The 288,358-nt window shown below is 39.7% G+C and overlaps 2 protein-coding genes across 7 annotated transcripts; one reads left to right on the forward strand and one right to left on the reverse strand.

Annotated features, from left to right (window-relative positions):
- Positions 1 to 24,228: 24,228 nt before the first annotated feature.
- On the reverse strand, positions 24,229 to 58,043 carry riok2 (RIO kinase 2 (yeast)). Of its 2 annotated transcripts, XM_072583460.1 has the most exons (10): positions 57,859 to 58,043; positions 53,260 to 53,398; positions 48,436 to 48,552; positions 46,445 to 46,620; positions 41,011 to 41,099; positions 36,329 to 36,520; positions 35,159 to 35,251; positions 31,103 to 31,606; positions 25,444 to 25,540; positions 24,229 to 24,529 (listed from the first exon to the last, which is right to left on the reverse strand). In XM_072583460.1, the coding sequence occupies exons 1-10, from the start codon at positions 57,922 to 57,924 to the stop codon at positions 24,368 to 24,370; spliced, it is 1,635 nt and encodes a 544-aa protein (XP_072439561.1). In that variant the 5' UTR covers positions 57,925 to 58,043; the 3' UTR covers positions 24,229 to 24,367. The 2 variants fall into 2 exon arrangements, with proteins under 2 accessions (XP_072439561.1, XP_072439570.1); XM_072583469.1 differs by lacking the exon at positions 36,329 to 36,520 and having other exon boundaries at positions 35,159 to 35,206.
- A 202-nt stretch (positions 58,044 to 58,245) lies between these two features.
- LOC140484720 (uncharacterized) lies at positions 58,246 to 203,029 on the forward strand. Of its 5 annotated transcripts, none has more exons than XM_072583484.1 (12): positions 58,246 to 58,379; positions 85,963 to 86,115; positions 90,044 to 90,093; positions 100,143 to 100,242; positions 102,206 to 102,294; positions 107,670 to 107,784; positions 155,302 to 155,424; positions 167,858 to 168,088; positions 180,797 to 180,955; positions 182,620 to 182,767; positions 191,970 to 192,113; positions 201,968 to 203,028. In XM_072583484.1, the coding sequence occupies exons 1-12, from the start codon at positions 58,329 to 58,331 to the stop codon at positions 202,465 to 202,467; spliced, it is 1,863 nt and encodes a 620-aa protein (XP_072439585.1). In that variant the 5' UTR covers positions 58,246 to 58,328; the 3' UTR covers positions 202,468 to 203,028. The 5 variants fall into 5 exon arrangements, with proteins under 5 accessions (XP_072439585.1, XP_072439614.1, XP_072439623.1 ...); XM_072583513.1 differs by lacking the exon at positions 201,968 to 203,028 and adding an exon at positions 195,802 to 196,466; XM_072583522.1 differs by lacking the exon at positions 201,968 to 203,028 and adding an exon at positions 193,751 to 193,984.
- The last annotated feature ends 85,329 nt before the right edge of the window (positions 203,030 to 288,358 follow it).

Consider the following 288,358-nt stretch of genomic DNA (forward strand, 5'->3'; position numbering starts at 1 on the left):
CTTCAGAGGCTGAGGGGTGACCTTATAGAGGTTTACAAAATTATGAGGGGCATGGATAGGATAAATAGACAGTCTTTTCCCTGGGATTGGGGAGTCCAGAACTAGAGGGCATAGGTTTAGGGTGAGAGGGGAAAGATATAAAAGAGACCTAAGGGGCAACCTTTTCACGCAGAGGGTGGTGCGTGTATGGAATGAGCTGCCAGAGGATGTGGTGGAGGCTGGTACAGTTGCAACATATAAGATGCATTTGGATGTGTATATGAATAGGAAGGGTTTGGAGGGATATGGGCCAGGTGCTAGCAAGTGGGACTAGATTGGGTTGGGATATCTGGTTGGCATGGACAGGTTATTCTGAAGGGTCAGTTTCCATGCTGTACATCTCTATGACTCTAAGAATGGAAAGTCTGTCTGTTTTTAAGTCTCTGATTGCTGGAAGCAAATTGACAGTAAAAATTGTAGTCAAACAGAAAGCCAAATAACTATTTTTGGCTAATTTTCAAATTCAGAATGTCCAAACTATCTGTAAGAATAATAGGGTGGGTGATTATGGTAAGGGATTTTAACTTTCCAAACATAGACAGGGACTGGCATAGTGTTAAGCGTTGAGATGGAGATGAATTTATTAAGTGTGTACAAGAAAATTTTCTGATTCAGTATATGGATGTACCTACTAGAGAAGGTGCAAAACTTGACCTACTCTTGGGAAATAAGGCAGGTCAGGTGACTGAGGTGTTAGTGGGGGATCACTTTGGGGCCAGCGACCATAATTCTATTTGTTTTAAAATAGTGATGGAAAAGGATAGACCAGATCTAAAAGTTGAAGTTCTAAATTGGAGAAAGGCCAATTTTGACGGTATTAGGCAAGAACGTTCGAAAGCTGACTGGGGGCAGATGTTCACAGATAATATTTACAGCTGGAAAATGGGAAGCCTTCAGAAATGAGATAACAAGAATCCAGAGAAAGTGTATTCCTATCAGGGTGAGAGGAAAGGCTGGTAGGTATAGGGAATGCTGGATGACTAAAGAAATTGAGGGTTTGGTTAAGAAAAAGAAGGAAGCATATGTAAGGTATAGACAGGATAGATTGAGTGAATCCTTAGAAGAGTATAAAGGCAGTAGGAGTATATTTAAGAGGAAAATCAGGAGGGCAAAAAGGGGACATGAAATAGCTTTGGCAAACAGAGTTAAGGATAATCCAAAGGATTTTTACAAATACATTAAGGACAAAAGGATAAGTAGGGAATGAATAGGGCCCCTCAAAGATCAGCAAGGCAGCCATCATGTGAAGCCACAGAAAATGGGGGAGATACTAAGTGAGTATTTTGCATCATTATTTACTATGGAAAAGGATATGGAAGATATAGAATGTAGGGAAATAGATGGTGACATCTTGCAAAATGTCCAAATTACAGAGGAGGAAGTGCTGGATGCCTTGGAACGGTTAAAGGTGGATAAATCCCCAGGATCTGATCAGGAGTACCCTCGAACACTGTGGGAAGCTGGAGAAGTGATTGCTGGGCCTCTTGCTGAGATATTTGTATCATCGATAGTCACAGGTGAGGTGCCGGAAGACTGGAGGTTGGCAAACGTGGTGCCACTATTTATGAAAAGTGGTAAAAACAAACCAGGGAACTATAGCCGGTGAGCCTGACGTCGGTGGTGGGCAAGTTGTTGGAGGGAATCCTGAGGGACAGGATGTACATGTATTTGGAAAGGCAAGCACTGATTAGGAATAGTCAACATGGCTTTGTGTGTGGGAAATCATGTCTCACAAACTTGATTGAGTTTTTTGAGGAAGTAACAAAGAGCATTGATGAGGGCAGAGCAGTAGATGTGATCTATATGGACTTCAGTAAGGTGTTCGACAAGGTTCCCTATGGGAGATTGATTAGCAAGGTTAGATCTCATGGAATACAGGGAGAACTAGCCATTTGGATACAGAACTGGCTCAAAGATAGAAGACAGAGGGTTTTGGAGGAGGATTGTTTTTCAGACTGGAGGCCTGTGACAAGTGGAGTCCCACAAGGATCGGTGCTGGGTCCTCTACTTTTTGTCATTTACATAAATGATTTGGATGCAAACATAAGAGGTATAGTTCGTAAGTTTGCAGATGACACCAAAATTGGAGATGTAGTGGACAGCGAAGAGGGTTACCTCAGATTACAATTGGATCTTGACCAGATAGGCCAATGGGCAGATGGAGTTTAATTCAGATAAATGCGAGGTGCTGCATTTTGGGAAAGCAAATCTTAGCAGGACTTATACACTTAATGGTAAGGTCCTAGGGAGTGTTGCTGAACAAAGAGACCTTGGAGTGCAGGTTCATAACTCCTTGAAAGTGGAGTCGCAGGTAGATAGGAAAGTGAAGAAGGCGTTTGGTATGCTTTCCTTTATTGGTCAGAATATTGAGTTCAGGAGTTGAGAGGTCATGTTATGGCTGTACAGGACATTGGTTAGGCCTCTGTTGGAATATTGTGTGCAATTCTGGTCTCCTTCCTATCGGAAAGATGTTGTGAAACTTGAAAGGATTGAGAAAAGATCTACAAGGATGTTGCCAGGGTTGGAGGATTTGAGCTATAGGGAAAGGCTGGACAGGCTGAGGCTGTTTTCCCTGGAGCGTCAGAGTCTGAGGGGTGATTTTATAGTGGTTTACAAAATTATGAGGGGCATGGATAGCGTAAATAGACAAAGTCTTTTCCCTGGGATTGGGGAGTCCAGAACTAGAGGGCATAGGTTTAGGGTGAGAGGGGAAAGATATAAAACAGACCTAAGGGGCAACATTTTCACACAGAGTGTGGTACGTGTATGGAATGAGCTGCCAGATGAAGTGGTGGAGGCTAGTACAATTGCAACATTTAAGAGGCATTTGGATGGGTATGTGAATAGGAAGGGTTTGGAGGGATGTGGGCTGGGTGCTGGCAGGTGGGACTAGAGTGGGTTGGGATATCTAGTCGGCATGGACGGGTTGGACCGAAGGGTCTGTTTCCATGCTGTACATCTCTATGACTATCTATGACTAACTGCTAATGTCAACACTACCAGAATTCCCCAATTTAACAGCTGCAATGTTCCATCAGCTATTTCACACAAACAAACCAAAAACTGATTGGTATGTCTGTTGAACTGTAATCTTTTTGCTTACCTCTCATTTTTAAAGTGTGTGTAAACCTGTGCATTTTACTTTTCCTTGCATTTTATTAACTAGCAAACTCATTTTTTTCTTTAATTCACGAAAACCTAGTTAATTTGCTTCCTTTTAAAACATGAATATATTGGAACTGAGAAAGGTATCCACAAAACAGAGATTCTTTGTTTTAAATCAACCTTGTTACAACTAATGGGATGTAGATTTGTGGTTAACCAAAGAAGGGAAGCCAGTTCCACTCTCTTCACATGGGATCATAACATATTGAGGACCTTCATCCAGGAATTGAACATACACATGTTACCATCTTGCCTCTTCAAATGCCTTACCCATCTTCAAACAGGCAATGAGAGAAGCCATGAAGTTCTAGAGAGAGATACAAATCTTTGAAAGTGTCATGATAGGTTAACACAAAGCAGTTAATAAAGTATGAAATCTGGGACTCTATAAATAGAGGCTTACAGGCACAATTTGAACTGAATTGTCCTCACCCAGGAAGTGGGTCAGTCTAAAGGGTAAGAAGTAGCACCCACATACTGTAGACTTTAACTTCAACAAGTGTCACTGATGTCACTGGATTCTTCCCTGTTCAGACACCAGCTGAGCCTTCACTCAGAGGGGAAACCAGTCAAGGATGGCCATAGCAGCAATTAGTCTGTGCTATGGACAGAGTGCTGATGGGGTAGCCCAACAAGCATGAGTATTTTGGCTGATTAGTGAAGGGGATGGGGGTCAATGGTATAATGTCTGACAGTGTTTGAACTTAAGAAATGACTAGAGAGATAAATGAGCAGAGGTGTTGATTGGAGGAGGGGATGGGCCTGATCCAGTCCAGGACTGGGATCGTTGATCTGAGTAGGTGAAAGAGGGAGTCTTGGTTGGGTAAACTACTGGTCCCAAATACAGGTTGGAGGCCTCATATTGGGACAACTAGAGGACTTGGGGACATGTGGAAATTTGGAGACATCAGAAGACATTAGGGTACTTTAGGGTGAAAAAGATTGGTGGATGGATTGGAATCTGAGAGCAGAGGTCAGATGTTTCTATGTGTGGGCCTGGTATTAGAAGTCTAGGAATAAAAATTGGAGGCTGGGGAATGTATAACTGGAGATTTTGAGAGATGTAAGGCTGGGTTTAGAGAACAGGTAGAAGGGAAGGGATTGGGCCCTGAGAATGGAGAAGGGTAGAGGTCTCTTGGTGAGGATGGGGTTTTAGAGGACTGGGGGGTGTGGGGTTTTCAAAGTTCTAGCAGAGTTTGGTGTCTTAGAAGTCAAGGGTCTGGTTGAATCAGAGGCCTGGCAATGAAATTCGAAGGTCACTATGGGATTACTGTAGGTGCGTGTGAGGCTGTACAAGGGGCTGCTAGAGACAGGTCACTTCACAGAAGCAGCAATCAGGTCCCACGGATCAAGGATCTCCTGATTCCACCAAATCCCTATCTTGAGGAAGCTGCTGGGATTATCTGACATTCAGGAAACCAGCTGACAGTGCTTAAAGCTTCAAACGTGAATTAAAATTGGGACCACAATCTCACAGAGAAAGTGAGGATGGCAGATGCTGGAGATCAGAGTCCTAGACAGACTCATTCCTGATGAAGGGCTTGTGCCCGAAACGTTGATTCTCCTACTCCTCAGGTGCTGCCTGACCTGCTGTGCTTTTCCAGCACAATACTCTTGACCACAATCTCACAGTTGTACTTAAAGTTCCAAGCTCCCTCTACAGAAATGCTATCCAGTTAATTACCTTTTGACCTCCTGGAATTGGAGTCAGATTTGGTTGGGAAATGGAAATTTGAGGCTATCCTTCTACTCAACTCAAACCCACTCTTTTTTGTTTAACCTGAAAATCAACTCACGGAAGGCAAAAGCCAGGGAGTTATGGAAAACCTATAGTAACTGTGGTATGGTTACTCAGTGGTATGCACTACTGCATCACAGTGGTAGGAATCCAGGTTTGATTCTTGCCTTGGTTGACTGTCTGGTGGAGCTTACATGTTCTCCCTGTGTCTATGTGGTTTTCCTTCAGGTGCTGTGCAGGCTAGGTGGATGGGCCATGGTAAGTTCTCCTTAATGTGCAGGTGGATTAGACTTGGCAAATGCAGGATTATGGGGTTGGGTCAACACTCTATGAAGTGTCAGTACACACTTGATGGACCACAATGCCTTTTTCCACACTGTAGAGATTCTATAACATTACTTTGGCACTAGCTGATGTATTGTGTCCAACTCTAGGCACTACATTTTATGAAAGATGTGCTAGTTTTGGAGAAGGTACACAGGAGATTTACAATTACGATCCTAGGGATGTGGGATTATATTTATGTTGGCAGAAGTTTTCTTTCTTACGGTTATAACAGAGAGAATATTTGATAGAGATATTTAAAACCATGGGGCATTTAGAGTAAATAAAGTGAAAATTGCTGAAGGGTCCATTCGATGAAAGGTCAGTTATCACAGCACACAGACTATATTGTATAGTAACCATGCCAATTGAAAGTTACACCCTATTACTGTCAATTTCATTTTTAGAAAGATATTATTCAGCTCTTTTTAAACTAAAGATCATTAATGTATTACTACTTACCTTTCGTAAAAGTCTGTTCCATATATCTACTCCTCCACATAGAACATTAATTTCTAGAGACTGGAATTCTGCTGGGAGGTTGAAAAGTTGGTACAAATCAATCTCTACATGACTGGCAAACCTCGAACAGATGTTCGAGCTGTCAGTCTGTCAATTGTTCAGGTCATGACATCCACTGTCATCTAGGGGGGTAGCTCCACTTCTGAGAGCTGCTGATCAATCAGATGGCTGGCAGCTCTCCAATCCCTGCAGCACTTTCTGGAGGGGAGGCATCTACAGGCTCTGCAGACAGTCAGCCAGGAGGAATGATCACTGGAGGCTGGATACAGAAGGTAAGTGGAGCAGTTCCACCACTTGATCCTTCTCTTGTTGCTAGCTGACACAGGTAGGTTACAGTCATGGTACCCCTGTCACACCACTCAATTTTATTCCTCCCCCTATCTAGCCCAGTTGCTCAGGTGGGGATGGGACTGTATAAAATTTTGGCCATGATTTTTATTGCTACTTGATTACTCCTGTCCTTTGCCACTGCACTCCCTTAAACTGAAACATAGAAATATTGAATATAGGAGCATGTGTAGGCCATTTGGCCCTTCAAGTCTGCTCTGTGATCAATATGATCATGGCAAATCATCTAACTCAGTAATCTGAAGCCACTTTAATCCTAAGAACTATATCAATACCTTTCTTGAAAGTCTGCGATGTTTTGGCCTCAACAGTTTTCTGTGGCAGAGAATTCCACAGGCTCACCACTCTCTTGGTGTGGAAATTTATCCTATCCCAGTCTTAAAATTCCTACCCATTATCTTCAGACCATAACCATTGGCTCTGGATCCTTCTCCCCAGTCACTTTAACAGAATCTATCCTTCAGTATCTATCCCTGTCTAATCCTGTCAGTTTTTTTAGGTTTGTATGAGGTTCCCTCCTCATTCTTCTAATCTCCAGCGAATACAGTCCAAATGTACAGTATACAGACTCTCTCTTTATGTTAGTCCCAGAATACCAATCTGAAAACACCTGTTGCACTCTCACTATAATCCTTGCTCAGATAAGGAGAGTAAAGTTGCATGCGATACTCAGATGTGGTCTTACCAATGCCCTGTGCAACTGCAGCAAGATAACCCTGCTCCTGTACTCAATAATAAAAATGAATAAATATATGTAAACATTGGCCACAATACTTTGCATAAATAGCTTGTGTATATCTATATAATTTACACATTTCAATAGAACCAATTAGCTAACCTGACTGACTACCTCATGGTAGCATGCATTTGACAATTCCTTGGAAAACTGTATGCGAAAATACTTTTGAAAAGTATGCATTCAAAGTAAGGCAGCAAACTATATATGGGTAGAGCAGCTTAGTGAATAACTTCTACACAAATGGGAACAGTTTTAAGTGAGCATTACACTGCAATAAATTTTTTTTGATATTTATTTTAGTAAGCAAACGGCAATGTTGGTACATATTTTGTACATATTTTGCTTTTATAATCTAACAGTACATGCAGAAGTAAATTAATTTTTAGCCATCGAATTCTTGCAAAAACATTCATTAAAATTTTGCTAAAAATGTATGCAATTTGATAAATAAATTAACAAAATTTGAAAATAAGTAAGGCATTTTGTTTGGGGATGTTGAGAGCCTTCTTAACATAAACTTTCAAGTAACTGAAGGATAGATTCTGTTAAAGTGTTAGAGAGTCAGAAAGTCAGATGTACGGCATGCAAACAAGCCCTTCGGTCCAACTTGTCCATGCCGACCAGATATCCGAAATTAATCTCATCCCATTTGCCAGCATTTGGCCAATCTCCTTCTAAACTCTTCCTATTGTACCATCAAATATTGTACTTGTACCAGCCTCCACCACTTCCTCTGGCAACTTGTTCTATACACACACCACCCTCTGCATGAAAACATTGCCCCTCAGGTCCATGTTAAATCTTTCCCCTCTCACCTATGCTTTCTAGTTTTGGATTCCCCTACAATGGGGATAAGACCTTGGATGTACAACCTACCCATGATTTTATAAATTTCTGTACGGTCACTCTTCAGCCTCTGACGCTCTAAGGAAAATAGCCCCAGCCAAATCAGCCTCTTCCTGTAGCTCAAATCCTCTAATGCTGGCAACATTCTTGTAAATCTTTTCTGAACTCTTCCAAGTTAGATTATTTGAAAGACTACACTTGAAACAAAAGTTTGAAATTGCCAATGTGGTTGTTTCATAAACCCATCAATGACCTCTAGTGACACATGATATTATTGGAATCCTGTTGGTGATGTATTTTGAGAATAAAATGGTCACTGTCGTTACCTGTATTGCAAAAGTTATCGCTTGAAATTAACTATGTTTATTGTTGTGCTGAGATATAGAGCTGAAAAAATGAGCAAAGGTTTACCTTTGAACCACAACATGAGATTTTTTTTCATTTAGACAAACCCTTTCAATCAGCTTTTATTTATTTTATTTATAATTGTAGTTATACGGAAAGAGTTGCTCATTATGAAAAAGACAATTATGAACTTTGCATTAAGGCGTACCAATTTTCTGTATATTTGATCTTATTTTGAGGACATAACCAAAAAGATTGATGAAGGCAGAGCAGTAGACATTGTCTACATGGACTTCAGTAAAGCCTTTGATGAGGTTCCAAAGAGTAGACTGATTCATAAGTTCATTAGATATCGGAGCAGAATTGAGTCTGATCTGCCATTCAATCATGGCTGATATGCTCCTCACTCCCATTTTCCTGCCATCTCTCCATGTCCCTTCAACCCTTTACCAATTAAAGATCTGTCTAACTCCTCCTTAAATGTACACACTGTCCCAGCATCCACCACACTTTGGAGTAGTGAGTGAATTCTAGTAAAATTAGATCACATGGGATTCAGGAAGAGCATGCCAATTGGATACAAAAGTGGCTTGATGATAGGAGACTAGAAGACAGACGGAGATGGTGGAGGATTATTTTTCAGACTGGAGGCCTGTGACAGTGGTGTTCTGCAGGGATCGGTACTGGGTCCACTTTTGTTTGTAAAATGATTTAGATGAGAATTTAACAAGCATGGTTAGTAAGTTTGCAGATGACACCAAAATTTGTAGTATAGTTCACAGTGAATAAGATTATCTAAGATTACAAAGAGATCTGATCAATTGGGCCAATGGGCTGAGGAGTGGCAGATGGAGTTTAATATGGATAAATGCGAGTTATTGAAAAGAAAGCACTCTTGGTTACATAGGCCTGGAAGTCCAGTTTAGATTAAATACTCCATTTCATGCCTCTTATACAAACCAATGGTCTCATTGTTATATGCAAAAGAATCAACATAAATACTTCATTGGGTAAAATTATTTTGTATTCCTCCAATAAGATTTGCATAGAGTCATAGAGAGGTATGCATTTTGGTAGATAAAGGCAGGACTTATACAGTTAATGGTAGAGCCTTGGTTGTTGAGGAGAGAAACCTAGAAGTTCAGGTACATAGTTCTTTGAAAGTTGCATCACATGTAGACAGGTTGGTTAAGAAGACTTTTAGCATGCTTGCCTTCGTTGCACAGAGCATTGAGTACAGGAGTTGGAATGTCATCTTGAGGTGATGTTGGTGAGGCCATTTTTGGAGTTCTGTGTGCTGTTCTGGTCACCCTGCTATGGGAAGGATATCATTAAATTGGAGAGTGTTCAGAAAAGATTTATCAGGATGTTGCCAGGACTGGAGAGTTGGGTTATGAGGAGGGACTGGATATGCTGGGACCTTTTTCACTGGAGCACAGGAGATTGAGGGGTGACCTTACAGAGTTTTATAAAATAATAAGGGACATAGATAAGGTGAATAGCAAAGGTCTTTCTCTTGGGTTGGTGAGTTTACAGCTTGGGGGCACATTTTTAAGGTGAGAGAAGAAAGATTTAAAAGGGATCCGAGGGACAGGTTTTTCACACAGGGGGTTGTTCCTGTGTGGAATGAGGAAGTGGTAGATGCAGGTACAGTTTCAACTTTTACAAGAGTTTGGACAGGTACATGAATAGGAAAGGTTTAGAGAGATATAGGCCCAAGTGCAGACAAGCAGGACTAGTTTAGCTTGGGAAACTTGATTGGCATGGAAAAGTTGGACTGAAGAGTCTGTTTCTGTGCTGTATGATTCTATAACTCTGTATGACCCTTTGCGAATTTCATTGGAAGAAGACAAAATAATTTTACCCGATGAAGCATTTATGCTAATTCTTTTGCATATAGCAATGAGATCATTGGTTTCTATAAGAGACACTAAATGGAGTATTTAATCTAAACTGCACTTCCAAGCCTATATAACTGAGAGTACATTCTTTTCAATAATTGTGTACCAGTTTCTTGCTTTAAGTGATCCCTATGCTGCATAGGTGGGTCTAGGTGGGATGTTCTTGAGAAGGTCGGTGTGGGCTTGATGGGCCAAATGGCCTGCTTACACACTGCAGAGACCTTCTGATTCTATGAAGACTTCTGTAGAAGTCAGCATGTCATTGATTTTCTGAAAAACTTTTCATGAGATTTGTCCAAACAACATAGTTCAGACATTACATATTAGATTCTCTACAGTGTGGAAACAGGCCCTTTGGCCCAACAAGTCCACACTACCCCTTCGAAGAGAAACCCACCCTCCTACTCTATATTTACCCCTGACTAATGTACCTAACATTGTGGGCAATTTAGCATGGCAAATTTATCTGACCTGCACAACATGGGAAGAATGTGCATACTCCACACAGACAGGCGGGAATCAAACCCAGGTCCCTGGTGCTGTGAGGCAGCAGTGCTAACCACTGAGCCACTGTACTGCCTCAAATTATTACGAATAATTGCCTCAAAGGTTCAGTGATGGGAGCCAAGTGGGTTAAGGATTTTGCTGACTGGTTTACCACTCCCCCAAAATCTCTCAGTCGTGTACTGCTTTGGAGCAGGAAACTCTTTAATTGTCCTTGTTTTCTGGGGATCTGGCTTTATGCCATTTTTGTCAACGATATATCCCAGAAATCAGAGAGTCCTTGAAGAACTCACGATTCTCATCTGTGAGTAGACTTTGCTGTCTGCTGTCATTTCAAGACTGCATTTACTCTTTGGTAATGAATTTTTGTGCTTTCTGCTTGGATCAGAATATCATCTATATGATATATAATGACCTCCAATCCCTGTACAATGCCTGACATTGGAAAATCATAGGAGCTGTGGCTTCATCACCTGTGGAATAATGTACGTGTTGATAATTGCTTTCTTACTTACTGCATTAATAAAGGAGAAAACTCTCCAGCTATGTACAAACACAATAGTTTGGCATTTTTTGTCAATGTGATGTTGATTCTGTGTTAAGTTTATCTAAATCTGTGAATAGTTTGAGATACTCTTTCTTGACACTACTCTTTCAGTAGTTTATGGTTTTGACTTGGTGGATGCCAATAAGGGATTGTGCTGACTAAGCAGATGATGCATTCATTCTCTGAATAGCACAATCTTCATGCCACAAAGATATTGATAATATTCTTTCCATTTTGGGGGTCTTTTCACCCATAAGGTATTACCTAAGAAGGTTGCAATTCTATTTTCTTTAAACAAGGGTTTTTTTTTGTTAGCATAATGGAGTAACGTTCATCCTATTGTGAACTTTGACATGAATTAGATGACTGTTAACCTGTATGACCTGTATCGTGTTGCTTCAGATGTGACATCTATTATCCCTAAGAAAGTTGATTCATATCTTCTAGAGGTGGTATTTCATCATATAGTGACATATTCCAATGAAAGAATGTCTTGGTAGTCTGAATTTTCTTTCAAATATGCTTACTGTAAGATAGCAACCTCTTAGATTTAAACCTACTAGCTCTGTGACTCAATGGTTGTTTTTGACTCTTGTACATTCTCTGGAAATGTACCAATTTTTTTACAAAAGTTACATTTTTTAAAGGAGAAAGTGAGGACTGCAGATGCTGGAGATCAGAGCTGAAAATGTGTTGCTGGAAAAGCGCAGCAGGTCAGGCAGCATCCAAGGAACAGGAGAATCAACGTTTCGGGCATCTTAACAAGTTAGGTTAGCGGAATAAAGCTGGCCACTGTCACTTTTTATGTAATTTTTAACTCTATGTCTAGAACAATAACCTCCAGCATCAAACTATTTAAAGACATTTTGTGTTGTGCTCTAACATGATTTTTTTTAATTGATGTTTTTGCATTTTGCAAAGTTGACCAAACTGAGGAGCTTCTTGAACTAAGTTAGTTTTCTATTTTCACTTTCCTAGCTGTTCCGAGGAGAAATCCTTTACATCTGGATGGGTGGAGCTTATTTCACGGTTTTAATTAACTCTTTCAAGTACTAACCACCTACTGCAAAATTCCACATACCCAGCAGCCAAAAGCAAACTCACTAAACCCTGTATGGTGAGGCCCTGCCCACCTCTGGGTTAATGCTAGTTGTGTCTCTCAAATAGGAATTAATTGCCTATTTAAGGCCTCAATTGCTTGCAGTGACTGAAGGCTATCAAAGAACCTTCCAACTAATGACTTAATCACAGTGGAGGCTTGAAGCTGACAGGGTCACCACCTGCCAATCTCCTGCCTGATTAAATGCCCCCATTTCTCTCTCTCTCTTTCTGCTCCTTGCAGGTTGAATGAAGATTTTTCCCATAGATTTAGCATCACAGAGAAAGCCATTCAGTCCATTGTATTCATCCAAGATCTCCTTTCTCTATATAATTTTAACATTTTTTCAGTCAGTTCTTCACATTCCTTTTTAAAAGTTACGATTGATTTTGCTTCCTCTATTGCTTCTATTTGGGCAGTCTCATACCCTAACAATTGCTGCTCAATCCCACCCTCCTTTTTGGTTATGATCTTAAAATTATGTCGTCTAGTTTCTGACTCTATAAATGGAAATAGTTCATGGTGATTTCTGTTACTAAAATTCCTTGTTATTTTAAACATCTTTGTCAGACTGCCTCTCAACCATTTTAAAAGTGGTTCTGATGAAACTGGTTTCATTTTCTCTCATCAGTCTTTACAACTAAAGCTTGTCATTCCTTGTGTCATCAACTATATCTTCTGGTTTTGATGTTCTGCACTATTGGGTTGCTCAAACTAAATTATAAATTTGACCTAAATAATAGATAAAAGCCTCTTTGCTTTTATGCCCTAAAATCCATACAAATGTTCAAATCCAATGAGAATTTCAAATAATATCTTTATGAACTTCTTCCAATATCTGTAATATCATGTTTGTTTGCATAAAGACTGCAAAATTTGAAGTTTTCTCGTGTACTCTCAAATATTCTAGGGGGATTAGGTGATGTTTCCAAACAGTGGCTCAGTTAGTTAGCTCACCAGCTGGATAGCTGGTTTGCAATACAGGGTGATAATGAGAGTGTGGATTCAATTCACACAATAGCTGAGGTAACCAAGAAGGATTCAACTTCACAACCTCTACTCTCGCCTGAGTTCTGGCCACCCTTGGTTTAAAGCACCAGCTGGCAGGATTTGGCAGGAGTGGTGATTTTGCCCCTACTTTTAGGAGAAGGTGCCCTCAAATTGATCCACCACACCCCAACTAACAACCGGAAAAACCTCCTCCAAAGCCATTGCTTCTCCTTGATTAAATTTCATAACTCACTAGAATCTCCCTTCTGCTACCCCATTACATAACTCTCCTGAAGTAAATGTATTTATGAATGGGAGAATTAGGTGTGGGGTTGAAATCAGTTATTGAATTCTATTACATCTTTGTCTCTTGGTCATTATAAAAGCTCAAGAAGAAGCTACTTTTTATGCACTTGTGGGATGTTGGCATTGTTGGCTGGGACAGCATTTATTGTCCTTGAGAAGGTGGTGATGAACTGCCTTCTTGAACCGCTGGAGTCCATATTTTTCATTGCTGACAATAAATCAGACATTGAAACAAAGTTTACAAGGCAAGATATTTTGTGTTCTGCTGGAGTAAGGAGGAGAAAACCTTAAGGGTACTGAATACAGAGATAAAACATTAAAAATGAAGAATGGTATTATTTGTGACATTCGGGGAGTCCTTACCTTCTGTTCCTGCACAGCCTCTATCTCAAGATTCTTCAGTGCGTTCTGTTCAAGGAATCATTGATCTTTAAAGTGTCTGCTACTGCTGAAGCTGAAACCAAAAGGTTGAAACAAGCATTAGGGGATTTGGTTTTGAACAGGCAACCACATATTGCCTGTGTGTTTAGCTTTTGGCATTTGCTACACTAAATGAGCATTAATATAATCCTGTAAAGTAGAATGGCAGAATTATTCTTCTGTTCATGTTAAAACTAATGAGTAAGTCACTCCTTGAATCATGTCCTGTCATTTACTTTAAAGTCAGGATTATGTAAGCACATTTCAAAGTTAGGAAAGACAACAATATTTCTTAAGCTCCTGAAAATATCAGCCACAGAACCTTGCTTATTTCCTTACTTATTTCCTTGACAATCCTGAAGTTACTCTGTCAGCCTTTAATGCTTTGAACTTTTATATAGCATATGCTTTATTGAATTGTGCATTTGGTATAGGTTCCCAAGTAATTTTGATTGGGTTTGGAACTTTCTAGTCTTCTCTTCTACAGATTGATTTGAAGGGTTAATTTAGCATGTCATTTATTTTCTAATTCTCTACGATCTTGCAACATTATTTATCCCTTAATTACCCTTGTGTTCGTGCTTTATATACATAAGTAAATTATTTGTAATCTAATATTGCCCTTTAGATGGTAAGGGGACCAAGAATCATTATTTTCTGAATTCCAGGTTTTTTTTCTGATTCCTTGTGCTTTTAGAAAATGTTTGTACAATATAAAACAGTAAAATAATTTTTAAAATGACATGGTATTTCAGTTAATTTAAGTAATCCTAGCATGATTTAAACTTTATTTGAAATAATTATTACACTGTAACTCGTGGATACAACCTAGATCTAAAATAAGTTGTGTGTGAAGGACAGAATATAGAATCACATGTTATGATTCAAAGTTTGATTATTATGACGTGTTTAGATGCAATAACTAAAGTCTTAAAAAATAATTTGTTGATAGTATGTGTGTGCAATGTATGGGTGTGAGATTTCTTCTGTGCGAGTAAAGTGTATAGTCCAGGAAATGTTGTTTGTGTACACTTCAGTAGATGTAATAATTATGAACCAGATTGACTAGTGAATGTTCCATATTGTCCAACGATCATATTTGAAGAAAATTGAATACTTTTATCAATACTTCTACAGTAGAATTCAGCCCATTAGGCATATCTCTATTATCATTAGTGATGCACCATGACTGATATGAGTGACCTAGTTTTGCAGATTTGTTTGTGATCACACATTTCCTGCTTTTACTAGTCTCCCTCTGCTAAGTAATAACAATTTGTATTTGCCTTTAATGTAGGGAACATCAAACAAAGTAACAGATGTTGAACAGTTAGGATACAGTTTTGATTCGAGCAACAAAATCATTTCCAGAAGGTTGACGTTAGATTTCTTTTTAGATTAAATTATTTACAGTGTGGAAACAGACCCTTCAGCCCAACAAGTCCACACCAACCCTCCGAAGAGCAACCTACCCAGACCCATTCCTCTACATTTACCCCTTCACCTAACACTACGGGCAATTTAGCATGGCCAATTCACCTAACCTGCACATTTTTGGACTGTGGGAGGAAACCCACAGGCATGGTGGCAGTGGTTAGCACTGCTGCTCACTGCGCCAGAGACCCGGGTTCAATTCCTGCCTCAGGCGACTGACTGTGGGGAGTTTGCACGTTCTCCCCATGTCTGCGTGGGTTTCCTCCAGGTGCTCCGGTTTCCTCCCAGAGTCCAAAGATGTGCAGGTCAGGTGAACTGGCTATGCTAAATTGCCCATAGTGTTAGGTAAGGGGTAAATGTAGGGGTATGGGTGGGTTGCGCTTCGGTGGGTCAGTGTGGATGTGTTGGGCCGAAGGGCCTGTTTTCACACTGTAATGTAATCTGTAAACCGGAGCACCCGGAGGAAACCATCACAGACACGGGGAGAATGCGTTTTAAGACCAAATATAAAAAGGCCAAAACTGCAGGAAATAAGTCTCATGTAGAGGATATGGGATGGAGGAAAGTAACAGAAATAAATGGGTCAAAGCCATAGAAGGATTTGAAGATAAAGATGAAGATTTTAAATACAGGTTGATGGAAGGTGATTATAGATGAACAAGACATAATCCAGAATACAGTAGCAATATAGGCTATAGCTGGGTGTATTTGAGATCAGCTGGTATTCATCAAAACTAGGATGCCAGTGAAGAGAGTATTTAAGGAATCACGTATAGGTTTGTCAAAATAATTTTGTTTCTTAATACTTACTTAGCAAAGACAGTAATATAGTGTCTGGACAGCCAGGAAGCTGTTGTAATGGGAGTATTGTTAATCATACTTATGAGTTGGTTAATTGTCTTCCTCAAGTGTGGGAGGGGAGATGCTGGTGTAGTGGTATTATCAGTGGACTAGTAATCCAGAAGCCCAGATTAATGCTATTGGGGCAAGGGTTCTATAATGAGACAGAGTAAAGGAAAGGGAGTTTAGTGGCATGGTGTAAAGTCAACAATCTCTTCCCAGAGATCCGAACATCCTTGACCATTACTGTACGACAATCAGTGATGCCTACAACTCTATTCCCCACCTGCATTTTGGAAAATCAGATCGCAACGCTGTGCTCCTCCTCCAGGCTTATAACCAGAAACTGAAGCAGGAAGACCTAATACAGGAAGTAGCACAGTATTGATTTGAGGCTTCTATGGGACTGATTGGAACATTCCACTAACTTTAATTTCAAGAAATCCAGTAGGTCATCTAAATCAGTATGCCACTACTATTAAAGACTTCTTTAGTAAGTGTGTAGAAGACTGCTTGCCAAAGACATTAATCCAGAAACCTTTGATGAACCAGGAGATCGACTCCCTACTGAAGTCCAAGTCTGAGGCATTCAAGTTGGGCAATCCTGACCTATACAGAAAATCTAGGTATGAATTTCGCAAGGCCACCAGAGCACCAAAGTGAGGATGAGAACCCAGGCTAACCACAAGGATACCTGTCATTTGGGGCAAGGCTTACGCAACATAATGGGCTACAAAGTGAACTCAAACTGATACACAGTCAATAATACATCCCTACCTGATGGGTTCAATGTATGTTACGCTCACTTCTGAACAGAAGATCAGTGAAACGATATCACCTGTCCCAACAGCCTTGGATACACCTACACCCAAGGTCACCCATGGAAAGTGACTGGTCTGGATGGAGTCCCAGCTGCACACTCAGACCCTGTGCAGACCAGCTAGTGGGAGTATTCACTGACAGCTTTAACATCTCCTTACTATGATCTGAAGTCCCCACCTGCCTCAAGAAGACCACCATCATCCTAGTGGCAAAAAATATCAGGCAGCATGCCTTAATGACTACTGCCTGGCTCTGACCTCCATAATTATGAAGTGCTTCCAGAGGCTAGTCATGGCTCACACCAACTCCCAGCCTACCAAATCACCATGATTCTTTGCAATTCCTGTGCTGTCACAACAGGTCCACAGTAGAACCCATCTCCCTGGCCCTACATTCATTCCTGAAATATCTAGATAACAAGGATATCCATGTCAGGCTCCTACTTATTGACTACAGCTCCGCCTTCAACATCATAATTCCAAACTCATCTCCAAACTCAGAGACCTAGATTTTGGCTCCTCTCTCTGTAACTGGATCCTCAATTTCCTAACCATAGAACACAATCAGTAAGAATAAACAACACCTCCTCCACAATAATCCTGAACACTAATGCCTTTCAAGACTGTGTACTCAAACCCCTACTATACTCCTTACACACTCACGACTCTCTGGCTAAATTCTGCCCCAACTCAATTTACATGTTTGCTGACATCATGGTTGTAGGTCAGATCTTAAACAACAATGAAACAGAGTACAGGAAAGATATTAAATACCTAGCAGCATGGTGTAAAGACAATCTCACCATCAACATCAGCAAAATGAAGAATCTAGTCATTGACTTCAGCAAGCTGTTATGAAGATGTGGGTATAATGTATCTTTAAGAGACTTAGAAGTTAGCAGAACCATGTGACAGCACCAAGTGCTCTCAATAAGGTAACAATTTAACACTTGGTCAAAAGCTAGATTAACTGGTTTGCCTGGAAACAAAACAGATTTGAATTAGGCCATGCCGTTTAAATTATACCCTGAAAAATACCAAATTGTAATCAAATTTGTCAATATACTAAATTCAACCTTAAAAGCCAATGACACAATCCAATGTTTTGGGGGTATAACACAATGGAAAATTGAACAGTTGGGAGGAGAACTTCCAAGCCACCAGCCTGTAAAGACTGTCCAAAAATAGCTCTCTTAAAAAGGTACCTTTATCGATCTGTAACCTGTGAAGCAGAATCCCCAAGACGACAGGAATACAGAGAACCAAAAGTTGCTTGGTTTGGAGAGTAGTTTTGCTTTGTAAATCTAAATTGGGATTTTTATCCGACCAGTATTGTAGAGGGGAAAGTAAAAGATAGGTTAGAGGAAGGAGTAGTAGTATTCTCAGTTATACTTTAAGAAATGAAGTTGTCAAATTTTTACTTTAAGTAGTTCTTGGCTTCTTGAACTTTCACATATTACTGTACAGGACAAATCCTTTCTGTGTTGCTGGTTTAAATTAAGCAGCGGGGTTTACCCCATGTCGTAACAGTTTGGGGGCTCATCGCCAGGATTTGAACTGATTTAGACAGATTTGAATAGATTTGAGGGTATGGAAAATCCCAGCAAATTTAAACGCTTGCAGGTTAGTGTCCCAGATCTTTAAATAAAACATAGGTGAGGCAATTTGTTTAATTTCAGTGACTGGTGGTTGAGTAAATTAAAAGCAATAGAAATTTCATGGCCTCTTAAATTTTCACAATTACTGCATGGGATAAATCTTTTGTGTTGCTGGTTTAAATTAAGCAGGAAGGTTTAACTAAATGTTGTAACAAAGCAGATTGGAGTACATGCCCGTCTGCATCAATGTTGTAGAGATGTAGAAATGGTCAAGAGCGTCAAATTCCTAGGAGCAAATATCACCAATAATCTGTCCAAGTCCATCCATGTTGACCAACACCTACAAAGATTCTTTCCAATTTTTATTGATGCACCATAGAAAGCATCTTGTCTGGATACTTCATAGCTTGATACGGCAACTGCTCTGCCCAAGAAATTACTAAGAGTTGTGAATGCAGCCCAATCCATCATGCAAACCAGCCTTCTATCTATTGACTCCATCTATACTTCCCGCTGCCTTGGGAAAACACTGAACAGTTTCAAAGACCCCTCCCACCCCCAGATATACTCTCTCCCATTGGGCAGAAGATATAAAAATTTGAAAATACATACCAACTATTTCAAGAACAGCTTCTTCCCTGCTGTTAACAGACATTTGAACAGACCATTCATATAGGAAAGTTCATCTTTCTCTGCACCTTCTCTGTAGCTGTAATACTACATTCTGCATTTTGTTCTACTGCCCTGAAGTACTTATGTAAGGTATTATTTGCTTGGTTAGCATGCAAAACAATACTTACACTGTATAATCAATGTATGTGGCAAAAATAAATCAAGTCAAAAATCTCACCATGGTATTTGGTGAAATTTAAATTCAATTGATAAAAATCTGGTTAGTCTTAATATTGGTAACCATAAAATCATCATTAATTGCTGTAAAAATCCATTAATATCCCTTATGGGGTGAAATCTGCCAAACTTAACTGGTCTACTTGTACCTCTTAGCTGAGCTCTGAATGAACCAGTAACCAACTCAGTTCAAAGGCAAATAGATTTTGGCCTTGTCACATCTTTTTTTAAAAAAAAATAACTTCAAAGGCTATTGGAAGGAAATGGTAAGCGAATATGAGCTGTTTATTAGTAGCAAAATTAGACCTGATAAGTGGCAAGTACTATTCATGCCATACAAGTGCCAATTTCCAACAAAAGATAGTCTAACCATCTCTCCTGACATTTAATGGCATCATCATCATCAACACCCCACTATCAAAATCCTGGAGGTTACCATTGACAAGAACTGCACTGAACCAGACGTTTCAATACTATGGCTACAAGAACACCTCAGAAACAGGGACTTCTATAAGAAGCAGTTCACCTCCTGACTCCTGAAAAGCTGTTCAGGATCTACAAGGCAAGTCAGTAGTGTAATGGGATACTCTCTAATTGACTGGATGAGCACTGCTTGAAGAACATTCAATAGCTCAATACCAGCCAGTACAAAGCAACTGATTTGATCAGCACCATTCCACTACTAATGTACCCTGGCAGGAAGATTTAGTGTAATACAAGATACACTGTAGCAAGGCTCCTTTAACAGTACTTTCCAAACCTGTGACCTCTACAACCTAGAAAGACAAGAAAGTACATTTATGGGACTACCAGCTGCAAGACCCCCTCCAAGACATACACCTTTCTGACTTGGCACCATGTCAGAACACCTTCAATGTTGGCAAGAATTATCTCCCTAACAGCACCATAGGTGTACCTACACCAGATTAATATGATCAAGTGAGAAAGCACAATTACCTTCTCTCTTTTTAAGTCCCTTTTGGACAGTTGAAACAAATACTTTATTTTTCTATTTAGTATGCAGCTAATTCAATTGAAACAATTAGATGAATCAGAATGAACCGGCTGAATTAGTTTTCTTGAGTGAAAGGCGGCAATTTTGTTTTAAATCTGTGGGAAAAAAATATCAAACACACACACACACAAAAAGTATTACGTTTTAATGTAGAGGGAGGAAAAAAAAAAGTGCAGAATGATGTCTACTATAAATAGTAAAGTAAGGTCAATTGCAGTTTAAAGTTCTAAGAGCCCTTGAGATGTAAGCAAAAGCCGAGTCCTTGTTATTTGGTTGTTAACTTGTTTCTTCAGCAGTGACAAAGTTTGCTGACATCCTTGTTTGTGAATGGCTGTTGTCTCAATTTACTTTTTATAAATAGATGAAGCACATCTGCAGTGTTTCACTAGTATCAATCCAGATTTCAGATACCTTTAATCAACCTGCTATGATGTATCATGACATACTTCTAGAACAGCTGGGACTTGAACCTGGGCCTTCTAGCTCAGATGTAGGGACACTACCACTGTCCCAAAGCAATGCTTGTTCATTATTATTACACAATCTTATTTCAATCCAGTCAAGTGATTATGCAAACCCTTTTAGGTTAAACTTCTTGTCCATATTTTTTTTTCCCAAAAGTCACTTGTAGTCCATGAAAGACATCTGTTCTGTACTGACTGACCAGCAGCTTCTCAAAGGCAATTAGCAATACAGAACAGATTCTGTCCTAAGCAGTTAAAAGATAAAGCCAGCATAGTCCTGTTAAATCATAGAACAAAATAACCAATGGTGGTTTAACCAGAGGGTCACCACACCTCATGAGGTTAGGAGAATCCTTCATGGTGACTCAGCTGATGCAAGAATTGAACCTATGCAGTTGATGTTACGCTTGATCAAAATCAGCTGTTCAACCAACTGAGCTAACCAACTCCCAATCCATAGCCTAAACAGTAACCCCTAACAAAAAGACCTTAAGCCAAACTTTTGCTCAGTCAATTACAGAATTGTAATGACTGTCATTGTAGTAAAACTTCTCAGCTCTGCAAATGCATGTTTATGAGTGGTTAGTTAAAAGACAAAGCACAAGAACAAAGCATTTAAAATTCCTTCTCATCATACAGATGTATGCATAATTAGAAACGTGGAAATGGACAGTCATTTACATTCAAAATATGGAAAGATATGAAGGGAGAGGCAACTGTTTATGGGAAAAATATGGCTCTAAAATTTCACACAGTTAAGTTGTTCTCGTGTACAAAAAACAGAAATTCAGAAAAAGACAAGAATGTTCTTGGCAGTACTTTTTCTTATTATAGTTGAGGTGTGTACTGGTAAAATACAAATTACTCCATACAGAATGTAAAGGTGAAGTGGAAGAATAACTTCAATGTCACAGAACATTATTAAAATAGTATTACACCAAGTTGGTGCAGCGAGCGGAGTTCAATAGAATGTGGCCCAACTATAAAGACTTGTTAACCATAACATTACTTAACCAACCAAACATTCAGAAACAGACAGTGATGGAAGATCCAATTCTGATCTACGTGTGTTCCAACTTTTGTACAAGTCCTAACATGTTACTACTGGCATTTGGCTGTTGTCCTTATATTTTGCTGTTCTCCATCTTCAAAATTGATCAGGGTTATAATGAAGTTGCAAATGGTAATCATTTAGCTTAGAATATTGAGTGCTTGAAACTGAAACAGCAGAACAATAACAGTAGTGTATTATGGAGAAGTTAAAATACATTTGTTTTAAGATGCTGATCAACATGAAATAGAAGTCATGGTTTTACAGCCAATTAAATAATTTTTGAGTGTAGTCACTGTTGTAATATAATGCAAAGTAAGTAGTACGTCAGCCAAATTACACACATCAAACTCCCATGGGCAATGTGATAATGATTAGATAGCTGTTTCTGTAATGTTCATTGAAGGGTAAATATTAGTCAAAGCTCCTCTGCTCTGCTTCAAGGTAGTGACAAAGCAATTTAAAATAAAACATTCTTAAAATGTTGAGTGTAGATGTCTGGGATATTAATTGCCCGTCCTTAATTACCTTTGGCAGATTCAGAGGCAGATAAGAGTTAACATATTGCTGCGGGCCTGGAGTCATATATAGGGCAGACAGGTATTGAAGTCAGATTTCTTTCCATAGCAGATATTAGTCAACATGTTTGGATACCGTACCTATGCCAACTGAAATTAAAATTTCACAATCTGCCATGGTGGGGGTTTAAGTATCTGTCCCTCGAACAGGAGTCTGTATCTCTTTACTTACATTCATCCAGGACAGATTGGCCTTGGTTTAATGCTCCATCTGAAAGTATTCTCTGACAGTATGCCGCACTATTGCCAGCCTTGATTTTGTTTTGTGTGCTGATATTTTGGGGTGGCATATGAACCCGGAACCTTGTAACTCAGGTGACAGTTACACCTGAGCCATGGCTGACACTTAAAGAAATATGAAAAGAATGCAAAAGAAGAAGTGAAACATAATGTTGGCTAAGATTTGCAGTTGATGGTAAATGAAGAGTGTTGAAGAACCAAGGGTGCAGGTGCTGTTGCCAAAATTTGCTATCCGATTTAATGAAACTAGAGGTAATTAACAAGTAACAAAGACCATTACCATGTTATGTTTAACAGACACAGTACACACTGTAGAAACTCAGCAGGTCTGGCAGCAAGAGTAGATAGAGAAACGGAAAATGTTGACTCTGATATGATGACTTCAGAAGATTTTGAGAGTCAGATGGTGAATTTTACATTCCACAACTGCAAGCCTGCAAAGGAAATTATAACAAAGGAGGAAGAGAAAAAAAAAGGAGCAAATGGAGGGAGATGTGCACCCTGGGAGATTAACACAACAATCAATGAACAACATCATTTTCAAATTTGGGCCTAATGCAAACCTAACAGATAAATAAACCTATGTATCTCGAAGCAACATGCTGTGCATTCAACAACAAACTCATCCTAAATTGTTTACTTAATCTGGCCCTTTTCAGCTATGTACACTAAAGATGACAATGCTTATTAACTTACTTACAGTGTGAAATGCTTCAAGTGCCTTTCACTTTGCTTTCCAGTGGATAGGCACCTAAAATGTACCCTGTCTAATTCCTAAGCTAGCATTCTTACCTGATTATTTTCAAGCCCCATCTTAGCTCTGTTGAGAGAGGAGTTACAGTTTATGGAACTAGATTGGCATTCAACAATAAAATGAAAGCCATATACTTTGGATGCTTAACTCACCATCACTTTAAGGACAACTAGGGATGGGCAATAAATGGAACTTGGGTGGTATTCAATGTATTGACATTTGAATTAAAAGGCAATGCAATTCCCCAAAGTGCTGTCCGCAGATATGTTAAACATGTGAACTGAAGCAGATTTAAAAAACCATCCATTCACATCTGAAACTTGGTATCAAATCAGCCTAGACTAGACTAATGGGATAACTGTCTCTAGTCTCTTGACTGCGAAGATCAGCCTGAAAAATATCACCCCAGTTTATACGACATGTAGACCGACCACTCAGAACTTTCTTAATTCAGCAATTGTTACATTTTCACAAACGAAAGACATTGTGTTGTTGGAAATGAAAACACAAGTTTGTAACTGTGAGTAGTGGCAAAGAATTTTCAATTCAGAAATACTACACTAATAGGACTTTCACTCTGCAGTTAAACATGAGATTAAACTAGCTGCAAAATATCTGTGGGATTGACATTTGTGATAATGGATATCCAAGATCAGATAAATGGATGTGAATGCAAATCTTTAAAATTAGTCTCAAATTCTAAATTTAGATGTTCTCTTTAACAGTTGTTTTAAAAATTGAATAAAAACACTTTTATATGATAATGTGCTTTTATATAGGAACTGTTAACAATTGAAATATACAGAAATCACCACAAATTAATTTTTACATTTACATTGTATTCACTTGATTGGAACTTCTTGCAATTTTTGAATTTTAATAAGCTCCTTTTAACCCCAAAAGCTTGCTGCTTCAGCACTCCATTTAATAGTCTGCATGTTTTCTCGTCGCTGTTTGGTGTAGATGTTGGCCTCTCCCTTCTGTAAACGTCTTCTGATTACTGTCTTCTGCTGTTTGGATAATTGTTGTTTAACTTTCCGTTTGATGACATCCTAAAATAGCAAGCAATCTCAAATTAAACTGAAAGCAAATCAATGTAGCAGGATTTTTAAACACCTTGACAGCTTCTCTTCGACTTACTCTTGACACATTTGACAGTTCAAATGGGTTTCATAGTTCCATGGCCATATACATCTTTCAGACAAACTAATGCCTTCACTTAGTGATCCCAAAGCAAACCTGACTTCACCAAACCTGTCTCAGGATCATAGCCAAAGGAATATCTTGTCTCTCCAAAAGGTATCCTGGTTATTCATATAACTCCATGAGGTTCAGACCTGCTCCTACTACATCTGCTGTGTATACTCTTTGTTTCAGACACTCAGGCCACCAAAATTACACAGGAGTGGATGCAGTTGCTATTTATGGACAGTTGACAGAAATGTTAATAAAACTTGCTTACAAATACAGTAATTGTACAAGCTGTACACACTGGAATACACACACCCCTGTTAATGATGACACTGTAGTGTTAGCATAGCAAGATAAACCTAATATCCTTCAATATTCAACCAATTTAGGAAGTTATAATGGAAAAATATATAAGCAAACATAGGATTAAAAAAGCTTAAACTATACATTATTACAACTAATGTCCATTTCTATTTAGTAGGATTCAGTCAATAGGCAACTTCTAAACGGTATGCAATATGGAGCTCATATACAAAACGTTTTGGAGTGATCTACCCATTTAAGAAACAAGTAGCAAAGGGCACTAGTGATAAATGGTAGCCAAGTCATCAGGTTCCTCTCAGAGATGGCGAGTACAGAATGGAAGTTAGTAAGTCACGTATAATCTACTGACTAAGCTGGAAAATGTTGTGCTTTGAAGCCTGAAAGGCAATATCATTGTGTGCTACTAAGGCAAAAGAAAACTAGAAGAGACATTATAGAGTATAAAACATACCGGTGGGATTGTTGAAGTACTCATCAGACTTCCCACAGAACTTAAACTGGTTGTCCTCTGTCTGTGCTCATTGACGTGGATCAAGCTGAGTTCATTTCTATGGAGTGGAATAAGCATTTACAACTTCGTGAAATTGGCAATAAATTTACTACATTTTATGACAGATATACTAATATACCAGAAGAACCTATTATGGGATCTGTTGATAAATCTCCGACAGATATACTAGAACATAGTAACAGGTCATGGCAAGACTTTCAGTTCATTAATTCAACATTCCCTCCATGCATTTCTAATAACTTTGAATGCTTTACTGACAATAAACTGACAAAATGATCCTTTTTTTTCTTATTTCATCACCTCTGATTGTTTTAGTAAAAATAAAGTGCATTCTCCTGCATTCTGATATTCTTTTGCTGTTTCTGCAATTATAATTCCATTGCATTGAAATTCTGTTTAGCTTAAAATTTTAAAAAGTCCAAATCTTTCTAACACTTTTATCCTATCCTCTCATTTCAACAGAGACAGGTCATTCAGGGATGATCTGAATCCTTCCCCCACCTTCTCCAGGAATTAAATAACCCTGTGAAACAGTGAGAAAGTGGTTTCAGTACTTCAAATGTCATATAACCAGGTAGGGATAACCTGGCACAAATAGTTTAAAACAAACTGTCTGTATTTATTTTGCTATGGATTCAAACACATCATTTGTGCATTGTACTGTAAGATTTTAGTGAATCTCAAGACCTTCATCTCACTCAATATTTCAAAATATATTCCTATTTAACATGCAATGCATGTTAACATCCCAACAAATCTTGCATTTTTCTGCATTAAACCGTTCACCATTTCTCCACCCAAGAGAGACAAGATTCCTTGTAAATAGAGGGCGGCACGTTGGGGCAATGGTTAGCACTGCTGCTTCACAGCACCGGGGACACTGGTTCTATTCCCATCTTGGGCAAATGTCTGCATGGAGTTTGCACATTCTCCCCATGTCTGCGTAGGTTTCCTACAGGTACTCCGGTTTCCTCCCACAATTCAAAGATATGAAGGTTAGGTGAATTCGCCATGATAAATTACCCACAGTGTTCAGTGAGGTGTAGGCTAGGTAGTCAGGGGTAAATGTACAGTAATACGGTAGGGAAATGGGTCTGGGTGGGTTACTCTTCAGAGGGTTGGTGTAGACTTGTTGGGCCTAATGGTCGGTTTCCTCACTGTAGGGATTCTATGAAGTATTTATCATTTGTCATTGGTTTCAGTTTGATACTTGGATCAAAATTCTTTCTCAAAGTCATGTTTTCAAAATAGCACTTTCAATCTTGTGGCACTCCATTGGTAATTGGCAACCAAACAAAAGGATACTCATTTGCTACTACTTGTTCCTGACTATTACCCAACTAATTTAGTACATTCTTATCTATCCCACTGCCTTAGACTTTAGGCAGTCACCAATTATGTGAAACATCAAATGTTTTCTTTAAATCCAGGCAGATAACATTTATGATTTTCCTGGAAAGCAATCCAATAAACTAATTAGACACACAATCTCTCTTAATTAAAAGCTTGCTAATGGTATCAGATTATCCCTTAAATTATCAGCTAGAATATCTTGAAATATGAAGAGCAAATACAGATTTCATGGGTCTATAAAGATTTGGCCCAAGCCCACTTCTATATTTTCAAGCATATCTTCACTTTTAGTGAGTCAACTCCTTGCATTCTTTATGTTCTTTTTCATTCTTTAGCATTCCACTTTATGCTCGTGTGTTGGTATTCCCAATTAATCCTCTTTGCAGCCTTCCGTTTTGTCACTACTTAGCCTACCTATGTTGATCTTGTTACCCTCAAATGTTACTTTCTATTACATTCTACCTCATGCCTTTCAAGTATCTAGTCTAGTCTCCTTATAATTTTTATTGGAAGAATCAAGTTCCTCCTAATTTGAATACATTCCTTTATGTGGTACTCATCCACTTCATAGTTTTCCGTAAAACTGCATTGAAAACTGCAAGATTGACTTTGCAATGTAATTATGTTTGTCAACTCTATAGCTGGAATAGCCTACACAGCAAATACACGGTCTTCAGAATTTTACCATTCTTTACTTTTGCTCTGTAGGTTGGTCTACAACCATGTTATTACACTTTTTGCAACTGCACCAACTCAAAATATTGAAGCAATCTTTCAGGAATAAACTCCACCAGAGAACATCAATACTCTTATCTATTCATGCATTCTTCACACAGAAATCTAAATTTAACTATGTTGATGTGAAAACAGCAATAATAATAACTGTACATGAACAGTACAGAGGAGAACTAACTGGCACAGGAAGCTATTATTCATTATTAATCCATTCAAAAAGGGGAAACCTACCCAGATGACCTTCTAGTGAACTCACTACTCATGATCACAATATTCCAAAGTTAAATGCCAGACTTCAGTCACAGGAATGGAATTTGACCCCACCCCCCCATCACCAAACCATCATCTCCCAAACCATACAGAACCTCATCACCTCAGGAGATCTCCCATCTACAGCTTCCAACCTCACAGTCCAGGAACCCCGCACTGTCCGGTTCTACCTCCTTCCCAAGATCCACAAGCCTGACCACCCTGGCCGACCCATTGTCTCAGCATGCTCCTGCCCTACTGAACTCATCTCTACCTACCTCAACACTGTCCTATCCCCCCTAGTCCAGGAATTCCTCACATACGTTCGAGACACCACCCACGCCCTCCACCTCCTCCAAGACTTCCGTTTCCCCAGCCCCCAACGCCTCATCCCCACCATGGATATGCAATCCCTCTACCCCTCCATCCACCATTACTAGAGCCTCCAAGCCCTCCGTTTTTTCCTCTCCAGACACCCCCAACAGTACCCTTCCACTGACACTCTCATTCGTTTGGCTGAACTGGTCCTCACCCTTAACAATTTCTCCTTTGAATCCTCCCACTTCCTCCAGATCAAAGGGGTAGCCATGGGCACACATATGGGCCCCAGCTATGCCTGTCTCTTTGTTGGCTACGTAGGGCAGTTGATCTTCCGTAATTGCACCAGCACCACTCCCCACCTCTTCCTCCGCTACATTGATGACTGCATTGGTGCCACCTCGTGCTCCCACGAGGAGGTTGAGCAATTCATCAACTTCACCAACATATTCCACCCTGACCTTAAATTTACCTGGACCATCTCTGACACCTCCCTCCCCTTCCTGGACCTCTCCATCTCCATTAGTGACGACCGACTTGACACTAACATTTTTTTACAAACCCGACTCCCACAGCTACCTGAATTACACCTCTTCCCACCCTACCTCTTGCAAAAATGCCATCCTGTATTCCCAATTCCTCCGCCGTATCTGCTCCCAGGAGGACCAGTTCCACCATAGAACACACCAGATGGCCTCCTTCTTTAGAGACCGCAATTTCCCTTCCCACGTGGTTAAAGATGCCCTCCAACGCATCTCGTCCACATCCCGCACCTCTGCCCTCAGACCCCACCTTTCCAACCGTAACAAGGACAGAACGCCCCTGGTGCTCACCTTCCACCCTACCAACCTTCGCATAAACCAAATCATCCGCCAACATTTCCGCCACCTCCAAACAGACCCCACCACCAGGGATATATTTCCCTCCCCACCTTCCGCAAAGACCGTTCCCTCCGTGACTATCTGGTCAGGTCCAAGCACCCCTACAACCCACCCTCCCATCCTGGCATCTTCCCCTGCCACCGCAGGAACTGTAAAACCTGCACCCACACCTCCTCCCACACCTCTATCCAAGGCCCTAAAGGAGCCTTCCACATCCATCAAAGTTTTACTTGCACATCCACTAATATCATTTATTGTATCCGTTGCTCCCGATGCGGTCTCCTCTACATTGGGGAGATTGGGCGCCTCCTAGCAGAGCGCTTTAGGGAACATCTCTGGGACACCCGCACCAATCAACCACACCGCCCCGTGGCCCAACATTTCAACTCCCCCTCCCACTCTACCGAGGACATGGAGGTCCTGGGCCTCTTTCACCACCGCTCCCTCACCACCAGACGCCTGGAGGAAGAACGCCTCATCTTCCGCCTCGGAACACTTCAACCCCAGGGCTTCAATGTGGATTTCAACAGTTTCCTCATTTCCCCTTCCCCCACCTCACCCTAGTTCCAAACTTCCAGCTCAGCACTGTCCCCATGACTTGTCCAGACTTGTCCTACCTGCCTATCTCCTTTTCCACCTATCCACTCCACCCTCTCCTTCCTGACCTATCACCTTCATCCCCTCCCCCACTCACCCATTGTCCTATGCCACTTTCTCCCCACCCACACCCTCCTCTAGCTTATCTCTCCACGCTCACCTTCCACCCTAGGCTCACTGCCTTTATTCCTGATGAATGGCTTTTGCCCGAAACGTCAATTTCGCTGCTCCTTGGATGCTGCCTGAACTGCTGTGCTCTTCCAGTACCACTAATCCAGAATCTGGTTTCCAGTATCTGCAGTCATTGTTTTTACCTACCTGATTTTTAGTCAGTACAGTGGAACTATTAACAAAACAAGTTTCTGCTTGCTATCAGTATCCACTGACCTCTACACACAGATGGTACAAGAACAAAGCTGGGCTCAAACTAAGCCATAGGCAAGGATAAAAATTCTACATTTTAAAAAATGGGATGTAGAAACAATATTGATGTAACAGTATGTCTTTACTTCTCCTTCCCAAACTAAATGATCTACCATTTCAAAAATATCTTGGAAAATAGAACATATTGGATACAATAATCTGTTCAGAAATGACTTAGCATGCTAGAGATTTCATGAACTACAGGACCACTAACTTTTTAATATATTAATTCAGGAGATATGGGCTATTGCCCATCCCTCTATGCTCTTGTGAAGGTGCCTTCTTTAACTACTGCAGTCCATATAGTGTAGGAACATTCAACAATGTTGTTCAGGAGTGTGTTTCAGTATTTTGATACTGAAGGAGTGCGTGGATAAAGTGTGATGAGTGGTTTGGTTGGGAACATGCCAGTAGACATGTTTCTATGTATTGACTGTCTGTGTCTTCATTGATGGTAATGGCTGAGAGTTTGGAAGGTGCTGAATGGAGGAGAGTTTGTGAATTTCCGGCAGACAGTACATGCTGCTGCTACTGTGCATCGGTGGGAGTGGATGTTTGTAGAAATAGTCCCTATGGTCACTTTGCTTTGTCCTGAATGGTGTCAAGCATAAGAATTGTTGGATTTCAGGCAAGTGGAGTATATTCCATCATACTCTTGACTTGTGCTTCAGAGTGCAGAAAAGAGTGCCTTGCAGATAGTTGACAAGCTTTGCGCACAAGTTATGTGCTACAATTTCGCAGCCTCTAACTTGCCCTTGTAGTTACAGTACATACTTAATACATTCAATTTCTGGTCAACAGTAACCCCTAGGATGTTGAAAGTGCAGCTTTTAGCAATAGTAATGGTATAGCTTACAAGTGCATTGCATAACTTTTTAATAGATTGATCTGCAAATTGGTCTGCAGATCACTGAATACCAGAGAGGAAAAGGAAAAATTCAGCGAAACCATATGGACAAAACATATCCAATATAAATAATGTGCTAAAGAAAGCCATAAAAGATGATACAAAACACAAGACGATTAAACTGCTGAATTAGTACCTGAAAGGTCTAAATTCCTTGTTTTGAGCTGAAAGATCCACTAAGTCTGGGCATTTGTCTTCATCTCCTAGATCCTCATCACTCTGGCCCGAATGATGCACAGCTTCAGAGGCATGTTCAAGATTATATCCTGTATCGATTCCAGAGAGTTCAACGGTATCAACAACTTCACTATTTTGCTCTTCAGTTTTGCGTACATTTATTTTAAGATTTTGCAGATCAACAGTTTCAATTTCATTGGTTTCCGAAACATCCTTACATGTTTTTTCCAAAATTTTCAAATTAGTAGGAAACTTCTCAGAATCTGCATCATCTTCAGAAACCAAATCAACATTTTCAGATGTTTTATTTGAGAATTTACTTTCATCATCTAAATCATCTTCTGAAAATCCAGTTTTAACATCATCTGATTCAGGGCCTGAAGCATATAGCAGCTCAGAATCTTCTTGGAGCTCTTTAGTGTAGCCACTCACTTCAATCTCCACATCCAGTGAAGCCACCTTACTGATGTAAATATTTAAGGAATAGTGGTTACTGAGGGTAAAATACAAGTAACAACAGCAAACTAGTTCAAAGCAAAATAGGAGTAGGTAGGAAAGAGAAAATGAGAAACAGTGTCCTCAGCTATACAGATAAAAATGAATAATCTCAAAACTTAAACGTTCTTAAACGTGTTACAACTTTGTACATGACTATAGAGACATAATGATCAGTTTCCAACAAACACATTAAAAAGGATAGATGACAATAGGAGGAACAATTCCATAAATGTATAATTTACTAGCTTTTCATTTGTTTGCTAATGTCAAATAACCAAATATTTTAAATTCTAAGAATACGCTAAAGTTTGAATCTGAATTTCTCTCTGGCTTGAATCATTGATAAACTCAGACCTATATATTAATAATACTCAAAATTTAAAAAGTGTTTAATTATGATAGGTACATCGTTTTGAACTGACAGCAAACTGTCATTGGAAAATATCACTTGCATCTCCACTGCATAGTAGCAATATAAACACCTCGCTTAACCTACTTAGATATTGGAGGTACTTTTTTGTTTGTGCAACATACCGTACATACTCACGTACAGGTCAGTGTATAAGTTGACCCCTTATTTTGCCCAAAAAGTCTTGTATTTTTCATATATTTCATGTATAAGTTGACCATACTACATTGCATTATAAACCTTTTACAAAGGAAACTGCATGTTCCCATTAACTTACTTTGCTGAAATTTCATTGATTTTTCAAAAAATACCTGCTTAATGAAGAAATTAAGTCAATGTTCCCATTAGCCCACTTAAACAAAGTCACATTCATTTATTCATACTGTAACTCTATTCATCACTCTTTACTTACTACCAGTATATCGTATCTCCATTCATTAATTCATAACTCTACTTCCAGCACTTTGTTTACTACAGCATATTTTGATTCATTCAAAGTGCTGGATGTAGAGTTATGAATGAATAGAGATGCGATACAGTAAGCAAAGAGCAATGAGTAGAGTTACCAGTCTGAACGAATGAATGAATGAATCATTCAGAATGGTAACTCTACTCATTACTCTTTGCTTACAGTATCGCATCTCTATTCATTCACAACTCTACTTACAGCACTTTGTTTACAGCATCTTTTGATTCATTCAGATTGGTACTAAGTCGATTGGTACTTATTGCACTTTGTTCACTATACATCCAAAAGTTAATATTGTTAAAAAGTTAATAATTTTAATTGTGCCATGATATCGGAATAAAAGTGAGATATATTAACTACATACCAGTATATCTTTAATTCTTTGACATTTCATTATATTGCTTTGTTCAGTTCCAAAACAATTAGGAATAACATTAAATCCACTCATGTAGAGGATTTTACAGGATTCCTTGTTCCTCTTTTAAAATCCAATTTTGCATTAATCAGCATTGATGTAATTATTCTAAGTTAACTTACAATTAGTACTCTCTTCAGAATAATAGTGTGGGCGTGCAGTCGAAGTTTCATTTATTTAATTCGAGCAAAGTTTGTTGAGCAAGCTGCTTTGTAACAGTGTCCCCCACCCCCCTAAATCAGTACTAGGCTACAAACCTCCAGTGCCTTCCATCAGCACAGCCCCACACAGGTACACAGTGGGGAGGCAGTGCTGGTCACCTGTCTCCAATTATATCACTGCCTGCATGTCTGCCTGCTTGATGGACAGGCTTGCAAGCCAATCAGAGCTGTGGCCTGTGGGCAAGAAACTCACCCATCCAACCAGAGAGAGACTGGAACTCCATGTACTGCGTCAGAGAATGTCACAAATTGAGGAAAGTTTGTGTTCCTGACTCAGACCCGGCAGGAAGATGGACAGTAGAAAATTAGCATTCAGTAACTATTAAGGATTCTTCATTACCTGGGAATAGTTGCGTGATCAAATAGACTTCTACTAATAATACAGTATTTCGAACTACAGCATGAATGTCAGCCCCTCGAAAACAATACCATGTATACATCAATTCTCTAATTTCAGCTTTAAAAACATCTTCAAAATTTGACCTATACACGAGTATATATGGTATTTCTTTCAGTATATCCAAGTTCTGTACTCCCAAACAATAACCAACATAGAACATAGAACAATACAGCACAGAACAGGCCCTTCGGCCCATGATGTTGTGCCGAACTTCTATCCTAGATTAAGCACCCATCCATGTACCTATCCAAATGCCGCTTAAAGGTCGCCAATGATTCTGACTCTACCGCTCCCACGGGCAGGGCATTCCATGCCCCCACCACTCTCTGGGTAAAGAACCCACCCCTGACATCTCCCCTATACCTTCCACCCTTCACCTTAAATTTATGTCCCCTTGTAACACTTTGTTGTACCCGGGGAAAAAGTTTCTGACTGTCTACTCTATCTATTCCTCTGATCATCTTATAAACCTCTATCAAGTCACCCCTCATCCTTCGCCGTTCCAACGAGAAAAGGCCAAGAACTCTCAACCTATCCTCGTACGACCTATTCTCCATTCCAGGCAACATCCTGGTAAATCTTCTCTGCACCCTCTCCAAAGCTTCCACATCTTTCCTAAAGTGAGGCGACCAGAACTGCACACAGTACTCCAACTGTGGCCTAACCAAAGTCCTGTACAGCTGCAACATCACTTCACGACTCTTGAATTCAATCCCTCTGCTAATGAACGATAATACACCATAGGCCTTCTTACAAACTCTATCCACCTGAGTGGCAACTTTCAAAGATCTATTTACATAGACCCCAAGATCCCTCTGTTCCTCCACCTGACTAAGAACCCTACCATTAACCATGTATTCCGCATTCTTATTTGTTCTTCCAAAATGGACAACCTCACACTTGGCAGGGTTGAACTCCATCTGCCACTCCTCAGCCCAGCTCTGCATCATATCTAAGTCCCTTTGCAAACGACAAATGCCCTCCTCACTGTCCACAACTCCACCTATCTTCGTATCATCTGCAAATTTACTGACCCACCCTTCAACTCCCTCATCCAAGTCATTAATAAAAATTACAAACAGCAGAGGACCCAGAACTGATCCCTGCGGAACTCCACTTGTAACTGGGCTCCAGGCTGAATATTTACCATCTACCACCACTCTCTGACTTCGACCGGTTAGCCAATTTTCTATCCAATTGGCCAAATTTCCCTCTATCCCATGCCTCCTGACTTTCCGCATAAGCCTACCATGGGGAACCTTATCAAATGCCTTACTAAAATCCATGTACACTACATCCACTGCTCTACCCTCATCCACATGCTTGGTCACCTCCTCGAAGAATTCAATAAGACTTGTAAGGCAAGACCTACCCTTCACAAATCCGTGCTGGCTGTCCCTAATCAAGCAGTGTCTTTCCAGATACTCATAAATCCTATCCCTCAGTACCCTTTCCATTACTTTGCCTACCACAGAACAACACTGCATTGTTAGTTGGCGTTAAATTATGCCTTTTGAACATACTACCAAATTACAGCCAAACAATTAGTCTAATACTACAAAATTAAATTCCACAAAAATATATCAACTCAAATGTTGCTCACCTGATATCCTTGAATGTTGGATAAAGTTCACTTTCATAGTTAAAGCGTCTGATAAAAAAATCACGAATACATTTTACATCTCTATTAAAATACCTGAAAAAAAGTATCACTTTATAATTAATATTTTCAGAATTGGTGTATTAAATATATATTTTTCTGAAAATCTCCCTGTAGCTTATCATTTTAAAAAATTGCCAATAAAAATCTGCTTTTTCCTTTGTAAGACAAATGATTTTCATTAAAATCTTATGATTTATCGTTTTGGGCACCAATACATTTAAAAAAAACAAAGTTAATGTTTATGCAAGTTGAACTTCTGCAAAATACACTAAAGACTTCATTTTCTAATCATCATTAACTTTTAATTTTATATTTTAATGACCACAAAATTCTATCCCCAACACACTACTTCACCCGCTAGGGAAGATAGGGAAGCCATTTAGATTGCTGGTAAAGTTAGCAGAGCAGTTTACTTTCCCCTGTCTTTCAACTCTAATTCCAGCTTTCTTCTTGAAGCTTATCTTGCCTCTGTTGAGTACCTTCTCGAGTGACATTAACAATTCATTATCGAAGAAATTGAGAGCTCACAGACCAAATTATAAAACTATTTCTTTCAGTCATTGTGAAAAATAACTTTAGAGACCCTGTCTCAGCAGAGAAAAAGAAAGAAATACTACAAATACCACAAGTTCAAAATAAAAGCGGCAAACACCGAATGGATCCACAGCTACCCGAAAACTTTGAATGGAAACCGTTCAACAGAACTCCCGAGATAAAAGGATGTCCACCCAAAACCCCTTTTCTTTTTAGAAATGAGGTTCAAAACATTCTCCATGTTATGTATATTTTTTGTAAAAATTCTAGTTTTTGTCATAGTCATGGTTTCCACTGGATAAAGATCATAATCAATTCATTTACTGAAACGATTAACTTCCTGTGAATCAAACAGTTGGGCACCTACGAAAGAAAAGTTGGAAGTAAAGTCTTACTCGGATAATATGCCTTTGAAGGAGGACAGACGCAATAATAACTTAAGTTGCAGAACGCAAATGAATATTGATTTATTTGTGCAAGAAACAAGATAGCATCCATTCTAAATCTGTGGTAAATTATTCCATATAAAATGAACAGAAACTGGGGAAAAAAAAATTGTTTTGGTTTTGTATTTACCATTCAGCATTTAGGTGAGATGTAGATACCATCTGTGGAAAGTCAATCATTGTGACACGATCCTCATCGTCCAACATCAAGTTGAATTCATTGAAGTCACCATGAATTAAACCATGATTAGCAAGTTTAACAATAAGATCCATTAATTCGTTATAGGTTTCTGCAGGATTATCAAGCTGGTGAACTTGACACCTAAAGCAAAATAAATCTATTGAATATTTTGATCTTTAGAGCCCCACTTGCTTCCTCCCTTTCACCACCCCACTTGGTTCACAGTGAGTGAGGTGGCGAGTTGGGAGAGGCGGTGAGCTTCAGGCATTTTCAAACAGTTATTAGGATACTAAGAGTTAGCAAGTAATTAAGGATTACTAAGAGCACTTTTGTTAATACCAATGATCTACTCAATCCACTGCAGTTTGTTTTGTAGAATTGTTGAAGAAAGCATGAATCCAAAGTCATTTGACTCAAAAATATAAGGTTATTTATAGGAAGTTTGCGATACCTAGCCCAGATGTCTAAATAGTGTAAAAATTCCTGTGAGGTCATCGCATAGGCATTATCAACTGTGCTAAATGTTACCTCCCTCCAATTCACTTTTCTATGCTTTGTAGGAGCTTACCTCGAAAATGAAAATAGTTCATTCCTTCACAATAAACAGATTTTTAATCTAACAAAAAACTGTTGGTTAAATAAGTGCCAATATTTCCCCAAAGTTCTCAACATTCAGAATCACAGAGCACGGAAACAGACCCTTCAGTCCAACTCATCTACGCTGACCAAATTTCCCAAACTAAACTAGTCCCATTTCCCTGCACTTGGGCCATATCTCTTTAAAAACCTCTTATTCATGTATCTATCCAAATTCTTTTAAACGTAATAACTGAACCTGCATCCATCACTTCTTCTGGCAGTTCATTCCATATACGTCCCACCCTCAATTCCCTTTTAAATCTTTCTCCTCTCACCTTGAAATATGTCCTCTAGTTTTGAGCTTCCCCACCTTAGGGAAAAGATCTTTACTATTCACCTCATCAATGCCCCTCACAATTTTATAAACATCTATAATGTCACTCCTCAACCTCTTATGCTCCAGTGAAAAAAGTCGCAGCCTATCCTTATAGCTCAACCCTCCAGTCCCAGCAAGAGTCTGGTAAATTTTTCTGAACCTTCTCCAATTTAATAATATCCTTCCTATAGGAAGACAACCAGTGCAATAGACTCTGTTCCAAAGGCGGCCTCACTAACATCCTGTATAACCTCCTGATGTCCCCACTGCTATACTCAATGGTCTGAGCAATGAAGGCAAGTGTGCTGAACACCTTCTTAACCAGCATGTCTGCCTCTGACACAACTTTCAAAAGAACTATGTATCTGAACCCCTAGGTCACTACTTGACAACAATCTTACAACTACCTTAATAAATTATTTGGATGTGAGCATAAGAGGTATAGTTAGTAAGTTTACAGGTGACACCAAAATTGGAGATGTAGTGGACAGCGAAGAACATTCCCTCAGATTACAACAGGATCTTGATCATATGGGCCAATGGATTGAAAAGTGGCAGATGGAGTTTCATTTAGATAAATGCGAGATGCTGCATTTTGGGAAAGCAAATCTTAGCACGACTTATACACTTAATGGTAAGGTCCTAGGGAGTGTTGCTGAACAAAGAGACCTTTGGAGTGCAGGTTCATAGCTCCTTGAAAGTAGAGTTCCAGGTAGATAGGATAGTGAAGGCAGCATTTGGTATGTTTTCCTTTATTGGTCAGAGTATTGAGTACAGGAATTGGGAGGTCATATTGCGGCTGTACAGGACATTGGTTAGGTCACTGTTGGAATATTGTGTGCAATTCTGGTCTCCTTCCTATCGGAAAGATGTTGTGAAACTTGAAAGGGTTCAGAAAAGATTTACAAGGATGTTGCTAGGGATGGATGATCTGAGCTGTAGGTAGAGGTTGAATAGGCTAAGGCTATTTTCCCTGGAGCGTCGGAGGCTGAGTGGTGACCTTATAGGAGTTCAAAAAATCATGAGGGGCATGGATAGGGTAAATAGACAAAGTCTTTTCCCTAGGGTGGGGAGTCCAGAATTAGAGGGCATAGGTTTAGGGTGAGAAGGGAAAGATATAAAACAGACCCAAGGGATAACTTTTTCATGGATAGGGTGATACGTGTATGGAATGAGCAGCCATAGGAGGTGGTGGAGGCTGGTACAATTGCAACATTTAATAGGCATCTGGATGGGTATATCAATAGGAAGGGTTTGGAGGGATATGGGCAAGGTGCTGGTAGATGGGACTAGGTTGGGTTGGGATATCTGGTCGGCATGGACAAGTTGGACTGAAGGGTCTGTTTTTATGCTGTACATCTCTATGACTCTACTCTCCAGGGACCTCCCATTAACTATATAAGTCAGTCATTCTCCCTTCTTGGATTCCATTCTCTTTTTACAATGCTGTCCACCCCAGTTCCCAGTTTCCGCCCCCCCATAACATTCACTTAAATGACAGGGCACTGTTTTTGTCTTTGACCCTACAGTTCACAGGGGTCAACCACACTCCAAATTCCAAGAGAGACTTTACCTCTACCTGATATTGTTTGTTACTGCAAAGCATTTACTCACTTACTCTCATTTATAGTAGTTTTAAGCAGCAAAACCATTTTATACATCAAAAAGTTGCCTTTTTCACATTTTCAACCTATCAAAACGCAGGCTTCGTTAGCTCTTAGAGTTTGAATTTGCCAAATCTAAAAAAAAATGCTGGTTTTGAACTGCAAGTATCAGTTCAATTTTTCCCATGTCATGACAAAAATGAAAGTTACAAAATAAAAGTTAAGACGGGGATTCTGGGTAATCCAAGATGAAGGATGGGAAAAAATGTCTGGCTGTAACAGGCTGTTCCTTTGAGGTATTTTGGGTGTTACAAGTGATTTCCTCAAACTCCAGGAGTAGCAATTACTGCTTTATATACTGTTGCATTGTTTTGGACCTTTGGAAAAAAAAAGTCAAAACAACGATACTTTTCAGAGGGTGGTGCATGCATGGAATGAGTTGCCTGAGAAAGTGGCGGAGGCTGGTACAATTGCAACAGTTAAAAGGCATGGGTATGCGTATATGAATAAGAAGGATTTGGAGGAATATAGGCCGGGTGGTGGCAAGTGGGACGAGATTAGGTTGGGATATCCGGTCGTCATGGACGAGTTGGACCGAAGTGTCTGTTTCTGTGCTGTACATCTCTATGGCTCTATAAATGCTTCTCTCCTATGGTAGTGTAAAGGTTATGGTATTGAATTTAAAACTTAGAGATCATAAGTTCAAATTCTGCCACAGTAAATGTGAAATAAAAGAGTTAAGACATGGAAAATACCCAGGGCAAATAACATCTGCGCTACACAAAGGCCACGCAGTGACCATCTCCAACAAGAGATTATCTAACCATCGTCCCTTGCCATTCAAATGGTGTTACCATCACCGAATCCTTCATTACCAATATTCTTGGGGACACCATTGACCAAAAGCAAAACTGAACTAGCAGCATAAACAATGTCTGGAAGAGCAGGTCAGAAGCTAGGAATCCTGCTGCGACTAACTCACCTTCTGTGCATCACCTACAGGGCACAAGTAAAGAGTGTGACGTGAAACTCCTCATTTGCCTGGATGACTGCAACTCAATCAACAGTCAAGAAACCTGACAACATATCTCACTTGACTGGTACCACATCCACAAATATTCTCTCCCTCCACTAAAGCTCAGTAGCAGCAGTGTGTACCATTTACACAAGATGCATTGCAGAAATTCACGAAGGCTCTTTAAACAATATCTTCGAAACCTACAACCACTTTTAACTAGAGGCAAGACCAGCAGATACATAGGAATACTGCCACCTGCAAGTTACTCTCAAAACCATTCACCATTCTGACTTGGAAATCTATCACCATTCCTTCAGTGTTGTTGAGTCAAAATCCTGGAAATTTCTCCCTGACAGCATCGTGAATCTACTGATAGCACATGGACTGCAATAGTTCAAGGTGACAGCTCACCACCACTTTCTCAAGGGAAAACAGGGATTGGCAATAAATACTGGTCCAGCCAGCAATACTCAGATCCCATGAGTGAAGAAAAATATAAATACTCTGAAGAGTTTTCTTTCTTTCTACTGGTAGTAAAAATTCACACAAAAAGTGGGGCACTTTCCAGAATTTTTTTTCCCATCCACATACAGAATAAAGAGGGAACACTGGTTTTGGCCCCAGAATTTGAGTAGTCTTTCTCTCTCTGTTTAACTGTTTAGCACAGTTCTTTGATTTGAGCATTGTAGGCTCATTTACTTCTGTTCACACCATGCTGCTTTGACTTTTAGCATACATATAGTCTTGTACTGTAGTTTCATCAGGTTGGCACCTCATTTTGAGGAATGCTTGTTGCACATCAGGGCATATACTTCTGCACTCTCCAAACCGGGTTTGACCCCCTGAATGATGGTAATGGCAGAGCAAGTCAATATGCCAGGTAAGGATTTTACAGACATGGTTAAATAAAATGCTGCTGTTGCTAGCGGCTTGCAACACCTCATAGATATCCAGTTCAGAGCTTCAAATGTCCACTTTATCTGCCACCTCAAACATCATAAAGAAACTCTTTTACAGAATATTAATCTTGCTCTGAAAGACTGCAGATACTTACATGGGATAACCATTTACAAGCTCCATGACCACTGCATGTCTGTTGAAGTCAACTGGTTTAGGAACAGGGAATCCTCGGTCATATAATGCCTTGACACAAATAAACATATTGATCTTAATTAAATAGGTCAGAATATTTAATCTGCTTTAAGTCTGTGACTTATTAACCAGACATTATGTACATTTTGTTTAACTGTGCAATAAAAATGATCTTGATCAAATGAATCAATGGTCTGAAAAATGGCAGATGGAATTCAATCTGAACAAGTGCAAGGTATTGCATTTTGGTACAACAAACAAGGGTAAGGTTTATACAATTAATAGTAGCACTGCGGGTAGTGTTGTGGAATACAGAGACCTAGAGGCTCAGCTGCATAATTCTTTGAGGTTTAGGTCACATATAGACAGGGTGGTTAAAAATGTGTTTGGCACACTTGGCTTCATTGCTCAGTCCTTCAAGTATTAGGAGTTGGGAAGTCATGTTGAGGCTATGTAGGACATTGGTGAGGCCTCTTCTGGAATACTGTGCCCACTTCTGGTAGACGAGTTATACCAAGGAGGTTATTCAGCTGGACAGGGTTCTGACGAGATTTATCAGCATGTTGCCACTTATGGAAGGTTTGAGTTATAAAGAAAGGCTGGAACTTTTTTCACTGGAGCGGAGGAGGTTGAGAGGTGACCTTAATAGAAGTTTAGAAAATAATAAGAGGTATAGAGATAGATAATGGTATTTGTCTTTTCCCTAGAATGGAGAATTTCAAGAAACCTCTAAGATCACCCTTTAGCCTCCGACACTCCAGCGAAAACAGCTCCAGCCTCTCCAAATAGCTCAAATCCTCCAACCCTGGAAACATCCTTGAAAGGGTTCAGAAGAGCTTTACAAGTTTCACAACATCCTTCCTTACAGCAAGGAAACCAGAATTGCACACAATATTCCAAAACTGTCCTAACCAATGTCCTGTACAGCTGCAGTGCAACCTCCCAACTCCAATACTCAATGCCCTAACCAATAAAGGAAAGCATACCAAATGCCTTCTTCACTATTCCATCTACCTGCGACTCTACTTTCAAAGAGCTATGAACCTGCACTCCAAGGTCTCTTTGTTCAGCAACACTCCCCAGGACCTTCCCATTAAGTGCATAAGATCCGCTCTGATTTGAGTTTTCAAAATGCTGCACCTCACATTTATCTAAATCGAACTCCATCTGCCAATCCTCAGCCCACTGGCCCATCTGATCAAGATCTTGTTGTAATCGGAGGTAACTTTCTTCGCTGTCCATGGTTCCTTCAATTTTTGTGTCATCTATAAACTTACTAACTATATCCCCTACGTTCACAGCCAAATAATTTATGTAAATAGGTCAGTATAACGTTGGCTGAAAGAACTTTTGACAAGGACACGTCCACTGGAGATAGTATGGGCTGAGGTTAGAAACAGGAGAGAAGAGGCCACACTGCTGGAAGATTTGTTTTTTCTTAAAAAAAAGAAGCCTCCGCCAAGTTCCAGGAGGACAGGATTGGCAAAATGATTCTGGGCAGGAATGAAAGGAACAGGGTGGTTATTATGGGGGACTTTAACTTCCCCAACATTGACTGGAAAAGCTGTAACTCTAGTACATTGGATGGATTAGTTTTTGTCCAATGTGTGCAGGAGAGTTTACTGACACAGTATGTCGAAGGGCTGACAAGAGGGAGGCCACACTGGATTTGGTGCTTGGTAATGAACTTGGCCAGGTGTTTGACTTAGTGGCAGGTGAGCACTTTGGAGAGAATGACCATAATTCAGTTAAGTTTAGTTTAGCAATGGAAAGCAATAGGTACATGCCATAGGGCAAGAGTTATAGATGGGAAAGGGGAAGGGCAATTATAATGCGATTAGACAAGACTTGAGGCATAGAATGGGGAAGCAAAATGCAGGGGGTGGGGACAATCGAAATGTGGAGCTGGTTTAAAGGAACAGATATTATGGTCCTTGATAGATATGTCCCTGTCAGGCACGGAGGAAGTGAGAAGATAAGAGAACTGTGGTTTACTCAAGAAATTATATCTCTTGTTAAGCAGAAGAAGGAGGACTTATGTGACGTTGAGACAAGATGGTTCAGATGAGGCTATGGAGTGTTATAGATTAACAAGGAAGGATTTAAGAAGAGTTAAGAAGAACAAGGAGGGGACATAAGCAGTCTTTAGCAGGTAGAATAAAGGAGAACCCTAAAGCTTTCTATAGGTATGTGAGGAATAAAAAGGATGACGTGGGTAAGGATAGGGCCAGTCAAAGACAGAAGTGGGAAGTTGTGTGTGGACCCTGTGAAGATTGGAGAAGTGCTAAACAAATATTTCTCATCTGTTTTCACTCAGGAAAAGGAGAACATTGCAGAAGAGAAGACCACGGTATGGGCTATTAAATTAGAAAGGATTGAGGTTAGTAAGGAGGAGGTGTTATCAATTCTAAAGGTGTGAAAGTAGATAAGACCCCTGGGCTGGATGGGATTTATCTGAGGATTCTCTGGGAAGCTGGGGAGGAGATGCGGAGCCTTTGGCATTGCTCGTTGAGTCATCATGGTCTACAGGTTTAGTACCAGAGGACTGGAGGATTGCAAATGTTGTGTCTTGTTCAAGGGCAGCAGAGGTGACCCAGGTAATTATAGACCAGCAAGCCTTACGTCTGTTGTAGGAAAGGATTATAAGAGATAGGATTTATGATCATCTAGCAAACAACAATTTGAGTGGAGATAGTCAACATAGTTTCGTCAAGGGCAGGTCATGTCTCACAAACCTCTGAGTTTTTTTGAGAAGGTGACCAAGCATGTGGATGAGGGTAGGGCAGTTGATGTGGTGTACATGGACCTCAAATAAAGCCTTTGATAAGGTTCCACATGATACACTATTACAGAAAATGCAGAGGCATTGGATTGAGGGTCATTTAATAGTTTGAATTAGAAACTGACTTTCTGTAAGAAGGCAACGAGTGGTGGTTGATGGAAAATATTCAGCCTGGAGTCCAGTTACCAGTGGTGTGCCACAAGGATCTGTTTTGGGACCATTGCTGTTTGTCATTTTTATAAATGACTTGGACGCAGGCATAGGTGGATGGTTTAGTAAGTTTGCAGAAGAGACAAAAGTCGGTGATGTGGTGGACAGTGTGGAAGAAGATTACATGTTGCAGGGGGACTTGGATAAACTGCAGAATGGGGCTGAGAGGTGGCAAATGGAGTTCAATGCAGATAAATGTGTGGTGATTCACTTTAGGAAGAATAACAGGAAGGCAGAATATTGGGTCAATGGAAAGATTCTTGGTAGTGTGGACGTGCAGAGGGATCTTGGTGTCCATGTACATAGACCCCTGAAAGTTGCCACCCAGGCTGATAACGCTGTTAAGGCGGCACATGGTATGTTAGTCCCCCTACCAATAAAAACTGAGCTCTGGAGCTGTGATGTCATGCTGCAACTGTACAAAATGCTAGTGCAGTCTCACTTGAAATATTCTGGTTGCCCCATTACAGGAAGGATGTGGAAGCATTGGAAAAAGGTACAGAGGAGATTTAGCAGGATGTTGCCTGGTCTGGAGTGAAGGCCTTATGAGGAAAGGCTGAGGGACCTGGGTCTGTTCTCATTGGAGAGAAGGCTAAGAGGGGATTTAATAGAGACACACAAGATGATCAGAGGATTAGGTAGGGTGGACAGTGAGAGTCTTTTTCCTAGGATGGTGATGTCAGCTTGTACGAGGGGGAATACCTGTAAATTGAGGGGTATAGATTTAAGACAGATGTCAGAGGCAGGTTCTTTACTCAGACTGGTAAGGTCGTGGAATGCCCTGTCTGCCAATGTAGTTAATTCAGCCATTTTAGGGAGATTTAAACAGTCCTTGGATAAGCATATGGATGATGATGGGCCTAGGTATTTTCACAGGTTGGCGCAATTTCAAGGACCAAAGGGCCTGTTCTGCACTGTATTTTTCTATGTTCTTTAAATGACGAAAAGCAGTGGACCCAACACCAATCTTTGTGGCATGACCAAATCATGAGAAGTGTGGATAGGATAAATAGACAAGGCTTTTCCCTGGGGTGGGGCAGTCCAGAACTAGTCAGCATAGGTTTAGGGTGTTGGAGAAAAAGAAAAAGAAAAAGAAAAAGGGACCCAAGGGTAAACTTTTTCACACAGAAGGTGGTGAGTGTATGGAATGCGCTGCCAGAGGAATTGGTGGACGCTGGTATAACTATAAACATTTAAAAGGCATCTGAATGGGCATATGAATACGAAGGGTTTAGAGGGATATGGGCAAAGTGCTGGCACATGGGACTAGATTAGGTTAAGATACCTGGTCGACATGGACAGGTTAGATGGAAGGAAAGGGTATATTTCTGTACTGTACATTTCTATGACTGGGGACACACTTTAAGGTGAGAGGAGAGAGAGTTAAAGACTGAGGGACTTTTTGTTTAACACACAGAGGCTAGTTCGCATGTGCAATGAACTTCCTGTGGAAGTGATGGATGTGGATACAATCACAATGTTTAAAAGACATTTGGATAAGTACATGAATAGCAAAGATTCACAGGGACATGGACCAGGAGCAGGCAGATGGGACTAAATTTACTTTGGGATTATGTTCAGATAGACTGGTCGTACCGGAGGGTTGTATGACTCGTGCTGTATGATTCCATGATGACTACTACTACTACTACTAGCACATTGGTCTTCACACTGATGTCTATGAGAAAGATTTAATAATTCTTGTGCTGACATCCAGTGGTTTTTCAATGGAACTTCTCAATGCATGGTCACAATTATTCTTTCTGTCAGTTAAGTGACCAGAATTTGGACATTATAAAGGCCTATCGTACGGTCACCTAAAAATCTAACCCAACTACAGATTCACATAGTGAGTGGTACCTTTTTCTGAGTTAGAGCAAATAGCAATTTCTGTTTTGAAACTGAACTTTGCAGCAGAATTTCACATGTAATTAATGAACTAATGGATCTTAGACAATGGACATCTGGACCAATACTGGTCTTCAAACAAGAGTGGTGTTAGTTAGTGAAGAATAAGGATGACAACATTCCTTTAAAATGGATTTGTAGTTTCTATTTTAGAATAGGAAAAAGATTTCTGAAGACACACTATGAGTGGCGAGTAGTCTCGGATCAGTCTTTCCCAACTACCTTTCCTTCTTTCTCTCCCCTCACTTCATGCTTGCTTTATTTTCTCTCATTTTAACAGATTTCTGTTCAATACAAGATGACAGATGATCCGACAGGGAAAGAACCATTTCAGAAATGAGTTGAAACATTATATAGTGATAGCACAAGTGAACAACCTCTTGCTTCCCTTTCAGTTTTGGAGCACACCATTTTAAAGTACATTAAAAACGTTCCACTTTGTTCATAAGGTAAATCTTGGAAAATTAATCAGATGCATTTCAAAAGGATTAAATACCTTCATATATGCATATTCTTTCATTGCTGCAAGACGAGAGAGATAAAGCCATGACATTTTCTGTCTGTGTTTGTGATAGTCACGTTTGTTCTTCAGATTTCGAAATGATGTACGACCCAACCTGTGCAGCTTCAAAGCAAACTGTTGTTCCTCTTCATTTGCAACTATATAAATATCTGCAACAGATCAATGCAAATTAAGATATTGTTGGTCAAAAGAAGAATTATTGGATTTAAAACATTAACACTGTTTCCCCAGCTACAGCACTTTGTTTTTAGTTCATATCGCCAACATCTGCAGTGTTTATTTTTAATTAAGATATTGGTGGAACTGGTCAGATCATAATTTTTAGGACCTCAACAGTAAAAATGCACAAATGGACCAACTTCCTTGTAATAAATAACCACCATGATCTGAGGAGTTCTTAGTCTGAAAATGGTAATAGAAAACAAAGTATATTCCAGCTGGTGGTTGCTCAGTCAAGTTAGATCCCGAAAGGAAACCTGGCTCGATAAATTAGATGTTTAATTTTTCCTATTTTTGAGAAGAGGTTAGTTACTGAAACATATTCACACAAGGCACTTGTGCTTTAACATTGTTTGTCTCCTATTAAGAAATAAAACTAAAACAAAACTACAAATGACAGAATGATTCTAACATGAACAGCAGAAAAAAGTTTCAGCCGGTCTTCCAACATTATCCTTTTACAGCTACTCGGATCCAGAGAAATTTCATTTGCATCGTAACTCTTAAGACTTTACTGAACTGATTTCTCCTAGTTTCTCTTCTTTGGCCTGTACAGACAACTTTTGGATTTGTTTGAATCTACCGGTATGGCCTGTATGTTTTCAGTTCTAACAACATGAATATCTTATCCAAACTCTTGGAACCTCCACAAAACTAAAACACTTCAGCTATGGTGACTGGTTTTCCTGAACTAAAACTTGAATTGCCTTCTCGAGGAATTTTTCTCCTTTCTGTACTGAACCCCTGGAGAACTTGAACCTTCTGTTCTAAAGTCAAAATAAACTACTGATTTTATGGTACACTCAATTGCATAAACATTCCATTCCTTAACACACACATTCTTCAAGGCACGTGACTGCAACCACACACTGTTCCAAAAAAAAACATTTTTACCAGATACCTTCACAGAACTGAACCAGATCAATTTACCTTTATTTTACATCCAGACCCCAAAGTATAATCCATATTACATATTTTTCATCATAATCATGTAGAACAATACCATTATATCCTTTTTCCTTCTTGAGCAATGTAAAGTCAAGAAGGCATTAAAAGTCCATAATGACAAATTAATAATGTAAACTGACAAAATATGACAAAACATTATATGATTTACACTAAAGCTTACTTTGCTTGTAAATACAATGTTAAAATTTCACAAAATATTTAAGAAGATAATCAGTGAATGTTGAAAACAAATATCAGAGTATAACAAGGCTGCAACAAACATGGAAGTATTTGGATGGCAAGAGAACACAAGTGCCATCTGAATATGTAAGGTGAATATACTTCTAGACATATTCCCAGATACCTTTTCTAACAAAGAACTGCAGATGCTAGAGATTTGACACAAGCAGAAACAGAAACAGAAGAAACACAAGTCTCCTCAGATGTGTGAACAGACTAAGATACAAAGAACAGACCCAGAGAGGTTCACTGAAAAGTCAGTGTAGGCAGCCATAGATTCGTTGATCTGTTTACAGTCTAAATCAGTACTAACCAGACCCATGATTCTCCAAATAAAGACATATATAACATTTTACTCTGATATAAAATATTGTTTCAGTTTCCAATATGCTCAGTACATGCATTTGGACACTTTGTATTAATGCCTTCCTACCTTAGTTGCCCAATGAGATGTTAATGGGACTTTTCCTTTAGCTGCTTCAGTCTTGCAATTTACCATTCACAAAATGCTTCCTTAATTTCAAATATTGTGCAAGCTGCATATTTTTGTTTCTTACCAGATTCTTTGCCAACTCCCATTTGATTTCCAACTGAATTAAAGACATTTCGTGAAGAAAGAGTTTTCAGAGCAAGGTAATCATATCCAGTATTTGTCAATCGATAACCTTGAACCACTGAAAAAGAAGTTAAACAATGACACAAAACAGATAAGAATGGAGAACTGTTTTGCTGATTTAACTCTACTTTCTCACGACAGATGCTGCTAAACCTGACGTGTTTCTCCAGCAATTTCTAATTTTATTTTGCTAAATACCCTTGTTCAGTTGAGTTTCTGGTCACTTCCAATTCTCCATCCTACAATGTTCCAAATAAATTTAAAGAACAGCATCCATGAGATATTTTACTGCCCTCTGCCTTTAAAATTAAATTTAACACCTAATTTACCACTTTCATTTTCTCTTGGACAGCAAGGGAATGGAAGAACACTGCTTCTGGTAGTGGATGTTTTATATACTAGCATTCAGGCTGGCATAACCTATATATAAGCAAACATTGGGCTGTTCTGAGGCTCAACTTACCTTCCTGTCTTCACAGTATGGGCCACTGGAGCTCTTCCCCTTTAATACTTTGTTGTAATCTTCTAACCCTCCATTGGACTTTAATTTTGTTTTTACACTTCTCTCAATATCAAACAACTTCTTTGCAGACACACATTTGATTACTGCAATCCTCTACCCTACACAGATCCCTTTTGACTATTTCCATCCCCACCTTCCTCCATTTTTCTCAGCTACGTGCCTGCGGCACAGCAGTTCACACCGAAATTAATTCACCTGCCAAAATACTAACACCAATTTCTTCTGTACAAATACTGTGTGGCTGGCTGACTGTTTTCAGAATTTTCTGTAATGATCTTATCTCAACACTTTTGTATGGTGATGTAAAATGCACAACTTCAAGTTTTAAGTGTGAAGCTAATTTAAGCAATTTCTACAGTAGTAACATTGTGCATGATTTTGACAATATTGATTGTTCTGCCTTGGTGCTATTTTTAATTATGGTAAAATGAAGGATTCACTTGTTTTAAGGCCTGGGTGAGAGGGCTGTATACTCTCAGTTACTGAGTCAAAATCCTGGAAATCCTCTATTGACAGCAGTGTGTATATACACTGCCATGGAATGCAGTGATTTAACACAGTTGTTCATCATCACATTCTCAAATAAATCTAGGGTTAGGCAATATAGTGCTGGATGAGCCAGTGAAATAATACTAAAAAATGCAAAGACGGGAATGGAAAAAAGGTGCTTACAGTGGTTAGACCTCATCTCCAAATTCCCAAGATATTGTCAATTTCAATTTGTCAACAATTATACTTTAAACTATTTAACTTCCTCGCAAGGTAGAAGTACTAGTGTCTAAAGAAAAACAAATTCACTTTTCTACCTGTATACAAGGCACATGCAATTGTTACTGCCCTGGACTTTGAGGGGAGAGTTGGGGCTCTTGTAGCATAGTGGTAGTGACCCTACCTCAAATACAGACTCAAAATTCCATCTACTCCAAACGTGTGACATAAGTCAATCTGTTCAAGAATGTTAAACAAAAAGGGGAAAGATAGGGTTCGTGTGGTGCACGGTAAAGTCCCTACCACTGAACTAGGGGACACAGGAAGCAGTTGCCCTTGCACCAGATTGCATGACGCCATCACTGAACAGGCCAGTTGGAATATTTCTATGGAGTCATAGAGATGTACAGCATGGAAACAGACCCATCGGTCCAACCCATCCACGCATCCCAACCCAATCTCGGCCCATATCCCTCCAAACCCTTCCTATTCATAAACCCATCCAATGCCTCTTAAATGTTGCAATTGTACCAGCCTCCACCATATCTTCTGGCAGCTCATTCCATACACGTACCTCCCTCTGCATGAAAAAGTTGCCCCTTAGGTCTCTTTTATATCTTTCCCCTCTCACCCTAAACCTATGCCCTCTAGTTCTGGACTCCCCGACCCCAGGGAAAAGACTTTGCCTATTTATCCTATCCATGCCCCTCATAATTTTGTAAACCTCTATAAGGTCACCCCTCAGCCTCCGACGGTCCAGGGAAAACAGCCCCAGCCTGTTCAGCCTCTCCCTGTAGCTCAGATCCTCCAACCCTGTAAATCTTTTCTGAACCCTTTCAAGTTTCACGACATCTTTCCGATAGGAAGGAGGCCAGAAGTGCACACAATATTCCAACAGTGGCCTAACCAGTGCCCTGTACAGCCGCAACATGACCGCCCAACTCCTGTACTCAATACTCTGACCAATAAAGGAAAGTATACCAAACGCCACCTTCACTATCCTATCTACCTGTGATTCCACTTTCAAGGAGCTATGAATCTACACTCCAAGGTCTCTTTGTTCAGCAACACTCCCTAGGACCTTACCATTAAGTGTATAAGTCCTGCTAAGATTTGCTTTCCCAGAATGCAGCACCTCACATTTATCTGAATTAAACTCCATCTGCCACTTCTCAGCCCATTGGCCCATCTGGTCCAGATCCTGTTGTCATCCGAGGTAACCCTCTTCACTGTCCACTACACCTCCAATTTTGGTATCAGCTGCAAACTTACTAACTGAACCTCTTATGCTCGCATCCAAATCATTTACATAAATGACAAAAAGTAGAGGACCCAGCACCGATCCTTGTGGCACTCCACTGGTCACAGGCCTCCAGTCTGAAAAACAACCCTCTACCACCACAGTTCTGTACCGCCAGTTCTGTATCCAAATGGCTAGTTCTCCCTGTATTCCCACGAGATCTAACCTTGCTAATCAGTCTCCCATTGGGAACCTTGTCGAACGCCTTACTGAAGTCCGTATAGATCACATCTACTGCTCTGCCCTCATCAATCTTCTTTGTTATCTCTTCAAAAAACTCGATCAAGTTTGTGAGATATGATTTCCCATGCATCTATAGAGTTAAAGGTTTCTAAGATATCTCAGAGCTCTGACTCTCAGATCCAGAAGTGAGGGAGCAAGCACAGGCCAATCATCTCCAGGCAACAGCGTTAGTGGAAAATCACAGTTGGATCAAAAACACCAAATTTGTAAGAATTTGAAACTGTGCTGAAGGATATGTCCAGCTTGCCTGGAGGCAGACATCACCTAGAAGAAAACCTTCATTGTGACAGTTACTTCTGGGATTAAGGTTACCAGGCTAGGAAAAGAACAGAATAGAAGTAAATGCTTTGGAGTCCAGGATAATTTTGGGCTGGCTGTCTGAGAAAATCAAACGGCTACTTTGGGACAGTGTACCTATGGAGTAGATATTTGGTTGTGTTGAAAATAAAATGGGAAATACTGTTTTGGAGTTTAAAGATATAAATTACATAGAAAAGCGATGTTTAGTCAAAGCACTTTGGTCTGATAGAGTCTAAAGGTCTATAAACAGGAATTCTTCTTGTGTCATCCTTCTAGTTGATTAACTACAAGTTTGAATTTTTAAACTTTTAATGGTTTCTATGGAGATTGTGATGCAATGCACTCGGTCCAGCAGTCTTTCTGTATTCAAACTATATGCCTCTCCAGAATTGTACCACTTCTATAGACAAAGCGATCCTCAAATCGAGGTGGTGTCCCAATGCATCTACTGCCCAGGTCTTTCAATGTGTTAAATGTTGAATATTTGTTAAAAGTCAATGAAGAAGCCTCAGTTATTTGCTGCAATGAACAGAGTAAATATTTAAAGATAGTGAAAGGAATATCAAATGAGCAGACTACTTTGTCCTGGAAGGATGCTGAGCTTCAACTGTTATTAGATCTGGACTCTGAGCAAATGGTGCACACACCATCACATACTTGAGATTATATGTTACCTATCCCCACATTCCCATACCAATGATATGACCTTGTGCCAAGGCCAATTTTTCCTGGCATAGAACCCCACATTGATAGACCAGGCCTGGTTATTAACACAACATGATCTATCACCAGTGTAGACCTAGCAATGAGTGCATTTTGTCAGTAATTGGAGGCAAACAGGAGCAAGATTGCTCCTGGCCTCTGGCTTGACTGTTGCAGAACAGCACTATTCAACACAAGAGGCCAAAATCTTTTATGCATCTTCCAAATACCAAAAAGTGGTTGAAGCAAAGTTCAAGCACCTAACATTCATTCATTCACTCATTCAACATGCCATTAGGTATCAATAAATGCATGGTATAATTCTAGGAAACGGAAGTTGGGGGGGGGGTCGAAAAGGAATGGCACATCAATTGGCCCCCCGTACTTTACAGATAGTGACCCTGCTTCTGCCATTCAAGGGATATTTGGAAATTTTACAGCAACATATGAAGAGACAAAAAAATTGCATCATTGCTACTTTTGACCTGATCTGTATGCTGGTTTCACTAGGTGAAGCAAAAAAAAAGCCTCTGACGCTCGTTAAACCTGAACAAAATTGTGAATTGTGCAGTCACAGTTCAACAATCAAATTCTAAAGCTTTAAAAAAATCTGAAGATCCATCAGTGTACAAACATTACTAATGTAAGTAGAATATCATATTTTGGTCCTTCAGTGCCTTACTACAACACACAATACTAAACACGATTTATTAAGAAATTTAAATGTTGAAAGTTGAGGTAATGCAAGCATATTTTACTTCATATGCTGAAACATTTAGCTTCTGTACAGCTCAGTGAAATTGGTACATTATAGGCAACTCAATACAATAAGGCATAAACTGAAGCACCACAGACAAAAATAAACAAGATCAACCAATATAAAACGATTGCTGTTACTGAAAAATAAGAGAAACTGAAGTTCCAAAATATCACTAAGACAAAATAATGTAAGACAAGTGGTTTGATCTGTTAATTTTACTAAAACTTACTTTTTGTTCTCTCATATGCCAATAGTTTATGCTTTACCAATTCACGCAGGATCTTATTGCATCCACCATGTTTAAGGTTTGATATTGAAGCAATAAGACTGGGTGGAACAATTTCATGATTCTTCATTCCCATTTCGACCTGTATGTAATAGAGCAAATCAAAGATGAAAATATTAATTTAGGAGACTTGGAATAGAAGAAACAGAATTTACTATATTATAAGCAACAAAACAAATCAAGGTAATTATGTGACCAGCCTAGTACAACCCCTTCCCCAATAAGAAAAGAGGTAATAAAGTAAACATCACAGGAAATACTCTAGGAAATCTCCTTTTACCCTAATCAGATGAGTTGCAAGTCCCCCAATTATTACTATTCACAGGAACCTACTACAAGTTATATCTTATAACTTTAGATATTAAGAATATATCCTGGCCACTTTTCAAAAGGTTAAAGGATTTTTCGGTAATTTGTACCAGAGGCTAAAATCGGAACTCCCTCTGTAATGGCACTGGAGTCTTACCTACAGCACATGGATTTCAGTGGTTCAAGTAGGCAGCTCACTGCCACCTTTTCAAGGGCTAATTGGGATGGGCAATAAATGCATTCCATGAATGAATTTTAAGAAATACTTCTTACCAACCTATTTTTCTTTATTCTTAGCTAGCAACAACATTTGTTTTTTTTGTCCGTAGTTGCCCTTGACCCAGAGTGGCTTACTGCACACATTTTAGGGGCCAGTTATGAGTCAATCACATTGCTGTGGGCCTGGAGTCACATGGAGGCTAGATCTGGCAAGGACAGCAGACATCATTTTTTAAAGGATGTCAGTGAATCAGATCTATTTTTACAACACTTAGTAATAGTCTCATGGTCAATGGGTATCAATTCCTGATATATTCATTTTTCAGTTTAATCGATAGACATTTAGCTATTATAGATTTTTTAAAAATCAACCCCTAGAGACACATGCCTGGGACAGGGAGTATTTGAACCTGAATCTTCTGGCTCAGAGGTAGAGAAACTACTACTGCAGCACAAGGTCCTAATTCCAGATTTATTAACCGATTTCAAATACTGCCAGCTGCTATGGTAGAATTTGAAGCCATGTTCCACAGTATTAGCTTGGGCCTCTGGATTATTAATCTCGTGACATTATCATTATGCCTCTTCAACCTCCCTTAAATATCCAATACAGATTTTAAAGGATAAACATTATATTAAAGACTGCCTTTTCTCCCTACACCTTAAGTGGACGTAGTTTGAAAGTTCATGCACCTCTATACTTCATTGAAATCATTGAAAAGTCACTCATGAGTTGACACAAAAGCTAGCATCATAATGTTCTACTCAATAATCGTACAAAATTTATAAAACTGACCACTTGGCAAGGCAGGAAATTGGCTGCCGGCTCAGTTAGGACCTATTGAGTATTTAAAATGTTAGATTACCAGCATCTGCAGTATTTGGCTTTTGTAATTATATTTAATTCAGTCTCAGTTCTCTTCCAGGAATTTGCTGAGATTTGTATTTGTCTTTTTTGCCTTCTACAGTATACTATTATTGCTTCTTTTAGCAATCTTTATTTCTGATATACACTCAATGAATTCCAACTGAAATTTCTTCTGCTGTGTTTCAGATTCAATAATGATTATAGGTATCTCCAACATAGTTTTTTGTTGAGTCACTGCTCTCACTGTATTCCAAATGTCATACACTGCCACATTCACCCTCTCAGCCTCTCTCTTCAACTATCAAAAAACTGTCCTGATCCATAGTTTCATTTCATTCGTCATCTTATAATGCTTTTGAGAAAAAAACTTTCCTTTAGGTGTCAGGGATTGTAGGCTTCAATAACTATAAGTTACTAATGCCCCCACACAGATCTCTTTCCTTTTCTCTTTCCTCAGATCGCTTACCTTCTTCCAATGTCAGCCTTCAGCAAAGGCCTTAGCTTCATTTCCTTCAACCCTACTTCTACTAATTGTAGAATTAGGCATGAGACTGAGTTTTTCTTTTGTGCATTTGCCTTCATGTTCACTTCTTTGACTAACAGCATTCCTACACAGAGTCAATCTTTTCTTCCATCTTTAAAAAGTTACATTCTATCCGGATGCCTCCTTCTGGTCACATAGCCTCTCACTGAATCCCTAGAACCACAGAGTGCAGATAGAGGCAATTCAGCCCATACAGACTGCACCAACCCTCTGAAGAGCATTCTACACTATCCAGGTCTTTTTTATTGATAACTGTTAGTGTGACATCAAGTGTCTCATTTTTGGTGCTCTGATCACTCATTTCAACTTCTCTAATTTTATGAAATAGGAACAGGAGTAGGCTGCTGGACCCTTCCAGCCCGCTCCACCATTCAATAGGATCATGGCTAATCTGACATTCGTCACAACCACTTTCCTGCCCTTTAATTTGCCGCTCTCTTCTGTCAGATCTAACTTTAACGTCTTTAAATCTGAGAAGCTCTTTTGTTGGTGAATTAATCTCTACCCCTCATCTTCCGCCTCGGAACACTTCAACTCCAGGGCATCAATGCAGACTTCAACAATTTCCTCATTTCCCTTTCCCCCACCTCACCCTAGTTCCAAACTTCCAGCTCAGCACTGTCCCCATGACTTGTCATACCTGCCTACCTTCTTTTCCACCTATCCACTCCACCCTCCTCCCTGACCAATCACCTTTATCCCCTCCCCCACTCACCTATTGTACTCTATGCTACTTTCTCCCCACCCCCACCCTCCTCTAGCTTATCTCTCCACACTTCAGGCTCTCTGCCTTTATTCCTGATGAAGGGCTTTTGCCCGAAACGTCGATTTTACTGCTCCTCGGAAGCTGCCTGAACTGCTGTGCTCTTCCAGCACCACTAATCCAGAATCTGGTTTCCAGCATCTGCAATCATTGTTTTTACCTAATCTCTACCCTAGTCAAACATCAACTGTCCAATACCACTTTCCAGCTCTCCCAAACAATGGCCACATCACCGAACATCAAGTCTTCAACTGCCAAGTTGTTACTAATCTCAGTTAAAATCTCTGAAGTCCTGCCAGGAAATGCCGCCAACCTGTTTCCAATACTTTAATGCCAATATCAGTACCATTTCTAGCTCTCAATACAAACTGGGAAATTTTGCAAACTGCACCTCCCTTTTTGTTTCCCTCCCCTTCTACTATCACCATTTCTGGGGATAAGCTACTGACGATGCTACCTACGTAATCAGTGCTAGACGATGCTTCCCCCCCCCCCCCCAATCATCTGCTTACCTCAGAAGATTCTTCCAGTTACTCCATTGCATCTGTTCCAATGATGCTACCTACGTAATCAGTGCTTCTGGTACATCATACTTTTTCAACTAAGGATTCCTTTTTTCAGTTGACAGGATCCCAGACCATGTTCATGACATTTCCTGCACTTCCAAGCTCACCCTTTTAGCTCTCTCCCAGAATTGCTCACCTCATCTTCACCTTCCACCCCAATGGGCTCGAAGTTCAACGGATCATCCATCATTTCCACAATCTTGATGCCACCAAACACATCAACCTCCCCTCCCCTTTCAGCATTCAGAGTGGACCATTTCCCTGCAGCATTTTGACCTGTCACCACAACATCCCCAAGCCATCCCATCATACCTTGTGATACCTTTTTAACCTTCTTTCCTAGTGTCCAGGGACTGAAACACTCCTCCTAGAATGAAGCAGCAATTTACTTGTCCTCCTTTTAAGATAACAAGCTGTATTCACTAGTCACAATGCAATTCTCTCTACATGAAGGAAACATAGATGGGCAACTGCTTTGTGGGGCAGTTTAAAATGGCAAGATTGAACTTCCAGTGAGCTATTATTCTAATTCTTACCAGACTCCCTCCTGGCCTCTGTCCTCAGCCAGCTACATCTCCGCTAACTCACAGCATAAGTTTAAGGATTAGTACCTCATCTTTAAATTATGTACTTATTGAGTTTTTGGACTCATTGATTTCAGCTTCTTTCAGATAGCCATTAACCTTAATTTTCAGTCAGCAATTGTCGGCAATGATGCATCCCTTTAGGCATTTGAGCTTTCCATGCTTCCTTTTTCTTTCCTTCCTCTGTTTCAATAACTTACTTAAAACCCGTTTTAACTCTTAACTGTTTCCAGTTCTGACAAAAAATGTTAACATTTTTCTTTCTTCGCCGATACAGCCTGAGAGTTCTACATTCACTGAGGCATTAAGTACTAAAAAATGATTAACATGATGAAAATATTCGTCAGAAAAAGTCAGCGTTATATTTTAATGATTGTCTGTAACATAAAATGTATCATCAATAATATGTTCGCTTCCTCCCCTCCTAGAAAAGTGGCAGACATAGAATCAACAGGTAGGGCAAGTGATTCATTATTCAGCAATTTTTAATAAACTCCATTTATAACAAAAGGCGAAATTATGCTGATAGGGCAGTATATCCCAGCGTCTTTACAAAACAGAAGTATTTGACACAGGGATACCTCCTCGTGGTAAGTCACTCAGCCCCTTCTGTAATCACATGCGAACTTTAATCAAGTACAAGCGGGACTCTGGAGTAAAATAACAACAGGCCCGGACCGACAACTTACCCCAACCAGCACTCTGAAATCATCTCTCTGCAGGTACCTCAGCAACACTACATTCAGCTTTCCCATCGCTGTGACCAGGGTAAGAAAACTAGAATTTCAATCCGTTTATGCCAGAGTACGGAGAGACAGAAAACCCAAGGCCCTCCTGAACGACCAGAATTCCGGGCCAGACTCGACTGAGCATGCGCACTCACTACCAGGTCCTCGAAGATACTTAATAAAATTCACTATTCGGTCGAAACAACAAGCACTATCTCTAAAGACTTGTATAGCATATGATTTTTAATGTTATGATTTGAAACAATGACATTATGATTTAAGTACGGGTCCCTATAGGCATGTTTCGCTGTGTTAGATTTGTGTTTTATGTGCTGCTAGGGCCTGGAGACGGTTGGTGTGTTTGAAGACAGTTGGGCTCGCGCAGTCGGATCGCTGATCTTCGGAGTTTATCCCGGTCACAGGTTACACTCATGTCGTCCTTCAGAAACAATAGGGGCCAAGATCTGCAGCCGAAGATCCCGGTGCGTATTTGTCCATTATTAGTACACAATCCCTTGGACTGAAGATAACTTTCCTCCACTCCGCTGTTGTAAAGTTCAATGTTGGATCCGCAAAACCCTGCCACAGGTGGGGCAGGCGGTGTTTGCTGGGACACTTGGGCTTTTGCATTCTACATTCCGCTTGGTCTTCATCGATAGCTTTCGCAGACGGTTGGCCTTCTCATGGGGCGGCTTCTTTTCCAGTTTGGGCTTACAATTCCCGATAGTCAGTGGATGGGGAAATTGCATTTCTTTTAAGGAAGGCTTTGAAGATGCTTTCGATACGTTTCTTCTGCCCTCGTACTAATGCCTTGCAGAGGAAGTGGTTCAAGGATGCCCTCAGAGCAGCCCCGAAAAATTTGCAGTATCACCACGGACTGAAACCCAAGATTGACCAAACTGGAGTAGAAGCACCTGCGATTTGCCAATACAATGTTATTAACGTAATTATAGTGGACACTGAAAACAATAAGTCAGGCAGAAACAAAAATAGTAATTGCTGGAGAAACTCAGCAGGTTTGGTAGTATCTGTGGAGAGAAAGCAGAGTCAACATCAACGTTTGGGAGAAGATTTGTAGCTCAGGTGCTCGTTGTGGTTCTGTTCGCCGAGCTGGGAATTTGTCTTGCAAACGTTTCGTCCCCTGTCTAGGTGCCATCCTCAGTGCTCGGGAGCCTCCTGTGAAGCGCTTCTGTGTTGTTTCCTCCGACATTTATAGTGGCTTGTCTCTGCCGCTTCCGGTTGTCAGTTCCAGCTGTCCGCTGTAGTGGCCGGTATATTGGGTCCAAGTCGATGTGTTTGTTGATAGAGTCTGTGGATGAGTGCCATGCCTCTAGGAATTCCCTGGCTGTTCTCTGTTTGACTTGCCCTATAATGTTAGTGTTGTCCCAGTCGAATTCATGTTGCTTGTCATCTGTGTGTGTGGTTACTAAGGATAGCTGGTCGTGTCATTTCGTGGCTAGTTGGTGTTCATGGATACGGATCGTTAGCTGTCTTCCTGTTTGTCCTATGTAGTGTTTTGTGCAGTCCTTGCATGAGATTTTTGCACGACCAGCTATCCTTAGTAGCCACACACACAGATGACAAGCAACATGAATTCGACTGGGACAACACTACCATTATAGGGCAAGTCAAACAGAGAACAGCCAGGGAATTCCTAGAGGCATGGCACTCATCCATAGATTCTATCAACAAACACATAGACGTGGACCCAATATACCGGCCACTGCAGGGGACAGCTGGAACTGACAACCGGAAGCGGCAGAGACAGGCCCCTATAAATGCCGGAGGAAACAGCACAGAAGCGCTTCACAGGAGGCTCCCGAGCACTGAGGATGTCACCTAGACAGGGGACGAAACGTTTGCAAGACAAATTCCCAGCTCGGCGAACAGAACCACAACAGCAGAGTCAACGTTTCGAGCAGAATAGGCAAACGCAGGTGTATTGAGTTCTGTCACAGATCAATCAAGAAATCAGTGGTGAGTTTCTTGTGGTGCAGTGGTATTGTTCCCTATAGATGTGCTAAAAGGCCCTGGGTTCAAATCCAACTTGCTCTAAAGCTGTGTATCTCTGAAGAGGTTGATTAGACCAGAAGAATTAGGAACAGGAGTAGGCCATTCAATCCCTCATATTTGCTCCACATTCAATTGAATCATAGCTGATCCAACATTCCTCAATCCACATTTTCCCATTGCCCTTGGTTCCTTACTAATCAAGAATTAATCTGACTTGGCCTTAAATGTACACAAGGACCCTGACCCCACAGCTCTAAGTGTAACAAGATGTTTCAAAGACTCCCAACCTTCCGAAGAAAGAGATTCCTCCTTACCTCAGTTTTAAATTGGTACTCCTTTATTCTGAGATTCTGCCCTCTGGTGCTAGATTCTCCCATGAGGGGAAACATCCTCTCAACATTTACCTTGTCAAGCCCTTTAAGAATCCTGTATGTTTCAAAGAAATCACCTTTCATTGCTTAAACTACAGTGAATAGAGTCCCAACGTATTTAGCATTTGTTCATTAGACAATCCCTCCATACCAGGGATCATTCTAGTGAGCCTTCTCCAATGAAATATGTTTCCTTAAATAAAGGGGCCAAAATTATTCACAGTACTCTGGATATGGTCTCACCAACACTTTGTATCGTTGCAGTAAGGCTTGCCTACACTAATTTTCCAATCCTCTCAAAATCAGTGTCAAATTTCATTAGCCTTCCTGTGTGCTAGCTTTCTGCATTCATGCATAAGTACTCCCAAGTCTGTTTGTGTTGCAGCTTTCTGCAGTTTTTCTCCATTTATATAATACTGTTCTCTTGTTCTGCCGTCTCATGGTTTCTCATTTTACACTCTATTTGGCAACCTTTTGACCATTTACTTAACCTATCAATATCTTTCTGCAAACTGCTTGTATTCTCTTTGCAATTTGCCTTTCTACCAGTTTTGTTTCATCTACAAATTTGGCTACAATACCTTAGTTTTCTTCCTCCAAGTAATTATTATACATTGTAAACTATTGCGGTCCCACTGCTCACAGATTGTAAGCCTCACTGCTTACAGATTGCCAGATGATCGAGAGTAGACTTGATTTGGCGGTAATTGGTCGGGTTGGATTTGTCCTGCTTTTTATGTAGTGGATGTACTTGGGCAATTTTCCAAATTTTTCGATACTTGCCAGTATTGTGACTGTACAGGAAGAGCTTGGCGAGGGGAGTGGCAATTTCTGGAGCACAAATCTTCAGTACTATTCCCAGGATGTTGTCAGGGCCTGTAGCCTTCGCAGTATCCAGTGCCTCTAACTGTTTCTTGATATCACGTGGAGTAAATCAAATTGGCTGACGACTGGTTTCTGTGATGATGGGGACCACTAGAGGAGGCCGAGGATCATCCACTTGGCAGTTATGGCTGAAGTTTGCTAAGAAAGCTTCAGCCTTATGTTTTGTGCTGATGTGCTGGGCTTTTCCATCATTGAGGATATTTGGGGAGCTGCCTCCTCCATTCATGACTGGATGTGGCAGGACTGCAGAGCTTAGTATTGACCCATTGGGTTGTGGGATTGCTTAGCTCTGTCTATCACTTGCTCCTTATACTGTTTGGTATGCAAGTAGTCCTGTTTGGTGGCTTCACCAGGTTGACACCTCATTTTCAGGTATGCACGGTGGTGCTCCTGACATACCCTTCTGCACTCTCCATTGAGCCTGGGTTGCTGCCCTGGCTTGCTCGTAGTGGTTGAGTGGGGGACATGCCGAGCCATGAGATTACAGATTGTGCTGGAGTCCAGTTCTGCTGCTGCTGATGGCCCACAAAGCCTCATTGATGTCCAGTTGTGAGTTGCTAGATCTGTTTGAAGCCTGTCCCAATAAGCACGGTGATAGTGCCACATAACATGATGATTATTATCGATGTGAAGGCAGCACTTCGTCTCCACGGGGACTGTGCAGTGGTCATTTTACCAATGCTGTCATGGACAGATGTATCTGCAGCTGTCAGATTGGTAAGGATGAGGTTAAGTGTGTTTTGCCCTCTTGTTAGTTCCCTCACTACCTGCTGCAGACCCAGGCTAGCAGCTATGTCCTTCAGGACCTGATCATCCTGATCAGTAGTACTGCTTCCAAGCCACTCTTGGTGGCGAATGTTGAAATCCCTTACCCAGAGTACATTTTATGTCCTTGCCACGGTCAGTACTTCCTCTAAGTGTTGTTCAACATGGAGGAGTACTGACTCATCAACTGAGGGAAGACAGTATGCGGTAATCAGCAGGAGATTTCCTTTCCCTTGTTTAACCTGATGCCCTGAGACTTCATGGGGTTTGTAGTCAATGTTGAGAACTCCCAGAGCAACACCCTCCTGATTATATATCACTGTGCCACCACCTCTGCTGGGTCTGTCCTGCCAGTGAGACAAGATATATCCAGGGATGGTGATGGTGGTCTCTGAGACATTGTCTGTAAGTTATGATTCTGTGAATATAACTACGTCAGGCTATTGCATGACTAGTCTGTGAGTTAGCTCTCTCAGTTTTGGCACTACACTCCCAGGTGTTATTGAGGAGGACTTTGCAGGGTTGACAGGTTTGTTTCTGCCATTGTCTATTCTGGTGCCTAGGTCAATGCCAAGTGATCTGTCCAGTTTCATTTCTTTGAGACTTTGTAGCAGTTGATACAACAGAATGGCTTGCTAGCCCACTTAAGAGGACAATAAGAGTCAACCACATTGCTGTGAGTGTGAAGTCACATTTAGGCCAGACCACGGGAGGATGCCAGATTGCCTTCCCTGAAGGACATTAGTGAATTAGATTTTCTGACAATCGACAATTATTTCATGGTCAACAGTAGATTTATAATTGCAGATGTTATTTTATCAATCATGGTGGACAATCAACAACTCCACAGAGGAGGAGACTACAGCACGTGGATTGCAGCTCACCATCATCTTCTCAAATGCAATCAGGAACAGGCAATTCAGTAAAGTACTGGCCAGCTTGAGATGCACACGACCCACGAGTAAATAAAAAAAAAGCCATCCTTTATGCAAAAGATAAAGCCAAAGTATTCACCACAAATTTCAGCCAAAAGTGCCAATTGGGTGATGTTCAGCATCACGGATACTAGTCTTTAGCCAACTTGATTCATACCATGGGACATCATGAAACAGTTAGAGGCATTGGAAATTGCATAGGCTATGGGCCCTGACAATATTCACTAATAGTACTGAAGGCTTGTGTTCCAGAACTGCACCCTAGCCAAGCTGTTCCTTGGCTACAACACTGTCATATACCAGACAATGTAGTAAATTCCCAGGTGTGTTCTGTACTCACAAAGTAGGACAGTCAAAACCAAATCTAATTACCACCCTATCAGTCTACTACTCTAGATCATCAGTAAAATGATGGAAGGTGTCATCAACAGTGCTATCAAGCTGCAGCTGCTCACCATCCCTGCTCACTGATGCTCAGCTTGGGTTCCACCAGGGCACAGTCAGCTCCTGACCTCATTACAACTTTGGTTCAAATATGGATGAAAAATTCCAGAGGTGAGGTGAGGTGAGAATGACAGCCCTTGACATCAGGGTTGCATTTGACATCAAGGAAGTCAATTCATCAAGGATCCTGAACAAACTGGAATAGTAGGAATTGGGGGAAAGCTCTCCGAAAATTGGAATCATATCTGGCTCATAGGAAGTTGATATTTAGTATCATCACGACTGATCAGATCCTGAAGCAGTCCCTGTTCAAATGCAACCAGATCTGGACAATATCCAGAGTTGAGTTGAAAAGTGGCAAGTAACATTTGCAGCACACAAAAACCAGGCAATGGCCATCTCTAATAAGTGAAATCTAGCCACCACTCCTTTAGTAGTTTTATCATCACTGAATCCCCTATTATCAACATCCTGGGTGTTATCATTGACCAGAAACTCACCTGGACTCGCCATATAAATGCACTGGCTACAAGAGCAGGTCAGTGGTAAAGAATACTTCAGCGAGCAACTCATCTCCTGGCTCTTCAAAGACACAAGACAGGAGTGTGATGGAATACTCCCCACTTGCCTGGATGAGTGCGCCTCCAACAACTTGACACTGTCCAGGACAAAGCAGTCTACTTGATTGACACCACATCTGGAAACGTTCACTCCCAACTACCATCGATGCTGCATAAAAGCAGAGTGCACCATCTACAAGATGCACTGCAGAAATTTGCAATAATTTTTTTTAGATTAGATTAGATTACTTACAGTGTGGAAACAGGCCCTTCGGCCCAACAAGTCCACACCGCCCCGCCGAAGCGCAAACCACCCATACCCCTACATTTACCCCTTACCTAACACTACGGGCAATTTAGCATGGCCAATTCACCTAACCTGCACATCTTTGGAATGTGGGAGGAAACCGGAGCACCCGGAGGAAACCCACGCAGACACGGGGAGAACGTGCAAACTCCACACAGAGAGTCGTCTGAGGCAAGAATTGAACCCGGATCTCTGGCGCTGTGAGGCAGCAGTGCTAACCACTGTGCCACCGTGCCGCCCACATCATTTCCATCTAGCAGGGCAAGGGGAGTAGAGACAGGGGAACACCATCAACTGCAAGTTCCCATTTAAATCATCATCATTCTGACTTGGAAATATATTGTTATTCCTTCACTGTCATTGAATCAAAATCTTGGAATTCACCCTTAATGGCATTATGAGTATACCTACAACACATGGACTGCAGCAGTTCTAGAAGACAGCTCACCACCACCTTCTTGTGGGCAATGAGCTCTGGCTCAGCCAATGATGTCGCCATCGCACAAGTGATTAAAATTCCATTGGGACTGTTATGATGGCAATTGCAATAGTGCTGTACCAATTTTCAATATCCTACCTACCCTGCCTCATGGTCTGTGCTTGAGAGCTTTTAGCCTTAATCATTTAATGACTATTTAGTTTTCAATATTTTGAAATTAAATATAATTTTTTAAAAATGTGTTTCTTTGCTATGAGGAGTTCTGGTTGAATCACATTTACTAGCCATCTTGTCTATAATGATGAACCTTTTGCATTAGCAGTTTCCATTGTGATGTTTTGGAATTCCTTGATTTTGATCTAGATTTAAAAATGGTGCAGTGATATATGTCCAAGTCAGAATATTGGCTTGGAGATGACATGGGCTTCTTACAACATTGCTGCTCCTGTCTCTATGAATTTTGTGTCCATATTGTAACCATTTATAAATCACTCAGAGTAAATGGAGATGATTTGAAAATTGAATAATGGAAAGAATATTTTAGGATTTTCCAGATCACTGCTAAGTATGTCTGTGTTTATATTGTTCAAACATAGTTATCTACATTGTATAGGTTGCATTGGTTACTTAAAAATTAAAGTTCTACAATAAATTTCCAGTGAAATACATCCTGAGGAAACCATTGGGATACTTTTTATTTAAACTGTTTAGACTAAAGAATAATGTCATTGAAGCTAATACTATTCAAGACATGAATGTTACAGATCGTATCTGTTTACCAAAAAAAAATAATTTGACAGTTACAAGTGCATTGGAGAATTATGCGAGTTAAAGTTGGTCATTTTGAACATAATAGAGTATGATTAATTTAGGATCCAATCATTTATTGGGTTCTTAAATTGAAGAAAAGAACAAATACAAGCATAGAATTAGAACAAAATAGCCAAAGTTTCATGGTTAGTGGTAATATGACTGCACTCACTGCTTACCTTAAAGTTCTGTTGATCTCTGTAGCATGGATTTTATCTTTCCCAATGTTAATTTCATTTTGGCACCAACAATAGAAAATCTCTGGGGTCCAATGACAGTGATGTCATCAAGGAAGCTTACAAATAAGTTTTCATCGTCAGCAAGCCAGGAGATACTGAGCAGGTTTTATTGTTCAATTTTTATTATCTTGCGTGAAGCACATTATGGCTTGGGATATACATATGGATTAAGACAGAAGCTAAAACATAATTAACAAACTTTTAACAAAAGGATTTAAAGGATGTTACTAGAACTGGATGATTTGAATTATAAGGAGAGGCTGGATAAGCTAGGCAAGCATTTGGCACGCTTGCCTTCATTACTCAATCCTTTGAGTATAAGACTTGGGAAGTCATTATTCAGGTTGTCCAGTACATTCATGAGGCTTCTTCTGGAATACTGTGTCCACTTCCGATCGTCCAGTTTGGAGCGTAAGAGGTTGGAGAGTGATGTTATAGAGATTTGTAAAATTATGAGAGGCATAGATAAGGTCTTTTCCCTAGGGTTGGGAATTACTGACAAAGTCTAGAGAATGCAGAGAAATGAACTTTGATATTTTAAAACCTTTACAGAAGAGGACGTTCAGGGGGTCTTAAAGATGGATAAATCTCTGGGATCAGATCTATTGTATCTCAGAACGTTGTGGGAAGTAAGGGAGGAAAATACAAGACGCCTTGCGGAAATATTTGCATCATCTATAACTATAGATGAGATGCCTAATGACTGGAGGATGGCTAAAGTTGTATCTTTTGTTTAAGAAAGGTTGTAAGGAGAAACCGGGGAACTATAGACTTGTGACTCTCATTTCAGTTGGGGGTAAATTGTTGCAGGTGATTATAAAAGATAGGATTTATGGAAATTTAGACTGGCAAAAATTGGTTAGGGATAGTCAGCATGGTTTTGTGTGAGGAAAATCATGTCTCACAAACTTGATTTGAATTTTTCAAGGAAGTTACCAAAAAGATTGTTGATGACAGAGCAATAGATTTTGTTTATTTGAATTTAGTAAAGCCTTTGACAGGTTCCACATGATAAACTAATTGGTAAAGTTAAGTCACATGTGTTTCAAGGTGAGCTTGCCAATTAGATACATAATTGGCTTAACAGCAGGCAAGTAATGGTGGCGAGTTGCTTTTTGGACTGGAGGCCTGTGATCTAGTGGTGTTCCATGGGGATCAGTTCTGGGTTCTCTTTTTGTCATTTTTATAATGAGAATATAGAATTCATGGTTAATAAGTTTGCGGATGACAGCAAAACTGGTGGCAAAGTACAGTGGAGAAGGTTTCCTCAGGTTACAAAAGAACCTTAATCAACTGTCAATGGGCTGAAAAATGGCAGATGGAGTTCAATCTAGATAAATGTGAAATATTACATTTTGGCACATTAAATAAGGATAGGACTTATGCTATTAATGGTAGGCCTTGGGTAGTGTTGTAGAACAGAGGGACCTAGGGGCGCAGGTACATAATTCTTAAAAGTTTGCGTCACATGTAGATAGGGTGGTTAGAATGCATTTGGCACACTTTCCTTCATTGCTCAGTCCTTTGAGTATAGGAGTTGGAAAGTCATGTTGAGGTTGTATAGGACATTGGTGGGGCCTCTTCTGGAATACTGCGCCCAGTTATAGGGAGGATATTTTTGAGGGCTCAGATGAGATTTACCAGGATGTTGCCAGGTATGGAAGGTTTGAGTTATAAAGAAAGGCTGGACGGATTGGGATGATTTTCTACGTAGCAAACCCAGATTTTTGGTTTGATGCTTGGTAGGGCTGTTTGTTCTAGCCTTTGCACCACACCAGCCACCATCAATCACATTACCAACAAAAGAGTCATACAGCATGGATACAGACCCTTCGATCCAACCAGTCTAAGCCACCAGGATACATGAACACCAGCTAGCCACAAAAAGACACGACCCCCTCTCCCTCATAGCCCTACACATGGATGAAAAAAAACACAATTTCGACTGGGACAACACATCTATCCTGGGACAGGCTAAGCAAAGACATGCCAGAGAATTCCTAGAGGCCTGGCACTCCAACTACAACGCCATAAACAAGCACATAGATCTAGATGCCATCTATCAACCCCTCAGAAAACTAACAGGAAATGACATCACCAAAATAACCAAGAACCCCATCCAGGAGAAAGATATAAATAGAAAGCAGGAGAGAACAACTTCGCTTCACTTGGAGGTCACCACTGATGATGTTACCTAGCCAGGTAATGAAACGTCTGGATATCAAACCTACAGCTCAGCGAGCAAACCTACACCCTAAGTTAATGGTATGGTAGTTGTCTTTTCTCTAGGATGGGGGACTTCAAAACGAGGGGACACGTTTTTAAGGTGAGAGGAGAGAGATTTTAAAAAGACATGAGAGGCTAAGTTTTTACAGAGAGGGTAGTTTGCATGTGGAATGAACTTCCTGAGGAAGTGATAGCTGAGGGTACAATTACAAATGTTTGAAAGACATTTGGATAGGTACATGAATAGGAAAGATTTAAAAGGATATGGACCAGGAGCAGGCTGGTGGCACTAGTTTAGTTTGGGATTATGTTCAGCTTAGACTGGTTGGATCGAAGGGTCTGTATCCATGCTGTATGACTCTTTGACTCTATAACAGGTTCTGAATTTCTGCATTTACTGCACATACGTGGTTACCAGAAATTGCAGTCACACTGGACATTTTTGTCATTGTCACAAAAGCAGAGGGCATAATTTTAAGGTGAGATGAAAGAAATTGAAAAGAGACTTGATGGTCAACTTTTTCACACAGACGGTGGTTTGTTTGTGGAATGAGTTGCCAAAAGAAAGATGCAGGTACAGTTACAACATTTAAAAGACATTTGGACAGGTGCATGACTAGGAAAGGTTTAGAGGGATATAGGCCAAACACAGGCAAACGGGACTAGTTTAGTTTGAGAAACCTGGTCACCTTGGATAAGTTGGACTGAAGGGTCTGTTTCCATGCTGTATGACTGCAGGACTCTATAAAAGCATTTTTATATTAAAAGAAATTGCTGTTATTTTCTGCATGTAGTGGAGAAATGTATTATTACACAATATAAATTAATTCTTTGGAGCCAGATAAGTTATTTATTAATAACTATGACTTAATGAGGGCTTGAAAAAGAGTATTGAGGAAAGCATGACTTTCTTAATAGTTTTTTAGATTTTGTTTCTTGGTCAATGTGTTAATTCTTAATCAACTGTGTAATGCTACAGCTCTGGAGTATTTGGGACATTAACCAGGTCTTTCTGACTAGACACTATCGTTATGCCACAAGAGATTTTCTCCTCATACTTTTTACAGTACTTAGACTAATTGTATAAGAATCAAAACTTCATGTGAAATCAGTGATTTCTAATTAATTTCCAAGAGCATAGTTGTGTTTTTTGTGGTGTTTTTTTCTCATTGTTGTATGCATATAATTTTTTTTGTTGGTGTTATAATTTTTTGTAATTTTATTAAAAAAACTTTCTTTCAATAAAATATCTATAAAAAATTTTCAAAAACAAGGAATTTAACTGTGCGTTGTGGAGGAACAGAATCACTGACAACAGCTTCTGGATTTCTGCCAGAGGAATTTGTGGATGCTAGTACAATTGCAGCATTTGAAAGGCATTTGGATGGGTATTGTGATATTAAAGAGCTAACTTGCTCTGCTGACCTGCAGGAAATTTGATGTCCTGAGGCTAGGTGGCTTGCCTCTGACTTACTGATACATTGTAAGAAATTACCTTATCATCTCCTATTATCCAGAGCTATTTTCCTTGCCATTCAGAGCTACTTACATTTTCATCCCCTATTCAGAAATCACTAAGAGACGAGAATTGGAATTCTGACTACTCCCTGTTGTTAAAAAAAATACAGTTCACACTAGATTTGGCCATTAAAGGATGATTTATATTACATTGTTTCTGAGGATGAAGTGGTCACTGCATTGTGTCTTGAATGGCAGGGGGTTGTCTTGAGGGCATTACTAACTATGATGTAAAGATTTTGTATAAAGGAAGGACTGGTTCCTATGTTCAGAGAGAGCTTTTGCCATGACCCCGTAAGCCCTGCGAGGTGTTTGTTAAAGATTCCTCCAGAACGTTTGTACTGTACTGTGCTTAATAAAATTTTGCTTGTTTGTGTGTTGCAGTTGTATCAAGTGTGTAAGGATCTCAGAAAAAAGAACTGAACAGGTATACGAGTAGGAAGGATTTAGAGGGATATGGGCCAAGTGCTGACAAATAGGACTAGATTAGGTTAACATATCTGGTCGGCATGGATGAGTTGGACCAAAGGGTCTGTTTCCGTGCTGCATATCTATATGACTCCATGACTACCCATGTATGGATACCAGAAATTGCAGTCAAACTGGTGGCTATGCCATTGTTACAAAATAACTGGGGTTATGAGCATTTTAAACAAAAAAAAAATGTTTATAAGACAAACAAACATCTCTGAATGTTATGGGCAGATGGCCAATTGCTTAGTCAAGGAGTTGGTTTTGAGATTGTTTGTAAAAGAAAAAAAGAGAGACAGAGGATTAGGAAGAAAATTCCATAACGAAGGACCTAGGCATTTGATAGTATGACTGCTAATGGTGGAGAAATTAAAATTGAAAATACTCATGAGTTCAGAATTAGAAGAATGCAGATATCTCGCAGGTCTTAAGACTTTGGCAGATCAGAGACATTGGGAGGGGACAAGAAGGTGGAGTCATTTGAAACACTGAGGCGAATTTAAAATCAAGATGTTGGGTAACCCGGACCAGTGTAAGTTAGCAAGTTGATTTGGTTAATATGTACATCTGAAAGGAAGTGGCAGCAGATATATTAGATCCATTGGTTACAATATTCTAAAACTCCCTAAAGCAGTAGATAGGAAAAATGCTAATATAACACTCTTATTCAAAAGTTGAAAATGACAGATCAGTTAGTTTAACATGCGTCATTGGGAAGTTGTTAGAACCCATTATTAAGGAAGTAACAGGAAAATTGGAAAGTCACAATGCAATCCATCAGGGTCAGCATGGGTCTATGAATGGTTAATCATATTTAACTAATTTGCTTGAGTTCTTCACACATGTAACAAGCAATTGGATAATGGGGATCCTGTAGCGATAGTATATCTGGACTTCTAGAAGGCATTTGATAAAGTGGGGCATAAAAAGTTAAGACATAAGATCACATGGGGTTGGGGTAATTGATTTACTTTGATAGAGAATTAGCTAACCAACAGAATGCAGAGTCAAAATAAATGGGTCTTTTTCATGATGGCAACATACTACTAATGGGATGCCACGGAGTTAAGTCCTTGGGTCCCAAGTATTTACAGTCTGTATTAATAACTTTGATATAGGGCTAGAAAGTACGTTGTTTTAACGAGTATCTTATCAACTTACATTTTTGATAAACCGGTGAAACTTATACCTCAATACCGTGATCTATCGCAATGTCTGAGTATTTAGGCTGTAAATAAAGTAAGACTGTGATGTCTATTGCCCTTGCGTTACATCGCTGTTACTTACTGTGTGTTTTTACATTGATTTTAGGAGTTGTGTTGATGTTTTCATAGATTTTCTTTGAGGGTTGTTGAAGTTTTGCTTGGTCAGGGTTTACTGTGGTTATGCCTACCTTTTGATTATCCAGAATATTTGATCAACTGGCACACCCCCTGGTTCCATAGGTGGCGCTTAATAAAAAGTTTGCTGTAAAATAAATTGAATTAAATTTTAACTTACTTCTAGTCTTGTGCAGTGCTAAGCAAGTTTTCTTCTGCAGTTGCAAATACACATTTGTGTCTCATAAACGCAAGTTCCTGTGTGTATCGAGCCTTTTGGCTCTATTTTCCAGTGCAAAATCCAATGTCTGTTGTGGTACAGGTAATGTGACAGCACATGGAATAATGAGGTAGAGGTACTAGCCAAAACATCTGTACTTTATTGATGTTAGCTGAGGGGTAAAAGTTGCTGGGTCAGGACTGAGAGCTCAACCTGTTCTCCAGTCATGAAATTGTATCTACCTGGAAGAGCAGATTGAGCCCGGTTTAGTGTCTCATTTGAAAAATGGTTATCACTCTATTGATAAAATTGAAAGTTCTGTGAGGTCATTTCCCAGTTTTCATCCCTCAAATGAAGTTTAAATTGTTGTACTGTTTTGACAATTTATTAATTTGGCAGTGGTAATAATAAAGCTGAGTACTTTGTTGTCGTGAATGTTTGTTGTCAGTAGGGGGAGATGTTTACACACTATTGGAGCTTCCTCTGGTAGAAGAAACCACACTTTTAACAAGTAAATTTTCTACATTTTGCCTCAAGAATTAATAATTATGATAAGATTATTAGAAAAGTTAAGATTCTACTTAAAATAAAACTTCCTATTACTTACAGTGGAAGCTAAGTGACTTTTTACAGTTCTTTAAATCATTACTTTTCATTTGTTGATATTTCCAATTTTAATAAGAGTTGCAGAATAACAGATTCAGTGGTAAAACACTTAGCTGTTGTTGCTGTGTTGGAGGATGATATTTTCAACAAAAAATAGAAAAGTTCCCTTGGTGTCCAGAAAATCCATCACATTGCCATTTGAGGGAGTGTACGCTGTACACATTGGCAATTACATTTTCTTACATTGTATTAGTCGCTACACTTCCAAATATTTAATTGGCTGTGAAAAAACTTGAGAATACATGTCTTGAAATGTGCTGTCATCTCCCAAATCCATGTTCTTTTATTCCAGACCTTCATGTTCAAATCCCTCCAAACAGCATTCTGCCTTGCCAATTATCATAACAGTTTTTATCAAAGTCTCAATAGCCATTCTGTGTGACTATAAACATGGTAAACTATCTCCCCTTGTCTTCCTTGATCTCTTTACCACAGTTGACTACACAGTCTCTTCCAGAGCTTCTCTGATGTGTAGTTGGGCAAGACTACATTTGTCTGTTTCCTTTCTTATATAGGCCAAAGAGAGGACTGCAGAGTCTAGATTAGAGTGGTGCTGGAAAAGCACAGCAGGTCAGACAGCATCCGAGGAGCAGGAAAATCACGTTTCGGGCAAAAGCCCTTCATCAGGAATGGCTTTAGCCCGAAACAATAATTTTCCTGCTCCTCGGATGCTGCCTGACCTGCTGTGCTTTTCCAGCACCACTCTAATCTAGACTCCTTTCTTATATATCCAGTCAGAGGCAGAGAATTTCTTGCAATTGCTTCCTTTCATGTTCCTTTACCACTCTCTCTGGTGTCCTCCAAGGGTCCATTTTTGGTTTCCTTTTGTTTTTCATCACTGTCCTGTCATTGGTGATGTCATCTAAAAACATCTCTCTCATAAACCTAATGAGTTTCTTTAACTGAATAATGGGAAGGCCAAAGCCTTTGTCTTTGATCCCATCCTTAATTCTGTTCCTTAGCCACAAGCTGCATCCTTCTCATTGGCAATTGTTTATGCCTGAACTAGACTGTTTTCAACCTTGATGTCATATTTGACCCTGAGATGAGATTCTGACCACAAACCACTCCATTGCTAAAAATACCTATTTTTATGTCCAGAACATGACTTGACCCCACTCCCAGTGCAGCTGTTTTGCTGCTGAAACACTGATCCATATGTTTGTTACTTTTGTACATGCCTCTTGATTGTAACATGCTGTTGGCTGGCCGAATATCTGTCACCTTCCACCAACTTAAGCTCATCCAAAATGCTGTTGCCTGTATTAGAATATTGCAGCAAGTCTTGTTCACGTATCATCCTGTTCTTGCTTCCCACATTTGGCACCTCATTAAAAATGTTATGATTTTAAAATTCTCAACATTGTTTTCAAATCCCTTCAGTCACCCTGCCGACCTGTCTCTAATTTTTATCAACCCAGCAACGTACTGAGATATCTAACTAATCCTAGCCTTTAAAATCAGGGATGAGTAAAAGGCCCGGTTGGTAGATTTCTCCAAGTTAGTTTGGTTAGATCTCTGATTTTAATGAATCCATTGTTGGATGCCACTTTGCAAGTTTTATGATTAGAAATTTGCTCCTTAAATCTTTTCACCCCTCTCACCCCTTTTCCTCCTTTTAAAACCTTCCTTAAAACCAACTCTGTAGCAATACCTTCTTATGTGAATTGATGTCATATTTGGTTTGATAACACACCTGTGAAGCACTTTGGGATGTTTTCCACATTACAGGTACTCTATGTTAAAGTAAGTTGTTGGGAGATCTTGAAGACCTGAATGAGACTGTATAAATGCAACTTACTTCCTTTTAAAACAGTATATGATTAGCGTTATAAAAGGAGTCGCATTCTCCCTGTTCTGCTCTGATTTGGCAAAAAATTTTGATTGAGTTGCAAGGTAAATAAGTTAATTTTAACAATGTTATTTAGCATTCTTCCTGCTGCACATGTTCTGCTATTAAAAAATAAGCCGGTTCACAGCCTAGTAAAGAAGCAAATGCAAAGTGACACTGCTATAAGCACGTTGTTCTGCAGGTTCCGCAGCAGACACTGGTTGATGCAGTTTATGAGAAGGAAAAGCTATTTAATAATTATTTAAAAAATTGAAAAATGTACAGAATTAAGGAATGTAAAAGGAGCAGGGAGAGGGCAAATGGGATATGTGGAATTAAAAAGTAGAGCCAATGAGACAAAAAAAAACAGATAAACAAATAAATAGAAATTTGAGTGGAATGGTGAGAGAGCGAATGAGATACAAATGAAGATGCATGGAAAGAGTAGGAACAGTATTCGGTGAACACAATCCAAATTTGTAAATGACTGTAAATGTAGATATCAAAAATCAAATTGAATAAGCAAGCTTGCAAAGTTTATTATATCATACATTTATAGTTAGCAAAATATCAGTGAGGATATTAGTCTTCATTATATTTAGAACTTATGATACTGTTGGCATGCAGTTTCTTCTGCTAGCCCTTGAAACTTAAATGGTGCAACACATCAATTCTTGCACATCTAGTCAGGTTATAAACCAGTTCCCTCAGACATTGATCATGTTAAATGTGCTGAATTATGAAATCAGTACTTGCTTCACGGTATGAAACTAAATATAGAGCAATTATTTGTATACAGTATTTAGTGGATGTTGTCCTGAGAACTTCCCAAACTAAGTGTATAGATCTTAAGTATGAAAAAATTGAGATATTTTGCTCTGATCACATTATGAACAATTCTTAGTGTAAATTACTTCAGTCAAATGTTTCAAGAACAAATAAAGCACATTGTTTATTTTAGTATTTTTGACAAGGTGTGAGTAACAAATCACATTGGCTAATATTCTGCATTATTATCTAAACTGTAACCTTAACAATGATCTGGACCTGATAGAGTGCATCCTAGGATATTAATGGAAGTAGATACAGAGACAATGGTCTCACTGGAAGTAATACTTTAGGAATCCTTACGTTCTGGAAAAATCCCAGATTATTGGAAAACTGCTAATGTAGCATCTTTATTTAAAAAGGGAAGGACACATAAAGCAAGTAACTGTAGACCAGTAAGCTTATTTAAAATGTTGATTATTATGAAGAATGTAATAGTGAGTGTTTAGAAATATGTAATAATTAAAGCAGAGTGAATTGAATTGAATTTATTGTCACGTGTACCGAGGCACAGTGAAAAGTTTGTCTTGCGAGCAATACAGGCAGATCAGAGTTAAGTAGCATTGATAAGTAAATAATAGGTGAACATTGGCAAAAACAAAAACACAGGTACAGACGAATGTTAAGAGTTTGTGAATCTATTCCGTATTCTAACAAGAGTAGGGTAGAAACTGTTGTGAAACCAGCTGGTGTGTGTGTTCAGGCTGCTGTACCATCTCCCCAATGGTAGACGTTGTAGAAAAACATTGCCAGGGTGGGATGGATCTTTGAGAATGCCGGCGGCCATTCCATGACAGTGGGCCTGGTGATGGATTTTATAAATGGGAGGTTGGCTTTTTGATTGTCTGGGCTGAGTTCACCACACTCTGTCACTGTCTCTGATTTTGAATGGTATGGTTGCCATATAAGGTAGTGATACATCCAGACAGAATGCTCTTGATGGCACAACTATAAAAGTTGGCAGGGGTATTCTCCTTCATGCCAAGTTTCCTCAGCTGCCTGAGGAAGAAGAGGCGCTGTTGGGCTTTTGTAACCAATGCGTCCACATGAAGAGCCCAATGAGCATGGCTTCATGAAGTAACAAGCAAGACCGATGAAGAGGAAGCAATTGATGTATTATGTTTGGATTTTTAGAAAGCATTTGATAAGGTACAACACATTAGCTCACTTAATAAGATAAGAAGCTGTAAGTGTTGGTGGTTGAAATGATGGAGATTTGACTAATGAATAAAAACCAGAAAGTAGATTAAGGAGCCCATTTTCAGAATGCAACCTGTAATGAGTGGAATGCCACAAGAATCATTGCTGGGGCCACAATTAGTTACAATATTTATTGGTGTTTTGGATGTACTGTAAGCTGGTTTGTGGAACTCCTAAAAAGATATAAGAAGGGAAGTGGCAAGAATGACACAAAGAGACTGCAGAAGGGTGTAGACAGATTAAGTGAATGTGGAAAACATAGTGACCACATTTCCCTACATTAAAGACCATCTGCTATGGCAGGAAGAATAGAGGACTTTAATATTATTTAAATGGTGAAAGACATTTGGAGGCCAACATCCATGAATCATGAAAAACTAGCATCCAAAACTAGCAAATGGAATATTGGCCTTTATTTCAAAATAAATGGAGTGCAAAGGTAGGGAAACTTTGCTAAAACTATACAAAACCGCCAGCTGGAGCACTGTAAGCAGTTTTGGGTCCCTTATCATGCCTGATGCCTTAGAGGCAGTCCAGAAAATGTTCATTCAGTTGATACCAAGTTTGGAGGGACTGTTTTAGGAGGAGAGGTTGAGTACTTTGGGCCTGTACTCATTGGAATTTAGAAGAATGAGAGGTTACGTTGTTGGCACATACATGATTCTGAAGAGAACTTGACATGGTTAGTGCAGAAAGTATCTTTCCCTTGATGGGATAGTTCGAGATTGGTGTGTTTGATTAGTGGACTAGACTCAATGGGTTGAATAAGGTAAAAAAGGTAAGAAGTTTTCCTCCTCTCTCTACAAGAATCTCAGGGAGTCCCTCTCCCACTGCAACTCCCAGGTAATTTCCTCTGCTCTGAAGCTCTTCAACCATGTTGTGAAACAAACTCGGTACCACAGCCACATTTGCTTCCTCAGTGCATGCCTCCGTAACCAACTCATCCCACACGGACTCCAGACCACCTTTAAACCAGCAGAGTTCGGACCCGAACAGGACAAACAGTACAGACTACAGATTCAAAAACACCAGCAACAGTTCTCCTTCAGGATCCTCTGCTCCACGCTTACAGCAATGCGCCGTCACCTAACCTCTCTACAGTCAGCCCTGCCTCAGCTGAGGGCCACACTCTCTCAGAATTGCAAAGGACCCACTCTGTACTACATCCTCAGGAGAATTCATACTCTCAACAAACAGTATTTCAATTCCATCTAAAACATCAAAAACTGTAAGTACAACAAACTTTTATCCACTTACCTCCATAACCAGCGCTCCTCAAACATTCCAGAAGATTCCCCTGGCCTCGGAAATGCCATTAGCCATGCGGCTGACGCAGCTACCACCCCCACGCTGAGTGATGATGTCACTTCCGCCCACATCATGGCCACTCCCACAGCCACTTCCGGCCCTCACATCATCGCTGATGCCACATGCTCAGTGACTCCCGCCACCCCTACTGCCGTGGTCACCACCACGTGTGGTCACCACCACGTCCGCCCCCACCAGCACCACTCACCTGCATTCTGCTGACACGCCCCCCACAGACCCCACTGTCACTATCCCCACACCCCGGAACCCCGAGGGCAACATCACCCCAGCTCATGCCTCCACCCCCATTCCCCCCACCATCACACCCACTCCAGGTACTGGCTCCGACCCCACTCCCAGCTCCACACCCACAACAGATCCCAGCTCCTGGCCCTGCCGAGTTTTCACCATCCCTCCAGACCTCCCACTCACTGAGGACGAACGATCAGTCCTCAGCAAAGGACTCACCTTCATCCCCCTCCGTCCACGCATCAATGAATTTAATACACGACGTGACATCGAACAATTCTTCCGTCGCCTCCGCCTCCGAGCTTACTTTCACAATCAGGACTCCCGCCCACCTTCCGAGGACCCCTTCGCCCACCTCCAACACACTGCATCCACCTGGACACCCCGCGCTGGCCTATTACCTGCCCTCGACCTCTTCATTTCCAACTGCCGCCAGGACATTAACCGCCTCAACCTGTCGTTCCCCCCTCCCCCACTCCAACCTCTCACCCTCACAACGCGCAGCCCTCCAATCCCAACCTCACCATCAAGCCAGCGGATAAAGGGGGCGCAGTGGTAGTCTGGCGCACTGACCTCTACACCGCTGAAGCCAAACGCCAACTCGAGGACACCTCTTCCTACTGCTCCCTCGACCATGACCCCACCCCCCATCACCAAACCATCATCTCCCAGACCATACAGAACCTCATCACCTCAGGAGATCTCCCACCTACAGCTTCCAACCTCACAGTCCGGGAACCCCGCACTGCCCGGTTCTACCTCCTTCCCAAGTTCCACAAGCCTGACCACCCTGGCCGACCCATTGTCTCAGCATGCTCCTGCCCCACTGAACTCATCTCTACCTACCTTGACACTGTCCTATCCCCCCTAGTCCAGGAACTCCCCACATACGTTCGAGACACCACCCACGCCCTCCACCTCCTCCAAGACTTCCGTTTCCCCGGCCCCCAACGCCTTATCTTCACCATGGATATCCAATCCCTCTACACCTCCATTCGCCATGACCAGGGCCTCCAAGCCCTCCGTTTTTTCCTCTCCAGATGTCCCCAACAGTACCCTTCCACCGACACTCTCATTCGTTTGGCCGAACTGGTCCTCACCCTTAATAATTTCTCCTTTGAATCCTCCCACTTCCTCCAGACCAAAGGCGTAGCTATGGGCACATGTATGGGCCCCAGCTATGCCTGTCTCTTTGTTGGCTATGTAGAATAGTTGATCTTCCGTAATTACACCGGCACCACTCCCCACCTCTTCCTCCGCTACATTGATGACTGCATTGGCGCCACCTCGTGCTCCCGTGAGGAGGTTGAGCAATTCATCAACTTCACCAACACATTCCACCCTGACCTTAAATTTACCTGGACTATCTCTGACACCTCGCTCCCCTTCCTGGACCTCTCCATCTCTATTAGTGACGACCGACTTGACACTGACATTTTTTACAAACCCACCGACTCCCATAGCTACCTGGATTACACCTCTTCCCACCCTATCTCTTGCAAAAATGCCATCCCGTATTCCCAATTTCTCCGCCTCCGCCGTATCTGCTCCCAGGAGGACCAGTTCCACCATAGGACACACCAGATGGCCTCCTTCTTTAGAGACCGCAATTTCCCTTCCCACGTGGTTAAAGATGCCCTCCAACGCATCTCGTCCACATCCCGCACCTCCGCCCTCAGACCCCACCCCTCCAACCGTAACAAGGACAGAACGCCCCTGGTGCTCACCTTCCACCCTACAAACCTTCGCATCAACCAAATCATCCGCCGACATTTCCGCCACCTCCAAAAAGACCCTACCACCAGGGATATATTTCCCTCCCCACCCCTTTCCGCCTTCCGCAAAGACCGTTCCCTCCGTGACTACCTGGTCAGGTCCACACCCCCCTACGACCCACCCTCCCATTCTGGCACTTTCCCCTGCCACCGCAGGATCTGTAAAACCTGTGCCCACACCTCCTCCCTCACCTCTATCCAAGGCCCTAAAGGAGCCTTCCACATCCATCAAAGTTTCACCTGCACATCCACCAATATCATTTATTGTATCCGTTGCTCCCGATGTGGTCTCCTCTACATCCTCACTGCCTTTATTCCTGATGAAGGGCTTTTGCCCGAAACGTTGATTTCGCTGTTCGTTGGATGCTGCCTGAACTGCTGTGCTCTTCCAGCACCACTAATCCAGTCAATGGGTTGAATAGCCTACTCCTGTTCCTATGTCATAGGAGTGCACTTTGGAGTGCAAGTTTATGTTAGATATTGGATGAGAAACCAACCACAAGAGCATTGGAATGGTTGGATTTAATGGTAACAAAAACATTGATCTCAGTTTGTTGTCATTGATAGAAAATATGAAACTAAAAGTCTTTTCTAGTTGTTAGTGAATACTTTTTTCAGAGACAGACTAGTCAGTTGTGTTAAATGGAAATGACCATGAAACTTTTACAACTTGAATAACCTCCTTATGATTGCTTTAAATAGAAACCCATAGCAGAAACTTGTTAACTGCTGCCTAAACTAGATAGCAGAGAGTAGGAATTAAAAATATGACCTTCTTTACCAGTAAGGTAAACATGCTGGCTCATTGGGAAGGTAGCAGATTTTAAATGTTTATAAAATTGTTTGGTTATGCTATGCCACATCTCCATGGGCATCACATTTGTGGTGGGACTTGAATTTTATTTTTTTTCTGGCCCTTCTGGCTACTGGACCTTCCAATCGTTATCACTGTGCCACATGATTCTTGGTAGCAGATTTTACATATTTACAATCATATTACCACACACCCTGAAGACTAATGTAATTTGAAACCAGACCTGACATGGGGAGGAAGGATACTACCACTCCACCATAAGCCCATGGATAGCAAATGTTGTGCTAACAATGTGCCTATATGTATTGGTAATGAAGGCTGGCATGGCATTCCTCATTGTTGCAGTTCTGCCCTCTGAGTAACTACATTTGATTTTTTTTATTCAAAAATAACTTGTTCGATAGTCGCTGATTTTAATTTTATATTGTAGAGAGAAAAGGTATGTTTAAATCTGGATAAAAGACATTCATAGAAGCAACCAAATCCTCTCTTGAGAATGAGAGATGCATATTATTAATAAGGCTGTGTTTGTTGCCAATGCCACTACTAAATGGAGCACCTTGCTCTTGCGTGTAAGTTAGATTTTGCTTTTACAGACAGCAGCAAAGTCCCATATATTGAACGAATGATCTAGTATTGCAGATGGGTTACCATTTCTCATGCCGATGTCCTATTGTATTAACAATTGTTTTAAAAGGAAATACTTTTAAAATACTTCTTTTAATTCATCTGTCAAAAGCAATCAATTTTGCATTTGTTGGATGGGAGAATCAAAAATCATACGTCGTCTGATCATTATCATGACATAAAATTTGGTTGAGACCAGTTGATCTGAGGCTATCTCAAAGATCATGATACTGCAAATAAATTTATTTTCTGGAATTGGAGGCTGTGGTGAATGAGGGTCAGATGGATCTCATTGACTATGAGTTCCTTGATTGGTGTTGTTAAACTGGGCCAGTCCAAGAGCCCTGGGTGAGAGATATAAACATGAGATTGCCCTTTGATGTGCAGGGCACTGCTTGTCACTGGCCACTTGGGTGTTTCTTTTCTTCCTGGTAGTGGAAATTGAATAAAGATTTGTGCACCTTGTGTCTTTCACTGTTTCACACCTGCACATGGGTGCTGGGGAAACAATAAGCACGACCGCAGTTAGGCGGTAGTGTGGGAAAAAGCAAAAAAAAAGGAAAACAGGAGTGTCAGAGGCTTTGAAAAAAAATAAACAAACATGAGATTCAGAGAGTCTAGGGACTGGCTCTGAGCTGGCTGGTCAGAGCTTTTACTGTGCACATGTAAATAAAATGTGAGTTGGTGATGGGATACAAGTTTCTGTGCAGTTAATCCAGAAGCTGAGAATTGGTTTTGCTTTAAAAACGCAAGCAAAATAATAGATATACCTTAAATGCATGCCTGAAAATCTCAGCCTGAGCCTCACTCCAAATTTACTCTCATTTCCCATAAAATAGAATGGCCAGACACTCTATGAATGCTGAACTGAGGTTACTGGCTTGGGCCTTTACAAAATTGGCTACCTCAAATTTGTACATCTTAGTTGTCTCTCAGTTCTATCTATAGAAAGATTGTCTGTTCAAAGAACAAAGAAAATTTACAGCCCAGGAACAGGCCCTTCAGCCCTCCAAGCCTGTGCCGATCCAAATCCACTGTCGAAACCTATCACCCAATTCCTAAGGATCTGTATCCCTCTGCTCCCCACCTATCATGCATCTATCCAGACACACCGTAAGTGAAATTTTCTCTGCTGGCAACACGTTCCAGGCGCCTACCACCCTTTCTATAAAGTACTTTCCATGTGTATCCCCCTTAAACTTATCTCATCTTGAACACATGACCTCTCATTATTGAATCTCTCAACGAGGGAAAAAGTTTATCTCTATCCACCCTGTCTATACCCTTCATGATTTTGTAGGCCTTAATCAGGTCCACCCCCCCACCCATCAATCTCCTTTTTCCTAATGAAAACAATCCCAACTTGCTCATCTGTCTTCATAGCTAGCACCTTCCATACCAGGCAACATCCTCGTAAGCCTTCTCTGCACCCTCTCCAAAGTGTCCACATCGTTTTGGTAATGTGGCGACCAGAACTGTACACCGTATTCTAAATTCAGCCAAACCAAAGTCTTGTGCAATTTTAACGTGACCTGCCAGCTCTTATACTCAATACCCCATCTGATGAAGGCATGCATACCATATGCCTGCTTGACCACTCTATCCATCTGTGCAGCCACTTGTAGGGTACAATGTACTTGAATGCCCAGATCTCGTAGTTCATCAACTTTTCCCAAGGCCTTTCCGTTTACAATATAGTTCTCTGTGGAATTAGACCTTCAAAAATGCAACACCTCACGTTTGCCTGGATTGAACTGTGCCACTTCTCCGACCAACTCTCCAGTCTACCTATATCCTCTTGTATTCTTTGACAGTCCCCATGCTTTCTGCTACTCCACCAGTCTTCATGTCATCTGCAAACTTAATGATCAGATCACCAATGCCCTCTTCCAGATCATTTATGTGTATCACAAACAGCAGTGGCCCCAGTTCCGATCTTTGTGGAAAACCACTGGTCGCCTTTCTCCATTTCAAGAAACTCTTTCAACTACTACTCTGTCTCCTGTTGCTCAACCAATTCTTCATCCACCTAGCTAGAACACCCTGCACACCATGTGACTTCACTTTCTCCATTAGTTTACCATGGGGAAACCTTATCAAACGCCTTATTAATGTTTATATATATGACATCTACAACCCTTCCTTCATCTATCAACTTGGTCTCTTCCTCAAAGACCTCTATTACGTTGGTAAGGCACGATTGCCCCCACACAAAACCGTATTGCCTATCACTGATAAACCCATTCTCTTCCAAATATAAACAAATCCTACCCTCAGTACCTTCTCCAGCAACTTTCCCACGACTGACGTCAGGCTCACTGGTCTGTAGTTGCCTAGAGTATCCCTACTACCCTTCTTGAACATGGGGGACAACATTAGCAACTCTCCAGTCTTTCAGCACTTCATCTGTGTTTAAGGATGTTACAAAGATATCTGCCAGGGCCCAAGCTATTTCCTCTCTTGCCTCCCTCAGCAACTTGGCATAGATCCCATCTGGTCCTGGTCATTTGTCCACCTTAATATCCTTTAGCCTACCCAAAGCATCCTCCCTCCTTATGTCAACGTGATCCAAAGTAAGCAAACTTCTATCTCTAATCTTAGCATTCATCATGTCCCTCTCCTCGGTGAACACTGATGCTAAGTAATCATAGAGAATCTCACCCATTTTCTCAGGTTCAACAAACAACCTTCCTTCCTTATCCTTTAGTGGACCAACCCTTTCTCTAGTTACCCTCTTGCTTCTTAAATGTGAATAAAAGGAAGTTAAGGACTTAGTATATATTTGGGCAGTGGCTAAACCCGAGGTACTGTACGTGTAGATCTCCCTCCCACCCCCTCCTCTAACCAGAAGAAAACGACTCTGTAATGTAAGTTTTTTTTCTTCATATATTTAAGTGCATTGTTTGGTGTTACTTAATTGCGTTAAAGCTAAGGCTTACGATGGCAGGGAACCTCAGACCCATGGCATGCCTCTTGCTTGATGTGGGAGCTCAGGGACGTGGCTAACGTCCCTGACTCTTACACTTGCAAGAAGTCTGTCCACCTGCAGCTCTTGTTTGCCCGCATGATGGCTCTGGAGCTGCAGATGGACTCACTGTGGAGCATACGCGATGCTGAGGAGGTTGTGGATAGCACATTTAGTGAATTGGTCATACCGCAGATTAGAATTGCTGAGAGAGACAGTGAATGGGTGACCAAAAGACAGAGAAAGCCTAGGAAGGCAGTGCAGGTATCCCTTGCGATCATCTCCCTCCAAAACAGGAAAGCTTTCTAGAGCAGTGTGTGAATAGTCCAACTAGGGAAGTCCAACTATTCCTTGAGTTTAGCAACTGAGGTAGGCTATAATGGCTCCTTCCTTTTTAGTTTGCACTTAAATCCACAAAGCCTGTTTTGGAGGATCAAGAATCATTAGATCATTAAAAAATAACTCTCACTTTAATGCTGGGCTATCTTTTCAATCTTTTTCACTAAAGCTAACAATTAATAAAAAGTGTTTTCTTAAAAGGGGACAAAACGTATATGAATATACATATGAATTAAAGATAGTAGGCCATTTGGCCCCTCAAATGTGCTGCATCATTTGATACCTGTAAACCTTGCATTAAAATTACAATTTCAGTACTCACTCAAGATTAACTGAAGTGTTTTATATTCAAATCCTAAACTGCATGCTACAGTCTTAACAATGATTGATTTTTAAAAAAATCTTGTTAGCTTTTCTTTGTTACTTCTGCCTGTCATCCCACAGTCAAAATGAACTCCATCTATACGTCCCCAAGACTAACCATTACAAACTTTTCAAATATGACACTATTTCTTTCTTGCTGGTGGATTGTTTGTGAGCTCCTCCTACAACATTAAAGCACAGTCTACTACTCTGTAGTGACAAAAATAGTCAGAATTACCTCTCTTCAAAACTGTATTGGCATCTCTTTAAGTAATGTAGTAGTGGAGGTAAAGTAAAAGGTGAAAGTGGTGAGTATGTGTTTGCAAAGTTGTTAACAAGATCCAAAATGGCAAATTCAGAGCCATATCAGCATTTGATGTTGACTGGTCATATTTTGCCCACTATATGCTTCTGCATGCACAGGATGCCAATGCTGTCATCCTTCCAAGCATTTAATTCACAGGCCACACTGAGAATCAACATACCTCCACTTCTTTGATCTACCTTCTCCCAAGCTGCAACCAGCAGTACAATTGAGCTGAACTTTGCAACATTGTTCTGTAGGCTTTCAAATTAGCAGCAAAATTCAGAAATACTAAATGATATTGTCTGCATATATCCAAATTTAATCCTTAATAATTTTTTTTGGTATTTAAATTAATTTGTATAAAATTTGAACATCTTACAAGCATAAGAATTAGGACCGAAGTAGGCCACTTGGCCCCTTGAGAATGCTTCACCATTCAATAATATCATCTCTGATCTGATTTCTCCATATTCCCAGCTACTCTCAATACTTTCACCCTTCTTGCTTTATCAAGAATCTATATGCCTCTGCCTGAGAAAGATTTCAAGATTCTGCTTCCACATCCTTTTGAGGAAGAGTTTCAAAAACTCAATCCTCTATAAGAAAAGAAAATGGGAAACCTTTTTGTTTTTAAACTGTGACCCCTAGTTTAGAATCTCTCATAGAAGGAAACATCCTTTCCCCTTGCACACTGGCAAAACCTCATGGGATCTTGCATATCTTAATTGCAATGCCTCTTACTGTTCTAAACTCCAGAGGATAAGAGAATCTACCTGATCAACCTTTCCCTATAAGATAACCCACCCATTCCATATATTAGTCCAATAACCTTTTTCTGAACTATAATTAACACAGATTAGAATTGATAATTGTTAACATCAAAGAATACACTGTGGAATTATAACAATTACAGATAGGCCTTTATTAATATATTATTTAAAATTAGGCACCTTTATTGTAGGTTTAACTTGGTAATCCCATTTTATTTTTAATAGACTAAGCAATTTGAAAAACAAAGCATCATCAAATTATTACTTTCTATAATTACTTTAAAAAGAGCTTCCCTGATAAGGCTCATAAATTTCATTATATATTGTTTTGTTTTAGTGGCTCACATATGGCCAACATGTGCTTATGAACTTCAAATATCTTTCAGGGAAAATGCTACAAATCAGCTTAGTAATATTGCTCACTCTCAATTTCATGCCAATCTTATCTCAATTGTATATGTCATTCCAATTTAAAAGTAGTTATTTTAAAATCCATTTTAGGTTGGACAGCAGTCATCTAATTGTCTACCAGATAGTGGTCTTTCCATGAAAAACTGTGGCAAAACATCATTTTTGAAAGCTGAGGAGCAATACTCTGAAAGCCAAACACATCTTCAATCTACAAAATCTACAGTGGCAGACATTAACTTACAGGTAGCTGTCTTTTCCTATTTCTTCATAAAATGTTCATGAAAGAAACCAAATGAATTGTCTTTGTGTTTCTGTGAAAATAAATTGACATCTAGCAGTGTAATTAGAGCTTTTCTAACTTATATCTTGTAAAGCAAGATATAACAATAGGCTAGTGGCAGCTAAAATAAAGAAAGATTGTAAGTTATTTTACAAGCCTGTTAAAGATAAAAGGATAATTAGGCAAAGAGTAGAGCCCATTCAGACTTCGAAGGCATTTTGTCCTTGGATCCAGAAGATGTAGTCAGAGTTGAAAATGAATACTTTATGTCATTGATCACTATTCAGAGGGATGGTATGGCTATAGCTATCAGGGAAAAAGACTGATGTTTTTTAAGAAGTTAGCATTTATGGAGAGGAGGTTCTTAATGGTCTGGCTGGTTTAAAAGTAGATAACTCTTCATGCCTGATGAAATGTATCCCAGGATTTTGAGTGAGGCAAAGGAGGAAATGGCAAGAATACTGGCAGTAAGTTTGAATTTCTCTCTAGTTACAGGAGAGGTGCCAGACAGCCAATCTGGTCCATTATTCAAGAAGGGAGTAAGGGATAAACCAGATAACTACACACTGCGTCAGTCTAACTTCAGTGATGGGAAAACTATTGGAAGTAATTCAGAGGGACAAAATTAATATGCATTTGGAGAGGCAGGAGTTAATCAAGAACAGTCAAGAACAGTGGTTTTATTAAAGGGAGACCATGTCTGACCAACTGGATTGAATGTTTCGAAGTGGTGACCAGGTGTGTAGATGAGGGCAGGTCATGTGGTGCAGTCTTGGACTTCAGCAAGATTTTTGATTCCTCCAGCAAGGTTTAATGTTCCTTCCTGCCTAGTCAGTGTTGCACCTCATAATTTTGTACATCTCAATCATGTCCCCCTTTAGTCTCCACTGCTGCGAGGAAAATAACCCCAATCTTTCTTCATAACTAAAACAGTCTAGTCCAGGCAACATCCTGGCAAATCTCCTTTGCACCCTCCCCAGCGCAATCACTCTTCCAATAATGTGGATTCCATAACTACACACAATGCTCTAGTTGAAGCCTAGTCAAATTTTGTACAATTCCAGCCTAATCTTCCTGCTTTTAAACTCTCTGCCTCAGCTAATAAAAGCAAATATCACATATGCCATCTTAACCACTTTATCTACATATCATGCTACGTTAAGGGACTGTTAGAAAAGCACACCAAGGTCCCTCTAATCCTTGGTTCTTCCCACTTCCTATCTTTCATTATATATTCCCTTGACTTGTTTGGTCTACCCAAGTCCATCACCTCACATATATTCTGATTGAATTCCATTTGCCACTGATCAGCCCATCCTCCTGTCATCTAAGGCTATAGTCCTCACTATATACTATCTCATCAATTTTCATATTATCTATGAATTTGCTCATCAACCCTTTTAAGTGCAAATCATTTATATTTACCATAAATGCCAAGGGTCACAACATTGATTCCTGCGGAACCCCAATGGACACAGTCCAGTCACAAAAGCAGCCCTCTCTGCTTCCTGACACTCAGCCAATTCTGGATCCAATTAGCCAAATTTTCTTGGATCCCATGGTCTCTTACCTTTGCTGTCAGTAGGAGGGATCACTGATCATAGGATTTAAGGTAAGGTTAGGAGGTTTAGAGGGGATGCCTGGAAATTTTCTTTTACTCAGTGGCTGATGAGAATCTAGGATTCACTGCCTAGCAATCTCACTGTAAGGTTATAGAGGCAGAAACCCTCATAACCTTTAAGAAGTATTTAGATGTACAGTTGTGTTGCCAATGCATACAAGGCTGTGGGCCAAGAGCTGGAAACTGGGATTAGAATAGTAAGGTGTTTGTTTTTGACTGGTGCAGACTCAATGGGCCAAAGGGCCTTTTACTGTGTTGTCGACTTCTATAACTCTGTAATGTGGAAATTTGTTTTTATTCACCATATTTATTAACAACTTAGATGACAGAATAGAAAGCCACATATCCAGATTTACCAATGATTCGGCCGTTGGCTGCATTGTCAACAGTGTGAAATTTGTGAAATTGTAAGGAGGAACTGATAGCTTAATTAATTGAGCAAAATTCTGACAAATATTTAAAAGCTATAAACTGTAGAACTTTAGGGTCCATGTACAAATGTCATTAAAATGTCATGAAGAAATATAGAAACTAATCAAAAAGGCCGTTAGAATATATCTAATGGACTAGGATACAAAGGGATGAAGTCATATTTTAGCAATGGGAAGCCTTGGTCAGCCCACACCTGACGTACTGTGAGCAGTTTGAGGCCTGCGCTGTAGCAGGGGAGGATAACCTCAAATATTAGAATAATAAATTCAAGAGTTAAATTCTGAGGAAAACTTTGCAAATTAGAGTTGCACTCAATGTTCCCTCCAAATTGAGCAGGTGCACATAGCCTAGCAATTGTGAATATGTCGCGCAGGGAGAAAGAGACCATGCACCAGCAACAGTACCTTTAAGATGCACACATGCACAGCTTCATACCAGTCTTAAAGTGGCTGTGCATTGCAGCAAGCCTGCCATACATAGCAAACAGAATTTAAAAGTCATAGTAATGTTCTTTAGAAGTCTTTAGGGGTGACAAGATCATTGTTTTCAAGACACTGAAGGGAATAGATCGGATAGAAAGAAATAAATGGTTTCTGATGGGCATTGCAGAGTCTAGGGGTTACAATTTAATATTTAGAACTTTTAGGAGTGAAACTTGGAACCACATACATTTACAAAATGTAGAAAAAGTTCTGAACTTCCAGAAAAAGGCAACATGTGAGATGAATGATACATTTTCAATTTGATATTGATAGATTTTTGTTATTCATTTATATTAAGTGGAATAGGCAAAAGCAGGTGTACTGAATTTGGTCACAGATCAACCATGAAATTATTGGTGGCGCTTTTGTAGTACAACGGTAGTGCTATTACCCGTGAGCCAGGATGCTCGGGTACAAGTCCCATTTGCCCTAGAGTTGTGCATCATTGAAAAGGTTGAGTAGACTGTGTAAGAATCAGGAACATGAGTAAGCCGTTTGGCCCATCAAGCCAGCTTCACAAGTCAATAGGATCTTTGCTGAACTGACATTCAACTGACTGAAAAGTCTTCCAATCCTTCAAGAAATGAAATTCCTCCTTATCTCAGTTTTAAATTAGTGCTCTTTTATTCTGAGAGTTTGCTCTCCAGCGCTAGATTCTCCCATGAGGGGATACATTCTCTCAGCATTTACTCTGTTAACCTCCTTAAGAGTCCCATATGTTTCAGTGAGATCACCTCTCATTCATCTAAATTTCAGTGAGTTCCAAACTGTTCAGCATTTACTCGCAAGACCATTCCTCCATACGAGGGATCATCTAAGTGAGCTTCCTCTGAATGAACTGCCTGCAATGAAATGATATCTTTCTGTAAACAAAGGGACTAAAACTGCTCACAGTACTCCGGATCCAGCCACTCCATACCTTGTACAATAGCAGTAGGACTTTACTACTCCAACTCCCTTGAAATATGGGCCAAAATACCATTAATCTTCCTGCTGCACCTCAGTGCTGACTTCCTGTATTTCATGTTCAAGTACTCCAAGCCCCTTTGTGTTGCAGCTTTCCGCAGGGTTTTTTTTTCATTTAAATAATATTCTGTTCTTTTGTTCTGCCTTCGAAATGAACAACTTCACATTTTCCTTCATTTTACTCCATTTGCCAACTTTTTGGCCACTACTTAAGCTTATCTTAGTCTTTTTCAAAACTGTTTGTATCCCTCTCACAACTCACTTTTTCGCCTATTTTTATGTTTGCAAATTTGGCTACAGTACATTCATGTACTTCGTTCAACTCAGGTGATTAGTACATTTCAATTAATATGTTTCATATTAAGATAAACATTTAATTCTGTTAACTAGAAACTGAAAGAAGAGAACAAACTGTTGAAAAATGAGTTGGAAAACTTAAGGTGAGTCATTTTGTTTGATATTTGAAATAAATGAATACGCCGTAATCTTTTCAATGAAGAAAATGCATATTTTAAATTTCTTGAATATTCCTACAGAACTGCAAAATTTAACTAAGATTAGATTAGATTAGATTACTGTTTTTTTAGCTTATTTTTTTTAAGTTTCTTACTGTCAATTCTTTATATCATAGAACTGAACAATGATGCAGCATGAAAGAATGCAGATAGCCCATTGTGTTTGTCTTAGCTGTAAGAAATTGCTACCCAATTAGCTCCATTCCCTGCCCCTTTCCCAATTGGCCTACCAATTGTTATTCCTTAAATGAAAAATACAGGAGGGCATTTCAGGAGCAGTACCAGGCACCCCTAAAAATGAGGTGTCACCCTGTTGAAGCTACAAGACAGGATGACTTGTGTGCCAACAACATGAACAGCAAGTGATAGACAGGGCTAAGTGATCCTACAACCAATGGATCAGATTTCTCACATCCATCCGTGAATGGTGGTGAACAGTGAAACAGCTGTCTGGAAGAGGAAGCTTCATACACATCCCATCCTCAATAATAGGGCAGCATAGAATGACAGTGTAAATGATTAAATTGCAGCATTCATAACAATTTTCAATCGGAAGTGTTGAGTGGAACCAGTCTTCAGCCACTTTGGTTTCCTTCACATGATATCAAGAAACAGTTGAAGGCACTGCTTAATACAAATGCTATGTAGTGTGATAATATTCTGGCAATTGTACTGAAGACTTGTAGTCCAGACTTGCCATGCCACTTATTTAGTTCTAAAGAAAAGTAGTTACTGGACTTGAAATCTCTCTCCACAGATACTGTCATACCTGCTGAGTTTCTCCATTCTCTGTAATGTTTTCAGATTTCCACATCTGCAGTATTTTGCCTTTATTTTTAACGGGGCTAAAAGGTGATAAATCCCCTGCATCTGATGGGATACACCCTGGAATATTAAGGGAAGTAGCTGCAAAGAATGTGGATGCAATCTTATGAGAATACTTCAATTTTGAAGAAGTCCTAGAGGATTGGAAAGCTGCCAATGTTCCACTCTTTTTCAGAAAGTGAGTGAGATAAAAAGTAACTATCATCCAGCTAGGTTAACATTGGTTATGGAGAAAATGTTAAGAGTCTGTAATAAAGGATGGAACAGTGGAACATTTAGAAATAAATAATAATATTAAATAGAAAGGGACCTCATACTTGACAAATTTATTTTTCCTCAAAGAACTTTTAGGAGTTTAGCATGATTTAATGGAAACTGGTTGATGAAAAATACTTGGACTTCGAAAGGCATTCAATGAGGTACTACATGAGGCTACCTATTGAGATAAGTTTGGTAGTTTATTAGCATGGATAGATCATTGACTAACTACTAGAAGACAGTTGGAATAAAGGAAGCTGTAAATAATGAAACACCAGAAGGATCAATGCTGGGCTACAATATATAATAATGACTTGGATGAGGAAAGTGAATGTACTATTGACAACATTGTGGCTCACACAAAGGTAGTAGTGACAAGGACATAAGGAGTCTACATAGGGATATAGGCAGGTTAAGTGAGTGGGCAAAAATCTAACAAACAGAATATAATGTATGAAAATGTGATGTAATTCACTTTGGTAGGACTTTAGAAGAGCTGAATATCATTTAAATGAGAAAAGACTGCAGAAAACCGAGTGGGATTTGGGGGTTCTAGTACATGAATTGCAAAAATATGGCATCCAAGTTCAACAGGTAATAAGGATGGGAGGTGCAATGTGACCCTGATAATAATAGGGAGTATTATGACATGAAGATAGATAACCAAAACAAATAAGCCTTTCCACCTCTGTATTTGCAACATAGCAAAATTAAAATCTTCAAAGACCCTCAAAATTGACCGCAATGTTTCATAACATTAGTTTTTTGAATAACCAATTTTGAATAAAATCCCTGCAGTATAGAAACAGACCACTTGGTCCCACACCAACTCTTCAAAGAACATCCCACCGAGACCTACCCCTACCTTATCCCGTAACCCTGTCTTTTTCCATGGCTATTCCACCTAGTCCACATATTGCTGGACCCTATGGGCAATTTAGCACATGTTTGAAATGTGGGAGGAAACCAGAGCACCCGGTGGAAACTCTCACAGATACAAGTAGGATGTGCAAACTCCACAGACGGTCACCCAAGAGTGGAATCGAACCCGGTTCCCTGGTGCTGTGAGGGAGCAGTGCTAGCCAATGAGCCACAGTGCCACCCTTTTGAGAATTGAATCGTCAATTCTCGACACTGATTTGTAGTTTGAACAAAGGATGTAGCAATTTGTTAACGTTAGTTATTTTAGCAGACCAAAGTTAAACGAAGTAATCTAATTGATGTCTATCCCCATCAATCTACTCTTGGTCATCAGTAAAGTGCTGCTATGAAGCAACACCTATTCATCAATAACCTGCTCATTGACCCAATTTGGATTCTGTCAAGGTCATTAAGCTCCTGGCCTCATGACAGCATTGGTTCAAATATGGACAAAAGAGCTAAATTTCAGAAGTGAGGTCAGAGTGATTGCCCAATATATCAAGGGCTCATTTGACCAAGTATGGATTCAAGGAGCCTTAGCTCAATGGGAATCGGAGGAACAGGTGGGAGATCTCTCTGCTGGGTTGGAGTTGTACCTGCCACAGAAAATTATTTGTGGCTTTTAGCAGTTAGTCATCTGAGTTTTTTGGATCTCTCTACACAAGTTATTCAGTATTCTTGGCCCAGCAATCTTAATCTGCTTCATTAACGTCTTTCCATACGTCATAAGATCAGAGTGGAGATGTTCCTCGATGATTGTAAATTTTTGCCCTCTTTGCACCTCAGATACTGAAGCTGTCTATGTTCCAAATACAGCAAGACCTGGGCTGAGAAGTGGCAAGTAACATTTGCATCATGTAGGTACCAGACAGTGACCATAATCCAACAAAAGAGAACCTAATCCTTGTCCATCTACATTCAGTGGCACTATGATCACTGAATTATCCCATTATCAACTTCTTAGGGATTGCCATTGACTAGGTACTGACCTGGACTAGCCATATAAATGCAGTAGCTAAAACAGCCAGTTATGAGCTAGGAATCTTGCAGTGAATAACTTGCCTCCTGACCTCCAAAGCTGGTCCTCCATCTGCAAGGCACAAATCAGGAGTATGATGAAATATTTCCCACTTGCCTGGATAAGTGCAATTCCATCTACACTCAAGAGACTAGACACAATCCAGGACAAAGCATTCATTTGATTGGTGCCATATCTGGCAACATCTACTCCCTCCAACACTGATGCCAGTGGCAGCTGTGTATAGCATCTACAAGATATATTATTGAAATTCACCAAGATTCCTTAGCATTTTCCCAACCCAATCTCAAAGGATTGTATCTCAAAGGACAAGGGCAGCGGATACATCGGAGCATAACCACCTGCAGATTCCTTGCCAGGCATCTCATCATCCTGACAATGAAATATATCATCCTTCCTTCAGTGTCATTGGGTCAAAATCCTGGAATTTTCTCCGTAATGGCATTATAGGTCTATCTACAGCACGTGGATTGCAGTGGTTCAAAAGCAGTTTGCTAACACCCTCTCAGTGGCAACTTGGGATGGACATTAAACGCTGGCCAGCCAATGATGCCCACATCCCATGACTCAATAAAAATAATCCTATGTATTTCAGTGACTATTTCATAGGGCAGTCTCAGTTATATTTGGCACTACCTCTATGACATTTGAAGGTACTTAGGTTTGCTTCTGAGGATATGGGGACATACTATTACATTTTTTCTGTGATGCCTGCTTTTGATGATTCTGCTTTCGTGCTGTCTGCTGCAGGCATTGTAGCCTCAGTTATTGACCAGCAATAGCCCTCCTTTGTTGCATCAGCTCATACTGCTCCCAAGAAACCTTTGGGTTGAACTTTACCAAAAATTGGCTAAATTTCAGTTTTTGGGGTGTTTCATGGAAGGTTTCAGTCAGTGATTTATTAGATTAGATTACTTACAGTGTGGAAACAGGCCCTTTGGCCCAACAAGTCCACACCAACCCACTGAAGCGCAACACACCCTGACCCATTCCCCTACACCTAACACTACGGGCAATTTTAGTATGGCCAATTCACCTAACCTGCACATTTTTGGACTGTGGAATATGCAAACTCCACACAGTCAGTCGCCTGAGGCGGGAATTGAACCCGGGTCTCTGGTGCTGTAAGGCAGCAGTGCTAACTGCTGTCCCACCCAGGTTATCTTACGGAATTTTCTGCTGCATGCTTGCCGCTTGTAACATACCTCCATGGCATACTCTCACACTACCTTACTCCCAGCAATGGCAAAATACTCCTCAGTGCTGGGACCTCCTGATGTTCATGCTACAAGTACCATATTTAAATCCCATTTGCACAGTATGTCAAATGCTGCTAGTTTTGTGTGAAGTGGCCACCTGTGTCATTGTGCGTTCCATTGTCTTTGGAATGTGCAGAGGTGTTGCAAGAATGTAATGATATTGTTATGACACAGGGATAGCAAGCCAAATCAAGACAGACTCAGTATCATTAGATTTACTACAGATTGAGTTTAAAACATTCAATGACTCTCAAAATTGCTAAATTGTTCTTATCCAGATTTTACGAATAACAGATTTTGGACACCAAGTTTATAATTTCAGAAGAAGTTATTTATAATGTAACCTTAGCAGAACACAGATAAACAACAAAGCAATCTAATTAATATCTTTGATCATTAACCACGACTCGCATGCTGACAGGCAGACAAACAGATGGACAGTTAGGGGATAAATTAACAAAGAAAAATACGAAAGAATAATCATTTGCTAATTTGATAACTATTTCAATGATGAAATCCCTGGATGATGGCTTATTACAGGCAAGTCAAACTGTATATCTTGCTTGAATTCTGAAGTGACTAATTAATGCAACAGCTTCAGCAGACCTCTGGAGATATTGTATGGACTGAGATTCTTTTCTCAAAACATTCAACAAGTCGAAATCTGGAGATTAGATTAGATTTTAGATTAGATTAGATTACTTACAGTGTGGAAACAGGCCCTTCGGCCCAACAAGTCCACACTGCCCCGCCGAAGCGTAACCCACCCATACCCCTACATCTACATCTACCCCTTACCTAACACTATGGGCAATTTAGCATAGCCAATTCACCTGATCTGCACATCTTTGGACTTCTTTGGAGAGAAAACCAAAGAGAACAAACCCTAAAATCAGCCCAGACCAGAAGCTTCTATAACATAAGCCTCCTTCCTGACCAAAGCCTAGTCAGAACCAATTCATTCTTTGTTTTTCTCTTTTTATTTAACATTGTCTGTAGTTGTTTGGGCAGCAATGGTCTGCCTTTGATTTGCCAATTCAACATCTCAGTGCCGAATCATCTAGGGTGTCCCTTGAGCAGTAGTTAAGCTGTATTATCTTGCCAGATCAATTCCCAACAGAAAATACCTGAATTTGTTCTCTTTTAAAGCGAGCTGGTGTTCAAAGTTTGGTGTTCAGTTCTGAACTTTAACTTGCAGTAACAAACCAAAGAAATGAGGAAAAGAAAATAGAAAAATAGTATAATAAAGCAAAGAAATGTGGATGTTAGAGTTATGAAATAAAACCAGAAATTGCTGGAGAATTTCAGCAGATCTGGTAGCATTTGTCAGAACAAAGCAGTGTTAGTGTTTTGAGTCCAGTGACTTCATTAAAAGAAAATTAGTGATTTCTCAGCAATATTCTGTGTTCATCAAAGGTAAGTGCCATGACTCTCACTCCCTTTCTCTGCAATCAGAGTATGTGAAGAGCTAGCTAGAAATGTAGAAACAGATAGGAAGAGTGTCTGCAGGTATCTATAAAGGAATAGAGAACTAACACTCACCTTATTTACTCTTGAGAATGAGGCTGCAGAGTTAATAGTAGATAATAAGGCATTAGATAAAATGAATATTTAGTGTCTGCCTTCACTATGGAGAATACAAAAATCATTCCAATAATAACTAACTCATGAGGTGGAATGGAGAGAAGAACTTAGTTAATTACAATCACAAGGGAAAAGGTATTAAGCAACTGATGAAGCTGTAGACTGACAAGTCTCAGAATAAGATGGACTTCATCCTAGGATTAGATTCCCTACAGTGTGGAAACAGGCCCTTCAGCCCAACAAGTCCACACCGACCCTCCCAGAGCAACTCACCCAGACCCTGACTAATGCACATTTACCCCTGACTAATGCACTTAACACTATGGGCAATTCAACATGGCCAATTCACCTAACTTGCACATCTTTGGACTGTGGGAGGAAACCAGAGCACCCGGAGGAAACCCACGCAGACACTGGAAGAATGTGCAAACTCCACACAGACAATTTGCCTGAGGCAGGTGCTGTGAGGCAGCAGTGCTAACCACTGATCCACCGTGCTGCCCAAGGATCTTAAAAGTGGTTGCTAATGTAGTAAATATGTTGCTGTTAATTTTCCAAAATTCTCCAAATTAAGAGAAGATTCCATTGAACTGAAAAGTAATAAATACAACACCTCTGTTCAATAAGGGAGGGAGCAGAAAACAGAACCTACAGGCCAGTTAGCTAGACATGTCATTTGAAAGGTGTTGGAATTGATCATTAAAGAGATTATTGTTGCTGACTTACAAAAATTTAAGTTAATCAGGCAGAGTCAGTATAGTTTTATCAACTGCAAACATACTTAACCAATCAAGGAGTTACATGTGGACAAAGCAACATGGAGATGTACTGTAGTTTGATTTCCAGAGGCATTTTACAAAGTGCCAGATCAAACATTATTGTGGAAAATGCAAGTTCATGGTGTAGGGGGTAATGGATAGAAGATTGGTTGCTTTACTGGCTGTCAGAACACAGAGAGTCGCATAAATGGATGTGTATCTGATTGGCAGGATACAACAAGCAAAGTCCTGCAGGGTTCTGTGCTGGGATGTTAACTTTTTACAGTTTACACCAATGACTTGGATGAAGGGAGCAAGGGCTTTTGCCCAAAACGTCAATTTTCCTGCTCCTCGGATGTTGCCTGACCTGCTGTTTTTTCCAACACCACACTCTGGATTCTAATCTCCAGCATCTGCAGTCCTCACTTTCCCCTGAAAGGAGCAAAACCTTAGTGGTTAAATTTGCAGACAGTGTCAAGATAGTTAGGAAGGTATCTTGTAAAGAAGGAAGTTGCAGAAGGACATAGATTGATTGAGGACTGGGCAAAAATCTGGCAAATGGAGTATAATGTAGGAAAATGTGAAACTCTTAAATGGCAGGAAGATCAGAATTGCAGAGTATTAGTTAACTGGAGAACGACTGCCGACTTTTGAGATGCAGAGAGTTTAGGTGTTACAGTGCATGACTCAGAAAACATTAGTACGCAGTTACAGCATGTTATCAGGAAGGCTGTTGGAATATTCTCCTTTACTATGAGAAGAATTGAACATAACAGCCAGAATGTTACACTTCTGTCATGCAGGGCATTGGTGAGACCATATTCTGAATATTGTGAATAATTTTAGCCTCCTTATTTAAAGATGAGCGTGAATGCATTGCAGACATGTCAGAGGATGTTACTAAATTGATAACTGCACTGAATGGAGTTTACTATCAGAAGTTGGACAGGTTAGGCTTATATCCACTGGAGTTTAGAAGAGTGAGGGTGACTTGGTTGAGTATCAGATCCTGAATGATTATAACAAGGGCAACATGGGATGGATATTCTCTGTTGTGGGTCAGTCTGGAATCCAGGGACATTGTTTTAAAATTAGGTGTTGTTCTTTTAAGACAAAGGTGAGGAGTTTTGTTTCTCTTGAGGGTTTTGTGACTTTGGAACGTTGCCTTAGAAGGCACTGGAGGTGGGATCTTTGATTTAGTGGTTGCTGTAGTACTGAAAGATTCAACAAACTTTTTTATTACATTTCCTACATACCTCAATATATTGCAATCACAGGGAGTCCTATATCTTGCCTAGTACAGAGAGGGCATGATATTCATTGCCCTGGTTTTTGGTGTTTCACATTTACATTTCTGTTCTTTTAGGAGATAATTTCTGGTATTCCTTTAGCTTTTTCATACTTGAGTTATTTCTTTTTAGAGGTGGATCTTTTACGTTGACCTGAGATGGTAAATAAGCTTTTGTTTTATTGAATCCATTGTTGATTGTCAGGAAAAATCTAATAGTTCACTAATATCCTTTAAGGAAGGAAATTGCCATCCTGCAGCAATGTGGTTAACTCTCAGCTACTTTCTGGGCAATTAGGGATGGGCAGTAACGCTGACCTAGCCAATGATGCACTCATCCCATGAATGTATAAAAAAAATTAATAATGCTCCTATTCAATTTTAACAATACAATTAACTGCTTCCTTTTGTCGTATGCAGTTGCAACATGGTGACAAGAAGGCTATTGGAATATTCTCCTTTATTATGAGAAGAGTTGAACGTAACACTAAGATTGTTATATTTCTGTCATGCAGGGCATTGGTGAGATCATATTTTGAATATTGTGTATAATTTTAGCCTCTATTTAAGGATGAACACAAATGCATTGCAGACATGTCAGAGGATGTTACTAATTAGATAACTGCACTGAATCGATTTTATTATGAGAAGTTGGACAGGTTAAGCTTATGCTTTCTATGCTGCGAAGCAATTACTCACTGAACATGGTTAGGGAACAAACAGTTCTAAGGCATTGCTGCACTTTAGTGTTCAAAAGTATTAGTTACATTCAGTACAGCTCAGAAATAAGGGCAGGGTATTGGCGAGGTTTCCACTTGGCCAATCAAAACAGTCTATGGATTACTGAAGAGCTGTAGCAGGATCACAATTAGGTGGACAAAAAAACAGATAGAAACAGAGAAAGGATTCATGCCGAAAAAACATAGAATCTGCATTGCTAATGAGGTAACATAGCGTTGTTGGCTCTGTGCAGTCAGAACTTGAGAAGAAATTTCTGGAGTCAGTAAATGCATAATTAATAGTATATTTGGGACTTATGCAACTATCATTAGATAGTTCTGAGAGAACTAAGTAAGAATTTCTAGCAGCTAGCAGGCAGGAACAAATATTGGAGTGAAGGCTCAGTAAAAGTCCTGGAAGCTATGGTAGATCAGAAGAAGCTGTAGTTCAGTGCAGCTGTGAGCAAGGGTGAAGGAAACACATAAACAGTTTTGGCTTTGCAAAATTGAGCAAGATTAGAGCTTAGCAAAAGGAAATCCAAATCGAGCTTAGTGAAGCTCGACTTTTGTTAAAAAACAGGAGTTAAGCCTGTCAGTAACTGCTGGACTGTGGTTTCCAGAATCGTGGGGAGGGTAGTCCCAGGAATAGAAAGTGAGCCACCAGAAGATGTACAGTAATTAAGGCAGTTCATGACACAATAGCTCTTGATGAAGTTCAAGGCCAGGTCATCAATGTGTGCAGTTGGAATCCCTTGTGAAATCTAAGATATGTTGTCAATATAGTGTCAATAGCATCTGTGGCTTTTTACTGAAAAACCTGTGGAATTCGTCTTAATCACTGATTGCTGAATTGCAACTGATGTGCTTTGTGTGGTGTTTGACCCTAGTTTTGACTGTTACCCTTATTTGTCTCATATTACAGTGTTAGAATGTAAATTATATTTATCATGAACAATGTAAACCTTTTTTCAATCTTTGTATGTTTGAGCAAGTTTTATTTGCAATAAACTAGTTATTCTTTATTGACTAAAGAAAAAACTGGCTGAATTGTTCATATTACTAAATCAGAGATAATCCAAAACCTATATAATTGGACATAGGACCACTTGTTAAATTTAAAACTTGTTATAACCAGTGTAGGAGTGGGATTAAAAAGGACTTGTTGTACCTCTTCAACTTTAGTTATAATAACAAAAAATATCAACTCAAGTAAATAACAAAAAATGTTCCTTGAAGTAATGAATTCCTTTTTTTAAGTCTGTCTGTAATTTCCAAAAGAGATTGTAATTTCTGTTGAAGTTTTATTTGCTTTTTTCTTTGAAGATTGCAATATCTGCAACTACTGGAAGAAAAATGGAATGGGCACTATGATGAACGACGCGTAACTCTACTAAAGGCTCAAGTAATGCAGCTGGAGAGACAGGTAATGTAATTTCTAAGGCAATATTAGAGTTTTATTTTCGATTTTGTGATGGAGTTTGTTATTGCTGCTGGAATTTGAAATGGCGTAGATGGCAAACTGGGTGCTAATTGCAACATTAATATGTTGGGTTTGTTCACTATTTTTCCTAAGCTACATTACTTGCTCAAAATAGTAGCATACAGACATTTATTACAATTTTACTTGAGTTGACATTTTGTTTTCCCTTTCCCTCCCAGTACGTCCACTGTCTCTGTAGCTACTTCATTTAATATTCTAGAATATATCGCGTCAGTCTTTAGTCTCATTATTTTCCCTAGCACTTTTTCTCTAGTGATAGCTTTACACTTTTTTCTTTCTTCTTCTTTTCCTCTTGAATATTTAGTAATTTTGGAATGCTATTAGTGTCTTCTATTATGATATATTCAAGTATTTATTTAATTCCATTGTCATTTCCTGTTTCTCCATTAATATTTCGCAAACTTGGTATTTCCAAGGGACCTAAATTCACCGTGGGCTTCTCTTTTCCTTTTTTATATATCAAATTTCACTCTTGCTGTACATCTTGATATTACTTTCAAGTTTACCCTCAAGTTTATTGTTTTCCCTCTTCGTTTTTTAAAATATTTTTTAGGCTTTTAAAACTTTTCCAACCCTTTGATTTGTGTTTTTTTCTTTCAATCTGATGCTTTCGTTAACTTAAATAAAAACCAAAAGAACTACAGACGCTGTAACTCAGAAACTAAAACAAAAATTGCTAGAAAAGCTCAGCAAATCTGGCAGCACCTGTGGAGAGTTCAGAGTTAATGTTTCAGGTCGAGTGACCCTTCCTCAGAACTTTGTATTGGAAGACCAGCAGGGACCTGCTGTGCTTTTCCAGCAATGTCTGTTTTTGTTGCTATTGTACCTTACGTAGTTACGGATAGTTGGCTTATCCCCTTCCTCGAATCCTTCTTCCTAGCTGGAATATATCTTTGCTGTGAGACATAAACTATTTCTTAAATCATCTCAAAACCAAGGAGCACTTGCACTTCCTGGAAACACCTGTCAAATGTGTGGTTGGAGGTGCGGCTCTAGGATTAGACTCAGCCACACAAGAACCCACAGATCCATGACCGGTGACGCAGAATTGTCTAGGTGTACACTAATACTCATTAGTGAGTGATTACTGAATTTCTTAAAGTTTGCCAATGTTCCTCAATCATCATTGCTGCTGAACTCGTTTTAGCACTACACCCCAGCCAGTAATGCCCTTAATGCTTTATAATTAACCGTATTTAAGTTTTGACTTTAATTAGTTTGGATCAAATTTACTTTCTTCAAGTTTAACTGAAATAATTAATAATTTTGATATTTAGAGATAAAAAGAAAATCCTGTCAGTATTGATGCAAGAAATTGGGTAAGTGGCGTTGAAATGCCCATCATTGAATGATGGAGTGGACTCAATGGGCCAAATGGCCTTACTTCCACTCCTATTTCTTATGGCCTTATATGGTCTTAAATTAAATGCCTTGGGCAATTTTGCTATATATTTTTATCCTTAAATGTATTCTTTGTTTAATTTTGCTCTGATTATCAATGTAAATTGAACTTTCGTTTTTTGCAAGTTCTGTGTGAGTAATTTATGGCCTGACTTTGTGGTCAGCTTCAATTATGCAACATTTTGCATTGGAACTTGCAGTAATTAAAATCAGTTTCAATGTGATGCCCTCTGCATGGAAAGAGGTCTGTGAACAGGGAAACAACTGTGTTTCAACTTAAATAATTATATTTAAGAGTCCTTACTAAAGTTTCCTGATTTCAGTGTTCAGATGGTTATGCAGTTTATTTCTTTATATTCAATATCACTAGATCAGTGTCTCTAACTGAGATTTCTTTATTGTGCATCTTATTATTAATATTGATTATTAAGTGATTTTCGATCTATTGGTAATCTCTAGATTTGTATTGTATTGTTTTAAATAGGTGGTGTTACTTACAGAGGCACTGAGTTCAAGAGCTGCTCTGATGTTAGAGATTGAAAATACTTTGGAACTATTAAACAAACGATTCAGGTAAACACTATACAAAATGTAAAGCTGTATTTCTTGAGAGAAATAGGATATTTTATATAAAAACATAAGTTTTGCTAAGGAGATATTAGGGCAAAGAATGGAGTCCTTTCTGATGGACTACATTGTAGCTTATCTCTCCACGCTTCAGGCTCACTGCCTTTATTCCTGATGAAGGGCTTTTGCCCGCAACATCGATTTCGAAGCTACTTGGATGCTGCCTGAACTGCTGTGCTCTTCTAGCACCACTAATCCAGAATCTGGTTTCCAGCATCTGCAGTCATTGTTTTTACCGAGTTGATTTTAACCCTACTGCGAATCCATTGCAAGGATGCCTGCCTTGAAGAAGTTTTCCTCCTCTCTCTACAAGAATCTCAGGGAGTCCCTCTCCCACTGCAACTCCCAGGTCATTTCCTACTCTGCTACTTTCTCCCCATCCCCATCCTCCTCTAGCTTATCTCTCCATGCTTCAGGCTCACTGCCTTTATTCCTGATGAAGGGCTTTTGCCCGAAACGTCGATTTCGAAGCTACTTGGATGCTGCCTGAACTGCTGTGCTCTTCCAGCACTACTAATCCAGAATCTGGTTTCCAGCATCTGCAGTCATTGTTTTTACCTACATTGTTTCTTTACTGGGCCCATCTGTTCCATTATTGAGGAAACTCATTCTTTTGTTGCTCTCTTGGAAATACAAATACTTTAAACTTTGAGCAAAAAATAGGTACTGTGAAGGAAAAGTGGGTGTGAAAATAGTTATTTCGTGGTAATTTTTTGTGCAGTTTTATTTTACTTTTTTGTTTCATTTGGCAATCTGAAATATATTTGAAAGTTTTTTTGGTGTCTAAACGTTTGAGGGTGTAAGATATATTTTATCATTGTTTATTGCAATACATTATCTGTCATGATTGGCACCAATTTGGTATGACCTCCATCTCTTTCTTCCTCTCGGACTTGATGCCGCTTCCAACCTTCTGATTTTTGACCTATCCTAGTGTTACAACGCTGCATGAATCATTTCCCTGTGTCAAACTTGAGGGTGCTTTCAGCTTTCTGACTTGTGGTCTGTACTGTTGTAGCACCACTGCCTAAGGGATTCACAAGGGACCCCTATACATATCAGACTATGCTCTGGAGTTGTCATCCACTTTCTTGCATGCTATTTACTGTTTGACAGAATTTCCACAAGCTGCAACTGCCTTCAGGATCTTCCTGGATATGTTGGCCCTTCCCTGCAGGGTGCCAACCAGTGACTGACAATGAAGGTTGAGGTTGGCAGCCACCACTCTGTTCTTTGCCACACTCCATCCAGTCTGCCTCTTTAGGCGTAAACCGTGATTGAGCTCAGCAATTCCCTGCCTTCCTGGATATTACAGCTGAAACCAAGGGACCTCTGCAACAGTCTGTAGTCAACAGTCAGTTGATCAACACAAGAGAGCCACTGAATGTCATCCAGAATGGCCATTACCCTCAGCCCTTCAACCAAGCAAAACCTGTCATCGCTTCCCCACTGCCTACTAGCCGAAAGTCACAATATGCTGCAAGCTTCCTCCAGTCCTGGCCGTGACCACAGGGAGGGGAGTAGATGATTCAAACCCAGTCATGAAGAGGGGAGGAAGGCCAAGACCCTTCAACCAGTCATGAGGAATAGTTCCATTGAGCCGTAACCTGAGTGGATCCTGGAGGTGGTAGGAGCCAGCAATAAGGAGTGCTATGGTTATCCAAAAAGAAATCGCCAGGCAGCAGCCATGATCAAGCAATGGACAATTGAACAAGGTTTACTGACACAGTGTTGCTGTAGGGTAGAAGCACCCTACAGCGCCAATCTTTGAAAATCCACAATTGAAATGTTCAGTGGTTGTTGTACATAGACCCCAGGCAATGATCCCCAATTTGTTATGGTCCCAGGCAAAATATTCCAATGTGTTCCTCTCCTGGGTAAGGAGATATGAATTGGCTTCCCAATTTTATTCTCCCAGTTCTTTGGTTGGTTGTAATAAGGTTTCATTAAAAAGGACTCCTTCTCTTGTGGATGCCTTTCTGTCAGACCCAAGTTAACTCACGTTTTTATAGAAACCATTTTAACAAGCAGTGAGTTTACTTATTACGAGACACAAGAAAAAATCCTATTCAACGCACACATACACAGATTAGAAATAAGAAGTGAACCCAAAAGATAAAAGTAAATGAAAAGTGTCATATGTATAAGTCTCTGAATTGTTCATGAAGAATGGATCGTTGAAAATTGTGGCCATTGAGTGGAAGTTACCACCAGTGTTGATGTTGATGCTGGATCAGTCGGTTTCATAACCCTTACTTCTGCAGATTGATTGCTATTCTATAGTTCTAATTCCTTTTGATTATGATTGAATTCTAGCTTTCTGGGTGCAAATGATTGTTTTTGTTGCCGTATTTCCTTTTCTAGCTTATTTGCAGCACTCTGGGTGAGAGAGAACCGTCACTTGCAACATAGGTGTAATACAGAGTATAATTCTTTGACTGAGAACTGAGTGCATTCGTGTATACCAGCCAGGGTTCATGCATTTGCATTTATGATATTCACTAGTACACTCCAGCAGAGTTGAAACTGGCCTGTCCTTGTACGTTTTTCAGAGGTAAGAACACAGTATATCCGGAGTTCAGGATGATATCCACAAGGGGTGTCTTGCTGTTGAGTAGTGAATGTCAGCCCTTTGTACTCACCAGATATCATAATTCAGTCTATGAAAGCAAAATACTGCAGATACTGGGACTCTGAAATAAAAACAAAGTGCTATGGAAATTCAGCAGGTCTGGCCGCACCTGTGCAGAGAGAAACAGTGTGCACATTTCAAGTCCAGTATGCCCCTTCAATGGAATTCAAATTCAAAGAGCAGTCATACCAAACTCTAGCCATTAATTCTGTTTCTCTTTTGACTAATGCTGCCAGATCTGCTGAATTTCTCCAGCCCATTGCTTCATTTATAGTCCATTCTATTCTGACATGTCTGTTTTGCCCCTTTCAAGGGTGGTTGTTAGAAGTTGCATCTTAAGACTTTAAAGAAGCAGCTTTGGATATCATGGATGCCTGGAAATAATTTTCCAATAATCCTTAGATTTTGGAAAAGTCTGAGTGGATTGGAAAATTGCCCAATGTAATACCTTTATTCAGAAAGCGAGGGAAAGTCCAGAGATATGCAGGTTAGGTGGATTAGCCATGGGAAATGCAGGGTTACAGGAATAGGGTGGGGGAATTGAGTCTGCGTGGGATGCTTTTCGGAGGGTTAGTGTGGACTGTTTAAGCCAAATTGCCTAATTCCACACTGTAGGACTTCTATGATTTTTTTAAAAAAGTAGGCATAGGCCAGTTGGCTTAACATTTATCATTGAGAAAACATTGCAGTTATTTGGAATTATATAAAGTAATCAGTTAGCGTGGCTTCATCAAGGGAAATCATATTTGATAAATTTATTAGTTATTTGAAGAAGTAGCAAGTAAGACAGATAAAGTACTGACCATTAAGTTACTGAATAAGGTGAGTGCCCATTGTGTTATGGGTAAATATATTAGCATGGATAGAGAATTGGCTAACTAATAGTTGACTGAGGTGGAAAAAGTGTGGGAGTTTTAAGGATGGTAACCTGTAACTAGAGGAGTGCCAGAGATCATTGCTGGTGCCACAATTATTTACAATATGTAAATAACTTTGATAAGGAAGTGAATGTATCATTGTTTGTAGATGAGAAGGCAACTGGTAAGGATGATGCAATAAGCCTGCAGAGGGATGTCAACAGGTTAAGGAACTGGGCAAAACCTTTGCAGATGGAATTTAATGTGGGAGAATGTGCAGTAAATACACTTTGGTAGGAAGAATAGAGGATCTGAATGTTATTTACATGGAGAAAGATTGCAGAAAGCTGTATTATAGAGAGATTTAGGGTCCTCCTGCACTAATCAGAAAACTTTACCATCCAAGTTCAGCAGGTAAAAGGGAAGGTTGGATTGTCCTTTTTCTCAAAGATAGTGGAATATGAAGGTAGCGAAATCCAACTGAAGCTATATCAGGCACTGATTCAACAACAGTTGGAATACTGTGAACAGTTTTAGTCCCCTTATTTAAAGAAATATATACTAGCATTGAACACAGACCAGAGGTTTTCAGATTGATTCTGGGTTTGGATTGATTGTTGAAGAAATTTTGAGTAGTCTGGCCATGTACTCACTGGAGTTTAGAAAATGGGTGCAGATTTTATTGAATCATATAAGATTTTTAGGGACTTAACAAATTAGATACAGAATGGCTGTTTTACTTTGTGCAAGAATCTAGGACCAGAGGATATAATCTCACAGTAAGAGGACATCTATTTAAGAATGAGATGATTTTCTTCTTGTGAATATCTTGAATCTATGAAATTCTTTAAGATAAAAGGCTGTCACTGCTGGTTCATTAAGTATATTCAAGATTGAAGTAGACACATTTTTTGACCAGTAAGGAAATCTAGGGTTATAAGGAAAAGGCAGGAAAGTAGAGTTGAGGATTATCATATCAGCTGTGATCTCATTTAAATGGCGGAGCACACTTGATGAACCAAATTGCCTACTATTGCTCATACACAGAACATTACAGTGCAGTATAGGCCTTTTGGCCCTCGATGTTGCGCCGACCAGTGAAACTAATCTGAGGCCCATTATCTATCACTATCGCTAGTATCCTTACATACAGATGAGGAAGGACACCACTTAGACTGGGACACGCATCCATCCCAGGACAAGCCAAACAGAGACACACATGAGAATTCCTAGAACCATGGCATTCCAACCGGAACTCTATCAACAGACACATGAATTTAGATCCCATCTATCACTCTCTGAGAAAAAGAACAGGGAAATGACATCACCACCACAGGAAGTGACATCACTACAGGAAATGAGACTACCAACCCAAGGAAAGCTAAACAAATAAATAGAAAGCGATCCATAACACCAGTGCTTCACCAGAGGCTCACTGATGATGTTACCTAGTATGGTGGCAAAACATCTAAAAATGAACCTTCCAGCTCAGTGAGCAAACTTTCATCCAGAACCTTAACCTGAGCTACAATTCTCTTCCAAACTGGCTATCTTTCTGTTGAACTGTCTGGGCCATTGTTTAGCTTGTTACTTTTTAATATAACAGGGTTAGAAATTAACTAATTATTTGCTGTAAATGATAAGATGAATAAGTATAAACATTTATATTCTGTAGGGTGAATATTATCTCATGCTTGGGAAGTAGTACCTCTTTGAGCAATGAATCAAAACTTTTATCATAATTAATTTATTATTATTCATAGCTCTCAAAATGTTCTTTAACAAGTGGAAAAGCATTTATAATACAAGATAAATGTTTGGCCTCTCCACAGATCCTTATTAATGTTCGAAAGTCCCACAGCTGAAGTACCAATTTCACAAGCTGAACTGATGCAGCTTACTGGAATGTGTCAAACTCTTCAAAAAAGACTGCAAAGATGGCAAACGGTAGGATGAGAATTGAACAAGACTTGAAGTATTCTTAATTTTTTTATTCAATTACACAAGTAGCACCTAAAATAATGTTTTATAAAAGAGTATTCTTAACTTTAGGATAATTTGAAGATGACAAAAGAACATGAATTAATTATATAACTAATTTGCTGGGCTATGCTTGGACAGAAGAACATCATTATTTAAGTTAAAAATCACACAATGCCACGTTATAGTCTAACAGATTTATTTGGAAGTACTCTCTCTCTCTCTCTCTCTCTGTCTCTCTCATGCACACACACACTTGCTCTCGATCTCTCTTGCACTCTCTCAAGATTTGCATTCTCTCTCTCTCTCTCTTTTTCTCTTTCTTTTGTGCACAAACATACAAATACACATACACATTCTCTTGCTCTCTGTCTCTCTCATTCTCCCTCAAGATTTGAATACGGACAGGCTTTAACCTCACACCTCTAACGTATTGTCTAAGCTGAGATATGACCATTTTTGATTAAAACCTTAAGTTATCTCAGGAATGTGACTTGAGAGAATTTCTGGGATTTGCATGTTGAGGAATCAAAATCTGCAACCCATTCTAAAAGTACAAAGACATAACAGCAATCTAGGTTTATTCAATATATCGTGCATGACACTATGATCTTGTGTTATAAATTCTGTATCTTATAATCCTGCCCCACTAGCTGCCTGACGAAGGAGCAGGACTCCAAAAGCTATTACTTCCAAATAAATCTGTTGGACTATAACTTGGTGTTGTGTGATTTTTAACTTTGTCCATGCTGGTCCAACACCACTGCTCCTCATTGTTCCTTATTTAAGTTCTTGTCATACTGTCATAGATGTACAGCACTGAAATAGACCCTTCAGCCCCATTCGTTGATGCTGACCAAATATTCGACAGTGATCTAGTCCTGCCTCCCAGCACTTGACCCATATCCTTCTAAACGCTTCCTATTTATATACCCATCCAGATGCCTTTTTAAATGTTGCAATTATACCAGCCTCCACCACCACCACTGGCAGCTCATTCCATTGATGCACCACCCTCTGCAAGAAAAGGTTGACTCTTAAGTCTCTTTTAAACCTTTCCCCTCTCACCTTAACCTATGCCCTCTACTTTTGGACTCCACTACTCAGGGGAAAAGACCTTGAGTATTCACCCTATCTATGTCCCTAATGATTTGTATGAACTTCTTTAATGTCACCCCTCATCTTGCAATGCTCCTGGGAGGTATGGTGACACAGTGTTTAGTACTACTGCCTCACAGCACCAGAGTCCCAGGTTCAATTCCACCCTCGGCCGACTCAGTGTGGTGTTTGTACATTCTCCATATGTCTGCATGGATTTCCTTCGGGTGTTCCAATTTCCTCCCATAGACCAAAGTGTGCACATTAAGTAGGTTACATGGGAAATGTGGGGTTATGATAGGATAGGGAAATGGATCTGTGAGAGATGCACTTCGGGGGGTCAGTGTCAACTAGATGGGTCGAATTGCCTGCTTCCACACTGTAGGGATTCTGTTATAAAATAACCCCAGATTATTCAGCCTCTCCCTTTAGCTCAAACTCTCCAACTGTGGCAACATTATTGTAAATCCTTTCTGAACCCTTTCAAGTTTCACAACATCTTTCCTTTAACAGGGAGACCATAATTGAACACAATATTCCAAAAATGGCTTCATCAATGCCCTGTACTGCCGCAACATGATCTCCCAACTTCTATACTCAATGCACTGACCAATAAAGACAGTGTACTAAGTACCTTCTTCACTACCCTGACTGCCTGCAACTCTGCTTTCAAGGAACTATGAACTTGCACCCCAAGGTGTCCTTTGTTTGGCGACACTCCCCAGCATCTTACCATTAAGTGTATATGTCCTACCCTGATTTGCTGTACAAAAATGCAGCACCTCATATTTATCTAAATTGAACCCTAACTGCCATTCCTCGGCCCATTTGCCGATCTGATCAATGTATTCTGAGGTAACCTTCTTCGCTGTCCACTACATCACCAATCTGCAAACTTCGTAACCATATCTCCTATATTCACATCCAAATCAATGCTAGACCTAACCACATAAGAAGGTCTAAATGGTAATATGTATTAACTATAGTAGAGAGTGCACAGTCAACAACAAAGCAGATTTTTTATATTACACAAATGAAAATAAAAGTTATTAACTATAACGGTGTTGTTAAGTTACGAGTGATTTATAAGGTTTTCTTCAACATGAGATAGAGTAACTATTACATTTTTTGCTTGTATGCATTCTGCACTTATACCATGTGATGAAAAAGCAAAACCATTATTATTTCAAGACAGAGATTAATAAAGCGAACAATTTTTAAATCAAAGCTCCAGCAGTACCTGCCCAGCAAGATAAATGGTTGGTGAAAACCTAGGGTAGCGGAGTCCAAAACTAGAGGGCATAGATCACAGGTAAGAGGGGAAAGATTTTAAAGGGACCTAAAGGGCAACTCTTTCACATAGAGAGTAGTGCATATATGGAATATATGTTAGAGGAAGTGGAAGAGATAGATACAGTTACATCATTTAAAAGACATTGGACAGGTATATGGAATATATGTTAGAGGAAGTGGAAGAGATAGATACAGTTACATCATTTAAAAGACATTGGACAGGTATATGAATAGGAAAAGTTTAGAGGGATGTGGGTCAAATGAAGACAAATGGGAATAGTTCAGTTTAGAAAACCTGTTTGGCATGGGCAAGTTGGGCCGAAGGGCCTGTTTCCATGATGTGTGACTCCGTGACTCTAGAACCTTGGCATATCCTAAGGATAAAAATTGGATAATATAGAGTATGTTGGCAGGTGAGGCAGAAACAGTTGCTGGTGTTGATAACAACTGGCCAGAAGATGTTTGTGGGATTTAGAGGAATGCTCATCCTTTTCCTCTACAAAAATCTTTTCAATAAAAAACCTCAACAGATTGCTTTTTGGGAGATGCCTACAGTGATCCCTTTAAGGTTCATCAGCTAGACCTCTCAACATTAGGCAAATGTGCCACTGACATTAGATATTGTCAAGTGAATTGTGATTTATCAAGGCCCTGTTTTCGTTCAACAGGTCACATACTTGATTCAGTGACCAATATGCAAGATGAAGTCAACTTTACAATGGAATTTTAATTAGAAATATTGGGAATCTTTATATTAATATTAGAACATAAGAAAATTACTCAATTTTTGTACCAGGACATTGAGACCATGATGTGCTGATTAATTTTGTGCAGCCAGATTGAAAGTGAATAAAGTTAAAATATTTAACCATAGTTCAAGCAAGAGCATAGCAATCTCTCTCTCTCTCTCTCTCTCTCTCTGTATGAGACTGACTAGATGTCTAGCTTGAGAGCTTTAACTCCATGTCAAACATGGGACAGGCAAGGAGGTAGCACTCCATGAATTGCCAACAGGGACTAAATGCACACTGGAATCATTTTGCGCCATCTCCTAGCTATTTAGCCACTGAGCTAACCATGAATATTGGTATTTTTAACTAAGAAATTATCAGCTTTGGCACTATGATTTTGATAATGAAAAATTGTTGGATGTTTTATTTATTATTAATATTCTGCTGATAATTTTGCATTTTTATAAGCTTCACAATTTAAAGTTATTCATTATAATAGTTTAATGGACCATGAATTTCATAAAAAGAGACATTCAGCACATTTGTCATTAAAACAAGAATTTTGCCTCCCGATTTGCTGCCTTGTTTCACAAGATGGTTGAACAATAGAATCAGCAAATTCTTAAAATGTGGGTATTACAACATACAATGCAATGTTGAAAAATGCAACTTTTATAATCAGCTTTGGAAGTAGGTATTTAACTTCCTTCCACTCAAGGGCTTGGCTGATTTGTTTTCTAATCTTATGGAACAAACATTACTGGGCTTAGGGTTTCAACTAGCTTGTCAGCAAATATAATGTTCAACATCTTCTTGTATATAGAAGAAAGAGACATGGAGGAAGATTGTGCCATAGTTTATGTGAAATTGCGTCAAATAATATTTGGCTTCCACTGTCTTAGTTCCTCTCGTAGCGAGGGCACAATATGCTTTATGATCAAGATGATCAACAGCTTTGCACTGCCTAATACCTAGCTAAATGGTAACGTGACCCAGGATGGTAAAATGGAATGCATGTGGAATATATCCACTATTCTGTTTATATTATGCCAGATGTGTTATTTTAAAGACCTGGGGCAGAATTTTACATGATGCACTGTAGTGATTCAACAAGGCTTGTTCAGTAGCACATTCTAAACTTACAAAATTTATCACCCAGATGGACAAGGGCAGCTGATTCATGGTAACAACTACCACCTTCAAGTTTCCATCCAAACACACACCATCATGACTTGGAAATATATCACTGTTCCTTCAGTATCACTAGGTTAAAAATTTGGAATCCTTTCCCTAATAACACTTTGGTGTACTTATGCACACAAACTGCAGTGGGTGGCAGCCCACCACCACCTTTTCAAGGACAAGAAGGATTAGGTACAAATGATGGACTTGTCAGTGATAACCGCATTCAGAATAAGTCAGAAAAAAAACTTGTCAATGGCAGAACACTAAACCCAGCCTATTATTTCTGCAAAACAATTAGGGCCATGATCCATATTTTGGATATCCAGGATCTAGATGGTATAGGTCACAGGTTTGGCTGCAGAGGAATCTTGATGAGTTCCTCATAACACAATTTCCAGCCTTTAACCTGCTCTTGGAGCCATATATGTTGTTGCTCCAGTTAAGTTTATGATCTGTGCTAACCTGCAGGATATTGATGATGGGAGGATTCGGTGAAGGGAATATGTCTAAATGTCAAGGGGATACAGTTAACTTCTCTCTTGCTTCCAGGAGTTAAGTGCCTCACATATATGTAATTTCCAAGTTATTTGCCATATACTAGTGCAAGCCTGAATGTTGCCCAGGTCTTGCTGTGTCTATCATAGACTGTTTCATTCTGTGAGGAGTTGTGATTGAATCTACATGCTGCAGTTATTGATAGACATCCCAACCTCTGTGATGAAGGGCAGGTCTTTACCTCCTGCCTTCTTATATCCTGTTCACAACCCATAAGCCACAAATTGAATATTCTCTACTTGCCTGGATGAATGCAGCTCTAATAACTCAATAAATTGAACATCATCCAGGAGAAAGCAACCCATTTGAATGGCAACCTTATGACACCCGTTGGACAGTCAATCTCTCCACTGAATCCATGATCCCTAAAAAAGTATCAATTATCCTGATTTGGAACAATGTCATAGGAACATAAGAACAGGAATAGGCCTTTCAGCCTGTCAAGACTGCTCCACAATTCAGTTAGATCATAGCTGATGATCTATCACAGTGCGATTTTTCCACACTATCGCGATGTCCCCTGATGTCATAAGTCTCCTGTAATCTATCCATCCTCTCTTGAGCATGCTCAGTGGTTGCGTTTCCTCAAGTCCTCTTCTTCAGACAAATCTAAAAATTTACCATCTTTTGAGTGAAAAGATTACTCCTCATTTTAAGTCACATGGCCTACCCTAAGCCTTAGATTATACTCCCTGGTTTTCAACTCACTAGCCGGAGGGAACATCTTATTTTCCTCCACCTGAAAGAATTTTCTAAGTTGCAGTGAAGTCACTTCTCATATTGCCATTCTTTCAATGCGTAAAAATCCTGAACTCCCTTTTTAACAGTATTGTGAATGTTCCTACACCACATGGATTGTGGCTTTCCAAGAAGGCAATTCATCACAACATTTCAAGCAAAATTAACAATGGACTTCAATTTTATTATGGTTTCATATTATAGTCCGCCAAATACTGTTTGCTGTCAAGGTCGGTCACTTTCACCTCAGCTCCTTAGTCTCTGTCTTGATTATACTCAATGATTAAAGATCTACAGTCCTTTGAGTAATTGAATTCAATGAATTGCCTGAAATTTTTAAAAAATGCTTCCATCCTAAATGGCTGATTTCTTATTCTGGAACAGTGATCATCAACAGTCTTTTGGAGCAAGGATTTCCAAATAACCACAACCTGTAAATGAAAAATATTTCTTTGGTCTGAAGAGATCAATCTTTAATCCTGAAATTGTGACCCCTGGTTGTATGATGCCCAGCTATCACAAACAACATCCCAATAAATATACTATCAAGCCAATTACAATTTTTAATTTTGATTAGATGACCATTTAATTTTTAAACTCGAACAAACATAAGTCTTATCTTAGAGGACAATCCCTTCATCTAGCTACCGGTCTAATGAATCTTTGTTTCATTAAATAGGCAAGTATATCCATCCTTCAATAAAGAGACCAAACCTATACACTATAGTTATAGAGAAGTACAGCACAGAAACAGACCTTTTGCTCCACCTTGTCCATGCTGACCAGATATCCTAGTCTTGGTGTGCTTTTGCCAAGGGCTTGTATTAAACCTTCCTCACTCCTGTACTACAATCCTCTTGCAAAAAGAATGGCAAAATGTGATAGGCTTCCTAATTGCTTACTACTAATTATATGATTTTTGTTCGTGAACACCTAGGTCTCTTAATATTTAAAATCTTTGATGCAATCTTATTTTTCTTTCCAAAACTGATATATTCCAGCTTCCCCACATTATATTCCATTTGCCATGCCTTATCTTGTAGTCTAACCTGGCATTTAACCTATCCCTGTCCGACCATTCTTTATATTCTCCTCACAACTTAGTTTCCTATTTAACTTAATATCACTGATGATTGTGAATGAATTACATTCAGTCTCCGCACTAAGTAATTGAGGCCCAAGAACTGAACTTGTGGGTACCAAAATTTCAACCTATTAACCCAAAAATAGCTCATTTATTTATTTTGACATTGGTTTCTTTCTTTTTATTCACTCGTGGGACATGGGAGTTGCAGGCTGGGCCAACAATTATTGCCAGTCCTTTGTTGCCCTTGAGAAGATGGTGGTGGACTACGTTCTTGAACCACTGCAGTCCATGTGCTGTGGGTAGATTCACAATCCACTTAGGGAGGGAATTCCAGGATTTTGACCTAGTGACAGTGAAGGAACGGTGATATATTTCCAAGTCAGGATGGGAAGTGGCTTGGTGGGGAGTTGCAGTTGGTGGTGTTCCTGTATATCTGCTGCCATTGTGCTTCTAGATGGAAGTGGTTGTGTGCTTGGAAGGTGCTGTCTCAGGGTCTTTGGTGAATTTCTGCAGTGCATCTTGTAAATAGTGCACACTGAAGCTACTGAGCATCACTTGTGGAGGAAGCGGATGTTTTGTCCTGGCTGACGTCAAGCTTCTTGAGCGTTGTTTGAGCTGAATTCATCCAGGCAAGTGGAGACTATTCTATCACTTTCCTGACTTGTGCCTTGTAGATGGTGGACAAGGTCGAGGGAGTCAGAAGGTGAGTTACTCGCTGCAATATTCCTAGCCGTTGAACTGCTCTTGTAGCCACTATATTTATAAAATGATTCTAGTTGTATTTCTGGTCAATGGTAATATCCAAGATTTTGAAAGTGGAGGATTCAGTGATGGCAACACCATTGAATGTCAGTGGGTGGTGCATCGATTGTTTGTTATTGGAGGTGGTCGTTACTTGGCAGTTGTGTGGTGGAAATGTAACTTGACACTTGTGAGCCCAAGCCTGGATGTTGTTCAGTACCTGAGGAGTTGCGGACAGGCTGAGCATTGTGCAATCACTGGCTAACATCCCAATCCTCAATTAGAGGATGTAAGAGATCATTATGCAAAATTAGGACTCATAGGACAAGGACAATACATTAGCATGAAATAAAGATTAGATATGGACATCAGTGCAAAAGATAAGGCAGAAGCATTTGCAATAACCTTCACCAGATATGCCATGTGGATGATTCATCTTGGTCTCATCCAGTGGTGCCCAGCATCATAGATGCCAGCCTTCAGCCGTTCTGAGGAAGGGTCACTGGACCAGAAATGTTAATTCTGATTTCACTCCACAGATGCTGCCAGACCTGGTGGTCTTTTCCAGCAATTTCTGTTCTTATTCCAGCCTTCAACCAATTCGATTCACCCCCGTGATATCGAGAAACTGTTGGAGGCACTGGATACTACAAAGGCCATAGGCCTTGGCAACATTCAGACAGTAGTACTGAATATTTGTGCTTCAGAATTTGTTGCACCCCTAGCCCCCTGTTCCAGTACAGCTACAACACTGGCATCTGCCCCACAAGGCAGAAAGTTGCCCAGATATGTCCTGTCCACACTAATCAGTACAAGTTAAACCCAACCAATTACCACTCCATCATTCTACCCTCATTCATCAGTAAAGTGATGAAAGGTTTTGTCAACAGTGCTACCAAGCCGCAACTGCTCAACAATAAACAATAAACTGCCCGCTCATACCAAGTTTGGATTCCATCAGGGCCACTCAGCTCGTTACAGCCCTGGTTCAAACATAAACAAAACAGCTAAATTCCAGAGGTAAGGTGAGAGTGAAAGCCATATCAGGAAGCACAAGCTTCCAGAGTACTGCTGCTTCATCAGGTGAAGTGACCTTGACAACTCCAGTCCAACACCGGCTCCTTCACATCTAACAGACCAACACTAATCTCTTCCTTTTACAGACTTACAGAAACTTTTACAATCTTTTGGTTTTGTGATAGTTTAAGTCTCTTTGTTTTCTCTCGCTTTCTCAGCCTTGGCTGTATTTTAACAATTTCTCAATCTTCAGGCTTTTGTAGCAAAGTTATAGGTAAACACTTTTAATATCGTATTATTTTTAAGATTTTTAATTTCATTTTTGAGCACTGTTGGATCATTTTTTCTATGATATTTTGAGAATTTTTTGTAAATAATGTATAGATTATTTAACTATTTTTCCTGATCCTTTTCCTTTCCTACTTATCCACATGATATCTTTTGAAACTAATTTTCCTACCTACACTAACTAACTTGCCCCTCAATCATACAAGACTTTACTTTGTATGTAACTCAGTTACTCTTAAGCTCAATATAAAAATTCTTTAGTTTTGTGATTACTTCTTTACTTCAAGTTTATCAATTAACACCTTGCCAATGTGCAATATTAGATCAAAAATAACCTGCTCCCAATTGATCCTGGAAACCATTTAGGTTTCATTCATGTTCCATTCCTATAACTTTTCATAGAGTCATAGAAGCATAGAAATGTACAGCATAGAAACAGATACTTTGGTCCATGTCGACCAGATATCCTAAACTAATCTAGTCCCATTTGCCAGCATTTGGTCCATATCCCTCTGATCCTTTCCTATTCATGTACCCTTTTAAATGTTGTAATTGTACTAGCCTCCACTATTTTTTTTTAAATAAAGGTCAGCGTTTCATTTGCCTTTCCTATTACATACTGACTGGATTATAATTACGGGTTTTTTATTTTTAATATGGTTTTACATTGACAGTTTTCCAATCATCTGGACTTTTCCAGGATTTAAGGATTCTTGTAAAATTACTACCAGTGCTTCTGAGATCCCTGTAGCTACTGCTTTTAATGTCATTGAATGCATCCCTTCAGGTCCAGGGTACTTTTTGAACTTTAGCCTTATTATTAGTTTCCCTAGTACTTTTTTTTTGTAGTCATAGTTATTGTATATTATTTCTTCCCTCCTTTTGTCCCTTGATGATTTAGTATTTTTGGAATGCAATTAGTATCTTCTATTCTGAAGATTGATGTAATTTGTTGAAACTGTGTTGATCTAATATTAAGGTAGCCATATAATTTCCTCCATGTATATTTGCTAACTTAGAATCTGCTGACCAGGCTTATTTACATAACTTTAGACTGACCAATGAAAATCTGGCAAATGACTGATTGCATGATCCATCTAATGAACTCTGTCATAGCTTGCTTCAATCTCAAAACTGATTCATGCCTTCACTTTAGATTGGGCTGTCAATAAAATCTATTATTTTAGAAAGATTCTCAGGTTATCAGTCACGTGGGATTTTAGAATTAAGTGGCTTAACCCCTTTCTGAAATATCAATTGATCTGTTCCAACCACATTGATCAGTCTGCGATTATAGAAAATGCATATTTAGTTAGAGAGCTCTCAGAGATGTTGCTGGACAGAATAATATTAATTGTGCTACACTCAATATGCTTAAGCATTTTTAATTATCATTTGTTCCACAGGATTAAGCTAACTTCTATACACTGGTGTATATTCTTTATAGTTCACATCAATAAAAAATAAGCAGTTTGTAAATTTAAATCTGAGTGTTGTGACTAGAAAGAAAAATCAAATTCCTGATTGTTAAAATTAAGCATTTTTATCCCTGCCCTATTCAGAGAAGAGGAAAAGGTAGCTATAAAGTTATAGGTTATACAATTAAAATCAATTATTGTTATATTTCTGAGGTCCATGTCCCCATGTTGCAGAGGGAGCTTTGATTTTGTTTGTATTTTGTGTTTCCTGCATTCCAACTTTGACTACACTCCAAAAGTACTCATTGGCTATGAAGTGTTTGGAGATTATTAATGGCAGTAAACTTCTAGAGAAAAGCAAGGCTTTCTTTTTGTATATCAACTTTCTCAATGAAAAGCTGGTCAATTTAGTTGGCCAAACCTCACATCAACTGTGTTGGTGATTTCTCCATCTTTACTCTTGCAGGCTATTTACCAACTAGGCAGAAATCTGGTAGGGTGGGTAACATGTAAAGGCACCTGCAGTCTCCTAAAGAAGATGGCAGTTACCATGGTGATTAGTGGGGAGCAAGATATTTAGACAGGAAGCATTATGATGTTGTTCAGAGCTTAGAGATTGTCCAATGCATCTAAAAGGTGCATTTATCATGAATGAACAGTAAATTCTCAACTCTAATAAATGATAGGTTTTCTTTGTAAAATTAGTCTGTGGCAAGGGAGACAAGTAACTAAGCAATTCAATACTTGTAGCATTGTTCTGGGAACCTCTATGCAGTATAATAATAAATTTAATTATATCACCAGAACTGCTAAGATAATACTACTAATATTGTCTAACTCTTTGTAAAGCAGTAAACAAAACTACTTTGCCTCCTCGGCTTTCCATACATCTCATTCAAAATAAAGGTTTGATATGATGCTGAAAACCACAGAGTGCTTAGCTACCTCCACGAAAGCTACAGGTGGGCCTTTCTTGCAGATATTTGTAATTCCAAGACAGATGCTTAAACTGGCTCTTATCGGCTGTGGCATCCACCCTCTTCACTGATAGATTGGAATATTGAATGTGTAGGGCTTCATTTGTATCATCTCATTGAAGCTTACAGAACACTGAGAGGCTGGATAGACTGGATGTGGAGATGATGTTTCCATTAGTAGAAGACACTCGGACACGAGGAAACAGAAGGAATGGCCTTTAAAATTGAGAAGAGGAAGAATTTTGTCACCGAGTGGTGAATCAATGGAAAGCAGCCTTCACAGGCTCCTGTAGCAATAGTTCATTGAGTATCTGTAAGACAGAGGCAGATAGGTTCTAGAGAGATTGATTAGTAAGGGGATCAAGTGTTATGGGGAGTAGGTCGGAGAATAGGGTTGAGGAACATGATTGATGGAATGGCAGAGCAGATTTGAAGGGCCAGATGACTCATATATCTTATGGTACCAGAAATGTTCTATATAATCATGCTAATTTAAATCAGAATTAGGTCTTTTGGCCATATGGTAAAAACATGGCTGATCAGTTTTGTTCCAGATTCCAATTTCCCATCTACCCCTTGTTAACTTTTGATTCCTTTGTCAAGAAGAATCTATGTGTCATCTAAAAATATTCAATGAATCTGAACTCCGCCACTTTCTGAACACACTGAGTTCAAAATTTACCCAACCCTCTGAAGGTAAAGATTTTCCCTTATCTCTGTCTTAAAAGAGCAGCCTCCACTTTTAAGACAGCATCTGGTAGTTCTGGACACACTAACTGGAGTCCAAAATAACAAACAATACCTAAGATATGGTCTCACCAATGCCCTGCATAATGGAAAGCCCATGTAATTTTGTTTTTGGTGTTTGTTTAAAAAATTGTGTGCTGAAATGAGAAAGATCTGTTTTAAAACCAGTGGAATGATTGCTGCATGTTTTGAAAAGCAAGTAACTTGACACTCGTGACAAGTATCATGTCCAGTAAACAGTTGTTTGCACGAGCAGTAATTGAAGTGCTTGCAAACAAATTGGATGCCATGATGTAGAGGTGCTGGTGTTGGACTGGGGTGGACACAGTTAAAAGTCACAACACCAGGTTATTGTCCTTCAGGTTTATTTGGAAGTACAAGCTTTCAGAGTGCTGCTGCTTCATCAGGTAGCTAGTGGAGCAGGTTCATAGGACACATAATCTATAGTAAAAGATCAAAGTGACATACAACAGATGTGATGTATTGAACAAACCGAGATTGCTGTTAAGTCTTTAATCACTTAGAATGGGTTGCATATTTTGATTCATTAATATGTAAATCCCAGAATTTTCAAGTCTCATTCCAGAGTTAACTTAAGATTTTATTTTTAAAAAGTGGCATCTCAGCTCAGGCAATGCATCAAAGATGGGAGGTTAAAGTCTGTCTGCATTCCAACTGGTTCTATTTCCAAAGTGGGAATTTATAAATTGTCACATGGACTGACAGCCTACAGATTGTGTGCATTTTGAACAAAATAGAATGTATTTGCAAATACAAATCTGCAAATGCAAGCTTACCCCATAGACTTATATGTGTGTGCTTGCGTGTGAGGGAGTGGGAGAGAGAGAGAGAGAGAGAGAGAGAGTGTGTGAGTGTGTGTGTGTGTCTGAGAGAGCATGTGTATGAGTGTATAAGAGTGTGTGTGTATAGTGTAATGGGGTCACCTGTAGTGTGACATCAACCCAAGATCCTGGTTATTTTTTAAAAAGTTGGAGACAAAGGCCTCTGTGTACAAACTTAGCTTGGTGGCAACAAGAAGTTTATTGGTCCATGGACTAGTAACCAGTTTTTTTTTAAGATTAGTTTAGATTCCCTACAGTGTGGAAGCAGGCCCTTCGGCCCAACAAGTCCACACCGACCTTCCGAAGAGTAACCCACCCGACCCATTTCACTCTGACGAATGCACCTAACACTATGGACAATTTAGCATGGCAAAATCATTTGACCTGCACATCTTTGGACTGTGGGAGGAAACCGGAGCACATGGAGGAAACCCACGCAGACATGGAGAGAATGTACAAAGTCCACACAGACAGTTGCCTGAGGCTGGAATTGAACCTGGGTTCTTGGTGCTGTGAGGCAGCAGTGCTAACCACTGAGCCACCAATATTAATGTCAAAAGTCTTTTGCCTGCCAACAAAGTGTAATTGGTTCTCAAAATAACTGAATAGCTTGCACCTGGAACCAAGAGAGAAGAGTTTGATTTTTACCAGCACAGAAGCAGTCAAAATACATTAAAAATGTGAAGAAAACAGTTCATTTTACCTTTGGCAGTTGTTGTAAGCTGTGACATTTAACTGATAAATCAGGGATCTTTTATACATGAACAAGTGTCTCATGTGATCCAGTGGAAGCATTCAGACAGTTGAAAAGTAATGTTCTAACTAGAGTCTAAAACATGAGGATCATCTCAGCAAGCCATGCATTTGTAATCATTCTTTGCAGCTTTCTTTCACCCATAATCTACTTTTTCCTTTCTGTCCAAACATGTGGTTTTGTGTATGAGAGAGAGTGAGCGAGAGTTTATAAGTGGATTAGTTGTAATTTGTAGTGTTATATGCTGACATTTTCTAACTGTTTACCAGTAGCTAGAGTTTAATTACTAGTATTTCTTGTTAAGTGTGGTCCATCCTTTCCATTTGACTTATATCTGAAAATGAAGTAAACTGAGGAATTTTGTATATTTGTTTGAAATTCATAACTTTGTGATGATTCTAGCAATGGTGGGTCTTCATTTTCAGCTAGCTACCCCAGTTGTTGGTTTCCAAAGTCTTGGAAGACCTATTCCACAGCTGTTAAATTTAAATAGTGTCCAAAATCTTTTGAACAGAAATTGATGTAATTATTATCACCAGTAACCTGCCTCTTCAAAGCAGGATATTGGCTGACCCGAAATATGTAATTTGGGAGAAGGGGAGTTCATAGTTGGTTGGAATTGGGGTTCACCTTTTTACCATTTGAACATGCCAGTTCCTCTGATGTTAAATGATCAATTACTTTTCAGATTAGTTTTGAATTTGACCCCTCTCGACCACAGGCAATGTTCTCTGGTGTTTTGCTGTAGTGGACTAAGTGAAACAGATTGTCGTGATCTTCATTATACATTCAATTTACTCAATTACTCCTCATTGTCCAACCCCTAAGTACTGTTTACCATCCTTTCAGTAAGCAATATCCTTCTTGTATTGTGGCAACCAAAACTGTGATCTTCTAAATATGGTTGCACTGTTGATTTATTAAATAATTGGATTACTCACTATTTTTGACCGATATTGATTTTTTTTTTAATATATGTATGTATTTATTGAAAACATATTTTAATCTTTTACAAAAAACTATAAAAGTACAAAAGTACGGAAAAGCAGAAATTATAACATTATTATATTACAGTAATGTTAACAAGAAACTACCTACTACTCTGGAATACAGAGTCTCATATTTACTTAATCCAATTTAAAATAAACTCGAATGAAATGAAATAGAATTAAATTAAATTACAATCCAGTTAAACTAAATTACATTACATTATACTACTCCACTCACCACACCTCCACCAAAGCTCCTATCCACAGGAGCAACAGTTATTATATCCGTATTTACTCGGCCTCCTCTGCCTGGGGTCCGTGGATCACCACATACAGCCCTCACGGCTATATTAAGGCCCTAATCAGTATTGCCGATAGGTCAATATATATGTAATTTAGAAAGGACCGCCATGTCTTATAAAATTGCTCTGTTCCATGGTGCACCATACTCATCAGATAATCTTGGGGGACGTGCTCCATCACAAGTCTGCACCACCCCACAACACCCGGAGGTTTTTCTGATATCCATTTCATTAGAATGTTCTTCCTCACACAGTGTGTAAGAATGTTAAATAACCGCTTACCATGCTCACCCAGAGAGGGCAGATTCGGCAATCCAAAAGAAGTATTGCAAGGATGATTCAGGAGAAGAATGAAAGTAATAGGGTGGTTGTTATGGGGGACTTTAACTTCCCAGATATTGACTGGGAAAGCTACAGCTCAAGTTCGTTAGATGGGTAGGTATTTGTCCAATGTGTGCAGGAGGGTTTCCTGACACGATATGTAGACAGGCCAACAAGAGGTGAGGCCATACTGGATTTGGTTCTAGGTAATGAACCAGGCCAGGTGTTAGACTTGGAGGTAGGTGAGCACTTCGGGGACAGTGACCACAACTCGGTGACTTTTACTCTAGTGATGGAGAGGGATAAGTGTGCACTGCAGGGCAAGAGTTATAGCTGGGGGCAGGGAAATTATGATGCGGTGAGGCATGACTTAGGATGTGTGGATTGGAAAAATAGGCTTCAAAGGAAGGACACAAATGATATGTGGAGCTTGTTCAAGGAGTAGCTATTGGGTGTCCTTGATAAGTATGTACCAGTCAGGCAGGGAGGAAAGGGTCTTGTGAGGGAGCCGTGGTTTAATAAGGAATTGGAATCCCTTGTAAAAGGGAAGAGGGCGGCCTATGTAAAGATGAAGCGTGAAGGTTCAGTTGGGGCGATTGAGAGTTATAAGGTAGCCAGGAAGGACCTGAAGAGAGAGCTAAGAGCAGCGAGAAGGGGACATGAAAAGTCCTTGGTTGGTAGAATTAGGGAAAACCCTAAGGCTTTCTATAGGTATGTCAGGAATAAAAGGATGACTAGGGTAGGTATCGGTCCAGTCAGGGATAGTAGTGGGAAGTTGTGCTTGGAGGCCGAGGAGATTGGAGAGACACTAAATCAATACTTTTCGTCAGTATTCACTCAGGAACAGGATGTTGTTGCTGATGTGAATATTGAGTCACAAGTGATTAGAATGGATGGCTTTGAGGTATGTAGGGAAGAGGTCCGGGGAATACTGGAAAGGGTGAAAATAGATAAGTCCCCTGGGCCTGATGGCATTTATCTTAGGATCCTCTGGGAAGCTAGGGAGGAGATAGCGGAGCCATTGGCCTTGATTTTTATGTCGTCGTTGTCTACGGGAATAGTGCCAGAGGACTGGAGGATAGCGAATGTGGTCCCCTTGTTCAAGAAGGGGAGTAGGGACAGCCCTAGTAACTATAGGCCAGTGAGTCTCACTTCTGTTGTGGGCAAAGTCTTAGAGAGAATTGTAAGGGATAGGATTTATGAACATCTGGATAGGAATAATGTGATCAAGGATAGTCAGCATGGTTTTGTGAAGGGCAGGTTGTGTCTCACAAACCTTATTGAGTTCTTTGAGAAGGTGACTAAGGAAGTGGACGAGGGTAAAGCAGTAGATGTGGTGTATATGGATTTTAGCAAGGCGTTCGATAAAGTACCACATGGTAGGCTACTGCAAAAATTACGGAGGTATGGCAATGAGGGTGCATTAGAGGTTTGGATTAGGAATTGGCTGGCTGGAAGGAGACCGAGGGTAGTAGTTGATGGTAAAGGTTCATCTTGGAGTGCAGTTACTAGCGGTGTTCCACAAGGATCTGTTTTGGGACCATTGCTGTTTGTCATTTTTATAAATGACCTGGAGGAGGGGCTTGAAGGCTGAGTGAGCAGATTTGCGGATGATACGAAAGTCGGTGGAGTGGTGGACAGCGAAGAAGGATGTGGCAGGTTACAGCGGGATATAGATAAGTTGAAGAGCTGGGCAGAAAGGTGGCAAATGGAGTTCAAGTGTGAAGTCATTCACTTTGGTAGGAGTAACAAGAAGATGGATTACTGGGCTAATGGTAGGCTACTTGGTAGTGTGGATGAGCAGAGGGATCTTGGTGTCCATGTACACAGATCTCTGAAAGTATCCACCCAGGTAAATAGTGCTGTGAAGAAGGCATATGGCGTACTGGGCTTTATTGGTAGAGGAATTGAGTTCCGGAGTCCTGAGGTCATGTTGCAGTTGTATAAGACTCTGGTGCGGCCTTATCTGGAGTATTGTGTACAGTTTTGGTTGCCATACTATAGGAAGGATGTGGAGGCACTGGAACGGGTGCAGAGGAGGTTTACCAGGATGTTGCCTGGCATGGTAGGAAGATCGTATGAGGAGAGGCTGAGGCACTTGGGGCTGTTCTCATTGGAGAAAAGAAGGTTTAGGGGCGATTTGATAGTGGTGTACAAGATGATTAGGGGTTTAGATAGGGTTGACAGTGAGAACCTTTTTCCACGTATGGAGTCAGCTGTTACTAGGGGACACAGCTTTAAATTAAGGGGAGGTTGGTATAGGACAGATGTTAGGGGTAGATTCTTTACTCAGCGGGTTCTGAGTTCATGGAATGCCCTACCAGTATCAGTGGTGGACTCTCCCTCTTTATGGTCATTCAGGCGGGCATTGGATAAACATATGGAGGTTATTGGGCTAGTGTAGGTTAGGTAGGCTTCGGTTGGCACAACATTGAGGGCCGAAGGGCCTGTACTGCGCTGTATTTTTCTAAGTTCTATGTTCTATGTTACCGGATCTGCCTTAACTTCAATTCCCGGGATTTTCTCCAGCTCATTCACTATGGCATCCCAGTATCCACGAATCTTGTAGCAGGATCAAGAGCAATGTGTACGGTTACCTTTGCTGATTTTACATTTGAGACATCCTGGAGAAGATTCTTTCTTAAACTTGGTTAACCTCTGTGATGCCATATGGGCTCTGTGAAGGATCTTCAATTGCTAGCTTGTGCTTTATTTTATATTAAGATTTTCTTTACACTTTCCCATATATCCTCCCATTTTTCCAATGAAGTTTCTTCCCCCCAACTCCAAATTCCCATGGAGTCTCTCCATATCCCCCATGGCGCTCCCCCTCTTCAGATGGTGTATGGTACTAACTGAGAGAGTGCTCCCACATTAGATCACTCTTCTCTCTATATCTGACGTGTAGAACTGAGCCAAGAGCATGATCCTCTTCTGTAAATAATCCCTAACCTGAAAGTATTGGAAAAGGTCCCTATTAGGAATCCCATATTTCTGACTTAATTGGTTGAAAGACATGAAGACATCTCCCTCGATTAAATCTCCCAAACAGGAGATTCCCTTACCCTGCCTTGCTCTAAAGCTGGAGTCCATTGACCTGGCCTAAATCCTGGGGCTCCCACTAATGGAGTGACGGTGATGTCTTAAGCAAATTGCCCTCGCCCTGGTGCACTATCCTCCATGTTTTCGCCATATTTAAGATAATTGGGGTCTCACAGTGCTCAGTCACGGATCGCATTTTGCCTATAAACAGTAAATTGATCAGGGTCACCTTGCCTGCGAGACCTCAACATCAAACTGTACTGACCTTGAGTCCTTGTGCACCCAGTCACCCATATACTACAGCAGGGTATCTATTTGGTATGTCTTCAGATCTGGATCCCAGCTTGGTGGATTTAATTAGGGGTGCCAATGGCACCAAATAAAGGATCCAAGCCAACTGGTAAACCTCCATAGCACCTCGCTGGGTAATAACAACAAGAGCATCCCTCATAAGATATAATAGCCGAGGAAGAACATTCATTTTAATCAAGGCTATATGGCCTAGCCATGATATTGGTAGCTCCTCCCACTGCTGCAAGTCCTGCTTTATCCTCTCAAACAATTGTACAACGTTAGCTCTGTGCAGCTGTCGGAAGGTAGGGGTAATACCACCCCACAACACCTGGAGGTTTTTCTGATATCCATTTCATTAGAATGTTCTTCCTCACACAGTGTGTAAGCATGTTAAATAACCACTTCCCATGCTCACCCAGAGAGGGCAGATTCGGCAATCCAAAAGAAGGGATACCGGATCTGCCTTAACTTCAATTCCCGGGATTTTCTCCAGCTCATTCACTATGGCATTCACTACTGCTGCAAGTCCTGCTTTATCCTCTCAAACAATTGTACAATGTTAGCTCTGTGCAGCTGTCTGAAGGTGTGGGTGGCATGGTGGCACAGTGGTTAGCACTGCTGCTTCACAGCGCCACAGACCCGGGTTCAATTTCCGCCTCAGGCGACTGACTGTGTGGAGTTTGCACATTCTCCCCATGTCTGCGTGGGTTTCCTCCGGGTGCTCCAGTTTCCTCCCACAGTCCAAAGATGTGCGGATTAAGTGAATTGGCCATGCTAAATTGCCCATAGTGTTAGTTAAAGGGGTAAATGTAGGGTATGAGTGGGTTGCACTTTGGCGGGTCAGTGTGGACTTGTTGGGCCGTGGGGCCTGTTTCCACGCTATAAGTAATCTAAAAAAAATCTTTTCAGAATCCCTTCGACTTTGCTAATATAAATTCCCAGGTTGAAATTAACAGGCAGCATCTTTGCTAAAATGTTCAAGTCGATGTTCAACAATGAGATAGGTCAATAATCTTCAGGGTCTTTCCCTTTCTTTAAAGTCAGGAGATATTGGCCTCCCTAAGGGAGGGTGGAAGGCAGTCCTGGCTATATGAATGACAATACATCTGCAGAGGTTGTTCAGCTAACATGTGTATGAATTCTTTGTAAAACTCAATCGGGAACCCGTCTGGACCAGGTGCCTTGCCACCAGGGAGCTGCCTTTCTGCCTCTTGCACTTCTTGTATCATCAGAGGCGCGTTTAAAAGGAAGACCTGCTTTGTGTTTATGCCAGGGAGGTCCAGGTTTTCCAACAGGTATTCCATTCTCGCTACTCCATCCCCACAAAAAGTATAATTCTACATAGAATTGCTGAAATCTGGCATTAATCTTTTTAGCTCTCGAGTGATGTTACCAGTTCTCTCCCTAATAGATTCAATGAACTGTAGAGCACTTTTTTTTAAGTTTACTTACAGTGTGGAAACAGGCCCTTCAGCCCAACAAGTCCACACCGACCCTCCGAAGAGCAACCTACCTGGACCCATTCCTCTACACATAACACTATGGGCAATTTAGCATGGCCAATTCACCTAACCCGCACATTTTTGGACTGTGGGAGGAAACCAGAGCACCCATGCAGACACGGGGAGAATGTGCAAACTTCACACAGACAGCTGCCTGAGGCAGGAATTGAACCTGGGTCTCTGGCGCTGTGAGGCAGTAGTGCTAACCACTGTGCCACCGTGCCATCCACTAGCCAGATAAGCCAGGTATATGGGAATAATCCTGACTTATCCCCATATTCGAACAGCCTTTGCTTTGCAACCTTCACCGCTTGTGTGAGCACTGAGTCCAGAGCAGCCTGGAGAGCTGTGACCTGATGTAACTTAATCACAGCTGGTCTGATATAATATGCCAACTCAGCTGCTTTCAGCCAGGCCTCAAAGTATTCGCTGCTGCTCCCTTCTCTGCCTTGTTCTAGTTGTTGAATATGAAATAATCAGACCCCTTAAATATGCCTTGGTGGTCTCCCAAAGCACCGATGGATTACTGGCCATACTCCAGTCGATGTCCCAGAAAGCCCAGAACTCCCTTGTAATATACTGTGCAAAGTTGCCATCCCTCAGCAGAAACAGATACATATGCCAGTGCTATGTGTCTGTTCCACTACCCTTGGTCTTAACATCCAAGTACATTGCCGCGTGGTCCGAAATAGTTATGTTCTCAATCCTGCAGGCCAACACCAAGTCCAAACAAACCAACAGAATAAAGAACATATCAATTCTTGTGTGGCACTTGTGCAGGTTGGAGTAAAAGGTAAAATCTCTCCCATTAGAGTGGAGGCACCTCCACACATCCACTAGCCCCAACTCCTTACACAAGTCTACTAGCTGTCTAGACTGCAGAGGTGTACTCGGCAGACCCCTTGGCATCCTGTCTACCCAGGATCCATGAGGCGATTAAATTCTCCTATAATCGCACGGTGCACCTCAAGAGCCATAAATTTAGAGTCCGTGTCAACTAAAACTTTGAGATGATGCGCCAGGGGACAGTAAACGTTCAGGATGCCATACTCTTCTCTGTGTACCAGAGCCTTGAGAATGATGAATCGTCCATGCTCATCCTTGATTTAATCTATCACCTGAAATAAGAGGTTCCTTCATACCAGTATGGCCACCCCTCTGCTTTTGGAGTTGAAGGTGGAGAAAAATACTCTATTGTATCCTCCAGCTGTAACTTCAGACGTTCCCTATCAGTTAAGTGTGTGTCTTGCAGTAGAGCAACGTCAACCCTTTCCTTCTTAAGATTCATAAACACCTTTTTCCTTTTAATGGGGGGAATGGCCCCCTTTATATTCCAGGTGCACCACCTGAACAAATTGCTAGCCATGACTGCACACTACAGGCCATGGTCCCCCGAGAGGTAAAAGCCTAATGTGCAGCAAATGGAAAAAACAAAGACTTTATAACATCTAAAATCTACTCATACAAATGCTATTAAAACTAAGAAACTATACACTACTCCTAACTTGAACAAAAACAACAAATCACTAGAGCTCTCCCCCCATGCCCATAGGGGGCATTCGCTCCCAACCTTCCAGCCATCCTTGCACCTTCCAGTAAGGCCACCACCCAAATCCAGGCAATGGCAAAAAATATGTTATTTACACTCTTGACAGTTAACAATGGATGCCCTCCCTTCCCCCTCTATACCTCAGCCCCACACATCTTTACACCAAGAGAATAAACACCCCTCACCCAGAGTAACAGAACAGCAAAATAATAGATATTTACCAAACAGGTACAATATTAAACAAACTGAATTTTGCACCAAAGCAATACCAAGCCTATAAGGCCAGAAACTATGAAAGGGAAAAGAACAAGGAAAGAGAAGATAAAAAAAATTATGCCATTGTCCGCAAACACCTTTCCCTCTTTCCCTCTTGGTGCAAGTCAATTGTTTCAGAGTTCACAAATTCTTTTTCTCTTTCCACCGAGTCAAAGTTATAGACAGATCCCCCATAATTAAAACGTAGTACAGCTGGGTACCTCAGAGAATATTGAATATTTAAATATCTTAATTTTTTTCTTTGCATCATCAAAAGCCTTCCTTTTCTTAATTACGGCCCCAGCAAAGTCTTGAAAAGACAGTATTCTCGAACCTTTATAAACCAGAGCCTGTGGATCTCTTTCCAGTGTTCTGGATGTTTCTATTATTAACTGTTGTCCTTAATAGTGCTGGAGTCGCATTAGGACTGGGTGGGGGAGCTGATCCAACCTGGACATGCGCATTGTGATCTGATGGGTCCGCTCCATACTCACCTGACCAGACTCAATCTCCAGCCCAACAGCTCTGGGAGCCACTTCTCCTGGAACTCGGTCAGATTCTCACCTTCATTCCAGAAGACCCACTACATACATGCTTTTTCTCCGACCTCTATTTTCGAGGTCGTCAACCTGAACCTAGTCTTCCAAGGTTCAGACCCTCTGAGTTCTTCAGACGCCGCGATCCTTTGTTCGATGCGTCAATCCAGTGACTGAATCTCCTGCTCATGCTTTATCAGCATAGCAGAAATTGGTTCCAGCGCAGTTTCGATGTATTCACGGAGTTTTGCAAACTTCAATAGTAGATGCTGCTGCTCCACCAAGCTCAGAGGCACTGCCACAGGGGTAGAAGCAGCCGGGTGTGCCCGGCATAGTGGGGGAGTGCGCTGCCTGCTGAGCTCCTCTTGTTCCTTTTCCCTTAGTTGTCTTAATCTCAATTTTAGAGCCTCCAAATCTAAAGTTAAAATGTTCTAGGTGTTTTGCCTGCTTTACACTAACAACTTTTCTTCGGGGTGGCTAATGAGGGAGGGGCGGGTTAAAAACCCACCTTGCCTGGGGTATGGCACAGGACCCAACACAGCAGACTTTTCAGACTGCCACCATATTGAATCTCCCCAATATTGACCTTTTAATATATCCAAACATCTGACTTCCATCATTCACTATCACTGAGCTTTTGTTACAATAGCATTCAGTTTAATATCAGTTGTGTCCCGAATATCCATTTACATTATAATTCAATTTAGTTTAGTCCTCTCCTAAAAATTCAAATGAAATGCATGCATTTTCCCACGTTGAATTTCATCTGTCAGATCTATTCTCAAATATATATTAGATTACTTACAGTGTGGAAACAGGCCCTTCGGCCCAACAAGTCCACACCGACCCTCCATTTACCCCTTCACTTAACACTATGGGCAATTTAGCATGGCCAATTCACCTAACCTGCACATTTTTGGACTGTGGGAGGAAACCAGAGCACCCGGAGGAAACCAGTGCAGACACAGGGAGAATGTGCAAACTCCACACAGTTGCCTGAGGCGGGAATTGAACCCTGGTCTCTGGCACTGTGAGGCAACAGTGCTAACCAATGTGCCACCATGCCACCCACTGTGCCACCATGCCGCCCTGTAACTTACACTGTTTGACTTTGTATTCAACCAGGAGAAAGTGAGGACTGCAGATGCTGGAGATCAGAGCTGAAAATGTGTTGCTGAAAAAGCGCAGCAGGTCAGGTAGCATCCAAGGAGCAGGAGAATCAACGTTTCGGGCATGAGCCCTTCTTCAGGAGAAGGGCTCATGCCCAAAACGTCGATTCTCCTGTTACTTGGATGCTGCCTGACCTGCTGCGCTTTTCCAGCAACACATTTTCAGCTCTTTATATTCGACCACTTTATTAGCTGTATATTGCATGCAAACTTAGTAACTGTACTTGCAATTCCTAAATCCAGATAATTTATATTAAACAAAAATAATCCCAAAACAGACTCTGGACGGATCCAACTGGTAACATTTTCTGTAGCTGATAACATTCACAATGACTTCACATTCTTAGTTCTAGAGGTTGTCCAATGCCAGATCCTTTATAAACTATTTCCACTGATCCCCGCTTTGTTTGTTTCCAGTTTTAACCTTTACAAAGGCATATCAAAAGTGTCATTGAAATCAAAGGGCAGCATATCCTTAACTAATTACAATCAATCTCCTTTCTTATACTTTTAAAAATATCAGGAAATGTAGAGAAGTGAAAAATACTCTTTACTTATTCACATTGGCAGCCTTTTAAGATTTAATTTTTGTTTCACAATCTTAACAAAAGTTCTCCGTGATTTTAACTGCAATGTAGGTGAAACTCATTGCCCTGAAGTTTGCTGTGTATTTTAAACCATTAAGTATGATCTACTTTAATTTTATTAACTAGCCTTGTATGGATTGTCTCATTAAGCAGCTTTTGATTTTAAATTGAAAGGTGTAATCAAATTGGATTAGAATTAATAATGTGTAGATGTAATTGTTTGCATTGTTGTATTTTGTACTTTGCCATTTACTTCATTCCCACTAGGCGGCTATGGAGACCACTTTTCTTTGTAATTCAACAGTCTAGAATAATGCATCAAAGAGAATCACTGATTAGATTCATAATATCTTCTGGCTATGATTTTCTTAGATAAAAATATTCTGTGGAGCATATTTTTGTTATCACTCATTCGTTGGGTGTGTGTGTTGTTAGTTGAGCCAGTATTTATTGTCCACCCCACTTGCCCTTAAGAAGCTGATGGTAAGCTACTTTCTTTGAACTGCTGTAGTTTATTTGCTGTCGGTAGATTTGCAATGCTGTTTGGGAGAGAGTTTCAGGATTTTGACCCAGAAGCATCGAAGGAACAGTGATATACTTCCAAATCTGGATGCTGAGTGCTTGTATGGAAACTTGCATGTGGTGATGGTATTCGAATGTATCTGCTGCCTGAAGAATTGTCTTGTGGTGGTTGTAGACCATTTGGATGTCAATGTAATATCTTGTTGAGGAAGATATGATGGAGATCACCAGCTGGTCTATGGGCACCATGTTGGCCACAACTTTGTGATTGTTGACAACTTGCACTTATAAAGTCTAATGATAGCTCCAAAGGGAGTGACACTCTTCGCCTGACTGTCCAGTGGATTTGGCACTGTCACCAACCTTGTTGAGCACCTCCAAGGTGTAGTGAAGGGCTTGAGACACTCCAGATATGTCTCATGCTGGGGTGAAAAGTCAGACCTATGAGGGAACCCATTCTGCACCTGCAGATAAAGACGGACCAAGATTCAGTGCCTTTCAAGTACTTTGCCAGATTGAGAAGAGTTGAACTTGTAAGGGAACACATATCAGGTCTGTAGTTAAAATGAAACTGAGACTGAGATTTAGGGCCATTTGTTAACAGCAGGTGAGAAGAGCCGAATGGTAACTAAGTACTGTTCATCTGAGCTTAACTGAATTTAAGAGAAGGTTGAAGAGTGACATCACAAGAAAGTCATGAGTTGATTGATTGTTAATTAGCCTCTATCAGGGACTATATTCCAACTTCAGTTAATTTTAAAACATACATTTCTAAACTAGCACCAAGAAAGGAAGAACTTACTGTAGTAGGAGAGGGAGTTCATTTGTAAGTAAGTGCTAATCTCTAATTTATAGTTAATAGTACAAGAGTAAAGTTAAAATAAGCAGAAGTACCTAATGTTAAAATCAATAGAATAAATTAAAAGTTTAACATTAAGGTATGACAGGGAAGCTCAGCCAAGTGGAACCCAGAGTTATCCTGTGACAAATCGGGAGTCATGACACTTCTTTTTGACCCAGATGAGCCCATGTCCACAAAGTGTCACTGTCTATAAAAGCTAGAGCTCCAGCTTTCAGAGCATAAGCAGTGGATGGAGTCACTGAGTCACACCAATGAGGCAGAGAACTATGTAAATGACACATTCAGAAAGGTAGTCAAGGGCATGAAAGGACGAGCATTCGGAGATTGTGTTGAGAGGAGTTCGCTGTGGAGAGAAAGGTATTGGTAGACTTTGTTCTTGAAAATGAAGTGAGCCAAGTTGATTATGTGATAGTGGGTGTACATTTAGCAGACAGCAAAAGCATTATAAGGTTTAGGGTGATGGTGCAAAATGACATTGGTCACTCCAGATTAAGAATGAACAACTGGATTTGAGCAGATTTCAACAGGGCTAAAATAGAGCTGAGCAGGATAGACAGGAACCAAAGATTGGCATGGAAATTAGAGATGAACAACTGTCTATCTTCAAAAAGGAGACATTTTGATGAAATTATTTCCACAAATGAAAAAGATAGGGCAAACAAATCCTGAGCTCCTTGGATGATAAACGATAGAAATTAAAGAAAACAAATTGTGTGTGTGTAGCATGTGTCCATTTGACAGTGCAATTGAAAATCAAGCTTAATGCAGAGGTTCACAAGGTAGATGAAAAAGCACATAAAGAAAAGCAAAGATATGAGAAAAGTTGGCTAACATAAAGAAAATTCTGTAGTCTTCTACAAACACTTTAATATTAAAAGGATCTTAATAGGATGAGTAGTGGTGATTAGGAATCCAAATGAGGATTCATACATATAGTGAAGAGGCATGGCTGAGGCGTTAACTGAGTGTCTGCTAACACCTGTGCCTGCACGGACTTCCAGACTCAGTGGGGGAATGAGAATGGGGGTGTGGGGCAGGTGAGTATGTTGGGAGAGGAGAATAATGGGAGAGATGAAATGCAGGAGTGGGTAGGCAAACAGAGCCTAAATGCATACTTGGCATCTATCTTTACTAAAGGGGTAGATGCTGTCCAAGCCATCTTGCCAAAGGAGAAAACTCAATCACTAGAAGAGTTTAAAGTTGATATGGGGAAGATATTAGGTAAACTATTGGTGCTTGAAGGTAATGAGGAACTCGAATCAGATGAGATGTATCCAAGGATATGGAAGGAAGTGAGAATAGAAGTTGTATAAGCACTGGCAGTAATATTTCAACCTGAATTTAGCGTGGATTGGAGAATTTTGAATGTTATGTCCTTGTTCAAAAAAGGTTGTGAGAATCAGCCCAGCAATTACTGGCAGTCAGTTTAAATTCCATGGTGCAGAAGCTTCTAAACACCATAATTTGAGATGAAATTATTAGTCATTTTGGAACATAGGAGTTAATTTGGAAGAGTCAGTATGGATTTTTTTTTAAAGGAAAAGTCTTATCTATCTAGCTTGCTGGAGACTTTTGGAAAGGCAACAGAAAGGGTTAATGAGAATAAGGATCTCGATGTGGTGTACCTGGGCTTCCAAAAGGCATTCAAAATAGTACCATACAGTGACTTTCGAAGAATATAGGTCATAAAAAGCATGGACAGTTTAATGTGGATACAAAATTGGTTAAGGTTTACAAAAGAAAGAATAATGGTTAAAGGGTATTTTTCAGACTGGAAGAATGTTTGTGGTGGAGTGCCCCAAAGGTTGATACTGGGACTCTTGCTTTCCCTGGTATATATTAATAATCTAGATCTTTGTGTGCAGAGTTTGTAGGCACATTTTCAGAGTTTGTAGGCACACAAAACGTGGGAGCACTGTAAACTGTAGAACCTCAAAAGGACATTGACACTTGTTGAGTGACTGCATTGCACAGAAGTGTAAGTTGATACACTTGGTACAAAGAATATGGAAGGACAGTGTGAAGTAAGAGTTACTATTCTGAAAGATGTGCAGAAGCAAGAAGGTCTGTGAGTATATATAAGTCATTAAAAGTGGCAGGACAGGTAGAGAGCTGTATTCTAAGCTTAGAATACTCTATACTTTAGAAGAGCACAGAAATTATAATCAAATAATATATTACATGGTTATTCCTCAGCTGGAGTATTATGTAATTTTTGGCACCACATCCTGTATGTGAGTGCATTGGAATGCAGTTTTACAAGCATGTTTCAAGGATGAGATGTTTCAATTATGATGAAAGATTTGAAAAGTTGGGACTATTTACCTTGGAGAAGAGAAGGCTTACGTGAGATTTAGTAGAACTTCTCAAAATCATGAGGGGTCTGAACAAAGTAGGTCGGGAAAGAAACTGTTCCAGCTCCTAAATGAACCTCGAACCGGGGCTCGTATTTAAAGTGTTTAGCAAAAAAAGCAAATGTGACGTTTGAGAAAGCCTTTTCATGCAGTGATTAGTTAGGGTATAAAATACAATGGTTAAAAGTGCAGTGGAGGAACGTAAGAGGCACTAAATGATCATTTAAACAGAAACATGTGCTGAGTTATTGGGAAAAGATAGGAGATTGATGCAGTTTAAGAAAACATCAGAGAACCTGTACATCTGCACAGATTTATTAATGTACCTCCAGTAATATCCTGATTGGGTAAATGCTTAAATTATTGATTTTCATTTTTGGCTTTTTCACCAGTGGATTGTTCAGCAGCAGTTGGGAAGTGTATTTTTTTTAGCAGTTCTTTTCTATTAATCGATTGAACTACACTGAAAGAGAAAAATAGGGTTATTTTTAATGTAGATTGAAGGAATGTGTTCCACAATTTAAATCCACTCATTGGGAGTAACTGTACTGTGCATTGAAAATATATACGCATACGCGCCATATTGAGGTGTGGAGGGTTATCAAAGTCAATACTTCGGGCTAATGGGTTAACAGTGGGGGTCAGTCTTAGATTTGGGAAGTTGGCAATTGAAAAATAATTGTCAGTGATATTTATGCAATCCGTTAAAACCTATGATGAAATCTGATGTCTTAGAATAATTATACATGGTTCATTTGTAAATTGTTTTCCTTGAATAGAAAGTAAACTTAGTTTTTCAATTAAATCTTAGAATGTAAACGAAGGATCTCAAATTTAATTCAGATCCTACGTCTAGTAGATGAAGCAACATTCAGAAAATGTCTCCATTCCACAACCAAGGGTTAAGCAAGAAACATGTTCTCACACTTACTTACTTTGCTCAAATAACCATGAAACTACTCCACACCAAGTTAACCAGATTGTTTCACTCACAACTGAACAAGTAGGAAAAGCTTGTAATCACTATTCAAGTTGCGTAATCCAAGATGGAGGATGGGAAAAATGTTTGGCTATAACAGCTACTCCTTTTTTGAGGTATTTTAGGTGCTGGAGGTAATTTCCTCAAATCCCTGGAGCAGCAATTACTGTTTTATATGCTGTTGCATTGTTTTGGAACTTTGGAGAAAAAAAGTAAAAACAACAGCAGCTTTAAAAGGGAGAAGAACAGACAAACGAAGCACATGGTGAGGTCAGTGCAGGAGAGAGACAGAGAAGGAAACTGACACCAGAGTGAACCTGCACAGTACTGCCTCTGCTGTTTGAATTCACATATCGCTGGACCTCAGAGTGCATCTGGGAAAATTAAAAAACAGTGAAATTCACAACTGATCTTGGAGGAACTGTTTGGGCGAAATTCACAGCACAGAATCAGACAAGTTAATTGTTTTAAGTGGCCTACAGTAAGTCTGCAGTAGTGAATAGAGTGGGTTCTTTCATGATTATATGTTTATTGAGATATGTCTCTTGATTAAATTTAAAATATAAGCCGTAACTATTAATCTAACCTGGGGCAGTGTTTTGTAGAGGAATAAGACAGTGTTATTTTCTGGGTCTGTAGATTGTGAAGGAGCAAAAATGGCCTCTAGTAAAGTGATATGTGCTTCTTGTCAGATGTGGGAGTTTAAAAAGAGTTTAAGGGTTACTGTGGATTATATCTGCAAGAAATGCTGTTGGTTGCGAATCTTATCAGACTGAATGGATCGGTTGAAGAGACAGTTAAAAGCAATGAGGAATTTGCAACAGCAACAGTATGTGATGGATGGCAGTAATAGCAAGGCGGTGAAAGTCTCAGATGCAGTCACATTGATGGGCTAACTCCAGGAAAGGTAAGAGAGTTAGGCACCTAGTGCAGGTATGTTCTGTGGCTATACCCATTTCAAACAAGTTTGCTGTTTTGGAAAGTGTAGGCGGTGATGAATTCTCAGGGGAACACAGCACGAGGAACCAAGTTTCTGGTATTGAGACTGGCTGTAATGCAATGAGGGGTATGTCGGGTTCCAAGAGATCAATTGTGTTAGGGGATTCTCTAGTCCGAGGTACAGACAGACGTTTCTGTGGCCAGCAGCGTAAAATCAGAATGGTGTGTTGCTTCCCTGGTGCCAGGATCAAGGATGTTTCAGAGACAGTGCAGAATGTTCTCACGGGGGAGAGGGGCCAGCAAGAGGTCATTGTCCACATTGGAACCAATGACATAGGAAGGGAAAAGGTTGTGATTTTGAAGGGTGATTAAAGAGAGTTGGGCAGGAATTTAAAAAGAAGGTCCTCGAGAGTAATAATATCTGGAATACTCCTGGTGCTACGAGATAGTGAGGGCAGGAATAGGAGGATAGAGCAGAGGAATGCATGGCTGAGGAGCTGGTGTATGGCAGAAGGATTCACATTTTTGGATCATTGGAATCTCTTTGGGGAAGATATAGAATGTAGGGAAATAGATGGTGACATCTTGCAAAATGTCCATATTACAAAGGAGGAAGTGCTGGATGTCTTGAAACGGGTAAAGGTGGATAAATCCCCAGGACCTGATCAGGTGTACCCTAGAACTCTGTGGGAAGCTAGAGAAGTGATTGCTGGGCCTCTTGCTGAGATATTTGTATCATCGATAGTCACAGGTGAGGTGCCGGAAGACTGGAGGTTCGCTAATGTGGTGCCAGTGTTTAAGAAGGATGGTAAGGACAAGCCAGGGAACTATAGACCAGTGAGCCTGACATTGGTGGTGGGCAAGTTGTTGGAGGGAATCCTGAGGGACAGGATGTACATGTATTTGGAAAGGCAAGGACTGATTAGGGATAGTCAACATGGGAAATCATGTCTCACAAACTTGATTGAGTTTTTTGAAGAAGTAACAAAGAAGATTGATGAGGGCAGAGCGGTAGGTGTGATCCATATGGACTTCAGTAAGGCATTCGACAAGGTTCCCCATGGGAGACTGGTTAGCAAGGTTAGATCTTCAAAGTTTGGGAGAAGATTTGTAGCTCGGGTGCTTGTTGTTGTGGTTCTGTTCGCCGAGCTGGGAATTTGTCTTGCAAACGTTTCGTCCCCTGTCTAGGTGACATCCTCAGTGCTTGGGAGCCTCCTGTGAAGCGCTTCTGTGCTGTTTCCTCCGGCATTTATAGTAGCCACTATAAATACCGGAGGAAACAGCACAGAAGCGCTTCACAGGAGGCTCCCAAGCACTGAGGATGTCACCTAGACAGGGGATGAAACGTTTGCAAGACAAATTCCCAGCTCGGTGAACAGAACCACAACAAGGTTAGATCTCACGGAATACGGGGAGAACTAGCCATTTGGATACAGAACTGGCTCAAAGGTAGAAGACAGAGGGTGGTGGTGAAGGGTTGTTTTTCAGACTGGAGGCCTGTGACCAGTGGAGTGCCTCAAGGATTGGTGCTGGGTCCACTACTTTTTGTCATTTACATAAATGATTTGGATGTGAGCATAAGAGGTGCAGTTAGTAAGTTTGCAGATAACACCAAAATTGGAGGTGTAGTGGACAGCGAAGAGGATTACCTCAGATTACAACAGGAACTTGACCAGATGGGCCAATGGGCTGAGAAGTGGCAGATGGAGTTGAATTCAGATAAATGCGAGGTGCTGCATTTTGGGAAAGCAAATCTTAGCAGAACTTATATACTTAATGGTAAGGCCCATGGGAGTGTTGCTGAACAAAGAAACCTTGGATTGCAGGTTCATAGCTCCTTGAAAGTGGAGTCGCAGGTAGATAGGATAGTGAAGAAGGCATTTGATATGCTTGCTTTTATTGGTCAGAGTATTGAGTATGGGTGTTGGAGTCATGTTACAGCTGTACAGGACATTGGTTAGGCCACTGTTGGAATATTGTGTGCAATTCTGGACTCCTTCCTATCGGAAAGATGTTGTGAAACTTGAAAGGATTAAGAAAAGATTTTCAAGGATGTTGCCAGGGTTGGAGGATTTAAGCTATAGGGAGAGGCTGAACAGGCTGGGGCTGTTTTCCCTGGAGTGTCGGAATCTGAGGGGTGACCTTATAGAGGTTTACAAAATCATGAGGGGCATGGATAGGATAAGTAGACAAAGGTTTTTTTTCCTGGGGTGGGTGAGTCCAGAACTAGAGGGCATAGGTTTAGGGTGAGAGGGGAAAGATATAAATGAGACCTAAGGGGCAACTTTTTCACACAGAGGTTGGTATGTTTATGGAATGAGCTGCCAGAGGAAATGGTGGAGGCTGGTACATTTGCAACATTTAAAAGGCATTTGGATGTGTATATGAATAGGAAGGGTTTGGAGGGATATGGGCAGAGTGCTGGCAGGTGGGACTAGATTGGGTTGGGATATCTGGTTGGCATGGACGGGTTGGACCAAGGGGTCTGTTTCCATGCTATACATCTCTATGACTCTGTAATTCTAAATGAAATCACTCAGTTTGTTTCTCAAGTTACTTATTAAGAAAAAACATGGACATGAAATTACATTGCTGAAATATTTTGTACATTGTATGTGCACTATTTATATGCTGAGCAGGCTTCTTGACTTTTCAGTATCCTGACATGATGAGCTGAATGATTTCCTTCTAAACTGTAACACTTCTGTGATCAGCAAATTATTGGTATTTTCCCAATGTATTTTGCATTGTGTTGGTAATGATTTCCCATTATATTGCTATTCCACTGCCATTACTGTGTGATATAAGTGTGGTTATTCAGTGATTCTACCTGACGGATACTGGAAATTCCACATTGGTCATGTTTCAGATCACTCTCTCAATATATTTGATTTTATGATTGCAGTGTACTAGGAGTAACTTACATGAGAACTCTCAGATTCGGCTGTTAAGATTGTCTTATATCAGTGGAAATAAGGAGGTTTTTGCACCTGGAAAATGTTAAAATTTTGAGTTTAAAATTTCTTGACTGTAAAATACTCTTTGGAGGTGATCATCATTATTATTTTACATTCAATATTTGTAACCTTGGATTTGCTTCCAGCTAGTGTGAAGCCATTGAGAGATGTTTATCTTATGCATTAATACAACAAACTACAATGTGAACAAAAGCTATTCTTACTCTTTCTTGATATTACAGTTTCCCTGGCTTTGGAAATGTGCCTTTCCTAGTGATTTTTGAGAAGATTTTTAGCTCAGGTTGATGATAAGTATGTAAGTTAGTTTGCTGAGCTGGAAAGTTTGTTTTCAGATATTTTGTCACCATACTAAGTAATATCATCAATGAGAGTCTCCAGTGAAGCGTTGTTGGTATGTCCCATCTCTCTATTTATGGGTCTTGGTTTCTTAAGGTGGGTGATGTCATTTCTGTTTTTTTTATGTGAAGATAGACAGGATCTAAGTCAATGTGTTTATTGATGGAGTTCTGGTTAAAAAGCCATGCCTCTAAGAATTCTTGTATGTTTCGCCTGTCCTAGGATGTATGTGATGTCCCAGCCAAAGAGTTGTCCTTCTTTGTCTGTATGTATGGAAACTAGTGGTTGTGGATTGTGTCTTTTGGTGGCTTATTGGTGTTTGTGTATCCTGATGGCAAGTTTCCTGCTTGTTTGTCCAATGTAGTGTTTTTTTACAGTTCTTGCATGGCATCTTATAAATGACATTAGTTTTGCTGGTAGTATCTAATGGATCCTTTAGGTTCATTAGTCGCTGTTTAAGTGTGTTGGTAGGTTTATGGGCTACCATGAGGCCAAGGGGTCTGAGTAGTTTGGAAGTCATTTCTGATATGTCTTTCATCTAAGGTAATGTGGCTATAGTTTTTGGTTACGTTCTGTCTGCTTGTTTGGGTTTGTTTCTGAGGAATAGGAGAATTGTGTTTATTGGGTATCTGATTTTCTTGAAAACGCTGTATAGATATTTTTCTTCAGCTTTTGTAGTTTTTGAGTGCTGCAGTATGATGTAGCTTGTTGAAATGATGTCTTGATGCAGCTCCGTGAGTGGATGTTGGGATGATTGCCTCTGAAGTTAAGTATTTAGTCTGTGTTTGTTTTTCTGTAGACTCTGGTTTAAAGCTCTCAGTTCAACTGTCACGTCTAGGAATGGGAGTCTGTTGTCGTTCTCCTTTTTTGTGAATTTTATGTTTGTCAGGATATTGTTGATGGTGTTGTATGTTTCCTGTAACTTGTTCCGTTTTGAGGTTACAAAGGTATCATCCACGTAGCGGACCCAAAGTTTGGGTTGGATAGATGGGAGAGCAGCTTGTTCAAGTCTCTGCATTACTGCTTCCACTATGAGACCTGATATTGGTGATCCCATGGGTGTTCCATTGACTCGTTTGTATGTTTTGTTATTGAATGTGAAGTGGATGGTGAGGCATAGGTCCATACCAACTACCCACCAAAAGACACGACCCACTATCACTAGTTTCCATACATACAGTCAAAGAAGGACACCACTTTGACTGGGACAACACACACATCCTAGGACAGGCGAAACACACAAGAATTCTTAGAGGTATGGCATTCTGACCAGAACTCCATCAATAAACACATCGATTTAGATCCTATCTGCCTTTCCTTAAAAAAAGAGAACCGGAAATGACATCACCCACCTTAAGAAGCCAAGACCTATAATAGAGAGGCAGGACATACCACCAGTGCTTCAACATGGACATCTTCTACAAACCCACCAACTCCCACAGATACCTGGACTACATCTCTTCCCATCTTGCCTCCTGTAAAAATGCTATCCCTTATTCCCAATTCCTCCGCCTCCACTGCATTTGCTCCCAGGAGGACCAGTTTCGCCACAGAACACACCAGATGGCTTCCTTCTTCAAAGACTGCAGTTTCCCCTCCCATGTGGTCGATGATGCCCTCCAGCACATCTCATTCACTTGTCGTATCTTCGCCCTCGAACACTGGCCTCCAACCTCAACAAGGTCAGAACACCCCTGGTCCTCACCTTCCACCCCACCAACCTCCGCATATATTGCATTTTCCTTCGTCATTTCCGCCACCTACAAATGGACCGTACCACCAGAGAAATACTTTTCTCCCCATCTCTATCTGCTTTCTGTAAAGACCATTCCCGCCACTGCTCCCTTGTCAGGTCCCACCCACTTCCCCGCTCCGCCCCCCCCCCATCCAACCCTCAACTCCTGGCACCTTCCACTGCCACTGCAGGAATTGCAAGACCTGCGTCCACGCTTACCCCCCCCTCCACCTCTGTCCAGGGCCCCAAAGGAGCCTTCCACATCCATCAGAGTTTTACCTGCACTTCCACATGTTATTTACTGTATCTGTTGCACCTGATGTGGTCTTCTCTACATTGTGGAGACAAGACGCCTACTTGAAGAGTGCTTCAGAGAACATCTCCAGGACCAACTAACCGTACTGTCCTGTGGCTGAACACTTCAACTCCCCCTCCCACTCCGCCAAGGATATGCAGGTCCTGGGCCTCCTCCACCACCATACACTAACCACCTGACTGGAGGAAGAATGCCTCATCTTCCGCATTGGGACCCTCCAGCCACATGGCATCAATGTGGACTTCACTAGTTTCCTCATTTCCCCTCTTCCCCCCCCCCCCCCCCCATCTCATCCCAGTTCCAACCTTCTAACTCGATACCACCCTCATGACCTGTCCTACCTGGCATCTTCCTTCCCATCTATCCGTTCCACTCTCCTCTTTGACTTATCCCCATTACCTCCACCTCCATCTACCTATCACACTCTCAGCTTACCTTCCCCCCAGCCCCATCCCCGTCCCATTTATCTCTCTACCCCCTCGGCTCATAAGCCTCATTGCTGGTGAAGGGCTCTTGCCTGAGGCGTCGATTTTCATGCTCATCGGATGCTGCTTGACCTGCTGGCTTTTCCAGCACCCCACTCTTGACTTACATACTTATGTGCCTTTCTTTCGCTTATTGTAGTTTTGGCTACTCCTGTACTGAAAAGAATTTCATTGGACTGAGATGAGCCCTATTTCAAGAGAAAATTTTGTTGTGAGGGAGCAAATGCTGACTAGTACCTGGGCAGTTTTATGTAACATTTTATTTTGTTAGTGGCACATGCTACTACCTTGAGTGACTGTTGTCTTGGCCAGTTTTGTTCCACTGGGTCCTGGATCTGTGTTGCTATTAAACAGCAGACTGGCTGAACTATTAGAAATGTTGCCTCGAACCTACACAATCTTTGACTTCACTTTCCAAATGGCAACATTCTAATGGTTTTGTAGTTCTGTTCCTAATGCTTCATTTGTCTCTCTCTATTCCAAATAGGCATCCTGAGATAATCCAGGTCAGTATTTTGAGAAATGTTTCGGAATATATGTCAGTAATGAATAAAAGGACTTAAAATTTAAGCAAATCTTCTGAGCAGTTAAACCTTAGTGCCTGAATTGATTTTCAGTAAAGAGAAAATAACATCGCTAAACAATTAGGAATTGAGTTTTTCTAATTGGGCACATTTTTTTTAAATTGCTGCTTTACGAATGAAGTCACAGGCTGTGCTCAGTTACTACAGTAAATGCGGTAGGCACAGTGTGTCAGTGGTGGAAAGACTGGATGTTAAATTAACTGACAAGCAATCGTCAGCAATGTTTCAACTATCCCAATGCTATTTTTAAACTTGTAAAAAATTTCAACAACACCAGCAACTGTGATAACATTTACACTTATATGTAGAATTATCCTTACATGGCTGTATTTAAATGTTATGTTGAGCTGATAGGGTAGTGATTAAGTCACCTGAAGTAGCAATCCATAGACTCGGTGTAAGCTGGAAGTGAGGCAGTCATCCAGGCAAGTGAGGAATATTCAATCATGCTTCTGGCTTGTAGTAGACATATAGTTTTACAGCACAGAAAGAGGTCTTTCAGCTCAGTAAGTCTGCACAGTCACCAAGCACCTATCTACTCTGAAAATTCTGATTCTGTTGATCCTGGCCGTTGTTTCATTTTCAAGTAACATGTTTGTACTGAAATACTGAAAAAACGAGATTGTGAAAAAAAATAAAAGATTTACCAGATATCTGAGGCAACAGAATTCATGATTCAAGATTGTATGATAACTTATAAAATCAAGTGGCAAACAACTATCACTAGTTATTTATAAATGTGGAACAGTTGTAACGATTGTTAGTTATAGAGTCATAGAGATGTACAGTATGGAAACAGATCCTTCGGTCTAACCCGTCCACACCAACCAGATATCTCAACCCAATCTAGTCCCACCTGCCAGTACCCAGCCCATATCCCTCCAAACCCTTCCTATTCATATACCCATTCAAATGCCTCTTAAATGTTGCAATTGTACCAGCCTCCACCACTTCCTCTGGCAGCTCATTCCATACACGTACTATCCTCTGTGTGAAAAAGTTGCCCCTTAGGTCTCTTATATCTTTCCCCTCTCACCCTAACCTATGCCCTCTAGTTCTGGATTCCCTGACCCCAGGGAAAAGACTTTGCCTATTTACCCTATCCATGCCCCTCATAATTTTGTAAACCTCTTCTTGATTTGTACTTTGTTCCATGTTACATTTTAATAGCATGTGATAACTGTAACAGTGCAGTCAAACGTACGGTTCAGATGATGGTTGCCAGGCAACAGCAAAAAAATTCCCCTCTAGTAAACTGACAGTTTTCTAGCTCATCCTTTGTCTACTGGGAGCAAAAGTTCAGGAAGCAGATCTCCTGAGGAGCTTTAACTACAGCTAAGCACAGAGGTGCACACCAGCTGGTAATCTTGGTATGAAGACAAGCCTTGGAAAAAGGTCTTCACTTAATTTAGTTGGCTCAGACAGAAATGATAGAACTGCTTCCTTAATTTTTATTTCATCAGCACTTTGAAAACCAAGTATGTTCACTTTAACAATAAATAGTTATAGTTGTATGTAAGAGAAAATGTCCTGAGACTGCTTCTAGGGAATGTCTAGCTAGTGAGCAGCATAAACTGAAGTTGTGGGTTGCATAAACAGCATATTAAAAAAAGTTCTTAGCACCCAGCTTGTTTCTAATTTGCACAGTTGATTAGATTTCTCACAAAAACACTAAATCAAAATTATTTAAGTAAACCAAATTTTTAAAGAATGTTTTACTGGTCTGTTAGTGTAGTTTCGGTTTGAGAAATGCTTCAAAATACTTTGTGTTCATTCTTCCTTTTTCGAAGTAATAGTTTCATTTGTTAATGCCAGGTTGTTAAAATGACCATAAATCAAATTTATGGCTTGTAGCCATTTTGCTTGCTCAAATTTATACATGATCAATTTAATTTGGCAATTATAAAAACAAATACAATTCAGCTTAAAAAAAAGTATTAGTTTTCATACATTCTAAACATCTGATCTGTCACTTATGGACCAGATGGAGTTAGTTGATTTTAGACCAAGTTTTGATGGAAGCTAGCTTATGGTTGAGCAAATGCCTTGACAGGATCTGAGCAAGAGCAAATCACCTGCTCTACCTATTTTGAAATGTGAATCTTCAATCCAAATTTTCAAATTTGAATGAAAGTTTAAAACATACTTTTTTCATGTAGCCTTTGGCTAAAATGTTAAAGACTCAATTTAATTTTGTCTGAATTAAAATTTGAAATTTGACTGGAGTCGGATGCAAGAAGGATTTTGAAATATCTGCCACACCCGCTCCAACCAGCACCTCAGTTTACATTCCATCTGATAGCCAATGCAGCAATGAGAAATTCATGCCATTTGACAGAAATCAAACTTTGGAAGCATAGAATTTGCTCCTTTAATGTTTTTCTACTTGCACCCCTGCGGAGATTTAAACATTTTAAAAAGAACACAGTGGGACTCTGGCTTATGATCACAACAACAGAATGAACAGACTTATATTGATTCTGGCAAAGGGGAATGTTTGTACTGATCATGCGCTGCCCTGGCTGCCTGTGCAAAATATTGATGTGTGGTTGTCGGTTGCAGTGTCCGATTGTGAGCTGCTGGTTGAGGACCATGTGATCAAATGTGGTATATAAACATTATGAAGCGTGTAGACATATCAAAGATTTAATGAGGTCAAGAACACAAGGCAGGCAGGTCATCCCTGAGCATGGTTGCTGACGGAGAGAAAATAAGGCATCTGGCTGCCGACTTCCAGATAGTGTATTTTGCAAACATCTTGCAAGAGTTGCAACCAAAGCTTTAGTTTCCTTTTCGTCTTACTGATGGCACCCTCTTTCCAGGTCAAGTCTGCCTTGGGCAATTTAAAAACAATTCTCCCCAGTAATGCCAGATTCTATATGACTGGTGGAAGCTTCCCGTCAGACTGTTGTGCATCTTTAACCTGAAGAACTCTCTCTTTTGGATCAGTATGTGTGAGCAACAATTTGGAGACTGTATTTAAAATACCATCTTTTGTGTGCCAAGCGTGTTTTCTTGGTTATAAAGCGCTGAGTTGTAGGCCTTCCCTCTCCTTGCTCTCTAATCTCTAAATTTTCTCAGGCTGCTTAACTTTATTGATCTGCTGACCATCATGAGATCGGAAGTGTGGATACTTATTACTGATTGCACAATGCAGATATTGAAGCAGTTCATATCCATATGTAGCAAGACATTTGAGCTAATAAATGATAAGTAGAACTGGCAATGACCGTCACCAACAAGAGATAATCTAACCATCACCCTTTGACATTCAATAGTAATATCATTGTTGAAGTTACTATCCACATCCTGGGGATTGCCATACTCTTGAAACCGAACTGAACTACTCATATAAATACTGTGACTACAAGAACATGTCAGAGACTTGGAATTCCTGCCTTGAGTAATTCACCCTTTGTTTTCGCAATGACTGTCTGTTAATAACAAAACATAAGTCAAGGGTCTGACAGAATACTATCCACTTGCCTGTTGGATGCAGCTCCAACAGTACCAAGAAGCTTCACATCCAGGGCAAAGCTTTCTGCAAGATTGACACCTCATCCACCACCTTCAGATACTATAACTGTAAGTGAATTCGTATTTAGAGAAGTGCAGTATACATAGAACATTACAGCACAGTATAGGCCCTTCATGTGCCAACCTGTGGAACCAATCTGAAGCCTATCTAACCCACACTATTCCGTTGTTCATCCATATGCTTATCCAATGACCATTCAATGCCCTTAAAGTTGGCGAGTCTACTACTGTTGCAGGCAGGGTGTTCCGCACCCCTACTACTCTCTGAGTAAACAAACCATCTCTGACATCTGTCTTAAATCTGTCGTTTCTCAATTTAAAGCTATGTCCTCTCATGCTAGCCATCACCATCCGAGGAAAAAAGCTCCCACTGTCCACCCTATCCAACCCTCTGATTATCTTATATGTCTCAATTTAAGTCACCTCTCAACTTCTCTCTAACGAAAACAGCCTCAAGACCCTTGGCCTTTCCTCATAAGACCTTCCCACCATACCCGGCAACATCCTAGTAAATCTCCTCTGAACCCTTTCCAAAGCTTCCACGTCGTTCCTATAATCGGTCACCAGAACTGTACGCGCATCAAGATTTGTAAGCTGCAACATGAACTCATCGCTCTGAAACTCAGTCCCTCTACCAATAAAAGCTAAAACATCGTATGCCTTCTCAAAAATCCTATTAACCTGGGTGGCAACTTTCAGGTACATGGACACCAAAATCTCTCTGCTCATCTACATTACCAAGAACCTTACCATTAGCCCAGTACTCTCTACTCCTGTTGCTCCTCCCAAAGTGAATCTCCTCACACCTTTCCGCATTAAACTCTATTTGCCACTTTTCAGCCCAGCTCTGCAGCTTATCTATGTCCCTCTGTAAGCTGCAACAGCCTTCAGTACTGTCCTCATCTCCACCGACCTTAGTGTGATCCTCAAACTTACTAACCCGTCCTTCCACGCCCTCATCAAGGTCATTCATAAAAATGACAAACAGCAGTAGCCCCAAAACAGATTTTTGTGATACACCATTAGTAACTGAACTCTAGAATGAACAGTTCCTATCAACTACCCCCTACTGTCTTCTTTCAGCTAGCCAATTTCTGATCCAAAATGCTAAATCACCCTCAATCCCATACCTTCCTATTTTGTGCAATAGCTTACTGTGGAAAACCTTATCAAATGCCTTACTGAAATCCAGAATCACCACATCAGCTGCTTTACCCTCATCCACCTGTTTGGTCACCTTCTCAAACAACTCAATAAGGTTTGTGAGGCCCAACCTATCCTTCACAAAACCATGTTGACTATCCCCAATGAACTTATTCCTTTCTAGATGATTATAAATCCTAGCTTTTATAACCTTTTCCAACACTGAAATCCAGAACTAAAGTAAGGCTCACTGGTCTATAATTACCAGGGTTGTCTCTACTCCCCTCTTGAATAAGGAGATAACATTTGCTATCCCTCCAATCTTCTGGCATTATTGCTGTAGATAATGACGTAAAGATCAAAGCCAAAGGCTCAACAATCTCCTCCTTGGCTTCCCAGAGAATCCTAGGATAAATCCCATCCAGCCCAGGGGACTTATCTGTTTTCACAATTTCCAAAATTGCTAACACCACCTCCTGTGAGCCTCAATCCCTTCTAATCTTGTAGCCTGTATCTCAGTATTCTCCTTGACAACATTGTCTTTTTCCAGTGTGAATACTGACAAAAAATATTCATTTAGCGCTTCTTCTATCTCCTTGGACTCCACGCATAACTTCCCACTATTGTCCTTAATTTACCCCTAACCTTGCTCTAGTCACTCTTTTATTCCTGATATAAGTATAGAAAGCTTCAGTGTTTTCCTTGATCCTATCTGCCAATGACTTCTCCTGGCTCATCTTAACTCTCTTTAGGTCTTTCCTGGCTACATTGTAACTCTCAACCGCCCTAACAGAGTCTTGACATCTCACCCGAACATAAGCTGCCTTCTTCCTCTTGACAAAAGATTCAACTTCCTTAGTAAACCACGGCTCCCTCGCTCAACCACTTCCTCCCTGCCTGACAGGTAAATGTTTATCAAGGGCACGTAGTAGCTGTTCTTTGAATAAGCTCCAAATTTCAATTGTGCCCATCCACTGCAGTTTCCTTCCCCATCCTATGCATCCTAAATCTTCCCTAATTGCATCATAATTGCCTTTCCCCCAGCTATAACTCTTGCTCTGCAGTATATACCTACCTATATCTTTTCATCGCTAAAGTAAACATAACCAAATTGTGATCACTATCATCAAAGTGCTCACCTACCTCCAAATCTAAAACCTGGCCGGGTTCATTACCCAGAACCAAATCCAATGTGGCCTCGCCCCTTGTTGGCCTGTTTACAATACTGTGTCAGGAAACCCTCTTACACACATTGGACAAAAACTGACCCATCTAAAGTATTTGAACTATGGTGTTTCCAGTCATCAAAGTTAAAGTCCCCCATAACAACTACCCTGTTACTCTCATTCCTATCCAGAATCATCCTTGCAATTCTTTCCTCTACATATCTGGAGGTATTCTGAGGCCGATAGAAAACTCCCAACAGGGTAACATCTCCTTTCCCGTTTCTAACCTCAGCCCATACTACCTCAGTTGACGAGTCCTCAAATGTCCTTTCTGACACGTAATACTGTCCTTGACTAACAATGCCACACTTACCCTCTTTTACCATCTTCTCTGTTCTCACTGAAGCATCTAAATCCTGGAACCTGGAACCTGCAACAATAATGCCTATCCCTGCTCTATTCATGTCTCTGAAATGGCCACAACATCGAAATCCCAGGTACCAATTCATGGAGCAAGTTCACCCCCTTTATTCTGGATGCTCCTGGCGTTAAAATTGGCACACTCAAACCTCCTTCCTGTTTGCTGGTGCACTCTTGCAACCTTGAACCTTATTTTTGACCTGACTGCTCTCAACCTCCTGGACACTGGAACTCTCAATTAGATTCCCATCCCACTGCTGTATTAGTTCGAACCCTGCCAAAAAGCATATAATGTTTGAGCACCCTTGGCACTCATGCCATCTAAATGTATCAATCTTCCTTTCTGTCGCACTATGGCTGGGTTCAAGTCCGACTTCTGCAATTAGAGTGGAAAGAGTATGTTGTGTGTAACACTCTGGTGATCTTGAAGACTTGGGCAATCATCAGAGTTCTTGGGCCGAAAACATCCAGACCCACTCAGAATCTTCAGCACAGATAAAGGCTCACTCTTTTTAAATTGAGCTGCTGCAGGCATTGGGGTCATAGGTAGAAGGGATGGGCACTTCTAGAGTGTCCTGAGAATGAGCTACTGGGGTGCTTGACTATTGTACTGGTTTGCTCCACTTATTGACAAGTTGTCCTCACTTTGGTTGGCCAATGTGCCTTGTCCCCCTGTTGTTTTTCTATTCATGCTGAGTGTCTTTGGCGATTGCTTTGAAGTACAGGTCCTTGTCCAATTCTGACAATCACTGGGTGTTTTATTGGATCCGCATCTGGCAGGCACCACCCTTTCATGGCAGCCACGTGCTTTTATGCTAGACCATTCCATAGTTAGAACTTGGACTCCTCTATCTCTCATCCCAGCCTACCGAGGAATTCTGGCATGACTGCCTGATGTTGTCATGCCTCTCTCTGCTAATTGATCTTGTCCATTATTGCTAAGTATAGAGGCATGTCTTCTGCCTGGGCTTGGCTAGGTGTTTGGCCTTTGACAGCCCTCTGAATGTCAGAGACTCTGGTACTTCCTCATTCACTGGCTGAGCAGACACATGTCAGCGATTTGCTTACCATGTCACACCTCTGAATCTGCTTTAGCTAAGGTATCCTCTGAGATGTGCTGGTGGCAGATACAGGTGAACATCTTGCAAATGTCCTTTTGAGATTTCACACATTTCTTCCTCAGAGGTACTTAGGCAGTGACCTGTTCTTTGCTGAGGATTTGTGGGTTGTACTTGTAGCCCGCAGAAGAGAAAAAGACTAATTAATTGTTGAAGATGGAGTGAAGTTTATGCAGTGCAATGTATCTGAGTTCTTGTTCATCCAAGAAGAGCAAAGCGCGATATTACTTTTTGGGTTGCTCATCCATTGATGTCTCCCCATTATCACAGGAATGCTGCCACTTTTCTCTGTCCATTCTAAAGCCTTTGAGGAGTTTGATGTCCACACCAAAAGACTTAACCCTCTCACTGTGCTTTAACTTCAAAATGGAAAATACTACCCCAAAATTTCAGCTGGTCACACTGGTTTAGCTAGTTCCATTCATGTAAATGTCCATTGAATATGGACTTTACCCTGTGATGCTGGCACAATTAAATAAGAAGAAAAGCATAGGGCATTTGAAGTTAAAGGCTCAGCCAGCAGGAATGGAGCATTTAGAGTCAGGGATGCTGAGGAGATCAGAATTTAAATAATACAGATATCAAGAGAAAGAGAGAGACAAAGCTATGAAAGGAATTGGACAGATGAATAAGAATTTTATTGTGGAGATGTCGTTTAATCAGGAAACAATGTATACCAGTGAGATATGGGCTGATGCTTGGAACTAAACTTAGTGTGATTAAAGATATGAATTTTGTATGACCAATACAGGGGACAAGCCAGGAATGCATTAAAATATTCAAATCTAGAGGTAAGACAGACATAGGTGAGGTTTCAGCAGCTAATGAGCCGACATGTGGGTGGAGGTGGGCAGAGTTATTTATTTGTGCCATGACTAGGTGCACCCATGTTTTTTGGAAATTGATCTTGGAATCAGAACAGATTGATTCAGCCTTAGAGAGGGATGAAATCAATATCTTGTCATGGAAACTGAAGACAATGGCATTGGTTCCATTTACTTGACAGTTCAGGTAGGCTAAGATAAAAGGTAGGGAGGAGGGACTTGCGGAGGGGCGTTGGAAATGCGATAGATGGAAGGAGGTCAAGGTGAGGGTGCGGGGCTGGGGGCGGAGAGGTCAGGAAGAAGATTGTAGATTAGGAAGGCGGTGCTGAGTTCAAGGGTTGGGACTGAGACAAGTTGGGGGGAGGGGAAATGAGGAAACTGGAGAAATCTGAGTTCATCCCTTGTGGTTGGAGGGTTCCTAGGCGGAAGATGAGGCGCTCTTCCTCCAACTGTCGTGTTGCTATGGTCTGGCGATGGAGGAGTCCAAGGACCTGCATGTCCTTGGTTGAGTGGGAGGGGGAGTTGAAGTGTTGAGCCACGGGGTGGTTGAGTTGGTTGGTCCGGGTGTCCCAGAGGTGTTCTCTGAAACGTTCCGCAAGTAGGCAGCCTGTCTCCCCAATATAGAGGAGGCCACATCGGGTGCAACGGATGCAGTAAATGATGTGTGTGGAGGTGCAGGTGAATTTGTGGCGGATATGGAAGGATCTCTTGGGGCCTTGGAGGGAAGTAAAGGGGGAGGTGTGGGCGCAAGTTTTGCATTTCTTGTGGTTGCAGGGGAAGGTGCCGGGAGTGGAGATTGGGTTGGTGGGTGGTGTTGACCTGAAGAGGGAGTCACGGAGGGATTGGTCTTTTCGGAATGCTAATAGGGGAGGGGAGGGAAATATATCCCTGGTGGTGGGGTCCATATCAGCATTCCGAAAAGACCACTCCCTTCTTGACTCCCTCGTCAGGTCCATGCCCCCCACCAACCCAACCTCCACTCCCGGCACCTTCCCCTGCAACCGCAAGAAATGCAAAACTTGCACCCACACCTCCCCCCTTACTTCCCTCCAAGACCCCAAGGGATCCTTCCATATCCGCCACAAATTCACCTGCACCTCCACACACATCTTTAATGCATCCACTGCACCCGATGTGGCCTCCTCTATATTGGGGAGACAGGCTACCCACTTGCTGAACGTTTCAGAGAACACCTCTGGGACACCTGGACCAACCAACCCAACCACCCCGTGACTCAACACTTCAACTCCCCCTCCCACTCCACCAAGGACATGCAGGTCCTTGGAGTCCTCCATCGCCAGACCATAGCAACACGACAGTTGGAGGAAGAGCGCCTCATCTTCCGCCTAGGAACCCTCCAACCACAAGGGATGAACTCAAATTTCTCCAGTTTCCTCATTTCCCCTCCCCCCACCTTGTCTCAGTCCCAACCCTCGAACTCAGCACCGCCTTCCTAACCTTCCTGACCTCTCCGCCCCCACTCCCACTCCAGCCTATCACCCTCACCTTGATCTTCTTCCACCTATCACATTTCCAACGCCCCTCCCCCAAGTCCCTCCTCCCTACCTTTTATCTTAGCCTGCTGGGCACATTTTCCTCATTCCTGAAGAAGGGCTCATGCCCGTAACGTCGATTCTCCTGCTCCTTGGATGCTGCCTGACCTGCGCTTTTCCAGCAACACATTTTCATCTCTGATCTCCAGCATTTGCAGTCCTCACTTTCTCCTTGACAGTTCAGGTATGCAATCCTTTATCCAAAAAGCTCCGAAATTCGAAATTTCTTTTGTGAAGTTTGTTTTTGTATAATAAGGTTGTTTTGGCGTGCAAACAGGTAACCCAACTTCACACCCACTTGATGCACATCACTCAGATATGACGTGGCAGCGTGGCCCAGCTCTGGCAGGCATCAATTGTGTCTCAGCACTTGTCCTAGTCACATGTGTGTCAGCTGTTTGGTACGTTTTTTTTAATTTCACTGTGAAAATGTCATTAATTCTGAAATCCGAAAAATTCCGAAATTCCTAAAACAACTGGCCCCAAGGATATCGGATAAAGGATGGTACACCTGTAACAGAAAGGAAACAGAAGAAAAACTAATGTTTTTACTGACATGAAGTCGAATAACTGTTCCCATTTGAAGTAGCTTGGAGGATTTCACAATAACCACAGATGGTGCTAGAATTACACAATTCCATGCAAAAAAAATTTTTTGACCTTTTTGTCTACAGCCACTAATTCTCAGCCCTTAGTGTATCTGAGTAGAATGGGTTAGAGATCAAGTTTAATGGTTCCAAAAACTGGAATGCACCATGAGAAATTATTGGAAACGGTACCCATTCTTCCTGGACCTTTCTAGAAGTTTTCCCAGCAGGCACTGAGCAAGCAGGCTTTCCTTTCCCATGTTTCTTGTGGATCACATCAGAGGGAGAAAATATGCTGAATTGAATGCTTAACATTTTTCTTAAAAGGTGTGAATATTCTTATTTTTGTCCTGCAGTTTGAACAAGTACTTTGAAAAATTGCTTCAAGGCAGTTCCGCCTCTGAACCAAAAACTGAATGGCAGGAGGGTTTGTTATTTTGTTTTCTGACATATAAAATAGAATAGCTGTTGTAATTAATATCAGATTTAATATGTCTTTCAACATAATGTTTTAGGCCATTAATAACTAATCTCCTGAAGACATCATGTGGAATTCCAAAGATGTCATTGCTATTGTTTCTTTTGTATTTCTATTTAAATCTCGTGAGGTTTAAATTTTAGAAATTCAGTGTTTCTCGTAAACCTGATAACCTTTCCATCATGCACACAATACCAGATCTGCTTTGCATGCTGTGGGGAGGACGCTGCAGAAGATTTAGCATTTTGCATTTTGTTCTGTAAATTTTTGATGTAGTTATTCAGTGGGCTGATTTAGTTTAACTGCTGTTGTTATTCTGCCTATAAAAAAGGTCAATTTTATGAAGTAGCACATTGAATAAAAGTTTAGATTGCCTCTACAAAAGAGATTGGAAATTTGACAGTTTTAGGTTGTCATATTTGGATGATTAAATCACTTTATTATACTACTTGCCTAAAATACATGGGGATACATGTACCATTATGATTTATTATTGTTGGAATTAAAATTGTGATATTAATTTTGAACATTTATACTTTAAATTATTTTAGGCAGCAAATGTTGAAAACCTTTCCATGATGTGGCTAATGTCAGGAAGGAATCTGATTAACCAACCTGTGACTCTCCTAGATCTTTGCTATGGCAAGATGGATAACCTGAACCTTCAGTATGTAGTAAGTATAAATGCAAATCTAAGAAGAATTAGTTCAGTCTATCAGTGTTGAACTGGATAGTTTAACATTGACAAATTGAATCAGAAAATCAATAACTATTGAACTAAATGAGAATAAAAGCAGCTGCACAATTAATATTTCTGTTTTCATCTCTGGATTTCTCTAAATGCTTGTGTGCTTTCTTAGTCAGCCTACTATCGACCCCACTCTGTAAATTCATCTCATCTGAAACTGTGACTCTCATATCTAAGGCGATTGCATCCATCACTCTTGTCCTTGCTGCCCAATTTGGTTTCTGGTCTCCGAACAGTTTCTATTCAGAATTCTCATCCTCAAACTTTTCATGGCATCATCCCTCACAATTTCTGAAAGCTTCTCCAGCCTTATAATTTCTGCAGAACTTTCAGTTCCTTAGATTCCAATAGCTTGTACATTTCTCCCTATCGTCACTTCCCATCAACCATGTATTTTCAAGAGGAAGCACTATACAATGTTGCTCACTGGATAAATCATTAAAATCGTATGTCTCTCAATTCTCTTTGGAGTATATAATTTACATGCAGCTGTTTCACTAAACACCATAGAAAACAAATAATATTGACAGTTTAAATTTTTGAATTACTCCCTGAACATGCCTGCATGAGAGCTTCACAGCGGAGCTTACTGGACTTCTATTAGTCAGAGTAGAATCAAACTGATGACAATAATCACAATTGAATGCTGGAGACACAGCTCAAATTGTGCAGCTGTGTCTGTGACCTTTATGGCTGTTGACTTTTATAGAATCCAATTTTTCCAGCTCTTCTGTGTTCAATACTAACTGCAAATGCAGTGACTTTGAAGTGTCTGATGGAAAAGCATTATGTATGTCACAGAAATTGGGTGGAAGAGTGCATTGCATTTTTTTTCCCTTGTGTCAAGGTGTTGACCTGTCTGTTTCCAACTGGAACAAATTCACAATGACAGTTTCCAGTTTTCATAGATTGAACTTTTGAGTACACTATTTCAACCTGTATCTTGACTATCCAGTTGTAAATTATTCCCAAGTTAAATTATTTATGAAGTGCACTCTATCATGTCATACACCTGCTTATTGACTAAATATAACAGATGTTCAAGTTCAGCTCTAGATACTCGAAGTGTTTCCAATGCAGTCCAAAAATAATATATTGTGCTTTAAAGTGTTCCATGTTTCATATCATTATCCAGAAAGCTCAGGGGTTTTTTCCCACAATGCGACAGATTTTCTTAATTTAGCATCATTGGAGAGAGTGAAGCATTTTAAAATATAGTAGAACATTGCTACTCACAATTGCATGATAGATTTTAAAAATTCTGCCAGTTTTTAATGTAATTTGCTACCAACAGCTGGAACATTCTGCCCATCCTTTGTGTAAAGAACTTATCTCTTTTTTACTAGAAAAGACTTCTGACCATGTTCAGTCTTTGCGTTCACTCCACCAGATTCCAATTAGTCTGCAGCTAAGTAAAACAAAATACCTTGGGGAATGGTCACGCACCTAGTTTAGCTGTGGACAGCTGTTCCTCCCTAACACAGCAGCATAAAATGGTGGTTTGCAGTGAAAAAAAAGTAGTTTGAATATTTTAGTGCATCTAAAGTCATATTATGCATTAATATTAATATATAAATTAAATTCCTAATTTTTGTGCTGCAATAATATGAGCTAAAGATCAGCCTTTGATTCCAAACCAGCCCCAGTCTGTAAATGTTAATATGTATTTACATTGACAATAAATTACATTCTATCAGTGGTTACCCTGGCATTTTAATTGACAATTGCAGTTTAAAATTTTGTAAATGTCATGTTAGCTTTCAAATGATTATTAACTTGATCATGATAATTTTATTTGTGGAATGTTCCAATGGTAACTATTTATAATGATAAAATTAGAGAAGCAATGCAAGAATTACCTTTGTTAAACATAGTACTCTCTGAGTTAGAAGCAAGAAAGGCCTCTTAGCTCTTTAAATTTGCTCCACAATTCAATAAAATCATAGCAGATCTGTTTGTGGTCTCAGCTCAAATTTCCTGTCTATTCCTTATAATCCATGACTTCCTTGTCAATCAAAAGTCTCCCTAAAATACCTGGAATAAATTTAAATACCCGTTGTCTACTACCTTCCATCTTCCTACAACCTTTTGAGAAAAAATAATTTTCCTCTTTTCTATCTTAAGACATCTCACTCTTAAGACTCCACCACAAGGGGAAATATCTTCCAGCTATCCACCTGACATAGATTCTCAGTATCTTCTATGTTTCAATAAGGTCACCTCTTATTCTTCTAATTCCAAAGACTAGGGGCCTAACCTATTCAATCTTTCTTCATCCCAGGAATAAGTCTTGTGAACCTTATTCGAACTATCTTTTAAAACAGTTGTATCTTTTTTTTCAAATAAGGAGACCGAAATTGTGCACAATTAGTATGTTAATGTATCACAGAATGAAGCAGTTGAATGTAAATATTTCTGACCATTTTGTGGTAATGGCTATCCAAAGCACAGAAGATCACCTTGCTCACCCAACTGGTAATTGCAATTGACAGAAGCCTGTGGATAGGTTGAATACCTACCTGCCCAGGTGAAAATGGTTAAAATATCTGAAAAGATGGAATATAAAATTGAAATATTGTGATAGTTCAATGAAAACTTGTGTTCAGAAAGAATTTTTAGTCATTGTAGTTTTCTTTGGGTTTGAATAATTTGTTACTCTTGTGTATTTTCTATGTTATTTGCAAATTATGACATTGCAAGTGAGTAGACCTTTTAGCTCTGGTTGCTTAATTTATTATGAAAAAAGTGGCTGAGAAACTTTTTTTCACTTTTGTAAAATCTTGTTTTAAGTCCTTGTGAGTTCATATATTTATTGATGAAGTCAATTTTATATTTAGATCATAAATTGCTTATTGATTGTTGTTTCATTCTGAAACTGAGGAAATGCCATTAGTATTGAACCCATTCGCAGATACTGCCAAAAGATAGCCCAAGTACAGCAATTCATCCATATACAGGCAACAAGGTGTTTCCAACCAAAATGTCTGAGCAGTTAACACCTCAACCAGTTACAATTGCTTAAGTTTGAAAAATTCAAGACATACTATAATAATAGATGTGACCTTCTGTCTTGTTAAGTATAAAACAAGGTGGGAGAATAATAACTCTTACTAGCTGAACATGTGTAATAATGCAGAAATTATTTGTATTCATTAATAGGACATGAATATCACGAGCTGGCCACCATTTATTGCCTGTTCGTAACTAGTGATAAATTTAAAATTATTTTATCTTACGTTTGCTGTTAATTATTTTCATTGAAAATGTCAATGACCAAGTTTTATAATAGAAACTGCATTTGCAAATTTGTTACCCTGTAAATATACCTACCTCCCAGTACAGGAGCTAAAACGCTTCCATTGCAGAGCTATGTAATTACAGCATGACAACTTACTTGGGCAGTGTCCACAATATATGTGAGCAAAGGAATTTGTACTGGAAGTATAAAGAATGCATGGCCAGGACTTTTGTTCATAGGCCAAGACCAAAGTTCATGTTTCTTACAAGGCTTCAAACCTGCATAGCTTGAGATTTATATTCCTGTTGTGGTCATTGTTGGATTGATCAATTTGCAGACAGAGGACTTGCCACACAATTAAGGTTGGTTGGCAGCACCCAACATCTGAGGGTTGGTAGGAAGCTAATCAGCAGTAACTAGCCAGCCCTTATTTAACAGCATCTTTCAAACCTATGATCTCTACCACCTAGAAGAATAAAGCCAGGAGATGCATAGGAACAGCACTGCCTGCAATTTTCCTCCAGGCCATGCAGCATCCAGACTAGGAACTATGTTTGTGTCTTCACTGTTTCTGGGTCAAAGAAGCTGGAACTCACTTCCTAATAGCAATGTGGGTGTCCCTCCACTACAGCAGTTCAAAAGGCAGCTGACCATCACCATCTCCAGGCAATTAGAGATAGGCAGTATATGTTGTCTTATTCATCCCATGAATGAATAATTTCAAAAGTCAAAGATTAATGGCCCCACTGCCAAAAGTGAGTGGTGCTGAGCTATTTAAAAAGGACCTAAGAAATTTCCATGCCTGATCACTGCCCACAAATCGGATAAGTAAGGCTAGGAAAGTAGAGATAAGTGTAGAGCCCCTACAGTTCAGACCACTGCTGCATTTATGGATATTTTTTAGAATGGACGCTTCCAAACAGATTGGAGCCACCTAATATGCCAGGCATCCCATGCACCAGCTTGAAAATCCGGTTGTCTTTGGGAGGATGCATACAAATTGGCGGATTACTATTGGAAACATCAGTTCAACTTCTGCAGAACACTGTGATGGGAACATACTATGGGGCTAGATTGGCAAGATTTTTTCCCCTAACTTTGAGGTCCTACTATCACCAATCCCACAGATATGGGTCATTGAAAATGCAGCTGGAAAGTTGCTGCAATAAATCTACACCTTCCCACCAGTGATGAAGCTGAAGAACAGAAACCTTGTAGAGAAATGTCTGTGTTCCAATCAAATCTAATTATTGGCTTTCAAAATTGATCAAATATTGTGATTTAGCTATAACCCATAATATCAAAGTACTATATAAAAATACATGCAGAATTTTTTGTTTTAAAATAGAACTTCTTCTACATGCTCTGATCCAACTATTCTGTGCCTTCTAACAATTCAATTAAAGGTTATGCTTGTCTCACTATGGTCATTGACATGGAACAATCATGATTATTGTGAACAAATTTCACCATGAACCATATGTTGGCGTACAGGAACATACTTCAGGGATATGCTCCCTGGGATTGACGCCCATTTTATAACTTAAAACATTCTGTAACCAGTAAGAACAGATGTTGAGGTCATTAAGTTCCCGCATCCCTCTTTGACACATTCAACAAATGACAGCAGTTAGTTTCCTCCAAAGAGAAGGAGAAAGGGAGCAGAGCCAACCATGATTGATGCAAAGACAAAGCCCTCTCCTTTATCATTAATCAAAGCAGACTTAACAGAACTTTCAATTTTAGAATTTCAAATTAAACTAGTAATTTTTGTATTAATGCAAACGAAAAGTATTAATAATGTATTTCATATTTTAACAGTATTTTTGAAGATGTGGCTTGTAATTCTATTGCTAGTTCACAGTTTCTGTCATCTTAAAGTGAATTTTGTGAACAGCATTAACTTTCTGGTGACCAGTAATGTTGATAGACTTGTGGTATAAAAAAGTGTAATTATATGAATCTTCATGCTAAATTATGAGGTTACAGTTTATTTAGCGAGCATTATTACAAATTAAACATTTTTAGCTAACATTTTAAAAATGAAGGCCTTTTATTTCTGTCAACAGCTACTTTTGGATTTTGTTGAGTAATGAAATATTAATGAAAAGTGAAGATATATTAAAGAAAAGAATATATTAAAGAAAATACATTAAAGATTGATAAAACCATTTGGATTTAATACTTGCATATTCTTCTGACACAAACTCACAGTCTTTACAACAAAATAGTTATTTGCAACTATGTTTCTTTATTAACTGAAAGTAAATAGATAAAGTAGCTGGCTCTATCTCTACATTCCTGTCTGATTTCCATTGCTCCAGCATCATCAAAATATGTGAGGATGGATTTTCTGAAATTTTGCTGCCAGCCAGGAATCTTGGCTGCCAGCTGCTCAAATTGGGGAAGTGAAGTGCAACTTGCCTGTGATTTTCAATGTTCATGGCTGGCAGGTAAGGTTCCTTCCTGACAGCACCAACCAGAAAAATTACTGACTGTGCCACATTTGAAAGCATTCAGCCTTTCTGGGCACTGAGACACAGAGTAATATCTCTCTGCATAAAGCTTTATAAGATCATGGTAGTGATACAAAAGCATTTAATATAAAAAGAGGATATATAATAAATAAGCTTATCAAAGAGTATATAATCAGGACAGTTTGCACTTTAAAACAATCTTGAGGAGAGATAAATGCATTATCTTTCACAATTAATAATTAGCTTGAAAATATCTAACACTTTACCTATTTTTAATAAGGATGATAGATAAGTCCAGAGAACCACCTAATGTAATAGATGTAATTTATTTAGGTAGATCATAGAGGTATACAGCATGGAAACAAACTCTTCAGTCCATGTTGTCCATGACAACCCAATCTAGTCCCACTTGTCAGTCCCCAGCCCAATATCCCTCCAAAACCTTTCTATTCATATACCCATCCAAATACCTTTAACTGTTGCAGTTGTACCAGCCTCCACCACTTCCTCTGGCAGCTCATTCCATACACATACCACCCTCTGCATGAAAAGGTTTCCCCTTAGGTCTCTTTTATATCTTTCCCCTCTCACCCTAAACCTATACCCTCTAGTTCTGAACTCCCCCACTGCAGAAAGAGACTTTGTCTATTTATCCTATCCATGCCCCTCATGATTTTATAAACTTCTATAATGTCACCCCTCAGCCTCCAATGCTCCAGGGAAAACAGCCCCAGCGTATTCAGCCTCTCCCTATAGCTCAAATCCTCCTACCCTGGCAACATCCTTGTAAATCTTTTCTGAACCCTTTGAAGTTTCACAACGTCCTTCCGATAGGAAGGAGACCGGAATTGCACGCAATATTCCAAAAGTGACCGAACCAATGTCCTGTACAGCCGCAATGTGACCTCCCAACTCCTGTACTCAATGTTCTGACCAATAAAGGAAAACATACCAAAAGCCCTCTTCACTATCGTATCTACCTGCGACTCACTTTCAAGGAGCTATGAACCTGCACTGCAAGGTTTCTTTGTTCAGCAACACTCCCTAGGACCTTACCATTAAGTGTATAAGTCCTGCTAAGATTTGTTTTCCCAAAATGCAGCACCTTTCTTTTATCTAAATTAAACTCCATCTGTCACTCCTCAGCCCATTGACCCAGCTGATCAAGATCCTATACTGCTTATGCTCACATCCAAATCGTTTAAATAAGTGACGAAAGGTAGTGGACCCAGCACTGATCCTCGTGGTACTGCACTAGTCACAGGCCTCCAGTCTGAAAAACAACCCTCCACCACCACCCTCTGTCTTCTACCTTTGAGCCAGTTCTGTATGCAAATAGCTACCTTGCTAACCAGTCTCCCATGGGGAACCTTGTTGAATGTCTTACTGAAGGCCATATAAATCATGTCTACTGCTCTGCCCTCATCAATCCTCTTTGTTACTTCTTCAAAAAACTCAATCAAGTTTGTGAGACATGATTTCCCATGCACAAAGCCATGTGACTATCTCTAATCAGTCCTTGCCTTTCCAAATACATGTACATTGTGTCCCTCAGGATTCCCTCTAACAACTTGCCCACAACCAACGTCAGGCTCACCGGTCTATAGTTCTCTGGTTAGTTCTTACCACCTTTCATAAATAGTGGCACCACGTTAGCCAACCTCCAGTCTTCCAGCACCTCACCTGTGACTATCGCTGATACAGATATCTCAGCAAGGGGCCCAGCAATCACTTCCCTAGCTTCCCACAGAGTTCTGCGGATTTATCCACTTTTATGAAATTCAAGCACTGTGATATGGATGTTTTTCAAGATGTCACCATCTATTTCCCTACATTCTATGTCTTCTATGTCCTTTTCCATAGTAAAAGCTGATGCAAAATACTCATTTAGTCTCTCCCCATCTTCTGCGGCTCCACACAAAGACTTTTCCATAGTAAAAGCTGATGCAAAATACTCATTTAGTCTCTCCCCATCTTCTGCGACTCCACACAAAGACTGCCTGGCTGATCTTTGAGGGGCTGTATTCTCTCCCCAGTTACCCTTTTGTCCTTAATGTATTTGTAAAAACCCTTTGGATTCTCCTTAACTCTATTTGCCAAAGCTATCTCGTTTCCCCGTTTGCCCTCCTGATTTCCCTCTTAAGTATGCTCCTACTGCCTTTATCCTCTCTAAGGATTCACTTGATCTATCCTGTCTATACCTGACATATGCTCCTTCCTTTTCTTAACCAAACCCTCAATTTCTCTAGTCATCCAGCATTCCCTACACTTAGCAGCCTTTCCTTTAACTTTAACAGGAATTTACTCTCTCTGGACTCGCATTATCTCATTTTTGAAGGCTCCCCAATTTCCAGCCATCCCTTTACCTGCAAACATCTGCCTCCAATCAGCTTTTGAAAGTACTTGTCTAATGCTGTCAAAATTAGCAATCCTCCAATTTAGAACCTCAATTTTTCGATCTGGTCTATTCTTTTCCATCACTATTTTAAAACTAATAGAATTATGATCGCTGACCCAAAGTGCTCCCCCACTGACATCTCAGTCACCTTTCCTGCCTTATCTCCCAAGAGTACATCAAGTTTTCCGCTATTTCTAGTCAGTACAGCCATATACTGAATCAGAAAATTGTCTTGTACAATCTTAACAAATTCCTCTCCATCTAAACCTTTAACTCTATGGCAGTCCCAGTCTATGTTTGGGAAGTTAAAATCTCCTACCATAACCACCCTATTATTCTTACAGATAACTGAGATCTCCTTACAAATTTGTTTCTCAATTTCCCACTGATTATTAGAGTGTCAATAATACAATCCCAATAAGGTGAGCATCCCTGTCTTATTTCTCAGTTCCATCCAAATAACTTTCCTGGATGTATTTCTGGGAATGTCCTCCTCCAGGACAACTGTGATGCTTTCCCTTATCAAAAATGCCACTCCCCCTTCTCTCTTGCCTCCCTTTCTGACATTCCTGTAGCATTTGTATCATAGAACATTAAGCTGCCTGTCCTGTCCAACCCTGAGCCATGTTTCTGTAATTGCTATGATATCCCGGTCCCATATTCTTAACCGTGCCCTGAGTTCATCTGCCTTCCCTGTTAGACCTCTTGCATTGAAATAAATGCAGTTTAATTGATCAGTCCTGTCTTGTTCACTGCTTGTCCCTGCCTGTCCTGACTGTTTGAGTCACTTCTTTTCTCAACTGTACCAGTCTCAGATTGATCTCTCTTTCCTCACTATTCCGTCCCACCTCCCCCCCACCCCCCGACAACTTTACTAGTTTAAATCCTCCCGTGCACTTCTAGCAAATCTCCCTGCCAGCATATTAGTCCCCTTCCAAATTAGGTGCAATCTGTCCTTCTTGTACAGGTTGTTTCTACCCGAAAATAAATTCCAATGATCCAAAAATGTAAATCCTTCTCCCATACACCAGTTCCTCAGCCATGCATTCATCTGCTCTATCCTCCTATTCCTACTCTCACTAGCTCGTAATCCCAGGAGTAATCCAGAAATTACTACTCTCGAGGACCTCCTTTTTAAATTCCTGCCTAACTCTCTATATTCTCCCTTCAGAATCTTATCCTTTTCCCTTCCTATGTCATTGTTTCCAATGTGTACAATGACCTTCTGCTGGCCCCTGTCCCCCTTGAGAACATTCTGCACCTTCTGTGAGACATCCTTGATCCTGGCACCAGGAAGGCAACCCACCATTATGATTTATCGCTGTTGAATACAGAAACATCAGTCTGTGCCTCAGACTAGACAGTCACCTAACACAATCGATCTTTTGGAACCCGATGTACCCCTCATTGCATTAGAGCCAGTCTCGATACCAGAAACTTGGCTCTTTCTGCTACATTCCCCTGATAATCCATTACTCCCTACATTTTCCAAAGCAGTGTACTTGTTTGAAATGGGGATAGCCACTACCTGCCTACCTCTCTTACCTTTCCTGGAGTTAACCCATCTATGTGATTATATTTGCTACTTTTCTCCATTGCTATAACTGCCATTCATCACACCCCCTTGTTCTTGTGAATTCCTCATTGCCTCTAACTGTCACTCCAACTGGTCCATTCGATCTGATGGGATTCGCAACCAACGGCATTTATTTCAGATATAATCCTCAGTCACACATAAACTCTCCCTAAACTCCCATATCTGACATGAACAGCTTGTGACTCTTTTCAGTTGAAAAGACAAAGCTGAGGGGGAGACCTAATAGAGGTCTTCAAAATAAGAAGAGATTTTTATATAGTTACAAAGTGTTTCCACTTGTAATAATAGTATGAACCGTACACCATTAACAGAAGTCACAAATAAATCAGAGGAATTTTAAAAGGAACGTCTTTCCTAGTAAATGATGGCAATGTATAATTCACTGCCACAGGGAATGGTTGAGATGAATAAGAAAATCCAGATAAACTTAAGAAAGGGAAGGGAAATGAGGGTTTAATCATTGGAATTGCATGAGAAAGGATGGTAAGGCTTGAGTGGAGCACAAATGCAAGCATGGACTGTTGGGCTAAATGGCCTGTTTCTTTATTTCATTTGCTATGTAGCAGTGGCAATTATCCAATGACATGCTTTTTATCAGATCTTTTAGCTTATACATCTGGTTAAAATGATTATGTCAATAGCATATATTAGCATAATTTCTTCGCATGATCTCATAAAAAATATTTCTTCAGTGGTGAACCTTATGAGTATCACTACAAAGCAAACCATTGGTGTTAAATTCATCAATATGTTTTCCAGTTTATGTTTACACAAAGTTCTTAATTTAAGAAAAAAAACTATTTTGCTGCAGAATACTTCATATATATTTGTTGTCCATCCCTAGCATGACTTGCAATTCCAAGAGAGAATTTTTTCAGATTAATACAAAGGTAAACTAAAACATGTAAATGTGTATAGGATTTATAGAACAATATACTATAGATCATTGTGTGCGTTGCCATCCATATTGTCTAAATATGTGGGTTCTTTTGAGGCTTACATGGTATATATATATGAGGGCAGCTACGTTTTGATCTGACGGGAAGAGTCTTGTTAAGGAAACAGCACTAAAATCAAAACCCATCTTCATTTACTTTAAAATCCAAGTCCCTGAGATATTGGAGAATGCTGGCCAAAGTGGAAGCCCAGAGAAGCAAGTGGCAAGCTAAAACTGCCATGTACCTGCTCAAACTTTCATGTCAGGGGTTGTCATCTTCTAGTTTCTCTGAATTGCTGGGCGAAATAGGAAGCTCCATGTAAATGAGATTAGATTATGACATGTTAATATATGTAAATAGTCTTCTTGCTACGCAATAACAAAATTCTCATCTTGTCAGTAAAACCTTGATTGGAAAATTGGACATTTCAGACATCAGGGATATCATTTTCCGATCTTGCCATATCCATGGAATCCACAGAATCGCTGCAGTGTGGAAACAGGCCATTTGGCCCCATAAGTCCACACCAACTCTCCGAAGAGCATACCTCATCTCATCCCCGTAACCCTGCATTTCCCCATGCCTAACTTACCTAACCTACTCCTCCCTGAATATTATGGGTAATTTAGCATGGCCAATCTGCCTAACTTCCACATCTTTGGACTGTAGGAGGAAACTGGAGCCCCCGCTGGAAACCCATGCAGTCACAGGGAGAACGTGCAAACTCCACAAAGACAGTAGTCCAAGGGTGGAATCATATTTTCCCAACTGACTCACCAATGCTCATGTTGTTCAGGAGAAGGGAAGATTCTGTCCAGTATCTCCATTCAAGCAGCTCAGTTTTGTTTTGCAAATGGAACATTGTTACTGCCATTGTCAGTGACATTTGCTTTGAAAGGATTCTTTTGAAATATATGTCTAGTCAATAATACTATACTGTAAATTAAAACATGATGCATGTTTGCAACAATATTGTTCTACTTTACTAGCCATATTGATAATAAATTGACACTACATGTAACATCTCTCGATGGTTTATTCCCATTGGTTTTAAACTACAGCATCTGACTGATAATTAAGTTTTGGTAGATTAATGTGGAAGGATTGTTGATGGGTGGCTCAGAGAATTCATTATTACTCGTGTTTCTGGGATCTTTAAAAATTATTCAGCAAAGTGTTCACTGGTGAGGATTCAGAACTGCAGAAGACTATACATTCTTTAAAGTGTCTCTTCTGTTAATTTAATTTTTTCTGACAATTGTTCAATTTAGTTGAATGAAAAACTTGTGGCCCTGACATTTTTGCTTTATAAATTCACTTGCTTATTCATTTAAAGTATTAGCATGACCACTGACCAAATTATTGTAATGAACATCTTTCCCATAGGTGTTTACTTTTGCCAAAAGAAAGTGCCAGATTTGCAAAGTAAACCACTCAGCATCTCATGAATTGTACATGCCTAAACATTTATTTGTTCAGTCCACAACTACTGTCTGAACAGTTGTGTTTCAAACACTTTTTCAGTTCTATTTCATTTTCTACCATATGCAATTTCATATTTATTACTTGTTTTTTTTTATTATAGTTTTGGTTCCCTTTGTTTTCTCTGTAGAACAAACTATCCAGAACCATGTCTATATTCAGCAGTTCTTGTGTTTTGATTTTCAGTAAATTTGATAACATTTTTCTTTTTAATTCCAATGTTTTGTAGTCTGTCTTGGAAACAAAGCTCTGCAAACTGTACAGACATCTGAATGAAATCAAACATACACTGAGCCTTATTCTTGCGCCAGGCCAAGAATCTCACGATCAAGTTTGTCGCATCCTTCCAAGTGTTTTCTATGCTAGGTTGCTAAATCAGGCAATTAGATGCAACCAATCACTGGAAGACTGCTGTGTTGATTTGTTGACCCTCACATTGATTGTGCCTTCTGCCCCTTGGGTGAGTGCATTTGTTTGAATTGCCAACTTTTCTGTACAAAACTTGAGCTATTCTAGGTGTTTCATGGTTGGTTATGATATGAGATGATTTGGAATGTTATGTTGTTCAAAAAAAGGATTTCCATCTCACCTTGACAATGTATTTTCCACATAGATCTCTGAGAAAACATTTTGATGCCATTTGATTGCAACAAGTTTCTGTTGGTCAGTTCACGGGAGTAATTTTTTTCTGAAATTGAATTAAAACCAAAATTACTGTGGAAATTATTAAAGGATGAGTGGCAGGAAGTCTCCTAGTTTTATTGCTTTGTAAAATTGAAGGAGTCAAATTAGAGGCAAAGGATCTTTTCTCAATTGATATGACTAGTTCTATTGTCAAACCTCTCTAACTGTGGTGCCGTATTAATTAGATGCAATACAAGTTCCATCACAATGTACCTCCAAAAAAGTGTTATGATAATGCTGACAAAAGGCTGTCAACTCTTTATTCCATCATCTGATTTTTAATACAAGAAGTTTTCATGGACTAAAATGGTTTTAAAATCACTGGCTTCAGATAGCTGTCATGAACTCTTGAGCACAGATCGAGCCAATTTGTAAAACTGTCAATAAATCGTAGAATTATTACACTGCAGGAGGCTCATTCATCCACACCAGCTCTCTAAGTTTTTTGACCACCTGCCAATCCTCCATTACCTTGCATGTTGTTTTTATTTAAATAATCACCAAATGTCCTCTCAAACACATGAGTTGAACCTGCCTCTACCATAGGTAGAGCGTTCCAGATCCTAACTACTTGCTGCGTGACAATTTTTTTATCACTTCTATTTGCTTCTTTTACAAAACACTTTTAATGTATCCATTGTTTCTTGATCGTCTTATGAGTCGAACAGGTTCCCCTACTTTATCCAGATTCTTCCTGATTTTGAAAGCTTCCATTGCATCTCTTATTGGCTTTCTCCTTTCCAAGGAAAATGAATAAATGAGATAAAACCCAGTCTGAACTGAAATCAATATGTCTTCAAAATGACTGAACCAGTCACTTATATCTGTGTCAAACAAACACAGAGAATGCTGGAGAAACTCAGCAAGTCTGGTAGCATCTGTCGAGTGAGAAAGAGAGTTAACATTTTGAGTCCAATATAACTTTTTTTAGAACTGGTTCTCTTTCCACAAATGCTGCCTGAAGTGAGGTTTCTCCAGTATGCTCACTGTTTGTTTCAGATTTCTAACATATATAGTATTTTACCTTTACTCAGGCAAATACATCCGGTTTGACTTGCATCTTTGTGGGAGTTTCACTGGTGGAATAAAAGTTACCTGCAGATAATGTAGCCTTTAAAAAAAGCCAGACATGACAATTCACAAATAAACTTAATTCTAAGTAAATACTTTGGGACAAAGGAGGGAGAAGGATGATACATTCATAACAGCAAAATTGAAAGGTTTGTACTTTCCCTCTCTTTCTCTCTCTATCCCCCTGTTTTATTCTCAGCAAGTCTGAGAAATGTTTATTAATGGAGAAGTCTTAAGATATCTACAAATTTTGGTACCATGGAGGATGTAAGTCATCAATTAAACAAGTATAGTCTCATGTTAAACCTAACCCATCAGGAACTCTAAGGACTTGTAAATTGCATATTCTTCAACCTCCTTTTTGTCCTAAATGTACTCTCATTTATAAATTTATGTCTTTATTTGTGTGTATGGGAGTGCCACAGTTTATTATTTTTGGGGGAATGGTAGTTCGTAAAATTCCTGTTCATTTCAATCAAGAAAACCTTGTAATTTTTAACAATAGAACTACATTTTAATTAAAGTGTGATATAGCTGTATGCTAAAAATAATTTTAAAATCCTTGTTCCAGACAACTGGAAGGGTTTAAAATAAAGGAAAAGTTAGAGTCTGGGTTTGTTCCCACAGGTGAACAAAAGAACTGTAGTAGTTAAAATAAAGAGTTCCTTCAAACACTGTTCAGAAAATGTTGCAAAATAGTTCTCTCAAATCTACATTATTAGACTTGGCAATACTTCAATTTTTATACATTTATTTTTTCCAGCTCTATTAAAAAAAATGTCCTTGGAGTAATTAAAAGAGGTAGTGAGGCATATGGTGTGGAGTTCCACTTGAAAGGTAGAGAAATAGAAATTGCAGAATGGCTGATGAAATATCGAGGGAGAAACTGAGGATAGCGAAACATATAAATTAACATTGGAACAGCTGAGATTAGAGCTGAAAATGTGTTGCTGGAAAAGCGCAGAAGGTCAGGCAGAATCCAAGGAGCAGGAGAATCAACGTTTCAGGCACGACCCCTTCAGGAATGAGGAAAGTGTGTCCAGCAGGCTAAGATAAAAGGTAGGGAGGAGGGACTTTGGGGCGAGGTGTTGGAAATGTGATAGGTGGAAGGAGGTCAAGGTGAGGGTGATAGGCAGGAGTGGGGGTGGGGGCAGAGAGGATAAGAAGAAGATTGCAGGTTAGGAAGGTGGTGCTGAGTTCGAGGGTTGGGACTGAGACAAGGTGGGGGGAGGGGAAATGAGGAAACTGGAGAAATCTGAGTTCATCCCGTGTAGTTGGAGGGTTCCTAGGCAGAAGATGAGGTGCTCTTCCTCCAACCGTCATGTTGCTATGGTCTGGCGATGGAGGAGTCCAAGGACCTGCATGTCCTTGGTTGAGTGGGAGGAGGAGTTGAAGTGTTGAGCCATGGGGTAGTTGGGTTAGTTGGTCCGGGTGTCCCAGAGGTGTTCTCTGAAACGTTCCGCAAGTAGGCGGCCTGTCTCCCCAACATAGAGGAGGCCACATCGGGTGCAGCGGATGCAGTAAATGATGTGTGTGGAGGTGCAGGTGAATTTGTGGCGGATATGGAAGGATCCCTTGGGGCCTTGGAGGGAAGTAAAGGGGGAGGTGTGGGCGCAAGTTTTGCATTTCTTGCAGTTTCAGGGGAAGGTGCCGGGAGTGGAGGTTGGGTTGTTGGGGGGTGTGGACCTGACAAGGGAGTCTTTTCAGATCGCTGATAGGGGAGGGAGGGAAATATATCCCTGGTGGTGGGGTCCATTTGGAGGTGGCGGAAATGACGATGGATGATACGATGTATCTGGAGGTTGGTGGGGTGGTAGATGAGGCCCAGTGGGGTTCTGTCCTGGTGGCGATTGGAGGGGCGGGGCTCAAGGGCAGAGGAGCGGCAAGTGGAGGAGATGCAGTGGAGGGCATCATCGATCACGTCTGGGGGGAAATTGTGGTCTTTGAAGAAGGAGGCCATCTGGGTTGTACGGTATTGGAACTGGTCCTCCTGGGAGCAGATGCAGCGGAGACGAAAGAATTGGGAATATGGGATGGCATTTTTACAGGGGGCAGGGTGGGAGGAGGTGTAGTCTAGGTAGCTGTGGGAGTCGGTCGGTTTATAGTAAATGTCCGTATTGATTCGGCCGCCCGAGATAGAAATGGAAAGGTCTAGGAAGGGGAGGGAGGATTCTGAGACAGTCCAGGTGAATTTGAGGTCAGGGTGGAAGGTGTTGTTAAAGTGGATGAACTGTTCAACCTCCTCATGGGAGCACGAGGCAGCGCCGATACAATCATCGATGTAGTGGAGGAAAAGGTGGGGGGGGTGGTGCCAGTGTAGCTGCGAAAGATTAGGACAGCTGAGATTAGGACAGGAATTCCAACATAAACAGGGAGAGAATTGCATATTTAGAAAAAAAGAGAGTGGAAGGAGGGGCACAAAAGAGAAAGAGGATTAAGAGGCAGGGATTAAGAGAGAAAATACCTGGGAAGTGAAAGGGAAAGAGAAAAGGAATTTAAGTTAAGTTATCTTGAACTCAGAAGGGAGAATCCTAATGAAGGTGGCTGTGGTGAAGGAACCATACCTATGGGGTGTGCATTCATTTGCTGTATGACATGTCGACCACAGCAGCTAGTGAAATTTAGGTTTAATTAATAAATAAAATCTGAATATGAAAGCCAGTGTTCTGTCATGGTGACCATGGAACGATCATCAATTGTTATAAAACTCATCTGTTTCACTAATGTTCTTTATGGAAAGGAATCTTCCATCCTTAACTTAGCTGGTTTACACATGACTACATATGTAGTTGGCTCTGAACTGTCCTGTGAAGTGGCCTAGCAAACTACTTAGTTCAGAGGCTATAAAAGATGGGTAACAAATGCTGATTAAAATTTATCTTGCGAGTGAACTGGTGTTGTGAGTTGAGTAACAGTGAGGGCAATCCCAAGCTTACCATTGGCAGGGATAAATATTTTGTTGAGAACGGATTTGCCTGGCAGTAAGCAATCTCTCTCAAATAGTAAAGAACACTCCAGAGGGAGTGGAAAAAATGCCAGCAGCGAGTGGCAGATAGGCCATGAATCAAAATAGATTCGCTGGAGGCAGAAATATTTGTGAGCATTGTAGTGGCATAAGAAGAGTAATTAAACCAGTAATAAGCTGCTCAAAGACCAGGAACTGAAAGAGTTTCAGAAATCTCCAGGGCCAATAAAATCTTTAAGGTTTGGAGTGACTCCAAGAAGAATCACTTGAATTAAACAGTTAAAGACAGTCCAGCAGTAATAGAATGGCTCAGATCAGAAACCAGAGGAGTTAAAAAAGCCTGAGTTATGGCAATAGCTATAAAAGAAGACAAGTAAGGGTCAAGGAAGGTGATAAAAGGTGAAAGGACGGCACCTGGAAAACAGATCCCTTCTTGATGAAGTAACAGGTTGTGGGCGGGGCAAATGAATTCTCAGACACACCGAGAGAATGTGAAGTTGAGGCCTCAATTGTGCTGCAGGAGTACATCCAATTAATCATAGTAGTCCTGTTGAAAAAGTGGAACAGGCTAGAGAAGCAAAGTTATCCCATACAGGCACCACTGGCAGAGATCATCAGGGGAATACCAGTGAGGTGAAGACGGAGTTACCCACTTGCAGATCAAAGGAACAAAACTAAGTTTCAAACCCCATCCAGTCTAATTAGATTGATATAAAGTTCAAAGAGAGCAAGGTGTAATATGAAAGTCTTGGAACATAAATGTCAGATTACACCCTCTGACGTTCTAGAAATTAACTTTGTAGAAATGCAAGGATCATAGAACTGGATAGTAGAGAATTAAAACTCAGAAAGGTGATGTGGCCCAAGGAACAAATCCAGCTGCCATTCCCAAAGTAGGTTTTGAACCAAGTTAAAAAGAAGAGAGTGAATGCAGAATGCATATGTGATGTTGTAGTTTTTGTATTTTCATTTCATACAGACCTTATAATGGACTGTTCATTATAAACAAAAAGAAGACTAATTGTTTGCCTCCCTTCCTCATGGTGAGGAAGTATATGGTTATGGTTAAATAAAAGACTGTCAATTTTTAATCGGATCTTTAATACCTAGAATCTTTCATGAATTAAAGTAATTTTTTTTTAAAATCACTCACTTAAGATGGCCACAACAATCATCTGACAGTCGGTAGAGCACCAGCTCACAAAATTATCCATAAACAAAATGCTGGCGGGTTGAAAAGAGGGGAGCCAATACATCATTCTTCACCTGGTTGTAGCAAGAAAGAATTAACTTGAATTTATTTGGTGCCTTATCAGGTCTTCAAGGCATGGTAAAGCAGTTTGTAGCAATGAAGTTGGAGTTCTATCAATGTTACTAGTAGCATTTAAAGTACTCATACCATTTAGAAATGCATAGATTATATAACATGCAATTCATCCAAGAGTGGGAAATTTTGAATAATTTATTTATAAATTAAATCAAATGCATTAGTGACAGTAACAGAAACTGCTGGAAAAGCACAACAGGTCTGGCAGCATCGATGGAGAGAATTTAGAGTTCTGAGAAATCAGAGGACTGAGTTCTGAGGAAGGGTCAGTTGACCTGATTTCTCTCCACAGATGTTGCCAGACAGCTGAACTTTTCCAGCAATTTCTGTTTTTGCTTTTGATTTACAACATCCACAATTGCTTCCATCTTTACATTAGTGACTGTGAACATATGGAAGCTCCTGGACAACAATGTTCGGAGCTTGATGAATTTCTGATCTGAGTTCATCAGCTGAAATCTGAGTTGCAGAAGTTGTGCTACATCAAGGAATTCACAAGTTACCTGAACACTTTGCTGTGGAGAGTGGTCACACACCTCAGACTAAGTAATTAAAACTTGATCTTTGATCAGGGACAGGAGAGTGTGACTTCACATGAAGCAGGTATAAAGACGTAGAGGTTATAATGAGGGAAACTTAGTCTCTCCAATTGTACAACAGGTATGAGATTCTTGTAAGCTGTGCAGATGAAAGTGGAGACTGCAGGTCAGATGAGCAAACGGACATTGACACCTCCACAGGGACCCATTCAAGAGGAGGAAGGATATAGAAATGAAGTTATGGTGCAGGACAGTATAATTAGGTGGATAGATACTATTCTCTGCAACATTGAGTAGGAGTCCTGAAGGCTGTGTGGCCTGCCCAGTGTCAGGATTCAAGACATCTCATGGGAGCTGGAGAAAAACTTGGAGAGAGAACTAGTAGTCATCGTCCATTCATTAATAAGGCTAGAAAGTATGTTTTACTGAAAGATTTTGGTCAGTTAAGAGCTAAATTAGTAAGCAAAACCTCTAAGATAATAATTCTGGGATTACTACCTGAACAATGGCAAAGTAGCACATGAGAAATAAAGTCAAGGGATTAATTGTGTGTCTGAAAGATTGGTGTGTCTGGAATAGCTTTCAGTTTGTGGGGCACTGATCCAAGCACTAGGGTAAAAGGGAATTGTTCTGGTTAGATATGTTTCACTTTAACCGTGCTGAGCCAGTGTCCTGGTGAACTTAATAACTAGGGCTGTAGATAGGCTTTATGCCTAATTAAAAGAGATGTAAGGTTTAGGAGAGGGGAAACAGAGGCTTGAAAAGCAAGATGATGTGACACCATTACAGGACAGCTATTTGGATGGCAATACCCAGAGTGGGATAGGAAGGGACAGAAAAACATTGTAAAGCAGCATTTTGTAGCTTAAAAGGGAGAAAAATGATAGAAAGGCAAAATTAATGGCTCTTCGCTTGAATGTGTGTCATTGAGGATTCTGGGTCTGTATTCGATTGAGTTTGGAAGGATGAAGGGGAATCTCATTGAAGCTTACTGAATACTGAGAGGCCTGGATAGAGTGGATGTGGAGAAGGTATTTCCACCAGTCAGCAAGACCAGGACCCAAGAGCACGGCCTCAGAATGAAGGGAGGGCTCTTTAGAACTGAGGTGAGGAATTTCTTCATTCAGAGGTTGGTTAGCCTGTGGAACTCATTGCCACAGTGGGCTGTGGAGGCCAAGTCATTGAGTGCATTTAAGACAGAGATAGATATATTCTTAATTGGTAAGGGGATCAAGGGTTACAGGAAGATAGCAGGAAAATGGGGTTGAGAAACACAGTAGCCATGAATGAATAGTAGAGCAAACTCAATGGGCCAATGACCTAACTCTGTTCCTATATCTTATGGTCTTACTCGGAACAAAACTCGGAACAGTGGTTAGCACTGTTGCCTCACAGCGCCAGAGACCCGGGTTCAATTCCCGCCTCAGGTGACTCTCTGTGTGGAGTTTGCACATTCTCCCCATGTCTGTGTGGGTTTCCTCCGGGTGCTCCGGTTTCCTCCCACAATCCAAAAATGTGCAGGTTAGGTGAATTGGCCAGGCCAAATTGCCTGTAGTGTTAGGTGAAGGGGTAAACAGAAAATGCTGGAAACAATGCAGCATCTCTGTTGACACAAATAATATTTCAGATCTGTGCTTTTTCATCAGAACATGATTGATATTCTGTGACCTTCAGCAGGGCTCTCCAGTGGTTATGGCCCAGCCTCTCCACATCGGTACCACCAGTGCTTCCACTGTCTAACTGTCTTTGAGAGTACCTGGCCATTAAGAAATCCCCTCTGTTAAATTTGGCAGATTTGTGATCAAATAAGCAGTTGAAAATTTGTCACAATTTTCTGATAATTTATTGCTAATCAGCAGTTTAAATATGATGCATCAATTAGTTAGGTAACAAAAGGAAATGTAAGAATGCTTTATTGATCCTGAAGCTATTCTGTAAAGTATAGAAGTACAAGAATATACTCCTACATCTAAGATGTCTTGCGGTCTTTTGTGGTTGTCTTTGGTAGCAACAGACTATGTTCTTCCCTCAGACTGATGTAGGGGAACTCCTGGTCTTCCATCAAGAAGATGGTGACATGTTCCCCTGGATCCTCCTGTAACCATCTGTCCCTATCTACCCATGTTGATAAACTTTATTTTGGGGGCTAGACATTTGCGTTTTATCAGTCATTGTCTAATGCCTCTCAGCGAGTGACCATGGGCAGCTGTTCAGGATGCCAGGACAGCCACCCCTTTTTGAAGGTTAGTTTTCATTATTTCCAAGAACACACTATCTAATGAAAAATGTATTTGCTATCCATACCAACTCACTCAGTATTTACCATGGAAAGAATTCAGAAGGTGTGCTGAGCTTTAGTGAAATTATGTCCTGAGTGTCTATTGCACACTTTATTTTTAACTTTCACCATTCATAAAACTTAACTAATATATTTAAATTTATACGATTGCTTAATTCCTTTTAAAAGCAGACATTATAGTTATCTTTTATGAAAACACACTTTCGTGCTGTTAGCACTATATCAAAGGCACTATAACTTTGATTTACCAATCAAGCTGAAAACTGACAAGCCAGTCCACTCAAGGGGTAGATTGTAGAACCAGTCATGCAATCAGTAATCCTATGATAATAACCCTCAGCTTGTGTTAATAAGCAACTGGAATTGCAAACACTGTCTTTATTTATAACTGCAGATGTTTTCTTTAAAATTTAAAGGGCAAGAGATATAAATGCCTCAACTGTTCCACAGGACTTATTCACTTTTTATGCACATTAATTTCTATCAAGGATATGTTTTGGACATCCTGCTAAAATTTATATCTGTTTGAATCTCTTTTCAATGTACAGCTGCCTCTGTGAATCACGTACGTGTAAAGTGCAACACACCCAGTCACCCCAGTGAAAATAATGGGTTCTAAGTTCAATTTTGTGTGTGTGTGTGGTGGGGGGGGGGGGGGGGGGGGTTAAAATAGTGGAATTTGTGGAATTGGGACTTTGTTACCTGTTCACTGAGTTTGAGAACCCTTCCATTCCTGTGGAAATTCAGATCCTAGTAACTTAAGGAGGCTGTATCAAACATACTGTCATGAAAAAAAAATCAGCTGTTGCTTCCTTTGTTTCACTGGTAGCGCAGCTGAGTCCTTTTTTTTCAATTCAGAGACGCTTATTAGTCAAAATTTAATAACAACTGGACAATCAAGAAATACACTGTCATGCTGCTTGACAAGTGAGACCCTCCAATCAACAAACAAAAGCTTGGCATATTATAGGAAGGCTTCTGCTATTTAATTTTAATGCAAAAAATCCTTTAAAATTTTAGGGTGATTTTTTTTATTTTACTTTAGTAAAATTGAAAAGATAATGAATTAAAACAAAGAATTTAAGCCATCCCTGTGTACAGAATGTCTAGCTTAGTAAAAAGAACAACCAGCACATATCTTCAAAGTAGTTGACTTTTCATGGTTTATCATAAATCCAACAGAATATTCTGACACTAACAACAAGGAGTTGTTTTGAATTTTCAAGAACTCAATTAGAGAGTAGTGTGCAAATGATAAATAAAATGCATACCTCATTAAATTTGCTGATCAGTGACTCATTATTTGAGTCAATACCACAGCATCCTTTGTGCCAGTGATAAATTTACTCATGGATTTGAAGGTACATGATTAGATTATATTAATGGCTTGCATCAAGCAGGACTCCAGATAATTTATGTTAGAGAACTTTATCAACATAGTCTCCTTAAATAGGTTTGCTTATAAAAGTGTAAGCTATCTAGTTCCATTTATGGCAACAGAAAAGGAGAAAGTTGAATTAGCAAAATATCTGAGCAGATAGTATTTAACTGTTCAAGATCATTAGGTAAATAAATACAGTTGGCTGGAGATTATCACAGATTCTTGAACTGAGCTTTTGCATCAGAGGAAAGTTGCACCAAAGATATTGATTTAACTAGTTTAGTCAGTGAAACAGACTTTCCTCACAAGGAGAGACATCTTCTGTTCTGTCTGTTTTACTCTATAACGAATAATGGGTTTCTGCCATGGACGTTCATGTGGCTGGACAAGCCAGTTTTCAACCTGCAGATCCTCAGCCACTAAAGCATATTTCCTATTTTCTGTTTTCAATGTAGGACATCCCACATGTGATGGGATCTTGAATTTGGAAATTTCTATCTCTTTTTGCTTTCCATAAGACTGGAGTATTGCAAATATCACAGCATTGGTCAAAACAGGTTGGAAAGATAAGCTCAGTAATCACAGTGAGTTTAACCTCACTGATGTGGAAGTTTCTAGAAACAATTATTCAGTTTTGGATGAGTAGTTACATAGAAAAAGATGAGCTGATTAGTAAGAGCTGGTGTAGACTTCTAAAGGAGAAGTCATGTTTAACTAACTTGACAAAGTTTTTGAAGAGGTGAAGGAAAAGGTCAATGAGAACAATGATGTTAATATGCTGTACATGGCCTTCCAGAAGGTGTTTGATAAAGTGCCAACAATGGATTTGCAAGAAATATTGTAGCTCATAGAACAAAAGAGACAGTAGCAATATTGCTCCAGAATTGGCTGATTCATAGGAAACTAAAAGTAGTGGTGACTGGATATTTTTCTGGCTGGAGGAAGGTTTGCAGTGGAGTTCATCAGAGGTCAATATTGGGTCTCTTGCTTTCCCTGATATGTATTCATGACCAAGATCTTGGTGTGCAGGGAATAATTTCAGAGTTTGCAGGTGCACCTGGAAGCATTGTAAACCTGGAGGAGGTCAGTAAAACTTTAAACGGACATTGACAAGTTGGTAGAGTGGGTAGATAAGTGGCAGATGAAATTCAAAGTGGAGATGTGTGAAGTGATGTATTTTGGAAGACTGTGAACTGACAATGTAAAGTAAGCACTACAATTTGAATAGAAGTGCAAGAGCAGAGGGACCTGTGTTTATATATGTCCAGATCAATGAAGGTAGCAGAATAGGTGGACAGTGCAGTTAATAAAGTAATATCATATTTATTAATGGCAGTAATGAGTACAAGAACAAGGAAGTGGTGCTGAATTTATATTGGAGTCTTGCATAAATTCTTGGAGTCACACTATAAGGAGGTTATGGTGGTTTACAAGAATGGTTCCAGGGACGAGAAACTTCAGTTATAAGGATAAATTGAAGAAGTTGGACTGTGCACCTTGGAGAGAAGAAAGCTGAGAGGCAATCTGATAGTTGTTTTCAAAATCATGAGAATGTTGGATAGTATAGATAAGGAGAAACTGTTCCTGTTCATAAAAAGTTTTTAAGTATGAAGGCACAATTTTGAAATGATTTGCGAAAGAAGGAAATCGATGTGCGAAGAATCTTTTTCACAACTCGTCAAGTCTGGAATGCACTGCTTGGAATTATGGTGGAGGTAGGTTCAATTGAATCATAAAAGATGGCTTTAGATGATTATTTAAATGGAAACAATTTACAAAGGTGTGGCAAATCCAAGAAAATGGTATTAAATCATGGAGTTCATTTGAAGAGCTAGTACACACATGACAGACCAAATGGCCTCCAACACCAAAACACTTCTGTGATTCTTCCATTCTCTGCCACTGCTCTGCGAAGTAGTGTCCTTGTCCATCCTTAGAACTTCGGCCATTTGAGTGTTGAGAAATCAGGACCTGGCCAGGCAGTTTCCCGTGCATTATCGGTTTGCTGAATGTTATAGAGCTGCAAGAAAAAAAACACTAGTGTTTGACTCCTACTCCTCATGTTGAATCTGAAGTATGTAGTGAAAGCATTGCTGATGGTTCAAAGCCTGGGAAGGTGTTCTACGCCCAACAGATAGGCAGGCAATTAGGCTCATTAAACTTATGAATAAAATTAAGGAGGTCGACCGAATTGTCAAGTTGTCTCTAGTTTCCCAATTTGATGATCTGATAAACTCACTGGAATTGGGCACTCAATGATAGACTGAGTTTCACCACCCCTGACAGGCATTTTGCCTGCCAGTCTGCCCTAGATTGAACTACAGACAAAGGCCACCCTATAGAGGGATTCCCATCTCATGCACCACTCCCTTATTGGTTGCTCAATTTCCTTTTGAGCTTTTAAGTAATATTTTTTAAAAAGTGGCTGTGCAGTGCACCTTCTTGTTAATCAGTCACTAATGTTGGACTAGGAACTTCTCTGAAGGCTTCTGATTAGTTCTACAGCTTCAAGAGTCCAACTGCCACCCTTAATTGCACAGGGAATGTATCTCTATGCCAATTAAGGGGTCACTCATTTGAAAATCTTGACCTTAACCTGTTTCTACTGTTGACTGGTTTGAGACCTGAAGGAAAAGAAAATTCTGACTCCTGTTTCCTGCCTTCGTGGGGAGTACTCATGGGGAGGTCTCTGTATTACTGTATCACATATGGAATAATGATAATGGACTGTTTGCTTAAAAAACTTCTATTTCTGTAGTCGGTGTTTACTATCTGTATGAATTTTATTTTCTGCACAGTACAAAATGTTTTGCCTTCACATATGTTTCGCTGAATATTTGTATAAGTTTTTCTATAAACAAAACACTCTATTCATCATGACTGGCCATATAATCTTTTACAGGCAAAACTAAAACATCCAGTCTGCCAGGAATTCACTGTGGAGAATATGCTTTCAGTACTCCCTCCTTTTCCAAAAGGTCCTACTCAACGACAGGCAAGGAAGGCTGTTGAGGCCTTAGTAAAAGCAGTTAACTACTCGAGGCTAATGACTTTGCAACAGGTAACCAAGTTAAAACTTGTGAGAGAACTTTGTCAGAAATAGATTTACAAATTGCACTGATATATTGTGAATTATATGCATTTCTTAAATGGTGAAAGGTTGGAAAGTTTAGGTTGCAAAGGGAATTGGGTATCATCGCCAGTAAGTCACTGAAGGCTATTATGCAGATCCAATGTACAGGTATAAAAAGCTATTGAAAATGCTAATGGAATGTTAGTCTTTATCACAAGAGGATTGTTATGCAGAGGCATGAAATCTCAGTTTATAAGAGCTTTGTTGGAGTGCATCTGGAAAACTGTGTGCAGTTTTGACCTTCTTATCTCAGGGAAGATATTATTGTCATGGAGGGAATACAACAAAGATTCACCAGACTTGTTCTGGACTGTTCTGTGAGAGATTGGAAAAACCAGGCCTGTAGAAGAATGAGAAGTGATCTCATTGTCAGTCCTTTAAATATTTTACAAGTTTCAGAGTAGATGTTAACCCTGGTTAGAGAGTCTAGAACCTTGAGACACAATTTAAAAATAAGGGAATATCATTTAAGGCTAGGAAGAGGAGAAGTTATTTAACTCAGAGCGTGGCAAATGTTTGGAATTCTCTACGCAGAGGGCTGTGTAAGTTCAGGTTTTGTGTATACTTAGAGTTTGATAAATGATTGATTATCATTGGTGTAAGGGATTATTTGGACAGTGTAACAGCATTGAACTGTAGAATCAGCACTGGTTGTATTAAATAGCAGAGCAACCTCCTCATGTTTATATGTATGCAGCAGGTCACATGGCCTCTTAATCTTCACAATAAATTGAAGACACAGGGTGGGATATTCTTTTCACAGATGTTGGCAAACAGGGAAAATAATTGGGTGGGTTGGTCTTGGAGAGATGCTTGCTCACTTTTTGCAATCTCCCCAGGGGACTTTCTGGACCTGCCACCAATTAAGGCCCGTAAGTAGCCAATTAATGTTCACTCATGAGCCTAAACTCAGCACCTCCATGATTACATGCCTTCCCTGCAGGCAAAAAAGGTGGCCAGTTTCTCAAGCTGGAACCAAATCAAGCTATCTGCCAGATTTGTTGAGGCTCTGCAATTGTTCTAACCGGGGGATAATTGAAGGCGATGGGGTGGCCTCAGAAAGTCAAACTTCCATTCCCTCTCTTTTGATTTCCCCTCTCCCAATGGACCACTACCTATGAAGAGAAGGTATAATATACTTATCTTCTCCCAAATAGAGAGGCTTCAACCAGCAGTTGTTTGAACCCAAGAACTGCAGGCACGGGATGCTAACATAGAGACCTACATAGACTTAGAAGCTTACCAGTGCTCTGCCAGTCAGCTCTTAACAAGCATGATTGCTTGAGTTATCCCATTGGTGACATGTCAGTTGTATCTACCATACCCACCCCCACACTTCAGCTAACATTTGGAAAATTGTGCCCGCAATCACAAAACATAACAACATTATAAGTCTCAAATGTAACACCTTTAACATGAACAATTTATTTAGTATTAGCAAATATGATGCTATTGTAAATAAATTTTAAGTTCTTAAATAGTACATAGACTTTTTAAAGAATTCTGAGTCTTACATTATTTCAGTAGGAACAGAAAATTCTCAAAGCAACCAGTCATTGAAAGTTTCATGTAAATGCTTTTCTGTCTTCCAGGTTAAAGCTCAACAAGTTGAATTGGATTTCCACAATTCCATGTATGATATTCAAATGAAATTCACGGAGGCACTTTTGCAAGCAATTAAGCAGGCATACCATTCTTTTCAAAACAATGTAGCTAAAGTTCTATGTTTACCACTACAGGGTAAGTGTAAGTTTCTATAATGAATGCAATTCACTGAAATTCAGTGCTGATTCATGATGATAAATTGTACAGAATAAGTAGCTACCATAACAATTTCTCTTAACAGCTAAGAAATATGAAACTTAGCATAGCTAAGAAACTTGAAAGTTCCAGACTCCTATCACAATATAAAAAATGAGTTGGAGGTTTGGATTAGGAATTGGCTGGTTGGAAGAAGACAGAGGATAGTAGTTGATGGTAAAGGTTCTTCTTGGAGTGCCGTTACTAGCGGTGTTCCGCAAGGATCTGTTTTGGGACCATTGCTGTTTGTCATTTTTATAAATGACCTGGAGGAGGGGTTAGAAGGTTGGGTGAGCAAGTTTGCGGAGGAGTTGTTGACAGTGAGGAAGGATGTGGCAGGTTACAGCGGGATATAGATAAGCTGCAGAGCTGGGCAGAAAGGTGGCAAATGGAGTTCAATGTAGCTAAGTGTGAGGTGATTCACTTTGGTAAGAGTAACAAAAAGCTGGGGTACTGGGCTAATGGTCGGATACTTGGTAGTGTGGATGAGCAGAGGGATCTTGGTGTCCATGTACACAGATCTTTGAAAGTTGCCACCCAGGTAAATAGTGCGGTGAAGAAGGCATATGGCATACTGGCTTTTATTGGTAGAGGAATTGAGTTCCGGAGTCCTGAGGTCATGTTGCAGTTGTATAAGACTCTGGTGCAGCAGCATCTGGAGTATTGTGTACAGTTTTGGTCGCCATACTATAGGAAGGATGTGGAGGCACTGGAACGGGTGCAGTGGAGGTTTACCAGGATGTTGCCTGGTATGGTAGGAAGATCGTATGAGGAAAGGCTGAGGCACTTGGGGTTGTTTTCATTGGAGAAAAGAAGGTTTAGTGGTGACTTGATAGAGGTGTACAAGATGATTAGGGGTTTGGATAGGGTTGACCGTGAGAACCTTTTTCCACGTATGGAGTCAGTTATTACAAGGGGGCATAGCTTTAAATTAAGGGGTGGTAGGTATAGGACAGATGTTAGGGGTAGGTTCTTTACTCAGCGAGTCGTGAATACCCTGCCAGTAGCAGTGGTGGACTCTCCCTCTTTATGGGCCTTTAAGTGGGCATTGGATAGGCATATGGAGGATAGTGGGCTAGTGTAGGTTAGGTGGGCTTGGATCGGCGCAACATCGAGGGCCAAAGGGCCTGTACTGCGCTGTATTCTTCTATGTTCTATGTTCTATGTTCTAATATGAGTGAAAAAGATTCTCCTCAACTCTTGTCTTAGCCTTCTACTTCTTGCTTTAAATCTGTGTTCCCTCATTATTTCTCCCTCTACTAATGGAAAATGTACCTCCCTATCCACCCTATCTGTTTCAATCATTACCTTACACATCTCTGTCAGATGCCCTCTCAATTTTTGCTGCTGTATAGAAAACAGCCCTAGCTTACTAGCTTATTCTATTTTTCCTGCATCCCAGGCAGTTTCCTAGGACAGAATCGTAAACAAGTCCAAGTATCATGAGCTATGGTGAAATATGTGGCAGAATCAGATAAGAAGTCCAAATGCGCCAGACAAGCTAGATGTCAAGAAATCTTTACATGGAAATTAGGAAGGGAACCTGGCAAATTCAGCTCATCATTTGAGCTCCGAATGGGCTCCGTGGTGGGCACCCCAACATCTCAGGGCACACTCATATCTATAGCTATTGGCATGCAATATATGCTAGCCTCTAAAGCCCCTCCTGGCACATCTGTAATCCATTTTAATGGAGACTTATGCACTTCAAAGCTGCACTGGCAACTATTATTGTAGTGCTACTGCAGCAAACTTTGCAGGCAGGGATACAAACCATGCTCATAGACTGGACTAGGCTACATTTCTAGGCTGTTTACTCTTATCATAGTGCTCACTCACTTGAGCCTACCTAGTTGTTCACAGCACCCCTGCCTTGTCTTTTTGCACTTTGTCCCCTTGGCCAGAGAAACCAAGCTTATATGAATTCTGCTTTTCCTTACTGTTAATACAGATAAAAAGCTAGGAAGCTTGTCTTCGTTGTTAGCAGGCCTCAGTCAAATCAAAGGGAATATCCTTTAGTCAGAAGGTAAGTCAAGAGCAGTCTCCAATACCAGTTCATGGGCTTGATCATGGTCAATCAGCGACTCGGCAGTCAGAGTCAAGGTTGTCCACATAAGGGGTCAGGAGCCAAATGTTGGGCATGCCACCAGATCTCTCAATTGCTCCTGTCTATAAGAAATAGAAACAGAAGTAGGCTGTTTGGCCCTATGAGTCTGTTCTGCCATTCAATAGGACCATGGTTGATCCAATATTCCTCAACTCCACTTTGCTGCCTTTTCCCTGTAAACTTTGATTTCCATACTGATTAAGAATCTATCCATCTCAGCCTTAAATATACACCAGGACTCAGGTCCCACAGATTTCTGTGGCAGGGAGTTCCAATCATCTCTGTCTTAAATTACCCCTTTATTCTTTATGACCTCTGGTCCGAGAATCTTTTCTCCTCTCAGCATTTACCCTGGCAAGCACCTTAAAAATCCTATGGGTTTCAATGAGATCACCTCTCAGTCTTAAAAACTTCAGTGAGTAAAGTCCCAACCTGTTCAGCCTTTGCTCATAAGACAATCCTTCCATTCCAGAGATCATCCTAGTGAACCTTCTATGAACTACAAACAATGTAATGACATCTTTCCTTAAATAAGGGGACCAAAACTGCTCAGAGTACTCTAGATATGGTCTCACCACCAGCTTTTACAGTTGTATGCTGACTTTTATAATCCAACCTCCTTGAAATAGAGCCAACATCTGTAAGTCGTTCTGATTATCTGCTGCGTCTGTGTGCTAGCTTTCTCTCTTTCGTAGACAAGAACTCCTGAGTCCCTTTGTGTTGCAACTTTATGCAGTTTTTCTCCATTTAAACACTTCTGTTCTTTCGTTCTCCCTTCCAAAATGAACAACTTCACATTTTATCATATTATGCTTCATTTGCCAACTTTTTGCTCATTTATTTGACCTAATTTAACGGTTTTCATCTGAATCGTGCAGGGACCAGAGTCCTTGCGAATCGCATAATTAGGGTTGTATGCAGGGCTTTAAACCAAATGGGGTTGGGGGGGGAGGGGGTGGTGTGGAGGGGGGAAGGTGTTCAGTTATAGAGGAATTTAGAAAACCCAAATTAAAGGAGGAGCAGAGAGTACAGGTTGGCAATGTGGCAGATAGTTGCCAGACAATAAAAGTGAGGGGCAGAACAGGTGAATATCTTTATGCACCAAGAAATTATATAAAAAAAGGCAAATTTACCAGTGGAACAAATTTAAAAGCTTTTTATTTAAATGCATGAAGCATTTGAAATAAAATGGATAAACTAATTGTGCAGATTAACTGTAACTGGTCACAATATAATTCGGATTATAGAGACATGGCTGCAGGGTGAACAGGAATGGGAACTAAATGTCTCAGGGTATTCAGTATTCAGGAAGGACAGGCAAAAAATAAAAGATGGTGGAGTGGCATTACTGTTTAAAGAGGAAATTAACACAATAGTGACAAAGGATATTAGCTCTGACTATGTGGGGTCTGTATGGGTTGAGTTGAGAAATACCAAGGGGCAAAAAACATCAGTTGGTGTCATACATAGACTGCCAAACTGCAGTGGTGGTGTTGGGAATGGCAACAGGAAATTAGAGATGTGGTGATAAAGGAATGTTGGTGATCATGGGTGATTTTAATCTGCACACAGATTGGACAAATCAAATTAGCCACAATGTCATGGAGGAGGAATTGCCGGATTGTATACAGGATGGTTTTCTTGACCAATCTGTGGAGGAACCAACTAGAGAGCAGCCCATCTTAGACAGGGTACTGTGAAATCAGAAGGGAATTGTTGCCAGTCCAGCAGTGGGAGACCTCTTGGGGATGAATGACCATAACATGATAGAATTCTTTATCAAGAGGGAGAGTGAGATGGTTGCTTTGGAGACTAGGGTGCTGAATCTTAATAAAGGAAACTATGAAAACATGATTAGATTAGATTAGATTCCCTACAACAGGCCAATTGGCCCAACAAATCCACACTGACCCTCCGAAGAGTAACCCACCCAGACCCATTCTCCTACATTTACCCCTGACTAATGCACCTAACACTATGGGCAATTTAGCATGGCCAGTTCATCTAATCTGCACATCTTTTGGATTGTGGGAGGAAACTGCAGCACCTGAAGGAAACCCACGCAGACACAGGGACAATGTGCAAACTCCACACATGCAGTCACCTGGGGCAGGAATCGAACCCAGGTCCCTGGCAGTGAGTTGGCCTTGGTAGATTGGGGAGAGTTACTTAAAGGGATGATAGTGGATAGGAAATGGCAAACATTCAAGGAATGCATGGGGGAGCAGCAGCAACTGTTTATTTTTGCCTAGCACAAAAGCAAAATGGGTAAGTGGGCCTATCCATGGATTACAAAGGAAATTATAATTATAAATAGTACCCAATTCAAGGAAGAACCACACAGATAGGCCTAGAAAAATAATATGTCTGAGGATTGGGAGCAGTTTAGAATTCAGCAAGGAAGGACCAAGAGATTGATTAGGAAGAAAATACAATACAAAAATAAGCTTGCAGGGAACATAAAGACTGACACTAAGAGTTTCAATAGGTACGTGAAGAGAAGGAGATTAGTGAAGGCAAATGTCGACCCCCTACAGACAGAAATGCAAGAATGTATAATAGGAGTCAAAGAAATGTCACGTACCGAGATACAGTGTAAAGTATTGTTTTATGTGCTAACCAGACAAATCATTATCTTGTGTAAGTACATCCAGGCAACAGCAGAATATAGTGTTACAGCTACAGAGGAGGTGTAGAGAAAGATCAGCTCTAATAAATGAGAGGTCTGTTCAATAGTCTGACAATAGCAGGGAAGAAGCTGTTCTTCTTAGATCTGTTGGTAAACATTTGTATCTTCTGCCCACTGGAAGACAGTGGAAGAGAGTATAACTGGGGTTTGGAGGGATCTTTGATTATGTTTGACTGCTTTCTCGAGCCAGTGGGAAGTGTAGACGGAGTCAGTGGAAGGAAGGTTGATTTTTATGACTGACTGGGCTGCGTTATTAACTCTAATTTCTTGTGGTCTTGGGCAGAGTACTTGGCATACCAAGCTGTGATGCATCCGGATAGTATGTTATCTATGGCACGACTATAAAAATTGATAAAAGTTATTGTCGACATGACGAATTTCCTAAGCCTTCTGAGGAAGTAGAGGTGTTGGTATGTTTTCTTTACTGAAGTGTCAATGTGGATGGACTACAATAGATCAATGGTGATATTTACTTCTAGGAACTTGAAGTTCTTGACCACCTCCACCTCAACACCATTGACACAGACAGGGGCATGTGCTCCACTCTGCTCCCTGAAGTTGATGACCCGCTCCTTCATTTGCTGACATTGAGAGAGAGAGAGATTTTGTCTTTACACTAGGCCACTAAACTGTCTATCTTCTTCTTGTACTCTGTCTCGTTGTTGTTTGAGATCCAACCTTCTACAGTCATGTCATCAGTTCATTTGTGAATTGAGTCAAAGCTGAATTTGGTCACACAGATGTGAGTGTGTAAGGAGTATAGTAAGGGGCTGAGTACGCAGCCTTGTGTTGAGATTACTGTGGAGGAGGAGTTGTCATCTATCCTTACTGATTGCTGTCTACAGGTCAGGAAGTTGAGGATTCAGTTGCAGAGGAAATTACGAGAGGAAATAAATGTAAAAAATTGAGAGCTTTAGTTATTCAGTGCACTGGTAAAACCAAGTTTGGACTGTGTACAACATTGGTCATCTTATTTTAAGGAAGGATGTTAAATACATTGAAAGCAGATGATAGAAGGTTTACCAGACTAATATTTAAAATGAATAGGTTTTCTTATTAGGAAAATTGGACACGCCAGGCTTATATCCACTGTAGTTTAGAAGAATAAGAGACAACTTGATTGAAACTTATAAGATCTGAGGTATTTGGTAGATTTGAAGAAGATACTCCTTCTGTGGGAAAACCTAGAACTCTGGGTCACTATTTTAAAAAAAAGGGTCACCCATTTCAAACAGAGATAACACAACATTTTTTTGTGAAAAGGTTGAGGGTCTTTGGAATTCTCTTCGTAAAAGAGTGGTGGAAGGAGAGTAATTGAATATTTGTAAGACAAAAATGGATAGAGTTTTGGTTAGCAAGCAGGTGAAGTTTTATTGTGAGTCGGGGGTAATTTGAATATTTGATTACAGTCAGATCAGTCAATATGTTATTAAGTATGAAGCATGTTCAAGGGGCTAAATGGCTCATTCTTTCTCCTTGTTGGTGTATTCATACGACAGTGGAGGGATTGAAAGAGGTGCAGTGTCAGTGTGCATACTTTATACTTCATATCTATCTGAGGAGCAGTATATATCTGAGAAATAACAGCATGTCTTTAGGAGACACGAGTCAAAATCATATGGAAACAGGAAGAAAGGCCATTACAAGTAATACTGTGAATCACAGACATATTATGGAGCATAAGGAGTCCAGTTAGCCAATTATGCAAGGACCATTATTTGAGCTAGTGCAGCTTCAAACAGCCTGACTACAATAAGGCATACAAACATGCAACGTGCAAACCACTAAAAAGGAAAGAAATATTGTTTTTTGATAGAGAAAATAAAACACCTTGATGAAAATGCACTTGGCTCTGCATTGTATCCTAGCTGTGAACTGCTATGATTTAACATTCAGTAAACAAGGCTTTCGTGCATAACAGTCTTTTCAGTTTAATGGTTCCCTTCAGGAAGGAAATATCCAGGATTCATTAGTTTGCAACTTACACTTGAATGTGTAACAAAGTAAATAATGTTAAAATTTTAAGCAATTCAACAAAGACTAAATTAAGCATCATTTAAGTTTTCAAGACCTCTGTATCTTCTCTGCTTTTTTAATAACTAACTAGTTTTCCTCAGATGTAAAAATGAAGATCAAAGGTTACGAGCCATCCTTACATTTTACCTTTCCAATCTCATAATGAAAGTTAAAATCTGGAAGCTATTGAAATAATGAACATTAATTGTTCAATAATTGAGAAGATAAAAGACAATCAGTAATTTGGTTATAAGATAAACTTGTGAATAATGCAGATAAAAGAGAATAATAAAACTCTTTTCATAAACAATGATAACTATTGTGGAAGTATACTTCCTTAACTTTGTGTAAGCTTATCATTGAAAGTGTGTGTTTTGCAGTTTTGCATAAACTGTTGTTGTTATGGGAATGCAGATATTGTAAAGGGTTGCCAACTGATTTCTGGTCTTGATTTTGATCATGATGGATGCAGAGTTAGTTTTTAATGTAAGTATAGCATGTTAATTAGTAGACATTTTTATTAGTGATTACTTTCATCAGCACAAAACTCTGTATTAAATTCCTAGCCAGAGGTTCCTTGCCATTGTTAGCTGTAAAATTTCTATTAAAATTCTACAGCTAACTATTCACAGGCCTAAACTTTGTGCAGTGTTAAATATATTTTTTTTCAAAACCCGGATAGGAGTTATGTTTCTGCTTTAAACTTGCCACCATGGGGTTAAATCATCCAAAAAGCTGACCCTGTTATCTGACCCAATTTTGCTGGTACATTTTGTTCAGAAACAAGATGTATTGTTGAATGTGTCCCTAAACTTGACACCAAATGAACACAGAAGCCATTGTGATTTGTAATTTAGGGTTTTATGACTTTCTTATTGTGATCAATTTCTTTTCTTGTACAGGTAAGTCAGAGCAATGCAAGAAAATTGATTAGTTTTCCACTTTTGGGATCCAGTGTGAGGAGCAAATATGTAATGTGTTCCACAGGTCAGAAGTCTGCTTTGGCCTAACAATGTGCCTTTAATCACAAACACAAATTACCACAAACTACTGCAACAATTTAAACAAATCTTCCTGCACTGCTATTGTGCCTCTGATAACTTTTGCCAAATCATGGCTCCTTTTATTGTTTGAGATGGTTCAAGCTCCACTTAGACTTTGATAGTCAGCAACAGACTTTCATTCCACCAATATGACCTACCTTCTAACATAGGCTGGGGCTGCTTTTCTTGAAGTGTTGGAGGCCGAGGGGTGATCTTATAGATGTTTATAAAATCACGAGGGACATGGATAGGGTAAATAGACAAGTCTTTTACCTGGGGTGGGGGAGTCCAGAAGTAGAGGGTATAGATTTAAGGTGGCAGGGGAAAGATTTAAAAGCAATCTAAGGGGCAACATTTTCACACAAAGGGTGGTGGGTGTATGGAATGAGCTGCTCAAAGAAGTGGTGGCGGTTGGTACAATTACAACATTTAAAAGGCATCTAAATGGATATGTGAATAGGAAGGGTTTAGAACGGGATTAGATTAATTTAGGATTCCTGGTCGGCATGGATGAGTTCGACAGACTGTTTCCGTGCTGTGTATCTCTATGACTCTATAATGGATCATCTACTTGGCATTTCTTTTACCTTGATGTGTGTCCAGGCCAATAAAGCTTAACTCTTGAGCTGTTTTAGAAGTTTGAGTAGACAGGGCTGAAGAAGAGGCCTGTGTTTATTTCTTAAGACTCTGAGTTAGCTTTGCTATGTGCCTTGAGGAGAGACAGTAATGGAGAGAATCACAGTGAAAATGCAGATAGTCACTGAAAAGAAATGTCCACAATCTCGTTGGTTCAGTAAGAAATTTTAATTAGAAGATAGGAGTGATACTTCACTCAATTGAGTATAAAGGCTCTTGCTGGTTAAAAGGCTTGAATTTCTTTTTGCTACTTGCGATAAGATCATTGTTGATAATCTTATACATAGCTTAGTTGTTTTTATTTATTTTGTGTCATAAACTTATATTTTTTTGTTAAAAGTACTTTCAGTAACCAAATGGCAAAAATAAAACTTTGGCCTATCAGGCCACGTTTCACTCTGGAATCTGATTTGTCCAGCATTACCATCAGCTGGGATCATAATTATAAATGTATCTTCAGTATCTGGAGGATAGCCATATTGGACTGAAAAGATCGCTGTTTTTTTGTCTCTACAGATGCTATCTAATCTGCGTATCTCCAGCTTTTTTTTATTAGAGATTTCCAGCATGCATAGTATATTACTTCTATAAGAATGTATTTTTAATTTGTTTTTCATTGCTACAGCAATTATTAAATACTTTTACTTGCAGAAGTGCTAACTTCATATACGAATCTTAAGGAGATGACTACTGAAACAACACTAACAGATTTTTTAACAACTTTTAAAATCAATGTGGAACAAATGCAGGATGCGGTGAATGATCTGACGCCATTCCAAGATCAGCATAGTGATGGTAAGAAATAACACATGAGCAGCATTGTTTCTTCCATTTTATTTCTTAAATTATTCTGAACATCAGGCAGGTGTCTGGTGCCCGAAAATCAGTTGCAAATGGACATTAAACGTTGCTAGACGGACTTCACAGCTGTCAATATGCAATGGAACAACCAGAAGCTAACAGGTAGAATTGTTTAGTGTAGTAGAAACGCATTGGTTGTCATTTGCAATTTATATAGGTATATCATTTTACTACTATATTATCCTGTTTCAGTGCATATTCCTCCATATTTGGAGAAAACGTTGAACCTGCATTATGAGTCCTTTCTGCTACTTGCCCATTTAACTAAATTAATATGAGAATAACAGCTGAATTCAAAATAAGCTGTGACACATCTATAAAAAGCCAGTGTCATGCAGCTACAGAGCATGATATGGGGTGAATTACTCATGAACAAAACACAGTATCAACCCATATCTAGTAGAGGCTCATGATTAGCTATGGGCCCACAGTCTATAATGTTTTACGTTTATTATATATCCTCCCATCTCTAGTTGCTGATTTTTGTTATATCTGACTATGCAATTACATAGAAATGGGAGTTATGTTAAAATAACAACTATGAGAAAAAATGCCTTTGAATAATAATTGTTAACATGTTTGCTGCTTGCATCTTCTGACATTTTATGGGCCACAGAGCAACATGCTTTTGCATGGGAGTAATCCAAAGTAAGCAAAATGATAGACAATAAGCATTAATAGAGTGATGGTAATTTTATTTCCTTAGGGTGTTGTTACAAAACTATCATATCGTATAACAATGCAATGTATACCATCATGGTTATTTCCATCCTTTCACTGTGTTTTTATTTAAGTCTCAACATGGCTTTGTGCGTGGGAAATCATGTCTCAAAAACTTGATTGAGTTTTTTGAAGAAGTAACAAAGAGGATAATGAGTGCAGAGCGGTAGACGTGATCTTTTATGGACTTCAGTAAGGCATTCGACAAGGTTCCCCATGGGAGACTGGTTAGCAAGGTTAGATCTCATGGAATACAGGGAAAACTAACCATTTGGATAGAGAACTGGCTCAAAGGTAGAAGACAGAGGGTGGAGGGTTGTTTTTCAGACTGAAGGCCTGTGACCTGTGGAGTGTCACAAGGATCAATGCTGGGTCCACTACTTGTTGTCATTTATAGAAATAATTTGAATGTGAGCATAAGAGGTATAGTTAGTAAGTTTGCAGGTGACACCAAAATTGGAAGTGTAGTGGATAGCGAAAAAGGTTACCTCAGATTATAATGGGATCCTGATCAGATGGGCCAATGGGCTGAGGAGTGGCAGATGGAGATTAATTTAGATAAATGCAAGGTGCAGCATTTTGGGAAAGCAAATCTTAGCAGGGCTTGTATGTTTAATGGTATCATCCAAAGGAGTGTTGCTGAACAAAGAGACCTTGGAGTACAGAATCATAGCTCCTTGAAAGTGGAGTCGCAGATAGCTAGGATAGTGAAGAAGGCGTTTGGTATGCTTTCTTTTATTGGTCAGAGTATTGAGTACAGGAGTTGGGAGGTCATGTTGCAGCTGTACAGGACATTAGTGAGGCCACTTTTGGAATATTGTGAGTAATTCTGGTTTCTTTCCTATCGGAAGGATGTTGTGAAAGTTGAAAGAGTTCAGAAAAGATTCACAAGGATGTTGCCAGGGTTGGACGATTTGAGCTCTAAGGAGAGGTTGAACAGGCTGGGGCTGTTTTCCCTGAAACATCGGAAGCTGAAGTAGAGATTTATAAAATCATGAGGGGCATGAATAGGGTAAGTAGACAAGGTTTTTTCCCTGGGGTGTGGGATTCCAGAACGAGAGGGCTTAGGTTTAAGGTGAGAGGTGAAAGATTTAACAGGGATCTAACGGGCAACTCTTTTGAGACAGAGGGTGGCGCGTGTGTGGAATGAGCTGCCAGAGGAAGTGGTGAAGGTACAATTGCAACATTTAAAAGGCATCTGGATGGGTATATCAATAGGAAGGGTTTGGAGGGATATGGGTCAGGTGCGGCAGGTGGGACTAGATTTGGGTTGGGATATCTGGTCGGCATGGATGAGTTGGACCAAAGGGTCTGTTTCTGTGCTGTACATCTCTATGACTCATGAAAAAAAAATTCTGCACTAACCCGGTTGAACAAATACTTTACGGCTGTAGTATAAAACATGCATAATATTACATTAATGTCCTCTTGATAATTATTCGGTTTCATCATCATACAGCTAAAAATCATCTACTGCTCACTAAGATCAACTCATAACATCTGAGGGTAATTTCCACATTCTCACTCTTACCCAGCAGGCTCTCTATTGGGATCACAAATTTGAATCTATGCTATTTTAAAATTTCAACCAAATTTTACATTTTGATGCATTGAGAAAAGTCTGTAAGTTTAAATAGATTTGATGTACAAAATATTTTTTTCTCTGTACAAGTGTAAGTGAGCAATGTGGTAAATGAATGAGAATTTACAGGCAAAGAAAATTAAATAGAACATTAAATAGATTTGTGGAGACTTCTAACAAAAGATCCAAAGGGTGAATTTCCAGCTTGCACCCATAATTTACCTGAAATCGAATGGATTAGGTTTCAGTTCATGTTTCATAAAATGAATTTACTTGTCTACAAATGTAAATTAATCCATCATTTACTATGATCAGCTGGTGTAATAGAATGTTAACTGTATTACTTACTTGTAATAGTATTTACATATTATATGTAAGGAGTATATTTTTAAAGTAGCAAACTGATGAAGTTTTAATAACATTACTGCAAATATCACTAATATTCTGATTTACAAATACTGGAATGCTTTAAAAAAGACTTACTGAGCCATTAGTTTCATTGGTACATACTGATCAGTGTCACAGTAAATTATGTTGTTTTAACAAAGATATTCTTATCAGGAATGTATGAATTAGAAGCAGGAATAGACTACTCAGTACCTTAAGAGTGCTCTGCCATTCACCATTCATTAAGATCATGGCTGATATGATTACTCCACATTCCACCTACACCCAGGTCCTTTCACCCTGTTATTTATCACAAATCTATGTACATCTTCCTTTTCAGGAAGAAGTAAGAAGTCACACAACACCAAGTTATAATCCAACAGGTTTATTTGAAATCACAAGCTTTTGGAGTGCTGCTCCTTTGTCAGGTGACTTCACCTGATGTTGTGTGACTTCTGACTTTGTCCACCCCAGTGAAACACGAGCACCTCCACATTTTGAGGAGTAAAGTTCCAAAGACCCACGACTCTAAGAGAAAAAAAATCTTTATCTCTGTCTTAGGTGAGTGACCCCTAATTGTGAAAGAGTGACCTCTAGATCTAGATTCTACTATAAGAAGAAACATCATTTCCATATGTTCCCTGTCTATACCTGAGCATCTTAAGTTTCGAGCAAGATGCCTCAGTAGTAACAGCATTGTATTCAACATAATTTGTAACCTTATGGCCGGCATAGCACTCACCTTACCATTACCATCAAATCAAAAGACTGACTGTGGTTCAGCGAGGAGTGCAGGACAGTATGCTAGGAACATACGTAAAAATGAGATGTCAACCTGATGACAACGCAGCACTGCATGCACAGTAAGAGCAATATGCTGTACACAAAGCTAAATGATCACAAATCAATATTTTGCCATCCTATCACCACCAGCAGTGACGATAATGGATAACTAAACAACTAAGAGGATGAAGAGGCTGCACAACATCCCCATCCAGAGTGTGAATGAAGAGAGAAATGCTGAAGCATTTGCAACCATCTTCAGACAGAGGTGCCAAGGCTGATCCATCTCAGCTTTCTCTTGAGTTTCCTAACATTTCAGATGCCAATATTCAACCAATTAGATATGCTCCATGGGATAACAAGAAAAGCCTGAACACATGGAATACAGCAAAGGCTTTGGACCCTGACATAACTTGGCTGTAGTCTTGAATACGCATTCCAAATGTTATTTGTACTAGCCAAAGTGTACCAGTACATCTGCAATACTAGCAGGCGCCTGACAAAATGGAAAATTGCTCAGGTATGTCCTGTCCACTGAAAGGACAAATCCACTTCTCCAATTCCTGTCACAACAGTTTATTCTCAATCATCAGCAAAGTGATGGAAGATGTCATTGACACTGCAATCCATGTCAATTCTTTCACAATAACTGCTCATTGATGCTCAGATAAGATTCCTTCAGACTCCGTTCGTTTCATACCATTTCAAACGTGGACCAAAGTGCTAAATTCCAGAGATGATGTGAAATTAACTGTCCTTGACATCAAGCAAATATTTAGTTGAGCATGGCATCAAAGAGCCCTGTTAAAATTGATGTGAAAAGAATATCAGGAATTAAACTCTCCACTGGCACAAACTATGCCCAGCACAAAAGAAGATGGTTGTGATTGTTGCAGGCTAGTCATTTTAGCCTAGGACATCACTTTAGGAATTCTCCAGCATAGCTTCCTATGCCCAGCCAATCTTCAGCTGTTTCATCATTGACTTTCCCTCCATAGTAAGGTCAGAAGTGAGCATATTCATGATGGCTCTGTAGTGTTCATTTCTTTGCTCAAATGATACTGAAGCAGTTAGAGTTTCTTTGCAGCAAAATCCAGACAACATTCAGGCTTGAGCTCATAAATGGTGAGTAACATTCACACTAAATGTTAACACTGACTATCTCCAACAAGAGAAAATCTAATCTAAAGCAATATGGTGAAAATACTACAATATGAAACCAAATCAGAAAATGCAGGTGATACTTGGCAGATCTGGCAGCATCTGTGAAAAGAGAATCAGAATTAACAGGCTGGAAGTTATAGGGGGTGGCTTTTGGCCATCCTGGACCGATAAAAGAGAAAATCGGCATTGGATTCCAGATTAAAAACCTGATTGCTATTTGTAAGTGTATAACAAATGTTTTGATTAAAGAAAGGATTGCAATTGTACCCTCGTAGAAACTCACTTAATAAAAACAGACATGAGCTAGATTTAACAGGGCACTGAGATCTCAAGTCTCCCACTGTTCTGTCAGGTGCCCACAATCATTTAATACTGAGACCAGATTAATTGGTTGCAGGGGTGATTTCTACTGCTCTCGGAAGGAAGTCCCACGACAGGGAACTGCAAGGCAATCAGATGACTTGCACCTCCATGATCCCAGATGTGAATACAAGCAGTCCCACCATGCCAATACAGATTAGATTATCTGATAATAATTTTACCAGAGCGACATTAGCAGATACTACTAAAGAGGCTGGTGGGGATTGGAGGCCAGGTGTCTCCAGTCGGCACAGGGCTGTCTCATAGGAGGTTCCTATCCATCCCCCAACCTCCAGACTTTAGCCTGGGTAGATAAACCTGTCATGTTTCCATTGTTGTGGGCCTCTCCCTTCCTATGAGTTTAATATAAGTATTTTTTTTAACTCATTGATGGGATGTGGGTAATGCTGGCTAAGCAACTTTTTCCTACCTAACCCTGGTGAGTAGCTGCATTTCATCTATAAATGTTACTCGCTATTGTTACTGTGCACTGGTAGTAGAAACTGTTTAAAGCAGTAGATGGGGTGAAAATCAAGTGAGCTGCTTTGTCCTGGATAGTCTAGAGCATCTTCATTGTTGTTGGAGCTCTCTTATCCTGGCAAGTGAAGCGCATCCCATCTCACTGCTGATTTGTGCCTTACAGATGATTGATAGGCTTTAGTGAGTGATGAACTGAGTTACTCACAGCAGAAGTCCCAGCTTCTGATCTGCTCTTGTAGCCACAGTAATTATATGACTCATCAAGTTCAGTTTCTCCTCAATGGCATGTTGAAAGGATGTTGGTTATGGGGGAATTGAATGATGGTAACGCTGCAAGACAATGGTTAGGTTCTCTCTTTTGGAGATGGTAATTGTCTGATATTTGTGTGGCAACTCATCAGTCCAAGCCTGAATGTTGTCCATATCTTTCTGCATATAGCTTTGGGCTGATTCAGTAACTGAAAAGTCATACAGTCATAGTCATAGAGATGTACAGCACGGAAACAGATCCTTTGGTCCACTCGTCAGTGCCAACCAGATATCCTAAATTAATCGAGTCCCACTTGCCAGCACTCGGCTCATATCCCTCTAAACCCTTCCTATTCATATAGCCATCTTGATGTCTTTTAAATGTTGTAATTGTACCAGCCTCCACTACTTCCTCTGGCACCTCATTCCATGCACGCGCCAGCCTCTTAGTGGCCCCTTAGGTTCCTTTTAAATTTTTCCCCTCTCACCCTAAACCTAAGCCCTCTATTTCTGGACTCGCCCACCCTAGAGAAAAAAACCTTGTCTATTTACCCTATACATGCCCCTCATCATTTTATAAACCCCTATAAGGTCTCCTCTCATCCTCCATCGCTCCAGGGAAAACAGCCCCAGCCTATTCACGCTCTCCCGCCAACCCTTGCAACATATTTGTAAGTCTTTTCTAAACCCTTTCAAGTTTCACAACATGCTTCCAAAATGAGGGAGATCAGAATTGCACACAATATTCCAAAAGTGGCCTAACCAATGTCCTGTACAGCCACAACATGACCTCCCAGTTCCAATACTCACTGTTCTGACCAAAAAAGGCAAAATGGTGAATGATTCAGTCATCATGAAACATTAATAACGGAGGGAAAGTCATTGAAGACAATGAAGATGGTTGGGCCAAGGACACTATCCTGAGGAACTCCTACACAGATGTCCTATCATTGATATGATTAACCTGAAACAACCACACTATCTTTCTTTGCATTCCAACCAGTGGAGGGTTTTTCTCCTGATTCCCAATTCCACGACTCCTTGATGCAACACAAAATCAAATTCTGCCTTGCTGCCAAGGACAGTAACTGTTACCTCACCATTGGAGCTCAGCTGTTTTTGCCATGTTTGGACCAAGGCTGTAAACTGTTCAGTAGCTGAGTGGCTATGGCAGAATCCAAACTGAGCATTGGTGAGCAGGTTATTATTGAGTATGGATAGCACTGTTGATGGCCCCTTCCATCACTTTACTGACAATTGAAAGTCAACTGATGAAGCTGTAATTGGAGTGGGTTGGACTTGTCCTATTTTATTATCAACAAGACATAAATGAACAAGTTTTCACATTGCCAAGATGGAAACGTTGTAATTTAGCCTGCCAGTGATGAGATGAGGCCCTTAAGTTGCAAATTAATGTGTCTAAGGATAGACAGGCCTCCCATCAGCACCCCACTCCCTCCTTTTAATTGTGATGGTGGCAGGGGCAGGAGTTTACATACAGGAGAGTATTTCACCTTGCCCATAATCTCACTCATATTGGCAGTGTACTCGTGCTCATGAAATTTTATTCCAACTAAGTCAATGGCTTAAGATGAGGAATGGAGAACAGAAAATGAGTTAAGATAGAGGGAAAACTGCATAAAGCACTTATTGCCCATTCCTAGATGCCCTCGTGAAGGTGGGGATGAGCCGCCTCCTTCAGCTGCTGCAGTCTATTTCTGTAGGTAACCAGCAATGCTGTTAGGGAGAGAGTTTCAGTATTTTCACCCAATGACACTGAGGGAATGGCAATATATTTCCAACTTAGGATTTGGCTTGGAGCTTATTTTACAGGCATTAGTGTTCCCATGCATCTGCTGCGTTTCTCCTTCTAGATGGTAGTAGTTGTGAGTTTAGAAGATTCAGTCTAACGACTGCTTAAATGGCAAGTACGTTGTTGCTGCTCATTATGCTGAAAACATTCTAAATTCTTTTGGGGAAGATTGAACGATAGCTGACCATGGAGTCAAGTTGTTTCCAGGTTTTTCATACACTGCATTGATTATCTTGGTGGAAGAAGAAAGCATATCCTGTGTTAACAGAGCACCGTGAAGTTTACTCATAAGATGGAGATTGTGGCAAAGGTCAATGCCAGCAATGTAGGCCAAGGACCAAAATGTACAGCATAAATAAGTTAACAATCTCATAAGATATTAGTGTCAAGTGTGTACCTTCAAATGCCAATCCTGCCAACTGGATTACTAACTTCACTTACTGCTCAGTTAACTTTCATCACTCACTCATCAAGAATCTCTATCAGTCAGGACCTAGACCTAACCTTCATAAACTTTACTCTTGTTCTTCAACATTGATTAGGACTGATACTCACTTGTTTCACGGCTTGAATTCATTGGAAACTATTAAACCGCGACAGTGGATCACCCAAACATATTATGAGGCCCACTGATACACTTCCCTCTTTTTTACAAAAGCCAGTGAATGCAAAAGAAGGCAGCAGGAAGAAATAGAAGAGGCATACCTGTATGTTTTGATGTCTTTGGAGGAGATGATGCTGTCTGTCTCTGTGTTATCATCTTTGAATTATCCTTTACTCTCTGCTCACAACTCATCTTGCTGTGAGTGGCATCTGATCATTCTCCAAGTTGTGGTCAATGCCAAGAGGCCACCTATGTTTCGAAGTAAATAGTTTGTGTTTAAGTCTCCATGAAAGTCGTTCTGTGACAATTATGTCTAATCCCTTTAGACTATTTAAACTTCTTAGAAATATAGAAGAAAAACCTTCAAGTGTATAGAATGCTAGCAACAACTAGAAGAAATAATACAACAACTAGCAACAACTAAAAGGAATAATACAACTAACCTTTAATTCACAGCACTTTTCAATAGAGCTAGTATGGTGGAGGAAATCCTATTCACTTAACAGTACAAGGTTAAGAGATGTTGTAAGCCACACCATGGCACCATAATTTTCAATCTCTGGATACCATGACCTACTTATGCTGCATGTTGCTAGTGCACATGATGTGTGCAAAGCAGAAAAATCTGACAGCACCTTTTTATAAAGTTCATATGATCTAACACTTGCTTAAGGTTATGTTTATCCATAAGCAATATCCATAAGCACTTCCTAAGAAGTGTGCCTGTACTACTGACCCGTCATTTCTGGGCCTTTAGAGCCTGCACTGGCATGCAACACACCCCTTGTAACTCAGTTTAGACACCTTTACAATTTGTCTGCATCCTTTTTTATTCCTTCAAATGTTATTGGCAATTATATAGTGCAATGCTACCGAACTACGGTTCAGTTAATAAAAGTTGCATAGAGAGATTTTAGTGATACGTCCATTTGCAAACACCATATTTGGAATAATACCATCAAACATTTTGTTTAATTACATGCTGCAAAATAATTTCATTAATGGTGTAAAAAGAAAAAGTTGCATTTATTTAGCATTTTTTCAATCACAAAATTTCTCAAAGCACCTTACATCCAATCAGGTAACATATCAGCTAATTTGTACACAACAAGCTCCTATAAACATCAGTGTGACAATAACTGGATAATTGTTTTTGTGATGTTGTTTGAGAATGAAAATTAGCCAGATGACAGGAATCTCTCCCCAGCTTTTATTTGCAATTGTGCAACAAGATCTTTTATGTCCACTTCAGAAAGTAGACATGGCCTCAGTTTAATATCTGATGCAAAGGCTGGCACCTTCAATAGCACAGTATTGCACTGAAGAATCAGCATTGCTTTTTGATCCTCAGTCCTGGAGTGGTATTTGAACTCAGAAATTTGTGATTGACACTATAGGAGTTAGAATTTATGTAGTTTTATATGATTTTGCAATAGATTCCCATGTTTTTCCAGTGCAACTGATCTGTGTCTGTAAATATTTGTTGATAATTATATTTAAAGACATTGCAATTACATACCTGTTCCTGTCAAAGTTAATTTGATTTATATATTTGCTTCTTGGAATGAGTAAATCTCTTTCACTGTTCCTCTTGAAATGGATTATCGACTTTAATCTGAACATAACTAACTAATTTCCTTTTTAAGGTGATGAGGCTCTGTCCAGATTTGGGAGAGAATTCTTCCTTTCCTTGGAACGCTGTGTCAACGATTGTAAAGAACAACGAGACACATTGGCCAACGAACTTGAAACTTTGAAGGAAGAGTTCAATCATGCTCTAGAAGCTCTTCACAGTTGGAGAAAAGAGAACATGGAAAAAAAGATTGATGGTGGACATTCCTCACAATTTGCTTCAAAGCAAGGAAAACCAGATGGAAAAGTAAAAGTAGATGAAAATACTAGCACACCACAAAATGAGGCAACAAGACAAGAGCTTAAAACTGAAGCATTTACCATTGCAACAGCTTCTTCTCAAAAACTTAAATCTGGGGAACTGTCGAATGAAAGCATAAATACAATTTTAGCACCGCAACATGATCTCTCTAAACAGAGCAACTCTGAGAAATGCATCAGTCAAGGTACAGCTAAACCAGTCCAAAAAACCAAAACTAAAATGAAACAACAAAGGCCACCTTGGCAGGACTGAGCAATAGTTCTTTTGTTACTTGGCACACTGGTATTTTGAAATTATTAACTGTCCATGAGTAGAAAAATAAAGTCAGAAGGCTAGGGTTAATGGCTCAACGACATTGCTGTCTAAGCAGCAAATGCACTAGGGCTTCCACAGGAAATGGAATGCATTTGAAAATTTGTTTTCTGGTGTTAGTCAGAGTTCATATCTTCTTTTTATCTTTATAATTTTTCTGTTACTCTACCAAGGCCACAGGTGTGAACAATAGGTTTTCTATCTTTTATAGAGAAAAGGTTTATATTTTGTGTTTAATGTACCATATGCAAAAGAGTGTGTGAGCTTTACTTCATATCCATTGTTAATGCTTGGATTATAACAGATTGTAGATTATTGCAAATATTAGTGATTTTGTATTTTTTGAGTGCATAGATTTTGCAAAAACTTTGAAGTTAATACTTTACAATACAATATAAAAATTTCAGTTGAAATAACTTATTTGAAAATAAAGCATGCATGACTTTTATGAAAATTTATTCATAAACATGTTTTGATGACAGGGTTTTTGTTTAAAATTTCCAGAATAGGAAATATTACTTCAAAATGTGAAACAATTATAATGTTAAGTAAAGATTGAAGAAAAATGGTCATAAATAAAAATCATATAAGTTCATTTTGTAAATTGAAGGGTAATTATTATAAAAATAGCTGAAGATTTTAACGTGGCTGGCTGACTACTGACTCTGCAATGCATCGAGGAAGTAGTTGTGGGACAATGATTTTCATTGAATTGGCCAGTCAGTAAACTGAAGACATGCTTTTCTTCCAAGTAAGGATGGTGATGGACTTATGGAACCGGAAGATCATTAAGAGGAGATAAACTACAGAACCTCCTTGCAGGCAAGAGAAATAGGGGCCTCCATCTTGGTGCATCCTCTCAGCAACCTAAAACAAATTAAATCAAGCAATAGTCTCAGTTCTGGGCTAATATAGTGGAGGTATAGCCCCTCCTCAGGGCAGTGTGTGTACAGATAGGCAGGGAGGGCCACAAAGCCTGCTTGAAATACAAGTCCTACCCCACACCCAACCTTTCATTGGGAGACCAATGTTCCTGTTACTCCAAGTGATCTACATGCCAAATAGAAAATTTCAGTCAGGCTCTGTTAACTCATTTTAATTGTATCTTGGCTACTAACACTTGTGGGTGAATACATCTTCCCTGCTCCCCCTCACTCCCTTGTTTGACTCTGCTAGTGCTGGCACACTGGCTTCTATTCTCGTCCCATAATGGCAAAAAGTCTGCCCTTAGTTACTTAATTTGCAGTTTTATTTAGGAATACAGTGAAGGCTTTTAGTATCAGTTAAATTGAAAGCATTTTGTTATGTACTATAATACCAGCCCCCACTCTGTAGGAATCTTCAGATCCATAATTTGAGATTGAGTTCTTTTACCATGTATTATTGTTTCTTACAACTGCCGATTATGCCAAGAGTAAGATCAATGTCACTCAACACTATTATGAAGTAAATTAATCAACAGTATTGTATATAACAGTGACCACAAATGTGTGGTTAAACATGGAAATCCAAAAGTTTCTGTTAGAGTAATCCCGCTCTTCCAAACCCTGTACTATAATAATACCTCATTGATAGACTTGGTATTGAAATCACCTCAAGGAAGTGAGATTGCTGTTCTTACCCACTAGTACAAAGAAACACATTAGAAATATTAGGGTCAATGCATTCAGATGCAAGTGAATCCTTAAACAATGTGATAATTTGCAATTGCCATCAAGGAAACCTATACACGAAAAGTTTAATTTTGCAAGCATGGAGACTCATTTGTTCATAAATTGTGTTGCAGATTTTTTTCATTGTCACTTCCATCTCTCTCTCTCTCTCTCTATCCTCTTTATTTTGCTTTCTGACAAATCTAATTAATTGCTTGTTAGTACAGAACTTAAGCTTTGTTGAAAGGAGAGAAAATGCAAATGCTATAAGTGCAAAATAAACACCTTTGACTTCTTGTCTCCTTTTAAAAACTAATTTGTTCTTACATGTTTATGCAGTTGTTTCAAGTTTCAGAAGTAGATGGCGAGAGGTGTGGCAGGTTCTAAATACTTATTGCTATCCCTTGAGAAACAAGGGTTCCTGGGCATTATTGCACTACTTGGCTTTCCTCTTGCAACAGGCCATTACTGGGAAAGTAAGTCGAGGGCATGAAGGGCCGGACCAGCTGTTAGTAGAGGGAGGAAGAAAAGGTAAAAAAAAGCATTGAGTATTTTCGGCCCAAAAAGAGACCATTCAACCAATTAGGTCTATGCCAGTTCCACAAGGAGCAATCCATTTAAATGCCTTTCAAATTTCCTTCTGAAATCACTTTTCACTTTCACCATTCTCATGATTTGGAGATGTCAGTGTTGGACTGGAGTGTACAAAGTTAAAAATCACACAACACCAGGTTATAGTCCAACAGGTTTAATTGGAAGCACTAGCTTTCGGAGCACTGCTCCTTCATCAGATGGTTGTGGAGGACACAGTTGTAAGACACAGGATTTATAGCAAACGTTTACATTGTGATGTAACTGAAATTATACGTTGAAATTATATATTTTCAATGTATCATTTCAGTTAACTTATGCTATAAATTATGTGTCTTACAACTGTGACCTCCACAACCACTTGATGAAGGAGCAGCACTCCAAAAGCTAGTGCTTCCAATTAAAACTGTTAGACTATAACCTGGTGTTGTGTGATTTTTAACCATTCTCTTGGGCAGGGAGTTTGAGGTCATTAACACTCTGCAAAAAATCTTCTTTACATTGCGCCTGCACCTTTTTTTGAGGTTATTCTTTCACAGGATGTGGGTAGTGGTGACTGGGTGCACCCCCATGGATACTTAAGGAGCTGATGAGCCATGTTGAGTGACTGCACTCCATGGAAGTAGGTCTACCCACAGTGCTGTCAGGAAAGGAGTTTCAGATTTTCAACTCAATCACAGTGAATCAACATAGCTCCAAATTAATATGATGAGTGGCTTAGAGGGGAGTTTGCATGTGGTGTATTCACATGCATTTGCTGTCTTTGTTCTTCTGGTTGTGGTATTGGTCGTGAGATTGGAAGGTGTTGTTGAAGGAGCCTTGGTGCATGTTGAGATGCTGTGCATCAGTGGTGAAAGGAGTGAATGCTGAAGGTGGTGTATGACTACTTGGTACTAGTCAAGTGGATTGCTTTTTCTTGGATGTCAAGCTCCTTCAGCTTTGTTGGAGCAGCACTCATCCAGAAAGTAAGAACAATGGATAAGTACTTTAATTAGGAATGTGTGAATAATATAGGGATGACAGCCAGATCTTGCAAGAGTGAAACACATTTATATACAAAGTGAGTAAAGGTTTAGAACTCTGTTCTGCAAACTGTGATTGATGGTTAACTTTAAAACTGATAGCTTTTTATTAACTGATGTTTTTAAGGAATATGAAGCACATTAGAAATTAGGTTTAATATTTCATTCTTATTCCTATTTATATGTAGAGGTTTTGTGTTAAACTGAGTGTCCACGTGGCTCAGAAAGCCTGCATGGGCAGCTCTGTGTCTATTTCTTCATCACCCTGAACTTGGGGCAGCACAGTGGCTTAGTGGTTAGCACTGTTGCCTCATAGTGCCAGGGACCCAGGTTAGGTTCCAGCCTTGGGCTACTGTCTGTGTGGGGTTTGCACATTCTCCTGTGTCTGTGTGCGTTTCCTCCAGGTGTTCTGGTTTCCTTCCACAATCCAAAGATGTGCAGGTTAGGTGATTTGGCCATGCTAAATTAGCCATAGTGTTAAGAGATGTGTAGGTTAGGTGCATTAGTCAGGGGAAATGTAGAGTAATAGGGTGGGAAAATGGGTCTGAGTAGGATCCTCTTCGGAAGGTCGGTGTGGACTTGTTGGGCCAAATGGCCTATTTCCACACTGTAGGGATTCTATGATCTATGATCTTAAAATCCTGCTGAGAGGTTCCAGGAGTTTAATGAAGGAGGAAATGAGGAGGGCGAAAAGGGGGGTTGAGATAGCTTTGGCTGAGAAGATTAGAGAGAATCCAAAGAGATATTTTAAGTGTATTAAAGGAAGAAGAATGACTAGAGAGAATAGGGCATCTCAAGGACCAAAGTGGACAGGTATGTGCAGAACCACATGAGATGAGCAAGGTTCTCAATAAATATTTCTCATTTGTGTGGAGAAAGACATGAAGACTTGTGAACTTGGGGAAGTTAGTGGTAATATCATGGAGACAGTCCATATCACAGTAGAGGGGTGTTGGATATCTTAGAGTGTATGAACTTGGATAAATCTCCTGGTCCTGACCAGATATAATCCAAAAACACTGCAAGAGGCTAGAGAAGAAATTGTGGGGGCCCTCGTTGATATTTTTGCATCATTGTTAGCCATGGTTGAGGTCCCGGAAGACTGGAGGATAGCGAATGCTGTGTCATTATTCAAGAAGGACTGCAGAGAAAAGCCTGGGAACAATAGCTTAACATCTGTGGTGGATAACTTACTTGAGAAGATTCTGAGGGATAAGCTATACATGCATTTGGAAAAGCAGGGTTTGATTAGGAGTATGTGGAGGTGCCAGTGTTGAACTGGGGTGGACAAAGTTAAAAATCACACAACACCAGGTTATAGTCCAACAGGTTTATTTGGAAGTACCAGCTTTTGGAGTGCTGCTCCTTTATGAGGTAGCTAGTGGAGTAGGATCATAGGACACAGAATTTATGGCAAAAGATTCATTAGCAGAGGGATTGAATTCAAGAGTCGTGAAGTGATGTTGCAGCTGTACAGGACTTTGGTTAGGCCACAGTTGGAGTACTGTGTGCAGTTCTGGTCGCCTCACTTTAGGAAAGATGTGGAAGCTTTGGAGAGGGTGCAGAGAAGATTTACCAGGATGTTGCCTGAATGGAGAGTAGGTCGTACGAGGATAGGTTGAGAGTTCTCGGCCTTTTCTCGTTGGAACGGCGAAGGATGAGGGGTGACTTGATAGAGGTTTATAAGATGATCAGAGGAATAGATAGAGTAGACAGTCAGAAACTTTTTCCCCGGGTACAACACAGTGTTACAAGGGAACATAAATTTAAGGTGAAGGGTGGAAGGTACAGGGGAGATGTCAGGGGTGGGTTCTTTACCCAGAGAGTGGTGGGGGCATGGAATGCGCTGCCCGTGGGAGTGGTAGAGTCAGAATCATTGGCGACCTTTAAGCGGCATTTGGATAGGTACATGGATGGGTGCTTAATCTAGGTTAGAAGTTCGGCACAACATCGTGGGCCGAAGGGCCTGTTCTGTGCTGTATTGTTCTATGTTCTATGTTCTAAGATGCGATATATTGAACAAACCTCGATTGCTGTTAAGTCTTCCATCTTTTAGAATGAGTTGCGGGTTTCGATTCATTAATATGTTAATCCCAGATTTCGGTACCCATGACGATGTCCTCAAATGGGACGTTGGGTTCATGTCACGCTACAGGTGACCCACTAGACTTGTCTGCTCGTACAAAATGACATTTTGTTCAATACAATGACAACATTGGCCAGTGTGGGTTGTCATACAAGGTCTCTACCTTTAATATCACAAACAATGGTCAATGTTATTTTGTTCTACCCTCTCACACTTCACATAAATCTGTCCATGCTCCTTCCAAAATTTCTACCTGTAAGCCTGAGGGACTAACTCAATCGTTCAAATTACAGCCTTTTTCTCCTCCACCTTATAATCTATAAAAGCCTCCTCAACCATGTCAGATTTTCGACTCAATCACAGTGAATCAACATAGTTCCAAATTAGGATGATGCGTGGCTTAGAGGGGAGTTTGCATGTGGTGTATTCACATGCATCAGTGTGCTTTGCATGAATAATGTGCTTTGCTTCCGACCAGCTCATCTGCTTACTATCTTTTCAAAAAACTTGACTCAGCATCATATTCATTACATTTTGGGAGGTCTTTATCAAATTTAAATAGCTCCTCACTGGATCTTAGATTAGACTAAGACAAATACATGGATTGGAAAGAAAAAAAAGGATAAGGGCCAAGTGTAGGGAAATGGGGTTAGAGTGGACTAAGAATTTTCCTTTTAAGAATGTTCCCCGGATTTAGGCACATTTTTATTTAGGCCAACCTTTTAAGTTGGTGTTCTCTTCCACTGTCCTGAAATGTTCTTTCTCTTCCTCTATCCTCAAATTCAACGTTTGGTTTTAAATTTACATTTCCTTTCCTATTTAAAGCTGCCGATAAGTTATTCTTTAAGGCATAAGGGTAAAGCATTGAACGTTATTGATTCTTTTCCTCTTATATTCTGGCTGGTGTAGTGACATTAATCACACAGTGTTGTCTTTGATGCTTTGCAGACACAGCTTGCTAGTAAAATATAAACAAAACACCATTTCAAAAGAACAAATAGGTTTCACCTTGAACACAGCAACTTACTTTTCAGAAATGAGATAGCAAGATCAGCTGGGCACTATTCTTAGCAGCTTCTCTCCAACTGAAACAGATGAAAAAGCACCTCTCCAAACCAGTCATTTTTCAAAGACAGCCCCAGCCAAGGTTAACACCAAAATAATTACAGGAAACTTCTCAGAAAGACTCCAATTTCCGCAATGAACTTCCAATTATCTCTTCTAAAGAAACCATTTCAAATATTTCCACAATCCTTCAAAACTTAAATTCCCTAAACAATGTTAAATATAAAGCCCCTTTGGAACAATACTATATTCCTCATGACCATCTGGCAGATGTGACACAAGAATTGAGATGATTGAACAATATGAAAGCATGAGGCAAATATTATGGTTTATTAACATTTGCAATGTTAATCAATGCAATGACATACTGATAAACACCCAAGTACCTCCTCCTGTGACAATACAACATTTTTCAATTTATTTTTCTGTTACTTTTATTTATGAAACTGCTGTTGGCTGCAACAGAGCTAGCGACAAGATACCCATTTTCTTACTCTATCAGATGAGATGTGATTCTGGATTTTGAGATCTGGAAGGATTGTACCAAAGATTGCTACATCTGAGCAGGGATAGACTCTTATTTGGACAGGAGACAGCATGTGGAACTCCAACTGAGCTGAGAGCTTGGGAAAGGAATGACTAATGGGGCAACTTGAGCAGAGTCCCTACTTCTACGCCCCATTCTCTATCATCCCTCTTGTGATCCACTTACACTTTGCAGTTTGCTAAGAGCTGGAGAGCACTTTGCTGCATCTCAGCAAGATGCAGAATGGTTTAAGTGAGGCTTTTTCCATCCTATTTAAACTAGCAAACTAAGTGTGCAGGTCAGAGTGCACTCAAGATGCCTGCTGCATCTGATGATTTATGCAGGTAGCAATGTTTTCCCTGGAACTACACAATAATGCAAAGGCCCTACATATCATGGCGAGAATCAGACTCATCCGATGTCTCTCTAATGAGATGAGAGTATATGGTATATTTATTGCCTCAGAAATGGAAACAGAATGTCATGTGTTTTCTACCACTGCCCAAGAGTTCTTTTCATTAATGATCCCAAAGCCAGATCCAGGTGGGCTGCACAGCTGTTTAATCTCTGACAGATCTCCACTGGAGTTCTCTGCTTCCATCAATTGTTCCCTTGTGATGTGTGACTCACCATGTTACAGCAAAACCGCTTGCCTTTCAGTCTTTACCAAGGTATGTGTATCTGAGTTGGGAGAGGGTTCACATAAGCCATGTAACAGTGCTTGCTCAGCGTTCTCTGAAGACTCCTTGATCTCCTCCCACACCATCTCCTGCATTGCATTTGATGGGCGTGTGTGAAATGGAAGTGTATGAATTAGAACTTACAAAGGGAAGGGTTTCAAAGTCATCCCTGTGCAGATAATTATATTTTAGTTCATGGTGACAGGGAGCTGAACTTTACACGTTGTGGTGGGGTGGGAGACAAAGTTCCCAAACCACAGCAGAAAAGTCGAGTCCCCACATTTATGGCCACTGGTCCTTAAGTGAACTCGGGCCCAGCCTTCTACCCACTTTGGAAAGGAGGTTGTGCCTGAGCGAGCTGCCAACCAATCATATAGCTGCAGCTTTCATGTCCTAGCAACACCACCAGGAGCAGGAACCACTACTGGAGACAATAATTGGACTCAAAGAAGAGTAGCTGTATCAGTCTGGGGTTTTTCTGAGTCAAGGCTGGCAGGCCCTAGGCAGGGGTATTTGGGGGTTGGCATCATCAGGGCAGTGTGGCAAAGGAAAAGAAATTAAAACTTTTGGTGGGGCCTCTTGGACTTAGTGTGCCCATCAAGATGCCCCCCCCCCCCCCCCCCCCCCCCGCAACACACACAAACACACACACATTGATGAATTTGACACTTGGCTTGGAAGTCTCCTGCTGCAGGCTAAGCCCCAATGGAGTGTGTGGGGGGTTGACACTTTCAATGGGGAATGCCACTCACCTTTCCTGTCCTAGTGAGGATATTGAACATATTTCAAGACAATATTCATAACTGAGGGTCACATTTCTGCTACTGACCTCCTCAGCCATTTTCGCATACCTCAGGTTTGTCACAGAGTTAGCCTTTTCCTGTATGTTGGGTAGTGTTTCTTACTGCTTTTATTGACACAACTTGACTTCCAATGATGCCTCAGAGAACCAGGTGAGAGGATGGGTGATGGCACAAATGGAGGAGGAAGCAATCTCACAGTGACTCTCTATGGTTGGCTTTGTCTTCCCTTTTCTCACAATTTTGCAATAATGCCAATCTGTCCCTACAAAGTCCTAAACAAAGTTAAGGAAGTTAAAATCTCACAAACCCTGGAACTCAATGTTCTATATTCTTGCATTCTATATATAGGGATAATACATGTGCCAGCTATGATTTTTCAAAATTCAGCAAAGTCTGAAATAATTTCAGTAGATTGGAAGTTAGCAAATATAGCACCATGATTCAAAAAAGGAGGCAAAGACAAAATAGGCAACTACAGGGCAGTTAACGTGAAAATAGCCACTAAGAAAGTGCTGAGATTATTATGAATGAAGTCTTAATGCATGTAGAAATTGTAGTGTGATCAGACATAGTTAATATGGTTTAAGAATGATAAAGTAGAAATTTTTAAGGATGTAACTATTAGGTAGATAGGGGAACTGGAAGATGTAGCATACCTATATTTCTAAAAGTTCAACACAAAAAGATAATATGTACGATAATGAGTCAAAGAGTTGTGAGTGATAAATTAGAATGGATAGAAGATTGGCCAACTGACCCAAAGTAGAGAGTAGAGATAAAAAGAATATTTTTAAGTTGGCAGGTTGTAACTAAAGGAGTGCCACAAGGATCAGTGCTGGGTTCTCAGGTATTCACAATGGGCCAGATTTTCCGATTAGTGGCAATCCTTTCCTTTTCACAAAAGAAGGTCTCCCTCAAAAACGTGGGTGATACTTCCTGAGCTATACTTCCAGTCAGACAGTTCTTTTGTAGCAAATTGTCAAAGGAAGGCAAACCATGCCCCAATCAGTTGCCATATTTTGAAATTTAAAGGTCTCAACAAGCATTTTGACAACAAATGGTAAGTGTAGAAGGTAAATATGATGTCAAGGTGCTGGAAGGGTAGGATATTAGATGAGTAGGGAACAGAGTGCCAGAAGAAGAGTGCCAGATGTAAAGAGTGTAGGGTGCCAGTTAAATAGAATGCCAGGTGGCTAAGATGCCAAGGTGTGAGATAAATAGTGAGTACCAGCTGGGGTGAGGTAGGGTGCCAGTGAGTTAAGGTATAAATTGGGTAGGACCCCAGCTGCAGCAGGGAGCCAGCCAAAGTGGGGTGTCATCTGCAAGGTGTCAAATGGGATGCAGATAAGTGTTTAGGATATCTAATTGTTTGCTGGAGAAAATGGATCTGGTAGCTGGTAGGGAGGATGGGTATTGCATCATAAGTATTTGGGTCTGGCAGCAGGTAGAATTGTTGAGAGTGTGGCGCTGGAAAAGCACAGTAGGTCAGGCAGCATCCGAGGAGCAAGAGAATTAATGTTTCAGGCATAAGTCCTTCATCAGAATTCCCAAAACGTCAATTCTCGTGCTCCTTGGATGCTGCCTGACCTGCGTGCTTTTCCAGCACCACACTCTCAACTCAAATCTCCAGCATCTGCAGTCCTCACTTTCTCCAGGCAGGGACAATTGGATGAGGGGGTGAGGGTTGAGTTCCAGTCCAGCAGCAAGGCATGGGGAAGGAGGGTGGAGGGGGGTTGTGCCCAGTGGTGTTGGCATGGGTAGGTTCCAGGGTCATGTTCTGTGGGGTTAATTCCAATAGCAACGGTGGGAGGAATCATCAGGTCCAGTGACGGTGGCAATGGATAAGGGTCAGAGGTCGGGTCAGGTAGACAGAGGGTGTTGGACTCCAGGGCAGAAAAGTATCCAGGTCCCCAGAGAGGTGTCAGGTCAGAATGTGGGGCTGGTGCTTTTGGGGTTGAGAGTTAAGTATGGAATCTGATTAATAGTTACTCAGGAATTGGACTAATTGTTTAATATTTTTATTTTTATATTTGTATGTTACTTAATTTATTTGGATATTAATTTATTCAAAGTGTTCAGTTTTCATGGAGACTTTCAGAGAGTTCCAGCTGTGATGGAATTACCCAGATGAAAATTCAATTGCCTGGGCAGTTGCTTCAGAAAGTGCTACAATACACAACTCCTATCCACACTGGCAGCAAAAGTGTCAAGCCAGTGGAAAATCTGCTCCTTTCTATCTTAATGAGTTAGATGATGAGACAGAGACTAGTGTGTCTAAGCTTGCCTATGATACCAAGCTGGGTGATAATGCAAACTGTAATGAGGGCATCAAGATGCTGAGTTGAGACATCAGGTTAATTGAGTGAATGAAAAGGTTTAATTATGGGGAAAAGTGAGTTTATTCATATTGGTCATCAAACTGGAAAAGAAGTGTTTTTTTTTACAGTGCTGATGTTGAGAGAGATTTGGGTGTATTTGGACATAGAAAGTTAGAATACAAGTATAGCAAAAGCAATTTGGAAAGCTACAGTCATGTTACCCTGTATTACAATGGGATTGGAGTGTAAGGTTTTGCTGTAATTGTAAAAGACATTGATATTACCAGACCTGGAATACTGTGCACAGTTTTGGTGTCCTAACTTAAAGAATATTATACTTTCCTTTAAGGCAGTACAGCAAAGGTTCACTAGAAAAATCACTGCAGTAATACTGAGAGGCTGAATTACTGGAGTTGGGATCTATATTGTCTGTGTTGAAAGCTGAGCAGTGATCCCATTGAAGGAGCTTGATAGAGTAGACACCGAAATGTTTTTTTTCCCTGGTCTGGGAATTTACAACAGAAGGATATGGTTTCAGAATAAGGGGCAAATCATTTAGGACTGAAATAAGGAGAGATTTCTTCACTCACAGGGTTGTGAATCTTTTGAATCGTCTACCCCAAGAGGGCTGTATTGCTCCATTGCAGAATATAGTTAAGGCTGATGCAGACAGATTTCTCTGATTGAATTTAATTCTGTAGCCCATTAGCTGTTCTCTTTATCTGACTGCCCCTAACTAAGGCTGACCCACACACCTCCTCCCAATTGAGGCCCTCATGCATCATCACAGTTAGGTTTTTTTCTGCCAGATTGAGATGTTTCGGTTGGAGGGAGGGGTTCAGGAATGGACTGGGAGACTCAGCAGATTACCCTGCTCTGGTCTTGGGCAGAAAGGGTGAGTGGCATTTACAGATTGAGAAGTCTCCTCAAAGTCTTCCCCTGCCAGGTGTACCCTTCCCCCAATCTTACATTACATCTTCCCCAGAAATACTTTGTAGACATGAATGCCAATCTTCAAATCAAGTACCTGCCATCATGTTGTGTTAACTTTACAGCATGCTAGTTGGAATAGGTTCAGAGCTGATCTAACAACTCAAAACATAGTTAAAAATCACACTATATCAGGTTATATTTCAACAGGTTTATTTCACAGTATAAGCTTTCGGAGTACTGTTCCTTCATCAGGTAGCCAGTGACACAGGATCATAGGACACAGAATTCATAGTAAAAAATCAAAGTGTCACACAACTGATGTGATCTACTGAACAAACCTTGATTGCTGTTAAATCATTTAAAATCTGGATGCAGATTTCAATTGATTAATATGTAAATCCCAGTAAATTTCAAGTCACAGGCCCAAGATAACTTAAGGTTTTATCAAACAAAGGTGATATCTCAGCTCAGACAATGTATTATGGGGCTGAGATTAGAGTCTGTCTACACCCCACCTCTGAGCCAGACTGGTTCTATTTCTAAAGAAGGAATTTATAAAATATCACATCGACTGGCTGAAAGTGAGAGAGAGGGAGAGAGAGGTCTGCTTTATAGAATGTGTGCGTGAATGTGATGGAGTATATGCCTTTGAGAGGGTGTGTATGTGAGTATGAATGTGGGTGTGTGTCTGAGAGAATGTATGTATGAGAGACGTCTGTGTGAGTGTGATCATGCATAAGAGTGTGTGTGTGCGTATGTGTGTGTGAGTGTATGGTGTAGTGGGGTCACCTGTAGTGTGACATGAACCCAAGATCCCGGTTGAGGCCATTCTCATGGGTAACGAACTTTGCTATCAGCCTCTGCTCGGTGACTCTGCGTTGTTACGTATGCCAAAGTCTGCCTTGGAGGACAATCCGAGGCTGAATGTCCATGACCGCTAAAGTGTTCCCTGACTGGGAGGGAACATCCCTGCCAGGTGATTGTTGCACAGTATCCTTTCATCCACTGTTGTTGCGTCTGCTTGGTCTCGCCAATGTACCATGCTTGCAGCGTATGAGATAAACAACATTGACCAAGTCACATGAGTACCTGCCAAGCATGTGGTGGGTAGTGTCCCCCCATGTAATGGTGGTATTCATGTCAACACTCTGACACATCTTGCAGTGGTTGACATGTCAGGGTTGTACGGTGTTGTGGTCGATGTTGTCCTGAAGGCTGAGCAGTTTGCTACAAACAATGGTCTGTTTAAGGTTTGGCAATTGTTTAAAGGCAAGATGAGAAAGTATAGGGAAGATCTTGGCAAGGTGCTCATCCTCATCAATAATATGCTGCAGACTGCGAAGAACATGTTGTAGTTTCTCTGCTCCCGGGAAGTACTGGACAATGAAGGGTACCCTATCGGTTGCATCCCGTGTCTGTCTCCTGAGGACATCATTACGTTTCTTGCTGTGGCACTGTTCTTATGAGGATGTCCTGATGTTGTGTGATGTTTAACTTTGTCCACCTAGTCCAACACCTGCATCTCCACATCATGACTCAAAACATGGCATCCTGAAGACACGGTGCACCATCAGTATCTGTAGAATTTTAGTTAACCACACTCTGTAACTTCATGACCCATGTCTCTGCCATTGCCATAAAGCCAGGGGATTAACATTGCTTAACATGGAGAGTTGGAGACCCATGCCAAGTCAGGTATCAGGCATAAAAGGGAGATGTGCTTATAAAGAGAGGATACAGCATACAATAGACAGAATTAAGCGATCCCACAATGAACAGACCAGCCCAAAGTTCTTAAGTCCTGCCACCTCCCATGGTGAGTAATGGTAGACAATTATACACCAAATGGAGGGAAGAAGGAAATGCATACATTTCCCAATTCTCCATGATGATGGAGCCAGCATGCTTGTACAAAAACAAGATTGAAGTATTTGTATAGATCTTCAGAAGTGCTGAGTGGATGATCCATTTCAGTATCCTTCTAACTTTCCCAGGTTCAGATGTGAGTCTTCAGCCTATTTGATTCTCTCCCCATGATCTCATGAAGGAACGAATCATACTGGACACAGCAAAGTCTGTATAGATACTGATTGTAATTGTAGTGTATTAGCGTCTCAGAAAGTGCAATGTTTATCTTTCTCACTTAAGATATCGTACAAAATTGTACCAATGGAAGAAATCTGCAAGCAGAAGGAAAGGGTATAAGGAATAAAGACACCATGTTGCCCATGTACTGCCAATTCTGATTGTCTCTAGCTGTTTTTAGTCCCAAGAACCTCACAATAGTGCTGCATACTTATGTTCTAGCAATAGCAATGCCTTTCCCAAGATATTCCAGTACAACTATGACAGTGGTATTACCCAAATATGTGGAAAAATGTTGAAGTACGTCTTGTCCACAAAAAGCAGGACGAATGCAATTGGCTACTTATTGCCCCCTCAGTCAAGTGATAGAAGGATTCATGAACAGTGTTATCAAATGTTGCTTCCTCATCAATAACCTGCACACCAATGCACAGTTTTTGTCAAGACTATTTGTCCAGATCTCATTACAACCTTGGTCCAAGAATAGACAAAAAGTAGAGTGAGAGTGATTGCCCTTGACATAGGTCAGCATTTGACATAAGGTGACAGCAAGGGGCTCCAGTAAAAATAGTCAATTGAGCAGAGTAGAACCTAGCAAAGGAAGATTGTAGCAGTCATCGGATGCACACTGGCCCTTGATAACACTGCGGGAGTTCGTCAGGATAGTGTCGCAGGCCCAAACATCTTCAGCTGCTTCTTCCACTCATCATAAAGTCAGAAACGAGAACTTTTACTGATGATTTCAAGGTGTTCAGAGCAGTTTGGAACCCTAGGTACTAAAGTATCAGAGTTTGATGTCCATATGCAACAAACATAGAGTACATTCAGGCTTGGGTTGATAAATGACAGGTATCATTCATGCTGTATAAGTGCCGGGCAATGACTATCTCTAACAAGAGAGAGTTTATCTCTCATTGATATTCAATGGTTTTATCATTATTGAATTGTACTCTATCAACATCCTTAAGGCTACTCTTGACCAGAAACTGAACCTGACCAGTCATATAAATACCGTCTATATATAAATACCGTGTCTACAAGATCAGGTCAGAGACTGGAAATTCTGTGGCAAGTAGCTTATCTCATGACTCTCAAAGCCTGTTCCCAAGTCACAAGAAAAGGACAACAGTACATGAAAGCACCATCATTTACAAGGTAACTTCCAAATCCCACACTAACTTTGCCAAAACGTATATTATTGTTCATTCATCATTCCTCAAACAATACCCTGGACCTCCTTCTCTTATAGTATTTGGGTTTACTTGCATCACATATACTGTAGTGCTTCAAGAAGGCAACTCGTCACCACCTTCTTGCAGTTAGAGTTGGGCAGTAAATAAGAATGAAAACTGAAGAACGAAACAGTTCTTATAAAAAGTTCAACAATTTGAAAAGGAAACTCTAATCTCTCTATAACTGTTGGGATTTTCCAGCTTTTTTGGTCTTATTTCAGACTATTGTACAACAATAGTTTGCTTTTGTATGAGCAATAATTGCTGCTCTTGCCCACATCACATGAACAAGTGAAAATCCAAATTACTAAATTCAAGTACTTCTATGAAAATCAATTTTATCACAGCTTCTTGACATGGAAACAACTAAGTTACAGTTTTCCTCAACACTGTGATTTAAAGGACCATAAAGTTTGTGCCTGGGATATTTTAATTTGTGCTGAGTAATACTACACTGTGAAGAATTGGGGCAATTATATACATCCTTTCACACAATATCACTTTCACATACCATTTATCTACACAGTAAACTTATAGTTCTTTTGACAATAAAAAAGGTGAATGTACAGGTTTATTATTAAGTAATAATTAACATTAAAAATTAACAGCAGTAGAGCTTGATAATTTACTGAGAACTTATCATGTTTTTTAACCTCCAAAATGTTATTTTATGGCTACCTAAAGTTTAAAACAAACATCACTCCCCAAAGCAACATAATTTCAGCATCTGATAAAATATTTCTGATAAAAATAACCTCATTTATTGTTCATTCAGTTACATCAGCTCCTATAAAGTTCACACTGACTATGATCATGCAAGTTCCTCTTCAGTCAATTATTTTCAGCAAGAGGTCATAGTCCTTACTTACCTTCTGGATTCTTCACTTATCTTTTCCAATTACCTTTTTTTAAGATCTTATTTGTTGCTTTAACTTTTAAGTTTACTCTTATACACAGCCATTGGTTGCTTGCGGGAGCTGTCAGAAATTCATGTGCAATCTAATCACAAAGCACTTTATCTCTGTCCTAAAATGGCACCAAATTCATACCTCGTCCTTCATAATTTGATCTGGGGATCCTTCTTTCTTCTCCAAGATGCCCTTGAACAAAACAAAAGTGTCACATTTATCCTTACTATCGCTTGTAACTGATTTGATCTCAATTTTCTTTTTGAAAAGTGTCTTCTCACATGAGACCAAACGAAACTAAAAGTAGTTCCTTTTATCAGTGGCCTGAAAGTACAGAGGATTCATTTTTATGATTAATTTGGTGGATCATCCTTAAAAATGTCAAGTTTCCTCATTTGTTTTATCCTTGCTTATAAAATGATAAATGATTCTTTACAAAGGTAGGCGTTTGCACTTTTAAGGCCTTTTCCTTCTCTCTCAAGTGAAATTGTTCATGGATAGTCTGGCGCCATTTGACTTAACTTATTCCTGTCAAACTGAACCTATAAAATGGCTACTTACCCATACCCACACTTTTTATTTGCAAAGCTACATTTTAAAAATAACTTCTTTAAGCTGTTTAAGATATTACTTTCTCTTCCAAAATGCTTTCAAAATCATTCCCAATTATTTGTATGGTATAACAAGGTGAAATAAAAAAAGGTGTTGGACTGGAGTGTACAAAGTTGATTTTTAACTTTATAAAAAAGAAATCTTTAGAAGAAAAGCAAAATATTTTTCTCATCAATATAATTGACAGATAGAGCTGGGGAACACAGATTGTGCAGGCAATTCCTGGTGGCACTGATTACTCCAGCACAATGAGTGTGGTTTGCAGCCAAATCTTTCTACTGTAATCTTCTTTCTTCAAAAGAAATTGTTCCCATAAATGTAAATAAAAAAGAAGGGCTCTCTGCAGTTAGGTAGCAGTGCTTTGTACTGTAAATGTTTTACTTGAATGCACCTGCGAGTCTACTTATGTGCAGTCCTTTGTTGCAAGACATCAAATCAAAATTAATAAGGTAAGCAATCTATCTGCATCCAAACTTGTTCTACAACATTGATTCAAATTTTCATGATGCTATCTTCAGGCATGTCTTAAGCTATTGCTCACAGTAGGAATGGAAAACAAATCATATTTGGATGAAAAATTGTTCATATTTTGGTTTCCATCACTTATTACTCACAATCTTTAGGAAATATGAAACAAAAATAATGCTGCAAGTCTAAAAGATATGCTTTGCACAGCCTGTGTTTTTTTTTGCCTGAGCTTACACTTCCTCCTGTTCACTGTATCCCGAGCCTCAGGAGACAATAAAAAACAGCAGGCTCATCAGCAGGACAGCTTGAGCTGAAACAAATGGCAGTGTGATTTGTCACTGATTTGCTTTTGAGTTATATGGGCCTCTTTTCACAGACAGCTGTGCAACTGAGATTCATTATGATGTGATTGGTGTATTCTTCTTTTTGGCAGCTCAAAAACCCTCTTTTGAGTCTTTCTGCCAGGGGCTCTTACTTAATTTTTAAAAGACTTTGTTCCCGAAATTCCATGGTTAGCTGTGAATAATTTATAAACTTAATTTAATAGCTGCTTTCACATGTAGATGGCTTTCTTCCAGTCATTTCCTCTGTATTCAATTTAAGTTGATTATTCTCATTTTCTTTTTTAATATAATATCCTGAAAGTTGTTTACTTACAGGAATATAATCTGTTAATGATTTCCTAAAATATAAACATATAAATGCACTTTCAGATTTTGTCTTCTATTGATATGCATTTGAAAAGAACATTCTCCACGTGTTTTGTCAGCTGATATAAATCATGTTGGTCTTGTAGAAAGATCAGCTGGAAAACTCCAAATTAAAACAATAAAATTCTTTTTTTTTGAACCTACAAAACTTGTATATTAAAATTGTAAGAAGATCTATTCACATTTTCCTGCTTCCGTGTTCTCTAAATGATTCATTAAAATGTAATTATGAAAGTAAATAAAATCATTATTTTATCTGAATTATGAATAATGAATGTAGGTTAGATAAAACCATTTTTAAACAAATTAAACAATAATATTTGTATTTGATTCTAAATTGAAAATATTTTGTAGGCATTAGATCATCTCTATGATGCTGAGATTGAAACATAAAACAGATGCACTGTTCGTAATTCGATTGAAATGTAAATAAGTGTGAGTGTGCCTCCATCAGGGCAATGGTTATACTATCACAGGCAACAAAAGAAACTGGCTGTGGATATTTTGATGTTGAAGAAGACATTCATTACAATAAACTATTATGTCCAAACATTACATTCGTCAGGCACATAGTGTGTAGACTAACATTAATATATTAGGTTACAACAGAGGAACACACTTCCAATAGTGCGTCATACTTCAAGTGATCCAAGGTAAGATGGAAAATATCTTTACATCTTCAGGGCATGTGAAACAGTGGTACCATGAGCATTTATTTAACGCATACTGCCCATGAGACATAACTCAACATTCCCCTTGTTTAATGATAAATATTTATTCCAGACAGATATACATAGTTGTACATAGGTACATGTTGTCAAAAACTTGCTCTCTGTATCCAATGCATAGCTGTAATACTTCTCTATCTGTATCTCTTTCATTCTCACCTGTCTTTGAAGAAGAATATCCTCTGTCTTGGAATAGTTAGACAACTGGTTTCTGAGCAGGCTCATTCACAATTATCTTCTGAGCATAAATTAAACTGGAGGTGATAATCTTTTGCCTTTCGTGTCAATGAAAGTGCAGCAGCGCAATGTGAAAATGTAGTTTATTGCTCAAAACTTACTGACCATTGATTTGATGATATGTATCATGTTTTTCTTAAGTGTGGATATTAGGGTGATGGTGTGATGCGAGTCATTCTTCATTTAATACACATTTACTTACACAGTTTGCCAGTATACTGTGTTTTTTTTTAACAGACACTGTGTGATCCTGGACACTAAATAACCTGAAACAGCATTCATTGAGTCAACAAAGGTTAGGTTTGTTGTGTTGTTAAGTCGTCGAACAATCGGAAATGTAGAAAGGTTCTCAATCACAAGGATGCAATCTTCCTCATGCACTGTTCTTATTTTCAACCAAAGTATGGATGAGGTTCCCTCTGTTGCTGGAATTGATATGTTTGGCATATCTCACAAGTTGTTGAGTACCCTGATTCATCCTTAGCCAGTACTGTACCCAAGTTCACATGCTAGCCATCTTCTGTGTTCGTTGCCTATCTATTCCTGGCATAATATGGATTTCATATCTTGGCATAATGCTTTTTGTAATAGGGTTTGTTTGCAGTTGAAAATAACTTGTCATGACATACCAAGTTCATCTCTGCAAGATCAAAATGAATAAATCTTCCACTTCTTTAATCCTGCCAGACCATCCCAGGATAACAATCTTTTGTAATGTTTGTAGTTGCTCATCTTCAGCAGTTGCTGATTGCAACTATTTACACAAGCCTTGGCCAAAGTGTAACAAAACAACCTTGAGGATGTTTATAACATGGGAGACTTGAGCATCAACACATAAACCATTAGGAATATCTCAGTGTTTGTAAGGGGTTGAGTAATCTGCTCAGTGTGTCAGATATAATCTCATGGAGATCATTGACTGATTCATTTGTATCATGTATGGTCTGTTCTGGCACAGCGAGTGTGGTTTCAATATGATGAATTGTGAACCTTCATGATCGGTGCATTAAGTTCATATTTAAAGTTAGGTCTGCATTTTCAATACGTGTGAAAAATGACTTTCTTAGATCTGGATCAAAATTGTGCAATGACAAATAGAAAGATTCTGACTGGTTGCAGTAGTGGAAATTTCGAGGGGCAGAACTTGTAATCAGACAGTTGAAGCAGTGAGGGAGGATCCTAATAGAATTCAGTCACCAGGTTACTATGCAGTGTATGGTAGATTTCCCTGTAGAGTGTTGTTTCCACCTGAGGTTGGTGAGGTAAAACCTTCCATTCTACATCAATAACGATCCATTTTCCAAGGTTGGGATTCATTAACAACATGGGGAAGCATCACTGCCACAAGGGAAATCCAGCCCAAAGTATGAAGTTTCTGATTGTGACAAGCAGGGTTCAACTTGTCCTGAGGACTCATCTTTCACTGTTCTTTTCATTCACCGGTTCTATTTGTTTGGCTCTCTATATAAGTTGTAAATAAACTCTAAATTATTGAACACCTTACTGAAAAATGGGTAGGCAATATCTCAGTCAATCTTTCTTGACACAGTTATTGATTTTGTCTCCTTGGGACTGAAGGTGCCCCATCAACTTGTCCACTTGTTGTTAGACTGTCTTTATCTTTATGAATTGCCTTTGTCTGCACTTAGACCAATACCAGCTTGCTTCTAACTCTTAGGTGAGTCTAATTTTCAATGACACATGTTCAGAATGAATAAATATATCAAATAGCATTTGTTATATTCCAGATATTTTATAAATGTAAATGTAATTTTTTATATGTTGCTGGAAAAAGCCAAGAACAACTGTGAAAGAGTGTTACAAAGAGAAGCTGCAGTGCTAGTTCTTTGGAACACAAAATAAATATTTTGGATGCTCTTATTTTTGCAAATCCCATCAAAACCTGCAGCTGGTTCCAAACTCTAATGTATTATCCATCATTTTGAGACAGTTACATCATAACATTTCACTGAACCTGTTAAGTTACACACAAACAGATGCTTGAAAAGTATTGTGTTCTCAAAATGAATTTCACAGCCAGCTGTTCAGTACCTTTAATTATAAACTTGCACAAATGACCCATTTCCTGCAGATTAGCTATGCTTGAATTAAATCCAATTAAGATTTTTTAAAGAATACCATAGCAAGAAATTTTGAAAATCAATCACAGATCCTACACTGTATAGTTGTGCTTATAGTATAGTCCAGTCATGTCTCATCTTTTGGAAATGAGAATTGTGTATTGTATTTTCAAAGAAAGGACCTACTTAGATACGTCAAAATCTGAAAAATAAATGTAGCGCATCTAGTCAACTGGGTTTGTAACCTGTCTCATTCTCAATCATAAATTCCATTCTTAATTTTGGCAAACACTGACAGTTCTGAAACTAAGGAGCTATTTATATAGCAGGTGGATGAGAGGTAAAAATCTTCAGAAATATGTAAAAACAGTCAATGAAGTATGTGTGCTAGTCAAACTGCAAATAAATGTCCTAAATCTACGCTATCCTTAGCATTTTCATGAGAATGAGATAAGTCTATCAATCAACAACGAAGATAACTGAACCTTACATTTGTGGCAACAAACAGAAATTTTCTGAATTATTATCAACAAAAACTTTTAATACAGTTTAGTTATAATCACAAAGACTAAATGTTCCACAAGAACACATGAGCACTGTAAGCATATTAGTATGAAGCTAGCTACAGAAATAGGAGGTAATAACTCCTATTCTACCTAAATCAAACTTGGATCATTTGTAGAGTACAGATCTATTAAAATTAAAAAACAAGCCAACATATTTTCCCAGGCAAACTTCCTGCTAGCCATCTTAGTATCAGAGAAAGATTGCCAGTGAGGTCAGGATGGAGATGAACATGGCTTTTTTGGTGATCTTCCACTGAACTTACAGCAACCCATCAGAACTCGCAAGGAAGTTCCTGCTGGTGCCATTTAAACCTTGCGATATCACCAGTATCTCAAAGATTGCAAATTCTTTTACTATCTGCAGAATGCTGTGGAAGCCAGTTCATTGAGTTTATTTAAGACTGAGATAGATAGGTTCTTGATTATTAAGGGGATCAAAGGTTACAGGGAGAAAGCGGAAGAATGGGGTTGAGAAACTTACCAGCCATGATTGAATAGCAGAGCAGACTCGATGGGCTGAATGACCTGATTTCTGCTCCTGTGACTTAAGGTCTTACAGTCTTAAAACAACTGCTTATGTAAGAAATATTATCGTTTCCAAACAAAAATGGTCCTAAATACATTGGTGATTTAAAATGCAGAGCTGTATATGTTTGTACTTGGTGAAGTACAGTTGTGACTCTCTGTCTTGCTTTCTTTGGGAGTTATAAAAAAGGTATGTTATAGCCTAACAGCTTGTTATAGAGAGTGTTTTATATCAGTTCTATATTAATGACAGCACTATAAATAATGTTTACTTTATTTGAGGTCATGATATATCAGCGTCTTATACTGAGGGGGCTACCATGCTATAAACAGCTTACTGAAAATACAACAGCAATAAAACCACTGACATACATGAATTATATGAAATAACATCAGTGTGAGAATTGTTAAATTTGTAGTAAAGCCAGTTGAATTCTCAGAGCCTCTGAATATCACTCAAAGTGAAGGCTAGATGTAGCAGATATTGTACTAGTTTTAAAAGATGGAAAGTCATAAACACTTCTCACAATTTATTTTTAGCAGGATAAAGTTTATCTTAAAAATAAATTATTAAAGGTAGAGGTGGAAAAGAGATACTGTGATTAATATCATTGTGTACATAGGGTATGAGGAACAAATGAACATGTGTGTATTTTCACTTTGTAGTTATAAACTGAGGTGACAGTCTACTTTATTATGAAATAATAAACAGAATAATGCCTCCTAGCCATGCGTTGTTTACTGTTCTTCAGCTGCTTGGGGCTAGAAATGTTTCCACATCAAATTTCACTTGTGCCATAAATATTGTTTGCACCCTGGGGACATCCCAACACTTTCTATAGGCTTAATGACATGTAAATATACAAAGGAAAACGAGTAAGTGATTTACCCCTGGAGACTGATCTGCCATTCAATGCGATCATGGCTGAGCTGGGATTTCTCTCTAAGTGACTGCCTTCGTCCCATATCTCTTAATGGCCTCAGTTAACAAAAATCTATCAATTTCAGATTTAAAATTAACAATTGATCTAGCATCAAGTCCTGACTCCATAAGAGAATTCCAAACTTCCAGCACTTCCACAAGCTGTCTGCTTCTAACTTTTAGATTGTTTAACCAGTGAAATTAATTGCCTTCCATCTTTCCTGCCTCTCTCCCTTAATATCTTGTAAATGTTTAATCAAATTAACTGTTAACCTGATGAAGGAGCTGGTACTTCCAAATAAACCTGTTGGACTATATATTCTGTATGTTTTACATTAAAAATCCATGTGTCTTTGACACCAAAATTTTGCACCTCCACTATTTTTCGATTTCCATCATTTGAAAAGTACACTGATCTTTCCATTTTTATATCCAATGTGAATCCTTTACATTTACCTATATTGAAATCCATTTGCCATTGCATTCTCTGCTCATTTAATCTAATAATATTTTAAAATTATCTTATTTTCCATCTGTGCTCCTTATAATGCCACTTTTCTTTGTGTATTTAGCAAACAAACATACAAAATAAGCAGAAGAAGGCCATTCAGTCCCAAGTCATATTAAACAGAGGATGCACTATGTGATAGACAGAGCTTCGTGACCCCATAACTAACTAGTCATATCTAAGCTCTGTAGTCCTGCCACATCCAATCATAAATAGTGGCAGACAATTTAACAACTCACCAGATTAGGAAGTCCCAATAATATGTGGCTTTCAGCTAATTTGATTCAATCCACCTGTTATCAGAAATTGGCTGAAGCCACTGAATACAGCTAAGGTTGTAGCCTTGACAACACTCGAGGTAGAACTGAAGGCTTATGCTCCAGAGTAAGCTGTGTTCCTCTTCAGTTGTTCCAGTGCTGCTACACTATTGCAATATACCCAAAAAATGTAGAATATTTCCCAGGTATATCCTGTACTCAAAAAGCAGCCCTAAATCCAAGCCAGTCAACTTGTGCCGTACCAAACTGCTCTCAATCATCAGCAAAGAGATGGAAAAGATTGTCAGTAATGCAATCAAGTGCACATGCTCAGCAATAAGTTGCTCACTGATGCCCAGTTGTGGGTTTTTTAGACCATCCTAACTGTGAACTTTATCACCATTCCTACAGTGTTACTGGGTTAAAATCTTAGAATCCCTTTCTAACAGCACTGTTGGTGTACCTACACTACAATGATTTGTTGCAGTTCAAGGAGGCAGTTTGCCAGTCCCTCCTAAAGATTACTTAGGGATGGGCAATAAATTCTCTGTAATTTGCTCATCCTGTGAATGAATAAAAAATGATAGGGATTGTGATACAAAAATGAGGACATTCATCTAATTTAGCTTTGACTTGTCACATGAGAGAACAGTAATGGTTCAAATATAATCTTTGAGCATTTGACTAAATGTAATTCTTTGTGTGTGAGCTGAGCCAGTGAGTGTTAGTAGGCTGTTCACACAGGGTGGGCTCATTGCCAAGCCCAGTCCTTTCCTCATGGACCACATATATTAGACAATTAAGGAATGCATAGTTTTAGAAATTTATAAGTAATTCTACAAGATAATAAGGTTCAAAACAATCTATTGACTTTCTTAGGAATTAAGCATTCTGTGATAATGATTTACCAACAATTACACATATCTTGATAATAATTATTAACTATATATTCTCATACTTGAAACATATCTATGCACTTGATAATTCAGTGTGTCTGAGTTCAAGGGGATTAGCTAATTATAACTTGTCAAGTTCTGAAGTATCTGTTATAAACACATCTTTTGTATCTGTTTTTCAGTCTAGCAACATGACACCCCACACACTTGAAAACATTAACTCTGCAATTAGTTGGTTTTCAGTTTTATGAAAATCTTGACCCATTCCCTAATTTCTAGGTTAGCAGCCTTGGCTTTGTGGGATGTCCTTGGCAGCCAAGACAGACTAGAACCTCTTATACTAATTAAACATTACTAACAGAAAGTCACTTGTATCTTACGTTAGTGAAAGAATGAAAGAAGGTTCAGTTAACTGAAATCTGGGATAGGGTGTTACCTTATGAAGAAACGTTGAACAGAGAGGACTTACATTGGAATTTGGAAGTGGAAGAGATGATCTTATTGGCACATCTGAGATCGTGATATACTTGACTATTCCAAGCAGCAGATGCCTAAAGGTCAAAGCTTCACTGTACATGGATGACATCACTGTTTTCTGTTCGGATCCACTATTGGTGTGCAGACTCATGAGCATCTACAACCAGTTCAAACTGGCCTCGAGAACCAAGGTAAATCAAGGCAAGAGCAAGGCTATGTCCTTTAGGAACTGGGCCAACCAATCCTTTATCCGCTTAACCATCAGGCCAGAGTATCTAAAAGTGCCAGGAATATGGTTCAAAGAAGCTGGATCATACACCAAAACATGAGAGGATTGTATCGCCAATGTAAGGCAGAAACTGGGCTGATGGGGGCAGCACTCCCTCTATAGCGAGTAAAAGACTTGCCATCAGAAATGAGGCACTCTTGATGTTCCTGCACATGCACAGGTCATAGAATCATAGAATCCCTACAGTGAAGGAGTAGACCATTTAGCCCATCAGGTCCACACAGACCCTCTGATGAGCATCCCACCCACACTTACCCTACTCTATCCCTGTAATCCTGCATTTCCCATGGCTAGCCCACCTAGCTAACACACCCCTGGACACTATGGGCAATTTAGCATGGCCAATCCACCTAACCTAATGTGTGCCCCATTCCCAAATGTGCAGTATGGCAGTCACCTGAGCCACCTTCCACTTCATCTGGATGTCAAAGATGGATCATGTCCGTAGGGAGAACTTGTACAAAGCTCTGAATAAGGGGGAGGAGAATATACCCAATGTCATCCTCATCCTGATAGCCACCTTTGTGTGTGTGTAGACCCTCAGTACACAAACACTATGTACTGAGGTGCTACCTATCCCCAGTATTGCAAAGGATGGGTCTGGCCTCGTTGCTGAGGAACACTCCAAGTAGTTGGATTGTTCTCTATCACCGGTCCCTAATGGAAAGATTTGCAAAGAGAAACACCTTTGACTACACGTCCATCAGGAAGTTGTCAGCACGTAGCATTATTGAGACCCCGCAGGAAAATGAGTGAGTTGATCGTATTGCGTTGTTTCCTGAACAGACAGTCAAAGCCATTTGGCAGAGTGCTGCATCATTAGAATGTTCCAGCAAGGAGCAAGGCATCATTTGGCTGATAGTGAGAAGGGCACTGTCTGTCAGATCCTCATATATATCCAGCCTCTGTGCACCACCACATGCTGCGCTGGTGAAGACACCATCACACATCTTCTTCTGGAATGTGCCTTTGCAAAGAAGGCCTGGAGAGGGATGTAGTGGTTTTTGTTGTGCTTCGTCTTGAGCACCACCTATGACACAGGATGCTGTGCTCTATGGACTGTTCCTTGGGACACACTCTAAGACAAGCATCGACCGCACCTGGAGGACCATCAACTCAGTGAAACTTTTGTCTTTGGTCTCCCCGAAACTTGTTGGTCTTTCAGAGCAAGGAGTTGACCTTGACTGAGTGTTGCAGACTGGCACATTCCAACTTCCAGAATTATGTGTTGAGGGATGCACTAAAGTTTAGACAGCTGCTGCCAAGGTGCAATGGGAAAAGACCACCATCTGAGCCCTTTCTGCCAAAGTACTGTTATCAGACCCTCTCAGTGCCTCAAATGTAAGTAAATATAGTCCTGTGTAGCTAGAAATGCCTTGAGTATTTTGGAATTGCAGGGAATGACAAATTCCAATGTTCGTTTGATTTTCATGTTGCAAAGACTCTGCCAAAATGCTTCAGCAACTGTATATGTATAAAAAGATTTGTTACGAATAAAGGATAAGAAAAAAGACAACATGAAATTTAAGCCAGGTAACAGAACCTAAGAATTAGGTTGTGATAAGGAATAAGAAAGCCTCACAGGCATAAGTGCAAGCTAAGTCCGGCTAAGACAAAACAATGCCATGTATGTAAACAATGCTATTTCTGTAAAACAATGCTATATCTGCAAAACAATGCCATGTCTGTAAAATAATGCTATATCTGTAAAACAGTGGATTTCTTCGTGAAATTAGTGATCCAACCAACTCAAATTTGACAAATGTGTTTATGTCAATGAATATGCCATTATTTTTAAGTTTGACACCATGGTCATTATCATGGTCTTACCAGATTATTAGCAAGGATGAAGTTACAGCCTACAGAGTTCCAGGTGAAACAACTCTCAAAATCAAGGATTTGCTGCAAATAACACTGTACCATAAAGGCTGCAAGATAGCAGAGATAGTGTATGTAATTCATAATCTAGAAACCTCACACTTCAACAAACATTCAGCCATAACATTCATCCCACGTAAATGCCGAGAAATGGTCTAAATGACCAAAATGAGAGAATCTAACCATTGATGCTTAATGTTTAATGGAATCATTGTTGAATTCGCATTATCAAGATTCATTAGATTCCCATTGACCAGAAACTAAAATGGACTAGTCATATAAATATTGTGACTACAAGAACAGGTCAGGGTTCATGAGTCCAGCAGCAAGTAACTCACTTCTTGTATCTCTAGTGCTTGTCCATCATCTCCAAGGCACACTCCACATGCCTGGATGTGCGTAACTCCAAAATCACTCAAGAAGTTTGTCAGCATTCAAAGCCAAGGAACTGCTTGATTGACAACCAATCCACCACATTTAACACACTCCCTTCACTGACACACTGTGACCACAATGTGTACCACCTACAACAGCAACTGACCAAGCCTTCTTTGATGTTAAATTCCAAACTTGTAAATTCTACTACTTAGAGGGACAAAGGCTGTAAATGCTTGCAAACTGTACTACCCACAAATTCCCCTCCAAGATACACACCATCCTAAGTTAGAAGTTCATTAATGTTCCTTTACTGTTGCTGGCTCAAAGTCCTGGAAATCCCTTCCTAATAACAACGTGCATGTAACGACATCCCAAGGACTGCAGCAGTTGAAGAAAGCAGTTAATCTAGAACAATTAGTGATGGTCTAGCCAGCCATACCAATGTCCCATGAACAATTGAAAAGATGTTTCAATTTAGGAAGATGTATGAAATAGATAAACCAGGGACACTTAGGATTACAAATATACAGGCAGCACTCAATCAGTTGTCCGCTGATCAGAGATTTCAAATGAGATTGGAAATCACATAGCTGGTTGAGAAGCCTACAATTTCAGAGGATTGTCAGGAATAAAAAACAGTCCTGACATCATGAAAGAAAATTCAGAAGATAGAAACAAGCAAAAATTGTGAGAAAATGCAGATGAGAAGATAAAGGATGAGCAGTATGATCTACTTAAGTTTATTAATTAATCTATAACTAAAATTGTTCAGGCACTCACACAGCCTGATGAGCAAGGTGTAATCACAGATTTGAATTTAATGTCAGATGGTGAACTGAAACAAATTCAAAAAGAATATTTCAATTCTTTGTCTCCAAAGGAAGCACTACCAATGCTTGTGACAGTGCTACGTTAGCAGCAATCAAGTAATATAATTGAGGTCAGAAATATATTGGGTTCAGAAATGTGAAATCACAGATGATTTATAAGGTGAAGAGTTTATATATTGCAAAACTAATATTACAGCAGATTGATAATAATGATCTGCTTGCACAGATTGAAGATGGTGTGCATTGGCACCATGAATACCAATACTGAGGAGATACTATTAACATCCACAGATTCTAGAAACAACCAAAATGAAAGTGCCAGGCTCAGTGATGTCAAGAAGAGATTAACTGGCTCTGAAATCCAAGAACCTTCAAAAATGAAAATACCTGTTTCAATAAAGCAGCCATGACTGAGGATGTTAACAAGTCTGGGTTACCAGAAGGAGACTGAAGATATTAAAAAAAAATCACAAGTTGAAGAGTTTACAGACCTCTACACAGACATATCACCAGATTGGAAATAAAGATGATCAAAGATAAAGTGTATTTTAGTTCATGAGAGCCAATACTGAGGTGGAATGACCAACGTCCACAGATTCAGAATACTGTTAAGAAAACCTGCCTGACAGAAAGATTCACAGTACTGTTAACAAGAAATTTCCTGACTAAAAAGTGCAGGACTCTACAAAGAAAGAAAGCAGTTTCACCAGAGCTGCCATCATCAATGATGGGAATGAATAAGATTAAAAGTTCTCCAAATGAGGTTTTGAAACAGCTACCTGAATCAACAGGGAATGGTTTCACTCAAACAGAGATTCAGGAGACTAATAGTTCTCCAGATAAGGTAATGGACCAAATATCTGATTTAGCAGGCTCAACATTCTCAACTCAGAATATACAAGATGTAAAAGGTCCTCCCTAAGAGAGATAAGCAGATGATGCATTGGTAATAGTTCTGAGAGGGTTAATGTTTCAGACTGCATTAAATTACACCCTATCTGATCATGTCATGTGGATTTGCTAGGAAAAAGGTAGAACAACTTTGTAGAGTGAAGATCTATATCCTAGGTCTGCTTATTGTCATGATACAGTATCTACTTTATAATTGTAACTTGTACCTGATTGCTATCATGAAACAAATATCATTTTCGTTTTCTCATTAGGATATGCCAAATTACCCCAACACAGAATGGTAGTGTTTGACATCTCAACACATACAACACTCTCCACATGGCAACTGAATTGCATGGGCATGTCTTCAAGCTGGGATATTTATCTAGAATTTTCTGATTATTTTGAATTAAAAATACAGTTCAAAACATAACTGTTATGTAAATCTCAGTCTTCACGACACTGGACAATAAATATTTGAGTAATTAGTGTTGATTCCTGCTGACAAGGAAGGTTGAGCCAGATCTTTAGATTCCAACAGCAATTCAGACATACGTTCAGAATAAACAAGCAGAGTCAGGAGCAGTGGTTTAGATTTCCTGTGATTAATTAAAATAAAAGGAACAAGAGAGAAAAAGTTAGTATGCTCTCCAAAAAGGAGACTATAGATCAACTGGTTTTGTTATTGCCATATAGTAACAAAAAATATACTCTTACTTTGAAAAAAGATGTAGAAAATGCCAAAGTACATAGTTGTGTTAATGTTAAGGGATCTATCTTACCTAAACTGTGTATGAATGGTCATATTCGGAAGCTGTAATAGGAAACTATTTCATTCTTGTTCAGCATTCCTCATCTAGATGAACACAAGATAACCTTTTAGTTAAGGATGCAAAGAAGTCAAATGAATTTATCTTTTCCAGTTAAACCACTGTTTCTGCAGTCCTGAAACATTTTCTCCAACTGTATGCTTCTGTAACTTTAGTTTTAAGTCTTATATCCATCTGGTTTGTAGAGATTAGAGTTTTATCATGTCTCACATTGGAGCAGTTAGATTTGTTAGTTCTCTGTCAGGTTATTATTGGAGGCCCTGTTCAAAGGAAGCTAGCAGTCCAGCTCACAGATTCATCCACAAGTAATTATAAGGACTTCTGAGTAATATAGACTATGAGCATATGCATTTCAGCTCTCCATATATAAGATTTTTTAATATGAAATTAGTTTATTCAGCTAATGATAGTTTAAATTCATTGTTGTCAAGCCATAATCATCATAGAGTTGTTTTTATTAAGTACAAGTGCTAAATTTATGCTAAAATATAGTTATTTTATAGAACAGCATTTCTTATTCACTCAGACGCCTAATTTTCCTCTTAGGGGTTATGCATGTTAGCACATTGACCTAGTGCCTGACATTTCTTTTTGATTGTTAAGCAGCAATTAACAGAAAATGTGCAAATTTACACATGAATTACTTAATTCACACATTGCATTAATTCTGTACAATTACAGCTCACACAAAATCAGCTAGATGGATCAAAAACTGCTGGAAAAGTGAACTATGTAGGAAACAGATTACAGAATTAGTCAAAAAAGAAATCTTTTTGCTAAACACAGCATTTTGATGTACTTGGCATCAGGGCAAGAATCAGGACTCAGCAGCTTAATCTCCAAATGAAATTCCATCTTAACTTTTATGGCAAATGAGAGAGTGTAAGATGAGCTCTACAGCAAGAATGCAGCTATGAAAATAATTGTTTTATGCCAGAATGAAATTGTCCATTCCATTTCCATTATTTTTCTCCAATCTATGATGTGCTCTCGTAAAACAAAGTTTACTTCTTCAATGTTCTCTTGGCCAGCACTCCATCCTCCTCTGTCCGAAAGCTTCTGCTCACCCACAAACATCAGATCCTATTCCAAACCAAATCCTGCTGTTTTAATGTAGCTTTCCCAGTTAAACTGAACTAGTTTCATTCCTTGGCATCCTAAGTCTAAATTCTTCTATGAAGTTGTCATTTGCTCACTCCTCACCTTTCTCCAGCCTTTGAGCCTGCACACAACAATCTCCAAACTCTTCAGTCTTCTGATTCTGGCTTTTTAAAAAAATCATCTTTTGTCTCTTCAACACATTACTGGCAGCCATGCCTGTGCTTACTTGTTTCCTAATCTCTGGAATTTAGTCCTTGTCTGCAGTTCTCTCTCTTTTAATATTCCTTTTGACTGAACAATTTGCTATCATTCTTAATTTCTGTATCTTTAGGTTGATGTCCCATTTTTATTACACCTCTATGAAGCACTTTGGTACAGTTTTCAACATGAAAGGACTTTATATAATTGCAAAATGTCTTTGGTACTAATCTATGATAGTGGCTGAGGAAGACTGATCCTCAAATCTGAAAGGTGAATTTTTGTGCTTTGTTCTCTTGTAACTTTAGTTTGCAGTGTTCAGTTTGGAAACATTTTAAAACCTTGTTTTTGAAATTAATCATTCAAATGTTTCTTTTGAACTTATGTCATTTATTCATTTGAATTTTCTTCAGTGATGGTCGGAGTGTTTTCCACACCTGACGATCCTAAAACATGTCTTAATTATGAATGTTGTATATTTTCTCTGCTCTGTGAGACTTTATCTGTTACAGCATTGCTTGTAGCATACTATCAATCTTGTGGGCTGTTGAATTACACATGATGCCTTGCATCAGCGTATCTAGTAGGTGGTGGACACTGCAACCATTATGTATTGATTATAGAAGGAGTGAATGCTTGAGCTGAAAGATGGAAGTCTGATTAAGCAGGCTACTTTGACCTGGATGGTGTTGAACTCCCTGAGTGTTGCTGGAGCTGCACCCATCCAGGCAAATGGACAGTATTCTATCATAACCCTGGCTACTGCCTGTGAATGGCGAACAGGTGTTGGGGAGTTAGAAAGTGAATTACTCACATCAAAATGTTTAGATCCTGACCTAGACTTATATCTTAAATTTTAATATGGTTTCTCATGTTCAGTTTTTGTTTAATGATAACTTCCAGGATACCACCAGAGGGGATTATGTGATAGTAATGCAATTGGCCATGAAGAAGAGATCATTTGATTTTCTCTAATCCTAGTTCTAACTGGTCATTGCATGTCACTTGAGTGACAGAAATTTTCCTTGCCACTTATTGGCCCAGAGGTAATTGTGATCCATGTTTACTGCCTTTGGACATGGACTTGTTTTAGTATTTTGGGTGTTGCAAATGGTGCAGAACAGTGTATAATTATCAGCTAACATCCTGATGACTGACCTGATAATGGAAGGAACAACATTAATGAAGCAGCTGAAGTTGTTTGCACCAACGATACTGCCCATATATCTGGATATAGCAATTTAAATAATTGACAGTTATACTTAGCAATGCAAGATAAAAACAATTGCTTATGGTGAAACAACTTTTCAATTGTTCATATTTCCATTTACAAAAATATTATAGATACTGTACTTACTTCCCATACAAAGTATGCCACACTTACACCCTTCAAAATCTACCAAGAATATTTCCTTGTAATCTACATCCAATTATCCATAAATTATACATTATGAAGTTCTCTTTTCTCTCCATGAGTTGTCAAAATTGAGCACCTTACAACTTGTTTAATATGATACGGTTGCTTTTTATCACTTATAGGTCCATTATGATGGTTTATAAATGGTTACACACCCAGTGTTGCAGATACTCGCTGATTGACTTCTCCATTGTACATTAGCTATTATGTCTCTAGCCTTTTAAAAAGCACATTGAGTAATTTTATACATCAAATTGAACACTCAATTAATGCACTCATGGCACTAAGTACAAATTATGTTCAGAGAGCTGTTTAAAAATATTAATATGTCTAACAACTATATAGGAAAAATGATTTGAAAATTCATTGTTACAGTTTAAGCTATTAACATAATTTAAATTCTTTGAGCTGTAAGATCAATTTCTTGTTTAGTTCAATATAAATATTTCCCCAATATAACTAATTTCAATGAGAAAATACAGTTCTTACCAATTTCCATTGAAGTGATGCACATTGATTGTGTGTGATCCCAATGTTTACACATATTGAAGATTCAGTCATGGTAAATGAGGTCAAAGGCTGCAGGAACATGTTTACACTTTTATATTTGTGATTAACATGACTCAAGCTTCTGCAAAGATGATTGTTTTTTGACTTTTAAGGTCCCCTAAAACATTTAAAATAAAAGTAATTCCAACCACTTATAATACTATTAAATTATTTAAGCAAACTGAACAAAAACATATACAGACATTATTGCACTACAATCTACAATCTAATGATGTTAACACCACATAATTATCACATTTAAAACACTTCCATCAATCTAAAATGTCAGTCATCTGCCATGAATTGATTTAACAGAGTAAACTTTTAACTGTCTGAATTTTTCTCTGCAGTGATATTAGGAGGATCCATATTTCATAATTGCAACATTTGTCTTAAGGATTTCTGGTTCAAACTGTAGTAAATACAGCTATCATCATTGCATCTAAGCAAAATTGCTTGAGACAGCAATGGTATTTGCTTTTACTTCGATTCAGTGAAGTGAAAATCAGACAGCAAAATTACATTTGAATGCATAATAATGAAGAACATGAATGTATAAAGCACCTGAACATGGGGGGTGAACATTGGGCAGCTGGAGAATTTTATCTTCATTGGAGAATAAATTAACATTCAGGGCCACAGTGTTAAGTGTTACTATAGAAAAATGTAAATCTATTCATTGCATACAGCAGATAAAAATATGCTTGAAGTGTCATGTTATTTAGTAAAATCATTAAGTACTGTTAAAAGGTATAACTGTCTTTAACAAATTTCAAAAAAGTGTGTAACTCAATCATATATGAAAATATGCCTGAAATTCTGGAAACACATGGTAATGAAAAAGATTGGACTTTAACCAGTATTTTTGTTCCACAAATTTACACATCTGTATTATCCTGTATTTTAATAGATTCAGATTAGCAAATATATACATGCAAGATCAGATAGCTAGTTAGTTATAGCACATCAGTATAATTCTGATATCATGCCTTACTGGGGTAGTGTGTTAGAATTTGAGCTCCAGTATTCCCAGAGTCGATGCACAAGTTAAAGATTCTTTAAAGTACACAAAGTTCCCTAATCCATTAGTTTTCTGACCCAGACTGATAGAAATTATGGACCAGATTTCTGTATTGAACAAGAATCACTACTTATTACAGGTAATAAATGAAAACAGAGAGACCACCATTGAACTGGGGAGGAACTGAATACTTTTCTCTCTCTGTAACTTGTTCCCAGCTCCAAGCTGTTCAGTGACCCGAGAGTCAACCTCAGAGTTATTGACAGGCATAAAGCTCTCTGTCATTGATAACTAGTCACTAGTTCATAGACCAATCAACTTCTCGTTGCTATATGTTTGTCATTGGTGCCAAGTTGCTGCTTTTCAAAACTGCAACCATTCTCTCAAACATTGGTTTTAGGACAGCTTTCTCACTTCAGTTCACTGTTTTAAAAACACAAAATACATCTTCCATAAACAAATATACCTGTGCTTTACATACTTAGTCCAACAATGAGGACCATATATTTTTGGTGACTTATCACAAAATTAGGCAAATCTCCAATAGTTAGAATAAATACTGTCATGTCAATTGCATACTTTTTGCTCTATATAGCCACCATTTTCTTTATACCTCATGTACCTTATATTTTCTCAGGGAGTAAAGCTCAAACATTGCAGAACCAAACTATAATATTTATAATTACAACAAAAAACTCAAGTTATTATTCACTTAACAAGTTTCATTTATTATATTTCCTCTGTTCCTACTTGTCAATTAAGGTAGGAAGAATGCAGGACGTTTTGAGCTTTTGTTGGAACAAGATGCAGGGACCAAAAGCAGATGATAAATAAATCAGTACTTGGTCCTTGTGTTCATTGAAGCTTTATGAAATATTTCAATATAATATTACAGAAATACAGTGTTTAGACTGGCAAAAAAAGGAAATAGCTGTGCTACAAAGTCTAGCAAGCTTGGCAATCATACAATTTAAAACAGTGTTGGTGAATACAGGAATATAAGCTTAAAGAGCAGCTGATTTAAAGCTATATTAAAATAACTTTACAGTTAATTTTTTATCACATTGACAAGAAATGGAAGAAAATATATAATATTTCTAAATGTATAGTCACAAATGGTCCACATAAAACACATTTGGACTTTATGGAGTTTGCAGATCTTAAGATGTAGCATTGCCTCAGAATCAAATATTAAGTGCAAAAGTAGGACACAGTTAAAGGGCTGCAAAAATGGATGTTTTGCATGCAAAGACCTTCGTATGGTATAGCAATCTCTTTGGGAAAAGCTGGTCAAGGAGGTTATGGGGAATTGGTCATCCCAATTTTATGGGATTCACAGAGATTGTTTATGTCAATGGACATTCTTCTGAATTTATGCTTGATACAAATGCCAAGTTCCACAACCTATCAAACTATTTGAAATAGCTAAAGAGGCAGAAGCCACAGCCTACAGAGACTATAACTGTCAATAATGTAGGGATTATGTATGAAAGTTCCTCATCAGTATAAGAAGCAAAATAAGAAGCATTAGACGGCTGAAAATGTTTACATTGTTCACAATCAACAATCTACATTTTTGAGCTTACACGTATATCACCACCCCAATGTCAGTAAGTGGGTTAGAGAAGTTCAACCTCTTGCCAAAGAACAACTGGTCAAAAAATAATCCATTGTTGATCAATTGGTAAAGGGCAACCAGTAGAAGAATTTATTGGGCCATCTAGATTTATGGCAAAATCCAAACAAAAAATAAATGTTACATCCAGCCAAAAAGAAACAATAGCCAATAAGCCAAAAGAGAGGTGTAACCAAATTCAGCAAGAATTAAAGAGTGGTCAATCCTGTACTACCATTCACCAGTATTGTACTGGAGGATAGCCAGACCAAAAGCCCAGCCAGTTGACTGAGAACACAAACTTAGAACATTGACAATATTTCACAATCAGAATTACCTATTATATAATTATGTTAACGTAGCTTTGGGAATATGTATTGGAAAGAATATATCGTAGATATTTAGGGTTTGCCAGGTCTGCAGTCAAAGCTCATTCAGCAGTATAGTGCTAGATATCTTAAAATAAATTGAAGATTTCATAATATATTGTGAAATCTGCAATTTTATAGGATTGGCAGGTCTTGAACATTCCTATAATCACTGCAGTCCAATAAAACAATGAAATCCAGCAAAATTCATGAGCAGAAGCCAACACTAGGAACAAGAATGAACAGTATAAGCCCCTCAAGCTCATTCAGGAATCTTTAGAAGTTATTTAGATGGCAAAATACTTTAGTGAGCAACTTGTTACAGCAGAACTCTCAATGTCAGTGACAAAGCTAGTATAGAGTGAACAAAACTCTTTCAGTGACATGACATGGGGTGTGGATGATCATTGCTCATGGGATCATAATGTGAGATGTTGCTGACAGCTGTTCAAGATGGAAGCCTGAAAGAGCAAGTGGCGAGCTGGATCGGTCAAGTACCCACTGTCACTTTCTTGACAGAAATTATCACTGCCTAGTTTCTATCTGGGGCATGGGAGAATAGGAAAGTACATGCCAATGAGGTGAGATTAGGTATTAATGTCATGCTAACACATGCAAGTAGTTCTCTCTCCACTCACCAGTGGGATCCCTGTCTTGATGTTCCAAACCTAGATGCAGAATTTGACATTTTTCTGGTCGTCAAGAATCTAATTTCTTCCAGCTTTCCACATTTCTCTACCTGATTCACCACAGCCTATGTCATTCAGGGCTGGGAATATTCTGTCCTGAGACAAAGGAGGATTGTTGACACTGAACTACCTCAAACAATCCTCACCTAGTACCATATAGTAGTAGAGGTCACAAATACCACAGATACCAGGAGAGGAAAAGCACCAGAGTAAAACAATCATACCTATTAAAACCAAAAAACATTAAATGCAAGGTAGATTATAGTGGTATTGCTACTGGATGATTAATCCAGTTGTCCAGCTCTGGAGATGAGCTCAAATCCCATGATGGCTACTGAGAAAACTTAAATTCAATTAAATAAATTGAGAATAAAAAGGTAATCTTTGTAGTGATGCTCATGAAATAAGAGATTGTTACAAAAACACCTGTATTTCACTAATGTCCTCGGGGGAAAAAATCTTCATCTTTACATTATCTAGGGTACAATTCACTCCAGAACTACAATATCATTGTTGATTATTAACTGTCCTTTGAAATAGTCTGGAAAGCCATTCAATTGTATCTATGACTGCTAAAGAAAATCTGATCAAGATCTATCCACTCAGCTTCAAGCTCAGAACTAAAAAGCTTGGAAGAAGCACAAGGTAACAAGGGTATGGAATGCCATCTTGGTCATCACCAAAAATGGTTCAGTAGCACCACCAGACTGCATTGGCACCACTACCTGCCCACGATAGCACAGGTGGGAATGGCCACTGCGTTGTCCTTGTGTTGACAAAGTCCCATCTTAAAACTGTTGGCACTCTTCATTTGTTGTGAGGTACCATTGTTAGGTGGTTGTTCTTGATGTGATAGGCTGAAGGGCCTTTTCCTGTGCTGTAGATCCCTATGACTCGTGTGACCATCACAATGATAAATGGGATAGATTCATAACAGCTATGCCAGGTTAAAACTGGGCATCTATGAACTATTGTGGGCCATCAACACCAGAACCTCATGGCCTGGCATGTATCACACTCTGCCATTGTCAAGCCAGATACTGGTTCAATAGTTAATATAGGAGACAGACATAAAATTAAGATGCCAATCTGATGGAGCACTAACACAGGGCTACATGTCTTCTGAATTGAACAAGTAATATGTTACAGAAAAAAAGCAAAGAACTGTGGATGCTGGAAATCAGAAACAAAAGCAGAAATTATTGTAAAAACCCAGCAGGTCTGGCAGAATCTGTGGAGGGAAAACAGAATTAGTGTTTCAGATTCAGAAGTTCTGAGGAAGTATCCAGTTCTGAAGAAGGGTCTCTGGACCTGAAATGTTAACTCTGCTTTCTCTCAACAGATGATGCCAGACCTGCTGAGTTTTTACGGCATTTTCTGTTTTTATAGAATGTTATAGAAACAGCTAAGTAATCCAGCAACCAATGGATAAGATCAAAACTCTGTAATCCTACTACACCTAACTATTAATGGCGATAGACAATTAAAAACTATTCAGAGGAGGAGGCATCAGAAACATTTCCATCCTCAATGATGGCAGAACCCAGCTTAATAGTTCAAAAGACAATGTTGAAGCATTTACAACCATTTTCCCTCAGCATCTCTGAATAATTAATCCATTTTAGCCTCTTTCTAAAGTCTTCAGCATCAACAATGTTCAGACAATTGAATTTTCTCCATATGATATCAAGAAATGGCAGAATACACTGCACGGGAGAGGATATGGGGCATCATAGTCCCAATTATAGTACTGAGACTTAGTGCTCCAGAACTAACCATGCCCTTTGCCAAGTTATTCCGGCACATCTGCCCTTGACATCAAGACAATTCAGAGTTGGACTGATGCTTCAGGCCGGAGCCTTTCACCAGGAAGGGGTCCGGCCCGAAACATTGATTTTCCTGCTCCTCGGATGCTGTGTGACCTGCTGTGCTTTTCCAATAACACACCCTCAACTCTGATCTCCAGCATCTGCAGACCTCACTGCCTTCCATCAAGACAATTCAACCAAGTGTGGTATCAAAGAACTCCAGCAAAGCTGGAGTCAATGAGAATCATGGGGAAAAACCTGGCTGGCCTCCTATCTGTCACAAAGGAAGATGGCTGTAGATATTGGAGGTCAGTCATATCAACACAAAAACATTACTGCAGGAGTTCCCCAGGATAGTGCCTGAAGTTCAAGAATCTTCAGCTGTTTCATTAATGAGCACCTCTCTATTGGAAGGTAAGAAAAGGAGATATTCACAGATGATTGCACAATGTTCAGCATCATTTGCGACAACGCAGATACTGAAGCAGCAAAAGTTCAAATGCAGTAAGACTTGGACAATATCTGGCTTGGGCTAATAAGTGGTAAGTATTACACACAAGTGCCACTAATAACCTTTTCCAGCAAGACAGAATCTAACCATCATTCCTTGACATTTAATGGCATTATCATCAATACATCTCCACTATCAGTAACCTGGGGGTTACTATTGACCAGAAGAAGAACTAGATTACCCATCTACATACTCTGGCTAGAAAAGTCAATCAGAGGCTGGGAATTATGTGGTAAGTAACTGTCCTTCTTTCTCATCAATGCCTGTCTATCATCTACAAGGCTCAAGTCAGGAGTATAATGAAATACTCTCAACTTCCCCTGAATGGGTTCAGCTTCAACAAAACTCAAGAGTCTTGACACTGTCCAGGACAAAGCATTCTGTTTGATTGGTACCCTATCTACCACTCCCTTCCCTGCAAACTCACAGAAGCAGCAGTGTGTGTGTATACAGCTGCAAGATTCCCTACAGCAACACTTCAAGTCTCCTTTGACAGCATCTTCCAAAGTTGTAACCTTGACAACCTGGAAGGTCGAGGGGAGCAGATGTATGGGAACACCACTACTTGCAGGTTTTCCTCCAAGTCACATCCCATCCTGATTTGGAACTATATTGCCTTTCCTTCACTGTTGCAAGGAATTGGATCAGTTCTAACCTGAATCTATCAGTCAATGCTTGGGGGATGATACAGAGGGCTTCAGTTAATCCTTTATGCAAGTGCTGGGGCAGGTGTGACTCTAACAGCCACCAGAATGGAATAGCCACCCTATCCTTCTGAGTGTAATCCTGTTGTGACACAGTTTGTTGATGTTGGATTAGGAAATGTTTAACTGGCAAGGCCTGTTGCTCTAGGGTCTCATCATTCTCCCTCACCTCTTTGAAGGTTCTCCACCAGCAGGCTGTGCAACTGCTGGAAGTTGCTATTCTTGCTAGTTTTGCTGCCAAAGATGTCACTGTTGTCTCCTTCAAAGTCGACTTCATATTCGAATCCTCCAGCCACAGCATTATCCATTTCAAATGCATGAACAGCTAAGCTTTAGAGAAGGACAGAATGATAACACAATTTTATTGAAGGAATTTCTTAGCCCTCACAACCAATACACAAAGCGATGATATGCCCTTACACATGGAGGCTTCCCAGGGAGGCCAATGCCTTGCCCCCTCTGGAGATCTGAGATATGTGACTTTATCCAACTGTATGTATATAACCAAAGTTTCCATGCTGCACTGGGGAGTAAAATTCTGCCAGTGAGCCAAAATGATAGGACTCTCCAAAATAAAATACATCCTTGCCCATCACACATTACATCCGTGCATTACTTACAGTTCAGTGTGTGAATTTGGCAAGAGTAAAATGTTGTCTTCCAGTGCAGCTGTGGAATATATTCCTGATGTGGAAACTTCAGGTGATACATTTGTCTGGTTAAATTTCCTTAGCAGACATGATAAGAGGACAATTAGACCCGAGATAATAATTATTAATGTACACTCTTGGATAAAGAATGACCTGTGAATGAAATGTAAACACAAGTCAGATGGATGGTATTACGAAATCACTGCAGTCATGATTATTGCAAATGTCCTGAGAAAATCCACAAATTCCAAACATTTTCCTCAATCCCTGAAGGAAAAAACAATAAGTTACTCCACCCACTTTGCACATAAGGTCAGCCAATTTGTGCAGCTAATGTGCATTTAAGTTTTGATCAAAATGGCATTGTTCCAACTGCAGTCTATTGTGAGTGAGTTTGCAGACTTTGCAAAAATACAAGATGATACTCTTATCCTTCATGTTCCCTTTCTTGTTGCTGTCCTTATTGTCCCTCTAACCTTTCAGGCTCCCTTTGTTTCTGTTGAGCTCCTTTATATAGCTGTTAATGTCCCAATAGAAGGATGATCTGTGAAAATTCTCCTTCCAGTTCCCCTATGATCTGTGAGGTTTCACATCTTGATATAGAATTGTCCCATTTTACTATATTAATTAATGGACTTCATTACAGGATCTTAAAGGAGTAGCTAGTGAAATGGTCGATATATTGGTTTTAATTTTCCAAAACTCCCTTGATTTACAGACTATCCCATTAGTTTGGAAGATACTCACATGACTAATTTGTTCAAAAATCGGAGGAAACAGAAAGCAGGAACCTTCAGGCCAATTAGCTTATCATCTGTCACTGGGAAAGCGTTAGAAAATATTATTATGGCTTTGTAAAAGGGAAATCATATTTGATCAATCTATTGGAGTTCATTGAGGAGGTAACACATGTAGTGAATAAAGGGGAAATCGGTGGATGTATTTTACTTAGATTTTCAGGAGGCATTTGATAAGGTGCTACATAAAAGGCTATTGAGGAAAATAAAATCTCGTTGTGTTGAGATAGTGTAGTGGTATGAACAGAAGATTGGCTGACTAACAGGAAGCAGATTAGGTCTACACAGTGACAAAGTACAATGAATGGTATAGCACGAAGATCAGTGCTAGCAAACCAACTGTTCTCAATTTAATTCAGTTTGGCATCACAAATTTTAAACAATGCTAAAAGGAAACTAGAGTTGATGATTTTTGTCTTTTGTTAGAATTAAGACGCAAGAAACAGATTTGAAAAAAAATGGACACCACCTTCTATAGCACAAAAATGTAAGCAAGTGTCTCATTTGGAACCAAGGAAGGATGTACTTTTTGGATGGTATGACATTAAGTACCATAGATGTGCAAAGAGACTTGGGGGTTCAGGTGCTGAGATCACTAAAATGTCAAAGTTAAAAATCCACCAATTCGGACACTTTAAACATAATCTGGAGGAGCTAGTGTTGGACTGGGATAGATAAAGTTAAAAATCACACAACACCAGGTTATAGTCTAACAGATTTATTTGGAAGTACAAACTTTTGAAATGCTTGCTCCTTCATCAAGTAGCTGCTGGGGCAGGATCATAGGACACAAAATTTATAGTAAAAGATCAAAGTGTCATACAATTGATGTGATGTATTGAACAAACCTAGATTGCTGTAAAGTCTTTAATCACTTAGAATGGGGATACAGGTTTCGATTGATCAATCAACCCCATTATAAGTGATTAAAGACTTTACAGCAATCTAGGTTTGTTCAACACACCACATCAGTTGTATGACACTTTGGTCTTTTACTATAATTTATGTGTCCTATAATCCTGCCCCACTAGCTACCTGATGAAGGAGCAGTGCTCTGAAAGCTTGTACTTCCAAATAAATCTGAGTCTACCAGCCTGGTCTTATGATTAATATTGACAATTAACTGTTCTGTTGCATTATGTCAGTGATGGTCCAACCAATCAGCACCCAGCCTCATATTGTATAAAATGGTATCCATCACACAGCATTGCCCTGTGGTTTGAAGGGCAGTGCTTGTCACTGGCCACTTGGGTGTTTTTCATATCTTCCTGGTGGTGGAAATTGAATAAAGATTTGTGCACTTTGTGTCTTTCACTGTGTCTCACATCTGCACACACACACACACCATGGGTGCTGGGGAAAAAAATAAGCACTACTGCACTTAGGCGGTAGTGTGGGGGTTAAATATAAAGGAAAAAAAAAGCACTACCGCAGTTAGGCGGTAGTGTGGGGGTAAAAAAAGAAAAAAAAATAAAATAAAATGGTATCCATCACACAGCATTGCCCTGTGGTTTGAAGGGCAGTGCTTGTCACTGGCCACTCGGGTGTTTTTTCCGATCTTCCTGGTGGTGGAAATTGAATAAAGATTTGTGCACTTTGTGTCTTTCACTGTGTTTTACACCTGCACACACACACACCATGGGTGCTGGGGAATAAAAATAAGCACTACAAAAAAAAATTTTTAAAAATTAAAAAAAATAAAATTGTATCCATCACACAGCATTGCCCTGTGGCTTGAAGGGCAGTGCTTGTCACTGGCCACTCGGGTGTTTTTTCCTATCTTCCTGGTGGTGGAAATTGAATAAAGATTCGTGCACTTTGTGTCTTTCACTGTGTTTTACACCTGCACACACACACACCATGGGTGCTGGGGAAAAAATAAGCACTACCGCACTTAGGCGGTAGTTTGGGGATTAAAGACAAAATAAAAGAAAAGAAAAAAAATAAAAAATAAAATGGTATCCACACTCAGGTGTTTGTTTTCTTCCTGGTGGTGGAAATTTGAATAAAGGATTGTGCACCTTGTGTCTTTCACTGTGTCTCACACCGGTACACACAAACACACAAAAAAACAGGATTCACACCTGCACATACACAACGTGGGTGCTGGGGAAAAAATAAGCACTACCACAGTTAGGCGGTAGTATTGGGGGGGGGTAAAAGAAAAAATATATATATAAAAATAAAATGGTATCCACACTCAGGTGTTTCTTTTCTTCCTGGTGGTAGAAATTTGAAGAAAGGATTGTGCACCTTGTGTCTTTCACTGTGTCTCACATCTGCAAAAAAAAAGAAAGAAGAAAAAAAGACAAGAGCCAGAGGTTCTGTCCACTCTGAGAGCTGGCTTTGAGGAAGCTGGATCAGTCTTTCCACGTGGAAATAAAAGGTGGCTTGGTGATTGGATACAAGTCTCTGTGGAGTTGTTTCAGTAAATAAATGCTCAAATATTCAAAGATTGGCTTCAGTTCTAAAAAAAATTAAATGGTATCCCTTGTTTACTTCCAATATGTAAATGACATGTTTACAGTACTCCAATCCACATCAAGTAAGTTTGTTACATAGCTTCGTAAAGGCTATCCTGCATTCAAATGTACCACTGAATTTGAGAAAAGAAAATGAGCTCCCCTTCCTTGAAGTATTACTTGAGAAGACTAAAAATGATTTCTTAATGAGTATCTATTGCAAGTCTATATTTTACCTGACAGTATATGTGCTGAGATTCCTATAGTCCCACAAAACTACCAGATCAAACCTATTGATGGTTTGTGACTAGGGCCCTAGCTCAGATTTCTTTGGAAGGGATGGTGCCTCAAAGATTTAAAGGACACGTGAAGCAAGCTGTCTCACGCTGCTACTTGCAGTAAATCCTTGTGTTTTTCTCCATTAACAGAATGCTGACATTTGCCAACCACACAAATAATGTAATATGAGTTTCAGTGCCAGTGTGATGCCAAGTATGTAGGCCATAAGTCTCAATGACTGGCAGACCATATCAAGCAAAATGTTCCATTAATTATTTGCAATGGGCAGCATGCCACTCATGCACACCCAGCCCAAGCCTCAGACTACTACAGCAAACTTTGTTTTAAGCAGTACCTTATGAACCAACACTTTCAAACAGGCAAAAAATTATATATCTCAAATACTGTGTGAAGTTTACTGTGTTTACTTTGATGTAAATATATGTATTGCTTAATTGAATGGCTGTACAAAATATCAACAGCTGATTCAATTTCTCCTCAAATACTGCGATCTACTGGGATGTCTAAGTAATCAGCTGAGGCTGCGAATGCGAAGGCTCTTTGCTGGCTAAATTTTATTTAAAGTGAAGTTGCATTATTATTTAGTGATTTATGCCACAAGTAAAATATAATAATGATGTGTACAATTATGCATTACGTTTCCATTACTTAGTGTGTGTTTTTACACAGATTACGTGAACCTCTTGATCCAAAATATTTGATCAATTGGCACATTCCTGGTCCCATAGGTGACAGATTATAAAAAAATTACTGTACCTTTAGATTCTGCTATTAGAAATTATTTATTAAACAATCCAGACTGCACCACGAGTTATACTAGAAATCAATTTAAGATCCTCAGCCTGGCCCACAATGTAAAGCGTTTGCAAATGCTAGAAGCTGCATACATAAATATTCAGGGCCCTAATTTTTGTGGGCAAAAGGAATTTTGATATTCATTGCATATTTTTCAAAAAAGGGTCATAGAGACAGCCAAACGCTGCAGTATCACCATGGCAATGCATGACTAATCAGAATCTCCCTGCCTCGTCCAAGGATTAATATTGATGGTTATCGTATTTTCAAATCTGTTTTGGGTGTGCTAGTTCTGAGTACAACGCAAAATGATAATTTATACAAATAACTTTGATGAAATGATGGAAGGTATTGTTGCCAAACTTGCTGATTACACAAAGGAAAGTAAGTTGTAAAAAATACCAGGAAGTTACAGAATATATTTATTAGCTTAAGCAAGTAGGCAAAGATGTGGGAAATGTAGTAGAATATAGGAAAATGTGAAATTGTCCAATTTACCAGAAAGAATGAAAAGGAAGCATATTGTCTAAGTGGTGAGAGGTTGTAGAGCTCTGAGGAGATGGTATTCTCACATATGGATCACAAAAGATTTGTATGTAGGTACAGCAAGTAATCAGGCAAGTTAATAGAATGTTACCACTTATTGTGAAGTGAATTGAATACAAAGATAGGGAACCTATCCTGAGTTTATTTCAAACATTAGACCCACTACAAAACCACCCAATTAAACAACCAAACAAGTAACAAGTCCACTTTAAATTTGTTTACAATAAAATCCTGAAAATCTCTGAAAATCTGTTGTCGCCTAATTCAATGTATGAATATTGGTGTTTTACACATAGAAGCCACCAGCTGCAAACTGAAGCATACCTTAAAATGGTATGCGAACTTGATACAGTGTTATGGGTAACCTAAATCATACACAGGCTAAATGGTCCTGATACTCGAGTCTAAGCTAAGTAGCACCGGTCAATCATAATGGTAGTAGACAATTAAGCAACAAGTAGAAAGAACATTCCCAACGTCAATGATGGAGAAACTATCAAGAATTCATCAGGTAAGGTTTGCATAATTACAACCATCATTAGCCAAAAATGCCAGACAAATGTCTTTTTTGTCCCCATAAATACCATGTTTTTGCTTCCTTTTTAAGTGTCTTTTCTGGACATCCTTGAATGAGTATTGCAAACTTACAAGAAGGTGAAACTGAAGGCCAAGCCCTAAACATAGTTAGGACCTTTTGATCTTTTCACTGCTTTTTTTTCCCTGATATCTAGCACGTGAATAACTGTAAATCACCAAGCACAATATATTGTAATGCAAGCTTTGATTGAAGTATCCTTTCAGCAATATAATAATTTATTCCTCTGTTATTGTATGCCTACAGGAACAAATATTCAGCCCAGCAAGTGACAGAACAAAGCAGCATCTCTCAGAAATGTTCATTACCCTCATGAATCATACAAAAGCCAATTTGAGGAGATTGCACAGTGCTTGTCACAATGTAAGAATGAGAGATGGGGACCGCCAGAGCAAAAGCAAAAACCCAAATGTATGCATCCTTGACAAGCCTGACGTTGAAAATTCAGAAGTCCGATTAAATTGGTCAATTCTGATGTTATTCAGTTTGAAAGAAGATAAAATTGTTGACCGTGTTCAACAGTCAGTCAGTCAGCTGGTTGATACAATTTGGTATAGCAGCTTGGACTATATTGGACATTACTCCACTGCTACCTTGCAAGGCGGCAGTGATATTAATAGGAGGACAGGTGTGACTTTGATTGTCACTGGCCCATTCAATTCTGAGCAGGTCTTGACAAACTTGTGTCTGATGGTACAATTCTGCAATTGCCCAAAATGATATTTCAAACACTGCTATCATTGCCAGGTAGCTCTTCTTGGCCCTGGAAATATGATTAATGGCAAAACAGCGAGTGTGAATACATTGATTTGCTGTCACCTGAACTCTGAAATCCCTTCTTCCTTCTGTCCCTTTGTACAAAACCTGAACGATAGTAAAATCAATTTTCATTGATTGAATGAGCCCAAAATACTCTCCATGTATTGTTCATGGCTTTGTATATTCCAGCCTCACAGTTTAAGGAATTAACACACCCTAGTAGTACTTTTGTTGGCAAAAATGTGTTTTTAATTATTTAACTGATTGCTTCTCAAGGTTTCAAAATTAGTTGATGTTTAGTAAATGGTATAAATCATATGCTTTTGGTTGTTCAAGTCTTTTGTTTGATAAATATATGGTTTCCAACCTCCCAATTATTTTATTCACAGGATGCAGTTGCATTTAAAATATCCTCTGTTTCGGGATGTCATCTTTCAACTTCATTGCCTGCCACATACCAAACAGCTTATTTTGAACATATAGCCTTGTAATATACAGAAGAAATTAAGGAAATATTGGACCATATTGGATTTATTTTAACCCTGTCCAAAAGATATCCCAAAGGATTTGAAAGACTGGGCATCAGAAGATCAGCCTAACATTAAAGGAACAAGCAAGGAAGCATCAAGTATGAAACCTGGAAGAGACTAATGAAACCAGAATGGTCATGGACATTCATTCCCTGGAGGATTCATGTTGAGTGTTGAAAAATTCAGATTAAATGTCAAAGAGAATTCATTTTCACAGTACTCTCTTTAGAAAATTAAATGAAAGCAGGAGACGATACGAGCCTTTCAACTGTTCTTTGGCATGCAGATCAAAGCATTTTTGCTTTTATAAAGAAAATGTCACTAGATGCAGATGTACGTTGTTCCTGCACAAATATGGACTTGTACGTTTAACCATTTGCATCTTCTATCAATGTGGACAAGTTGTTCAATACAAGAAGTAATTATAAGTTAAAATATTCTATATTCAACCCACAGACATTACCAAATAAAATAACCAATTATTTATGTCATTGCTAATTGTGGAGTGAAACCGTGATTATATGCAAATTATTGGGTATCGGCCTGCAAAAGTACACTGAATGCTCTTCAAAGCAATTTATTGCATTCGAAGCACTTTGGTATGCTTTTGATATGACAATGTGTTTGACATTTAAAAAGGAACTTGCACTTCTATACTAACTTTGACCACTGCTTGCCCCATAATGATCTAGTCAACTAAGTACTTCTGAAGTAGCATATAATCCCGGTGGTAGAAATACAACAGCCAACTTGTGCAAAGCAAAATTCCATGAACTGTGTAACTGACCAAATATTCTTTTTTTAAACTGGTGCTAGCTGTAAGATAAATGTTAGCCAGAATATAAAGAAAATTCATAATTCCACAGGACATTTTACAAATTTCTGGATGGAAGTCCCTCTGCCGTAATGGCACATTGAATAGTCAGAGTTTCATCAATATTACACTGGGATAAGCTTCTAGGTTTAAACATTGTTAGGAGCTAAATGTGCCATTACTGCAGAGGGAGGATTTGATTGGCAACTTGTGAAGCATTCAGCTGTTTCTGTGGCTGCAGTGAGTTTCTGCTGATCTTAAAGAGGTGAATTGATATAGAGCATCCTCCAATGCTGGAAATAAACTAACAACTATCTCAAACCTCTCCAACAGGCACAGGTAAGTCCACATATGGAAGGAGTGCATGGGAGTATATGGGCTGGTACGTGGCTCAGTGGTTAGCACTGCTGCCTCACAATGCTAGGGACCTGGGTTCAATTCCAGCCTTGGGTGACTGTCTGTGTGGAGTTTGCACATTCTCCCTGTGTCTAGATGGGTTCCCTCGGGGTACTCCAGTTTCATCCCACAATCCAAAAGACCTGCAGGTCAAGTGAATCGGCCATGCTAAATTGCCCAGTTAGGTCCATTAGTCAGGGGTAACAAAAGGTAGGGGAATGGGTCTGGTTGGGTTATTCTTCAGAGGGTCGGTATGGACTTAATAGAGTCATAGAGATGTACAGCATGGAAACAGACCCTTCTGTCCATGCTGACCAGATATCCCAACCCAACCTAGTCCCACCTGCCAGCACAAGGCCCATAATTGAAAAATGTGGTGCTGGGAAAACACAGCAGGTCAGGAAGCATCCGAGAAGCAGGAGAATCAACATTTCAGGCATAAGCCCTTCTTCAGGAAGCCTTATGCCCGAAACGTTGATTCTCCTGCTCCTCGGATACTGCCTGTCCTGCTGTGTTTTTCCAGCACCACATTTTTCAACTCTGGTCTCCAGCATCTGCAGTCCTCATGTTCTCCTAGCACCCGGCCCATATCCCTCTGAACCCTTCCTATTCATATACCATTCAAATGCCTCTTAAATGTTGCAATTGTAGAAGGCTCCACCACATCCTCTGACAGCTCATTCCATACACGTACCACCCTCTGTGTGAAAAAGTTGCCCAGCAATCACTTCTCTAGCTTCCCACAGGGTTCTCAGGGTACACCTGATCAGGTCCTGGGAATTTATCCACCTTTAACCATTTCAAGTCATGGTTCCTCCTGTGTAATCTGGACATTTTTCAAGATGTCACCATCTATTTCCCTACAGTCTATATCTTCCATATCCTTTTCCACAGTAAATACTGATGCAAAATATTCATTTAGTATCTCCCCCATTTTCTGTGGCTCCACACAAACCGCTGCCTTACAGATCTTTGAGGGGCCCTATTCTCTCCCTAGTTAGCCTTTTGTCCTTAATATATTTGTAAAAACACTTTGGATTCTCCTTAATTCTATTTGCCAAAGCTATCTCATGTCCCCATTTTGCTCTCCTGATTTCCCTTTTAAGTATACTCCTACTTCCTTTATACTCTTCTGAAGATTCACTCGATCTATCCTGTTATACCTGACATATGCTTCCTTCTTTTTCTTAACCAAATCCTCAATTTCTTTAGTCATCTAGCATTCCCTATACCTACCAGCCTTCCCTTTCACCCTGACAGGAATATACTTTCTCTGGATTCTTGTTATCTCATTTCTGAAGGCTTCCCATTTTCCAGCTGTCCCTTTACCTGCGATCATCTGCCTCCAATCAGCTTTATACCGTCAAAATTGGCCTTTCTCCTGTTTAGAACTTCAACTTTTAGATCTGGTCTATCCTTATCCATCACTATTTTAAAACGAATAGAATTATGGTCGCTGCCCCCAAAGTGCTCCCCCACCTCAGTCATCTGCCTTGCCTTATTTCCCAAGAGTTGATCAAGTTTTGCACCTTCTCTAGTGGATACATCCACATACTGAATCAGAAAATTGTCTTGTACACACTTAAGAAATTCCTCTCCACCTAAACCTTTAGCATTATGGCAGTCCCAGTCGATGTTTGGAAAGTTAAAATCTCCTACCATAACTACCCTATTATTCTTACAGATAGCTGAGATCTCCTGACAAGTTTGTTTCTCAATTTCCCTCTGACTATTGGGGGGGTCAATTTCTTTAGTCATCCCAAAAAGGTGATCATCGCCTTCTTATTTCTTAGTTCCACCCAAATAACTTCCCTGGATGTATTTCTGGGAATATCCTCCCTCAGCACAGCTGTAATGCTATCCCTTATCAAAAATGTCACTCCCCTCCTCTCTTGCCTCCCTTTCTATCCTTCCTGTATCATTTGTATCCTGGAACATTAAGCTGCCAGTCCTACCCATCCCTGAGCCATGTTTCCGTAATTGCTATGATATCCCAGTCCCATGTTCCTAACCATGCCCTGAGCTCATCAGCCTTCCCTGTTCGGCCCCTTGCATTGAAATAAATGCAGTTTAATTTATTAGTCCTACCTTGTCCCTGCCTGCCCTGACTGCTTGACTCACTTCTGTTCTCAGCTGTACCCGTCTCAGATCGATCTCTTTCCTCACTATCTCCCTGTGTCCGACCCCCCACCATCCCCCCCACACCTTACTAGTTTAAAATTTTCCCAAGCAGTTCTAGCAAATTTCCCTGCCAGTATATTAGTCCCTTTCCAATTTAGGTGCACTCCGTCCTTCTTGTACAGGTCACTTCTACCCCAAAAGAGATTCCAATGATCCAAAAATGTGAATCCTTCTCCCATACACCAGCTCCTCAGCCATGAATTCATCTGCTCTATCCTCCTATTCCTGCCTTCACTCGCTCGTAGCACTGGGAGTAATCCAGATAGTACTACCCTTGAGGACCTCCTTTTTAAATTTCTGCCTAACTCTCTGTAATCTCCCTTCAGAATCTCAACCTTTTCCCTTCCAATGTCGTTGGTTCCAATGTGGACAATGACCTCCTGCTGGCCCCTCTCCCCCGTGAGAACATTCTGCTCCCTCTCTGAGACATCCTTGATCCTGGCACCAGGGACACAACACTCTATTCTGGTTTTTCTCTGGCCTGTTTCCATACTGTAGGTAATCTAATCAAAACACCCCTATCCTAACTACCTGCCTCTACAAACACTACCGAGCCCACTTGTGGCAGGGTATGTGGATCCAGCTGTTTAGTCATCAGAGGACCCTCAACCCCAAAGTGGAGGAAAGTTATCCTTCATCTGAAAGAACTTTCTAAGAAGAAGAATTTGGAGGATCTCAACCCGGTGAATGCACAATCTGTGAACTTAAAGATAATTTTTTTAAAAATTCACAGAATATGAGTGGCTGCCCCAGCAATTATTGTTCATCTCTAAGTGCCTACATTTCTGTGGATCTGGAGTCACACGTACGCCAGACCAGGTAAGGACCGCACTTTCATTCCTCAGTGAACTAGATGGGTTTTCTGACAATTGACAACAGACATCATTAGACTCTTGGCTCCAATATCTATCAATTTCAGATTCTACCATCTGGAGTGACAGGATTTGTACCTGGGTCTCTGAAACATTACCTGGGTGTCTCATTCAATAGTCTAGCAATTATACCAGGAGACGATCACCTGAAAGGAGCGATGGGTGCCTTGATTTCACATGTCAAAAGTTTTGGATTATGTCATTTCTTCCCATTTCTGATTTCATTGTTCTTGTGAAAATTTACAACAGTGTTTCCTGAGCCTAGTCTCCCAGGACTTTTGAAATGTAACGTGCAACATGTAATAAATCAGATTTGTGAATAGGGCTCTATAATGGCCAAAAGTAGAGCATTCTTTCAATACTGGTCTGAAATGTGGACCTAGAAAATATTCTCAAAGGCTGGGTTTTGCACAAGTGGTGGTGTCATCTCCCCCACTATCTCCCCCTCACTCCTCCAACCCCCACAGGTAAAAATTAAAGCTGAGCTTGCCCCACATGGCTGCTACACTCTGTTTCCATTATCTAGCTGTCAGGCTATTAGTTGGTGTGAGGTTAGGCTTTCACTGACATGGGGAAAGAGATCCCATTATAGAGATCTGCCAGCCAATCAAATGATCAACATCTCTTTGGTCCCAGCAGCAATATGCTGCTGTGATATGGAGCCCAGGCTGTAACAGAACTCTGGGGTCTTACTGGGACTAGCAGACCTTGCTGTATCAGGTGAAGGAATTGGAAATCTGGGGTGGAAAGGGCAGGAGAAAGGGGGGTTGTAAGGATGTGAAGATATTGGGGGCAATCTCTAATGTGCATACTGGCCTGTAAGGGTCCGTTACCGGTCACCAGCTTGATCAATGAAACCAGTGGGCTAGAAGCTTGGTGCAGTGTCCTATCACTACAGTTAAAATTCTGTCAATTGGCCCTTAAAGAGTCTTCTTTGATCAACAGGCAGTTGGGTTTCCTAATGCCTTCTCCACTATTGGGAAAACTGTAAGATAAATTTGTTTGCCCAGGGAGTGGTAAACTTGTGAAATTATCTGCCAGAGAAAGCAATTGAGGGCAAAACATTGAATGGTTTCAAGAAGAAATTAAATATAACTCTTAGGGCTAAACAACGGAAAAGGTATGAGGAGAAAGTAGCAGCTTGGTATTGAGTTGGATGATCCTATTGAATGGTGGAGCAGGCTTGAAGGGCTGAATGGCCTGCTCCTGCTCTTATTTTATGTTCCTAAGTGCAAGGACTTGATGCCCTGAATGAATCCAAAGCATGACTCATCTTGCCAACCTGCTCCAGCGGTTGGGGGGAGATCTGTAAAAATTCAATCCACAGTCTTCGGATTGATATCTGAAACACAGCCTTCTGACTTAAAGATGAAACTGTTACTACTGAGCCATGGCTCACACTCTGCTAATATGCGCATTTAATAGATCTCTGTTCATTTTTTTAGGGAAAAAGATCCATCGTGATTATTTTCAGAGTGGAAAACGATGCTGTTAAGCCAATTAAAAATTCACCCACCCAGTATTGGTGTCAGTGATTTTTGAACTATTGTGTAGTTTCCCTGTGGGTTAGCAGATGCTGTCAATTGTGAAAATCATTTGATCATGGTGTAGCTGCATTTTGAACAGACCATAATGTCAAGCATCACTAATTCAGTTTGCTTGCTGCTATTGTCAGTGTTGTGGTTGTCTGTGTAGAAAGGAGATCAGCTGCAGTACCAGGAGCAGATATTTAAACAGCTGCACCTGACACACAAACAAATAAACCACCAGGGATGGTAGAGTATAAATTAGTCTTAGGAATAGCATAAAATGGATGATAGTAAATCAGTAATCATTTGCCAGTCTATCTGATTTTCTTTTGACTTTGATGGAAAATGTACTGCCAATTCTCTATTGTCCATTTGGTAGTTCTGCCCAAGATTAATTTGTGCTGTAGTAATTCTTTTTAATGGTTATATCAGTTCTTCAGTTTGTTTCATTTCATTTTTGAAAATATCCTTCCCAAATGTACATCACAGGTATAACTGATCATGCAGTGTTTTTCACACACTCCAAACACAACCCTGATCAGAAATAACCAGAACAGTAACATTGATCTTGCTCACGTCCTATTCTTATTTATTAGCTTCCCAGAGGGATGTAATTGCATTTTGTTGACTTCATTATGTGTATTTTCAGCCATCTTGCATTGCAGCATCCAGTTTTGACCAGACAATCAGCTTATTTTGAACTGTATATAAGCTGAATGGGACCAGTGGGAGGGAGGCAGGAGAACAGTGTGGATGCAGAATTGAACACAATCAAGTTTTCTGGATCATCCTTCTTAGTATTTTGTGGATAAGGCATAAGTGTTAAAAGATTATTCTTCAGGAAGAAATATTGATATTGTTGCAGTTCTTAAAGGCATGTAGCAGGTTGAGGGGAAGAAAGAGCCAGTGTGTCTATAATGACTGAAAGGAGTGGCAAAATAACTTTTTTTAGATGGAGCTGTGAATTTGTAGTCAAAACAAACAGGCAGTGGCAGGGTATCTTGTTCGTAATAGTAGTACTTGCATCAGTAATATTTAGGTATTTTTTTACCCATCCCTAGTTGCTCTTGAGAAGCTGGCGGTGAGCTGTCGTCTTGAACCACTGCAGTTTATGTGCTGTAAGTAGATCCACAATGCTATTATTGAGGGAAGGAACAGTGTTATCAAGTCAAGATAGTAAACAGCTTGGAGGGGAAAATGCTGGCGTTCCTATGTATCATTTGAACTTGTCCTTTGAGATGGAAGTTGTGTGTTTGGAAGGTGCTCTCTAAAGATCTTTTGCAAGTTTCTTCAGTACATCTCTTAGATGGTACACAGCATTGCCACTGAGCATTGATGTTAGAGGGAGTAGATATTTGTGAATGTGGTGCCATTCAAGTGGGCTGCTTTGTTCTGGATGGTATCAAGCTTCTTGAGCGTTAAAGCTGCTTTGATTCAGGCAGGTGAGGAATATTCTGCTGCACTCCTGACTCGTGCTTTGTCGATGGAACAGTACTGGGGAGTCAGGGAGTGAATTGCACGCTAAAGGATTCCTAGCCTCCGTCCTACTTTTGTAACCCCTGTGCTTATGTGGTGAGGTCAATTTAGTTTCTGTTTCATAGTAACCCCCACCAGGTTGTTGATAGTGTGGGATTAAACGATGGTAATGCTAATGAATGAATGATTGATTGTCTCTTAATGGAGATGGTTATTGCTTGGCATTTGTCTAATGCGAATGTTGTTTGCCATTTTCAACCCAAGTCTGTCTATCATCCAGGTCTTTCTGTATTCGGACATGGATCGGAGTATCTGAGGAGTCATGAATGGTGCTGAACATCGTCCAATCATCAGTGAACATCACCACTTCTAACCTTATGATGGGCAGAAGGTCATTGATGAAGCAGCTGAAGATGGTTAGGCCTTGGACACTATGCTGAGGAACTCCTGCAGAGATTTCCTGGAGCTGAGATGACAGACCTCCAAAAACCATAAGCATCTTTTTTTGAGCTGGATATGTGTCAAATCAATAGAGGGATTTCACCTGATTCCCATTGACTCCAGTTTTGTAGGGGTCCTTGATGCCACACTTGTAACCTTGATGTCACTCTCATGTCACCTCTGGAGTTCATCTCATTTATCCATGTTTGAACAAAGATTGTAATGAGGTCAGGAACTGAATGGCCCTGGCAGAATCTAACTGGGCATCACTGAGCAGATTATTATTGAATAGGCGCTGCTTGATAACACTGTTGATGACACTTTGTATCATCACTGATGATCGAGGGGGCACTTAATTGGCTGCGTTCAATCTGACGTATTTTATGTGGATGATACATATCTGGTCAATTTTACACATTAGTTGGTAGAGTCAGTGCTGCAGCTGTACCGGAACATCTTGACTAAGTGTGCAGCAAGCTCTTGAGTACAATTTTTCAGTACTATTACCAGAATGTTGTCAGGGTTTATAGCCTTTGCAGTGCCTCTAACTGTTACTTGATACCACGTGTTGTGAATCAAATTGGTTGAGGACTGACATCTGCGATGCTGGAGACCTCAAGAAGAGGCCAAGATGGATCATCCACTTGCTTCTGTGGAGGTACAATTCTTCATCCTTCAAGGAAGGACACTACATGTTAATCAGCAGGAGGTTTCCTTGCCCATGGTTGACCTGGCGCCATGAGATTTCACAGTGTCAAGGACTCCAAGGCCAACTCCCTCCCAGTGTGTCACCATTTCTTTTGGGTTTGTCCCGCTGGTGAGGCAGGACATATCCAGGTATAGTGATAGTGATGTCTGTAAGGTGTGATTCTGTGAATATGATGTTTTATGCAGCTGTCCCAGTTTTGGCACTTGCTCCCAGATGTTATCAAGGAGGACTTTGCAGAGTCAACAAGGCTGTGTTTGCCATTGCTGTTTCCAGTGTTAGGCCAATGCCAGGTGGTCCATCCATTTCCAGTTCTTTTTTGAGACTTCCTAGTAATTGGTACAACTGACTTGCTAGGCCATTTCAGAAAGCAGTTAAGAGGACCATCACTTTATATTCATTCTAAGGGTGTGGATGCTGACCAGCATTCATTGCCCATCCCTAATTGTCCTTGCTTGCTAAGCCATTGCACAGGTCAATTAGAAGTCAACCATAGTGTTTTAGATCTGGAGTCGCATGTAGGCCACACTAAGTAAGGATGCCAATTTCCTTCTCTATACAAAGGATCCAAATGGATTTTTTCCTTACAATCACTAGACTCTTAATTCCAGAATTTTATGAATTCAATATTCCACCACCTGCCATAGTGGGCTTTGAACCCTGGTGCCCAGATTATTATCTGGGACTCTGGATTAATAATCCAGCATTATTGCCACAAGATCATTGCCTCGCCTTGTGTTCTTGCAACAATGGACATTTCAACATTTTTGATTAATAGCTGCTGTGCATTTCCAGAATATTGCAAACCTATCTTTTGGCTGTCCTGAGATATGTATTAGGGTAATTCTTGGCAACCAGCACAAATGGATGAATGACTTCTTCTTAATTGATGTTCATGGTTTTAATTTGAATCCTTTATTATTTTCATCCCTGGGATGTAGCTATATTTTGATGTCAAGATTAAGAATCCATTCGGTGGCTTCGGCTGGTGCAATGTAATAGGCTGTGATGGCACTAGACAAGGATCTTATAGGGAATATGTTCAGAGCACATTGGCCTGACCTAGATGTCCATAGTCACAATTTAACCTGTTTTTCATGTTTCACTTGTGGATCAAGAGGCCATTCCTTCTCTAGCAGTTGACCCGATTAGCTGTGGAAGGTTGAATTTTGCATGTTCAGCATTCAGGTCAGTTATCAAGTGGAATGCGTGTCTCTAACATGAACAGTTCCATTCTCACCAGTCAGCAGTCCATGTGGATTTAACAGCAGGTCTGATATGTTGCTGGGAGATAAAGAAAACAAAAATCTCACCATTCCTAAATTATTGCCTCATTCACAAACAAAGCTTTGATTGAAATTATGAACTGGGTAATTTGGACCCAGTGAATGCCATGAAATTCCATTAAAATCTCTCAATAGAAAACAAACCTTTTATTCTTCATTCATACAAAGTAGGACAATGATGCACTTAAAAAGAATAAGTATTTTCAGAGCTGATTGTTATTTGTGGGCAAGCAGGGTTTTCACCAATATGTAATTAGCCATACAAGCTATGCAACAATTCTATCTCGAAACTGGAATTACTAGAAATATGACAACAAGGCACCAGTGCCAAACAACAAAGGATGGCGTTATTGCCTGTCTCATTTTAGAGAAAGCATTCATGTTAATCATTTTGGCTTGTCTTAAAAACATCATAGTTGTTGATGTACTTGTCACGACATAGAGAGGAAAGTTGATTATAAATTCACAAACTGTGCTAAATTGCATGAAATAAATGAGCGATGTGGATATAAATAACTACAAAATTTATGCGTTGGGAGTTTAAAGGCCACTTGTCAACCCATCAGGCAATTACACTAAAATAACAGATTAGAGTGTCCTATTGTGTTACTATTATCTGTAGAACTACCTGACAAGGCACTAGACTATTAACCTGCCAAATTCTTTTATCCTAGCCATTTTTTAAAAAGTCTAAATGGATTGATCTTCAATACTTCATTGCATAATTTAAACAAATCAAATTTCAAAGCTGTTCAATGCTCAGAGGTCAACTTTGTGTTCCGAAAGCCCTAATTGTACCTTTGATGTCATGAATAAAGGGTGTGAGGGGCTGATCTCCACAAAGATTTGATTGCTTCTTGAAGCATAAGGAGTAGTAAGTGATTCTGATTCCTTAGCTTCATTAACATGTTCTGATACTTCTCAAAGCTGATGGGAATAGTGCCACTGCTGATTGGCAATGTGGTATAATGCGATGCATATAAATCAGGATGTTGCAACTGATGACATGTTACTGACATCAATAGGTGAGGAGTCACTAGGCTAGGATAGATAATATACTCGAGCTATATTTGATAACTTATTACGTACAGATTTAAACAATGGGGTGTTACACTACGTAAGGAGTTGAAGAGCTTTATTTAGAGATAAGGATCAAGCAGTCTTAAGGACAGTGTACATTCAGACACCTGCAATCTGAGATTCTTCAGACCAGCATCTCTATATTTGTGTAACTGTATTGGCTGAAAAGATCAGATAAAGCAAGTGAAAATCAAAATTCTTTCTTGGGCAAGTAGGGGATCCATGGAACAGGTCTCAGGAATGGCAGGGTCATCAGGAATGTGCAATATGGAAGTAGGAGGGGAAGAAGGTAGGCCTTGGAGAGCCCACTGTTGTGTGGTACAGAGCAGCACTCCTGCACTGTTTCACACTCGAGGAACATTCAAAAATAGAAAATGATGAACCTAACCACGGATCCTATATTCAGGTCCTGCCCTCTGCCATTTTTCAGTGCAAGATGCAAACTTTTCTGGTATGTAGTCAGGTCTCATGTCAAAAATGAATGCAGAAGGTTATCTCACCACTCACTACTCTGAAACCAGATAAATTAGTCATAGAGTCATAGAGCTGTACAGTGTAGAAACAGATGCTTTGGTCTAACTCATCCATGCTGACCAATGTCCTAAATTAATCTCGTCCCATTTGCCAGCAGTTGGTCCCTATCCCCCTCAAGCTTTCCTATTCATATACCCATCCAGATGCCTTTTAACTCTTCTATTTGTAATCAGCCTCCACCACTTCCTCTGGCAGCTCATTCCATACATGCACCGCCCTCTGGGTGAAAAGGTTGCCCCTTTAGGTCCCTTTTAAATCTTCCCCCTCTCACCTTAAACCGAAGTCCTCTTGTTCTGGACTCCCCTACCCCAGGGAAAAGACCTTGTCTATTTACCCTATCCATGCCCCTCATGATGTTATGAACCTCTATAAGGTCACCCCGCAGGCTCTGATGCTCCAGGGAAAATAGCCCCAGTCTATTCAGCCTCTCCCTATAGCACAAACCCTCCAACCCTGGCAACATCCTTATGAATCTTTTCTGAACCCTTTCAAGTTTCAAAACATCCTTCTGATAGTAGGGAGACCAGAAATACATGCAGTATTCCAAAAGTGGCCTAAACAATGTCCTGTACAGCTGCAGCCTGACTTCCCAACTCCTGTACTCAATGCACTGACCAGTAAAAGCAATCATACTAAGCACCTTCTTTACTACCTTCTTTGTTCAGCAACACTCTCCAGGACCTTACCATTAAATGTACTGTATAAGCCCTGCCCTGCTTTGCCTTTCTTACCTAAATTATACTTCATCTGCCACTCCTTGGCACATTGGCCCTTTTGATTCAAGCAAAGTTAGACTGGGCATTGGTACCTGTTGGAAAGATCCTGCTATCTTAAACTCTACCACAGCCATTCCTTTCCCACTGGGTGGGGGAAGAGTTCTTCCTATCAGGATTTATGGGACAAATTGCCTGGTCAATAAAATAGATTTTTTTTTGTTTTCAGTTTTGTGTGCTAAAATGTGGGAACTCAGTGGTTATTAGTGATGAGAGATTGTTGGTCTGATTGATTAACATATCTAAGAGTTCCTTAGATAACATATCTAAGGTTTCACAGCAAATTGGCCAACAATGTTCATGATCCATATCGTATCCAGGAACTGGTTGTCTTGCATTTTCTAGTATGGCAACTAAACTTGAACCTCTAGGGTTAATTATTCACAATTATTGCCAGTTACTGTGGATGGGAGGGTGACAGAGTGACTGATGTAGACAGTTCAGGTAATTGTTTTCTGCTGATTGACCTTTATTAAAGAGAAGTGGACTTTTTTTTATTTTTAGGTGAAAGTGGGTACTGCAAATGCTGGAGATTAGAGTCAAGATTAGAGTGGTGCTGGAAAACCACAGCAGGTCAGGCAGCATCCGAGGAGCAGGAAAATTGACATTCAGCTTTTGCCCGAAACGTCAATCTTCCTCTTTCTCTGATGCTGCCTGACAAACTGTGCTTGTCCAGCACCACTCTAATCTTGTTTTTATTTTTAGCTAACCTAATTTTCTAATCAACCTATTCAGAGATGTTACACAGCTCTGGAGTAGGTAGGACTTGAACCTCGGCCTCCCGTCCAGGGGTAGTAACACTACCACTGCACCACAAGAGGGCCAGAGCTGGATTTGGTAAACCACCAAACTAAATGGAAACTGTTGCAGTTCCTTTAGATTCCTGGCATGTAAGGATCTGCTTGAGTCTTAATGCTCATGGGTAGGATTATCATGTTTGCAGGTGCAAAGCAGCAATTCTGTCGACTTCCACTTAATGAGCAGTAATCTTCTGTTTACATGCAGAACAAGCCGAGCAATTAGTCTGCATGATACAGCAATCTGCCAACCTAAAAGCCCTTCAGCAAACATAAGACAAGTATACAATGGGAGAGTGTCAATCTTCTGGAATTTCTGGACAGTATCACATAATTGTTGTCAATGTATGATTTGCACTGATAGAAAACTCTGGGTTGGACTACAATATTTGATCTCGATAGGAGGTCTGCCTGAAGCAAGTGGCACAGCTAAATCACTGCCTTCCCATTAAACTTAGTTTACAAGAATTTGTAGCAAGAATTGATGCATATTACACTGGTGGGTCAGTACAGAGTAAAATATTCATGGGCGTTTCCCCATCTCCTGCTATATATTTAGTGAATGATCACCAAAGACCATATTAGACTGATAAAAATGATATTTTTCCAGCATTTTCACTGATCTATGGCCAGTTTTACAGTGAGAGATTCAAAGGAACTCTATAAAAACTATTGCTGAATGCCTTGATGCTTGTTTTGTTTTTCCTCAGTAAACATCAGTAACTCCCACTGGTGAACATTGTGTACACAGAAAGTTTATTTTTTATGTTCCCTCGTAGGTCATGGTGAGATTGACCAAGCCAGATTATCATCAATCTCTAATTCCCTTTGAGCACGTGATAGTGAGTTGTCTCCTTGAATCTCTGCAGTGAAATTTAGGTGAGGCTATTTTGTGGTTTACTATATCTTAGCCTGAATGATATATACCACAAATAGTTAGGTTCTTCTTGCATCAGATGTCTGAAGTTAATTTGCAGAATTGACTATTTACATGGCTGCAATATCACAGACTTACACACATAGTCAGGATCCTGTAATGCTATCATGTACTGCCACTATCAATGGAGACTTTGCCTCTGGCAGGTTATTTGTACTGGATGATGCAATGCCTATGCCATCTTCTATAAAATAAGAACTGGACATTGGATAGGTGATACTGAAACATTCAATAGTTGTTTATTACAGCTCCTAATGCATACATGTAACTGGCACTTCAGGTAAGATGAAGACTGAGACCTTTATAATCCACAAGCCATATGTTTTGGTACAGTGATATCACAAACATGTCCCTGAAAGATGTGTAGCATACTAGCTGTGTGACATAACTCAACAGTTTTGATATTTATTGATATTACTGTACATATAGCTGACTAACTGCACTGACTCTATTACACCGAGACAGTGACTGAAGGTGAGCTGGCATTTTACTGGAACTCCAGATGCTGTAATGTCACACAACTCTTTTTAAAGATACATTATCTATGTGGTCTGGAATCTATCCATAATACAACATTTCCTCTTGACCCTTCAGAGATTGGGAATCATTTTCCGATAACATTACAAGGATCCAAATGTATAATTAATTCTATACATTCAGCTAGTACCTTGGTGGACGGATAACATGACCAAATCTAGTCCACATACAGCTGTCATAACTTGGCAATGCAGCTCATTCTTCAGTGTGCTATTTTCCATCATGGATGGATGTGTATTGTTTATCATAGATGCGTGTGTTCTATTTGTATCTGAGTTGTCATTCTGTGTAACAGATGATCTGCAGTTTGAATGTTTGCCTATTTCTTTACAGGACTTGACCAATGTTCATTTCAGTCTCATATGACCTATGTTGATCACAACAATGTAGAATTATTCCATGAACTCATGAGTTTGAGGAAAAACCACAAATAGATAAACTTTGTCCTGGATAAAGTTGGAATCATTATCTGCACTTGCATCTACCACTTCTTAGAGTCATAGTACAGCATGGAAACAGACCCTTTGGTCCAACTCATTCATACCAACCAGATATTCCAACCCAATCTAGTCCCACCTGCCAGCACCCGGCCCATAACCCTCCAAACCCTTCCTATTCATGTACCCATCCAAATGCCTCTTAAATGTTGCAATTGTACCAGCCTCCACCATATCCTCTGGCAACTCATTCCATACACGTACCACCCTCTGCGTGAAAAAGTTGCCCCTTAGATCTCTTTTATATCTTTCCCCTCTCACCCTAAACCTATGCCCTCTAGTTCTGGACTCCCCAACCCCAGGGAATCTTCTGGCAGTTCATTCTGCGTACCAACCACCCTCTGTGTGAAAAGGTTGCCCCTCAGGTCCCTTTTAAATCTTTCTCCTCTCACTTTAAAAAAAGTCCCCTAGTTTTAAACTTCCCCACCCTAGAGAAAAGATCTTGGCTATTCACTTTATCTATGCCCCTCATGATTTTATAAATACCCAAAAGGTCACCCTCAACCTCCTATGCTCCAGGGGGAAAAAAGCCCCAGCCTATCCAGCCTCTCTTTTATAACTCAAACCCTCTAGTTCTGGCAATATCCTAGTAAATCTTTTCTGCACCCTCTCTAATTTAATAATATCTTTCCTATACCAGGGAGACCAGAACTGTATATTGTACTCCAAAAGTGGCCTCACCAATGTCCTGTACAATCTCAACATGACATGCCAACTCCTATACTCAATGGACCAAATCAGCTGACTGGGATCTGTAAGCTGCAATGTTAGTTCTTAGAGTTTGTTGACATGTCTATGTGCCATGGATACAGTTTTGAAAGCTCTTTTAGCATTATTCCCTGGTTGGCCTTTAATCACATGGTGCTTTGAAGCATTGTGGTGTACTTTGGATTTCTCTGGACAATTGAACTTCCTACACATTTTAATCCAAAGTGCTATTGTGGAAATAGCTTGTTTTTCTCACACAATGATGGGCACTGTCTTGATAGGTGAGAAAAACCACATGCTATACATGATTTGCATGTTGCACTGAGCCTGTTGATGGCTGCAGAAGTCAAGCACTTACAGATGCTACTGGCCTCCTACAATTGCTTTGAAGTTGTGTCTTTCTTCTAGCAATGTCAAAATATTCCTTAGATTTGTACAGAAGTGCCTTTCAAAAAGATTTGATGCAAATAGATGCAATGGCCTTTTCCATAATTCTCTCTGCTAAGGTGTCTTCAATGAAATCACGTACTGTGATGGTATCTGCCTATGTACTGGTCGAAAGTTTCACCTGGTTGATAGTGGTATTACATTTACTCAAGTCTGTGTATCCTGAAATTGTCTTGAACTTTAAGTTGATCTTCTAAAACTGAAAAGCTTTCTTTGGATCTTGTCTTCTTCGGCTTATAGTCTCAGAGCAAGAATAACTTTGCCTGCTGTTGTTTGTAAGCCACCTGTTGATCCCAAAGTAAAAGATGGATTTTTGTTTTGAAAAGCTGAAGTTATGACAAAATGTTAAAGGTGTGCTGATCCATGGTTAGACGTTTGCTTTCCATCTTTCCTTTGTGGCTTTTTGATCTCAAAAATGCCAGTGTAAGAATCTATATTGCAGAAATTGTCTGTTTTGGGTGGCTTCTCTTTTTGTTTGCTAATTGCATGTTGCTGTTGTTAACCAAACTGCAGGCTTGTGGGAGTAGGTTTCTACCTATTGATGATTCTCATGGCAGAAAGGAATGATGACATCACATATTGGAAAAAGAAAATGGCAGTATTGATCAGTGTCTGGACACTGGCGAGCCCTTCCTTAATGCAGAAAACCACTTTTAAAACAGTTTTCTTGTAATGTTTTGCAGTTGTGCTTGTAGGACCATTTAGTCACAGAACCCCTACAGTGTGGGAGCAGGCCATTTGGCCCATTGAGTCCACACTGACCCTTCAAAAAGTAAACCCTGCATTTCCCATTGCTAATCCACTTAGCCTGCATAGCCTTGGACACTATGAGCAATTTAGCATGGCCAATCCATCTAAGCTACACATCTTTGGATTGTGGGAGGAAACCAGAACACCCACACAGAGACTGGGAGAACGTGCAAATTCCACAGTCGCCTGACACTGGAATTAAGCCCAGGTCCCTGGTGTTGTGAGGCAGCAGTGCTAACCACTGAGCCACTGTGCCACCCATGTTTAAAACAACCTTTTTTTAAACAAAAATAAATTGAGACAGCAGCAGCCCTCTTGTTTTTATTTAAGAAAGAGGGGTAGAATACTCATTGTGTTTAAGTAAAGGCTTGCAGTCTTTTGATTTTATTGTAGCGCTTTAGTTTTTGTAGTTATTTCAGCTCTGAACCCTGGTAGATTAATGAAAAACTTTTAAGAAAAAGGCATTTCACAACTATTGGACTGTTATCAGTTTTTTTCAGCCTTTACTGTCCACTTGTTGCCAGTAAATAGCTTTCATAACTGTTCATTCGGGCCCATTTGCTGTCAGCATCTTTTAGTGTCCACATATTGTCACCATGATGCTGTTTGTGGTTTACAAAATGTGTGTTGAATTGCATAATATTTATGGAAGATCATTGGGTTCTCTTGAGTCAGATATCTGAAGTTGATTTATAAGGTTGCAATATCACAGACTTGCACACACAGTTTGGATCCTATGTTTATTGATGTTCTGCACATAGCATGCACATATAGTTGACTGACCTCATTGACTCGATTGCACAGAGGGCGATTGTGTGAGCTGTGTACTTATTCACTGGAATGTCACATAATTTGATGCTATGTCTTAAAGGAATGGTGCCTGTATAGTCTTATATCTGTGTCATAAGACAACAGTAGGTACACTGATGCCATTTGTAAGGGAGATTGAGGATTTTGATACAGAAACAGTGAAGGTACAATAACATTGTTCCTAGTCAGCATAGTTGCTCCAGTTGTCACATCCTGCCTATCTGCTTAATGGGACATATTTTGAATTGATGTAGCAACTTAAAGTTAGATATTCAGGATGTGCTGTGGACCATCAGCAACATTAGAATCATTCTCTAGCACAATTTGCAACATCATGACCTGGCATATACCCCACTCAGTCATTACAATCAAACTAGGGGATAATCCAAGTTCAATGAAGAGGGTAGGATGGCATGAAAGCTACAACATTGGGCTACTTGTGTAAACAGCAAATGATAAAGTGAAGCAATCTAACCTCTGCAGTCCTGCCATCTTCTTTCATGAAGGATGGTGGAAAATTAAATAAGTCATTGGAGCAGGACGCTCTACAAATATCCTCATCCTCCATGATAGTGGAGACCGGCACATTAATGTAAAAGACAAGGCTGGATAGTTTTCATCCATCTTCAACCGGAAGTTCTGAGTAGATTATCTTTCTCAATCTCCTCCTGAGGTCCTTAGTATCATAGATGTCAGTCTTCAGTCAATTTGATTCATTCCATGTATTATTAAAAAATGGTGAAAGGATATTGCAAAGGGCACTGGGATTGACAATATGTGGGCATTAGTATGGAGGACAAGTCCTCCATACAAATAGTGTTGGTCTGAGATGGGAGGAATTTGCTTTCATTGTAGTTCACCTACTCCATGGATTGTGATGCAAAATGTATGTACTATATTTAAGTACCAATGTGGCCGATCAGAAATTTTCTTTATATTAACTCTGGAATGAAAAGATCATTTAACCAAGTTCCTTGACAAACACAAAATTATCAATTTATTCGAAAACAAAACCATTTAATGAAGGTGCAGAATTGTGAACACACATAATTTGTAATCTGAAAATATAAATGTTTACCCTTCAAGGTCACATGGAACATACGCAAAAATGCACATCCACATTCTGGGATTCACTATGGACTGAACTTAAACTAGGCCAGCTATATAAAGATCCCAATACCAAGCTTACTATAATCTTGAACTTTCATCAGGGAAAATCATTTAGTACTATTTACAACCATTGATCTATGCAAATGTTCAGAAAGAACCACGGAATGACCCCAAGTGAGAGATAGGCAGGGAGGAGGGAAGTGGCCATCCTCAAATCCTGGCTACCTTTTCAATATTCATTGAATGGAAGGGTTCAAACAGATGCTTCACATCTGTTTGATCTTTGTCACTATCCTGCCTTGGTCCATGCTGTTTAAAATTCTTTATGTCTTTGCAAAGAGAGAAAATCAATTCTCTATCAGCTAATTTCCTAGGAGTTTGTTTTTAATCATTTAAGGGCTGTGAGCTTCACTGGTTATCCCTAATTGCTTTTGAGAAGGTACTGGTGAGCAGCCGCCTTGTATTGTTGGAGTCTGTGATGCAGATACACCCATAAGGCTGTTAATGCCAAAATCTTTGACCGTCCAACAATGAAGGAATGGAGAGACATTGTCTGTATACCATTGTCTTCTTTTGCATAGTTAGACAATGCTGTGGCTTGAAGAGGTGTATTTTGCCTTGGTTTATTTTGAGAGAGACTGAATGAGAAGCGCAAAGCAGTCTGTGGTAACGTAAACAGGTTGTGATTGTTTTTGGGGAGGTTTTAAAAGTTGGAGCAAGATAATACCTGGAATGACATGGCCAGCTCTCTCAGACCAGGATTTCTAGTTTCGTTTGTACTTTCTTAGGTTTAGCTTTAAGCTAAAGCTGCTGGAACTTTGAAGAGGTAATGGCTATTGTTCCCTCTTTCTCAGTTACAGCTAGAATCTGGGGTTTCTCTTCCTTCTGAAGGTGTTCCATGTGAGAAAATCTGTTTTCTGAATCTGTCTTTTATTGCCAGGGGTGTGATTGTGGGATGTTACTATATTGGAGCTTAAAAATGTGTTGCTGGAAAAGTACAGCAGGTCAGGCAGCATCAAAGGAACAGGAGAATTGACATTTCGGGCAGAAGCCTTTCTTCAGAAACATCAGTTTTCCTGCTCCTTTGATGCTGCCTGACCTGCTGTACTTTTCCAGCAACACATTTTTAAGCTCTGATCTCCAGCATCTGCAGTCCTCACTTTCTTCCTGTTACTAAATTGGAACAGTTAATTAGTAACTGTAAGTATTAGCCTGTTAAGATTCCTAATAGAGTTAAGCTTTTCTATGTTCCTCTTTGTTTTGTTGTATTTTAACTACAGTGTTTGAACAAATTTTGTTTTGCTTAACATTGAGTAGTTTGACCAGTGAAATTGCATCTGCAACCCAGCACCTTACGCTTGTCTTTAAGATAAGTATAAGTTAGGGTCGAGGCAATCTTCAAATATTTTGAGGAGGGTCTGGTCTGGTCCACAACAATGTTCTAATCTGAATTCTGTATTAAAAAGGGCTGAACACTTGAACAATTCTGGTGCTTTGCTCCTCTGACCGTAGGCCTCTTTTTCCAATGGAGCCAGTCACACCGATGACATAAACTGTCCAGTAAATTTACCAACCATGATTTGTGAACGTTAAGTTACAATTATTTCATGCAGCCCTTATCCTGATGGCCACCTTTCTGTGTGCCTGCATCAAGCAGGGTGTAGACCCTCAGTATATAAACACACCAAGTCTCACTGTGTACTGAGGGTCTCCTGTCTCTGGTGTTATGAAGGATGAGTCTGGCCTCTATTCCATGAAATGCTCGAAGTAGTTGGGCTGTTCCATACCACCTGTCCTTTCGGGGAAAGTTTGTAAAGAAAAACACCTTTGATGACAATTTCATCAGGAAGTGGTCAGCACGTGGCATCCTTGAGACCCTGTGGGATTGATCCTTTCGGGTGGTTCCTTGAGCAGACTGAAAAAGTCATCATCAGAGCTTTCCATTAAGTGCCAAGACATAGCTTAACTAGTGGTGAGAAGACCACTGCCTGTGAGATCTTTCATGTATACCTGGACTCTGCACCACCTGTAGTGCACTGGCAAAGATACTGTCACACATCTCCTTCTGGAATGTGCCTTTGCAAGGAAGGTCTGGTGAGAGATTCAGTGGTTTTTTTCAGTGTGCTCTATGGACTGTTTCCTGGGTCGCACATCAAGGCAAACATTGACTGCCCCTGGAAGACCATCAACTTGGTGAAAGTCGCTCTCTAGTCTGCCTAAAACTTGTTGATCTTTCAGATCAAGGAGTTGACCTTGACCAAATGTGGCAGACTAACACATTCCAAGGTCCAGGATCATCTGCTGAGGCATGGACTAATGTTTGAGGCAGCTGCACTAACTTTTGGTTGGGAAAGGCCACCGTCTAAGGTCTCTCTGCCACAGTGTGACAAGGGTCGATTCAGTTATCAGACCCTCTCGTTACCTCAATGTATGTAAACAGTGTCCTGCATGTGTAAGAAATGCCTTTGACTTTTGCAACTGAATGGAACATAAAATTCCAATATTTGGTTATCGTGATACGAAAGTACTGTACAGAACTGCTTTAGTTCCAGTGAATGTAGATGAAGCATATTTGTTGTAATAAAACAAAGCTTGGCCACTGCCTGCAGACAGCCTTTCTGAGGAATGTGATGAGGCTTCCAGATGGACATCTCTGGTGTACTTGGACTGGACCTGCCAAATTCCCTGTTCTTAATCGAACAGGGAATCCAGAGGTGACTTCCTCATTGGCCACTTCTGGGCACATTGTGACTAACAACCCATCATAGCCATTTCAGGGTTTATGACCTGAGTCTGTTGTTGGGGTCCTGATGATCATGTTAAATTCAGTCCCAAGTGTGATCTTCAGGAATAGACAGGAAGGTAATTGGATGAGGCATGCAGGCATAAAGGTTTCCTTATTTTACACTGGCCTAATTGTCTTCTCCCTGTTCCTTACTCACCTCCACATCCCAGGCCTTGAAATCATGGGGGTTGCATTCATCACATCAATCTATGTTCACCCATTAACAGTCTCCATTAGCTTTCCTTTCTCCCGAGCACAACATTATCTATCCCTTTGTCCACCCAACACTCCCACTCCCACTCCCTCTCCCTCTCCCCCTCCCCCTCCCAGCCTACTGCACCACCTCACACATCCGACACCCCTATCTCCAGCATTTAAATCACCTTTTCCTAGATATAATCGATTCTGAGGAATGATCACTGGATCTGAAATATTGACTGCTTTCTCTCCACAGATACTGCCAGTCCTGCTGAGTTTCTCCAGCGGTTTCTGTCTTTGTTTCAGATTCCCAGTACTTGCAATTCTTTGTTTTTTGTTTTCTTTACATTACATTTTTGCAGTAAATTCCCATTTATTAGGAACAAAATAATGTATTATATCCTCCCATTAGTGATGATGATGAAACATAGGCAGTTTATATTACTAATGCAAAATAGGAGTTAATTAATCATGTATGTGCTGCATGAATCCTTTTGCCTCAGATTCCCTGTTTTATGCTAATGCATTGTGTGTACTACTTTAAGCACTGGTAAATAAACAATCTTCTAACTGGTTCTTTATTAAAGGCATATAGTAGTGCCTGACTGCAGTATATAAATTGATAGACTTCTAGTAATTGCAGATATTTTTGTGTTAGGAAATTAAATGCCCAATATCTCAATCAGCCATATCCTATGCTATAATTGCTGACCTAATCTGTCTACTTTTCCCTCGGCTTGGTGCTCAGGCACTGCTGAGTAGGAGGCAATAAAATCATTCCTATAAAGTGAATGGTTTTATCTTCTGACTCCTCACAGTAAGAGCATTGCTCATCCAAATTCCACAGCCATTATTCTATTTGATAAACAACTGTGCATAGCACCCATACTGAGTTTTACTGTTTAAAGCCTCTTAATTGTAGGTCACAGCTGGTAAAGGAAATTAGTGCATCTTTCTTGTAATTTGATGGTCAAAAAGACTCCAAGACAACTCTTTTTAACAGCACACCAGCAATCCTTTCCAAGTTCAAACAAATTACATAGTATGTACTGAAAAAAAGATTATTCATGATAGAACATAAGAGCATAAGAAATAGGAGCAGGAGAAGACCATTCAGCCTATAAATCTGCACTGCCATTCAATATGATCATGGCTAATCTTTGACTTGAAGCACATTTTCCCACTTGTTTTCCTTATCTCTTGATTCTTAGAGAAAAAAAATCTGTACCTGGACCTTAAATATATTCACTGTTGGAGCATCCACAATCATATGGGGTAGAGAATTCTAAACTTCAAAACTCATTCAAGAACAAATTTCTCTTCGTCTCAGTCTTTCATAATCCATCTAGTTTTTCACCACTGAGTCTGAGCCCTAACTTTGCCATTTGGTTAAATACGAACTAAAAGTAACGGAATATGTATCACTAAATGTACCTTTCCTCTTATGATTTAATGTCTCCAATAATGCCCCGTCAGTTTTTAATGAAATCTTATCATGATTTCAAAATGCTTCTCAAGTATATATTACCATTTTTTGATTAGCACACTTTTTGGGCAAACAGATTGCTCAATACAAAATAAACAGGTTCATTTAAATGAATAGAAGCCAGCAGAGATAAGCAGTGAGACAGGAAGATTGGCATTACTAGGAATGTATTCACTTGCTAATCTAACAGCTTTAGTGTATAGTACAAACATTTTCATCCCTGATATTATTGTATTACTGGCTATTACTGTTTTTATCAGTGATTTGACAGAGCATATAGTTAATCAGATGTGGATTAAACTGTCAGCAAAAGTTGAAATATTTAGTTAGGCAAAAAAAAGGCACTTACACAACTAAATACAGCCACTGAAAAACAAATAGAGGGAGCTTAAGAATGTTGACATAAGATATTATGTTGCACCAGCATTTCTCTGTTTAGTGAATATTCTCATTCCAATTTGTAAAGGGATGCAGTATGTAAACTATGGAACAAACATAAGTTCAATACATTCTTATCTGAAAATTCATGCCTTCTCAATGTATTTATGCAATGGATTGTTCAAGTGCCAGTGTTATGATTAATAGTTACTTATAAATCCAGCATTGTTTCAATAAATTCTTTTACAACATTCTGTGGTACAAATAGAACTGGGTAGGGTTTCAGCAACATGTGAAACAGCAGGATAACAGGGCTGAGTCAGACAAAAATCTTTCACTCTGAAGTGATTACTAACAGCTCAAATATGTCAAACCAACTTGATAATCAACTCGTAAATTTGTGACTTGCGATAGGGTTTGGATTCAGGTTTGGGTTAGACATTCAGTGGCATAGCCATTGCTGAATTCCCAACTGTCAATATCCCAGGGGTTATTGGTTGGATTCTGAATTGAACTAGCCTCCTAAATACTGTGACTACAACAGCAAGTCAGAGGTTAGGAATCCTATAGCAAGTAACTCACCACCTCACTTTCAAAACCTGTCCACTGTCGACACCTACGTGGCACAAGTCAGGAGTGTAATGAAATACTCCCCATTTGGCTGAAAAGGTGCAGCTCCAACAACACTCAAGAAGCTTTACAGAATCCAGCACAAAGCAGCCAGAATATTCTGTGCAGTTCTGGAATCCACTTTATAGGATGGATGGGATTGCAGTAGAGAGGGTGCAGGAAAGATTTACCAGAATGTTACCTAGGCTAGAAAGTTTTAGTTATGAAGAGAGATTGGAGAGAATAGGGTTATTTTTCTTGGATCGGGGAGACTGAGAGGGGAAATGATTGAAATGTATAAAATTATGAAGGGTATTGAGAGGGTAGACAGGAAGGTTCTTCACCCCTTGGCGAAGAGATCAATGATAAGGGGCATAGATGTGTGATAACGGTTAGGAGATTGACAGAATGTGAGGAAAACATTCTTTACCCAGAAAATAGTGGGAATCTGAAACTCACTGCCTACAAAGGTGGTATGAAGCAGAAACACTCGTAAAATTTAAGAAATATTTAGATATAGACTTGAGATGCCAAAACGTTCAAGGCTATGGACCAAGTGCTGGAAAATGGGATGAGTATAGTTAGGTGCTTGTATTTGACAGTCCAGGCTTGATGGGTCAAAAAGTTTTTTTTCTGTGTTGTAGATCTCTGTGATTCTACTGAAATGTAAAACACTAACAAGATTTTCACTCCGAATTCAAATTAATTAGTAGATTTCAACATAGCAGACTTTTCATGTCTTTTTATGTATAATTCTTGGAAAAATGCCAATCTTTGGAGACAATCATTCAAGAGAATGGATAAATGAAAATCAAAAGAAAGCAAATGAAGAAAAAGGTAAGTAATTACAAAAGACAAACATTGTTAATTGGGCTAGTTTTTTCTTGAAGTAAATGATTGTTTATTTCCTAGCCATTATTTAGGTAAGTCACTGTTTAACATAGCAGTGACATTTCTTGCACAGGTTTCAAGTTTTCTCTCAGACTATTTTTAATAGATCTAACTTTTGGTCTCAATGCCAAATGACCCGATGCAAGTTAACCATTCACCCAATCAGCTTCAAGGTGTCCGTAGATGCAAGCCTGCCAAGTCTGTGCTCTCTCAGGAAGTTACATTACTATCTAATTTTGTCCACCATTTTGCTTGTGATATTCTTAGCCTATTCAATTTCTCGTCTAAAGCTGGCTCTTTCCACATGTATCTGTATGACTGACAGTGTGCTTTGTTGTTGTTAACACTGCTGGCAGTGTTGACTACAAATATCTGAAAACATTCCATCAGCATGGTTTGTCACTTGGTATCAGACAAACAACTTCAAAAGCAAATCTAACTTTGCATTTGATTAGCAAGAATAGATATTTGAAGACCATACAAAGATTGTAAAGCAGCATCATAATCCAAAGGCACCCTTCTTAACTGCAAAGCATTTTTCAAAGGAAGTGCCACTCAAATGCTAATTCATTGTAAGTGTGCCGATGTGAAATCTATTCTGCAAATTCGCTCTCATTATTTCTGTGATTCAGGGTTGAATCTAGCCCAGAATGAGATTGCCACCCACCTTCTCTGCTGGCTATATATGAAAAGAGTTTAGTCAGCCTACTGAGCTATTCTCATTGCATAGAACTACTCCACATTTAACATTGATTGGCGAAGTCACTGACAGATAACACTAGTAGATAAGTTATGCACAGAAATGACTGCTGGTTGACTAATGGGAGGCTGGAGAGGTGAAGCATTATTAAAACAATCAGCATTGCTACTGGCTTTCATCATAGCTGAACAATCAATATTTAATGGTAATTTTGTGAGCAAAAATAATATTTTTTTCTATTTCAAAATATATGACATATAATTTCCTAAACACTTGGGCCTAAAGCATTCAAATTATTTAGTAATAGACCTGTTGTACTGTATAAGGTTTAATACACTTATAAATAGCTGCCCTTAAATTTAATTTCAATAGTTACTGACAATTTTATTAGTAAGAATGAAAATGAGAATTTTCACCAATATATTTGTTAGGAAACTGTCATTTTTTTTCTTATTTGAGTACTACTTTGTAGCTTATAAATACCTTTCAAAATAACTTTTTTTTAATTTTGGTGTCTCAAAATTTCAGAATTATTACTGTGTAGAGGAAGCCATTCTTTCCATCATGTCAGCACTGGCTCTCTGAACATTTTGACATAGTGCCAAACTCCTGTCTTTTTCTTATTACCCTTTACTAACTAAACTACATTTCTGCAACTGTGTCTTTTTTTACATTGCTCACTGTCCTAAGTTAACACATGAAAAAAGGTCTAAAGCTATGGTACCAGTACCTTACAGGCAAGCACTGGGATCTAATGTTCTGTTCAGTTCTGAGTTACAAGAGGAATAAAGTAGGTGGACACACTTGATACTGAGGTAAAAACAATGACTGCAGATGCTGAAAACCAAATACTGGATTCGTGGTGCTGGAAGAGCACAGCAGTTCAGGCAGCATAAAAAGCTTTTTATTCCTGATGAAGGGCTTTTGCCCGAAACGTTGATTTCGCTGCTCGTTGGATGCTGCCTGAACTGCTGTGCTCTTCCAGCACCACGAATCCACACTTGATACTGAGTTTGTCCTTTTTCTATGATCCCAAAAATTCCAACATTTCCCTATGCTATTGGGGAATGCTTGTGTGCCATTGTTTTGCAGTATACAGACAGCAGATTCTTAGCACAACTGGATCAGAGAATCAAGAACAACATACAGCAGAGCCAAAGAGACTAAAGGTTTAAGCATAACCTTTTTAAAAAATAGAAAATGAAATCCCTTTACATCAAATGTGGTTTGATTGTGGAACTCTCTATGATAAGGAATAGTTTAGGTAAATAGCATAGTGAGGCCAGTCCTTCAACAAGAAGGCTTCCCTTAAGTGCATAAAATTGCACATTGTCCCTTGTGAAAATATCCAACTCAGAATGCAGGCACCATTTGTCAACCAGATATCCTTTCACTCAGTCAGCCATCACTGCAGATTCCTGGTTGGCTTTTAGGCACAATGTAGAAGGGAAAGTCTGATCCCACCATAATCTTGGGAATTTGAATCAGAGGACAATGACAACAGTAGCCATCTTGCCATCAGAAACATAATTGAGCTGGCCAGCAGAGTTATAAAGATGAAATTCTGGTGCTTTGATCTCTCAGGAAGAGCTCTCCAATATTCCTCAATAAGGTTTCATGAATAATTGTTCCATACTGCACAAGATAGCATGTTTGGCAAGGACCCCACATAAATGTGGCTGAGGCCATTGGTAGCGCTTGAGGAGGATGCCTCTCTACATTTTACTGATATTAGTGACAGAGCAGCACAGAGGTATGACCACATAACCAGGATGACACTCTACAAGAAGAAATTGTCACCCTTGTCCAAAATAGACTTTTGTAAAATCCTTCAATGTAATGAATTCCATCAGACAGTCCCTGTTCACATACTCACACACAAAGGTCTATTGATGCCGCATTTAATATTATAATTAATAGCAATAACTCCACCATAACCTAGATCCACCCATGAATATCATTGATTCTCATTGAAGTAGCCACGTCACGAATTGCTCCATAATAAAGCCATGCTAGCAATACAGAGAAAGGCTCAACTTAAGACTAAAACTTTATCCACCAGCTATGAGTGATTCCTGTGTCACACTTTCCAAAATAAAATATCATTCATGATGGTATAAATGTGCAGTACCATCTGCTTGAAATAAATCTCAACATAGCTATTATGGCTAAGTTTAAGGATTGGGTGAAGTACACATTGTTGCTCACTTCTGCATTCCTCTGAAAACCAAAACAAGCATATCAATGACTCCAGGAACACAAATGAGGCCACTGTAGTGACATAACAGACAACTCCAATACTACCTTGATGATACAAATGTAAACATTCTCCTGGTATCCCCCATCTAATCACCATAAGATCTTCTATGTTTCAACAAGGTCACATCTCATTCTTCTAAACTCTAATGGGGATGGATTGAACCTGTTCAACTTTTCTTAATAGGACAATCCTTTCACCCCAGCGATGAGTCAAGTGAACTTCAGGCCATTGTTGAAGAGAATTGTTAGTTGAGGCAGCTGTTTCCACAGTCAGATTGGAGGCTTCATGTTCATGGCAACCAGATGAAGTACCTCATAGAAATCTTAGTGGGAAAAAGAAAACTTGTAAAATGTAGAAGGGAAAGTCTGATCCCACCATAATCAAAGATTTTTATATTAATTACCATTACATATTATTGTGGCATTAGAGGCCATCTAGAGAAGGTTTCTTAGGTCAATCCTGGGTATGGAGGAATTATCTTTTGAGGAAAGTTGAAGAGTAGCTTAGCTCAGTTGGCTGGATAGTGGTTTGCAGATGCCAACAGTATCAGTTCAGTTCCTGCACCAGCTAAGGTTACCATTCAGGATTGTTCTTTTCAAAACCTCTTCCTTCACTTGAGGCATGCTGCCCCTCAGCATAAGTCACTACTAGTCTTCTGTCAGAGAGAGTAACAGCCCTATGGTCCAATAGGACTCTAGTAACTTTACCTTTTATATACATCTATAGAAAATTTGGATTTCCTTTTATGTTAGTTTCCAGATTTTCCTCATTCTCTCTTTGCTGTTCTTCTTTTATTTTTCGTTTGCACTCTAAATTTTTTATATTCAGCCCAGTTCTCAAAATTATCAAAATTGCATCATCATCTGCCACCTTTTCCTGCTTTATCTTACTTTCATTTCAACATTCATTTTTTTGTACTCATTCCTTTCTCTTCTTCCAAAGGAACCATTTACTCCATTTTCTGACACAGCAGGGCCAGAGGGAGATCAGTCGAAGAGGTAACATACTTTCAGGCTTTCAATAGTTCCCCTCTGAGCTAGGAGTTGGAAATAATAATGCTTAATATTCACTGATTACTGCATGGAGACACTTGGTCTCTGCTTTACATTTGTACACATCACTTTGGTTTCAATCAAGAATTTGGTAAGTTAGGTGATAGAACAATATCCCACTGCTTCATGGCACCACGCCACCCTTAATTTTCAGCAGTTTTAACTGGTTTTCTGAGTGTTTTTGAACAAAATATTTTTCACACCTCATCCAACTTGTCATCTACAAAAGTATTGTTTGCCAGCCATCTGTTCATTCCTTTGGCCTAGGTTCATTTGCATAACTGCTTTTGCAATTCTTCATATACTATCATAATGCAGAAACTTGAATAAAAGCTTTTCATTTTCAATATCAACTAAAATTGAATTGCTTAATAAAATGTAGTAAATGTCTTTAATAATATTTAACCCTTTGATATAATCCACAGATTATTATTGTTTGAGGGAATTTATCTTTGAGCATATAGTTTCTGGTTAATGTTTAAAAATTGCATGGGATTGATCTGGCCAGAAGTATTTAGTCTTTAGAGTGCCAAGCGTGAACCATCTGCGTTCTTGCAATCAGAAATCTTTTACTTTTATATGCCTCTTATTTTTCAATCAATAGGTAGCATTTCAGAGATACAAATGGCAAGAAGAGTTATAGAAGCAATTACAGTTAAGTCCTGCTATTTGTAGTGTGCATCCTTCATGAATTTGCTTATCTATGCAAAATTTACTGCATACCTTTTCAGCCAATATGAGTTTAATTCATGGTAATCTGCAATTTTACAAAGAATGGTTAAAAGAAAGCGTACTTTCTGGTATGGAAATTGTGTACTACACACACGTGCTGCACTGCATACACGTCTGTCATGTTTATGTTGTATAGGCATGTCAGCTCACTATTCTGTATGAGTTACTGCTCATGTAGACGGTTGCTGCACAATTATCCTTTTTCACAGTAGGAAATTACAGGACCTATTTAGTCTAGTTTGTTCAAGGAAAACCACTTCCTGGTCTGACTAGAAGGGTTTCTTGTGGTGGACAAGATTTGGTTTATTGCATGTTCACCAGTAGTTACAGGTTACATTGACATGATAGATATTGCTACAGAGATGTTGAGGATGATAACTCTCACTCCGCAATATTCTGAAATTTTCTGTCCACATATTCATAGGACATCATCATAATGTGTGATGCTTATGCAACTTATCAGTCTTAACCCTTTCAGACTCCCATTGCAACAATAGGAAAAGTTAGGCTCCTAATAACCAAGAAAGTTACAGGTCCACAAGCTGTCAGGAGAATTACTCTTTGCTTTTCATCTGTCCTAATGTAATTTGCCTGGAAAAAATAATGCATTATTTTCATATATTGGGCCCAGACTTTGACAACAGGATTGAATGAGTCAAGCTTTCCAAATAATGGCATGATACCAAAAATGATAACTCAACTCAAAGATGAGTATTGCAAGTTAGTTTCTTCAGGAACTTGCTTTACACTTGCCGTCACTGAAATAACTCCGCACATGCTGGTATCCTACCATCAAGTTACTCTTTATTTACATTAGGAAAGTCCTTGGTCCTGGTCAGCTGTTAGGATGTCAGAATGTCCGACACTGTTCTTCTTACCTGTCAGCCAGGGCTCCCTGATTGGATTAGATTAACAACCCTAATCAAGGAACTCAGATTCTGTGCACTGCCCCGGGCTGACCTTGTTACAATCACTGCAGAATCCAAGTTTTTGGTGTCCATAGGGAGTATTTGTCCCCTATCCACCTTGGTGAATTAGAATGAAGTGTACTTTTACAAAGCATAACCCCAATATCCCAACATGTATGATATATTATTTCTAGCTTGTGCTGTGTTTTTGCACTGCAGCATCATATAGTTCTGCATTCTTCCATTTACTGAAGGCTCATTTAATCCGTTGCTGTCTACGTTAGTTCATTAATAGTAGTTAAATGCTTCCAATGAAGCATTCCACTGATTTATTTAAATGGACAAGGTATGGTAGCTAAATTTGCTGATGACACAAAGATAGATAGGAAAGTAAATTGTGAAGAAGACATAAGGAGCCTACAAAAAGAAATAGATCAATTAAGTGAGTGGGCAAAGATTTAGCAAATGGAAAGTGGTGTGATAGTCTATTTTGGCAGGATGAATTAAAAAGAAATATGTTATCTAAATGGTGAGAAACTGCAGAGCTCTGAGATATGGGGAGATCTGGATGTCCTAGTGCACGAATTGCAGAAACTTTCAATGTAGGTGTACTGCAAGTAATCAGCAAAGTTAATAACATGTTATGTTTTCTTGTAAACGGATATCAATACAAGAGTAGAACCATGGAATCATATAGAACAGACTTTTAAACTCAAAACTCCTCTAAATCTGCATTATTCCAATTTTCCAGCACTCGTTATGACATTTCAAGTCCACATCCAAGTACTTTCTAAAGGTTATGGGTTTACCCGCATTAAGTAGCATCCCAGGCACAACATTCCAAATGCATTCACTATCTGAGAGAAAAAAAGTCCTCAAGTCCCATTTAAACCTCCTGCCTTTCACCTTAAAGCTACAGTTCATTGTGATTGACCCTTTGACAAAAGAGAACAGCTGTCCATGCCTCTCCTATTCTTATACACCTCAATCAGTCTCCCATCCACCTTCTCTGCTCTAAAGAAAACAACCCAAGCTTATCCAGCCTTTGTTCATATCTAAATAGGTCCATCCCAGGCAGTATCCTGATGAATCTCCTCTGTGCCCCCTCCAGTGCAGTCACATTCTTCTGACAGTGTGGCAACCTGAACTGCACACTGTCTAGCTAAACTGAACTCTAGCTGTGGCCCCACCAAAGTTGTGTACAGCTCCAACATAACCTCCTTGCTCTTGTAATCTATGCCTCACCAATAATGGCAAGCATCCCATATTTCTTGTTAACTACACTATTAACCTATCCTGCCACTGTCAGCAACCTGTAGACAAGCACCCCAAAATCCCTCTCTCCTCTGAGCTTCCTGGTGTCCTTCCAACCATTGAATACTCCCTTGTTTTGTCACTTCTTTGCAAATGCATCACCTCACACGTATCAGAGTTAAATTCTATTTGCCACCCTCTGTCCATCTGATCAATCCATCTATTTCCTCCTGTAACCTAAGACCTTCTTCCTCACTGTCAAACTCCCAGCTAAACTTCATGTCATCCACAAAACTACTTATCATTGCACTTCCTAAATCCATGCCATGAACAATAAAAAAACCCAGCAATAATTCTGATGGTATAGAGGTTATGTTTTAGTTATACAGGACATTTATGAGACAGCAGCTGGGGTACTCTGTACAATACTGGTCATTGTACTTTCAGAAGGATATTTATACATTGGTAACAGTACAGGGAAGGTTTACTAGATTAATACCTGGAATGAGTGGATCGCTTTATGAGGAAAAGCTAGACAGGCTGAACCTATATCCTTTAGAGTTTAGAAGAGTCAGAGGTGATTTAATTGAAATGTCAGATTCTGAGGGGACTTGGCCCAGGTGGATATTGAAAGGTTGTATCATCTTGTGGAAGAATTTAGAATAAAGAGTCATAGTTTATAAATAAGGGGTGATGAGGATTTTTTTTACCTCAATAGGTTGTGAGTCTTTGGAATTCCCTTCCTCAAAAGTCAATGGATGCAGAATTTTAAAATAATATAAGACAGAGCTAGATAGATCCTTGAATATAAAGGGAATGAAAATTATCAGGGATATGCAGAAATCTGGAGTTGAGGTTAAAATTAGATCAGCCTAGATGTTAATGAATGGCTGAGCAGGCTTGAAAGGATGAGTGACCCATTGTTGTTTCTTGTTTGTATGTTTCTACATTAGTCCAGTTTACAAAAACTATAGTTTGCTGTGGTCGTGATTTACTAAATGAAGTGATATGTGAATGTAGAAGGTATGAAATTTACTTATTTGGGGGCATTCCTTCACCTTGAGAAGGTTTCTTTCTGGCAGTCTATTTACATTTATCAGAACACTTTGATGGGTGACATAAATATATTTCACTGTGACGTGTTAAAATTGATGAGGGTATCATGTTGGCCTCCTGTCACTACAACCAACAACATGGACACACTGAAGGAGGAAGGTGAACTAGAGTAATCATCCAATTTCTTGCAAGAAAATGTTCGCTATATTCTGCTGTATATTTCACCAATCAAAATCATAGCAAGCAAACGTCCACCAGTGAAAAATGTTGCAGGATCAAGCAGTTGTCTATATACATTGTTTTGATTAGCAGTAAAAGATAGGACTGGTCTTTGGAGGTGTGCCAGTTCCCATTTTGTTTTTCTTACCTTCCCACTCAAGCACTGAATAATTGTGTGTCACTTGGGAAACATTCTACGTTGAAACTCTTATAACACGTAAGTTTCTCTTCTCAGTGATATATCTGAGATCATTTACTGGCTGTCAAGCTAAACATTTCATAACCAGTGCCTTACAAACTCTATGTGCCACAGACAGATCCAAATATCTTGGGAGATTTAAATAGCAAGGTGGAAAGAAACCACCTTATGAAGCACCTGTCATAATTAAAAAGGCACCAATAAAAATGGGAGCCAAAGAATGAAAGTCCACTATGGTACAGGAAAAGGACAGCTAATCTCCTGAAATAAATAAGTTAATCTATAACTCTAGCATCTTTTGTGACCATACTGTATGACTTTTAATGATTGTCAGATGACCTGCAGGAGTACCTGCTGTCGCAGCAATAAGTCACAGATCTTTACAACTGCTGTATATCCTAAATTATGGAATATGGGCATCTGCAGGGCTGGCTGTGAGGGCAGAGGGATCAAATCTGAACAGCTTCTCTTATAACACTTGCTGCAATGTATAGAGCTGCAACATAGAAGAGACAATCAGTGCTGAATTTGGCATTTTGTGAAAATACATATTGTGATGCTAGATTCCATCCTGTTCGGTGGAACTCACAGTATGTTCTCATATTAATTGCTAGATATACTGCAGCTATGTCTAATGTCTGGAACATAATAGGAAATGGAACAGATGAACCAGCTATAATAACAATTAAAAAAGCTGGGCAAATTCAGCAGGTCAGGCAGCATCTGTGGAAAGAAACACAGTACATGGTTCAGGTTAATGATCTTTCATCAGAACTAACTTGAAACATTTAATTTTTTTCTCTTCACAGATGGTTCCTGACCTGCTGAGTTTTATCCAATATTTTTTGTTCTTATTGTCAGCATTTGTAGTATTTTGCTTTTCTATAAACAAGCCAGCTTCCTCTCTGAACAACCAATGACACACATACCTGAACAAATCTGCTGTGTTCAATGACATTTAATCCCTCAAAGATTTCTAACAGGGCTGTGGCAACAGCAACACAATCTCACTACCATGTACAAACACCTCTATCCTATGAGATCTACACTGACCAGCAACAACCTGATAAAATAGGAATAATGAACACTTAGGAACTCATTCCTAAAAATAATTAGGGACAATAGCTAAGTGCAATATAAAACCTAAAAAGTAGAGGGAAGAAAAATAAAAGCAATGGACTAGAAAATACGCCTACTTCTAATTCTTATGTTTTTATGACTAGGGAGCATAGTCTAAAAATATAGAGCTATTACTTCATGAGGGAAATTAGGAAAGATTTGGTCATGCGAAGGATTGTAGAAGTTTCAAACTCTACTTTACAAACATGTATTGCTGCTAGAGCTATTGTTAACTTTCTATGTGAAATTAATCAACATTTGTTAACTCATGGATAATTAAGGATACATGGTATTAAATTGCAAATCAGCCAAGATCTTACTGAATGACAGAACAGACTCAAGGGCCTAAATATCCTATCCTTTTCCTGTGTAATAAATTACAGAAACAACATTGTCCATGCTGTAATCATTCAGATTGTTGATCTCCAAGTACAAATGACCTCATGGGATTAAGATGTGATTGCATTAACTAAGATACAACAGAAACAAAGATAGGCATTTTTTCCTGGTAATACTGATTACAAAGTATTCAGGAATATTTGAATGATAAAAAGATGAGAGAGACATACCAGTATTGATTAACAGTGATATTACAATTCCAAATTGAAAGGATTTACTAGATAGTTTTAGAACCGTGGGACATTCTACGCGTTTCTAAATAGCAAGTATGAGATAGAGGGCCAATATTCAAAGGTGTATAACAAAGTCAGAGTGGAACATCAGAAATCAAGAAGTAGCAGCAGATTGACACTATATGCAGTACTCTCTAATAGTCTACAATCAGACACATTTTCCATGAAAATCGATAATCACTTCATAGTCATCATTAGACTTTTATTTCTAGATTATTATTGAATTCAAATCCCATTATCTGCCATGGTGGGATTTAAACTCAATTCCCCAGAATCTGGGTCTCCAGATTAACAGCCTAGTGCTAATACCACTAGGCCATTGCCTACCCTGATGAGTTGAGTTGAATTGAATTGAATTTATTGTCACGTGCACTGAGGCACAGTGAAAAGCTTTGTCTTGCGAACAATACAGATAGATCACAGAGTTAAGTAGCATAGATAAGTAAATACAGTAACACCTCGACATACGAACAATCCCGATCACGAACAAATCGGTTTACGAACAGCATTGTACATAAAATTTTGCTTCAGCATACATACAAAATTCAAGATATGAACGAAGGTACGAGCAGTTTGTCTTTGGCACATGCGCAGTTTGTCTTTGGCACATGCGCAGTTCATCTTTGGTGCGTGCGCAGTTCGTCTTTGGAGCGCATTGCTAGGGTGGGATAGAACTTTGAGAATGCTGGCAGCCCTTCTTGACAGTAGATGGATTCTATAGATGGGAGGTTGGCCTTTGTGATTGTCTGGGCTAAGTTCACCACTCTCTAAACCGTCTCCGATCTTGAATGGTAGAGTTGCCATACCAGGTAGAGATACATCCAGACAGCATGCTCTCACTGGCGCACTAATAAAAGTTGATAAGGGTATTCACTGTCATGCCAAATTTCCTCAGCTGTCTGGGGAAGAAGAATTGTTGGGCCTTTATAACCAATGCTGGTTGTGGGAAAACTCCATATTGACCCCAAATCAACCCAGCTATCAATGCTGAATGCCACAATTGCCTTAGGTTAGGCCATTTTCATGAAGATTGCAGATGCAGCAATAGAAAGATTAAAAACAGACTACCTCAGTCTACAACTGTCCAGAGGTAAGTGCAATCAAGGACTAATGGCCATTTGGCTTTGGAAAAGTGGTAAATCAATATTAGCAAGTATCTGATTTAAAAAAAAACTATTCAGGAAAGTATACACCTATGTCCAAATTTGATAAGGTCTATCTTCAACATTCAAAAATTATTAATCTATAAATCAGCCAAGAACTGGACTCCATCAGCAATCTTTTGAAATACTCAAAGCTTCTCTCAGGAAGGAAATTGAGGATGAAAATACAGAGCTTCTAGAAGTACAAAATGTTTTAACAAAGCTTAAAGACAAGTATGAAAAGAAGTTCAAAAAATACAAAATTAAGCAAGAATTGGAGCAATCTAACAATCCCATAAAAAGAGCACAGCTAAAAGCCCAGCTATTAGCCTCTATGTGCCGCAATCAAGCCTGAGAGACTAAACAAAACGTTTCCACACATCAAAGACAGCCAAAGGTTTTGACACAACAAACAGATAAATTAATGAAGGAAAAAAATCATCTCTTTTATGAAATATTTAGTGCTTGAAGTTCCCTGTGAACTATTAGCTAAGAAAACTGTTTGACTACAATTAATGAATGAAAAAAAGACATTTGAGACAAACAATGCAAATTTAATTTAAACTCATAGAAAATATCACTGGGGAAGTAAGTTCTTGGTCAGGACAGTGATCACCTGAAGAATAAGGATAATATCTTGGAAAAAGAAACACTTAGAATCACTTGGGGAAGTAAACTACATTGCTATCTAGCCTGGATACCACAGAATGATGCAAAACCTTCTTCTAGACCCTGCTCTAGAAGTCTGGAGTTCTTTCCTCACTATTATGATGCACATATACTTTCTAACTGAGTTCCAAAAATGTTCTTGTTTGCAAAGATGCTGCCATCTCAGTCTAAGCTTGTGCTGGCTTTCCACATCCTTCAAGGGAGCTGAAAATGCTCACTTAGCTGATTATTTTAAGTGGCTGTAACACGGCTATTCCAGGTGGAACGCAGCTGGCCCAACCACTTAGTTTTAACAAAACAGAATGTGTTTGCAATGTTACAGAATGAAACATAAAGAAAACAGACCATAAAATAACTTAACCTATACGAAACCCTAACAGACTATCCCAACATAGTGATGTTGTTCCAAATTCCTGCAACAATCCCCGTAAACACCCCTTGGCAACATAGAGTCTTACAGGAGAATGAGAGAGATGACAGAGAGACTCAGCATGGAACACCCTTTTCCATATAGCTTTTACTTGGATTAACAGCCTCACTGACTCACTGCCTCTTTTCAGTGAAAAGCCAGACTGCTAAAAACCAAACCAAACCAGAGTGAAGCTGAGCTAGGAGAACTGGTCACTCCCCTTTCATTGTACACGTGTTTATTTTTTAACTTGAAATCCTTTTTTTCCTGAGGCAGTATAAAAAACTGACCCTAAAACCCTTCAAATCTAAACTTTTTCAAAATCGATGCTTTTACAACCTCTCTGGGAAGAAAAAGAACAGCATAACCTTGTTAAAGGTGCAGCATCTTCACAATATTAATCATTAAATGCAATCCTTTAAAATAACTTGGTGGGAGGTACAGATTAAAGGATTCATTATACCCTTACCGTGACAATAACCAATGAATATGTGTGAAAGGAGTTCTATCAAAGTGATATTAGATCTGTATGGATCCAGAAAGTGTCCTCTTTTACTATGACTTTTTATTGGTTATGTTTAATAAAGCTTGTTAATGGTCACTCACAAGAATATCGACCTCTGTTTATTATAAAAACATGTAAAATAGTCTCTCATCAGATCCCTCTGTAGCCTCTTTACTGAGACAATGATCCATCTTAAGCGTTCTTTTGCTTGTTCCCATACATATGCAGAAACAAAGTGTGATATGTGGGTGTGCTTGGTACTTATAGTGCCTTTGAGATCACACAGTGAAAACATATGCAGGGTAATAAATACCTGGTCAAGCACTAATGAACTATAATTCAGTAAAACAGTTCTTGTAATTGTTTACGGGCGGCACAGTGGCACAGTGGTTAGCACTGCTGCCTCACAGCACCAGAGACCCGGGTTCAATTCCCATCTCAGGCGACTGACTGTGTGGAGTTTGCACGTTCTCCCTGTGTCTGCGTGGGTTTCCTCTGGGTGTTCTGGTTTCCTCCCACAGTCCAAAGATGTGCAGGTCAGGTAAATT

The sequence above is a fragment of the Chiloscyllium punctatum genome, chromosome 2, assembly GCF_047496795.1.
Source record: "Chiloscyllium punctatum isolate Juve2018m chromosome 2, sChiPun1.3, whole genome shotgun sequence".
NCBI classification, from domain to species: Eukaryota; Metazoa; Chordata; class Chondrichthyes; order Orectolobiformes; family Hemiscylliidae; genus Chiloscyllium; species Chiloscyllium punctatum.

Coding starts and splice junctions, on each gene's coding strand:
- LOC140484720 (XM_072583484.1), top strand. CDS start 58,329: ATGTCGTCCTTCAGAAACAATAGGGGCCAAGATCTGCAGCCGAAGATC. Junction 86,116..90,043: donor TGGCAGACATTAACTTACAG/GTAGCTGTCTTT, acceptor TCTGTTAACTAG/AAACTGAAAGAAGAGAACAA. Junction 102,295..107,669: donor CTATTAAACAAACGATTCAG/GTAAACACTATA, acceptor GCCTCTCCACAG/ATCCTTATTAATGTTCGAAA.
- riok2 (XM_072583460.1), bottom strand. CDS start 57,924: ATGGGAAAGCTGAATGTAGTGTTGCTGAGGTACCTGCAGAGAGATGAT. Junction 36,521..41,010: donor CTTGTAAATGGTTATCCCAT/GTAAGTATCTGC, acceptor ATTTTGCTTTAG/GTGTCAAGTTCACCAGCTTG. Junction 24,530..25,443: donor GTACTTCAACAATCCCACCG/GTATGTTTTATA, acceptor TTGCTATTTTAG/GATGTCATCAAACGGAAAGT.